Source organism: Mauremys mutica, chromosome 2 (assembly GCF_020497125.1).
Source record: "Mauremys mutica isolate MM-2020 ecotype Southern chromosome 2, ASM2049712v1, whole genome shotgun sequence".
NCBI lineage: Eukaryota > Metazoa > Chordata > Testudines > Geoemydidae > Mauremys > Mauremys mutica.
The window spans coordinates 176,181,182-176,410,674 of record NC_059073.1 but is presented as its reverse complement, the minus strand read 5'-3'; the positions used below and the strand labels follow the sequence as shown (position 1 = coordinate 176,410,674).

General features: G+C 44.6%; 2 protein-coding genes across 5 annotated transcripts; one reads left to right on the top strand and one right to left on the bottom strand.

The window, feature by feature from the left end:
* Positions 1-1,695: 1,695 nt before the first annotated feature.
* ABITRAM (actin binding transcription modulator) lies at positions 1,696-26,480 on the top strand. The gene is made up of 6 exons (XM_045003769.1): positions 1,696-1,772; positions 8,825-8,876; positions 24,642-24,771; positions 25,834-25,910; positions 25,983-26,052; positions 26,124-26,480. The coding sequence occupies exons 1-6, from the start codon at positions 1,718-1,720 to the stop codon at positions 26,250-26,252; spliced, it is 513 nt and encodes a 170-aa protein (XP_044859704.1). The 5' UTR covers positions 1,696-1,717; the 3' UTR covers positions 26,253-26,480.
* A 13-nt stretch (positions 26,481-26,493) lies between these two features.
* CTNNAL1 (catenin alpha like 1) lies at positions 26,494-176,175 on the bottom strand. 4 transcript variants are annotated; one of them, XM_045003768.1, is made up of 19 exons: positions 176,061-176,175; positions 132,971-133,160; positions 122,665-122,852; positions 107,482-107,601; positions 93,993-94,082; positions 93,513-93,683; positions 90,319-90,519; positions 79,396-79,482; positions 73,610-73,768; positions 69,274-69,366; positions 60,985-61,135; positions 48,925-48,962; positions 35,543-35,593; positions 35,284-35,438; positions 33,028-33,076; positions 31,548-31,604; positions 31,266-31,385; positions 28,124-28,207; positions 26,494-28,038 (listed from the first exon to the last, which is right to left on the bottom strand). In XM_045003768.1, the coding sequence occupies exons 2-19, from the start codon at positions 133,002-133,004 to the stop codon at positions 27,877-27,879; spliced, it is 2,010 nt and encodes a 669-aa protein (XP_044859703.1). In that variant the 5' UTR covers positions 133,005-133,160; positions 176,061-176,175; the 3' UTR covers positions 26,494-27,876. The 4 variants fall into 4 exon arrangements, with proteins under 4 accessions (XP_044859703.1, XP_044859699.1, XP_044859700.1 ...); XM_045003764.1 differs by lacking the exon at positions 176,061-176,175 and adding an exon at positions 175,450-175,656; XM_045003765.1 differs by lacking the exon at positions 176,061-176,175 and adding an exon at positions 174,849-174,953.
* Positions 176,176-229,493: the final 53,318 nt, after the last annotated feature.

Below are 229,493 nucleotides of genomic sequence, written 5' to 3'. Positions count from 1 at the left end.
TCACAGGTAACAGGTTCTTTTCCTAGGCAGCTACATAGAGTTAATTGAGAAGATGGAATTTGGTGAAACACCCAGAAACTTTGCCAACTTTCTAATTGCACAAAACTGAACCTTGCCCCGCCCCTGCCCTGAGGCCCCACCTCTGCCCCTTCTCCGAGGCCCTGCCTGCCCCTGTTCACTCCATCACCCCTCCCTCTGTTAACTCGCTCTTCCCCACCCTCAGTCACTTTCACCGGGCTGGGGCAGGGAGTTGGGGTGCAGAGGGGTGTGGTCTCCTGGAGGTGTGGGCTCTGGGGTCAGGGATGATGGATTTGGGGTCTGGGAGAGGGCTCCAGGCTGGGGCCAAAGGGTTCAGAGTGTGGGAGGGGATGTGGGCTCTGGCTGGGGGTGTGGGCTCTTGGGTGGGGCCTGGGATGAGAGGTTTGGGGTATAGGAAGGGGCTCCGGGATGGGGCAGGGGATTGAGGTGCGGGGGACTTAGGCCTCCGGCTGGGAGTGCAGGCTCTGGGGTGAGGCCAGGGATGAGGGGTTTGGGGTGCAGGAAGGGCTCAGAGCTGGGGCTTGGGGTGTTGGAGGGGGTTCAGTGTGCGTGGTCCCGGCGGCACTTACCGCAGCTCCCAGGAAGCGGCCGCCAGGTCCCTGCAGCCCCATGGCACATGGGTAGCTAGGGAGTTTCCGTGCACTACCCTCAAGCCCACAGGTGCTGCCCCCACAACTCCCACTGGTCGCAGTTCCCAGCCAATAGGAGCTGCAGAGCCAGCACTAGGGGTGGGGGCAGCACACAGAGCCTCCCTGGCCACTTGCAACTCTGCCGTGCGGAGCTAGGGCAGGCAGGGAACCTGCCTTAGCCCCAGCCCCTGCTGACAGGACTTTTAATGTCCTGGTCAGGGGTGCCCCTTTTTGACTGGGCATTCAGGTCTAAAACTGGATGCCTGGCACCCCTAGTCAGGGGCCAACAGTCAACAGGAAAGTAATGCCCACCTGGCCAGCCTATGCAGCCTCGGTTAGCAGCTGAACTAGGTGTTTCCCAGGTAAAAGGTACAGTGGCTGTGGGAAGAAAAGAGACAGAATTTGTTAAGCTTTGATGCTTGGATGAGGGCCTGGAAAGAGACCAGACACAAGACAGCGGCTTCTGGGGATAGGGCAGAGGTGCTTCCCTGAAAGCCCTGCACAAAGGAGTTGCTTGTAAGATGTTTATTACTCGCTGTTCAAGAAACTTAGTTTGTGTATAAGCAAATTGCACTGACTTTCACCTGCCTCTGCATCACTGAGTTCTGCCCCAAGCAGGAAACTGATGTGCAAGACCGCAAATTCTGCTACCGCTCAAAGGGTCAGCAAAAGGATTTGTCCCGGCACTCCCGGGGGGGAGGGGGGGGCAGACGCTATTCCTGCCCCACGCTTTAGGGAGAGGATCACCTCCGCCCCGTCTGCACGGAGACTTCGCTCAGTCGCTCAGCTGGGGAAACCAGCGAGGCGCCAAACGTGCGCCGCTGACTGAGCTCCCAGCAGCGGTTTCCCCTCGCGCTCAGCGGGTGCAGACCCGCGTGCCGGCTTCTCCGGGCGAGAGGCCACGTGCTGACACGTCACCGCCCATCGCGCGTGTCTCACAGGCGCCGGGGCGGGACGCAATCCGGGAAGGGACTCGCGCGCTGATTGGCTCGCGGTAACCCCGTGACTGGAGGGGGCGGAGCTTGCCGGCGGGGCGGGTCGGAGCGGGCATGGCCGCGGCGCCGGGGGTGACGGAGCGGTACTTCACGCGCTGGTACAAGCCAGGTACCCGCCCCTCCCCCCGCGCGGCAAACCCTGTCACGGGGGAGGGGCCGGGTCTCCTCTTCCGCCCCCGGGGGGAGGGGACTGGCGGTTCGCGTCCCTCTGGGAGCGCGCGGCCCGGGTGTCCCCCCCCATGTAGAGCCCGTCGGGCGCGCGGCCCGGGTCCGCCCCCCCCCCAGTGTAGCGCCCGTTGAGCGCGCGGCCCGGGCGCGACCCGCCCCTGGGCAGAGCCCCCCCCCCCGCCCGCGTGCGCGCGCGCGCTGCGGCTCCCGGGGCGCGTCCCGCGGCTGCGCTCGCTCTGCGCGGGTCTGGCCGCCCTGGCCCCGGTGCGGGGGCGCGGCAGGTTTGTCAGCGCTTCGCCGGTGATCTCCCTGCCCAGGGGCCGAGCTGGCGGCTGGCGTGAAAGCCCCGCTCAGGCTTTAGCCTGCAGCCCGGGGTGCGCCAGGTCGCGCGGCTGGAAGCCCCACGGAGCGTGGGCGGGCGGGCGGGTGTGACCGGGGGGGGCATGTGAGGGCCGGTCTGTGCAGTTACTTTGGTGCATCGGTGTGAAACCAGTGTCGCTGAGGCAGTGACCTTCCTTGGGTAGCTGCAGCTATCCTGATAGCGAGGTGCCTTATTCCGGGACAGCTTATTCCAGCAAACTGGAGAGAATAAACGTCAGCATTATAAGGCAGCTTTGTACCAGTCTCCCTGAGCCCGCGGGAGGGATTGAATATTTAACTATTTGGGTAGGAAAACACTCCCTGCTGAGAAGCTGCCTGTCAGGCTGACTAATATTATGCGGACTAATATTGTCTTCTGGTTTGCTTGGACTCATTTGCTAGTCTGCCTGTATCCATCTGTTGTCTAGATTGTAAACTCCTTGGGTCTGCTGGGCTGTCTTTGTGTTGTACACCAGTAAGTGCAGTGAGGTGTTGGGATGTGACTGGAGCTGCGAGGTGCTGTGAGAATACGAGCAGAACTCCTGGGGAAATTTTGTGCCAAAAATTAAAAATTCTGCTCACAATATTTTAAAATTCTGCAAGTTTTATTTGTCAATAAATAAATGCAGAGGCTCTGGCATGGCAGTGGGAAGCACAGGCCACTGTTTGCTGAAGGTGGGAGATCACCCAGCAGCGCCCCCCCCCCCAACCCCTGGGACACAGACTCAAAAGTGAGGCTTCACCCGATCCTGACACAGCACAAGCCCTGGATCTGCCCTAGAAAAGCCCTGGGGCCCTGCCCCTCTGCTCCAGGCACACCAAGTGTGGGGAAGGCAGGCTCTACCAGGCAGGATCCAAGTGTGGAGGGGTTTGGGGAGGGGGGTTCTAGGGGTGTGGTGAGAGGATTCTGTGTGGGACAATCTGAGTACAGCTCAGTGGGGAGGTCTGGGTGTGGGTGTGGATGCACAGGGGATGGGGGGAGGTTCCAGGTGCAGGGGCTCTGGGACTCTGCAAGGGCTTCCAGGTGAAGCTGGTTGGGGCTCAGCGGAGGGGTCTGGGTGCTGAGAGAGTGGGGCTTGGTGGGGTAGGGATCTGAGTACAGCTAGTTGGGAGTCGGGGGCTCAGGGTGATGCAGGGGGAGGGACATCAGAGTTGGGGTTTGAGTGCAAGGAGTTCAGTGGGAGGGGGTCTGGGTGCAGAGGGCTCCAGATGCAGGGGTTGAGGTTCAATGCAGTAGGGTTTGGGTATGGAGGGCTAGGGGTGTTCTGGATGTACCTGCTGAGGCTTGGCACGGGTGTCTGGGTATGGGAGGTCCCAGATGCAAGGGGGTTGGGTGAATGGGGGAGCAGCTCCCTGTACAGTGACTCCTCACCCCACAGTTGAGGAGTGATGGGGGCAGGAAGCAGGGAAGGATGCTGAGCTTCCTGCATCTGGGGGAGGTTTCTGGGGGTGGTGTCTGGAGCTGTGTCAGACCTCCTTGGAGGGGAAGAGGAAGTCCTGTCCTCTCCAGCCCAGCCGGGATTAGCAGCGACTGGCTGGGGTGTCCCCAGCCCCGCCATGATTTACCTCTCCGTTGGCTGCTGTGGGTGCCTGAAATGATGTACCTGCTCTGCTAGGGAGTGGTGCGTGACTGCTCTTGCAGCTTCCCTGTCAGAAAGTCATTTTTCTGCTGGAAAGCAAAGAAATCTGTGGGGGACATGAATTACGTGGAGTGGTGCAGAATTTCCCCTGGAGTGAAGTAGTAAAAACTAAAAGTTAAATGGGTACAAACCTGCCTGTAGATTTGATCTGAGACATTCTTTATTCCTAGAGGAATTCTGTGCCAAAAATTAAAAAATTCTGCACACAATATTTTAAAATTCTGCATATTTTATTTGTCAAAATAACACAGTATAATCATGTCATTTTAAATTATTTTGGCAACTTATTTCAAAATACCTGTTAGCAAGCATGTCTGTAACAGTAAAGACAACAAAAAAGATTCAGGAAATGTTTTTTTGACAAATAGAGTCCTTACTAGGCATATTAATACAGAACTTTGAGTAATAATTGATTTAAACTACAATACAGAAATCTATTTCTTGCACTCCTCAGAAGCAGTGTGAAGGCTTGGGGGAGTTGGGGGTAATGGAGGAGCTCAGAGAGAGGGAAGTAATGGAGAGGGAAGGAGCCTGGGAGTGAACCTGGAGGGTTGTTTGGTGTGGGTGAGAGAAGTATGGAACTATATTTTGTGTGTGTATGTGGGAGTTGGAGGGGGAATTGTTGGGGAGCCTCCCCCATGAAGACCTTGGCTGACCCCAGCCTCTCCTATTCAGCCAGGCACACCTGTCCCTGTCCCCATGTGTCCTGGCAGTCCCACTCAGCCACCCCTTGTCCACATGTGGCCCTACATCCCATGCCCATTCAACACCTGGCTCAATGCTGTTACCCACTAGCTCCTGTGCCCCCTCACTAGCTCATCTGAACCCCAGTCTGTGAACCCCAGCAGCCCTCTGTGCCCTGCTCTGTCTGCCCCCCCAGCTGGCCTTGCGGGTAAGGCACTGTGAGGAAGGGAGCCACTCCCCCCTCTCCCCCCATGGCTGACTGCTCTGGCCCTGAACTCACTGCCCTCTCTTCTGGCACCACAGCAGCCTCTGGTCGGTGAAAGGTGTAATTGCAGCACCTCCGGACAGAATGTGTTTTCTGTGTGTGTGTGGGGAATCTGCAGACAGGGCCGGCTTTAGGCCAATTCAACCAATTCCCCTGAATCGGGCCCCGCCCCTAAAAGGGCCCCAAGCCCCAGTACGGTGTACCGGCAAGAGCTGGTGCGCTGTACCGGGGTGGTCTGACTTCCCAGGGGGCAATTTAAAGGGCCTGGGGCTGGGGCTGGGGCCGGAGCCCCTGGCCCTTTAAATAGCCGCTGGAGCCCCACTGCTTCCCTAGGGCTCCTGTGGCTATTTAAAGGGCCGGAACAGTAGAAGCAGGGGAGCCCCAGGCCTTTTAAATAGCCCCCAGAGCCCTGGGGTAGCAGGGGGCTCCGGGGGATATTTAAAGGTCCGGGGCTCCAGCTGCCTGTGCCCAGGGCCGCCCAGAGGATTCCGGGGGCCCGGGGTCTTCGGCGGCAGGGGGCCCTTCCGTTCCGGGACCCGCCACCGAAGTGCCCCAAAGACCCGCGGCGGGAGCCCCCCGCCGCCGAATTACCACCGAAGCGGGACCCGCCGCCGAAGCGCAGCCCGGTCTTCGGCGGTAATTCGGCGGTGGGGGGGGGGTCCCCGCTGCGGGTCTTCGGGGCACTTCGGCGGCGGGTCCCGGAACGGAAGGGCCCCCCACCGCCGAATTACCGCCGAAGACCGGGCTGCACGTCGGCGGTGTGTCCCGCTTCGGCGGTAATTCGCCAGTGGGGGGTCCTTCCGCCCCGGAGCAGAAGGACCCCCCGCCGGCGAAGAGCGGGAACGAAGACGCTCCTGCACCCTCTTGCCCCTCCCCCTCTGGGCGGCCCTGACCCTATCCACCCCCCCCCGAACACCCACAATCCAAACACCCCCATTCCCTGCCCCCCAACTGCTCCCCCAACCTCTGCCCCCTCCCTGTGCCCTGACTGTCGCCAGGACTCCCTGCCCCTTAGCCAACCCCCCCCCGGCCCCAGCCTCTTACCCCCGGCTCCCTCCTCACCCGGAGTCTCAGCGCCTCGCCCGACAGCCGCAGCGTGTCTCCGCCGGGGCCCCTGAGCTCCGCCCCGCTCAGAGCCGCGTGGTGAGGGGGCGGGGCTGTGAGCGCCACGCCGAGCGGAGGGAGCTGAGCTCAGCACGGAGCTCGCAGCCCCGCCCCCTCCCCACGCGGCTCTGAGCGGGGCCGGGCTCAGGGGCCCTGGCGGAGACACGCTGCCGCACTGTCTGAGGACGCCGCTTGATGCGCTAGGGCTCCAGGAGAGGGGCGGAGGCGGGAGCCTCAGCTGTTCTCTTGGGGGCCCCTGCGGAGCCCGGGGCAAATTGCCCCCTTTGCCCCCCCCTCTGGGCGGCCCTGCCTGTGCTGCCCTAGTCCTTTAAATAGCTGCAGGAGCCCCGCCGCTTCCCCAGGGCTCCCTTGGCTATTTACAGGGCCGGGGCCGTGAAAGCAAGGGAGCCCCAGGCCCTTAAATAGCCCCTGGGCTGCTGCTGCTGGTACCCCAGTGGAGGAGGGAGGAGGAGGGGGCACCCACTGTACAGGGTGGGCTGCACCCCCTGTACTCGCACCCCCTCCCCGCAGCCAGCCCCTGCTGCACCCCCTGCCCGCACCAGCCCCTCTCTGCAGCCAGCCCTGCACCTGCTGCCAGCCCGTCTCCAGCCCGCCCCACACCCCCTGCCCTGTCTCCAGCCCGCCCCACACCCCCTGCCCTGCCCACACCAACCCCTGCCTGCAGCCAGCCCCACACCCCCTGCCCTACCTGCAGCAAGCCCCTGTCTCCAGCCAGCCCCACACCCCCTGCCCTGCCCGCACCAGCCCTGCACCGCCTGCCCTGTCTCCAGCCAACCCCTGCCACACACCCCTGCCTGAAGCAAGCCAGTCCCACACTCCTCTGTCTCCAGCCCTGACAACCCATGCCGCACCCCCCTGTGGCCCTACCTGAAGCCAGCCAGCCCACCCCACACACTCCTGTCTCCAGCCAGCCCCGCACCCCTTGCCCTGCCTGCAGCCAGATCCCGCCTCCAGTCAGCCCCTGCCCTGCCTCCAGCCAGCCCCATGTCCACTGGTGACCTACAGTTCCCAGGGCAGTAACCCTGAACACCTGCTTCAATGAGGGGGGCAGGGAACATCTGGGACCCACACATGTGCACACCCTAGGGTGACCCAGACAGCAAGTGTGAAAAATCAGGACGAGGGGTAGGGGGGGTACTAGGATCCTATATAAGAAAAAGACCCAAAAATCGGGACTGTCCCTATAAAATCGGGACATCTGGTCACCCTAGCACACCCCCAGGGAGTGGCGGGGACCCACACATGTGAAGCGGAGCTCATTACTAGTTCAGGCCCATCTTTTTAAAAAAGAACTTTAGGTAGGTTTAACATACAGCCGTATTTTCCCGGACATGTCAGGCTTTTTGGTTCTTAAATCGCCATCCAGGAGGAAAATACGGACGTATGGTAACCCTATTGGTTACAAAAAATATATACTGTGGCACTTCCCTTAAATCGGAACTTTTTATAGGGAACCGGTTGCTAAGAAATGAAAGGCTTTTTTTTACATTTTTTTTCTTTTTCAGTCATCCTTGCTGAGGCCCCACCGAAAATGTTCGAATTGGGCCCCGCACTTCCTAAGTCCGGCCCTGTCTGCAGGGGACATGATTTCTCCCAGGAGTAACTCTTATTACTGTGCAGACTTCACTGAGAATCTTGCTGATGGAAGCATTGTAGGACTAGTTCCTCAAAATCATGCTTTCTGTTCGGTGCATGTGTAACTAACATAACATTGTGTACATGATGGAGAAAACTAGACCTTAGAGTGAAGTATGCACACACAATCTTTGCTTGTTTATGCGGGTATTTAGGAATAGCTATAAGTACCCTTTTCCAAATTAGTCTTGGACGTGGATTAAGCTAAACCAGAAAAGGAACTTTATTCCAGAATAAGTATGTCCACACATGGAGTTATTCTGGAATAGCTCCTTTGCTTTAAATTGACACTTACTTATTCTGGAATAACTTTCATGTGTAGACCAGCCCTATGGAATGAAGATCTTGGGGTAGGGTACTTCAGTCTGCTCCTTTTAGCATATCTTGCTTTTTAAACTATTGAAAGTATTTCAGTCATCTTTGCCTTGCCAAACAATACCTGATGTGATCAGTTCAGCTTGCATATGTTTAGCTATTTTTAGTTTCTTGATCTTTTAAATGCTCAATAGCTAAATGTTAGTCTTACACTCTACTGCATCAGTAACAACAATGATAATGTCTAGCTCATAGACTTTAAGTCAGCAGGAACCATGTGATTATCTAGTCTGACCTCCTGCACATTGCAGGCCATAGAACCTCACCCACCCACTCCTGAAATAGACCTCCTAACCTCTGGCTGAGTTACTGAAATCCTCAAATCGTGGTTTAAAGACTTCAAGTTACAGTGAATTCACCATTTATACTTATTTAAACCTGCAAGTGACCCATGCCCCCCATGCTGCAGAGGAAGGGGAAACCCCCCTGAGTCTCTGCCATTCTGATCCTTGGGAAAATTCCTTCTGAACCCCAAATATGGTGATCAGTTAGACCCTTAGCATGTGGGCAAGATCCACTAGGCAGATACCTGAGAGATAATTCTCTGTAGTAACTCAGAGCTCTCCCCATCTAGTGTCCCATCTCTGGCTGTTGGGGATTTTTGCTACTCTCAGTCACCAATGGGCCACATGCCATTGTAGGCAGTCCCATCATACCAATCCTCCATGAAGTGCTTTTCATCAGTGATCTCAAAGCAGTTTACAAAGGACGACAATATTACTCCTGTTCTACAGATGGGGGAACTGAGGCACAGAGATTGCTCTTCATCATCTGCAGTCCTCCACTGAAGTGTGTAGGAACCTTCTTCATGAACTATAAGTCCATCTTAGTATGCAAAAATACATTTCAGTGTATTGGTTCTTGCATGTTTCTAGCTTAGTGTAGTGATTGTTTTTGTTTTTTTTACAGATGTTAAGGGTAATCTATGTGAGGACCATTGTATATTGCAGCATTCTAATAGGTAAGTAAAATCTGGTTAAGTTCTTAGGATATTTGTTTTGCACTACTAGTTTGAAAACACAAATTTTTAATAGCGAGCTAATGTTTTCAACACTGAAGGATAATATTTGGGTTTTCTCTATTTCAGAGCAAGCACCACAGTTCTTTGATAGCCTCTTTATTAATGTTTTAGTTACCCTAAGTACATAGCTAAGTAAATTAGACACAATAGTTAGGTTTTAATATTAGAAAACCTAATATGAATGAGTATTTTAAAAATTTTTTCAACAAGCCTTTTTGAAACATTTCCATTTGATGGTATAAATTTTGAGTATGTACTTTGCTAGTGTATGATAACCTAAAACTGAAATGCATCAGTCTAGTGAAATGCAAATTACTAGACCAGTTGTTAATTTTAATTTCTGATGGTTGTAATATGTAAATGTAAAGTATCTTGTCTTATTTAAAAAAAATCCAAAATATTTTAGTATCAGAAGATATGATGATTTTTATATTTGGTGGTCATAATATACCTACTCTGACTCCAGTTGATAGCATTTGGGCCAAAAATGTTTAAGGAATTATTTTGTAACACAAGTCTCATTTTAAAATTTTTGAGTCATGTTGCTGAGTATGTCTCCTATAAGTTGCAAATATGAACAAATTACCTCCCATTTTTAAAATGCAGTTTTACCATGAAAATCATTGGGTAAGAATGGTATCAGGGTACTCAACAGCTCTCTTTTTCTGTATTTGGAATTGAGTCTGCTTAAATTAGTTGCTAAGTTTGTACTTCTGTTAGTCCTGTAGTCAGCACAACTCAGAGTGTAAGCTGGATTCAATTTCTTCTACATTCTCAACAGAACTGAGTACAAAATTACAGTTGTTAACCCATAGGGCTACTCTTTGCCTGCAGAACCTCTACTACTAGTGATTTATGCATGAGAAGGCAGAACATAACTTGACTTACAGAGCCCAGGCAAGGTTTGCAGGGTGGGTAGCTGTAAAATTATTGTAACTTGTAAAAATTTTAATAAAATATGTATAAAAATCACTAAGATCACATTGGAAAGTGACATCCTGGGGTTCAATGTGGCCCTCTTTTTAAAGGAAACCTACTGACTTTACCTTAATCAAAAAGAAAATTTTAAAGCAGATTTAAAAAGATTGGAATATATGTCAAAACTTTGATTAATGTGAATTGAGAAGCTGTGTAATCTCTTGAGGCTACAATTATAGTAATTACAATAAGGAAGGCATCTGGATGGTGCCTATCAGGAGATGAAGATCAGTACTACAGGAAGACATGCAGGGAACACTTAGATTTTAGAAGCAGTCTGTGCTCTTCTATTATGATTTAATCTCTGGTTCTGACAAAAAGTGTAAGTATTAAGTAGTTGTACTAAATGAGAAAAAAAATTAGACCTTCCAGAGTGGGAGGATATTGGACTTGTGTCCTATTTTGTTTCTTTTAAGTATAAAAAATGCCCAGCTTTGTTCAAAAAGGCTGTTTGGGCTTTTTCTGCTTCCTTTCAAACATTAGCGCACCAGATTGTGTCTGCCCTGGAAAGTTTTATAGTTACTTGAACTTGTGAAATTGACATTACAGAGGACATGTTTGGAAAGTACTAAGCACATCTTGGACACAGCCACAATCTAAATGGTTAATAAGTCACTGCAAGCTGAGTAATTGAGGGCAAGAGATTCAACTTTATTTTGTTTAATACATGTTACATCAATAAACATTTGGAAGAAGAAGATGTATCTTGTTGATTTCTCCTTCCAGTTAAGGTGTGGGAGCTGACAATAGACATTTCCGAAGTCTTCCAGCAAAATAGGGAAGAATGGACTTAATGTTCTTGAGCTTTCTTGGGTACAAATCAATAACTTTAGAAAATACACAGCAGAAAACCTCATTGCAGTCTTGTTTCTTACAACATAAAGAAGCAAAGGGGACATGCATCTCCTTTTAAAATCCTTCACCGGTCACATTGAACAGCTGTTGAAGACTCCTGCTGTTCCTTTGTCTGCTTGCAACTCTGATCTTCTGGTCCTGCTAGAAATGATAAGGCTGATAATAAAGTAGAAAACAGTCATATTAGTTCATACTCAGTTTTGTACAGAGTACATTAACAATCTAGTGATTCAGCTAATCTTTTCAAATCAGATTAGGAGCTATTTATTCCTACTTCTAAAACTCTTTGGTACTTGGGCCTTCCTCCAAAGTGGAGAACCTCTTCCTCTGCCAGTCCCTGAACAAGGGGATGGGGAGCTCCATGCACTCCCTAGACTCTTCAACGGGGCTGAAACATTGGGTTTCACGCAATCCCTTTCTTCAGTCACTATCCCCATGAATGGGGCTAGAGAGTAACAGAAGTCCATGAAGGCCGGGGGAGCCCTCTTCTCTCTGAAGCAGAACGTTCACAGAGAGAGGCCTCCAGATCCCTATAGGAAGCAGGGATTAGTGGGGTGGGGTCAGGGGGAGGAAAGGAGTGGGGAGTTCTTTACTTGCAGGGACTCCTTTGCAATTCCCAGAGAGGAGTTATGCTGCTGCTGAAGAGCCGGCAGACACATATGTGCATAGAGAGGGGAGCCCATTTTGCTGTTCTTGGGCCCACCCAGTCTCTCCTCCTGAAAATAACTTTCTTTAAAAAAACAAAACAAAACACTTGAGAGAGAGAACGCTAGGCATGCTATTACAGGGCCTTCTGTCCAGTTTGGCTACTTAGCTTAACATTCAAGATGAAAGTGTTGTTTTAATGACATTAAGTGGAAAAAATAATTTGGCTCTTCTTGCATTTGTTATAAACACTAAAAATAAACTGAAATGGGAAATTAGTCACTTGTAACATTTTAAATTGTCAGCATCTTTTGCATTCAACACCTTATTATTTTATACCCTTTTAGATGAGTATATTATTAATAAGGTTTGCTCTAATAAGGCTAGCCCTATGAAAATATCAGTGTCCTCCCCCTGCCCTGCTCCCAAAGCCAGGTCTAAGTGCTGTGGCCTGGTATGGCGGCTCAAGTGTCCCTGACCACTCCTAGCTGCTGAGAGGGGGTAGAACTTGTTCTCTTTCTCTTCTGCAGAAGGGCCAATGCCATTCTGTGTTTTCCCTCTTATCCCTTCCTGTTTTCTCCAGATGGAATGTAGACATTTTTCCTGTTCTTAATGGTATACACACTGCATCTCAAGCAGGAGCAAAGTAGCAGTGGATAGTTAGAGCTGCTCCTCTTCTGAAGGGTTTCCAGCAACAGAGAATGACATTTAAGCCTCTAGTGTTCCTGAATGTAGCTGGTCTCAGCTTGAATGCCAATCACTAATAGGAAAAGACCCGTGCCAGGGTTTAAACTCTGGGGCCTTTCATATAACCCCAGGTGATAATGGACCAATAAAAGAAGTGGGGGGAGGGACCCTTCTAAATAAAATAGATTGAAAAAGCTAAGACTAAAATGGTATACTAACAAAGGCAGGAAACTGAGAATCAACAGACATGCAACCGCTCAGTTTCAAGCCACAGGCAGATAGAACCCTCTCACCTTGCATAAAACACTCCTATATGCTGGGTGTAAATATCTGCCAAAGAACCTTGCCTATTGACTGAGGAGTATTTTTACTCCTGGGGGAATTCTGTGCCAAAAAATAAAAAATTCTGTGCACAATATTTTACATTTCTGGAAAATTCTGTATATTTTGTCAAAATAACACAATATGACGACACCATTTTCAATTATTTTGGTAATTTATTTCAAATACCTGTCAGCAAGTATGTCTGTAATAATAGAGACGACAAAACCCAATTCCCCCAGGAGTAGAGAGTTAAAGAAGCCCCTATGACAACCCAGTTCCTGTTTCTCTGTTATGCTTTGGTTGGGTGCCTGAGTTTGGCTGTTTTCACATGTGCCACCTGGGTATATCTTAGGGGAAAAGCTCTGCCCTTCCGGTCTCAGAGACACCCCCCCCCCTCCCAGAGCCCAGCTGCAGGACGCTCTCTTGCCCACACACCTGCAGCCACTGCCCCCAGAGCCCAGCTGCCGGGCGTGCCCCAGCCCAGACACCCACACCCTCTACCCCCCCGAGCCCAGCCATGGGATGCCCCCAGCCCAAACACCTACACCCCCAGAGCCCAGCCGCAGAGTACCCCCAGACCAGACACATATCCCCCCAGAGCCCAGCTGTGGGGCAGGCCCAAGCCCAGACAGCCACAGCCCCTACCTCACAGAGCCTAAGTATGCAAGGGATAAACATCCTGATGCTGAGTCTCGGGCTTGTATAGAGTTTCCTGCATGGTGTTGTCTTCCTTCAGGATGGGCCAGGAACCACAGCCGCCTCCTCCCCCAGCAGTGTCCTGTACTTGTTAGCTGGAGAGCTGGGCTCTTCTGGGTTCAGTGGCCCCTAGTAGTAGCCAGCAGCTCTGCAGCACCAATTCTATGGGGAAAAACGAAATTATGTGCAGAACATTAATTCTGCACAATTTACGCGGTGGCACAGAATTCCCCTGGGAGTGTACTTTAGACTTGTTTATTGATCTACCTTGCCACGGTCAGACTTTTGGGAAAATGTTTATTTTCCAGATACTATTTGAGAAGCTGGATCTCCCTTTGGCCTCAAAGATTTTTGGCCCTTTGCAATACTAGCAGGCTGGCCTCATTGTGAGACCAGCTGCAAGGGTTGGGTACCCAAGAACATTGTTTCACTTAATTTCTGGTGGCAGTCAGCTAAGGTGCTCCTCCTACTGGAACTGCAGCTGCTCAGGCTGGTTCCAGACCCTGCGGCTTTGGCAGTATTTCTGTATTCTTTTCCTGGTTTCCCTAGTTCCGTGGTGCACTGAAGTAGCTCCCTGCAACACTGCCTTTTTCAGACCCTTCTAGCTGCGTAGCTGAAGTTGCTTTTGAGTTGTCAGAGCCTCTTTCTGATGAGGAGAGAGGGTGTTTTAAACACTAGGGCTCAAGTGTCAGTGACCCTGGTGTGGGTTGTCTTTGACTTTAACATCTGAGGAAATTGACATTTATTCACACTGATGGCTTCATTGGCAACATTGCCTTCTCAGTGTGCTGTGCTTAACTATGTTCTCCATCTAAATCAGGGGTTCTCAAATTGGGGGTCGTGACCCCTCAGGGGGTCGAGAGGTGGTTACATGGGGAGTTTGCAAGCTGTCAGCCTCCATCCCCACCCCACCCCACCCCACCTCCAGCATTTATAATAGTGTTAAATATAAAAAGAAGTGTTTTGAATGTATAAGGGGGGTTGGACTCAGAGGCTTGCTGTGTGAAAGGGGTCCCCAGTACAAACGTTTGAGAACCACTGAAAATTATTAGATTTGGTGCTGTTTTTATATAGATTATTTTTTCTGTCACTGGTTTTCTTGTCTAAATTTGACATTCAAAGGGCTTGGGTATTAAGCTCAACTCCTTTAAGCCCTGATGGTCATCTCTCCAGGATCCATACAAACGTTAGATCATTTCTGTTATAGTTGAATCACTGGCCTTACAAATCTGCATTACTGAGTGTCTTCAAGTACACTGCTCACCTCCCTGCAACGCTTGATGTGTGAAGGAACAGAATCAACTTTGTTTATAGCTGCTTAAGCAAAGATGCCTCTTCTATAGACTCTAGTTCTCAGTTATTCAGTGGCATTGCTTAGGCCTGGTTTACACTACGTGGACCTAACTCTTAAGCGTCTACATTACAATGGTGCTCCTGCTGATGTAAGTCGCCCACTACATCGACGTAATAACTCCACCGCCACGAGAGGCGTAGCGGCTAGGTCGATGTAGTTAGGGTGATGCGGTGTCCGTTTATACACTGCATGACTTGCATCGCCTGTTGGCTGTCAGCCCAGCACGGGGCTCTCAGCAGGCGCCGCCCCCTCCCCTTCCACTCAATTTCACAGGAGGGAGCCTACCACCAGTGAAATTGACTTTCTTGTCAGTTTCATGGCTGCTATTATTTCACATTTTGTCTTCAGCTCTGTCTCCCCCAGGATGAGGGGCCGATGGGCAGGAGCCCAAGACAAAATGTGAAATAATAGCAACTGTGAAACTGACAAGAATGTCAATTTTACTGGTAGTAGACTCTCTGCTGTGAAATTGAGCTCTGTTCTGAGGGGACTGAGGGGCTCCAGCTGTGAGCCACCTGTGGCTGTCAGTGCCCCACACTCCAGCTGTCAGTGCCTCACAATGCCCCACTTCAGTCGGTGCAAGCACTCTTGGTGAAGACATGCACTACTGGCAGAAGAAGGGTAGTTCACTTAATTGCTGTGGAGGCTGTAGATCAACCTAACCTATGTTGATCAAATTTTGTAGTGTAGACATGCCCTTACGTATTTGAGGTTTCCTAATAGCAGGGCCCCATGTACTGTGTGGCACCAGCCATTTCTCTTGTTCGTCAATTCTGGTCTGTCAGCTCAGAAGAAGTGATGGCATCGAATTCAGTCTTTCCACTATTTTTTTGCCTTGTACCCACTTCACAGGTTAATTCGTCTCTAAACCTTTTTCTTGTGTGTTCATCCAGTGTGACAGATTTTCGTTACCAATCTGCCTGGGCCACAGTTGATCAGGCTGTGCTACAGGATCTTTTTTTTTTTTTTTTTTTTGGGAGGTGGCGGGGAGATGAAGCACACCAAGTGTCTAAATTTTAAAGCTTTATTGATAAAATAATAAAATAACAGCAGAATGCTGGGAACGCTCCCATGTCACTCGGGAAGAAAGAAAGCGTTAATGTCCCAAGCCCTAACCTACTTTCGTACTCACACACGCATGACTCAGACTGGCTAAGTCTGCGTGTAACGTCAGAAGAAGGGGGGTGGGGGAAGTGCTGTCCTTGGCCCATGTCATCCAAGAATCTGCTGTGCTCTCCGAATTGCTCCAGCTCTCAGGAGGGTTTTAAGTCCTGGGCTCCTTTTGGGGTGTTCCATTCTGCAACCTCTGTTCCTGGTGCTCTTTGTGCCAGTCCAAACCAGCTTTCTGTGGTCTCCTCGACTTTCTCCAAAACACACCGGCTAGACTCTGTTGTCCTCGTTGTTTTCCTCTATGCTGGCCTTCGCTTGCCTTGCTTGTTATGGGCTGGCTCTGCAGGTCTGTGTCTATTCAGTTGAATCTTCCTTTCTCACGGTTGGTCTGTGGATTCCTGGCCCCACTCTTTCTTGGCTGGCAGCCAAGAGTCAGATGTGTGCTATGGCCTTGAGCTGGCTGGAGTTAGCGTCTTATCTTTGGACTGAGCTTGCTAGCTGTAGTGTTGGGTTAACCCGTTCTCTGCTTTCTTCTCCCCCGCCCCGCCCTTGGCCCCTCATAAACCTGCAAAAGAATCTTCCACTCACACCTTCAACCTTTCCAGCATGCTTTGCGATGCTTGCAACAGTGTTAGCCACATACAGTGCTGATCTGCCCTCCCCATGGGACCCCCATGGGTCCTTGGGACTGTGACACCAGCACATCCTCAATCTTCCTCTGTTTCTAATTCCTTGCACTCTGGGTGTGAATCACCAGGTATGGTATACTTTTCAGGTCTGTTCTTGACATATATCCAAAGCATTGTAGTTGTCTGTCTTGAATCTTTTGTAACAGTGTCATTTCTTTTCCTATCTGTTTTCTTATAACTTATTTTCTGCTGTATTGAAACTCTCAGCGAGTTCATTTCTGCAGTTTACATCTTTCATTCATGAGCTTACCTCATACTCCAGACCAGGGGTAGGCAACCTATAGCACGTGTGCCGAAGGCGGCACGCAAGCTGATTTTCAGTGGCACACACACTGCCCTGGTCCTGGTCTGGGGAGATCTGCATTTTAATTTAATTTTAAATGAAGTCTCTTAAACATTTCAAAAACCTTATTTACTTTACATACAATAGGTTAGTTAGGTTAGAGACTTATAGAAAGAGACCTTCTAAAAACGTTAAAATATATTACTGGCACGCGAAAACTTAAATTAGAGTGAATAAATGAAGACTTGGCACATCACTTCTGAAAGGTTGCTGATCCCTGCTCCAGACATTCCAACCCATACAGTGGTATTGACATGGCACTGTCTCATATACACTGATTTTTGTTTTTATTGAAATCTTATTAGCCTTCCAGATCTTGCAGCTTTTCTGAGTACAGTAGCAGCTAGTCTGATTCGTATGTCATCTTCATAATTCCCATTCTTTCATAGTAGTTCTCCAAGGTACATATTTTTCCCCTTGTTCTAGTTCTTTGTCTCTGACTTTGATTTTTACCTCTTCCTCATGTCTTCCAATTGCCATAATTTTTGTAATATCTGTACTGATCTTCAATTTGGATTTTCTGCTTTCCTTGTCTACCTTCTACAAATTCTCTGTAAATCCTCCTTGGTTAATGGTATGAGGTTAGTATCATCTGCCAATGTAAGGTTAGTTTCTGTTGTTCCAAATAACTCTTTCCGTTTAATCTCTCAGTGCTACAGCCATTACTGCTTCCAGTACCATGCTGAACAAATCTGGTGACAGCATGCATCCTTGTCTCATTCCTACAGTCATCCTGAACTATTCCATCAACTACTTGTCTGTTCTCACCACACTTACTGACTTGTTGTAGATGTCTTCTATCAGTTTGATTTCTTAGGGATACATATGTTCTCAAAACTTGCCATAACGCCTTCTGCCAAATACTATAAACTTCAGACAAGCTTTTGATAAAGTTGTTGTAGCAGGTTTAGTTGTGTTTTGTATACTTCTCTGATATCTGCCTCATCACAATTAGCTGATCTATTATAGTTCATCTTGTTTGAAGTCTGGCCTGTTCCTCTGCAAGCGCTGCTTCCACATAGGGTGACCAGATGTCCCGATTTTATCGGGACTGTCCCGATATTTACATGTTTGTCCCATGTCCCGACCGAACATCAGTCAGGACGCGAATTGTCCTGATATTTTGCCCTCCGGTGCACAGGCAGAGGGGGCTCATGCCCCCCTGCCCCATCTCCACCCTGGCGCTTCCCCTACTCCGCCCCTTCCTCCCCCATTGGATCCCTCCCCAAATCCCCGCCCTGGTCCCGCCTCTTCCCCAAGCACGCCGCATTCCTCCTCCCCCTTTCCTCCCAGTCTTGCGCTAATCAGCTGTATGGCGGCTCAAGTGTTGGAGGGATCAGGGAGAAGCAGGACGTGGCAGCCAGCTCAGGGGAGGTGGAGGTGCAGCGGAGGCGAGCTGGTGCGGGGGGTGGGGCATGGAGCTGCCAGTGGGTGCTCAGACCCCACCAATTTTTCCTATGCTCCGACGGCTCTTTTGTTTTTTGTTCTTTTTTGCTTTTGTTTTGTTTTTTTTCCTCCGCTGCCCGCTCTTGGTTGTTTTTTTTTTTTTTTTTTTGCTCCGCTGGCACCCCTCCCCGCCACGTCCCAATATTTCACATCTCTCATCTGGTCACCCTACTTCCACATACCTTTTCATTGTCCTCTGCTGCATCTCAGTGAATGCTTTTCCTGGTATGCTCAATTAATTGATTCCTATAGTTCTTGCATGCCATCTTACCTTTTTTTATAGATTGGGACTATTATCACATTTCCTCCGTTTTGCTTAGTATTTTCTCTTGTTTGTAACTCTTGGGGAATAGCTCTGTGGTTATGTTGCTGTTTCCCAGAGCCTTTTTCTTTTTCAAACTTTCTATCAAGATCTTTGCTATTTCTCTAAAAATTTCGGCACCTGCTCTCCTTTGTTTGTATGGGGGAGCTTCTCCTGGACTGTTTCATCCACACTCTGCAGGTTGCACAGTTCTTCAGAATATTCTTTACATTGTTTGTTCATTCTCAATTATTTGGCTGTGCTTGTCTTTCACTGCTGATATGTTCAACTCCTATGTCCGGCTCACTTCTCTTATTTTGTGATATAACACGTTTGTTCCTCTTCACGTATTCTTCTGCTTCTTGTAGGTTTGTAGGGCTGTCAAGTGATTACAAAATTAATCGCACAGTTAAAGAATAATAGAATACCATTTATTTAAATGTTTTTGGATGTTTTCTACATTTTCAAATATATTGATTATATTCTGTGTGGTAACTGAAAAGTGTACAGTGCCCATTTTATGTTTTTTATTACAAATATTTGCACAGTAAAAAAAAATAGTATTTTTCAATTCTCCTACTACAAATAATGTAGTGCAATCTCTTCAACCTGAAAGCTGAATTTACAAATATAGAATTAGGTACAAAAAAATTAACTACACTCAAAAATAAAACATTGTAAAACTTCAGAGCCTACAAGTTCACTCAATCCTCCTCCTTATTCAGCCAATCGTGCAGACAAACAAATTTATTTACATTTGCAGGAGATAATGCTGCCCACTTCTTGTTTACAATGTCATCTGAAAGTGACAACAGGTGTTTGCATGGCACTGTTGTAGCCAGCATCGCAAGATATTTACGTGCCAGATGTGCTAAAGCAGGGATGGGCAAACTTTTTGGCCCAAGTGCCACATTGGGGTTGCAAAACTGTATGGAGGGCCAGGTAGGGCAGGCTGTGCCTCCCCAAACAGCCTGACCCTCACCCCTTATCCGCCCCTTCCCACTTCCTGCCCCCTCCCAGGACCCCGCCCCCATCCAACGCCCCTCTGCTCCCTGTTTCCTGACTGCCCCGACCCCTATTCACACCCCTGCCCCCTGAGACTCCTATGCTTATCCAACCCACCCTGTCCCCTGCCCCACCCCCGAACCTCTGCCAAATCCAATTGCCCCCTGTCCGCCCCCTGGGACCTACTGCCCCTTACCCAACCCCCCGGCCCCCTTACCATGCCCCTCAGAACAGCATGTCTGGCAGCTGCGCCGCCCGGACGGAGCTAGACATGCTGCTGCTCTGCTCCGCAAGAGCATGCCACTCCGCCGCCCATAGTGCGGCCCGCGTGGTGGCGTAGTTGTGGGAGAGAGGGGACAGCAGGGGAGGGGCCGGGGGCTAGCCTCCCCGGCCGGGAGCTCAAGGCCCGGGCAGGACGGTCTTGCGGGCCGGATGTGGGCCGTGGGTTGTAGTTTGCCCATCTCCGCGCTAAAGATTCATATGTCCCTTCATGCTTCAACCACCGTTCCAGAGGACATGCGTCCATGCTGATAACTGGTTTTGCTCAATAACCATCCAAAGCAGTGCAGACTGACGCATGTTCATTTTCAACATCCGAGTCAGATGCCACAAGCAGAAGGTTGATTTTCTTCTTTGGTGGTTTGGGTTCTGTAGGTTTCCGCATCGGAGTGTTGCTTCTGAAAGCATGATCTACACCTCATCCCTCTCAGATTTTGGAAGGCACTTCAGATTCTTAAACCTTGGGTGGAGTGCTGTAGCTATCTTTAGAAATCTCACATTGGTACCTTCTTTGTGTTTTGTCAAATCTGCAGTGAAAATGTTCTTAAAATGAACAACATGTGTGGAGTCATCATCCAAGACTGCTATAACATGAAATATATGGCAGAATGCAGGCAAAACAGAGCCAAAGACATACAGTTCTCCCCCAAGGAGTTCACTCACAGATTTAATTAACGCATTATTTTTTAATAAGCATCATCAGCATGGAAGCATGTCTTCTGGAATGATGGCCGAAGCACAGAAGGGCATAATGTTTAGCATATCTGGCACATAAATACCACGCAATGCTGATTACAAAAGTGCCATGCGAACGCCTGTTCTCATTTTCAGGTGACATTGTAAATAAGAAGTGGGTAGCATTAACTCGTGTAAATGTAAACAAACTTGTTTGTCTTAGCGATTGGCTGAACAAGAAGTAGAACTGAGTGGACTTGTAGCCTCTGAAGTTCTACATCCGCACTCAGAAAAACAAAACAGTTATGTAACAAAAAAAAAATAAATCTACATTTGTAAGTTGCATTTTTATGATTAAGAGATTGCACTACAGTACTTGTATGAAGTGAATTGACAAGTACTATTTCTTTTGTTTATCATTTTTACAGTGCAGATATTTGTAATAAAAAATAATAAAGTGAGCAGCACAAATGTATTCTGTGTTATAATTGAAATCAATATATTTGAAAATGTAGAAAAACATCAAAAAATACAATTTTCAGTTTGTATTCTATTGTTTAACAGTGCGATTAAAAGTGTGATTAATCGCGATACATTTTTTAGTTAATTGCATGAGTTAACTGCGATTAATCGACAGCCCTAATTGTTTGCGTATTCAGTTTTTTCTGTTTCTCTTCACTTTCTATTTACAACCTATTGTACTCAGCTTTTAGATTTGCATCTTCCTATTAATTTTCCTTCAGTTTCCTATGCTTGTCATTCAACTGGAAGTACTTCCTCTATTTTCCACCTTGGTTTCTTAGTTTTGGCGCTGTAGCCTAACCCTTGTTCAGCCACTATTATCATCCCATTTTTTACACTGTTCCATGCCTCTTCAACATTAATTTTTTTCCCCACCAGAAACTTGTTTTTCTGCACGGCTTCTTTGTTTTCTTTCCCTGATAGCTGGCTCTGTCAATTTGCCAGTGTCATAGATCTTCGTTCTTGGCACTTTTTTGGTTGCTCTCAACCTCTTTGATGCCAGCACTAACTTATCTGATCTGATATTGTCTTCAGGTGATCTGCATGACTACACTTGATTTTCATCTGGCTTCACAAATATGAAGTCTTCATTTGAAAATCAGGTAATATCCCAGTCCATTTTTTCTGCAGCTTTCTTTGTTGAAATACTTGGGTTTATGAGATTCTTGCTTAGGTCTACACTATGGGGTTAGGTTGAATTTAGCCACATTAGGTCGATTTAAAAATGAATGCATCCACACAACCCACCCTGTTCTGTTGACCTAAAGGGCTCTTAAAATCAACTTCTGTACTCCTCCCTGGCGAGGGGAGTAGCGCTAAAATCGACTTTGCTGGGTCGGATTTGGGGTAGTGCGGACGTAAATCGACAGTATTGGCCTCCGGGAGCTATCCCAGAGTGCTCCATTGTGACCACTCTGGACAGCACTTTGAACTCCGATGCACTAGCCAGGTACACAGGAAAAGCCCTGGGAACTTTTGAATTTCGTTTCCTGTTTGGTCAGCGTGGCGAACTCAGCAGCACAGGTGACCATGCAGTCCCCCTAGAATCACAGAGCGTAGAATGTTTCTACGCTCCCCCTATCATCTCCGTCCCTGAGGTTATCGCAGATTAGAAGGTGAAAAAAACTGCACTCGCAATGACATGTTTTCCGAGCTCATGCAGTCTTCCCGCACTGATAGGGCACAGCTTAATTCAGTGGCAGAGGCCAGGAAAGAATTAAGTGAGTGTGAAGAGCGGAGGCAGGACACAATGCTGAGGCTAATGGGAGAGCAAACGGACATGATGAAGCATCTGTTGGAGCTGCAGGAAAGCCAACAAGAGCACAGACCCCTGCTGCATCCACTGTATAACCGCCTACCCTCCGCCCCATGTTCCATAGCCTCCTCACCCAGATGCCCAAGAACGTGGGGGAGGCTCCGGGCACCCACCCACTCCACTGCAGAGGATGGCCTAAGCAACAGAAGGCTGTCAGTCAAACAGTTTGATTTTGTGTGGCTACAATAAGCAATGGGGCCTTGTCCTTCCCTCTTCCCCCACCCCACCCGGGCTACCTTGTCCGTTATCTCATTTAAAAAAAAAATTAATAAAGAAAGAATGCATCGTTTCAAAACAATAGTTACTTTATTTTGAAGGGGGGAGGGTGGTTGTCTTACAAAGAATTAAAATCAACAAAGAGAGTGGATTTGCATCAAGGAGAAACACACACAACTGGCCAGTCATGAAACTGGTTTTCAAAGCCTCTCTGCTGTAACAGCAGCGGTGACGGTGAGCTGAGAGGGCTCCATGCTTGCTGAGGTATGGTGTCTGCATGGGTAACCCAGGAAAAAAGGCGCAAAATTATTGTTTGCCGTTGCTTTCACGGAGGGAGGGGGAATGGACGACGTACCCAAAACCACCCGTGACAATGTTTTTGCCCCATCAGTCATTGGGAGCTTAACCCAGAATTCCAATGGGAACGGAGACTGCGGGAACTGTGGGATAGCTACCCACAGTGCACTGCTCCGTAAGTCGATGCTAGCCACGGTAGTGAGGACGCACTCTGCCAACTTAATGCGGACATATGGAATCGACTGTATAAAATCGATTTCTAAAAATCAACTTCTATAAAATCGACCTAATTTCGTAGTGTAGACGTAGCCTTAGGCTCTTAAACTTCTGCCTTGCTTCTCTTTTGTTTTCTTCAGAGTCTGAATCTGCCTATTGCTGCAGCCCAGGAATTCGTCTGATCCTATTTCTGCATTAAAATCTCCCATCACCAGTTAGACTTCTTGTTTTGAAACTTTTTGTATTGCTTTCAGAGATTCAAAGGCCAGAAGGGACCACTGTGCTCATCTGGTCTGACCTTCTGTATAACACAGGCCATAGAGCAGGGGTCAGCAACCTTTCAGAAGTGTTGTGCCGAGTCTTCATTTATTCACTAATTTAAGGTTTTGCGTGCCAGTCATACATTTTAATGTTTTTAGAAGGTCTCTTTCTAGAAGTCTATATTATATAACTAAACTGTTGTATGTAAAGTAAACAAGGTTTTCAAAATGTTTAACAAGCGTCATTTAAAATTAAATTAAAATGCTGATCTTATGTTGCCAGCCTGCTCAGCTCGCTGCCAGCCTGGGGTTCTGTTCACCTAGGCCGGCAACGGGCTGAGCAGGGCCTGTGGCTAGGACCCCAGGGCTGGGGCTGGGGTGGGGGTGTTTCAGGGGTCAGGGCAGAGGGCTGGGGTGGGGTGTGTGTGTAGGGCAGAAGGCTGGGTGTGTGTGTGGGGGGTCAAGGGTCAGGGCAAAGGGCCAGGACTGTGGGGATGCAGGGCAGAAGGCTGGGTGGGTGTTGGGGGTGCAGGGCAGAAGGCTGGGTGGGTGTTGGGGGTGCAGGGCAGAATGCTGAGTGTGTGGGGGAGGGTCAGGGCAGAGGGCTGGGGTGCTCAGCTCATAGGGGTGCTCCCAGCCCCTGAGCGGCTCATGGCAGGGGCTGGAAGGGATGTACCCTGTTCCACTCCCTTCCCCAAGGCTCCGTCCCTACCTCTCTCTGTCTCCTCTACGGAGTGATGACAGATCTGCAGGCCAATTTCCAGCTAGTGCTACAACTGTGCAATCCCCAAAGTTTTCAAGTGAGTTGCACACATGGAAGTGAGGGTTGAATTTGACCCTTCAGTTGTAATTTAAAAATGTAGGAGGGGGCAATGGATATATAAAACTTGTCACGGAAGCAAGCAGGTATACGTGACATACAGGGTGTGTCTTTACTGCAAAGTTAACTTGAATGATTGGCACCCAGGTCAGCTGCACTCAGGTGTGAGCAGCCACACCTGAATTACTATCTCTGCATTGGTGCTGCACTTAACCATGTGGGTGCGAAGACTTCTGGAGGTTTACCTCCTTGTCCTTTGGTCTGTCATAAGCTGAGCCTCTGATTCTTTCCCAGTGAATTGTGGGAAGGTATTGGAGGACTGTCAGTACTTGAGTGGCTTAGTCTAAGTGCTCACTACAAAGGGGGGCAGGTGAGCAACCCTAGTGAAAGGCTCAGCAGTTTTAGCCTGCAGTCCCAGATGAGCCAGGTAGCCTGTGTTGAACTCTCCGCTAAAGTTGGGTTTTGTGGGTGAGGGGAAACACTCTACGAAGAGCCTGAGTGAACAATATAGTGAAGACATATGCTCTTGTTAGCTGCTGAGTTGAATAAGAAAATATTGCCTTTCATAGAACTAACCTACTATAGGAGGCAGTTATCATTTGCTTATTAGAAGGCTAAACAATCCCAGGGATGAAGCCTAAGTACAGTAGGTAACTGTAACTTTTCTTGCAGAATCTGTGTCATCACGCTGGCAGAAGCTCATCCTCTTCTTCAAAATGGGAAAACAATTAAGAGTATTAATTACCAAATCAGTGCCAACTGCAGTAGACTTCAAAATAAGGTCTCCGGAAAGTCAAAGCGGGTATGGTGGGTTTTTTTTTTTAAAACTACCTTGTCAGTTCATATTTTATTTAAGTCCCTGCAATGCTTACCTCTAATGGTAACATTAAAAGGATCCAGTGTGTCAGAGGCTGGAGTTCCTTTCCCAGAAATAAATGTCTTACATTGGTTCAACCAATGTTAACAATGGTAGACAAAGAGCTCCAACCTAGACTGCTCTTCAAATACCTGCAGCACTGCGTATACTAAGCACCCCATTCCTTCGATCTGTTCTGAGCAGGATTATGTAATACTGTTACAATACCAGTGGTGGGGTTGTCTGAAGTAGATTGCCCATGCTGGTGCTAACAGTGGTGGAAAACGTCAAGAAACTTTCCCTACTGTATATAGGGCTTAAAGGTGTCACATTTTTTATTTTTAAATAACTAGATATCAAATATTAAAAGCCTCTTCAGAGATGTCAAGGTCTTAATAGACATGAAAATTGCCCTTTTGTTGAAAATATATATATGGCAAGCTTATGGGTTGTCTAAAAAAAAGTCACATTGGTTTAACTAAAGGTGTAATTTCAAACACGTTTAGTTAAACCAGCGCATAAGGCAGCATGGATACTCATTTCAACTTAGCTTATGTTGATTTAGAACCAAGTTTGAGCTAAACCAGTTTTGATTTAAGTAAGCTGTTAGAGGTGTGTGTAGGTAACTCCTGAGGGCTGGTGTACACCCAAAGTAGAACAAAATAAACATCTATTTTAGTACAAGACTGTCTTATTTTCATGTAAATGTCCACACACACTTACTTCGGTTTATTTACACTGGTAAAAAGAAATCCTTAGGGGGATATTTGGTTCCTGCATTGTGGATAATGACTTCAGACTGTCACTTTTATCTCTTTCTAAATTTTAAACATGACTAAAACTGTGTGACTGAAAGTCTTAAAACAATCTCGGAACATCTGACTACTTTGTACTGCTGATTGTAACAAGATTCATAATTTTCTCTCAGTATGCTAGGAAGGCTACACTTAAACAAAACAAAAAACAAACTTCTTTTAAATTCACAGAAATTCTTTGTTTCACATGCAGGGTGCTCAGTTTCTAACAGAACTTGCCCCTCTGTGCAGGATATCTTGTTCAGATGGAGAAGAATATACTATATATAGGCAAGTAATTTTTTTTTTTTTTGTATTTTGATTACAAAGCATGGTTTTACTAACACTGGATCTTCTTTGCAGTTGTATAAGAGGGCGGTTGATGGAAGTTAATGAAAACATTCTGGATAATCCAACTATTCTGCAAGAAAAGGTAAGAATTTTGCTTACATTGAGTTTTTTCTCGTTTTTATTCCTGCGCTATATCATGGTCTTATTTTCTAGCCATCTACTGAGGGATACATTGCAGTCGTACTACCCAAATTTGAAGAAAGTAAGACCATAACTCAAGGACTTCTGACACAGAAGGAATATGAAGAAGTTTTGTTGAAACGTTTTAATTCCACTTCATGAAGCTCTATTTTTAACTGAAAACATAAAATGTCTGAACCACACTGTGAATAGCTTCAGAATTAAGTATTGCATAGATAACATTTGTAATCATCTACTTCCAGTATATCCCATAGTGCAAGAGTTGTAACATGAAAGATTTTAAAATTGTACACACTTAACGTAGGGGACTGGAAATTAGTTCTTTAATTTTTTTATGGGTTTGTTTAATGTTTTTTAAATGAGTGAACAGTCATTTAATTTCAGACAGAAATAAACAGTTTAAACATTTAATGTGTTCTGTATATTTTTGACAGGTGCAGTGTAGAAAAATAACTATCTTTCTTGTGCTTAATGTCATAAGCAAAAAACCTTAGTTTCACCTATTTTTAGAACCCCAGGTCATCTTATACAGGTACTTAAATGAAGACCATTTCTAACTGATCAAGATTAATCCCCAAACCCTAGAGTTGAGGATTTCAGCCGTTACCTCTTTGGTGCTGCAAATCCAGCATCCCCATTGTGATGTCCATTACCAGCAAAGGACACACAAAGATCTACTGGTGGGAGGATGATGCCCCACAAGAATTAAATACCCTTAAGACCTTAGAGTATTCTACTGTTCTCAGAGTAGTAAAACAAAAAAAATAACCTAAGCCAAAGAAACAATAAAACAAAGAATGATGATATACAGGACCAACAAAATAAGGTCTGGCATCTGTACGAAGAGCAAACAGGCATCTCCACCTTTAAATGTGTATTTCACTTGTGGTTATAGTATAGTGGCTTGGAATCAAATAATGCCCTTTGTACAATGATTGGTCATAATTGCTATCAAAATATCTTTTCTAAGAGTTCTAAATCTTGCACTGTAAAAATCTACTTTATGAAACTTAAATAAGCCATACATTCTAAATGAAGATTTCAGTAGTTTCACATGCATTTCAAATCCTACTCTACGTTTTGATGATAAATCAAAAGCAGCAGTAAGATCAGCTATCTATCACTAAAGAGCTTATAAACAAAGAGAATTCTTAAGTATTCACTGGAAATATAAAATGTTTTTGGAGGATGAACACATCATTAGTTCAGATTGGCAGCAGTAAAAATTAAATTATTTAAATCAAATTAGCCTTAAAAAAATTGGCAGGTGTGTTGCAAACCAGCAGGTGGTTTTCTGTAGACTTGTTCATTGCAGAAATACCTCATAGTTAAGACAGCAACATTCAGTGCTTGAGGCCAGAGCCTTCCAGATTATCTTCCTGATACTGGCCAACAATGAGACTGACAAACTTCCACAGTAGTATTATATGCAGCCCATATCCTCAAAAATTATCCAGTTTCTCTGCATAAATGTCCATTAGCAGCATCTTTGGGTGAAAAAGATGTTCACAAGTGTTAGTTACAAAAATAACAGCATTAATGTTGAGCAAAGGGACACATTCACATTATAAAAATACAGAACAGTTAAAAACTGACCGACATTGCAACTGTTACTGTTAAGTACCATGACATCTATTAGATGTGAGAAGGTCACAACAGCTTTAATTCAAATAACCTGCTGTATCTTTCACAAAAGAAAGCAGCTTTGAAACTTTAGCCAGTTTGTAATTTCCACATGAAATTCTTCCATTCCTAAATACTACAATTATTTGCTTTCTAAAAATGTCAGATTTGCTACATGATGTTCCAAGGATTTTATTCCAAAGGCATCAGTTTTCCCTTCCATGCTGTCTTCATTTGTATTTCTTTGTAATCTGTTCTCTCTCCATGGATGAGATGATCTCAGCCAGCCATTTCCAGTTCCACACTGTAAAAACAAACAACAACAAAAAAGCTGAGAAGCAGGATTGGTTTTATTTTTCCTCACTGCTGCAAATGGATCATTAACTCACCTTTTTCAGTAGCTTGCAGCTGAGTGGGAGAACTTGGGATAATATGGTCATCACACCTTTTGTTTTCCGAATGCATGTGTCAACCTAAAACAGAATTCATGTAAAAATCATAATTAGATGAGAATATCACATGCTGACCCTTTAAAATATGAACTGATTCTTTTTTAAAATTGACAGTCTCTTCACACTTATGAAATGCATCTGTGTGACACACACAGAATCAGCTTGAATTATTAATAGTATTTGTCCGTTGACATTTTCCCTGTTCTGTATTGGAAAATGAAGTGTTAGTTGTTCTTTCCGTAGGATGTAGAAGACAATTTACTTGTAAGAGGGATCTGACAATCCAATCTATGGAGGTAGAGGTTTTACCTCCTTTCACAAAACAAGAAAGGACCAATCAGAATTCAGAACCATCCAGGATATACCTAGCTCTCTTGAAGTCCTCATTTAGATTTTTCTTAACACTTGAAGGATGCAATTTAAGGTGACAGCAGTTTTCAGTAATTCCACATTAGCCTACAGATAGCATCTGTCTTATAACAAGTGGTAAGGGTATGCACTGAACACCAAGACTGCAGTTCTGTGCCACTAATATGTTCTCTTTCTGAGAGCATGAAAGAACAGTTACATAGCTGTGGATACTTCTAAATGTGTTGTCCACACAACTTCCATTGTTGGCACACTTATGCCTGACATTGGATTCTTTTGAATAGTAGTGTCCATTTGGACCACGCCTGTGCCTTCTTGGTTCCCACAGCCCACAACAAAGAGTGGGGAAAAGAGGACAGAACATGGAATTTGTGTGGATAACGCATCTCAAAGATGCACAGGAATTGTAAGTAACCATTCTTTCTTCAAATGATTTTCTCCACAAATTCTATGCTTAGTAATCAACAGGCAGTTATTCATCAGGTAGGTGAGAAGAAGCCTACTTGAAAAGTGTTTGTAGGACAACCCTGCCAAAACTAGCATCTAACATGAAAGCTTTCACCAGGAACAATGAGTGGTAAATGTATGGATTGAGCTCCATATTGCCGCTTTGCATATCAGATAACAGGGTATTACCTAAGCAGGCTGCTTGAGCCCTGGTGGAATGAACCCCAATATGTCCAGGTACATCTTAGCCACATCACAAAAAGTCCTAACAGTCAGAGATCTACTTAGAAACTGTCTCTGGAATGATATGAATTGTGCCGTAACCTTTTCAGCAAATGCCAAAAGTGTCAGAGACAAGGTGCGTATTATCTTTTATTGGACCAACTTCTGTTGGGAGGGAGAGAAGCTTTTGAGCCACACAAAGCTCTTCTGGTCAGACACCTGAACATTGCTTTGTTTAGATATGATGAAGCCAGTGCTCTTACAACTTCCAATGTGTGAAGCTTCATTTCAGCCAGGGTAGAGTGTAGTTTAGGGAAGACAACTGGGAGATTAATTGACTAATGTGAAAGTTGAAAACCACCCTTAGGGAGAAACTTGGGTGACAGTGATTCTGTCCTCATGAAAGACCATGTATGTTACACCAAACACACATCTTGCAGGGTATTTATCCATAAAAGATATCATGTGAGATGTCTACAGAAAGCTAACTTGTCAAGACTCAGTCACTGTGAGGTGTATACATTTAAGGAACAATGGATTGATACGGAAAGTATGCTTCAAGGACTTGGAGTGAAAAGTAAAGTTTAGTCACCAGGATGACTCAATGGTAGCTCATTTGGACAAGAGAGTTATTACCCCTCCCTGTATGCCCAGTGATGCAGTGCAGGCTCAAGTGTTTAGCCTTGCCCAATAATAAGACTTTGAATGGGAAACCAACAGATGCAATGACAGTCAAAATCACTTAAATTAAAGGTAAAAAAGAAATTTTACAACAAGACAGATGTTCACCCTCGCCATGAACAAATGCAAAAGACTTTTCGGTATAGTGTGGGGAAAGATACTCTGCATCTCTTCACCCTTAAGGGGGTGGGGGCATTTATGAACACTTGGATCCTGGTTTGTCTCAAAAACTGTTACCTACCTGTACGATAACTCTTTGAGGCGTGGGTGCAGATGTGTATTCCACTCAGGTGTGCGCGCAGCAAAGCCAGAGAACTTTGCCAAGCAGTACCCATGGGGGTGGTGCTCATGCCCTCTTGCCCCTTGGTCCCTCCTCTGGCTATTTAAGACCAGCACTGCCCCAACCCCCTTCGGTCCCTTTGTACTGAGCATCAGAATTGAGACGCTGATACAGAGGGGATGGAGGGTGAGTTGTGGAGTACATGTCTGCACCCACATCTCCAACAGCAGCAACCACCATACAGGTACATAACAGTCTTTTCTTCCAGTAGTTGCAGATGTGTATTCCAGTCACATGCCTCACAAGCAGTATCAGAAGGAGGTGGGGGGCTTGGAGTCTACTTAAACAGCAAGCCCAGGGCTGCCTTCCCATTTTCATCTGATCTAGATGCAGTTGTAATAGCATAATATTTGGTAAAAAGTATGTATGGAAGACAAGTAGCAGCCCTGCAAATGTCCAATATTGAAACGTCACTCAAATGTGACGGAGGTTGCCTAAGCCCTCATCAAATGGAGGCGAAGTCTGAGCTATCCCATAAGTTGTTGTAACATAGGCTGTTAGCCAGCTGGAAATCATGCGTGTAGAGAGTGCTTAACCCTTCATCTGATCTGCAAAGGAAACAAAAAGACAAGGCCATAAAGGCACTGGCTTAGTTCTTTCCAGGTAAAATGCCAAGCATTGTCTCTTATTCCATGAATGAAGACGCAATCTGCATTTGAGAGCTGGAGAAAAACACAGGTAAGTAAACTTAAGATGGAATTCTGACACCACTTTAGACACCACCATATTATTGGAAAAACTGAATATAAGAAGAACTGTTCATTCTGGGCAAGACAGCACAACTGAGGAATTAGTGGGACAGAGCTGATATCCTTGTGTGGGAGATCACAAAGTTCTACATTCTCATCAGCACTCAGGACTGTTTTGTGATAAAAGAAAAATCCCTGCTAGAGTGGACCAGATTTAAATCAGCAGTTCTGTTTTTTGTGCGAACAGCTGAAGTAGGCAAGTAAATGAGATTTCAGAACAAGGCTTGGATGCTTCTCCTAGAACATTTGTATTTTTCTTTTAAAATCTTACCTTCGTAAAAGTAGCATTTTTCCCCTGAACAGTGGTTTTAGCTGTTATCTGAAGCTGCTGGCACACAGGCATCAGCTTGTCAATCTCCAACAAAAGCAAAGGTTTGTCATCATCTTCTAGCTGAAATACATTTTAAGGCGTTAAAATCATTCAGTGTTACCACCACAGAATATATACGTAAGTTACAAGGAACACCAGCGACCCCAAGCTTCCAGGCAATCGTAAGTGTAATAAAGCGGGGAAGTAAATAATCCCTTTTACCATTTATTAGTCATACATTACCTGATTAGAAAAGGCAGTGAGAACTGAAGCAAGCTTTATGCCCTCTGTAGCAAAAACCTGACACAGAAAAAAGTTATTCAGCGTTGTTTATTTTGCAAATACATTGGATAGTTTTAAGAACAATAGACCTGTGGCTCTCAACCTTTCCAGGCTACTGTACCCCTTTCAGGAGTTTGATTTGTCTTGCGTGTCCCCAAGTTACACCTCACTTAAAAACTACTTGCTGACAAAATCAGACACAAAACTACAAACGTATCACAGCACACTATTAATGGGAAAATGCTTATTTTCACTATATAATTATAAAATAAATCAATTGGAATAAAAATACTGTACTGACATTTCAGTCTACAGTATAGAGTACTATACACAAATCATTGTCTGTGTGAAATTTTAGTTTGTACTGACTTTGCTAGTGATTTTTATGTAGCCTGTTGTAAAACTAGGCAAATATCTAGATGAGTTGATGTACCTGCAGGGGTACACATACAGCTGGTTGAGAACCATTGCAACAGACTACTACTTAGTATTACAACAAAGCGATGTGCTAGAAAATTAAAGGCCGCGGGAAATATTTCTTTTCCATGCTCTGGAAACATTTAAAATTATATACATCTGCCTGCATTTTTCAGGCAATTTTGAAATTACACGATACAGGACAAAACAACATTTTCTCAGATTAAAAAAATTGCTTTCCCTGCAAAGATTCAGAATATGGATGCAGAGTGATGAGGTTTCATTTTAACTCAGTCGTTCTCAAATTTTCTTTGTTGAAGTCCCATGCAAGGATTTGGTAAATGGATGCCTCCTGGTGCTCCTTTCTTCCCATGTGTTGCCCTGATAGTTGCCACTACTACCCACTCATCCGCCATCTCCAAAATTCATTTTCTATCCCATGTCCTTTTATGCTATATTCTCTTGCATTCCTTCTTGTCTTTTCTATTATTTAAATTCTTTTGCTTTCCCCCTTCCTCCTGTTCAAAAGAAAGCCGCCCAGGGAAGGATGGAACATCAGTTACAACTGAGCTGAGTATCACACAACAGAGAAATCTGTGCCTGAGCCTGCAGAAAGTGAAGGGGCCTTTTAAGGTGCAGTACAGTCTTCTGTATGCCTCCTTGGGATTAATCTGGTGTATCAGACTATTAATAGTTAATAAACAAGAGTCCCTTCACAAACTTATTTGTACAGAAATTTTACACCTCTCTCAAACTAATATCCAAATTATAGAACGTCAAAGCTTGATGAACACTGTCTTAATATTTCAATAGTAGCCCCTCAAACTAATTCCTTGAATGCAGGTATGCTGGCTATCAGGAAAAATTCTATCTTGGTTATGGGGTGTCTGGGAATTTTTAATGCTAAAGACTCCAACCGCAGAACTTTAAATTGCTCTGTAATTCAGATACAAGAATAACACAAACTGGCCCTTAACAGCATCTTAGATAGTTTGCTAGTCCCTGTTTTCTCAATATAAATTACCTCTGCTTGGTGAAATAAATCCTGGATAGTCTTCAGCAGCCCTTCTCCTCTGAAAGAGACAATAAATACCATGTACAGCTGATGACTGCTTAGTCTGTTCCCTTGTTTTTTACATAATATGGTTTACATGCTTTTTCTCCTCCTAGAACTTGGCCAAATGTAGCCATTATATATAGCCAGTCTGCTTATCTGAACAGAGGACTGGAAGGAACATCCAAGGTCACAGAGTCCAGTCCCCTGCTATCAGAGGCAACCCCCCATCATGTAATCTGTTTCACAAATGATCCAGTTCCATCTTAAAACCAATTAGGTTGTTTGCCTCCGCTACTCCTATTGTGAAGCTGTTCCAGAACCTCACTTCTATAGTGGTCAGAAACATTCTAATTTCCAGCTCAAATTTATTCACGGACAGTTTATATCTATTTTTTCTTGTGCCAACATTGTCCTTGAGCTTTAAAAGTTTTTCACCCTCCCTGATATATATCCCTCAGCATATAGCAGAAATTCTTGTTATAAATCCCTAAGTGCTTGACCTTGCACTTTGCACTATTAAATCTCATCTCATTTCTATTACTCCAGTTCTCAAGGTCATCCTCTTCTCCCTGTGTAATATTCCTATGCTCCTCTGTATTGATGTCTCCCAACTTTGTCTCATCAGATTTTATGAGCACCCTCCTTTCTGTGCCAGTGTCCCCAGAGCAAACCTTGAACTCCACTAGTAACCACCTTTCCAGCCAGATAGTTCCAATTTCAGCACAACCTATTGACATTTCCACTACAGCCAGTCAGTCACACCCTTCATTCTTAAACTAATCCCTATCTTCTCCAGTTTAACTAATAATTTCCCCTATGGTGCTGTATTAAATGGTTGAGCGAAGTCCAGATAGATTAGATCTAACATTTCTCTGATCTAAAAAAAATCAAAACAAAACACTAAAAATCAGTTCTTATAAAAAAACAAAAAACTATCATATTAGTCTTGCACAATTTCCCTTTGGTAAACCCATTTTCCATTTACCTCCGTGTCTTGTTCTGAGGTCTTACACACTATTGGGATCAGATTAATGAGTCTGTAGTTGTCCAGATAACTTTTTCTTAAATATAGGTACTATGTCTGTTATTCTCCAGTCATATGGTACCATCCCTGATTGGACAGATTAAAAATCCTTGCTACTGGACTTGCAATTTCATATGTCAGTTCTTTTAGTATTCTGAGATAGAAGTTATGTCCCCCTACCCTGAATGCATTAAGCTCTTTGGGTTTTGCTTTCACCATGGATGTAATCATTTCCATTTCTATACACTCCTTCCCATTAGCCGTCATGCTTTTGCCCTGTTATGGTGAGAGGCACTGGTGACAGCTCTAATCACAAACCTCTTTGAGACTGGGGGCTTGTCTACACTATGCAGCAAGCGTGAATGCTCTTTTGCAGTATTTTGTTAGCACTTTTGCCGACAAAATACTTCCAGCCCTGTGAGCAGCATAAGCTTTGCGGCAGGGGAGCACTCCGCTGACAAAGCCATGTTCACACTGCCGCTTGCGTTGGCAAAACTTTTGTCCTGGGTATGAACAAAGCTTTCAAGTAATGTAACTGTTAATCAGAAGTCCCCTCCCACCTAAAACAAAAGGGGATGTGAACCCACGCAGGAGTTTGTACTAAGTGGGCTGAAGGTACAAACATTGGAATATGAGGTTCTTATGAAAACCCTGCTGCAACCTTAATTGCAGCTTTCACAATTTTGAAAAAGAGAATGTAGCAACTTTTTTTTTAATAAGTTAAAGAAGGATTAACCTTAACATGTGACTTTTTTGCTTTTTAAAAATTGTTACAAAAATACATTTGAATGGCAGTGTTTTGTTTTTTTTTAAAACATAAGCATTGAAGTTTTCAAAACTGACGAAGGGAGTTAGTCCCACAATTACTGTTTGCCTTTCAAATGGGAGTTGTGTGACTAACTCTCTTGGTCAGCTTTGAAAATTTCATTGTATGTTTCTTTAAAAAAAAAAATCTTTCACAGAAAGTCCTAAAAACAGCTGCTTGCCAACAAAATCATGTCCAGCACTTAGAAAAGCTTACCAAGCTGTTTACTGATGAAGTATTATACACTAGAATATAAAATCAGGAGGCATATGGATGAAACTCAATTATAGGTCCCTATAATGTTCTGCTTTCTTGATAAAGCCAAAAACTGTCTCTGGTTTCTTAAGTTCTACAAATACATTTTTCCTTTTTAAACTGTATTCAGAGTAATTACCTGGTAAATAAGTACATGGAGTGGGCCATGCTGGATATACTTTGTCCATGGCGCACAATCTCATTCTCCTGGTCCTCCCATTTCTCAGTCTCAGAGTCTACATCAGACGTGAGCAAATGCAATTCTAATCCAAGTTTTCCAAGTTTTGCTTGTTCCTGTACATGATAAACTTACTGCATTTTTTTCCACTCACTACATTCTTTATACAAATTAACAAATAATTAAAAGGTTCAATACTAAATAGAGGGAAGCATCTTACCTCAGTATCAAGTTTGACTGGCTTTAATGCTTTCAGATTTGCATTATGCTTCTGTTTCAAACAAAAAATAATTTGAAGAAAAAGATTTATAAAAGGTATAGGCAGTCAATTTCGTAACAAGCCATAGAGTAAAATATAAGGTCATCTTGATAAGTACTTTGCAGAATGGGATTTTAGTAACTAAGACAGAGGCCTACATGCTCCATATGAGAGATTTTTCTGTGCAAGGAATGGGAAACTGTTTCCTACTTGGGGTTTCTTCTGACACGTTCCTTGTGGGAGTGGGATTTGTGTCCAAGGAAAAGCGAGGAGGTTCTGCCCCTTAGACTTCCAAAGATTCACCCAGACCCCAAAGCCCTGGGCAGCATGACCCGCTCAGTAGTCCTTGTGGATAGCTGCATCCTTTTTATATCACCCTCTCAGGGGTGATTTTGAAGCTATAAAGAGGAGCTACCTACTGGCTGACTCATCATCAGCTCTTTGGCAGGTTTCCAAACTGAAATCCACACAAACCCAGGAGGGGCATGCTGCTTCCAGTGGCTGCTGCTCCTCCTCCTGTGCCACTCAGATCCTTATTGACTGTAATGGCTGGAGGCCAACACAGGAGCATTCAGTGGAGCTGATGCTTTGCTCATTCCATGGATTTGCTCTCTTTTATAAATGTCTTACTATGGGCCAGATAAGGATACCCTTGCTCAGGCTGAGTAACCTGACTCCATGGCTGGTCCTACCGACTTCAAGACAATCATGAATTACGCTGCTCTTCACTGTAGTATCAGAATGTGGCTGTGTGTGTTTTGTAAAGCAATGGTTCTGAACCTTTCCAGACTACGGTGCCTCCTTCAGGAGGCCTCAAGCCCGAACCCCACCACCTGGGGCTGAGGCATGTAACTTAGCTTCAGGGAGCCTCCTGTGGCATGTGGACCCCGTCAATTGCCCTGTTTGCCACCCCCTGAGATGGGCTCTGCACTTGCGACCCCCCTAAAGCCTTCCCGCGTCCATCAGGTTGAGAAATACTGATCTAGATGAGTTGACGTACCCCCCGGCAGAGCGCTGCGCACCCCCAGGGGTAGGTGCACCCCTAGTTGGGAACCACTGCTGTAAAGCATCTACGCACAATGCAGCCTCAATCGTGCTTGAGGTTTCTAGGCACTAGTGCAATATTATTACTGTTCGCCTGCCACAACTGGCCACTCGCTGTTATTTCACTTTCATGGATGTTCCTGCCAAAGTTCCCGAAGGCTTATTATAAACTATGAATGTCTATCCAAAATACAGTTATAAAGAACGGATCTAATTCTGCATATGTACTAGAAATTGGGGGCAAGGAGGGAATTGCACTGGCACCAAATGATCCACCAAAGAATTTACACATTCATAGTACTGAATGTCAGTTAAGTTTGTTTCGTGTAATATATTTTATATGTACAGTGGATACTGCTTCTTATCGACCTCTTGGTTCGCAGCAAAAAGTTGCCATTATCTGGAAGTTGCCAATAAGCAGCAGGCAGGCTTATGCGGCTGGAGCCAAGGAATACATTTTAACTGTGCCCTTTAACCATGTATCAGGGGGTAGCCATGTTAGTCTGTATCCACAACAACAACAACGAGGAGTCCGGTGGCACCTTAAACACTAACAGATTTATTTGGGCATAAGCTTTTGTGGGTAAAAACCCCACTTCTTCAGATGCATGGAGTCTTTAACCATGTTACTGCTTTGCTATATGCTAGGATGTACCACAGTTCAAAAAACACAGATCACACACAGTTAAGCATTACCTATATTAAAGACAGAACCATGTTTTAGCTCTAAAAGGGACCATAGTTCTGCAACTGAATTCTTTCCTGACATGGTTATGGTAGTATAGAGATCCCTTACTGCAGGAGCTATTTATGGCACTACATAACAGAATAGGCTGCCTTCTCCCAATAAATATATGTTATCTTAAAGATAATTGACACAAATGTGCAAATAGGAGAATACTACATTGAATAGCAATGCTAACAATTAAGAATGACTTTCATTTCCTGTTACTGTTCCTCACTGGGGATTTTGCTGGCTTCAGTAACCTTGTTGAAGTACCACCTTTGGGGACCCAGGCCATCATCCAACGTTGAGCATACAGAGGTATCTGCATATCTATGTCAAGTGCACACAAAAGCATTGATACATTTTTGTAGATTTGGGTCCCAATGTGCCATCCATAAGTGCATAAAAGAAAAAGTATCTTCATCAGAGAATAGCACAGCGGTGTGGCTTTGGTGTCAGGAAAGTTGCTCACCACTGATTTCTGCTTTTACAGCAGTGGTGGGCAACCTGTGGCCTGCGGGCCGCACGCAGCCCATCAGAGTAATCTGCTGGCGAGCCATGAGACAGTCTGTTTACATTGACTGTCCGCAGGCACGGCTGCCCGCAACTCCCAGTGGCCGCGGTTCACCTTCCCAGCCAATGGGAGCTGTGGGAAGTGGCAGCCAGCATGTCCCTGCGGCCCATGCCGCTTCCTGTGGCTCCCATTGGCCGGGAATGGCAAACTGTGGCCACTGGAAGCTGCGGGCGCCCATACCGGTGGACAGTCAATGTAAACAAACTGTCTCGCGGCCTGCCAGCAGATTACCCTGATGGGCCATGTGTGGCCCACAGTCCGCAGGTTGCCTACCACTGCTCTACAGACACTGTCTGATCTATAAGGGCTTATCTACACAGGGAGACTCAGGAAAGTTATTACAATTTAAATGTGTGAAGTTAAATTACATTGTTTCATAGAGTTTAAGGCCAGAGGAAACATTAGATCTTCTTGTCTGACCTCCTGTACATCACAGCCCATTCACTGTTGCCCAGATACCCCTTTATTAAGCCCAAATAATTCAGTCTAACTAAAGAATTCAATCCTCAGGAGGCTAACCTATGTGCCTTAGAAAGAACAGGAGAGACCAATGTGCCACCAATGCTTGAGACCCCTGTAAAGGCAGGGAATTCATTAGGTGAGAAATGTCCACATGATCCCAGCAAGCAAACCATGCTCTATGATGCAAAGGGAGGCAAAAACCCAAACCAAAACCCAGTGTCCCTGGCAATCTGACTTTGGGTAAAAATTCCTTCCTGACCCCAACACTGGCAAATAAGTATGATCCTGAGCATGTGAGCTAGACACACCAGTCAAGCATCTACAAAGAGGATTCTCTGTACCACTGATCCAACGCATCTGGTGTCCCATTTCCAGCCATGGGCAATCTCTGATGCTTCTAAGAAAGGTGAAAAAACACAGAATATACCTAACCAATTGTGCATCAGGGAAAAACATTATTTCTAGGGCTGTCAAGCGATTAAACAAATGAACTCAATTAATCGCGTTGTTAAACAATAATGGAATACCATTTAAATATTTTTGGATATTTTCTACATTTTCAAATACATTGATTTCAATTACAACACAGAATACAGTGTATAGTGCTAACTTTATATTCATTTTTTATTACAAATATTTGCACTGTAAAAAACAAAAGAAATAGTATTTTTCAATTCACCTCATACAAGTACCATAGAATTATGTAAAAAATAAATTATGCATTGAAAAATAAAACTATGTAAAAAACTTTAGAGTCTACAAGTCCACTCAGTCCTACTTCTTGTTCAGCCAATCGCTCCAACAACCAAATTTGGTTACAATTTACAAGAGATAATGCTGCCCGCTTCTAGTGTACAATGTCACTGAAAGTGAGAACACGCATTCGCATGGCACTGTTGTAGCCAGCATCGGAATATATTTACATGCCAGGTGCACTAAAGATTCATATGTCCCTTCATCTTTAACCACCACTCCATAGGACATGCGTCCATGGTGATGATGGGTTCTGCTCGATAACGGTCCAGAGAATGGACCGATGCATGTTCATTTTCATCATCTGAGTCAGATGCCACCAGCAGAAGGTTGATTTTCTTTTTTGGTGGTTTGGGTTCTATAGTTTCCGCCTCTGAGTGTTGCTCTTTTAAAACTTCTGAAAGCATGCTCTACACCTCGTCCTTCTCAGATTTTGGAAGGAACTTCAGATTCTTAAATCTTGGGTCAAGTGCTGTAGCTATTTTTAGAAATCTCACATTGGTATGTTCTTTGTGTTTTGTTAAATCTGCTGTGAAAGTGTTGTTAAAACAAACGTGATCAGTCATCATCCGAGACTGCTTTAACATGAAATATATGGCAGAATGTGGGTAAAACGGAACCGAAAATATACAGTTCTCCCCCAAGGAGTTCAGTCGCAATTTTTTTTAATGAGCATCATCAGCATGGAAGCATGTCCCTCTGGAATGGTGGCCGAAGCATGAAGGGGCATACAAATGTTTAGCGTATCTGGCACTTAAATACCTCACAATGCCGGCTACAGAAGTGCCATGTGAATGCCTGTTCTCACTTTCTTATGATGTTTTAAAATAAGAAGTGGGCAGCATTATCTCCCATAAATGTAAACAAACTTGTTTGTCTTAGCTATTGGCTGAACAAGAAGTAGGACTGAGTGGACTTGTAGCCTCTAAAGTTTTACATTGTTTTGTTTTTGAGAGCAGTTATGTAACAAGAAAAAAATCTGCATTTGTAAGTTACGCTTTCAGGATAAAGAAATTGAACTACAGTACTTGTATGAGGTTAATTGAAAAATAGTATTCCTTTTGTTGATTATTTTTAACTGTGCAAATATTTGTAATAAAAATAATATAAAGTGAGCACTGTACACTTTGTATTCTATGTTGTAATAGAAATCAATATATTTGAAACTGTAGAAAAACATCCAAAATATTTAATAAATTTCAATTGGTAGTGTATTGTTTAACAGTGTGATTAATCACAATTAATTTTTTTTAATTGTGATTAATTTTTTTTTAGTTAATCGAGTGAGTTAACTGCGATTAATTGACAGCCCTAATTATTTCCTGACACCTGCAGATGACTGGTTGAAGCCCTACAGCATGAGATTTGATTATCTTAACACAGAACTGAAAGTGTTATGAGTATGCAGAGTGCAATGCAGGCAATCCTGTTCTGCCTATGGCTCCTGAAGGAAGGGGAGGAGCAGGGGGATTCAGATTCACAGATTTCAAGGCCAGAAGGGACCTGCACAACCATCCAGCTTGACCCTCTGCACATAAAGGTAATAGAATATCTCCCAGACACTGTATTAAAGCATATATTTTTTTAAAAGAGATCTAATCCTGTCTTAAAAGCACTGAGCAACAGTGGATCTACCACCTCCCTAGTAAACTGTTCCAATGTTTAATTACCCTCATAACCATGAAACTGTGTCTTATTTCAAAGTCGACTTTATTTAACCTGCAGCCACTGGATCTTGTTAAGCCTTTGTAAGCCAGGTTGAAAAGCCCTCCTGATATCAGATAACCTTTACACGTGTACGTACTTAGACACAACGATCAAGTCACCACTCAACTTTCTCTTTGATAAGTTGAGCTTCTTGACTCGCATCATAAGGCCTGTTTTCTAGCTCCTAGATCAATTTTTGTGGCCCTCCTTTGAACTCTCTCTAGTATTTTCATATCTTCCTTGAAACATGGACACCAGAACTGGACACAGTGTTCTAGTAGTGGTCTTGCTGTATACAGCGGAAATATCCCTTCCCTGCTTCTAGTGGATATTCCCCACTTTTTATACATCCAAGGATTGCATTAGCCCCTTTTGCCACAGCATTGCTTTGACTGCTAATGTGGAGGTGATTATCTGTGATGACTGTAAGTCCTTCTGTGAGTCACTGCTTTCCCAGACAGCCTCCAATCCTTAGGTACAACTTGTGTTACAACCTATTTCTCATTCAGAAGTAAAGTGAACATAGTTTGCTTTAGCTTAAGCGAACTAAGGCCTCTTTACTTTCGAGCGAGAACATCCACACAGCAGTTTAATGCACTTTCATTTCACACCTTTGTTTAATTAGTGTTAACTTTTCTGAGTGTCCCTGTGTAGAGAAGCCACAAGTAATATGCTCTACATGCAGGTCAAGCATGCTACTTAAAGGAGGATGCAGTCTTCTCAGATGTGGGTCTCTCATGCAAGATTTCCATTGCCTGTAAATACCACTGCCTATATGTTTTAGCTATGTAGGAGTCTTAACGTTTCACAAATATCTGCCTAGCTGTTATTGACCATAATTTCCTCCTATTAGCACAGATACAATCAGTTGCAAAGGGAAAGGTGGTGGCAGGTTTCTGAAGCATGTGTATAGTGGTGATACTCTTCTAGTACAGGTTACAGCTGCTTGAAAAAACTATTTGTCGTGTGGGAATTCTGAGATTTTGAAATTTGGTTTCATCCTTAATTGGGCAGAAACATCAAAATCTCAGAATTCTTCATTAAATGAAATACTCCAAAAGTATTTTCTTTCAACTTCATCATTCTGATTTATTATAATTTGTCATGTATCTAAAAGTTTAAATGTTTTGACTTTTATATTGCAATTAATAAGAACAAAAGTAAAAAAGTTCAAAATAGAGGTTACTTACCTGTAACTGGAAGTTCTTCAAGATGTGTGGTCCCTAACTGTATTCCACATGTGAGTGCGCATGCATGCCATACACCCCAGTCCGGAAAGTCTAACAAGTAGGGTCCATTGGCCTGCACATACTCAGTAGTCCTCCTCATGCTCCAGACCAAGCATGTAAGAGGAAGTGCAGGCTGAAGTCTCTCCAGTTCCTCCACCTAATCATGAATCAAGGAGGATCTGAAGCAGAGGGGACAGAGGGCGGGTAGTGGAGTACAGATAGGGAGCACACGTCTCGACTAACTTCCAGTTACTGGTAAACAACCTCCATTTCTTCTTCGAGTGCTGGCACCTATGTGTATTCCACACGCGCGTGACTGACAAGGAGTGCTGAGACTGGAGGGGTGGGGGGTGAGAGGATGCCTGAACTAGCGCATAATGTTTTGTAAATGGAGCTTCGGGTAGCCGCTCTGCATATGTCCAGTATGGGTACTTCCTACCGGGATGCTGTAAAGGCAGCTTATGCTCTTGTGGAATGTGCTCTTACCTCAGGCAGAGGGAAATGTGCTAATTCATCGCACATGATGATGTAACCAGAACTCCATTAGGAGATTCTCTGAGAGGATATAGCTTGTTCTCAAGTCTATTCCACTATAGCAAGAAATAGCCTAAATGATTTTCTGACAGATGTGGTCCTCTGCAGAATGCTAAGGTGCATCTGAGGTCGAGGGAATGAAGTTGCCTCTCCTCAGCAGAAGCATGGGGCTTCAGGAATAAAATAGGTAAGCGGATAGTTTGGTTGATGTGGATTTCAGAAATAACCCTGAAGAAGAATTTAGGATGTAGATGAAAGGAGAAAAGCAGCATACAGTGGGTCTGCCAGGAGGGCTCCCATCTCACTCACCCTTCTGGTTGAGGAAATAGCAACTAGAAACATGACTTTCACAGACAGGTGCGACATGGAGCACGTTACCACGTGTTCAAATGGTGGCCTGGTGAGTGCTAATAATATGAGGTTGAGGTCACATTCAGGTGTAGGTTTTACAACTGGCAGAGAAAGGTCCTGACTTGGCCTTTCATAAACCTCACTGTCAGGAAGGCACTGACGGCTGCAAGATGGGCCAATGGAAGGACTTAAGTTTTTTAAAAACAGGAAATAATCTTAAACAACTAACATATTTGCAGAAGTTGGAGGCGGCGGTTTATTCTGAGCCTAGGTAGACAAGCGTCTCCTATTAAGTAGCAGGTTCTAAGTCTTTCCTGCTTCGAGTAAAAATAGCTTGGCCTGGTGCTGAGCAAGAGTGTTCTCGTTCTGATGCCCATCCAAAACACTAGGCCATGAGGTTGAGAGGGTATGGATTGGGGTGGCTGATTCTGCCCCCTTCCAGAATAAGGAAGAGACAGATCCCGACAGGAGGATGGCTTGACATTCTCAGGAGCTACATGAACCAAAAGTATTAGGACCAGCTGGGCATGAGAAGAATGACTCTGGCCCTGTCATAGAATATCAGGGTTGGAAGGGACCTCAGGAGGTCATCTAGTCCAACCCCCTGCTCAAAGCAGGACCAATCTCCAGACAGATTTTTGCCCCTAAGCGGCCCCCTCAAGGATTGAACTCACAACCCTGGGTTTAGCAAGCCAATGCTCAAACCACTGAGCTATCCCTCTGAGGTATGTTTCTCAAGACCTGTGGTAACAGGGGAATGGGAGGAAAGGCATATCTGAGATTGTCTGTCCATGACAACAGGAGAGCATGGTCCTGGAAGCTGTGACCTATAGCTCCTCTGGAGAAATACATGTGAAGCTTCCTGTTCATTTGGGACATGAAGCGATCCCATTGAGGTGTTCCCCACTAAGTGAATATCTAGCTCAGGATAGAGCTGAGTATCTCCCACGCATCTTTCCACGAGGAGGAAAGCTCTACTTGCAATGGAGTCCAGTGTCACTCTGATAAAGTTTATCATCTGTGTGGGTGTTAAAAGAGACTTTTCTTTGTTTAAACAGACACCCAGTGCTTCTAGAAGATGTAGAAAGAACAAAGATGCTGATCTGAACTCATGGCTGCAATGACCTACTACGAGCCAATTGCTGAGATATCGGAAAACTGTGTAACCCTGACATCTCATTTGGGCTGCCACCACAAAGACGGATCAACCATGCATATGTGGGGGAGGGGAAGGGGGACTCCATGGCATCGGGTAGCAATGGTCCCCGGGAAGTCATATTTGGGAGGATGGCATTCAGAGCTCTGTTTATCAGGACTCAGCTCTCTATGAGGAGATGAACCAGCTAGGGTGTCCAACTCATCCGAATCTAAGAACTCCGTCTGCACTGCTCGGGCCAATGTTTATGGAGGGTGGATGCTCTTGCCCAGGGGCTGGAGAGGGGATTGTTCTTTGTTACACCAGAAGACTTAACTGCATCAGTAACATGTGTGTGTCAGGATGAAGAGGCATAGCGTAGGTGTCCACATGACCAGGTGTTCAGGGCACTCTAATGGTCAGGATCAACAGTTCCAATACATTCCAGGAAGTTGGGCAGTCCTTCAAGGGCAGGCTGGTACCAAGGAACAACCAGGTCCAGCACTTCTGGACGGAGTCAACAGATGTCAGTCCTTGTGTTTTGGAGCTGGTACCACCAAGGTATTGACAGATCCTTTTCCTTGTGCGCTTTACCCTCCAGCCTGGTGATCTTTTGTGGTCCTGGACCAACACGATCCATACACAAAGACTCACCCATCCTGAAGGGGCTTGGGGAGAAATCCCTTCTTTTATGGGCAGATTTGAATGAGGATCTGTCCTTCCGACCATATGAGCGCTCCCTCTGCTCATGGGAAGCCCAGGCAGAAGAGACCTTAGCCTTCGCTGCTGTAGGCTCCACTCCTAAGTATGTGCTTGAAGGAGTGCTGCTTGTTTAATGGGGCAGATATACAAGGTGGCCTCCCTGGCCCAGATCAGAGTAAGGCCTCACAGACTTCTCCTTAAGGTGTTTCCTTAATCAAAGCTCATGAACTTTGCAGGTTTGTGGCGGAAACGAGTGACAAATGCCACAATTCGCAGCAATATGCATCTCACCCAAGCTGTAGAGGCAGCTTTGGTGATCATCGCTCAGAGAAGGAGCAAGGACAGGAGACACTGTTCTTGAATGCGGGGACTCTCGGCATAGTCCCACATCAGGACGAGGAAGTCCCTGGTACAGGGAAATAACTATTTACACTAACTCTATTAATATAAAAATTATTTATACATTTATTTGCAGACTACTAAGGATAAAAGCAGGAAAAATCTGTGGACACAAGGATTCCAACTCAGGCCATACAGTGGTCAGAAGGTACTAGAGAGGCATTGGCCCACATTGCCTCTTATGCCCTCAGTCTGAAACGTGAGCAGAACTACTTCATACTGGTTAGAATTTCCAGACTCAGGCAGAGGGTGTGCATATGCCCATGTGTGGAATACACATAGGGACCAGCACTTGAAGAACAAAACGTCTGACTACTTCCCATGACAGTTTCAGTGTGTTCCCGCGAAACATAAACATTTTGTTTTTGTCAAATCAGCATTTTCCAACAGGAAACTGCTCTGTTGGAAAATGTTTGACCAGGTCTACTTGAGCTATGAATCTGTCCCAATCTTGTGTGTCTTTGTATCTCCCTCCTTTTCTACAGCATTTCTATACTCCGCCTCCCCGTATCCCCCTTTTTAAGTGCTTTTTCCCCCTCCCCTAACCACACACACTTTTTTCTTCCCTACACTTTATACTACTTTTGCCTGTTTGGTGTTTGTTCTCAAGCAGTGTGGGTACAGAGCCGGCAATGGGGAACCAACCAGGATTATTCAATTTCTTTCTATATCAAGCTTTTTACATATAAAGCTGCCTCAGAGGGAACTAGGATTCTGACTAGTGAACAGGGCTGTCCTGTTATAGGCGGCTGCATAGGGCACCCGGAAATTTGCCGCACTCCTGGGTCTTAGTGTCCACCCCCCCCTGCCTCTTCCTATCCCTGTTCTGACCCTTCCTGCAGGCTCCCACAGCTAGCTGCTCCAGCCTGGTGACTATCTCCTGAGGGGATCTAGTAACTTAAAAGTGAAAAAGCCTCCAGCCTGCCAGCCCTATTAGCACAAGATTGAAACTGTTAAAGGGCCATTCAAGTGGTAATGAAGCCATTTAACAGGCATTTGCCAACCCCCAGGTATATATTGTCAGTTTCTGAATTTACTAACAAACAGTTGTGCATTACTGCAGTACTTGTATCTTCAGACATACGTTTTTAAATAAATCCTTCAAAAGACCACTCATCCAAAATACACATTTTAATTTTAAATTTAACTTCCTTCCAAAGTCTTCCTGTCCTTTCTGTCCATCTCTTTCTCCTCCTCTCCCCCCATCCCCGTTGAAGAGAAGCTAGCTCTTGAAGGGAAACACCCCTTTCCTCCCAGATAGCTGGACAAATGAGTTTCCCTTTCTTCTCTTCTGACTATTTGATGAACTAGTTTTAAGAGAACCATCCAGCAAAACCGGTGCCTTAGTAAGACATAAAATCCTTTGTTATGCCTAAAATCTTTAGAAACATATTTTTTAAAGTTGGTGAAATTTCATACACATGTCTATTGTTATGGAGATCACACGAAGTAAATTAGTGTTCCCTTTTTCTAAAAGCAATGAACATTGTTATGAACACACTAAACCTCTGTGACTGATTAATTTAAAATAATGTCTTTGTTTCAGTGAGTTAAATATGTAGTAATCTGGAATGATTACTTTATGAAGGCTTACGAGTACATTTAAAATATAAAATTAGCTTAGAAATACTGATTAAGAAAATGTAAAACAGAAGAGCTGCATCATGTATTCCATAATATTTAATGTTGTATTCAGCAGGACAGCTGACCTGCCCTTACTACAAAGTTTTTGCAAATAAATCTCTGGCAAACTTCAGGGTATATCAAAAAACCCGTGACTGACATTTTTATTCCTAAATTTAGTGCTTTTAATTAGATACCTTCTGCATGTCCAGTCTTCATCTTCTGGCATGCAGTGGAAAACGTGCTCCATTTTCTTTTGAAAAAAAACAACACTCTTTTGCAACTTCCTTCTAATGTCATTTGCTTCATTTGGGTTCAGGGATTTGGCTGGAAAGGAGTGAGCAGGGAGGGGGAGGGAAGAGAGGAGGGAGACAGTGGGGAGGGGCAGAGCCGGGCAGAGTGGGGACGGGACCTGGGGCAGAGCAAGGGTGGAATATGGGTGGGGCCACAGGCAGAAGGGGTGGGCTGGGGAGCTAGCCTCCCCAAGCGGCAGCTTTACCCACCACCCATAACAGCAGGTAAGAGCGGGTCAGCTCCCGCACACCCAGCGCGTGCTGCAGTGTCCTTAGGCAGGGGTCATATTTAGAGAGCTGAATGTGCCGGTGCTGCGCATTCTGCGTGAGGGAGAGGGTACGGGGGTCTCTGTGGGGAACTGTGAGGTGGGCCGGGCAGCTCGGTATCCTTTCCTGCCTTGTGCATCCCCCGCACTGGGCTGCGAGCCCAGGCTGCCGTCGGGTATGGGGCACCAGTTTAATAATACTGCATAGGGCCCCATAAATCCTAAGGACAGCCCTGCTAGTAAATCAACAGGAAAGAGTCAATTTATCTTCACAACTCTCAACAATGCAACCTCCTTACTCTTTCTTGACCTCTCAACTCTTTTCCCCTGCTGCAATGCTCTGCTCTATAACGCCAGCTGAGAATCAAAGGGAAATGAACAAGAGCTTTCAAAGACAGCAGAGACGTATGATTTATATCCCAAAACCAAAGGCTACATAGATAGTTCTTCTGGGGACAAACTGTACACCAGTAGTCACTGAAGCAGTTAACCAAAAAAATTCTAGTCTTCTCCCCTCAATCAATCTATCTACTTCCAGAAGGTGACAGTCACCCCTTTGCAAAAGGCCCAGCATAGCACCACTTAAATCCCAAGTAAGCCCATAAGTAGGCTCAAGAATGAACAAATTTTATCTTTAAGGTATTATACCTTTTCATTAAGGGTAAAGTAACAGTTAAAGTATTGCTTCTGAAACTGCTGCAGAACTGTTCAAAGGCGGCTGAAGAAGAACAGGTGATTATGCCATACCACCAACTCCTCAATGCTACAGGTTTAGAAAGAGGTTCAGGGAAAGAGAAAATAAAGTTGGAGATAATATTATCATTTCCCTTCCCCCATGTGAGGACTAATATGTAATATGTTATTTTGTTATTTTTATGACTATATCACAGTAATACGAACAGGACTTACTAGATGGTTTACCAGCAGATGGATATTTTCAGAAACTAGTGCATTATATACTCTAGATTGATCTGTTGACCTATTGTGCAGCATAGTAATAAACTGATTTAACACATACAAAAATGACAAAGTCTGAATGAAAAAACAATTTTATTTACAGACAGTAGAGCCTTGCTAGCATGGACACCTCCTAGTATGCACAAACAAGTCAATTTCTCCTTCAATAAAAGAGTTACTAGCTCAGACAATAATGTAGGGAGGTGTCAGGTTACAAAACTTATTTTTACAATATATTACAGTGCAGTCATGATACTGTAATAATAAATGTACTGTGGTACAGCTTATAAAAATAAAGTCAGACATTCTGTACACTGCAAACCATGATTAATTAAAATGAAGCTAGAATTGTAAAGTAAATAAAGGCATATTTTATGATGAATTACCCTGGCTTTTTTAAATATTTACTCATTTACTAATTCACAAAATCCAGTAACTCACAAAGGGCCATACAATCGAGGTGTGCATTAACAAGGTTTTATTGTCTGTATCTTTACAAAGCAGTTAATACACGAGCAATATGCAAGTTGTAGGGGTCAATTAGTTATCAACAGAACAACAAAAAAGTAACAACCCACAAAACTTACCCCTGGCCTGGGAAGTGATAGGTAGGCACGCTTCTCTCCTACGAACAACATAAGAATATTTGTATGCAGATTTTAATGAATACCATAATACTTCTAGTTTCACCCTCCCTTCACTTTAAAGTATAAAAGAAACGTACTTATCTGTAATCCTCTCTGAAGTTCACTCAGAATTTCCACTCTTTATCTTGTGCTTCCAGAGACAGACAAGCCAGGAATTCCCCTATTGTTAAGATTTTTAACCCTCAGTCACTGATAGCTGAGCATAAGCCCCTCCCCTTTCACGCCATTCTGACTTCTAGTGCCTCTAGGCCCTTCCAGTCAATTCTGAAATACACAGGAATCAGAACTACTTGAAAAAAAACAAACAAAAAACCAACAGCATCCCCACCTAACCCAAGGAGAAGGCAGGCAAAAGAATGGAAAAAAAATAAATAAAAACACCTCCTCGCCTCAAAAACAGAACCCCAAACTGAGGTGGGTGCATGAGTGGGAATCCTGCGAGATGATATCTACAAAGAAGAATTATGAGTAACTAATTCCTTTCTTTAAAAGGTACCATCATCACAGGTTTCCCACTCCTGGAAATAATAAAAAGACAATCAAGAAACTGAAATCTTAATATAAAAATAAGTAATGAACATGGGTGCACAGGCACACTTAAAATATGGCATATGCATAACATATGGTATTGTGATATGTTTTACTGGCATGAATCTGGAATGGCTGCATCACTCAGTAGCAGTGAAGCCCCCTGTGAGTCATGCAGGGTTGGCCCAAATAAGTGCCAATAAAACCTTTATGATACACTGCACTAATGTATATCTGTATATGCCACATATTTTGTAGAAAAAACTATTTTAATTGCGTGTTTAAGAGAATTTTAGAATTTTTTTATTGGAACTATTTCTTTTATTTCCTGAGAAGTCAGGTGCCTTAGTCATTCTGACTACAACTGAACAAGAGAGTCAGACGGAGAGAAAAAAAATGAAAATACATTTAAACTACAGCAAAGTGAACTAAAAAGCTTTCCCACAGAGAAACATGTCACAAAAGGGGGACTGTGCCATGTGCTGACAACCTTGCATAGCAAATTCAGCTACTGCGGACCTATATTTTTCAAAATTCCACTAAACTTCAATTTTTACTCTGATCCTAAGATAGAAGAGCTGTGATGTATCTCTTGTTTAACTAGAAACAGTGACGAATAAGCTACTCCCTGACAGCACAGACGTCTTTAGTTCTATGGGTATGTGGCTACAATAATATACATCTATGTCATCCTGGCTCACAGAAAGTACAATGGGAGAAGAGGAATATTCACAGGACACCTCAAGTACTGATCCTCTGCATGACACATGGCCTTAGGTGTCCTGCAAAGGTCTGTGTCTTCAGGGGAAGATAAAAATTTGAATCCATTTCAAGAAAGTAAAGAGCTCTGCTCACTTGAGGTGCAAGTACTAAGAGGTGGCCCAAAAACATGGAGACTGAGATGAAAAGAACAAAGACAACAACAGGAGAAGTGTCAAAACTTGCCAAAGTTCTGGTTAAAAATAATTTTGTGAAGGTTAGAAGGTGGGAAACACTAGAAGACCTTGTGGGAGGGTTCCCAAACCCCAATCACTCCAAGAGGTCACTGTACATTTCATCTATTAGGAGATGTGTCCATGGTTCAGCAGACTGGTGGAACCTTCTAGAAACAGTGCCACTTGGGGAAGCCCACACGTCTTTTGAATGTTTGAAGCCATAAGGGTTGCAAAGTATAAAAATAAGGAAATGGCAACACAACTCTCTCAATTCCTTCCAACTGCAGTAGAGTACAGATCTGGAAAGCATGCCTGGACTTTCACCAGACCTAGCTAAAAAAAATCTTTTTGCATTTGTAAATAGTTAGTATTTGTTTTATTATAGTTTGAGTAATTTTAGGAAGTTTTAGCGAGAAAACACTTAGCTAGTATTTGAGGCCCTTACGATGCTTTTTTGTGCACCTGCCAGTAAAAGAGATCGAGCTCTACAGGTTATACCTCTTGCCCAGCAGTTTTTCGAGTCTCAGATGCAACTCTCTGGAAAAGGCATGGTCCTCCTCATGTTATTTCATACGCAAGACCTATATCTGGAGGGCAAGGAAAGAGGCAGAAAATGCCGCCGGGTAGTCTTATTGCCTTGGCAGCAAAGTTCAGAGGCTCTCAGCGCCACAGGTTCTCCGCAGGATCAACAAGAGCCTCTTTGGCTCCCAGCACATCTCCAAGGGTTAAGACAAGGCATCTAAAATTGGCACTGGCATCTGAAACGGGAAGCAAGATAGATTCATCAAGTAAGGATCCGACCAGTGAATCCAAAGGTCAGCTGGAACATAGGATAAGTATGTTCACACTATCATTGTTTTACTCCCCCCTTCTATTTCCATCAGTTATGAAGGGCCCACAAACATCTGAGGGTTTTCCTCCTAAATCTCCTTCTCAGAGCAACAAGCAGGCTCATGTTCCCCAGGTTCGATGTCACACTCTTCAAAAGCTCCTGGTGGGCCCTTGCATCACCCTGGGGGAAGGTCCTGCTATCACCTCATCGGGCGAAGATGAGGAGGAGGCAGGTACAGGTGGGACTGCCAACTCTACCGCTTCTGTCAGGGGAGCCGCAGCCAAGGCTGGCTGTCCCTGGGGAGCTTGCTCCAACTCTTCGCCCATGTCAGGGGGCGGGTGGGAGACTGTTGCCGACCGTCTTTCGGATGCCCCTAAAATCAACCGATGCCCTTGTGATGGATGGGGAAACCAGGGGGCCGGCCACTGGCCCTGGGGTTGTGCGGCTACTGGGAAGGGAATGCCGACGTTCTCGGTGGGTGACCTTGGCCTGCAGGCAGGTCTTCTTCCTCACTGTCGGAGCCTGAGGAGGCAGAGACTTGTCTAGGGGCCCAGGACGGTACCAAGGTCTCCTGTCTATCCCATTCCCATCAGCTCTTTCCGCGGACCTCTGCTGGGGACCTGTATAGACATGAAGACTCTTGGTGCCATGACTCCAGTGACCGGTGCTGGCATTCAGCAGATTGGTGACGGTACCCTGGTGATCGACGCCTCATGCTTGGAGAATGGTGCCGCTCCACAGGGAGTGGGAGCAAGAGGATAGACATCTCGGAAACTGTTGATGTGCTTGCAGTGATCTGTACTCGCAATCCGGAGACTGGTGACAGGGCTCCAGGGACTGGCACTTCGACCCTCTGGAGTGGTGACGAGGACTGGGAGACCGACTCGGGCACTCCTGACACTGGGGCTCTGGGGACTGGTGATGTGCCTCTGCAGGTCTGTGCCAGACCGCCAGCGATCGATACCGTGACCCTGAGGAACACTGCCTAAAGTCCAGGGACCAACGCTGGTAACTCTGTCAGGTAAACTGACCTGCATCCGGGGGCTGGTGGCGCTGTTCAGGCGAGCGCTGGTGGGGCACCCCCTGCAGCAGGTAGTGGTGCCGTGCTGATGGAGATCGCTGGAAGAGTTCCAGGGCATGTTTACCTCTCGAACAGGGTACCTTACTAGCCAACATGGGCAGCATTGAAAGAGACACTATGTCCTTAGTGGCGTGAAAGGCCTCCAGCATGGATGGCACTGCCAGGTGCTGAGTGCCTCTGCCAGTTCCCGGGGTGGTGGTGGGGTCTGAAAGTGGGTTTGACAGCTCAGTGGGAGCTGGAGCGTGGCTAACATCTGGAGGGGAAGAGCTGCCCCGTGCAGGTCTTTGCTCTCCTCCCACTCTCTCCTTCCCTTTCTGGGATGTAGGAGAATGCCCTCTCCCAGCCTTTCTTTACTTTTTAACTTGTACTGAGGATGGGGATCAGCACTGGTTGGAGGTCGGTGCTGGTAGCGCGCTCTGCACCGAGGCCACAGTGCTTGGAGCAGAGTCTGATCTCGCTGGCTCCGAGGCTGTGCAAGGGCCGACTTCATAAGGAGCGCTTGGAGACCAATGGCCCGCTCCTTTTTGGTCTGCAGCCTAAAGCTCTTGCAATGTGACACTTGTCGCTCATGTGGGTTTCCCTAAACACTTCAGGCAGCTTTTATGGGGGATCACTGACTGGCACAGATTTTTTGCAGCAGTCACAAGGCTTGACGCACGGGGACCACGGCATGCCCTGTCTCTAGGCTAAGTTTCATAGGGGACTAACTAATTCTAACTTAACACTAAGAGAACTATACAACTTTAACAACTATATACAATGAATTTGCTACTAAGCACAGTTGAAATAGGAAAGCTTGCTGAGGCAAGATGTTCCAGCACCGTCACTGGCGGTAAGAAGGAAGTGAGGGAAGGGGGAACCGGCAGCGTCCCTTATACTGGTGCATACGCGTGCCACTCCAGAGGGCACCAGAGCCAAACCCCTACTGATACCACTAAGGGAAAAACTTCTGGCACTGGGGCATGTGGCGAGCACACACGCCTACAATGGAATGGACATGAGCAAGCACTCAAAGAAGAAATTAAGAGAAGTGCAAGAGACAAAGCTAATTTTGTAAGTTAAGTTTTCCTTGTGACACATGGTTAATAAAACAGAATGCTTACATCATGTGTGGTTATTGAGATATAGCTCTAGCTATGGGGTATAAAGTAACAAAAAGGACACTGATGCCATGACAAGGCCACCTCAGAAGGCAAGGCATATATGTATACCCACAGCTAGATGACTGGCTGGTCAGAGTCCAATCTCAAGAAGTTCTAACATTCCATGAGGACAACTTGCTATTTATTTAAAAAGTTGGGCCAAGAGATTAACTGAGGGAAAAAAATCCTGCATTACCCTAACTCAGAGAATCATCTTCACTCAGATAGTTTTGGATTTGATACAAGGCAGGCACTCCTACCAGAGGACAGAGGTACTCCAAAATATGTAAGGCTAGAAACGCTGACAGGTAACATGTCAACCATGGTGTCTTTCAATAGACTGATAGGCCTCAAGACTTAAAGCACTTATGCAACTCCTTATGCTTGACTAAGAATGAGGCCCTGAAGCATAAGTTAGTGCAATAATACATCCCCAATGTAGATAACATATCTCTTCTGCTGCTGATACCCCAAAAGGTGTCAATTCTTTCCACTGGGAGAATCAATGGAGCAACATCCTGAAGAATGCGACCTCCACTAACAATGATTTCAGATACTCAAGTCTGGGCTGCTCACTGAAAAACTGACTTCAGGAACCACAGATACTGGAATACCCGGGAGGATAAAATACAAAATCTGAAAGCTGCAGGCAGTCAGATGGTCCCTCAAGTCCAGGTAGCTCTGCAAAAGGACATTACATTGTGTAGAAGTGGTGCCTAAACCAACAGATACATCCCATAGTTCATCTGGCATGGAAACACATCCTCATGGAGCAGCTCAGCCAAAATCTTCAAGACAAACGGTCTTTATTGGTCTCTAACTGCTTCAAAACTTAATTGCTCAGGTCAAATTCAAGAGATCTTGCTAAATCATAGAACACTATCTACTTCCGTCTGTTAAAAACATTTCTATTTACGTGAGTAACCGTGGACAAAAAACTCTCCCCAACCACAGCCCCAGTCTCAATCTCGGAGTACTTATTATACCTCTCATCCATGAGACTCCATATCTTCTATAAAAGGTGCACCTTACAGGCATCTGAGCTCACAATCCAGAAGTGGAAAACAAGAGCATGCTTGGTCATCTTGTAGAGAAATGCTTTATTAATGGACTATAAGTGAACAGAGTCGCTCTGTTGAAAGACAAATACCCACCTGGGACTTAAACTTAGTGCTCACTGGGGTAATGAAACCCCTATTTGGATCCACAGCTTATTGCCTTAACAAATGTGAAAAAGGTGAGCAAGCTCCAGGGTCTTATGGCTGACCCTCCTTTTACAATCTTCACTACATGACAAAGTGGTCCTTCACCTACAACCAAAATTCCTTCCAAAAGGGGTGGCTGATTAACATGGTAATCGCACTACAAGTCGGCCAGCTTTCTTTCCAGGACCATACTTCCATCAAGGAGAAGCCAAGTTACCCACAGTAGAGGTGAAGCAGGCATCAGGGCACTAACTGTCTTCCTAAACAGATCAAAAGAACACAGAAAATCATTCAGGTGTTTCATTGCCCCAACTTCTGTCCAAGTGGACCAATCTCTGCACTGAAGAGTGTTATAAATTAGCAAATGTTCTGGATGATATCTCAGGTATGCCAAGCTGTCTGATTAAAGGGGCCACAGTACTATGGGGAAAGCAGGTACGAAGCAACAAGAAAGAAAACCAACAAAGAAGCTATCAAAGTAGCACCAAGAATCCCAGTTCAAAAGTGTCAAATACTGAGGTCTCCCTTGGTGCTATGCACGAAATCTCAAAGCGACAAGCTGAAAACCCTTGATGTCAGAGGAAAATGGAACACGGGCACATTGAGACTGTCTCAGCATAGCCACAAGTGTACCGAGACCCAAACTAAAATGGAAGCTTTTGCATGCGTGTGCACATACATATACATAACCATCAACAAAGGAACCGAGTGGGAGAAGAGTGTAAACAAAAATAAGGGAAACAGTGGCAAACACCAGAAGAGAAGAGAACAAAACCAACATACAGCTCAAGTGAGGGAGTCTTTGCTGACTGTACTAAAAAAACCAGCATGAAGACTCTAGAAGGGTACTGATAGTTGAAAAAGGCACAAAAGTGAGGCACTCAACTACCAGTGCCTGAGAGGGGGAAAAATGTTAAGAGCTAGGAGTTCCCAGCCTGTCTTGTGGTGGAAGCTAAAAAATTATGAGTGACAATTCTGTGTGCATTTTGTTGCCAAGGTAGGTGCAAGTGAGATTATTCTCAGAATTTTTTTTTTAAGCCACTAGATACAAGATCATGTCTTCCAAAGGCAAAATTATTCAAGCACAAGATAAGTCATCTTTGACAAGGAGATCACCCACATCAATTTATTCATGGATTTTATATCTATAATAAAAGTTATGTGTATACACAAAATATTTTATATTTACATTTATTTAATCATTTTGGGATTCAGCTGTCAATAAAATTATCAAAATGAATATGCGCCATACCTCGGTCCTTCTTTCTCTTTACCTTCCTTTATTCCATTCTCTCTCTCTCTCTCTCTCCTGATATATTTTTTCCTCTTTTTCAATTTTTTATCATTTCACCTCTCCTTTCTTCTTCCATCTTCCTTGTTACTGTTCCACCGTCTAATAGTTCTATCATTATTTTCCCCTTGTCCTTGTGTCATCCTCCTTTCCCATCACATGCCATCTCAATACTACCCCTCAGTTTTCTCCCTGCTCCTTCAGTCTCTGTCCCTTCCAAAACTACTACGTTTGCTTGCCTTCACCACTCTCCTCCTCCACAAATCCTAACATCTAATCAACTCTCTCAAATCACATGGAGAAAGGAGGACAGAGGGGGGGACCACTAAAGGGGAAGATATTCTTTTACCACTTCTCAAGGCATGGGGAGCTGTCAAAGGATTCTTCTTTGTACACCACAGAGCAGAGGGAGATTGAAGAAGGGGAAAATGCTTTGCTCACTTGCTCCCTTTCCCTCAATGAAAAGACGTCTACTGACCGAATGGTTGGATCAGGCACTCTGTTCTAGGGCAGACTGAGCTCAACTCTCCCTTACTCAGAAAACAACTGTTTGGTAGGGACAGTTCTGCAGACCAATACAGTAATTCTCTCATGAGGTATATGCAGCCCTGCAAAAGACTGTTTATCATAAAAACAATTAGACAAATTTAACCTAGGTGTAAACTGGAATAACACCACTGAAATAAATGGAGTTGCATCTTCCTACCTCCAGGGTGAATTTGGCCCCTTTTATTGAAGGCTTTCTATTTAATCTATGTCAATTATCAAATCTTAGTTTGCAAAGAGCATAGCTTGCTAATACTTTTAATAAACACTGATGTAAAATCAATTGCATACCTGCTTATCCAAACAACAGATGAGACAAACACACTTTGAATCAACAACATAGAAAATGCTTACTTTATTAGAGGTGCCAAGAACATTCAGTTGCCCTTCAGTGTTTGTCAACAGCAAAGGTTTCTTTCTCTCGGGCTTTTAAATACTAGTTCTACCATACTGTCCAAATGTTTTAGAGGGACAATACAAAATTACAGTATTCTAAAAACTCTGAATTTCAGAATTAAGGAGAAAAGGCACTATCTTCCTACATTTTTATCTTCTATTATACAGACTCAATCATACTCCTCATAAGAGCAAAGTATTTCTCACATTTGTACTAAGTAAAATAAAGATGACTTTACCAATCTCAGTTTTAGAATAAGTAGTATAATTTACTATGGGAAACAAGATCATATGATAATATAATGTTATCAAGCCCTACACTGTGACAGGATGTGATGAGATTATTACTTGATGAAAACATCCACAAATTCTGTCATCTCATGATGACATGATGATTAAATATTTAGCCTCATCTTTCACCTATTATCAACTTGTTCCTGGAAAACAATGTAATGCTGAAACTAGTAAAGTGCTTTTTAGGGTTATTGCTGGTAGCCATTGCCACTAAGGCAAGCCACATTTGGAAGTCCATGGAGGTACTATCATAAGTACTTAAGTATTATCATAAGCCACAAATCAAATTAAGTGAAACATAATGGAGAATACAAAGAGGGGTTCACCCCCATTTTATTTTTCTATCAGGGTCCTTTAAAAAAAGGTATTCCCCCCCCCCACCCCTTTATAATAGCCAGTTAGAGTCAAAAGGCTCAATTATGTCCCTCAGCAGGCTGAGCCATGGTAGGAAGGAGGAGCAGTGCCTGAAGACATGCCTAACATAATGCTTTTTGGGTGCTATAAACATGTAGAAATATGTCCCTTGCTGCACTTGTAGAACGGGAATAGCCAATATCTACTGCAGCCCTGCTGATGCATGGTATGAGGTTTCTATCATTGCTGGCAAGTGCTATCCACCTTCTCCCCCCCAACTTCCAAGTCTGGCATTCATAGAATGGCTACCGCACAGGTAGGCTAAGAAACAGGGAGACAGCACAGTCTCCTCTTCAGAATGTCCAGGGCAGCAACCACAATTTGGCTGTACAGAACCCATATGGCTTGTAGTCACTGCCTATGGAACACTATAGGAAAAGTAACTGTCCCTAACAGGATATCCTAGGAATGTCCTCTAACTTCAAAACCAATATTCAATTTTTGTGGGTGATGAGTAAATACTTTGCTGCAAAACAGCACTGTTCTGCTCTAACATTTAAAATATAACAAAACAAACACCCAGAAAGTTTTTTCCCCCCATCCCAATAAGGTAACATGAAACTATTTCCTAAATACATAAGAATTCAATAGATTTCAAATTGCATAGTCAGTCTTAAAACCTATTTTTACATAACTTGTAGTAAATATAGTTAGCATTTGATACAATATAATTTAAAACACACCATCATTTTGCTACTAAAGAAAGAAAGTTGGGTTATTCGGACATAACTAACCCCAAACTATTTTGATTTCCTTGATAAATGGTCTCAAAAGCATTGGAACTTGTTCAAGACATGCAAAGATGTCTTCGGTTATAACCCTAACCATAAATCTGAACATGTCTTCTTCATGATGTCACATTATAACAAAGATAATTTTTCTACTTGATTTTTCAAGAGCACAATTGATCTGCATTTGCCAATTGGAATTAACCTACCTACATAGCTCTTGCTGAAATTCCAAAAACATAAATTCCCTTAACTCAGAGAAAGTTAATAATCCCAGTTAAGCGACTGATCCTGTGAGGTAATGAGTACCCTCTGAGGGCTCTCATCTTCTTGCAAGATCAGGCCCATAAACAGGATCTCATATCCAGTAGTTCCAGAATAAGATGAGGAACAGATAGAACATGAACATATAAGTTTCCCATTGTTTTCATATTCCTAACTATGCTATAGCACATGCTGTTTATTTAGCCCTGTTCATAGTTTTAGTATATTTTAATTCATACTTAATAAAACATCACAGATAATATATGACTTTGCACCAAGAAAGACAACAATTTTCAGGTGAATTCCTTGTAGCAGAAGTTCATCAAAATACAAAAATGAAGGTTTACTAGTTTGACACTTTAACAATAGGATTCTTTCAAAGATTGACAGTTAGTGAAGTACTGTATGTAATGACAATCTGTCTACCCTGATTCAGAATATACAGTGACAGCTTAGATATGAAAAATTTGTGTTAAATCTTTGTTTGTCTAATTTTTTAACCAAATCATTGCATTTTCCTGAGTAATTTTTCTTAAAACACAAAACAGATTCAATATATTTAGGCTTGGAAGGATTACAATTTTATCAGTAAATGTAGATTTACACACACCCCCACCGTATTTCCATGGATGATGACTGAAATTTACAGCTAGGCGAAGTTAGAAAAATACAAGATAATGGTGCTAGAGAACTTGCTAGAGTTTGACTTATGGATATTTACTTTGTATATTCTGACATGTGATGTGACAATTTGTGTGTTAACACTTCTGAAGCTTTAACTTTTTGAATCTCAACGTCTCCTGTCATTAAATAATTATTGTCTGACCCCACACCCACACAATAATTTCCTGCAACTGTGAAAATTTAAATCTATAACATTTTTTTTTAAAAAAGTGCTTAAAAATAAACAGCAACATTACCCATTAAAATTATTTAAAAAAATAAACTAATTCTGCCAAGCCTAAATATATGGTATGTTACATTGTACCTCTATATTAACCTGAAGAATGATACAAACATTTAACTGCACAAAAGTGATATGCCAAGCTGCACCGAAGACAAACTTTTTGAAAAAAATTTAAATTACATAAAAAGAAACACTAGAATATTTTATTAAATTTTCAAAAAAGAATACCATATAGAGGAGACACTAAAATGAGAGTAAACACAGATTTGTTCTTCGAAGTTCCATGGTTGTATTCTACATGTACAAATACCAGTTAACTTACCAACCAGAGAAAACATCCCAAGATTGTGTGGAGTCGTCAGAGATTCCATCCAGGAGAAAGGACAGCAGTTCAAAAATCAAATAGCTACATTCACTACATTATGAAGTGAATAAAATTCAAGCTGATAGTACAGAATTAAAATAAATATTTATTTTCCAGGAATACTGGACAATGAAAAGCCTAGCAGAATGGAAAAATTTGGAAAACTCAAAGACTACACTTCAAAAATAAAACTGAAATTCTAATACTAATCATACTAAATCCCTATGATGAAACTATACTTGTCATACAATTCAATTTACTTTCTGTTTACAATTTATGAGAATTTTGATTGGTATCACTCAGTGACATATTAGGTCATGACAATAGATGGATATGAAAACCATACAACTCCTTCAGCCTTTAGGCTCCATTCTTGCAAAGGTTTACAACATGTGTTTAGCTTTATGTACTGTGAGCAGTTCCATTTGATTTCAGTGGGACTATACATAGTGAATGAAGTTAAGCACATGTATATGTTTTTACAGGATCTAGGTTAGGAGTAGGCAACCTATGGCACGCATGCCAAAGGCAGCACGCGAGCTGATTTTCAGTGGCACTCACACTGCCTGGGTCCTGACCACCGGTCTGGGGGGCTCCTCATTTTAATTTAATTTTAAATTAAACTTCTTAAACATTTTGAAAATCTTATGTACTTTACATACAACAATAGTTTAGTTATATATCATAGACTTATAGAAAGAGACCTTCTAAAAATGTTAAAATGTATTACCGGCACACGAAACCTTAAATTAGAGTGAATAAATGAAGACTTGGCACACCACTTCTGAAAGGTTGCCGACCCCTGATCTAGGTCTTAACCTTAGGTTTTTAAAATCAAGTGTTCTGTATTTTATGTAGCAGATCTAGAAATTATACTCCAATCCATTGTTTCTATAAAACCAATATACTGAATTGATGTAATATTACCTAGATACCAAGTTGTCATATTTAAAAAAGGAGTGTTTATTTTGTATCCATCTGCAGAAAACAGCATATTTGCTACACTGCAGCTTAGCAGACCAGGTAAAATACTTGGAATGCTGCACTTGTGTTATGATGAACAGCACTCTTACCTCGTCTTCCCTCAAACACATCACTGATTTCTCTTAACAACATGGACATGTCACTCAGCTGGGACTCCCAAGCCTCACAGAACACATCAAGATTTTCTTTTGCTATCTTACTAGATGGATGTAATGTCAGTGTTTCTGCAGCAGAAATTATCTGAAAAAAAAAAAGCAATAATAGAGCAACAAATGTTAAAAAAAAAAACATCTTCTCATGTAATGTTACAGGCTAATTTGCAAATGCCTCCACACAAAACAAGAAAGAGTGTCAGTATTAAGAAAGGGTTAATACTACATCTGTTGAGCAAAACCAGTTATATTTCTAAGGCCTTTCGCTGAAACATTCTGGTATTAAATGTATTTGTGAATATGCAGGTTTTTTTAAAATCAGCATGGACAAAAAGTTCTAGCATATTAGACAACAGGAAAGAGAAGTAAAAGAATACAAGTATTTCAAGACATGCTAATTTTAGTTTTCTATCCTGCAAACTATTACAAATTTGAATAATCTGTACATGTGCAAATAATCTCACTGAAGTCAGAAGACCCATGTTCATAAATAAGGATTATTCATGTATAAAGGTCTGCAGAATTATACCTGTGGAACATGTTGCTTGTTAAAACTAGGTACATGACATTTTCAACTCTTCCACTCTAGTTTGTTATATTCTGTCAAAATTAGTTTAGTTTATTGAGATTATGTAACATTTTTATAGTGTTATTGTAGCCATCTTGGCCCCAGGATATTAGGGAGACAACATAGGTGAGGTAATATATCTTTTATTGGACCAATTTCTGTTGTTGAAAGAGACAAGCTTTCAAGCTTACACAGAGCTCTTCTTCAGGTCCGGGAAAAGTGACAACTAAATACAAGGTGGAAGAAACGGTTACTTCCTTTAACTATGTTTCTTCAAGATGCGATGCAGACTTGTATTCCACTTACGTGTGTGCGCGCCCAGCATGCCGGAGCCAGAGGATTTTGCACAGTAGTATCTGGAGAGGGGCGGCACTTGGGCCTCATGGCCTTAGCCCGTCCCCCCTGGCTATATGAGGCAGCACCACCCCAACTCTCAGTTACTTCGCACTGAATGCCCAGAGACTAAAATTCACATGCAGAGGGGATGGAGGATGAGTCATGGAATACACGCCTGCATCACGTCTTGAAGAACCACAATTACTATTAGCAGCCATGTCTTCAAATACAGGCAGCCGTGTATTCCACTTAGGTGACTCACAAGCAGTACCCATCCCTGGAGGCAGGGGTCAAAGTCTACTTAAACAAGGATTGCAGGACCACCCTACCAAAACTTTCATCCACTCTGGAAGATACAAACATTTTCACACCATTACGCCATTATTGCATGGATGACCACATAGCAGCCCTGCAAATGTCCAATACTGAGATGTCACTGAGGAATGCTATTGAGATCCCTTGTGCTCTCATAGAACAAGCTCACAACTACTGAGGAGGCACAGACAAAGCTATTTCATCTGCAATCTTGATACATGACGTTATCCATCTAGAGAGAGTCTGTGAAGAGACTGCTTTTCCTTTCATACCATCTGCATATGACACAAAGAGGCAAGGCAAAGCATGAAATGGTTTAGTCCTGTCCAGGTAGAAGGCCAGACATTGCCTGACATCTAACATATAGAGATGCTGCTCTTCTGGAGATGAATGTGGCTTAGGAAAGAACACAGGTAAATATACCTCCTGCTTCAAATGCAACTGAGAAACCATTTCAGACAAAAATTTTGGATGTGGCCGTAAAGTCACTTTGTCCTTGGAGACTTGTGTATAAGGAGGCTCTGCCATCAGAGTCTGCAACTCACAGACTCTCCTTCTGGATGTTATTGCAACCAGCAGGGCTGTCTCTCGGGGGCTGCGGGGCCCAGGATAGAGGTTTCTCTCTGCCGCGGGGTGCTCCCCCTGCCTCCGCCCCCACTCCACTCCTTTCCCCCAAGGCTCCACCCCGCCTCTTCCCACACCCACTCTTCCCTGCCCCTTCCCCGCCCCCATCCTGCCTCTTCTCCGCTCAATTCCACCCACCCTCCCGAACGTACTGCGCCCTTGCTCCTCTCCCCTACCCCCCAGTGCCTCCTGACACTGCCGAAACAGCTGATTGGCAGTAGGTGCTGGGAGGGAGGGGGAGGCACTGATTGGCAGGGCCGCTGGCTGGCAGGAGGCGCTGGGGGTAGGGAGAGGTTGGTAGAGGGCTCCTCCTCGCCCCTCCCCGCCTACTCACCTCACCTCCCCGCCCACCTCCTCACTAAAGCGCAGGGCCAGTCACCCCAATTCACTGTAACCCAGGAGAACTCGGGCTACCAGGAACCCAGTTTTCTGACACAAAAGTGGAAAGGGACAAGATGCCAGGGGCTTGAATGGAGGTCCCATTAAAGCCACTTGGACCATGTTAAGGTCCCACAGAGGAAACGGCTCCCAGATGGGAGGATGGAGATGAAGCTCTTTTAAGAATCCTGCTACTACGGAATTGGAGAAGACTGATCTTCTCAGAATGGGGGGATGAAACACTGCTATTGCTGCCAGATATACTGTCAATGAGCTAAGTGCAAGGCCCAGCAACTGAAGGTACAGAAGTACTCCAAGATGTACTCAATAGAAACCAATGTCAGTTGAACTCCATGGGTCAACAACCACACTGAAAACCGCTTACATTTAGTTGAACAGGCCATTCTGGCAGAGGGCTTTGTACTGTTGAATAGGACTTGTTGAACAGCCTCCGAACACTGCATTTTCTCCTCATTTAGCCATGAAGCCAGCCGTGCCAGGAGATACAGGGAGCTGAGCACAGGATATATGGTGCAACCATGATCCTGGGTGAATAGCTCAGGATGGAGAGGAAGGGGTATGGGAGACTGAATTAACAGCACAAGAAGGTCGTACAACAAACACTACCTTGGCCATGCCAGGGCAATGAGAATGAGATTGGCCTGATTCACCTTCAGCTTGAGGATTACCTGTAGAATGATCGGGAGAAAAGCATACAGGAGAACTGACAGCAAGCTGAGGTAGAAAGCGTCAGATGGAGTTTGGACCGAGGCCCGCATCAAGAGCAGAACAGATGACATTTCCCGTTGTCCCTTGTGGCAACCAGGCTGATCAACGGAATTCCCCAAGCTGCAAAGATGACCCAGAGAATGTTTGTCTTCAGAGACCACATGTGGGTCAGGGAAAAATTCTTCCTAAGATGGTCCTATCAGAGTGATGCTCTCCTTGATGGAAAACTACCACAACCTGATTGCCTACTGGCAGAGCATCCTGGAGTGTGCTCCCCCTTGCCTGTTCACATGATACATCATGGTGGTATTGTGGGTAAGTATGTGAACCATGAATCTCAGATACAGTACAGAAAAGCAGGCGATGCACTGTAGATGGCCCAAAGCTCCAGCACGTTGATATGCAGTGAGAACTCCTGCTCTGACCAGACTCTGAACTTTCAACGACCCCAGATGTGCTCCCTAGCCCATTAGGGAAGTGTCAATGACAACAGACCTCGTTGAAAAGGGCCAGATGAAGGGAACAACCTGATAAACATTCTCTGGAAGCTTCCACCACTGCAAGGAGTCCAGGACCAGTGGATGGATAGAGACCAATCTGTCCAAGGAGTGAAGAGTCGGATGGTAGGGGTGAAGAGGCAACGTTGCAAACTGTTGGCTCGCATGCAGATGGTTCATGTAGCCAAAGAGAATCAGGCACATCTGAACTGTGATGGAAGGCTGAGATTGCAGGCTGAGGCAAAGGTAGTGAATTGCCTGAAAATGGTCGGTTGGCAAAAATGTTCTTGAATTTGGAGAGTCTATTAGGGCACCAATGAACTCAATTTTCTTAGTAGGAACCAAAGGTGACTTCCCAGTGTTTAGGATGAGACATGGATGGTCAAAGCAAGCACAGTGTAGTGCTGACGTGAGAAAGGACTTCTTCTTTGGACCTGCCCCTCAGTAACCAGTCATCCAGATATGGGAAGATGTAGATTCCTTTCTTCCTGAGGTATGTTATCACCACCACCATGTAGTTGGTAAAAACCCCAGGGGCAAAAGAGAAGCTGAAGGGAAGCACCTAATACTGAAAATGGTGCTCTGCTATGACGAACTGAAGGGATTTTCCATTTCTCAGCAAAACTGACACATGAAAGTAGGCTTATGGAGGTCCAGAGCAGCAAACCAGTCATTCAGAGACAATGCAGGGAGGATAGTCGATAGAGTGACCGTTTGGAACCTCGCATATCTGATATATTTGTGGAGGCCATAAAGGTTGAGGACAGATTTTACTCTTAGAGTCAAAATGGGTGTTTGTGGATGAGAGGATGGTGCAAGAGGAAGGCATGTTGACTGGCCAAACTGTGGATCTGAATGCCACCTCCTCTGAGATCTGTGCCCCTTTCTGAGGTAGTCCATCCATCTCAGGGAGAGGCTACGGACCATACTGCTGCTGCTGACAACCACCATAGTGGCACCCCTGCACTGCTCATGTATACCCCTAAGGACCATAAGGTAGCCTGAGAGTCCTTGAAGGAGTGCAGAGAGTCTCATCTGTCTTTTCTGAAAAAAGCACTCTGCCATCTAAGGGCAAATCCTCTGTGGCCTGTTGCATATCGAGAACAATATCTGAATTCTGCAGACCAGATGCCTTTCTCATGGTCACTGTCGAGGCCATAACTCTGGCTGAAGTATCCATGACGTCCTGTGCGGACTGCAGCAAAGTCTTAGCCACCAACAGCCTTTGGTGATAAATGCCTGAAATTCCTCCCTCAAGTCTTTTGGCAGCTGGTCCACAAACTTAAGACATAATCGTCCAGTTCACAAAGTCGAATTTGGACAGGAATGCTAGCTGGTTAGCAATGTACATCTGCAAAGAAGAGGTGTAAATCTTCCTAGCCATCAGTCCATCCATTTAGAGTCCTTATCCTTGTGCGTGGACTTAAATCTGCCCTGCTCGGTTCTATCATTCACCATGGTTATGACCAGGGAATTTGGGGCTAGATATAAGTTAAAACCTTCAAATCCCTGCACCTGTATGAAGTAGCTTTTCCCCACGTGCTTTGCAGTAGGTGGTACTGAAGCCGGCATGCTCCAGAGAACCGTAGCATACTCTAAGAGCACGATGTTAATAAGGAGGGAGATTCTCCCAGGGGCAGACGGCTGCAGGATATCAAACAGCTTATGGGTATTCTGCAGCAACTCTGCTTGAATACCCAGGGAAGCAGCCACATGCTGCAAAAGGTCCTGATACGCCTTGAAGTCTTCCAGCACCAAAGGAGAAGAGGAGCCAGCACCTTGGAACTGTGCTGGGACAAAGCTGAAACAGTTAACTGTGCCAGAGCTGGATCCTGCTCCAGGACTGGCAGACCTGGACAGGATGACTTTGGAGGTTCCACAATGGGAAGGTTCACTGGTGCCTGGGCACATGGCAGAGCGACAGTCACCACCACAAATCTGCTCAGTGATCTCGCCGTAGTGTGAGATGAGGAGAGGGACCTCTGTGACCAAGAAGCATCACATGGATTACATAGAGTTCATTGGTATGGGTAGGGCATCGGTTGGCCACTGGCCCACATCCCAACCATAAGATGAGCGCCAATCCTGGTACACATAGTGCTCTATGAATGGCCTGCGATGCAAGTCAGACGATAGAAAGTGAGAGGAGGAAGACCCCAACCTGGATGCCAAAGAGTCCTCGGCTTCAGGGGAGAAAGGTGGAGCCAGCTCTGAGGTTGTGAGGAATTGGTCTGACTTATCTGTAGTCCAAAATGAACAGGGAACTGACAGCGATGGCAGAAACGGTACTGGTGATATCAAACATGCCTTTGTCATTTCCAGTGCTGGCAGTGGCGTCAACCCCGAAGTCGACAGTGATACTGAGGTGACGGATGGTGCTGAAATGCAGGGCGGTGAGTGCCACCTCAGTAATATCAGTGGCACCCACAGCAGGGATACCGAAGAAGTTCCCTGCACCAAGCAGATCCCTTGAGCAGAGCCTGGCACCAGCCCCACTTCCACTGACTATGGAAGGGAAACATCAGGATGCCGTGCCAACAGACCCATAGGTTCAGCAGCCTGCCCAGCCAACAGGGCTAGAAACAGTGCAGCCCTGGCAAAGTCCAGGACGAAGTGAGAGATGGGACAGAAAGGAAGAGAAGGGCCATTGCTGTCTGATATGCCACCAGCATGTAAACAGCCAGTGCTGGCATTGCACTCGTTGGTACTGGACTTGATGGATGCTTTGGGGCCAGAACTGGAGTCGACAGTGTGGGGTCACAGACCTCCTTGTGTGGTACCAGGGAGCAGTTGACAGGACCTGCTCCATCCCTTACACCAGTATTCACATGGTGCCAGTTCATGCTTCTTCTGGAGGAGGCAGACAAGTCCCCATGCAACCTGGAGCGACCTGGATCCGTCGTATGCAACCTTTTCATCAGCACACTCAATGGGGAATAACTCCTCCCTTTCTTCAGAGCACAAAAACAGCAGCAGTATCAGACCCCGAGAAAGACCTCTGATCCAACTTGGGTATCAGTGCTGAAGCAGGCTGAATGGCCTGTTCAAGCAGGTGCTGCTTTTGACAAAAGATCCCTCACCCAGTATTGTGAATGATTTGCAAATCGAACACCGCTCCCTGATGTGGGCTTTGCCTAGGCACAGAAAACACCGTGTGTGGGGACTGTTGTTGGGGATCACTACCCCACCCAGCAGACACTGTTTAAACCCTGGTGACACCCTCACCAGGGAAATAATTAAACTAAACCTAACTAACACTATACTAAGAGTACGAATCAGCTATATACAACTAGAAAAGTCAATAAAAAATAGCGAGGTTGTGAGGTTAGGAACTACCCAGAGCGCCGACTCCAGCCAGGGCGGTGGGGGGGGGAGGGTCAGGGCAACGCAGCCTCATGTAGCCAGGGGAGGGGCTATGGCCACAAGGTGTGAGTGTTGCCCCTCTAGGGGTACTACTAGGCAAAATTCTCTGGCTTTGGTGAGCTATGTGTACACATACCTAAGTGGAATACACAGCTGCAGCTACTCAAAGAACAGACTGTTTAGCATAAGTAGTTAACATATAAGCTTGAAAGCTTGTCTCTCTCACTGACAGAAGTTGGCCCAATAAGAGATAATACCTCACCCACATTGGGTGTCTAATATAATTAATGACTAATAATAAATACTTAGCACTTTAAAAGAAGCTATTTGTGTTTTACATGGGTATCCGCAGGCAGGCATATAGATAAACATACAGTGAATGAAATATTAGGTACAGTATTGATGTACATAGGTAAGGCTGCAGTATTTGATGCAGTATTGTTCTACATAAAAATATATAGTTACCTCTGCATACACTCATGTGACGACTGCAAAGAAATTTATCCACAGGTACTAACAAATGATTAGTCAGTGTTTGTAAAATACATTTTATATATAAAGCACTATGTAAATACTAATTACTATTATTAGGCACAATATTGTTAAGCCCCTGAAGTAGCTGGTGGGCTGTGTTTACATGTGTAGTAGTGGCATAATTTTATACTTGGGTAAGCACGGAGGTGTAAGCTTTTAGTGGGTGAAATTCATCCCTGTACAAAGGGCCTGTGAAGGCCTACGTACCAGTGAGTCCTATTTAAACTCTCAAAACAGGAATTAAATGATTCATAAGCTTTATATTGGTCCTCTGCACAGAGGTGAAAATTGCCCTACATAAATAAGAGACTGACTGGTCAGATCTTTGGGTGGGTTGTGGCCACTTTGCAATGCACTGCTACCATACTTTGGCCGCAACACTCAAGCCAACGGCCCATGGAGGATAACCCTAGTGATCCTGCAGTGGCACAGGGGCTCAGACCACTCAATCTCCTTGCTGCTGGCATGGTGGGAAGAGGGATGCACAGTTACTGAAAAGGAGGCCTTGGCGAGGATATCCCTACTCTACATCTGTCCTGGGCTAATATTCAGCCCAAAGTGGCTGGTATAAGACAGCATAACTTAAAGCAGACTCGAAGCTACAGCACATGCCGGGAAAGCGCACAGGGTATGTAGGAGCTTTATGCCAGCTTTTCAAGGTCTTCCAAAATGTCTAGAGCACAAATCAAGATGTACCAGAAGATCTAGCTTGGACACCTGTCTAGAAATATTTACACTGCCTCCTACTTGTAATACTTTCACTATGTTTCTTTGTGAACTGAACTGGCATGCCTCCAAGAACATATGTTGAATGTTTATCTTAGTGTATATCCATTTTACAAAATTCTACTTAAAATGTCATCAAATGAAAGGTAGGCATACCTGTGGGCCAATGACCTGAAAGGTGTCTTCTGCATGTATGCAAGTAATTTCAAGTGGCTCTGTTCCAGAAACATGCCTCAACAAGCGACATGTCTAAGAAAAAAGTTAAGATATTTTGAAGAGTAAATAATATTATAAATAAGATATATTAAAGAAGGGTACACAGCAGTAAAGTTTATTTTCTTTTCATTCCTGAGAAAAGGTGCAAACCTATCAGGTACAGTACATTTTTCAGAAATTGCATCTGGAGTAGCAAACATGTATGAATTCTTGGGTCATAATTCCAGCAAGGGGCTCAAGTGAGATCAAACCACGAAAACAAGGATCGAGCTATTTTCCCCTTTGCTTCTCCTTCCCCTTTGTCCTCCTAAGCCTCAGGAAAATTTTAAGAAAAGAAGTTACATTAGAGTGTATTTAACTGTCTGACCTTCAATCAGGTAATTAAAGTTACCAGGCCTCACAGTAACCTTAACCTGATCATGCTTACATGCATTTGTGTTTCTGGTAGCAACTCCAACATCTAAGTTGCTTAGCACTTTCCACATTAAAAATTCTTGCAACCTTTTTTTGAGAAGGTCTAAAAACTTCTATCATTTGATGCAGGCTTATGGATTTTGCCAGGAAGAAAGCCCACGGGCCAGAGAAGTGCCTTTTCTATATCCAGGGAAATTCTGGCTGTGACAGAAACTTTTGAAAATCACTATTTCCATTCCAAGCGACTTACCTTGTCAGTAAAATGTTGGTAGAAAGTTAAGTAATACTGAATATAAATATTTTAATATAAGGTCAGGCCTGTACCACTACTAAACACCACTATACTGCATTGCGATCCCCAGGTGCAGGCAGCCTTTCAAAGGGTATGTCTACACCACAATAAAACACCCCAGCTGTCCTGGGTCTGCTGACTCGGGCTCATGTGGCTACAAAATTGTGGTGTAGATGTTCAAATTTTGGCTGGAGCCAGGGCTCTGGGACCCCGCGAGAGAGGAAGGTCCGGGAGCCCAGGTTCCAGCCTGAGCTAGAAAGGCCGCACTGCAATTTTATAGCCCAGCAGATTGAACCCAAGTCAGCTGACCTGGACCAGCTAAGAGTGTTTTACTGAAGTCTAGGCATACCCTAAGAGGGGAGGGCAAAGAGAAAGCCAGATCAGGCTCCACACAGTAACACCCCCAAGAGCCAGCACATGCTGCTGTCGCCGCCGCCGCCGCCTCCTCCTCCAAGGGTATCACATGGGGAAGGAATTCCCTCACACCCCAGAAGGGGAGCAGACAGAGAGCTGGGGGAGGGGTGTGTGATTCCTCCAGCAACAGCCCAAATTTAGCACATGGCTCCAGCAGCCCATTTCCCCCCCCCACACACATGCTGGGACAGCCGCCTTCTGCTTCCAGCTAAGTCTTCTGACGGTGCATGATGAGAGGGGACTGTTACAGTTGTAAAAATATATATATTTATTTATTTTTACATTTTTCCATATTTAACCCACTCACACTACATTAAAAACATTACACCTCTACCTCGATCTAACGCTGTCCTTGGGAGCCAAAAAATCTTACTGCATTATAGGTGAAATCATGTTATATTGAACTTGCTTTGATCCACCAGAATGCACAGCCCCGCCCCCCTGGAGCACTGCTTTATCGCGTTATATCCAAATTTGTGTTATATTGGGTGATGTTATATCGAGGTAGCGGTGTATTTAGTTACAAAGTCTAATATTTGAAAGTTAAAAAATCCCAGAATTTATGTTGGCTGTGAAACCTTAATTCTGCATCCTTGTGGGTATGCATTACGACACAGTCTTTAATTACTTGAGTAAATCCCCCCACCCCCAACAGGACCCCACCTCATTCATCACACAGGATGGAGAGCATTCAGGGAATGACCTAGGGTTGTACAGTGAATGAGGCTGTTCTCTGTAGAAGTTGTCAGGTGTGTAGAGAAAAAAGACAGGGGACTGCAGAAAGAGAAAAAATGGTCTTGCAGTTAAGGCAGGTGAATGTCACACGTGAGAACTCAACTCTATCCCTGTCCATGCCAAAGAGACTTTCTGTATGATCAGGAGCAAGTCACAAACCAAAATGTTGGCAGGTGGCCCCTACTGTGCATTCCTCATTTTCTGTGTGCCCAACCTGAGATTCCTGGGGCCAGATTTGCACAAGTGCAGAGCACTAAGCTGCAACTGAAGTTAAATTGAAGCTATGGTGGCCACTCTGCATCTCTGCCAGTAGGAAGAGTGGTCTATAGGAATGAGAAAAGTGTTGTGAATTAGGGGGCTCACAAGCTCTAATCCTATCTCTGCCCGATTCAGTGTGACCTCCGGCAAATCTCCATATCAATTTTCCCCATCTGTAAAATGGTGTTAATAATGCTCTCTTACGTCAGAGGAATTGCGTAAATAAATTCATTAATCTTTATGAGGCACTCAAAAACTACGATGAGCACCCTGAAAAAGACTATGAGGAATTAATACTTATGTATTCATTGCAGGCTTTGGATAGTGTGCAGTAATTATGGCAGATGCCATACACTGGATGACAAGGATAAAAATATTGAACAGCTGTCTCATTCCCAGAACACTGTTCAGCCTGTGACCTGACTGAGGCAGGGGATTGGTGGAAAATACATAGCCTTTAAGTACATGATCATATACTATCAGTGCAAATACACAAGGGGAAAGAATTAAGATTGTAAGTGTAACCTTAACCCTGGCATTTCCTAACTTTCAAATGCTTGACTATGTAACAAACATTCTTTCAATATGTGTTTTTTCCCAACGTAATAATGCTATTTGTGTTAATTTTTTTAAAAACAAAATTTACAGGATATGCAATACCAAGTTGAAATATGGTCCTCATAGTAATATTTCCTGATGGTTGTTTAAATTTCAAATGCAACAGTTTAAATACAAAAGCTCATGTAATACAGCATAAATTTATCTGAGCCAACATTCCCACTGAAGTCAATGGGAGCATAGAGTGTGCATCCCAGAACAGCATTTGTTCTTATGTTCTTAAAAGAAAACCAAAAGAAAGGAAAAAACTCTACAATACTCATTTCTACACCGATATCATAGTGTACATTCACAGTTGAATAAATATGAAAGATTCAGAAACTTGGCAACTAAGAAATTCTGTAGGAAAAATTGTTGCACAAGAGTATTGCACGTTACTTATCCAAGTAATAGTCAGAGTATATAGTCCTCTGTAGCCATGTAAATAACATAACTCTATACTCAGAAAACAAATGTCTTTCAGAATGAAACTTGATCAGTGATTACTAGTCACATGGAAAACTTCAATTTCAAAGTTCATCTCCTTTTGACTTATCTTTGAGCAAAACAGTGTCAAATTGATTTTAAAGCAGAAAAGAATTTTTCTGCCATATTCTGAGCAAAATGTATTAGTTTTTGAGCAAACATTAAAAAGCAACAACTCACTGAGAAGGAACAGAGAAAATGTCAGCCCAAAAGGAGAACGTCTGAGAAAGTTACAAACCCGTTTCACTGGCTTTATGATTGAAGTCCATATGTAATCCTAACTACAGTGTTCGCCATTTGCCAGCACAATTACTCTTATGCACTCTCACATGCACAGAGCTCTCTCTTTCAGTCTTGTATGTTTATTAGAAGCAGGATTAATGTAAATGCCACATTTGGAAGTTATCCCCAGAGCTTCAGACATAGATACAGCGAAAGCAGATGTTAAAGTGGAAATAAAAATAGAATACAGTGTGTGTGTGTGTGTGTGTGTGTGTGTGTGTGTGTGTGTGTGTGTGTGTGTGTGTGTGTGTGTGTGTGTGTGTGTGTGTGTGTGTGTGTGTGTGTGTGTGTGTGTGTGTGTGTGTTTAAATTTAAGCTCCTGAATTCGTATTTAGGCATTTGCCTGATTTTAAGAAGGATGAGCACCTAAAATCTCCCACTGAAATCAATGGAAGCTTTTGGTTGGTTAGTATTCTTGAGAAAGTAGGCAAGTGTTTAAATCTGGATTTAAGAGCCTAACGTTAAGCTCCTATTTATGAAAATCTTGGCCCCGATATGCAGTCACAGAGGTCCCCCAAAATCAGGCAATGAGGTTCCTGTGCCCACAGCAAGGAGCAACAGGGACTGTGCAGGTGGGGCAGTGGGTCCAATTCTATAACAGTGAACCCAAATGTTTGGTGCAGTGAGGAAGCTCATGCTGCATTCAGACACTATCTTCTAGGAGAATGTAGAGGCCAGTAGTGCCAGAGGTACATTCTACAGGTTAAAACATGAAAGACACTCTGATGAACAGTTCATTTAGATAGATTTTGGCACTTTTTATATTAAATCTATTTGAAAATAAAATTGTTATCTCACCTCAACAAGCTGCTCTTTCTGCTCTGATAGCTTACAAGTATATTCTGCTACAGCTTCTAGATTTCCTTCTACTCCTGTGATTTTTAATGCCTTCAGAACCATGTGATCTGCATGGTATCTTAGCAGGTCTGCTGCCAGTGATGTGGCTGCATGGTGAAGCTTCAGTAGCAATAAGGAAAAGAAAAAATAAGCATTGAAAGATAAATAACATGTGAAGCTAATATACAATAAAAATACTTTAGCGATAGTGGGTTCAGCAGATCACCAAGAGGCAGGAATTTAAAAAAGAAAAAGCTTACTGGTACTAAGTTCAGAAGAAGTCTGCAAAGAATGTTTGCACCTCAGGGGATTTATTCTGAAACTTCTACTCAGATACGTAAACTAAAATCCACTCTACCCTCAAAAAAAGCTGCGTATTCAAGCCTTTGGGGGGCAGACAGAAAAGCAGTTGGGGCAGGCCAGGGTATAAGGTATTGCATTGCATCCCCCTGGCAATTACTGCAACTGGAATCAGCCCTCCTCTATACCAGCTGCATAAGGTACTGAGGCCACCAGCCCTGTGTGAACAAGGATCAGTGGTCCCTCTTCTTGCCCAAACCCAACATGACCTACTGACGGGGGAAGGCCTTTTCCACTGTATACTGTAGATACACAGGCAGAGCCAGATTAAGGCACAGACACTGGAGACAGTTCCTAGTATCCCAGCACCTGGACTCACAGGACATCAGAATCTCACCCTTAATGTTGCAAAGAAAAGCTTGAAAATGTGACCAGGTTGTGATCTAACTTAAGACAAGACACAAATGAGTAAAACAATAGCCCACATCACCCTCTTCCACAGTGGGGGGAAAAAGCCACAGGAGTGGGGCTCAGGGGAGGAAATCCCACGAAAATTCCTCCATATAATCCCAGAAGCAGGGACAGGTCTCCCCAATATGTTATTGGGCCCACCTGGTAGATCCCTGGGGATCCCTGGGAAGTCAAGGCCATCTGCTTAGAAGACCTGCAGCTCAGCACCAGCTGTGGCCCTATAACCCTCTTTCTCCAGCTGCCTGGCAACAGGAATCCACTGGCATCATAATACTAGGGACACTCCTGGCCATAGCTACAGTGTTGTCATTCTCATACTGAGAGTCTTGCAACAGTCCTAAAGCTCCGGTTGTGAACTCAGCGGAGTTCATTAAAATCTCAATTAAAAAAAAATAAAAGTTTCCAGTCCTCATGATTACAGAGAGAAGGTTGGCACAAGAGCACCCTAGAGCCTAAGAAATCAATGGTCAAAGACAAAACAATTACTTATAGTGCTATCAATTAATTGCAGTTAACTCATGGGATTAACTCAAAAAAATTAATCACGATTAATCACAGTTTTAATCACACTTAAACAATAGACCAGCAATTGAAATTTATTTAATATTTTGAATGTTTTTCTATATTTTCATATATATTGTATTGTGTTGTAACTGACATCAAAATGTATATTATTTTTATTACAAATATTTGCACTGTAAAAATGATAAAAGAAATACTGTTTTTCAATTCAACTCATACAAGTACTGTAGTGTAATCTGTCATGAAAGTGCAACGTACAAATGTAGATTTTTTGTTTGTTTGTTACACAGATGCACTCAAAAACAAAACAATGTAAAATTTCAGAGTCTACAAGTCCACTCAGTCCTACTTATCATTCAGCCAATCGCTAAGACAAACACGGCTTATGAAGGCGTATAAAGAGGGAGAGGTGGGACACAGCCCCTCCCCCCAACAGAGGGAGCTGGAACATGCTGCAGCCGTGCTGCCCAGCCTGCCGGAGCAGCTCCAGCCAGGCCAGAGACTTCCTCCCCTGGCCCCCTCCCCAGATAAGGTGGGAAGGGATGGGATGGGATAAAAGTCTGGTTTTCATTTTTGCCTTTTTATTAGTGCCTTCACAAACTTACTACAGTACTTCTGCCTACCTAAATTACTGCTATGTTTTCAATCAACTGTAGTATTCTTCATTTCACATGGTAAACTCTTAGGTAATGTTGCCCAGTGCTAATAAATATTGCCATGTTTTAACCCAGAGCTGGGTTCACTGCAGTGATTAATAAAATGATTCTTGCAAATATATTGCTTGTATCGCAGGAGGGACTGGCAGCATAATTTTGGCAGCGTGCCATAATCTCTAAACATTCTAAGGGTAGGCCCACACTACTACTGTACTAAGCAGCTAACTTTAAATAAAAGGCATGTCCTTGGCCCCAAAGCAATCTCCCTACTGAGTTTATAAAGTGGTATTTAAACAACGGCGGTATTATAGCTTCTTAAAATTGAATCTTTCATAATGAAAAATGTAAGGCAACCTAAATATAGGGGTTACTGCAAGATTTTGGAACCCTCAGAAGCAGAATTAGCTTGGCTCCTGATGGATCAATTTAGAGAGGCAGGGGATGTGGGAGAGTGAGGCAGGTTAGACTTCTCAGCCACACCCAGGACCCAGAACCTGGCCCCAGAGGAACAATCCCCTTCACCACTTCACAGGTGCAGGATAAGAAGCCCTGGAGCCCAAACAGCTGGGAACCAAGACTGCATGGGTTAGACTCACCTCTACTGAGAGGTGTTAATAGTTCTATAACCTTCACGAACTGTTCATTAAGGAAGGCTTCATTCCCCACAGAGAGCAAAAAAGCTGGGAATGTAGAATGCAGATTTTTAATGTGTCAAATCCAATGGCACCCAGTTAGCTCCACTGCCTCTCAAATAATCTGCCATATCTTTGACCTTGGCTACACTGTCAATAAAGCAGGGCTTCTTATGCACCCATTGGGTAAGTGTATTATATATCCTCTTCTAGTGTTTGGTTTACAGAGGATAACTATTCTGCTGCTGCCAGTTAATTTAGTAAGTCTTCAAACTTAAGCGGTAGAAGTCTGTGTTGCAGTGTTGAGAGGTTCAGGGTTCAAACTGTTGACATTACATTTGTAGAAAACAGAATTTGTTTTTAATTTTTTTTTTTTTAAGACTAACAATGGAAATGATATTAAAAAATGACATTATAAGAAAGTTATTTAAGGTTGCAAAGTCAAGCACTTCCTATGCAAATTAAATCCGGCCCCTTTATGCATATGTATTATGAGCTGGTGTTAACTGCATGATCACATACTATTTTCAGTGCACAGGATGGATGGCGGCCAGGGAATAAGTCAGAATTGTGTGCAGAACAAGTCCCTACCCCGTTTACTCTAGAAGTAGGCAGGTATGTACAGAATGAGATAGGTGTCCTGTGGTTAAAAAAGGTGAATGTCGCAAAAGAGAACTATTCTATTGTTGTCTCTGCCACAGACTTCCTTATGATGAGCAAGTCACATCAAAACGTTGGCAGGTAGCTACTAACTGTGTGTTCCTCATTTTCTGGATGCCCAGCTTGACACGCCTGGCGTGTGTTGAGCAGTCTGTTGCAAATGAAGTCAAACTGAAGCTGTGTATGCTTAACAGCTCTGGATGGAGGGATGAGGAAAGGAATGGGAGTCCGTCGGTCCAGAGTTCAAATTAGGGTTCTGCTAATGACTTGCAGCACAACCTCTACTCCTGGGGGGAATTACGTGCCAAAAAGTTAAAAATTCTGTGCACACTATTTTAAAATGCAGCAAAATTCTGCATATTTTATTTGTCAAAACAAAACAAAATAATCATGCCAGTTTCAAATATTTTGGTAATTTATTTTAAAATATCTGTCCGCAAATATGTCTAACAATACAGACACAAAAAAATTCAGAAAATGTTTTTTGACAAATAAGATTCTTTACTAAACTTTGAGAATTAATTTAAACTACAATACAGAAACTTATTTCTTGCACCCCTCAGAAGCAGTGCAAACGCTTGGAGGGAATTGGGGTAACAGAAGAGCTGAGGGAGCGGGAAGGAGCCTGGGAATGAACCTGGAGGGTTCTTGGGTGTGGGTGGGAGAAGCATGGAACAGGTTTTTTTGGGGGGAGGGGATTGTTAGGGAGCTGGGGACCCTCCCCCACACAGACTCCTAGCCTCTGCCATTCAGTTAGGAATATCTGCCCCTGTCCTCGTGTGGCCCCGCAGTCCCCGTCCTCATGTGGCCATATTCTGCGGAGAAAAAAAAAATCTGCAGGAGACATGAATTCTGCATGTGCAAAGTGGTACAGAATTCCCCCAGGAGTAAACTTCAGGCAAGTCACTTTGTCTGTTTCTCCAACTGTAAAATAGGAACAATAATTCTCGTATCACCCAGGGAGTTGAGAAGATAAGTTCCTTAATATGTTTGTGAGGCACTCGGATACTAGAGTGATGAACACCATAAAAAAGACCATAAGGAAATCACTAATTCTGTATTCAGTGCAGAATTTGAGTTGTGTGCAGTAAACAAGGCATAAGGCCATCCACTAAATAAGGATAAACCAGAATACCAAATAGCTGCCTCATTCACTGAGCAACATCCACCCTGTGCACTGAATGAGGCACAGTTCCCATGGGGGGAAATAAAACAGCACATGATCACTAATTAAAGACTGAATCATCATACATATGCACATGAAGATCAAATTGACATTTCAAAATCAACCTAAATTCTGACACTTCTAACGTTCAAGATCTGGACTTAGCACCTAAAAAGCTATTTTAAGCAGTTTTTGTACGTAATATTTAGAGTGCTTTTGAATTCTTCAGGATAAAAATGTGCAAGATGTCAGATACTACTATGAATAATTGCAGTTCCTACAATAATCTTGGTAAATAATTAAGTTCTAGTTTTTTTAGGCTGCATTTTAACAATATCTATTCATAGATTCATAGACTCTAGGACTGGAAGGGACCTCGAGAGGTCGAGTCCAGTCCCCTGCCCTCATGGCAGGACCAAATACTGTCCAGACCATCCCTGATTGTAGCAAGATACCTGAAAAAATGTTTTTGTAAGGCACATATTTAATATATTTCATAGTGAAAATAAGTAAGTTTTCTTTTCAATTGCAATAGGTAAAATGCAAAGAAATTGCAAAAGCCATTTATTCAGTTTTCACAACTACATGTGAATACAGCAACAATTACCGGTTAACATAACTCCCGGTTTCTTAAAAATCCTGTGAAGAAGTACCACCTTTTTATACAGTAAACTTGGATGCATGCATAGCTCTGATTAAAGAGCAAAATTTGGCACTAAATTGGCAGATTATATAGTGTTGTTGTAGCTGTGTTGGACCCAGGATATGAGAGACACAAGGTAGATGAGGCAATATCTTTTACTGGGCCAACTTCTGTTGGTGGAAGGTACAAGCTTCCGAGCTACACAGAGCTCTTCTTCGGGTTTGGGGACGGAAGCAGAGTGTCTGAGATAAACGTAAATTGGGAAAGATGCCAGTCCACTAAAAGATATTACCTCACCTCTCTGTGGATTATATATATGCATTTGAAAATGTACTACTTGTTCCTGCTCCCTATGAAGAAGTTTTTAATTGACTTTTACAGTAGCACTGGCTCCATTGGGAAATTCACTAAAGATCAGATCCTGTAACACTTACTTACACAAACAGTCCTTACTCCTAGAAGTGTCCTACTGTTTTCTGCTCACTTGAGTAAGTGCTGCAGGATAAGATTCTATGATACTACCTACAAGCATAAAGTTAAGACTATCAAAATGTTCAGCTGAGTCAACAGAACAATGTATAGCATGTAATGTGATGTTTATGCCTTTGCAGAGTCAGGGCCTTATTTTGCATTACACATGTGAAAATAAAGGAGATTCAAAATCTCCTTCAGACTGTGTTTATATAAGCTGTACTTACTTCTCTTTTGAGTTCATTCATACACTGGCATGTTTTTAGTATGGCTACTTCCAAGTCTTCTGCGATATCCTTTGTTTTCTGGCTTTGCTGCAAGGAAAAGACAATCAAACATTTAAAAAAAAAATACCCCAACTGATGTACAAATTATGCCAGGCAGTGTTAATGCAGTAATTCAGTTTTAAGTACATTTTCTTTAAAATATATATATATATATAAAAAGAATTCATTATTACTACTACATTTATTTATTCATCACTGAATCAAGAATCTACAAAAAACAATTAATGATGCCAGACCATTAACTTTATTTTTATTCAACAAGGATTTTTCAGTTTTGAACACTGTGTCCTTTTTGAGAAAAGAGGGCTTTTTTATTTAGTATCAGCTATCAAATCTTTATGCCTGAACCATCCTGTTAAGCTAGCTAAAGCTATTCCAGTTTTTAAAAGCCCATGAGTAGATTTTATAAAAAACCTCACTATTTAAAAAAAGAGTAATTCATCGAATTAATGTTTGTCATTTAAATTCAAGAGGTTTACTTAATAAATAATAGAATAAATCTTTTTCTATGCCCTACAAATTTTAACTGTTCCTGTAACATAAGAACTGTTGCTATGAATCTTTCATTCAATTTATACAAAACAATGCTTTCGTGATTGGAATTTGTGTGTATTTGCAAAACAAGACAATCTGCACAAAAGAGGTGAAGGAGGATGCATGTTGAAAAAAAGGTAGGGGCTAAAAAGTTTCTCTTTCTCCAAAACTTGATGGGGGGGGGGGGAAATTATCTTAATTAAGAGCATCAACACAAGATCGATGTGGTCAGATTTAAAACTTATCTTGATTCACTCTCTCTAACAGCTACAAACAGATGAATAACACAGATTCTGGATTGTGTGTGGCATAATTTTTTTAAAAAAAGGAATAGCTGCCCAGTCTGATAATGTATCTTTTAAAACACAACATCTTAAACCAATATTCCTGATTGTTCAGTGTCTCTTGAATTTCTTTATACTTTCTTTCAATTGCCTTCTCCAGAAATGCACTCCATAATAACAGGCAAAAAATTACATTAAAATGGAGTTTGTAATATTTTTGGGGGGGGATAATTACAATATTCTTGTCATGTTTTTACTCTTATGTTCTGATATGTTCTCTCCAATTTAGCTCCTGGTTAAGGCACTTTTTGTCTGTCAGAATGTGACACTTTGGCTGAACTGAAAAGAAAGTCTTGGGAATGTCTAAACTCCTATAGTACTGGGTGGATTTGCAGTACCGAGGGAGGTGTCTGTTTCAACAAGTCACTTTCATTAGAAGTTGTCAGTACTGATAATATTGAGTGCTTTGGAGGTAACCAAGTGGCATGAAATGGCAGTTTAGATACCAAGGGAGTCATATGTCTAGGTTCTGAAGGTTACATACCAATAAAGTCTGTTGGTGTGAGCTTCTTGGAAGCAGAATGTTTCTCTCAGCTATCACTATCATGTTTAGATGGTACTGAGGATGTTTTAGGTACGAAAGTATACTTGGTAGCATGGCTCTTAGAAGTACTACCAATAACCACAAGGAGCCTGGAACCTCAGTAGTACCCAGCATGGGACCTCAGCACTCAAGACAGTTGATTTTTGCAAAGACCAAGACTTTTTCCTAAAGTGGACTCTTTATGAGGAGAACTAAAACTCCTTTTTTTAGTGGCCTTCCCAGAACCTTCTGATGCCTTTTCCCACAAAGGCTGGGGCAAACACAGTGCTGAGGTGATTGGGGCACTATGCTCACTCAGAGGCTGATGTACAAGGGTTGGGGAGGGGGAATCCCGGCCTGGATCTGAGGGAAGGCAAAAACAACATTACATCATAAGTAAGGCTACATTTATGGAGGACCTCCATGACATTCTCTGTTTCAGCCCCAAGGGCTGCGGGACACTGGAGCTGGCAGCCAGTGGGGCACTGGCAGGGTTCCAGCGACAGACAACAGCAGTGACAGGCAGTCCCCTGCAAGGCTCCAGCAACAGGTCACAGACTCCTGAGGGGGCCCTCCTCAGAGTTTCAGCAACGGGCAACAGCCTTGTGGAGGGGGCGAGGGAGGAGCAGGACGCCTCGGGCGAGCGGCTGGGTGTGTTCCATTTTCTCTTTGGGAAACATCATCATCCTCCAGCTTCCAGCTGCCACAGGCAGAAGGGGAACCCCACATTTCCCAACCACTAAGATAGTGGGGGGAAACCAAGGAGCTGCAAAAGCAGAAGTCACAGACAGGACATGGCTTCCACGAATTTTTGTTTAGTGTCCATGACATGTCCATAACTTTTACTAAAAATAACCATGACAAAATCTTAACCTTAATCATAAGGATCTCACACTTTTGCCCAGCTCTACTCTTAAAGTCTGAGCAAATATTGCACTTCTGTGGGACGTGCATGTCCCCCAAACAACTAATGCATTGGGAATGTCTGTCACTGACTGGGATAGAGTCTTGGCAGGTGAGTCAATGCTTAAATCCTAGAGATCCTGGCATATTCCCGCAACGTACGCAACACTGAGGGAAACCTCTCCATATGGGGAACCAGGAGAAGGAATAAACAAAAATGAGAAATTATGAAAGAAAACATAACACCAATAACCACATTAAAACTACAAGTAAGAATTGCAAAGTTAAACTTGAACAATAATAAAAGTCGGCATGGTAGATCTCAGACAAGGTAGTTGAGAAGGAACCCAAGAAGCCCTGTATATCCTTAGAAGAAGGCATGAAGGTGAAAAGGGTACATGCATGGACTGAGCAGGTGCCGCTACCAAAAATCTCTGATCCAAGGTGTATGCATGCCTCAAGTGGAGCACCCATAGGGACACTACTCAAACAAGAATCTTCCTTTCTTCTTCAAGTACTGGTCCTTATGGAGATTCATAGAATATCAGGGTTGGACGGGACCAATCCCCAGATAGATTTTTGCCCCAGATCCCTAAATGGCCCCCTCAAGGATTGAACTCGCAACCCTGGGTTTAGCAGGCCAATGCTCAAACCACTGAGTTATCCCTCCTTCACCGTAGGTGACTCCCAAGCAGTGTTTATTGAGGAGGCAGGTGCAAGGAAGTGCTTTGTACCACAGTTCATAGGATCATGAGGAGAGGCTGAGGGAACTGGGATTGTTTAGTCTGCAGAAGAGAAGAATGAGGGGGGATTTGATAGTTGCTTTCAACTACCTGAAAGGGGGTTCCAAAGAGGATGGATCTAGACTGTTCTCAGTGGTAGAAGATGACAGAACACGGAGTAATGGTCTCAAGTTGCAGAGGGGGAGGTTTAGGTTGGATATTAGGAAAAACTTTTTTCACTAGTAGGGTGGTGAAGCACTGGAATGGGTTACCTAGGGAAGTGGTGGAATCTCCTTCCTTAGACGTTTTTAAGGTCAGGCTTGACAAAGCCCTGGCTGGGATGATTTAGTTGGGTTTGGTCCTGCTTTGAGCAGGGGGTTGGACTAGATGACCTCCTGAAGTCCCTTCCAACCCTGAGATTCTATGATTCTATGATCACTGAACCAAAGGAGGCATCCTCAGCTAAGGCTTGCATCAGGGCATTGTGCCTGGTAAACATGTGAAAGGAGCCTTAGGTTGCTCATCTATGGGTCTCAGGGAGTGGGATTCCTTGCAGGGAAGCTCATTCCATGAAGGGAGCTTAAGTTCTGGTGGAATGAGCCCTGACAGACTGAGAAGGAGGGGCTTCTGCAAGCTCATGGCAGAGGAAGATGCAGTGGAAATCCATTCAGTGAGTCTTTGGAAAGATATTGCCTCTTTTTTCATCCTCTCAGCGATGGAAATTGTGATAGACCCAGGCCAGCTGGGAACAGCAGAGTAGTAGAAGGGAGATATACTGGCCACTGGATAAGCAGTTTTCTGTTCCCTGAGCAACCAGAGCAGGAGCTGCTCCAGGCTAATGAGAACACCTGACTCCAATTAACCTGCTAAGAGTCAGGTGAGACTTAAGCAGCTGACTCTAATTAAGGCCCCTCTGATGCTATAAAAGGGCTCACTCCAGTCAGGCCAGAGGAGAGGAAGTGTGCGCGAGGAACTGGGAGCAAGAGGCGTGCAAGAAGCTGAGAGTGAGTAGGCAAACTGCTGGAGGACTGAGAAGTACAAGCGTTATCAGACATCAGGAGAAAGGTCCGGTGGTGAGGACAAAGAAGGGGTTGGGAGGAGGCCACGGGGAAGTAGCCCAGGGAGTTGTAGCTGTCGCGCAACTGTACCAGGAGGCACTCTAGACAGCTGCAGTCCGCAGGGCTGGGATCCGGAGTAGAGGGTGGGCCCGGGTTCCCCCCAAAACTCCCAACTCCTGATCAAACACAGGAGGAATTGACCTGGACTGTGGCATCTACCAGAGGGGAAGGTCTCTGGGCAGTTTCCCAACCCACAGGGTGAATCTGTGAGGCGAGCAAATCCGCCAATAAGCACATGAGCCACCAAGGTAGAGGAGGAACTTTGTCACAAAATGGATAACCACAAAGATCTTCTAAAGGGCCTTGCCTTGTCCAGGTAGAAGGCCAGAGCTCTACATTATTGTTTCCCCCTCTCTCCTGGCGGGGGCGATAGCTGTTAGGAAGGCCATTTACATCGATAAAAGTAACAGGGTACCGGAAGCCAAGGGATCTAGTGGCAGGGTCCTATGCTGCAAAAGCATCAGGTTCAAATCTTGATACTGATACGAATGTTCTGACAATGTCTGTTAAGAACATTGCTGGTATAGGGTGGGTGAAAATTAAGCAGTTCACCACAACAGGATGAAAGGCTAAACGTACCCATAGCGAACTAATGGACAGGCCTGATGACTTGAAGTAGAGGAGAGGAGATTGTCCAGGACAAGAGGAAATCCAGACTCCTCCAGAGGTAAAGCATGCATTTGGCTCTACAGGAAGAACTGCTTGCATTTGGTAACACAACACTTTCTTGTAGAAGGTTTCTTACTATTGGGAAGGATGGATTGAACCTACTCTGAGAAGAATCTCTAAACTTGTTGCACATCCAAAAACCAGGCTGCCAGATGGACGGATGGTTTGTCCTCCCTTTGCTCTGTGACAGCAGGTGAACGCACAGATGGGAGGCTATCTGCACAGCCATCGTGAACCAGAACTGTCATGGCCACCATGGTGCTATTAAAGTCACTGTCACCTTGTCCCACTTGATCTTTTAGAGGGTGCCACCACAGCCATGACTTTTGTAAAAACCACTGTCCAAGACAAGAGGACATAGCAGTGTATACCACCAGGCAAATGGGTCTTAGACAGCATTGCAACTGGTGCATGATTGAATTCCTGCCCTCCCCGCAAAAAAACCAACCGAACAAAAAAAAAACAACAACCCCTTCCCCATCCCTATTCAGGGACACTTCTCGCGAGAGGATTCTCAGCAAGGAGCTGGACTCTTTAGTCCAGTTAGGGGCAATAGAGCCTGTACCTCCTTGTCACAGGAGTGGGTGGAAGAGCTTTTACTCCAAATACTTTCTAATTGGCTGAAGACCCATCCTAGACCCCAGGCAGCTGAACATTTTCATCTACCACTCAGGATTCAGGGTGATTTTACCCAAGCTACTATAATCCCCTCTCTCAATGCAGGTGACTGGTATGCGGCTCTCAATTTGAAGTATGTCTATTTCCATATAGCTACCATCCAGCACTGAGGAAATTCTTGCATTTCACTGTGGGCTTAAAGCATTTCCAGTATGAGGTTTTACTCTGGCCATTTGAAGAATGTCTTTGTCATTATGAATAACAGGAAACCCTCTACAAGAAAGTGTTGCGCTGCCAAATGGAAGCAGTTCTCCCTATGGCGCGAGATACATAATTTGCCTCTGGAGGAGTTTGGATTTCCTCTTGTCTTGGACAACGGTGGCCTTAGTGCTGTGTGGTATGGCCGGTGCAAATGGCAAGTGATCCTTTCTAACTACGACTAAACTAACTAATACAAAAACTAATTTACATGTCAAAGTTTGGGCTAATGTTTGAGGGCTACGGATATAGGAGGGCTCTGTCTCAGATCATAGGCAATAGAAAGGCTCTGGAAATCAGAGAGGAACTCAACAGGAGCAGAAATTTGTCAGGAACTTCCCAGGAGAGGGATGTGTGTCACTTAGCCCAGGGAAAGTAAGCCCCGCAGGAGGAGATAATTTGAGGGATATGAGCTGGGGAGAGGAAAGATGCTCCAGACACATTAAAGTCATTACAAGAGCCTGGTCAGCATGGATCTCGTTGGGAATGTAGGCCTTCTGGTGGGTGAGCTGAGGCAGGGACTGAGGTCGCAGCGAAGGAGACCTGCGACTGCGATCCGGTGCCCGAGGGTGTTCCGCGAGTCTTTGCTGCTGCACTCCAGTGGACTTGCTTTTCAGTGCCGGGGGTGGGGCTGCCTCAGTCCCCTAGCGTGGCACTTGCGGAGCCAGTCAGCTTTGCTCTTTAGCCGCTGGAACCACTTCAGGCCCTGAAGGCCCCACTGTGGGCTGGGAGCTCCTGCCACTGCCCGGTGTGGAGGGCAGGTCCCTGACCAGGGTTGAGGGTCTGAGCACTGCAATATCCCCTTGAAGCCCCAAAGTGGGCACATGGCCTGACATAGGTCCTTTGCCCATAGGCCCTCGGTCCTTCGGCGCCGAAGGGCTCCAATTCTTCAGCTGCTTTCTGGGCACCAGTGAAGGGGAGCGGTGCTGGGCCGAGTCTGGTGCTAGTGGTGTGCTCCACACCAAAGCTGATCCACTCAGCACACGGTCAGCGGTGGTGGACTCCGGTACAGGACAAAGAGCCGATTCCATTAAGAGATCCCTCAAGTGGATAGCCCGCTCCTTCTGGGTACGAGGGCGAAAGTTTTTACAAATACGACACTTGTCCTTCCTCAGGCTTTCCCCCAGACACTTGATACAACTGTCGTGTGGATCACTGATGGGCATCGGTCTGCTGCATGTCAAACACGACTTAAAGCTGGGTGAGTGGGGCATGCCGTGCCTATGGTGAAGTCCCAGACGGGACTCTAACGGCTAACTAACAGCTATACTCAACAGCTACTTAGGCAACACTATCAACAAACTAAGGCACGAAGTCCATTGTGGACAAGAAGAAACCTCTAGCCTTTGCTACGCAAGGAAAGGCACTCGGACTAACCACCATGGGCAGTAAGAAGGAACTGAGAGGGCAGAGGGCCAGTGGCGCCTGATATAGCCCTGCATGGGAGCACTACTCCAGAGGCTGCCACAGCTGGCGCTAAGAATACCACTAAGGCAGAAAGCTCCAGCAACTGTGCGCACACACACACATCTAAAATAGAATTGACATGAGCAAGTACTCAAAGAATTTTAAAACAAAACCAAGAGGAGAGATTCTGCTCTCATCATGTGACTTCGTGATCTGGAGTAAGGGCCTAGAAAGCACATGCCTTAATCCAGCCCTGAAAGGGGCAAATACAGGATGGAATGTACTACATCTCCCATATTTTATGGGAAATCAGTACTGTCAGACACAGGACCCGAGTCCCTTCTGCCCAGATATACAATGGATCCTAAATGCAAAATCCATTAAACTGAACCCCATAAAGCCATCCCTTACTGGAGTCAAGAGGAAGAATAGAGACTGAGGGAGAAAGTCTAAGAAATATCCCTTCCGTAGGGTATACAAAGCATCTTTGTTCTGTACAAATAAAATCTTCAGAACTGAAGCTTTCTAAACTGCTGTCAGGCTTTAGTGATTACTAGTAGAGTGCTAGTAAAGCTTTATCTTGCTTAGGATTCCCCAGAAGCACCTGCAAGAGGACTTTAAACATGAAGCAATAGAGGAAAGAAGAAAGATCTTTTATGCTGTTGCCCCAGGACAGAGGCATTTAAACCTGCATTTTCCTGAGGCTCAGAATGCTTACCCAAATCTGTGGCTCAACTGACTACTGCCAGCAAAAGAACTGCCACCTCTCAGCTGTTGTCTGGAACAAGAAAAGTACTAGAGGTACAGCATAAACCCTCAAACAACCCAACTAACTGAATTATAAATCTGTATATATAATCTACACCATGGCCCAAGCTCCAGTGCCTGGGTTCCTGAATCAGGTGGGTTCTAGAAATGGACAATAGCCTAATACGTCTCCTAGCTACCACAGTGCAGAAGAAACAAGATGACAACCTTGCTGAATCACAAGTAATATCAAAGATTACGGTTCTGGGATTTTTTTAATCTAATGCAGAGTTTAAGGAAGGAAGAACAGTTGAAGATTCCTGAAAGGTCTGTGACTTCTCTTAAGAACCTCTGGTATCAGGGACTTTGTTGAACATGTAGTTACTATTAAACAGTACCTGGGACTGCTGGTTTTAAGGGACAGTGCGGTACACTGGACAGCAGCCAGATCTGTCTCTTAGCTATGACAAAGGAGGGAGTTAAATGAAAATCTTTTAATGTCACAAGCAGTTCTGCAGAGTACTGTTAGTAAACATAGACCCTCTTCATGTGTCCTAGCGTTCTCCCTACAGTACTGTACAGGGCAGTAACTCTTCAGGAGAGAAACTGGAGGAGAAATAAAGCAGGAAATGGCTACTCACAGAGCTGCACATACTGTGCCTTAAAAGGGAAAGAGCCAACAGTGGCATCCATTTCAGGCATTAAGCATGGCTTCTGGAGGATATTGCTAACATATCATTTTAGCAGGGATCTACCATTCAGAATTAATGTTTCCTAATAACATTGACAGAAGATGGTAAAATCCCTTTTCATATTTTTCCTTTTAAAAGCATCCTTACTAGGCAAGTCTTCTCACGAGCAGGCTGTCTCCTCAACACCTAATTGATTCATATGAGACAATTAAACTCCTTGACTATCAGCAAGTGATTATGTAACTTATAAGCTCATTAAACTCCACTACTACTGAACTAAGAACAGGAACAACTAAGAACTCCTGGCTGCAGACTCTGAATCACCCAGACAGGAGACAGAGGAATGAGGCCTCTCCTTCCTCAGCATATGAGACCTTTAAAATTCCCCTTCAGAGGCTCATATCTCTTTCAAGACTCTTTTTCTAGGAGGACATCCTGAAGAGGACAGAGTGCATTCAGATGGGTTACACCCATTTGAGGAGGCGGGGACCTATTGTCTGAAACCTATGGAGTCACAAGGGTGGCAGCAGGCAGGGTATAACCATCACCAGTGAGGGCTCTTCCCAACCACAGTTCCCACAGAAACAATAATGAGAGGGTCAATTATTGCAACACAGCCATGAGAGGAGCATCTCATTAAGAAAAATGAACAACTCTGGGCAGACAAGCACCCAGAGAAGACCATACTGGGAGCTGGGGTTTCCGGTGTAGAATGAAGAACTACCAGACTCAGGACCAGAGTGGAGGTTATGAGTGTTGGGTTTGATGGCTTAGCAAGATCACAAATACAGAGAGGATGCCCTTTGGCCAGAGTCAGGCTATATTCCCTACAGCAAGCACCTTTGTCCATCTTTGCAATGGACAGTGCTCCACTTGCTGCAGGGACCCAAATGGTCACTCATCTCCAATAATGGATGGTCACACACAGCCATCTTTGGACAATATATTATGCTTGCATTCAAGATGCATTGTTTTGGCCATACCATTAACTCCACAGCTAGTACACACTGCTACTGGGGAGGAGATGAGAAAGAGAAGAACAGTAAGGAATACAGGTTTGTTATCAAAACCCAAGTCTACAAATTATATCCTCAAGCTCAGAGCAAAGCTGCTGTGAAGAGCTGGTCCACGTGGCACAGAAGCAGCAACACTGGGGCTGTGTTGCAGTTACCAGATTATATAGGAAGAGTTTAGGGGGAACCAATATGTTTAGCCAGTTAGCTACTTTTGTAGCATTTGTGGGCATGTAATCATCAGTTCCAGACTCAAGAATTCTGGGTATAAGATAAAGTGCTTGATAGACAGTTACGTTACAAGTGACTCTCTTTCTGTAATGTTGCTTGTGTATTCTTCGACATGAGTCACATATGATCCTTGTTCAAAAGCTTTAAATATCAGTCCATAATTTTTTTTAAAAAGTAAACAGTAAGGTTTTTAACTGGACTACAGATTAACCCAATATTTTCCAAAGTGTGGGACACTCTGCCTGGGAAAGCACAGAGGAGCCAACTGGGGAAACCCAGGCCTCTCAATTATTCTCCAGAGTCTCAGCTTCCATTAAAAACATCAGTTTCTACCTCTTAAAATTAGGAAGAAAACCTTGAAAATGTGACCCAAATATGAGTGCAATGTCTGCCCTTTTGAGCGCACACTCATTCTGAGTAGACTTTCAACATTGCATCAGGGGGGCTGATAGGGTTGCACAATTGTTTTCATATTCCTGAAAGGGAATTTAGCTTTCAAAAGTTTTGAATGTTCTGGATTAGCCTGCACACTGAGTTTCAGTGAAACAAATAAAAATGACCACCTATACCAATTTAAAACCTCCACAAGGAGCAAATTATTTTTGAACACTCAAAATACTGGAAAAGTAGGACACACGATTAAGTGTCCCATTAGTATATTTTAAATTTAAAATATTCCACTGGCTACTACTTTTGTTTTTAATTAAAAAGCTGATAATTCTTCTCTCTTCCAAAAAAAGAGAGTAAATAATTATCTCATTACTCAACAGTAATTCTTTTAATCAAGTAAGGAGCAACAACTGGCTCTGAAAAGAATGCCATGCAATTGTTCACCACAAGGATGGTGGCCAGAATTCAGAGCATTAGGGGGACAGAGAAGCAGATAGACTAAAACAATGGAAAACTAAAATATCTTCAAGTCTGCAAGAGTGATGTAGAGACTGGGGTAGAGGTCGTTATAATGAACTGCTTTTTGATATATTATATACATTCTGTTTTCTTAAACCAAAAAAGAGAGTCTAAACAGCATATTTTTCTTTCCAAAGTATAGATGAAAAGATTTACTTTGCTAAAAAGCTCTTACAGCTTGCATCCACACTGAAACCAGCTGCTCTAGTTCCGTTTTAGCCTGCTTGGACTGCTCCAAGATGCGTTCTCTGTGCTCATGGCTGGTGTAGGCAGAATCAGTAAAATCTTCTGTGTGTTCCAGAATGAGTTCCAGCATTGTTGAAAGATTCTCCTTAGAGAGAAAATAAAGATTCTCCCGAAGACCTTCCACCTTATTCTGTAAAAGGATAAAATTCAATTCTCTATGAATCATTCATGTAAATACAGATAGTGGATGTATCGTGCATTTTTCCCCACCCTTCAGCTTTTCTTTAGCCTATTGTTAGCACTTTCTGCCAATGAGAAATTATTTTACCCACCCGCAGCCATCCATTTTGTTTCTTCACCTACCAGCACCATTAACAACATAATTTATGTCTCACCACTGAAACACAGCAAAGTTAAGCATATTTCAATATTTCTGTACTATAATAGTTCTGCAGTGAATACTAAGATAAACCCTATCTAATGACTGTTGCTAAACAATGTGGTATTCAAGTTTTGTTTGGTCTTTTACACATCCTCCTGCATTCAAAATGTTTATAAAAAATTTACATATAGTGGATATTCTTGGGCAGCTGCATCATGGGAATTTTGACCAAATTTTAGGTGCAGGGATATGGAAAAAAGAGTAGCACAATCTCCAGGGAATGGATATATCAAATAAGATCAAAGTCAGGATGCAAAGGGCCAGCCTCTCCCGATTGCCAACCTCAGGAATAAATCTTGGGCAGGACAGACTGTCAAATGTTCAGCTAAGACATCCGTTTAATCAGAAACATGTTCTCGGTGGGATGTGATATCCAATGGAATTTTAGAAGAGCAAGATTAAATGAGCAGAAGAGATGATTTTGGATTAGAACAGTTTCTTCAAAATGACAGTTTGCTCTTTTACACTCTTTCCACAGAAGGGTGGAGTTTTTAGTGTGTAGATTTTAAAATGTTAAAAGTTTAATTACCAATTATCAACTAGGAGCTTCCTTAGTTCACCTCTTAATGACTTATTTGAGGGAAATGCTGGCTGAGACATTATGGGTACATCTACACAGCACACTAAGCCCAGACCTGTGTGACCCAGGCCTGCAGATTTGGCATTTCCACGTCTGCCCTTGAACATCCACAATGCATTGGAAACACAGGCCTCACAGCCATGCTGGTGCATCCATACTACAATAAGCAGACAAGTCACAACTTCAGCTTTTGTAGGTTTGTGGGCTATTGCGCTCTTGCCAGCTGTAGTTGCTCTAGGGCTTGGTTCACAGAGGGTTGTGGGAGAACTTGTCTGTCTGTCCCATGGGAGTTAATTGAGAGTGTTTTGGGTGGTTTTACCCCAAGAACACATCCTGCCAACCCATTTTGTGTCTGTATACTCCCAGCAGCCAGAGCAGATAGGGGTACTGTCATTCCAGCGGCAACTCAGCTGATGCTGCTCATGCCTTTTGCCTTAGTCGCAGATTTCCTCTATGTATACCAGTGCTTCTGGAGCAGGAATTGGTTGGATCACATTGTCATGGGAATGACCAGCAGTAGGTCCTGAACTTTCGCATGAAGAAGCAGATGTTCCTGGAGGTTTGCGATCAGCCTTCCCTACCTTCCAGCACCAGGACACGCATATAACGGAGGTCATGCTGGTCCAAACAGAGATCGCTATAGCCATATGTATGGTGGCTACCCCAGACTGCTATAGTTTGGAATTGGCAAATCAATTGTGAGGGTTGTTGTGGCAGAGGTTTCTGGGCAAAGGATGTACCCAAAGTTGATGGGCATTACAAATGTTCCTGAAATAACTGCTGGCTTTCAGTGAATGAGTTTTCCAATCTGCGCCAGAACCACGGAGGGACTCATGCCTATAAATTATACACTGAAAGCATGAGTACATAAACCACAAAGGTACTACTGCATCGTTATGCAGGCCCTGGTCAACCACGGGGGCAGATTCATGGACATTAATGTCTGACACACTGGCAGGGTACATGATGCCAGGGTGTTCCAGAGATCAAGACTTTACCTTCATGGAGAAGCTGGGACATTATTCCCATTGAATGACATTCTGATAAATGGAGTCACTGTCCCTACTGTTATTCTAGGAGATCCCACTTACCTGTTGCCATGGCTTATGAAACCATATCCTCATTTCAAAGGACCTAGCAAAAGAAGGTTCAGCTATACACTCAGTAGCTGTAGGAAGGTCCTGGAATAGGACGTTAACATCGTTGACTTGCTGCTTTATTCACTCTCTACACTGTTCTGCTGTCCAACTGATCTCCAACACTGCCATCCGCTTGGATACAGTTTCGTAGACATGATCATTTCTTGTGCTCTTGATGAAGTTGAACGTTTTGCTCACCTTGCACCAGAGTTTAACTAGAATCCAGCTCCATTTCTCTGGCCAGCTAGCAATGCGCTTGATGCAGGACTTGATCTTACTGCTGGCCATTCAAATACATGCTGGCATTGACTGTGTTTCCAGTGGAGCAGTCCATGTGGAAGTGAAGGGTTAAATGCCAAACAGCTGCATTTGAACTGGGAGGTTGCTTTCAGTTCCTGGGAAGTGAGTTGAAAGCTTTGGGATTGAAGGTCTAGGAAACACAGCTACAGAGAACTGGGAGATATCGTTGTTGGACTCTCCAAACCTGAATGCGGCAACCTGGACTTGACCTAGCAGCCACATAGCAATGCCTGAGGCTTTGAATCATTTCAAGGGGGACTGAGGCTCTGACACACACCTACCCCCCGCCAGCAGGGTCTGTTGGTCTGAGTGAATGATTTCAATGTGGACAGAAGCAGGTCTTGGCCTTAAACCTGTGTCAGAGCCAGGGGTTAGTGAGTGTAGACATACACTCCTAGGCGGCCCAGATAGTGGGGTGAGTTGAGAGCAGCACTTCAACATAGCATATAGATCTGAATACATTTTGATCTACTCCCCTGCATGTTAGAAGTGGTTGGAATATTAGCAGATGATGTACAGTGGCAGCATCAGACAAACCATAACCATCTTTTTTCAAGCTATAATGAGCTTCTGGGAGCTCTTTGCAAGGCCTGATATTGGAAACTGCCACTCATTCAAGGTGCAGAGAAATTAGTTTCCCATTGTACATATGTATTTTTTAAATTTATGTTGTAATCACATTATTTTAAGTCATAGAATAATAATACTATCTTTATCCTTACCTTGAATTCTTTGATGCTTGTATATATACTTATGGCGGCCATTTCATTCTCTCTACTGGGTCTAGAGTCAGTTACGATCTCTATTACCTGCTCCAAAGCTAATCTCATTCGGTGAAACACTCCTTCTTTGTTTAAACGAGCAGATTCACAGTCAGGATGCCTCAGACATGTCTTTAAAAATAAATTTAATATATTACCCAAAAGTCCATGTGTAGTATAATGAAATAAATACTCATTTCCATACCCAACCTAAGGCAAAAATGTGTAATGTTATTACAAATTCCTTCAATTAACTTACTATTGCATATGGCAACATTTTTAGCATTACTCATGGAAAAGCCTCTCCCCAACATCATTTTACATTCAAATTTCTTTTGTTGCAATCTTTATAAATATAGCTGTGGAAACAGCATTACCTTATTTTGCCAGCTACTATAATCTGTGGTTCACCAACACTGAGTAAAGTACGTGAAGTCTTACCTTTGAAGCAGTGAGAAGCATCATGGTGCATTTCTCAAGAACAGCCCTAGCTGCTGCCATTCTAGCTTTTTTCTTTTCATCCTTTAAATCCTATGTAAAGAAAATGAAAACACTAAGTATTCTTGGATGATAGCTGAAGAAATTAGCTACTTATAAAGAAAGAAAAGGACCAACCAAAAGGAAAAAGTTGTCTTTTTTTTAAGCTGCTTTATGATGTGTGAGTCTTGAAATATCAGTCTATTCCCAACAGACAACTTCTTGGAAATCTAGAGTACATGCACAATTATTATATCACAAAATACAAAAGAATGAAACCTGAGCAACTGAAGGGTAAGACATTTTATTTTGGACTATTTGAAAACTATATTTTATTTCTGTTAACATTCATTTGAGTCAAACTCCTGAAAGAAAAGGTCTCCGATATATTCAATATCCCAGATCCTCCAGCTATGTCCTAAGAAAGCTCCCACTCCTTTAATTTGCTAATCCAAAGGAGTCCTCTTGAATAAAACAGGAAGGCAAGACATGACATTTCTAATGTAAAAACCAAGCAAAAAAATCCATCCCAAAATAAAACGGTGTGCAGAGAAGTGAGAGGGAAAGGCAGAGGGAGAAATCAGATCCTCAACACATCATAAAGCAAACAAAAAGCATAAACCCCGTGCTTTTTTGTTAGGTCACCTTTGAAAAGCTTGCCAAACCAAAAAATGAGAAATCTTCATAAAGAAAGATGCTATAAAATTATTCTTCTTTTAAAAAGAATAATAGTATTGTGTAATTACAACCTTGGGGTTAAAATATTAAGTGCATAAAATTTTACTTGATGAAACACTTAACTGGCTTTGCTAGAAACCAATCTATTTGTACAGAGAGGAACTCAGTAGTAGCAGAAATTTGTCAGGAACTTCCCCAGAGAGGGATGTGTGTCACTAAGCCCATGGAAAGTAAGCCCTGCAAGAGGAGAGAATTTGAGGGCTATGAGCTGGACAGAGGAAAGATGCTCAAGACACATTAAAGTCATTACAAGAGCAAAGAGTTAAAGATGAAAAAAGTCTTTCACACATCAGCAGAACTCAGTTGCAGTGTGTCTTAATCTTTAAAGAACTGAGAGCCCTTTCATCACTCCAGCTCAAATACTCTTAAATTCTTCTTTGAGCAGATGATCATGTGGGTACTCAACCGTAGGCTGTACGCTTGCCTGTGAACTCTCCAATGGAAATTGTAAATAGCAGCATCCACAAGCCTATGCCTGCACAGTGCAGCACCTAGTGCTCCCAGGCCAGGGCATATAGCTAGGTGCAGACTCACCACTGCTCCAACTCCTTCTCAACCACCTGCAGCTCAAAATAGAGCAACTGCTGCAGAATGCTGCTTCCTACATACTTTTTCACCTTTCTTACTTATTTGCTTCAATGATTATTTAATTATTTTTTCTAGTTTTGTTAATTTTTCTTAGTTGTAGCACAATTTTGTGCTGGGGGTGTGTGACAGTCTCATGGGGTGCCGTCTGGAACTGAGGTACCACTGAGCCCCCCAACCCACTCACCCTATAATGCTGAGACAAGCTGCAGACATGCTCCCAGTCTCTCACTTTCACCAGACACACCCAGCTGTAGTAACAAGCAGACAGGCTTTCTAACCAGCCCCTGCATGGGAAGGCTATACAGCTAGGTCACTTACCAGCTTCTCAGGTGCACACCCCCTCTGGAAGGTAAACCACAAGTTATACTGTCTTGTGCTGCACAGTGAACTGTACAGTGTAAGCTCATGAAATTCACCCTCTCCCTCAGTGTTGAGAGAAATATTCACAGCTTTCTACCCCAAGTTATGAATTCCACACTCTGGTTTTAGACAAAAACAAGTTTATTAACTACAAAAGATAGATTTTAAGTGATTATAAGAGATAGCAAACAGATCAAAGCAGATTACCTAGCAAATAAACAAAAACACAATCTAAGCTTAATATACTAAAGGGATTGAATAAGAAAGTATCAAATTCTTACTCTAAACGATGATTTAAGCCAGTTGCTGACATTCTTAAAGGGCAAGCTGCACTTGCTTGCAGCTTAAAGCCCCATTCCCTTCATAAATCTCTCTAGCCTCAGTTCAGCCCTTCCCCGCCAGTTCAGTCCTCTTTCCTCAGGTGTTTTCAGGAGTCTCTTTGGGCAGGAAGTCAGTGAAGAACCACGACGATGTCATTCCCCTGCCTTAAATAGCTTTTGCATATGGCGGATACCCTTTGTCTCCAAGCTTAGTTCCCACACCTTTCAGTGGAAAAACACTGGTATTCCAAGATGGAGACCAGTGTCATGTGACTTGGTCACATGTCCCTTTAGGGTCACAGCAGCCATAACTTAGAGGCTGTTTGTAGTGTCCTCAGGAAGGCTCCCCAGTGGGAGATTCGCTTCTTCTAAAACCTATTGTTCTCCCTAATGGCCCTTCCCAGCCAGCTATCTAGACTGATTGCATTCTGCCTAATGGGCATACCCCAGGAGCAAACACATTTGTAATTGATGCACAGACAATATTCCTAACTTCAGATACCAAAATGATACATGCATACAAATAGGACAATCATACTGAGTGAATCAATCTTTTCAATGATATCTTACATACCTCACCTCATAGTTATGCCATAATCACATCATAACAATATCTCTATGAAAATCACCGCTGCTCCAACTCCTTCTCAACAACCTCAGGCTCAAAATAGAGCAACTGAAGAATGCTGCTTCCTAGCTGATTTTTCACCTTTCTTACTTATTTGCTTCAATAATTCTATTTATTTTATTATTTTTTCTAGTTCTGTTAATTTTTCTTAGTTGTAACACAATTTTGTGCTTGCGGGGCTCCCCCTTCCTAAATTTCTTGACCTTGCAGGGTCTATGGCACTTTCCTGGACTATGCCTAAGGCCTCAAGGTTCAAGCCTTATTAAACCTGCCCACAAATCTTTTCCTCATAGCAACAAGCACTCCAGCTGTCTACACTGCCTTGAAGAATCTCATATCCCATCCAAACGCAAAGTCTACACGGAGTTTAAGGGCAGGTCCCACAAGGATAGAGGTGCTAGAGTCAAGCTCTTCCCAACAGAATGCTCCTTATCTCCCACGGGGTCCGATTCCCTCCCCCTGCCCAGTACATAGGGCTCAACCTCTCAGGCCATACCAGTGACTTCCAGTGCTCTGGGGCAGTTTCAGAGATGAAGGCCACTAAGAGAAGAAAACTCCTTTTTCCCCACCAAAGACTCTTGAAAGAGGAGTAAGTCACCTCTTATAGCAGACTAATGGGTACAGCCTAGGCTCCAGCTGACTCTAGTACCAAGATTTTGGTACCGCCTAGATGTCATCTCAATTGGAGAAATCATTAATGAAGCAGCACCAAGAGGCATCTTCCTCTGTACCATGTGACATCTCTAGGCAGTGAGATTCATCTAAGACCAGAGACTCTTAAGAAGACCACTTCAAGGGCACTGGTACAGACATCCTCTTGGAGCCAGACAGACCATTCAGACCAACTGCTGGATCTCTCAGTACCATCTTCTTCTTGACATAACCACTCTAAGCACTGAGACATCACCTCATCCACCTCTCCACTACCACATGCATCTCTAGCCCTGCAAACATCCCCATTTCAGGCCCTGGTACCGCCTTAGGCTCCTACTGCTCATTATCATAGCCCTCCAATGCCCTCCAGATTTCTTTCTCCCAAGGATCCCATCTCAGATGAACTGCAGTACCCTCTCCGAAGGGGCACTGTAAGAGACTCTTCTCCACTGCCACTTCAACAGGTGGTTACTGAACCCTTATTCGCAAAAACAAGACCTGATTCACTGCCTCCAGTACCAGTACCGATGCCCAAAGACTCATTATTCAACCCGGAAGATGACATCCTCAGAATCTGAGGTTTTCATACAGGGCTCTATCTCAACAGTTACCACACCACGCCTCTAGAGACATACCCTGAGGAAGACTTTCTAGAGCCCAGCAGATGGCCTAGGTTCCCTGAGCACAAATACCTGTGGGGATCCTTCCCCTAGCCACCTCTACAGTGGGACTACTGGAATGCCTAGATAGGTTATGGCATCCAATCTTACAGGGTACCAGCCTACAAGAAACAACAACAGGAACACCTGCCAGTACTGCAACAGCCACTGGCACTGCAAAATAGCCCACCAGTACTGAATGTTTCCCTAGTTCCCGAGGAGACTCACGAGGAGCGAGAGACACCAAACAAAGAGTCACCCCCTTCACCCATGTCTTCCTTATCCTTGACAAGGCAACGATGCTGCTGCTGCCATTGCCTTCTTATGCAGATGACTTTAGGGCCTTCCAGGACTTAATGAAGTGGTTAGCGGAACCCCATCCAGATTCCACTGGAGGACGTACAGGAGCCTCAACATTCCCAGGTGGACATTTTACATATCATCCCCCTAGAGTAAGATATTCCTACCCATCAATGAGGCACTGTCATCACCAGCATGTAATCTATGACACTATCCCATCTACTTAAAAGAGTCGGATAAAAATATTACATTCCAGTCAAGGGAATGGAGTATTTCTCCTCTCATTGCCCCCAAACTCTTTGGTTGTAGACATGGTCAAGGATTGTCAAGCCCGCTTCAGATTCTCTCCTTCTGAGGTGGTGTCTAAACACAGATTTCCTGAGTAGGAAAAGCTGTTTGTCAGCTGCTCATCGATTTCAAGTCGCGAACTACCAGACCTTGATGGTAAAATATGATTTTTAACAACTATTCAAAGTTTGCTCATTTTCTAGAACAACTGCCACAAGACCAAAAGCCCTCATTTCAGAGGCTCAGTTGACTGCTAAAGCTTTCCGGTAGGCTATGCTCAGGGACACTGACATGGCTTCACATTCCTTAGCCACCATTCTAGTATCATTTGCAACAGGTCTACAAAGCCCCCAGAAAAGGATTACCCTCCTCTACAACCACCCAGCCTGCACCTTTCTCTAAGTGATTATTTTAACAATATGGTCAAAGGCCTCAAACAATCTTTTTCTACAGAACTACTAACTGCACCATTCTGCCATCTATTCTCCTCCTACAGACTGCCCATTCCATTCCCTACATACCTGGGAGCTTATCACCACAGACAAGTGGATTCTAAGATACTCCATTCATTGCCATTCTATCCCGCCCACCCTCCCTTTCTTTCTTCCTCTTCAGGGATCTCTCTCACAAAGATCTTCTAATGCAAGAAGTCCAATCTCTCCCGCACTTAGGGGCAATCAAGCTATTTCCTTCTCAATTTGTTGGAAAGAGTTTCTATTCCAAATATTTCCTGGTTCTCAAAAGAGGTGACGGTTGGAGACTGATATTAGATCTCAGGAATCTGAACACCTACATCCTATTACAGTACTTCAGGATGGTGATGCTAGCTACCATAAACCCACCCAGAGAACCAGGGGGCTGGTTTGTTGCCCTCCACCTCCAAGATGAACAGACACATGAAAATAGGCATCTCTCACTCAAGCATTCTTTGCTTTTTGCAATGGGCTCAGAACATTACCAATACCGTGTCCTTCCCTTGGGATATCCATGGTCCTAAGGGTCTTTATGAAGGTCCTCTCAGCAATAGCGTCTCACCTGTGCTAGTGGGGCATCACATTTTTTCCATATCTGGACGACTGGCTTCTTAGAGGCCGCTCCACCCAAGAAGCTCAGTCAGCAATGACCAAGGCCGTAGCCCTATTTCAGTTTCTGGGTCTCTGCATCAATCTAAAAGAAGTCTACGTAAATAGTGTCCAGCAGATAGGGAGTCTAGTGCAGCCCTGATGAAGTCTAACCACCATGGTTTACCAGCCCGAGGACAGATTTTCCACTACATCCAGCCTGAACTCTGCTCTACAGCACAACCCCCAAACAACTACAAGGGCCTGTCTACAATCCTAGGTCACATGTCAGCTTCCATGTTCATTATACCACATGCAAGACTGCATCTCAGATGCCTTCAGGCCTGGCTAAGGCCTACATACACCTCAAAGAGACGCAATCTTTCCAAATGAATCACTGTGCCTCCATAGGTACTAGACTCTCTCAGGCACTGGAAACACTCCCTGAATAGGAATCCCATTTTCACATCTACCACTTTCGAAACTTCTCATCACAAACACTTCTCTCTTGAGTTGGGGTGGGGGAGCACATGAACGGGGTGCCAGAGAACAGGGCCAATGATCCCCATAAGAGATATCATTCCACATCCACATCCTGGACCCAAGAGCAGTCTGCTATGCATATCAGCACTTCCTTCATGACACAACAGGCACCTCTATCGGGGTAATGTTGAGGACAACAGGACAGCTATGTACTATGTAAACCAACGAAGAAGAGCAAGATCACAGAATATAAGAGTTGGAAGGGACCTCAGGTCATCTAGTCCAACCCCCTGCTCAAAGCAGGACCAGTCCCCAACTAAATCATCCCAGCCAGGGCATTGTCAAGCCAGACCTTAAAAACCAATAAGGAAGGAGATTCCACCATCTCCCTAAGTAAACCATTCCAGTGCTTCCCCACCCTTCTCGTGAAAAAGTTTTTCCTAATATCCAACCTAAACCTCCCCCTCTGCAACTTGAGACCATTATTCCTTGTTCTGTCATCTGCCACCACTGAGAACAGTCTAGATACATCCTCTTTGGAACCCCTTTTCAGGTAGCTGAAAGCAGCTATCCAATCCCCCCTCATTCTTCTCTTCTGCAGGCTAAACAATCCCAGTTCCCTCAGCCGCTCCTCATAAACCATGTGCTCCAGCACCCTAATCATTGTGTTGCCCTCTGCTGGACACTCTCCAATTTTTCCACACCCTTGTTGTAGTGTGGGGTCCAAAACTGGACACAGTACTCCAGATGAGGCCTCACCAACGCCGAATAGAGGGGAATGATCACGTCTCTTAATCTGCTGGCAATGCTCCTACTTATACAGCCCAAAATGCTGTTAGCCTTCTTGGCAACAAGGGCACACTGTTGACTCATATCCAGCTTCTCATCCAATGTAACCCCTAGGTCCTTTTCTGCAGAAGTGCTGCCTAGCCACTCGGTCCCTAGTCTGTACCAGTGCATGGGATTCTTCTGTCCTAAATGCAGGACTCTGCACTTGTCCTTGTTGAACCTCATCAGATTTCTTTTGGCCCAATTCTCTAATTTGTCTAGGTCCCTCTGTATCCTATCCCTACCCTCCAGCTTATCTGCCACTCCTCCCAGTTTAGTGTCATCTGCAAACTTGCTAAGGGTGCAGTCCACACCATCCTCCAGATCATTAATGAAGATACTGAACAAAACTGGCTCCAGGACCGACCCTTGGTGCACTCTGCTTGATACTGGCTGCCAACTAGACATGGAGCCATTGATCACTACCCATTGAGCCCGACGATCTATCCACCTTTCTATCCACCTTATAGTCGATTCATCCAGCCCATACTTCTTTAACTTGCCAGCAAGAATACTGTGGGAGACCGTATCAAAAGCTTTGCTAAAATCAAGGAATAACACGTCCACTGCTTTCCCCTCATCCACAGACCCAGTTATCTCATCATAGAAGGCAATTAGGTTAGTCAGGCATGACATGCCCTTGGTGAATCCATGCTGACTGTTCCTGATCACTTTCTTCTGCTTGAAGCACTTCAAAATTGATTCCTTGAGGACCTGTTCCATGATTTTTCCAGGGACTGACATGAGGCTGACTGGCCCGTAGTTCCCCGGATCCTCCTCCTTCCCTTTTTTAAAGATGGGCACTACATTAGCCTATTTCCAGTCATCTGGGACCTCCCCTGATTGCCATGAGTTTTCAAAGTTTCCCAATTCTTACTTGCAGAACCACCAAGGCTGTGGAACTGGTGTCTCTTCCATCACTTAGAAAGCTCTGCAGTTCATTTACTGGGCCTTTAGAACACAGTGGAAGACTCAATGAGCAGGAGCTCCCATCAGGACCACAAGTGGGAGCTCAACAGCTCCTACTTCCACAGAATCTGTCACACCTGAGGCCTCCCGAATGTAAACCTCTTTGCAACCTCAAATGTGAAATGTTGCCTTTTCTGGTCCAAGGAAGGATGCAGCCAGAGCTCCATGGGAGATGTCCTGCTAGTACCTTGGTCCTGCATTCTGCTCTATGCTCATACACCTATACCTCCAATCCTGAGGACCTCAATCAAACTGAAGCAAGAAAGGGCAATGGCTATTTTGATTGCACCTTCTTGGCTGAAACAAGTGTGGAACTCAGATCTGCTTCATCTCTCTGTGGTGATGCCTCTCTGCCTTCTCTTTGGAGGGACTGGTGGGGGAGAGAATCTCCTGTCACAGAATTCCAGCACCCAGAACCATCCCAACCTCTTATCTCTGAACCTGATAGTGTGGCTCCTCAGCGGTTCTTGGGCATAGAGTTGAACTGCTCAGCTAATGTTCTGTCAGTCCTCTTGTGTAGCAGGAAACCTACTACTCATAAGACTTATCTGCAAAAGTGAAAACACTTTCATTCCTGGTGCTGTCACCACTCTTTGCAAGCCTCAGAAGTGCTACTCTCAGTGATCCTATATTACCTGTTGGACCTAAAGGCACAAGGTCTGTCAATGAATTCAGTTAGAGTACACCTGGCCGCCATTACAGCCTTCCACTCACCTATCAAAGGGGTTTCAGTCTTTGCCAGTCTAATCATGGCAACTTCCTTACAGGTTTATACACTTTATTCCCTCTTACCCAGAACTCTGCACCTCTATGGGATCTTAAACTGGTCCTCAACGCCTTGAAGAATGGCCCCCTTTTGTGCCAATTGCTACCTGCTCACTCTCCTATCTCTCCCTCAAGACTTCATTCCTGATAGCCATCAACTTGGCCAAAAGAATGGGCGATTTAAGGGTACTCATAGAAGACCTACCATACATCATCTTCTGCTGTGACCAGGGCATGCTGCGCCCCCATCCTCAATTCCTTCCTAAAGTCTAGGTGAGATTTCATATCAACCAAGAGATCCATTTACCAGTATTTTATCCTAAGCCCCAAACCTCAAGGGAGGAAGATATTCTCCACAAATTAGATGGCGAGAGCCCTCCACAGATGTCAAGATGAATGGATGGCCAATTTCCACTCAAACTGACATTACACAGGGTACAGTCTGGACTGATGAATAGCTGCATCCCCTCAGTTCTCCAACCCGGGATGCCTTTTACACTGTTTTGCTGTGATAACTACCATTCCTGGTCTGTGCGCGCACAGCCTCCAGCATGCAAGTTACTCCCAGTTATATTGTGTGAGTGCTATTGCCACCCACTAATGAATTACACTGCAGAGCAACACAAGCGAATTCCCAGTCCCAGACTTTCCCCAGAAATGTGCATCCTGTACTGCCCAGCCCTCTCCTGGACAATACAAGCTCATATAAAATCTATCATTTTATTAATAGAAAATGATATGCACAAATCCTGTAATACCAGATGAAGTTTCCCAAACACTTCAATCCAGACACACTGCTTTAGATAAAACAATAAAACAAGTTTATTAACAAAAAAAGATAGATTTTAAGTGATTACAAGTAATGAGGCATAAAAGTCAGAATTGGTTACAAGAAAATAAAAGTAAAACACAACTAATGCCCAACTTGACAAGCTAAGTGAATTAAAAGCAAAGTCTCTCTCACCATATGTTCCAATAGTCTTACTGGCTGAATTTCTTTCAGACAGGACCCACCCCCAGTCCAAAGCTGTTTCCTTTGTTCTTCAAGTACTGTGGATGCCACGGATAGAGAGAAAGGGAGGAATAATTTGGGGCATCTCCTTTTATAGTTCTTTATCTTCTTCGAGAATCATCACCAGCAGAGGTTCAGGAGAGAGCATGTCTGTGTGGATGGGAACCCCAAGCTGTTTCTTTGTCAAGATGTAGATTTTCACTCACATCTTTCCTGCCAAAGAACGGCCACTTAACCAACTGATGGTCCATTTGATTTTGTTGACACCTGGCTGAGGCGCTGGTTAGCCTTTTTTCCTCTGGGGAACTGGTTTGTAGCTGCTCCCCCCAGACTTGGAACATGTATTAGTAATACCATACAGAGGAATCGTATAACTTTATGTGCAATGTTGTTACACATTTAACCAGGACAATAATAATCAGCAAATTATGAGTTTTTCAAATGATATCTCATAAGGCACAAAATTTATCATAGTCCTGCAATATAAGTGCATATAGGTGTACAGACTGTCACAGTGGGTATCACATGGTATCTGAATTTACTATGAAACTGATGGGATACATCACCCTCAAATTGACAGTCCACTCCACTAGGACTCAGTCCTTCTCTATAGCTCTCCTTTGGGATGCTGCCATAGCAGAAATCTGCAGGGCTGCATCCTGGTCCTCAGTTCACACGTTTGCCAAACACTACACGATCATACCTGCATCCAGAGGTGACAATATCTTTGGTGATGCAGTCCTCTGAACTGTCTTGAATTCGCCTCCATAGCACCCGACTCCACACTGACATGCTGCATGGGAGGCTCCTTTGGTGAAGCACCCATAGGGACATACACTCCAAGGAGAGGTTACTTACCTGTACAGTAACTTGAGTTCCTCAAGATGTTTTGTCCCTCTGGGTGCTCTACCTTTTTGCCCTCCTTCTCATCTGCTGTGGAGTCTTCCAGCCACCATAGCTGAGAAGGAACTGGACAGGCCATGGGTCCAAGCCTCCCCATATGACTTCACCTGGGAGCATGAGGCAATCCACTGTGGACACTGCTATTTACAATCTCCAGTGGAAGGTGCACAGGCCCACACACATTCTATGGTGGAACACTACCGTGATAAAACACCTTGAACTCAAGTTACGGTACAGGTAAGTAACCTCTCCTCCTTTTCTCCAGCTGCTGAGTTGCATTAAAGAAGAGAAGGAAGTCTTAGGAATTCTGCAGGACAGCAACAAAGACTTCTTCCCTTTAGAACTCAGGCACCTGATTCTATAGCAAATGACATTATGTACTCGGCATTTTTTAGGCAATTGTGACAAGCTTAACCCTACTGAAAAATGTATCCACATAGAATATAAAGGAAAGTCACTATCTTTATAATTCTGCCTCTCTGATGTTATCTTGCAGGATTCTCACATTTAGTCTTAGTCCTCTAGTATGAGGCAAGCAGAACTCTACCAACTCTAAAAGATTTTTGTGAGCATAAAAGGGCCACCATCCCCTCTTTATAAGGGCAATCATTCTCTGCTTATGGTAATGCAACACAAAGCTTAAACACCACACTTGAAACTTTCCAGATAATTCCTGATTTAGCAGGAAAAGAAGGCTCCTGTGATATACTAAGGATTGAATCAGAAGGAAATCCAGAAATAAGAAAGAGATAGCAAGCTACAGAAGGAACCCTTTCACTGACCGGGTAACAGAATTGACTTTCAGGCTTCAAGAATTGCTAGAGTCAAGCTCTGTGGTCACTACCACAGCTCTTCAAAGTTTTATTGCTCTGAGTGTAGAGTTCTGCCTGTCTCACAGCAGCGAGCTGAGACAAAGCAGTCAGAATCCTACAATAATGGTATCTTTAGGGATTTTAACTCCACTCTGTTTTTAACTTTCAGGGCTCATTTATTTACGCAAATTCTAAACTTTGATTTTTTTTAAAATGTGTCTACAACTTTTCCAGTTACCAGTATTTAGTAAGTATTATGTAAATACTGTCCTGTCAACATGAAAAATATGAAAGCAATTTCTTCAAAAAACAAAATGTAAGTTTTCCCACATTACTTAGAAAACGCTTAAAAAGGCAGGAAACAAATTTTAAAAAGAGAAATGTACTGATGCTAACCAAAAGGTACTTACATCTGTGAAATCACTTTATGTTTATGTTGCATTCCTTTACCTCAACACTTATTGGTATTGAAGTGCATTTAGACTATAAGCTCTTTAGAGCAAGGACAGTCTCTGCTAGGAAAATGACCCATTTCTGATAATGGTTCTCCTCAAAAGGTGTTAAGATTATTTGGCTTCTAGTAAAGTTGAAACAAAATCATTTTCAGCATCCTTACAGAAAGAACGAGATGCAGTGTTCCATCAGGACTCTAACACGCTCATAATTGTTACGTAAACAGTTTTGACCTGTCTTTAGTAGCAGCTGAGTAGAGCACAGCTTTAAAAAAATGTGAATTACTTTTGAAATTCTGCATCCACACCCCTGCACACAGTACATGTGTTAAATTTGTATGTCTAATGTCAAGCTACTGACTAAGGCCCCAACCCTTTAACTGCACCCGCATCCATAGACTTCTGACTTCAACAGGGCTCCTTGTGGACATAAGGGTTTGCCAGAGTGGATCCCTTTGCAAGATCTAGCTGTAAAAAAAACAAAGTACTACTATGCTTAGCATAATTCTACAATAATTATCACAAATCAAGTAATGTTCAATAGTCCAATCACTATATAGTTTTCTGAATAGCAAAAAAGTGTAAATACCTCCAAACTAGTTTTCACTAAGCTTCTGGAAAAGTGTTCACATTTAATCATAATAAGCCTTGATCATGGTAATAGTTAAGCAAGTGTTGAGGGGACAGACAGACAGAAAAAGAAAGAAAACGAAAAAGAAAAAGAAAAAAGTGCTTTATGACAAGATTGTATTTCATCAGCCAGAAGTTATGGGCTTGATGCAAGAATTACTGAGTGAAATTAACTGGTCTGAGTTAGGCAGATAGTCAGATAAATCATCATAATGGTCCTTTCTGATCTTAAAAAACTATTAAACAAATGCAGGACACAAGGTCACGCTTCTAGAGTACATTAAAGGAAACAATGCCTTGTGTCTCTGAGATGTTGACATTTCACCTTGAGAACAATGAACATACTTAAAGTTTTGCACACACGCCTAGTGTTATTAAACATAATGAAAACACCGACAGTGATGTTTCCCCCCGATAAAACTACTAGACAGCAGCATATTGAAGCCCGAAGTACAAAATGACCATTTCAGGAAAAAGGCCTGGCTTCCTTATATTCCTTCAAAACAGTTGCTGATGGATTAAAGCAGAATTAAACATCAGTGATCAGGCCACATTCTCCAAAGAAACTCAAAATTTTGCAATAACTTCAGCAAGAAATACACAAACAGATCACAGTCTTCGTTTGATTGCTGAGAAGGTGCCCATCTGTGTTACATGCAAGGTATTAAGTAACAAGAACATGGAGTTAAGCACTTGTTTTGGCAGCTTTCAAATGATAAAATACTGGCAATTTGGTTATCAGATGCCAGAGCAGGCTATTTACATAACTCCTCCCCTTGCTTTTGGAAAGTGATTCGCTAAGAATGGCGTGCCTCAGTGAGAGGAGGGGAGAGAAAACTGGGTTTTGGAAACATTTGCAGGATAAAGATACAAGTATTCATGGTTTTTTGTAGCCACACCACGATCATTTTTCTTTAAAAAAAGAATCCAGACTCCACTGTTGAATAGAGCCAAAAGTCAAAGTTACTTGGAATAAACCTTGAAGCTTTTCATCAGTACTTACATTTTGTCGGTCTCCAGTTAAATGGGCGAACTCCACCATTTCATTTCCAAACTGACTGAATATTTGCACAAACTCTTGAAAACTACTCACTTTCTCTAGCTGTTCCATTGTTGCAAGAACCTGTAATATGTTGAAGAAAATAGTTATGATGGCTATTGGTAACCTGTAAAACTGCAGTAGAGTAAGATAAAATTCCTAAAAGTATAGAAAGTGTTGTGCAGAAGCTTCTAAAGCAGATTTTCGTACTTTTACATATTAAGCTACATTTTATCTATTAATGAATAGTAATTATTTACTTTCTTAATGTCATCTTTAACAAAGCTTTTCAATAAAACTGCTCCTTTGGTAAACAGAGAAGAAGGAAATTTGACTAACAAATGCTATTAGTCAAGAGACAGAGTGCTTGGATTATACAGATAAATTGGGTTATGTAGGACCATTATTTCAAGTGTTAGAAATGAAGAAAGAGGTGGTAAAAAGCTCTTTTCTTGTAGATGGAAAAATATTTTAATCATTCTGTTTCACTCAAAATATGAGACCCATTCGTTCTGAAAGCCAACACCATTTTATATTCCCTTTCCTCTCAGAACAAAGCCATTTCTCTTTTCTCCCAGTATCTGAAGAAATAAGTTTTAGAAGATCCAGTTTACCTATTTTTAAAAAGGATTTTCAAAGTCCAAGCATCCTATTTCAGCCCCGTGGCTGCAGGTCTCAGCCCTATGGGAGCACTGGGGCTTGTGGCTCTGAGCTTTAGCCCCGCAGCTCCTGGCGTTAGCCCCATGGGGGGTGCCTGGGCATGGGGCTCCAGGATTCAGCCGACAGCTCCAGGCTTTAGCCTCACAGGAAGCACTGGGGCACCAGTCACAGGGCCCTGCGACCCACCTGAAGCAGCACACAGCCCCCCACCCTTGTTGAGAACCAATGGTCTACACTTCAGGGCAGATTTTTAAAAGAATCATAGAAATGTAGGGATGGAAGGGACCTTGAGAGATCAAAGTCCAGCCCCCTGCACTGAGGCAGGACCAAGTAACCGTAGCCCAGTCTTTTTCTGCTACCCCGCAGAACCTGACAGGAACCATGGTCAGGGCTGGGGCCATAGGCAGAGCAGGGCTGGGTGACACTCCCCCCTTCCCCTCCACACTCCCTGAAAGTTCCTCTGCGCCATCCTGGGGCGGGGAGCTCTGCGCCCCACAATTTGGGGACCACTGCCTTAGACCATCCCTTAGAGGTAGTTTTCCAACCTAATCTTAAAAATCTCCAATGATAGGGATTCCATAACCGCTCTAAGCTTATTACAGAGCTTAAGTACTTTCATTCAGAAGTATCAGAGGGGTAGCCGTGTTAGTCTGGTTCTGTAGAAGCAGCAAAGAATCCTGTGGCACCTTATAGACTAACAGACGTTTTGCAGCATGAGCTTTCGTGGGTGAATACATGCATCCGAAGAAGTGGGTATTCACCCACGAAAGCTCATGCTGCAAAACGTCTGTTAGTCTATAAGGTGCCACAGGATTCTTTGCTGCTTCATTCAGAAGAACTTTCTACATATATCAAACCTATATCTCCCATGCTGCAGATTAAGCCCTACCTTCTTGTCCTACCTTTAGTGGACATGGAGAAAAACTGACCACCGTCCTTTTTAAAATAGCCCTTAACATATTTAAAGACTTATCAGGTCCCTCCTCAGTCTTCTTTTCTTAAGACTATACATGCCCAGTTGTTTTTTTTAACCTTTCCTCATAGGTCAGGGTTTCTGAACACCTTTTATCATTTTTGTTGATCCCCTCTGGACTCAATGTTCCCTCTAATTTTTTCCATCCATTAGCAGAATGATTTTTGCAGCATCAATATCGAGGTAATCTGCAGATGTGCACCACCAATTGACACAAAAAAACCTATATATTTTTTAAAAGGTACCAATGGTACATGTGAAGGGGATCGTACAGATTTCCTGGAATCGGACATTTAGGGCCAAATCTTCTGCTGGTGTACAGCCACCAGGATGTCACTGAAACTACTTCGATTTACAGTAGCTGACGATTTGGAATCCTATTAGAACAGCTTCCTTATTACTACTGCAAATGCATAGACTGAAGTCTTATGCACATAACAGGCTTTTCTGAAGGGCAGAAAACAATGAAATCCTATAATGTGCAACCCATATTTCAGGTTGCAGTTCCCTTTGTTCAGAATTTAATTTAGTGGCTGGCCATGCACAGCAGAACCTAAACTGAGATTCCTCACCCAAAGGAAATGAAAACTCTATGGTGTCTTGAAGGTATTTTTGATTTGGTTAAAGGTAGTAATTTGTGGTATTTCACAGTTTTATATAAATCTTGGTTTAGGATGTGGCTCAGACTCAATAAGGTATATATTTTTGGCAGATAAAATACTGCTTATCCCCATAAATCACGTGTAAACAGAGGCACCGCAGAACAAAGAACAGAAACATTTAATTGCTGTAATTCAGGATCTCCCTTAGAAAAAAGAGATTTCATGTAAATTACCCAATTCCTATCTTCGTGGTTCTTGTCTGACCTATAAAACGGATTATTAGATTACTGTAGGCACCGCTCAGATGAATGAAAGCAAGGCGATGAGTGTGTGTGTTTAACTTAAATGAAGCTCTCTCTCTCTCTGTATATATATTCTGTAATCCACAACTGAACACCCAAAGTCTGTCAGTTGCAAAATTGCATGGTAGAAATATTTAATAAACAACACATGTGCAATGCACATTATTGATATATTCTTACGTCGGTGCTGCCAGATCTAAAATGTGTAACGTCTGGAGGCCTATACAAAGGAACAGCGCTACTCAGGATAATTTATTGGGGAACTATAGAAAAGTGAAAGTGAGAAAAATGACTGTCTGAGCTGGCTGGGGTTTATGTGGTGACAGGTTGGTGTGTGTGTGTTTAGAAGGAAACTTGGACATCTCTCAGAGGTGAAGCACTCTCCATCTGGAGAAAGTGCCCGGGAGATTTGATAGCGCAAATGACCAGGAGGGGACCATTTGTCTATAATAAGGGAACCCAGCAGGGTCCTGGACACAGGATTAGGGGAGCCCAGCAGAGGGGTTCCTGTATGATTTAATCTTAAATCTCTTATTGTGATATCCGGAGAGATCGGGTGCCAAGGAGGACACTGCAGGGCAGAGGCAAAGCAGATATTTTGCACGTGCGTCTCTGCTGCAGGTCTGAGCACTTTCTGAGGGCGAGCTTGGTAGAGCTGTGTGTGTGTGAGCTCCTGTATGGGTGCAGTCAGGAACCTTAGAGGACAGAAGGGATACTGCGGGGGAGAGGCCTCTCTCCCATCCCCGCTGCAGCCCTGGAGCTGGGGGACAGGTGTTTCTCCTCACTACAGCCCCAAGGCTGGAGCGAGGTGTCACCCCACCAGACCTGCATGCCTCATGCTCCCCATCACCACCCCCCACCTCACCCACTGCTCCCCACCTCACCCTACGCTCCACCCGTGTGCACACGCCTGTGCGGCTGTAGTAATCAGGTGCGTGGACCTTGATGGTCTCCTGGGCGGCTACACAGGCACGCACCTTAGAGGGAACAGTTTGGACTTTCTTGGACATGTCCACATGCTAAGCAGCAGTTCTGCAGAAAAGGACCTGGGGATTATAGTGGATGAGAAGCTGGATATGAGTCAGCAGTGTGCCCTTGACGCCAAGAAGGCCAACGGCATATTGGGCTGTATTAGTAGGAACACTGCCAGCAAATCAAGGGAAGTGATTATTCCCCTCTATTTGGCACTAATCAGGCCACATCTGGAGTATTGCATCCAGTTTTGGTCCCCCAACTACAGAAGGGATGTGGACAAATTGTAGAGAGTCCAGTGGAGGGCAATGAAAATTATTAGGGGGCTGAGGCACATGACTTACGCGGAGAGGCTGAGGGAACTGGGGTTATTTAATCTGCAGAAGAGAAGAGTGAGAGGGGATTTGACAGCAGCCTTCAACTACCTGAAGGGGGGGGTTCCATAGAGGATGGAGTTAGGCTGTTCTCAGTGGTGGCAGACGACAGAACAAGGAGCAACGGTCTCAAATTGCAGTAGGGAAGAGGTCTAGGTTGGATATTACGAAACACTATTTGACTAGGAGGGTGGTGAAACACTGGAATGGTTTACCTAGGAAGGTGGTGGAATCTCCATCCTTAGAGGTTTTTAAGGCCCAGCTTGACAAAGCCTTGGCTAGGATAATTTAGTTGGTGTTGGTCCTGCTTTGAGCAGGGGATTGGACTAGATGACCTCCTCGGTCTCTTCCAACCCTAATCTTCTATGATTCTATGATCTTTCCTAAAGTGTGGAGAACTAGATACAGTACTCCAGCTGAATCTTCACCAATGTCGAGTAGAGCAGGACAATTATCTCCCACATCTCACATACAAAACTCCTGTTAATACCGTATTGTTCCGAGTATAGGCCGCTCCTGATTATAAGCCGCACCCTTAAAGTTTGGTGCTATTTTAAAAAAATTAAATTTTTAACTTTTTGTAACTTAAAGAAAATATACACATTAGTAGAACAGTATTTTATTTAATGAATAGGAAGACATGTACCAGTATTTTTAACACTTTTAACACTTTTGGTAGTCCTGCTTTTGACGGCATATGTTATATACTCAGAAATATTGAAAACTATTTTGTAGTTATACTGTAAATAAAGAAGGGAAAAGGAATGGACAACAAGGAGACTGATGGGAACAGTTCTCACCCTCTCCCCTGCACAACAATCAACATTAGCAAATGTTCTTAGGGTTAGGGATGATGGCCCCCCCTTGCGAACTCCTGCCCCATCCAACCCTCCGCGTTCCTTGACACCTCCCCCCACCCCAGGGACCCCTGCCCCATCCAACCACCCCTTCTCTCTGTCCCCTGACAGCCCCTGGAACCCTTGCCCCTGACTGCCTCCCACCGCCCCATCCATCCCCTGATCCTTTCTAACTGCCCCACGAGGACCCTTGCCCCCTATTCAATCCCCCTGTTCCCTGCCCTCTGACCCCCCCAACCCCTATCCACCCCCCACCCCGAACCCCCCTGCCCTCTCTCCAACACCCCCTCCCTGCCCCCTTACTGCACTGCCTGGATGTGGCTGGCGGCACTACAGTCCGGCCGCGGCTGGAGCCAGGAGCCCCGGGATGCTGGGCCGGGGCAGGAGTCACGCGGCCGGAGCTGGAGGATGCGGCGGCAGCCGGACGGCCAGAGCCAGGTAGCTGGCCGGCCAGAGTAGGGCGGCTGGGAAGGGATGCGGGGCCGGGGCCGGAGCCGGGCGACGCGAGGCCAGGCAGGGCCGCCCAGAGAATTCCGGGGGCCCGGGGTCTTCGGCGGGGGGGGGCCCCTTCCGTTCCGGGACCTGCCGCCGAAGTGTCCCGAAGACCCGCCGCGGGGCGCCCCCGCCGCCGAATTACCGCCGAAGCGGGACCCGCCGCCGAAGTGCAGCCCGGTCTTCGGCGGTAATTCGGCGGCGGGAGGCCCCACTGCGGGTCTTCGGGGCACTTCGGCGGCGGGTCCCGGAACGGAAGGGCCCCCCCGCCGCCGAATTACCGCCGAAGACCGGGCTGCACTTCGGCAGCGGGTCCCGCTTGGGCGGTAACTCGCCAGTGGGGGGTCCTTCCGCCCTGGAGCGGAAGGACACCCCCCCGCAGGCGAAGATCGGGAGCGAAGAAGCTCCTGCGCCCGGCCCCGCAAGAGTTTTCCGGGCCCCCCGGAGTGAGTGAAGGACCCCGCTCCGGGGCCCCCGAAAAACTCTCGTGGGGGCCCCTGCTGAGCCCGGGGGCAAATTGCCCCACTTGCCGCCCCCCCTCTGGGTGGCCGTGAGGCCGGCGGAGGCGGGTACACGGGGCTGGAGCCGGGCGGCGGGGGAGGCGGGGACGTGGCCCGCGGAGGCAGGTATGCGCGGGGTGGGGACGTGGCCGGGGCTGGAGCCGGGCGGCGCGAGACCAGGGCCAGCGGAGGCGGGTGCGCGGGGCCGGGGGGCGGGGGAGGCAGGGACACAGCCGGGGTCGGAGCCGGGCGGCGGGGGAGGCGGGGACGCGGCTGGGGTCGGGGTCGAAGCCGGGCGGCGGGGGAGGCAGGGACGCGGCTGAGGCAGCCCAGAGCCCTCTGATTCCCGGCGGCGGCTGGGATTTAAAGGGCTCTGCGTTCCCCGTGGCTGCAGGCAGCCCAGAGCCCTCTGAGTCCCGCCCGCGGCTGGGATTTAAAAGGCTCTGGGCTCCCCGCCACAGCGGGCAGCCCAGAGCCCTCTGATTCCCGGCCACAGCTGGGATTTAAAGGGCTCTGGGCTCCCCGCCGCAGCGGGCAGCCCAGAGCCTTCTGAGTGCCAGCCGCGGCTGGGATTTAAAGGGCTCTGGGCTCCCGCCGCGGCTATTGTCCCGATTGTAGGCCGCACCCCTAGTTTAAACACTCACATTAGGGGAAAAATGTGCGGCCTATACTCGGGACAATACGGTACATCCCAGAGTGACATTAGCCTTTTTGCAGCTGCATCACATTGATGACTCATACTCATGATTCACTATAAGCCCTCGATTTTTTTCAGCTGTACTATTGTCTAGCCAGTTATTCCCTATTTTGTAGCTGAGCATTTGAAGTACTTTGCTCTTGTCTTTACTGAATTTAATCTTGTTGAATTCAGACCAATTCTCCAATTTGTCACGGTCATTTGGAATTTTAATCCTGCCCTCCAAAGTGCTTATAACCCCCTTCCCATTTTAGCGTCATCTGCCAATTTAATACTTCATTCCATTAATGAAAATATTGACCAGTACCAGACCCAAGACTGGCTCTAATGGGACTTCACTAGATATGCCCTCCCAGTTTGAAAGCAAACCATTGGTAATTACAGTTTTTATGGTCTTTCAAGCAGTTGTGCATCTACCTTATAGTAATTTCATAGACCATATTTCACCAGTTTGCTTATGACAATGTCATGTGAGATTGTGTCAAAAGCTTTACTGAAAATCAAGATATATCCAGTGTACTACTTCCCTCCTATCCACTAGGCCAGAAATCCTGCCCAAGAAGGAAAATAATGTTGTTTTGGCATGATTTGTTCTTGAAAAATTCGAGTTGAATAGTCCTTATAACCCTATTATCCTCTAGATGCTTACAAATTGTTTTTTTAATAGTGTGTTCCAGTATCTCTCCAGGTATCAAACTTAGACTGACTGGTCTATAATGTCTCATGTCCTCTTTGTTCCCCTTTTTAAAGACTGGTACTATGTTTGCTCTTCTCCAGGCCTCTGGGCCTCACTAGTCCTCCATGAGTTTTTAAACATAACTGCTAACAGTACTGAGATTGCTTCAGCTAGTTCCTTAAGGACTCTAGGATGAATTTCATCAGGCCCTACCAATTTGAATATATCTAACTTAGCCATTCTTTCCCTATTTTGGTTTGTGTTCCTTCGCCCTTGATGATGTTAGTAATTATGCTGAGTATCTGGTCACCATTAATGTTTTTTGTGAAGACTTCAGTAAAATGGCATTAAACACTTCAGCTTCAAGATGTCCTCAATTTTTAGCTCTCCTTCCCCATTAAGCAGAAAACCTACACTTTCCTTCATCTTTCTCTTGCTCCTAATGTATGAAACTTCTTCTGTTTCCTTGTATGGCTCTTGCTTGGTGTAATTCATTTTGTGCTCTGGTCTTTCTGATTTTATCCCTCCATTCTTGTGCTATTCTTTTGTAATCCTCCTAGCAATTCATCCACATTTCCACTTTTTGTAAAATTGCTTTTTGATTTTCAGGTCATTAAAGAGTACCTCATGGAGCCATAGTGGCATCTTACTATTTTTCCAATTTTTTCTTTGCATCAAGAGAGTTTGCAGTTTTGCTTTTAATATAGTCTCCTTGAAAAACTGCCAACTCTCCTAAACTTTTTCCCTTAGATTTTCTTCCCACCAGTTCTCTGCGTTTGCTGCACTCTGCTTTTTTTGAGGTCAATTATCCTTATTCTGCTGCTCTAACTCCTTCCTTTCCTTAGAATCATGAAAGCTATCATTTCATTATCACTTTCACCCAAATTGCCTTCCACCTTCACAGTTGCCACCAATTCCACCCTGTTGCTCAGAATTAAGTTTAAAATGGTGTCCCTCTGGTTACTTCCTGGCATTCTGAAACAAAAATGTTGTCCCCAATACATTCCAAGAACTTACTGGAAATACTGTGTTTTGCCATATTACTTTTCCAACAGCTCTCTGGGCAGTTGAAGTCCCCCATTACAACCAGGTCTTGTGTTTTCAGTATTTCTATTACTTGTTCTAGAAATGCTTCATCCACCTCCCATTCCCAATTTGGTGGTCTACAATAGACCACTGCCATGATGTCACCGCCCACCCCTTTTTTTAAACCCTTTTTATATCTTTTCACAGAGACTTTCAACTGATCTGCCTCTCACCTCCTTCTGGACCTCAAATCAAGCACATTATACATCAAGACTGTATACAGCACCTACTCCTTTTATCGTGCCTGTTCTTCCTGAACAATTTATACTCCTCTATACCAATATGCCAGGCATGAGATTTATCCCACCAAGTCCCTGTGCTGCCCATTAAGACATAGCATTTAGCTTATGTATGAATACTTCCAGCTCTTCTTGTTTAATTCCCATACTTCTTGCTTAGACTTATCTTGGTGTCTTGTGCCATGCAGATCACATTCTCATTTATTTACGTATTTTATTGACAAAGATGGTTGAGAGCAGTAGGACCATCAATATTCCAAGTAGGAACAGGCATAGTTGATTCTGCTAAGGACTACACTTAGAAAGAAGAATCCTTCAAGTTACTGTCACTAACACAGCAATGGCATCATAGTGTCCACCTTTACAGAACATTTCTAATTTACTAATTTTAATGTATTAACTAGGGCTGTCCATTAATCGCAGTTAACTCACACAATTAACTCAAAAAACTTAATAGCGATTAAAAAAATCAATCATGATTAATCACACTTAATAGAATACCAATTGAAATTTATTTAATATTTTTGGATATTTTTCTACATTTTCAATATTTATTTCAATTACAACACAGAATACAAAGTGCACAGTGCTCACTTTATATGATTTTTTATTACAAATACATGCACTGTAAAAATGATAAGAAATAGTATTTTGCAATTCACCTCATACAAGTACTAAAGTGCAATCTCTATCGTGAAAGTGTAACTTACAAATGCAGATTTTTTTTTTGTTACATAACTGCACTCAAAAACAAAACAGTGTAAAACTTTAGAGCCTACAAGTCCACTCAGTCCTGCTTATTCTACCAATTGCTAAGACAAACAAGTTTGTTTACATTGACAGGAGATACTACTGCCTGCTTCTTATTTACAATGTCACCTGAAAGTGAGAACAGGCATTCACATGGTATTTTTAAAGCTGGCGATGCAAGACCTTTACATGTCAGATATGCTAAACATTCGTATGCCCCTTCATGCTTCGACCACCATTCCAGAGGACGATTCCATGCTGATGATGCTTGTTAAAAAAAATGTGCCGATTAAATTTTGACTGTACTCCTTGTGAGGAGAATTGTATGTCTCCTGCTCTTTCACCTGCATTCTGCATATATTTCTGCACATCATAGCAGTCTCAGATGATGACCCAGCACATTTGTTTTAATAATACTTTCACTCCAGATTTGACAAAGCGAAAAGAAGGTACCAATGTGAGATTTCTAAAAATAGCTACAGCACTCAACCCAAGGTTTAAGAATCTGAAGTGCCGTCCAAAATCTGAGATGGACGAGGTGTTCAGACTTCTAAAAACATGCTTCAAAGGCAACACTCTGATGCGGAAACAGGACCCAAACCACCAAAAATGAAAATCAACCTTCTGCTGATGGCATTTGACTCAGAGGATGAATATGAACATGCGTCAGTCCGCACTGCTTTGGATCATTATCAGGCAGAACCCGTCATCAGCATGGAAGCATGTTCTATGGAATGGTGGTTGAAGCATGAAGGGAGATATGAATCTTCAGCACATCTAGCATGTAAATATCTTGAAACACCAGCTACAACAGTGCCATGTGAACGCTTGTTTTCACTTTCAGGTGACATTGTAGACATGAAGCAGGCAGCATTATCTCCTGCAAATTGTAATCAACCTTGTTCGTCTGAGTCATTGGCTGACCAAAAAGCAGGACTGAGTGAACTTGTAGGCTCTAAAGTTTTACATGGTTTTATTTTTGAATGCAGTTTTTTTGGTGCCTAATTCTACATTTGTAAGTTCCGACTTTCATGATAAAGAGATTGCACTGCAGTACTTGTATGATGAGGTGAACTGGAAAATATTTTTTGTTTTTGTTTTTTTACAGTGCAAATATTTGTAATCAAATATAAAACGAGCACTGTACACTTTGTATTCTGTGTTGTAAGTGAAATTAATATATTTGAAAATGTAGTAAACATCCACAAATGTTTAAAATAAATGGTATTATATTGTTTAAATCATGTGATTAATTGGAATTAATTTTTTTAATCACTTGACAGCCCTAGTATTACCATTTGGCTTTATTTCTTGCACTTCAGTTTGATTAATTGTATATATGAAATAATCAAATTTAAAATTAAGGTATATTTCCTAAAAAAAATTTATTACACCAATTGATGAAATTTAAGGCTTAAAAAATTAAATCACATAACATTTGTGTTTGCAGTGTTGTTGTAGCCATATTGGGCCCAGGATATGACACACACAGGGTAGATGAAGAAATACTTTTTATTGCACCAACTTCTGTTGATTGAAGGGACACGCTTTCGGGATTCACAGAAGTCTGAAAAAAAAGTAACCAGAGTGTCACAGTGAAATACAAGATGGGACAGATTGTTAAGCATAAGTGGTTCACACATGTAGAAGATGACCATGTCAAATAAAATGGGCAATTAAAAATTAGCAGGCAGTAGGGTGTGTTACAAATTGTTATGAGCCTTAAAAATCAGTGTTTCTATTCAGTCCATTAATTTTAGTTTCCAGCAGAGTTATGAATTTAAGCTCCCAGGCTCATCTTTTGAAGGTGTTGTGCAGGTTTCTTTTGAGGATGAGGAGTGAGAGGTCATATATGGAGTGATCAGTTTGTGAAAAATGTTCGTCCATTGGTGATAGGATTTGGGGTTATTTTTCCTGAGAGAGTTCATTCAAGAACATAGTGATTATCTGGTTTCATCCACATAGTTGTTGTTGGGGCATCTGATGCACTGGATAAGTTACACCACATGTTGTGACACAGCTATCAAAAAAATTCCATTCAACACAATCAAAAAGTAGCACCAACTACAACAACTCAACAGCCGACAGACCACCACCTCCAGGAGAAACCATGACACCAGGACCAACCACATGGATATGATACCCCAACATCATCAACCTAACGTGACTACCCCAACCGGACTGAAATACAGAGTTCAGACTCTTCAAGGGACTGAACTTCTGCCCCAGCACAAAACCTGATTCCACGCTAACATGTGGAGAGCTAGAACAATTCTTATGCCGACTCCCCCACAAGGAATTCTTTCACAACAAGACACCACCACCTACAACTACCACATACCCAAACATAGTCATAAGAAAAAACAATCATTGACTGGACACATGCCAGCAGACATGCACATTGCTTTAGGGAGAAAAAAATCAACTGCAAAATCCTCAACAAACATTACATCCACCACAATCTCTCCAACACAAGTCCCTGAAATCCAGTCATCATATAGTGATAAGAACAGATGACAAACTGGACACCATCATAGACCTTAATCGTGAAGTCTACATTAACGAGGCTAACAGACAACTCTCCAACACCACCAACTATAAAGAACTCAGATATGACCCCACAACACTATTCACACAGGAATTTAAAGATACCATCAAATCTTCCCCAAACAACTTCAAGAAAAACTTTACACCTCATCCCCCATGAGCCTTCTACATGATTCCCAAGGTATATAAACAAGGAAAGACCCAGGGAGACCCATCATATCTGGCCATAGCACTCTTACGAAGGAATATCAGGACTCAGAAGCTGGCCTCAGACCACCCACCACACAAAGGGGCAGTTTTCACCAAGACACTAGCAACTTCCTTCTGAAACTCTACAATGCTAACAACCTCCCCCAGAACACCACCCTTGCCAAAATGGAGGTTACCTCCCTATACACCAAACATCCCAAACCATGAAAACAGCCATGGGTACTAGCACAGCTCCCCAATATGCCAGCCTCTTCATGGGCCACCTCAAGGGAGAATTTCTAGAAAAATGCACCCCAAAGCCAACGATATACCTGAGATAAACTGTTGATATTTTCATCCTCTGGAAAGATAACCTAACCTTCCTCACATTTTCACCACAATTTTTACAACCTCCACCCACATCCACCAAACTCTTTCAAGAACATTCCCATCAGAATCAACTTCCTGGACACCACAATCAGCTTCAACAATGGAAACCTACAGACAACCATATACAAAAACCCCATGAATAACCGCAGTTACCTCCACAGGTCCAGCAACCACCCCAGACACACTAAGAAATCTGTTGTTTATAGCCAGGCACTCACATACCACAGAACTTTGCTCTGAAGAGAAAGTCTGAGATACACACTGAAACCCGCCTTCACCAAACAAGGACATTCAATGAGGGAAGTAGATCACATTGTGGAATAGGCCACCCAAATACACCAGAAGAACCAGCCTCAATACATCAGGGAACAGGGGGAACCACTGACCACATACCTCTACTTGTGACCTACCACCCCACACTAAAACACAAATGAGGTATTATTAGGGCCCTTCATTTTCAGTTTTTATTTTATTTAATTTTTCCTGGGAATTTATCAGTTTATTACCACAACAGCAAAAACAAGTGAAAATCAGTGCAAAAAACCTATTAATTTTTCTGGGTAAATAATGAGGTTTATTTTGGTGGATGGAAAGACAAGGAAAGAGTATTCAGTAGATTAATGCTTTGAATTCCATTCATCAATGTGGTTTCTTGCAAAACTAAAACAATGCCATCTCTTATCCCCAAATAAAACTTTTCATTTGAATAACCAGTTTACTGTTGTAGATTTAGAACTATTAGTCCATAAATATTTACATTTAATAATTGGGCCACACATTTGCAGCGCATAAACTCAACTCCATACTTTTCTCCTGTTTTTGTATTTTTAAAACTTTCAAATATTTCCTTGTGTTCCAAAACTTATTCTCATACAGATTTTCGTTTTCTTCCCATTTTAGTGTGTTAAATCTTTAAACCATTATATGCTAACAGTTCAAAATGTGTATGTGGTGGGCATGAGATTCAACAGTACATTCAAATGTGCACACGCTTCAGAGCTTGCATGCGTGCCTGTTTGTTTATTGTGTGTATCTTCTAGAGTAATACATAGTCTTACTTTAACAGGCAGCTTTGCATATACACACACAGACTAATGTATTATCATAATACATCTCATCAACGTACTGTATTTTCCTAATAAAACAAGTTATTTTTTAATATATTTGAATGATATAAAAGTAGGGTGAAAAAAAATTAGAAAAAAATGAATAAATACTTTTTGTAAAACCTGGGAATTTTTTGGTAAAAAACAGTTTAAAGTTAAACTAAGGGGCTTAGGTATCATCAAACAATTACAACCCACAGGGACGACAACCTGCAAAAACAGTTTCCCAAACTCCCTCTTCTGACTGCCAAACAGCCCCCCAGCCTCGTGACCCTCAACCAAAACAAGTTCCCCATCTACTAAGGCATCACAACTCAAAGCAGTTTCAGAGTCTGGCACAAACAAGGATGCAAAACCTGCATCTGGAGTCATATCTCCACTGATCAATATTCCCTACTCCCAACACACCCTCAAGAGCCATTGGTCATAGAATATCAGGGTTGGAAGGGACCTCAGGAGGTCATCTAGTCCAATCCCCTGCTCAAAGCAGGACCAATCCCCAAGTAAATGGTCCTACACATGCCTGTAACATGTGGCATACTTAGTCCAGTGCACTAAAGGCCCCAAACAACAACTATGTGGTTGAAGCCACACAATCACTACACACACAGACCACAAAAAATAAGACAAGAACACCCTATCATCCATGGGCAAACACTTTTCACATTTGATCACTTCATAGCTGACCTTTCAGTCCTTGTCCTCAAAGGAAACCTGTACACCTTCAAAAGACAAGCCTGGAAGCTTAACTGCTCACTTTATTTGAAGTGCTGGTCTACAACATATGTGAACCCCTTATGCTTAACAATCCCACCCACCTTGTATTTAGCGGAGACATTCTGGTTACATTTTTTCAGACCTGAGGAAGAGCTCTGTGAAATTTGAAGGCTTTTATTAGACCAATTTCTATTGCTCCAATAAAAGATATCACTTCACCTACCTTGTGTCTCATAAAATATTTATTTCAATCTAAAAAACAGATATGGACTCTCTTTTAGCATTCCTCTCCATTCATCCAGCCAGCCTCAGCTTATGGATCCTCCTTAGCTCTTTACTTCTGACATGTTGGGAATGTGCTCTTTGCCTTGCTGCTGACAGTTGGTGGAAACATGTTTAAAAATGTCCTGCTGGATCTAACAGAAGAGAGATTTTCATTGGCCATTTTACCAACAGCCATCCTTTGCACCCAACAGAAAATATAAAAGCCAATTTTTTTCTGTGCCAAAGTAAATGAACACTAACACACCACCTCATCTTTCTCCTCACAAAATAGCACCTCAAGTCTTTTGGCACAAAGCTCAATGTCACCAAAATAACTTTAGACACTTGCCCAACAATAACCACTCTTCACACACTGGATAGGATACCTTGTGGCAGTATTTAACTATTTTGTTTTACTTCTCCCCAACCCAAGAAGTGCCACTAATAGATTAAACAAATGTAGCCATATTGACAGACAAGAGAATATAAAGCAAAGTATGTAAGACAAATTAATGGCAAATGTGACCTAAAGTCTCTTGATTCAGTATTTCCTGAAATAAAGAATCTAAATAGACTTTTTTTTTAAACAAGTTTCACAGTTTCTTCTCTTAAAATATATATAGTTAAACTAAGGAGGGAAAAAACATAGTTCTTTAATACTAAGTGTAATGCAAAGTATTACTTCATTTGGTACCAAATTCTCTCACATCTCCAGCACATATAGTTTCAGAAATAACAAGAGACACTTAAATACCTTGTTTCTGGAAGCTAAAATTTGTTTAATAACTATTCTGTCTGCCAGCACCAGCACCTTTGTCACTGAAGAAAGCAGCAATCTTGCAGCTTTTACTACTCCTGTTTTGTCTGTAAAAATTGTTATCCGGCCATCAGATTCTGGACGATCCAAGTTAGCTACATCTGTAAGTTGTGCAATTGTTTCACCTAAAAAAAACAAAAATAAATAAGTAACTTTTGTGTTTTTAAAACAGAAAAAAGCTGAGAACATAAAAAAATGCCTAAATTAAAAGGGATAAGTGGCACCTGCCTTGCTGATATTGCTTGCTCCCTTTTGTCTTGTATCCTATTACTAACTATAGATGATTCTGCCTACTCACTTCAGCTCCCAGCTGCTTGATATTTGCTCCTTCTCTCCCTCAAACATGACCAACATTTTGGTTTTGCCCTCAAGAGCTTGGTAGATTTAATTTTGCTTCAGAAAAAAATGAAAGTTAATATTGCTCTCCTACTTTTTTTCTTTTTAATAGCAAAAATTAAGTTCATGCAAGCACTGGAACAAAACAGAAGAACCCATAGTCCAACCAGCATTTATTCTGTCAAGTCCTGGCTAGTATTCTCACAAGCTAACTGATTTGTAGATTTCATTTTGTTTTAAAAATTCTCAAGTGTAAAGAATAAGCAGCCCCCAACAGGAATTTTAAATACCCAATAAAATAGTTTTGTATTTGTTAGGCTACTGGGGAAGCACTGTAATGACACTACTGTGTATAAGTTTTAGAAAGATGATACAGAGTCATAGACAGAAAGGAAGAACAGAGAAAAAATGATGAAAATTATGTTTTAAAAATTGAATAATGTAACATTTCACAATTACAACACTATTTATTTACAGCAACTTTCTCCAAGAGCTAAGAGAATAAGGTTTGTTTTTATCGCTGTAGCACAACCAGTGCTCCCATAATGTACTATAAACATACTATTATGAAATCTAAAAAGTGTCTATATCAGAGGTGGGCAAACTATGGCCCGCAGGCTGGCTGTCCCTGAGCTCCTGGCCTGGGAGGCTAGCCCCCGGCCCCACCCCTGCTGTTCCCCCTCCCCTGCAGCCTCAGCTCGCTCCAATGCTGGCACAATGTTCTGGGTGGCAAGGCTGCGAGCTTCTGGGGCAGCACAGCTGCAGAGCCCGGCAGTGCGGTAACAGGCAGTGCGGTAACAGGGCAGGGAGTAGGGGGGTTGGACAGAGGGCAGGGAACAGGGGGGTTGAATGGGGGCAGGGATCCGGCGGGGGGCAGTCGAGAATGAGAGGAGAGGTTGGATGGGGCAGCAAGAGGCAGGGATTCCGGAGGCAGCCAGGGGACAGGGAGAAGGGGTGGTTGAATGGGGCAATCAGGAAGGAGCGGGGGTTGGATAGGCTGGCGGGGGGCAGGAGTTCCAGAGGCAGTCAGGGGACAGGGAGGAGGGATGGTTGGATGGGGCAGAGGTCCTGAGGGAGGCCAGTCAGGAATGGGTGGGGGGGGGGGTTGGATGGGCCAGCGGGGGGCACTCAGGGGCAGGGGTTCCCAGGACAGAGAGAAGGGGTGGTTGGATGGGGCAGAGGTCCAGGGGGGGCCATCAAGAATGAGAGGAGGGGTTGGATGGGGCGGCAGGAGGCAGTCAGGGGCGGGGGTTCGGAGGGGCGATCAGGGGACAGGGGCGTTAGATGGGGCAGGAGTCCTGGGGGGGGCGGGGAGCGGATAGGGTGTGGGGACCGGGCCACAACCCCTGCCCCTAACCGGCCCTCCATACAATTTCCGAAACCTGATGCAGCCCTCAGACCAAAAAGTTTGCCCGCTCCTGGTCTATACCAGTAAAACAAAAGTTACCTAGAACATGTTTGAAAAAAATTGGATCAAGTTTTTACTAACCTTGAGAAAACAGCTTTAAATACTAATCATTTACTACATTACTCACATGCTTTAAATGTTTTAAGAGCAAACGTAACAGCCCAATACCAAGCACAAAACAAAAAGATGAAACACCTAATGCTCTCACACCCAATCTCAAAATCCATCATCTCTAGGTGACCATGTGTCCCATTTTGGCCAAGACAGTCCCCTTTTTAAGTCCTGTCCCAGAGGTCCCAACTTTTTTGGCAAAACTAGGCATTTGTTCCATTTGTTCTTGCCAACTGATCATCAAGAGCAAACAGGACAAATGCCCAGTTTTCAAAATGTGGGGCACAAAGGAACATTCAGGGCTGCGAGTGGCAATGTTCCGGGGGGAGGGGAAGGGAGATGGGGGAGAGAGAGTCTCCCCACACCCTGGCAGCTGCACAGGCGCTGTGCTGGGAGTCCCGTGGAAGCCTGGCTGATGTGTCTCCTCTGCACCCTGCCCCTCCAATCAGGGAGCAATGGGGTGGCACATGCTCACTCTGCAGCCTAATCAGAGGGCAGTGCTGTTGGGGCCCTAATTCAAACTCTTCACCTTGTCTTGTGTATCACCCAGTTTTCGTGGAGACAGCAGGGCTGGCCAGGCCATAGAGCCACAACTCATGGGTCCTGCCCTATCAAGCAACCCAGCTAGTAAGTGCCCTACCAGCTCCTACAGAATCTGGTTGTGTCAGGGCACCAAGCACTGCACAGCCCCTCCAGAACCCCCCATCCCAGCCTTGTGCTGCTGCCCCCAAGTGGTCCGAGGAGCCCCCCAGCCTCGTGTCCTCCCCACCCCTTGTCCTTCGGGGCCAACTCCCTCCTCCCCCCAGCGCTCCAACTGGCCTCTTCCCTCCCCAGCCTGCCTCCAGTTGCCCGCTTCTGCCACATCATGGCCTTCCTGCATCTCCCCAGGGTTGCTATCTGCAGTCTCCTTGGTCCCTTCTACTACCTGGAGCCTCCTGCCTGCCCTTCTTCTATCCCAGCCCCCAAAGGGGCATTGCATGGCTAGCTGGATCATAGTCCAGTAGCTTCACCTCCTGGCTCCAAGCTCAAAAGTACTCTCATAGTCACTGCTTTGTTGCCAGATCCCAGCCCACACCCATTCCTCTACCCTCCGCTTCCCTCCTGCCCCCATCTCTACTGCTTGGCTTAAATAACCTGACATCTTACCTTAAATAAGAGAGGATTGTATATACTGTGTATACATGTGTAAATAATGCTTTAGTACTTTATGGGAGAAGGTAGGGTAGCCTTTTAAACTGAACATCAAAGCGAGTAGTTGTAAAAAAAACAATTACCTTTCATATTCAATTTTCACTCAAAAGGCAAAACAAGCTCTGCTTTGACTCAAAAGAAACTCAATAATTGATATTTTAACAACTATTACAAAATATAGTAACAGCAATTGTCATTGTGGATCATACAAGTGGCCCATTTAGTCCTATACCTTGTATCTCAGTGGCCAGTATCAGATGCTTCAGAAAAAAGTTGCAAGAACCCTACAGTAAGCAGTTACAGAATAACCTGTAGAGTAAGTTTTTTCCTAATGTGATCTGTTAGGCCTGCTTATGTCTTGAAGCATGAGGGTTTCTATCTCTTCCAAAACTCTTGGGTTTTTCATTGTAATCCTTACTGACAACTGTTATTCTTGTTATCCATACAGACATCCAAACTTTTTTGAATCTTGTTAATTTTTTTGCCTCAACGGTATTTTCAGGCAATGAGTCCCACAGACTAACTATGCATTGTGTGAAAGTATCTCTCAGTTTAAAGTTATTCCTTTTTAATTTCATTATCTCCTTGTATTATTGAGGGGCGGGGAGGAGAAGAGGCAAAAAAAGAGGACATCTCCATCTACCATCTCTATATCATTCATCGTGTCTCATTCGATTCATTTGCTCTTCAAACCTAAACAGCTCCAGTGTCTCCATGCCACTGATCATTCTCTATCTCCCTCTGAACCACTTTCCGCTTTTTCTACTATATATTTTTGGTGAGACTGTGCTTCATTCTTTTTACCCTGTGACTGATAGAAAATACTGAAAACATTGTGTATCAAGAATGAAACAGAATGGCACAACTTTGAGGTTTTCATTGACCTCTCTTAGTACCACCAAGTACTCATTCCTGAGTGAACCAAATATGCATGAGTAGTAAAAATTACTTTTTCCAACCTGCATTACTGTACATTTGTCAACATTGGATTTAATCTGTCATGATGCTGCCTATTCATGTAGCTTTGTAAGGTTGTTCTTAAGGCTTGTCAGTTTTTCCTAGTCTTGACTAATCAGACTTGTGTGTTACCTACAAATTTACTGCCTCACTGTGTACCAACTTTTTCACATGTTTATTGACAAAAAATTCTAACAGAGTGCAAAAGCCATGCTGGTTAGACCTAACCTATCATGATTCAAAAGTGTTTTCACTCTCCCTCCTACCTTTTTGAATTTATGTACACTAGAAGTTAAAGTATTTTTTTGCTTGTTGTACATAGAAATCAAGTCACTGGCTACAAAACTCTGTAGTCAAATTAGTGTTAATGTTGCAGCAATAAATAATAAAACCACACACACCAAAAAATGCAAGTAGAATAAAAAAAAATAACATCCAAAACACTATCCAGGTCTTCAAACCCCCTCATACCAACTCTACAGCCATGCTTTTACCTACACAAAAACACAACTTCATATCAATTTATTCAAACCATCAAGAATAACTCGCTCTCAATTTTTTTATTTATATAGTTTAGCCTTAATATATTACCAAAAGCACCTTAAGCACAGTGCAAGAGAATAAAAACAAAAATAAATAGTAAGATCAGGATGGATAAAAACTTTTAAATTGTATTTAAATAAGATTTTGTATTTATATTGTCTTAGTTCTTTACTTTATTCCAATTTACAGTCAAATTGCTGCAGTAGGTGCTTGTATTTTTTTTAAACTAGTTTAATTGTTAGAAGAACTTCAGATTTGACAGGGTTTTGTTTTGTATTTTACTAACAAGTTTCACACTTAAAATGTTCATTTATGCAAAAAGAGAGAAGCCCCAGGACCTCGTTAACATCCTGGTAGTGTTCTCAAAACAAAACTCAGACACAAAATTGATAAGCAAACAACTAGAGCCCTGTGTGGCTACACAGTTTATATCTGCAGATATAAAGTGGATATCCTCAGAGTTGCAGGGCTCTGGCGACAATGAGCAAGACCAGCAGGGCCATGGCCAGCAACCGGGACAGCAAATGTAGCTGTTTTCACCACTGCATGTCAGGCTGCCACTCACATAAGCCAGTGCCCAGCCCCGGCAGCTCCTCCAGTATTACTGTGCCACCCCCAGCCTTGCCCTGTGGGGCAGGTACAAAGCTCACCAGCAGCTGTCCCTTGCACATACTAGTTTCATACTTGTGTATCCGGGAAGGGCTCTACAAATAGCCTATATTTTATTTGCAACCAGCTCCACCTTCTGATATACTGAAATCCATTATTCAAGCAAACTGAAATGCTTCAATCAGGCTATACTTCACCATACGGATTTACAGTGGTTGGACACTTTATGGATGAAGTGTTTCAAGCCAAGACGACTTCAGCCCAATCCCGCAGAAATTTACACAATTAACTTTAAGAATGTGAGTAGTCCCATTGAACTCAGAACTATTTAGGTGCTGAAGCCTTTTTGAAGGATCTGGACAGAAGTATTTTCACAAACTATCCAGTTACTGCATATATACAAGTATAGATATATGGAGTAACACAAACTATTGTGTATGATACAGTAACTGCTATAGGAAGAGCAATTTACATGTCTATTTGATTACAATCACTCAGGATACTGTCAAAAGTGGCAAGGAATATAGGTGCCATCTTTTTAAAAGGTAGTGGAGCTAACAGCTACATATAGTTCTATACACATTCTAAATTTACAGTCAAAAGGCTTGAAAGGAAAGAATATCAAAGATCCTGCTTCCAATTAAATTATTTTGCATCAACTACTTTGTAGTTTGCCAAATATTAACAGGAAAATGTCTGTATATTTGTCATGCCTCAAGTAGACTGAAACATAAACATGTGAGTTCACAAAGTCTGTGAGGAGTGCAGCAGAATACTGACTTTGCCAGAAAGTAACAAATATTAACGTGACAAGTTGTGCTAGGGAATTGCTCTGAATATTAATGCCAGTTGCAGTGATACTTGATTTTGTACAGAAGAATTCATGTTCAATCGCTAAAGCCACTGAAAACTGGAAGAAGCCTGAAAAATCTTTTTACTGAATTGCGATTATGTAATGTAAAAAAATGAGTTGTTAAAAAACAGTGTGATCAGGTTGCAACACCACATAATTTTCTAACAGATGATTAATCTCCACAATCACCAGCATCCACACAGAGAAAGCATTATACAAGTTTCTGCTGGAAGTGTGTTTCTGCCAACAATATTTCTCCATTCCAGAAAGTTATGCTCTCTAATTAAATACTGAAAAACATGATAACTGTTCATTAGTTAAATGTTTCAAGTAAATATCCCAAGAGAAAACAGATGCAATCATGAAAGCAGTATGTCAACTGTAAACTGCAATGGCTTCTTCTGCTGTGTTTAATGACTATTTTCATCATTTGGCCCGGTGAAAGAATGCTTACTTACCTTACAGTAACTGTGGTTCTTTGAGATGTGTTGTCCACACAGATTCCACTCTTGGTGTGCATGTACCCCATGGGCATGAGTTCGGATTTTTGTGCTCAGATGCCCCAATAGAAAATCATTTCCGTTAAGCTTAGTAAGTCAGTCTAGTTGAAGATATCCTGCTTTGGAGAGCACAATATTCTGGAAACTCAGCTGAACAGCTTCTTTTGGTGGATGACATCCAGCCAGCATCCAGTCTGTCAGATGCAACAAAGCTGTATCTAGGTGTAGGATCTGACTGCTGTTCTGCAAGACTGGCAGTCAGGACTGGTAGAATACTGCATTGAAAGTTTCACCAGAACTTAATACCAGAACTGCTTGGCTCAGCTAGGGGTTATCAATCATCCACCCTGCATCTTGCTCAGTTTCCTCATGGGGCTTGGTGGAAAAGCATACGTTAGTCCCAGTGTCCAGGGAATAAGAAAGGCATCTGTCAAGTAGCCACTCTGGAGCAATATGAGAGAGACAAGGCGGCCCCAAAAGCACACAATCACCCTGGAGTCTTTCAAGGAGTGACGGCTTCACCCATAACTAAATTTAAAAGTTTGTTGCCTTCGAACGGCAGGTCCTCGATTGTTCCCTAGACCTCACTGGGTTACCAAGGACAGCAGCCATGATAACTAACGCTGAGGCCATAGTATGCCATTGTATCACAGCTCATTCCATCCTGCTGTCAATTGCAGGAAGGCAATCAGCCCTCATCCATGACAGATTTCATCTCTCCTTGGTGTTCCTTAGGGAATTAGCCTACAGGGAGTTTGTGTATAATATGTTAAATAGTCATATTTGGAGAGGAGAGCCTGACAGTTAGCTCCAGTTGAGGGTGGCCAACTGATGTTCATAACTTGTGACTGAAGATGTCCAATTTCTTTAGGTCCTTCTCTCCTGGTGTAGAATTAGGACGTCCCTGTTTTGGCTTCTCCTGAACCTGGTGGTATATGTAACCAAAATATTTAGACCCCTTTCAGATACCCAGGACCACCTGTCAGTTAATTGCATTTTTGTTTTTGCAAGTTCCATTAGCCCCAACATGTAGGATGTCCTAGAGTTTGTCCCATTTCTCTTGAATTACTTCCAGAGGTACATCCAAGGTCTCTGCCATGTGCTTCATGAAGTCCTGGAATACCTTGAATTCATCTAATGAGGCAGGCAAAGGTAGTTTCACGTCCTCATTGGGGAAGGTGAGGAGAAAGCAGCAGTTTTTCACTTTGCAGCTGATGCTCTTCTTTCACTATCCTCCTCTTGATTCTCCATTATCCGAAATGAACTCACGGCAGACTTGTTTGAGATGATCTGATTTGCCTATTTGGAGCGGCTGATCTAGCCCTAGAGAAAGTGGATGATGCAGGCTTTCTGAAATATGGCTGCAAACCACAGGTTGTTCAATAGGACCATGGATGGTAAGGGTAGGAATACTGAAGACACATGAGGGCACCCAAGGAGGAGGATTTCTATGTGCCCGAGGTCTCTTTCTTCTACCTTTCATGGACTCCTCTTTAGAATCCCTCCCTGACTTCCAACGTGCTACCCAGGAAAGGGAAAATGGATAGGTTGGAGATGAGTCCATGCTATGCCCACCAGAAGGGTATACTTCCCCCAAGGGGGTCTGTCTCAGTATGGGGGAGGTGGGTGCCAAGGATACCTCCTTAATCTGATGTACCAGTAACTCTGAAGCTGATGGTTTGGATATCACCACCCTCAATCTCTCAAAGAGAGAGAGAGGACTCTGGTACTCAGATCACTGATAAGTCATGTGGCATGACGTACAGTTTAGGTGCTAAGATTGTTGGTTCCACGGTAACAGGCATAGCAGACATCGTCTGCATGAAGGTGGAAGGTACTGGGAATACGAAGTACTAAGGCACTCTTTTACAGGGTCAATGCTGAGGAGTTGGAACCAAGGGCAGCACAGTCCACTGATTTAGCAAGTACCACATATGCTGTCTTTGAGGTTGGTACTGGGTAACTGGAAGGAGCCTTCTGAGGGTTCAGGTGCTCAGAAGAATGCTCTCAAGACAAATCATGAGTCTGATGATCTGCTGTCTCAACTTGCTGGGCACGGATGACCCAAGCCTTGGCTCATCTCTGGAGAAGTGCTCCTTTCTGTAACAGCAGATGAATGGGGACCTTGATAAAACATGGCTTGGGATATCGGGGTGGAATCCAGCCTCCCAAGGACATTAACAGAGAAGGAATGATTGGATGGCTGAGGCATGGCTATAGCCTTCCTCTCAGTAGTCTGAGGCAGCTTGCATCGATCTTTCGGGAAATAGTTTCAGGAAGGCTTTCCTTGCTCTGAGTGAACTTGGACAAAGAGCAACAAATAGAACATTGCTACAGAATGTGTCCTTCTCCAAGGCAGAGCAGACATCAAAGTGCCTGTTGTTAACAGGCATCAAAGCTCTCTATGAGAGAGAGGCCTCAAATCTATTGTTTTTGCTTGTGCCATGATGCCAGCCACCTATAACAAGGCATAGGTGCTCTATCCTAAACATTTATCTAAGAAAAAAATTCTACTTTTTTTTTTTTGCACCAGTGGGTGACTAACCTAATTAACCAAACTAATTAACAGGAACCGATGGCCTGCTGGGCCTGCTCTGTCCTTCATAGCCCCAATGGACACTGGATTCTTTTGGCCAGTAATTATGTGCACATCAGGAAGCATGAGCACAAGGAGTGGAATCCATATGGACAATTACTCAAAGACTATATGGCATGGAAATAAACAGTGCTTTCAAGTTTAGCTTGCCTTCAAGTATTTTAATTCTAAAGGTCTTGAAAGTGAATGTCAATGACGACAAAGCAGTGTTAACTGCCTGCATTTTATTTTTTTAAATCACTGATTGGAGTAATGCTTCATGTTGCATTAAATGGTTTTCACATATTTGGATTTTCTTAAGGTTTTGAAGTTCTACACAACATTTCACTGTTAACACTGAAGTAATTTACAGTGACAAATTTTGCTCCTTTTGTTGGATGAAAAAAGTTATAAAAAAAGGACAAGTTTAATATTTTCTTGTGGTTTTGTTCTTTGCTTACAGTGGCTTTGTAAAACTAAAATAAAAAATACCCTACAAATGGGGCCTTTAAAATAAGAATTTAAAAACAGTATTTACAGTGTGATTTTATATTAAAATGTATTACAAATTGCAATAGCATACGTTTTCAAGTTAGTTTTGTGAAGACTCAACCAGATATCAATCAATTAGGTTTCTTTAAAATAAACAGTAATTTAATTCACTGATTTATATTTCCTTAATTTAAAGATTCCATCATCAAAAACTACAAATACAGGTGCTCCAATTTTGAAATAGGGAAAATTACTGCAAGGAATGGGAAAAATACGTAGATTCACCATTGGTCATCCTGAAAGTACTTTTAAAAACAACTTTCTTTGTTGTGGGGGGATTGCTGTTTCTGTTTTGTTTTTTTAATTACAAAAGGGAAAAGTGAGACTTCTTGTGGCAAAGTGATCCACACAATAAAGCACGACACAAGAATGTCATCATCCGCCAACTTTAGACATAATGGTGGAAGTTTGAATAGCAGGTGGAGTGAGAGCGCACTGGTACCAATCAGGTATTGAATGCAGGCAAGGGTCATCACTAAAAAGGTCTTTAACAACTCCAAAAATCATGTTTAATGGCTGCAATAGATGAAAGCAGTAGATTCTGTTTGTTTTCAATGTCAGGTGTAGCACAAGAACATAAATGGCAGAATTTTTAAACAATCACATACCGGCTCGCTTTGCCTCAATGCAAGCAATACTCATTTCCTCTTTCAATTCTCGATTTTCATTGGCTATGGCTTCTCCTACGGTAACAAATCTTCCAACTGCTAGGTTAACTGCGTGGCCCACCCGCTGAATTGCTTGCAGCGTCTTGTCTGACCGCTTTGGTTTATCCTTATGGTTAATAAGAGTAGTTATCTATAATAAAAAAAATTAATTGTTAGGATGGCAGGTTAGTCAACATTTTAACTTGAAAATTACTAGCAAGTTTTGAACAACACCTGGGGCTAGACCTTCAATTTTATTAGCCAACACACGATTGCACTGAGTCACGTGGAGTCATTTGTTAACTATTTCTGGAAACAAATTCAAAACTGAATATTAAAAAAGTAGTTTGGTGTTCCCTCTTCACTTCTGAACTCACACCCTCTTCTCATAAAAGATTAAAGATTGACTTATTTTTAAACTTCACATGTAGTAATGGGAGCTGGTATGCTAAAAATAAACCATTCTAAGTCACTTGACAGGCCAATAATACTTACAGTGTCCCTGTTAAAGTTGTTGTATAATTCTAGACTGACCCGCATTGTTTTGGTTTGCCAACACATTCACAAGTCCTGCCATCTTTCCATTCTGACTGTCTATTCAGAACTTGTGTATTTTAATCAACGGCTATATCTCACAAACAGAAAAAAGGCCATTTGCAGAGATGTGCATGTACTCAATCAAAATCTTGATATTGGCAATTTGCCCAGCAAAATTATTTATGTAATCAATACTGGAGCTAAATTACATTTTGAGGAACTTTCCCCACCTCTCACAAGACCTGATACACATTTTTTAAAAACTACTCTTAGATCAGGCTCAATTTTGGACCCATTAGCCTTGCACCAAAATAGGTCTTATTTCACCACAGTAGTGAAAAGAAAAAAGAAAGAGGGATTAAGAAACCTACGAACCACCTCTACTTACTGGAAAAAACAAAACAAACAAAAAAACCCTGAACTGCAGGACATTGCCCAGCTATAAGAAAATACTTTTGGGTGTGTGGGGTCTGTGCAAGGGGATGCTCCCATCCTACTCCAATCTAGCAAAAACAAATCCTTCTGGCTGCCAAACCTTCCCTCCAGTAACAGAAGGACTTATGCTCTCTCACCTTCTCCCCACTATCACACCCTTCTTTCCCTCTCCTCTTCCCCAGACAACAGAACTAACTGCATTGCAGCAAACTAACTTTTGCAGGAGCATAAAGTAAGTGAACACATGCTTGTATTAAATATTTATTAACAACTTAAATATTCCAGTCAAAGTCCTACGCAGCTCCATTCATTTCACAGTTCCACAGAAATTTCAGTCAGAATACTACACTGAAACTGAACAGAAGAATCTTAATGGAAAATTTTCTTTGTCTGAATAATATTCTTTCAAGATCTTCTGCCAGTTCAGATACTTGCAGCAAATGGAGACAGTACATAAAACCTTTTTGGTGAGGCCATCCCTCAATAAGCTCAGCTAACACCTCTATGAACGGTTCTATGACAAATTGCTAACTTTTAAAGTTAAAAAAAAAAATTCATCTTAGACAAACTATATGAAGTGATGTTAGCCTGAAAAGAATAGAGTATGAACTGACATGAGTGTCCTGAAGAAAGTAATCAAACAAGGAAAATTTCCCATTTTCTTTTTGATCATCGATGCTAATCCTGACGCTTGAGACCTTCCAAAGCATATTCCAGACCCCTAATGGAGGCACTAGCAACCCACAGTGGCCTGCAGTATTATCCCTCTGAATGCTGCATCTACTGAAGCTATACCTTGACTTTAATACAGTATTTGAAAAATATGTGACATGATGCAGTGGTTGCTTTACAAATTGCCAGCAGAGCTATGTATGCACTCTTCCCATGATAAATCCAATAATTCCATAAAGACAGACTTGAATGCTTCTGACACTTCTTACTGAAATACACCTCCATGAGAGGATGTGTTATCCAATTATACAAGGTAGACTTGGGTGCTGTTTGTCCTTTCTTAGAGCCTTGATGCAGAATGAAAAGCATCTGAGCTTCTGAGACAGAGATGATTCTTAAGACGGATCACATTCAAACATTCCTTACTGTTCCTTGGGATTAGGACAAAGAGGGACAGTCATATTTTGGTTCAAATGGAACAAAACAGGAAGCCTTTCGCAAAAAACACAGCAATGTCTTGAGCACAAGCATGGATAAAAATAGATTTGATTACAGAAAAATCAAATTAAGATTTTTTTAAACTTTAAATATGTTTATTTTCAAAACTAAATCAATTTAAAATTAAATTTGAAATTATGACAACCAATGTTAAAGCCTTTTTTTAAAAAGTCAAAAAACTGAACTGGTACAAGTCACTGGCTAAGCACCTGGAATCAGACTTTAAGTGCTAAACTAACTTTTGACAGCAGTATCCTTCTCTGCACCTGCAGATGAGAATATCTTCATTTCAGTTTATTCAACTAGTTCAATGTTAAGAAACCAATTAGATTAAAAAAAATCAGGAGAGCTTCTTTTCCTCTTTCTATGAATAAACACTACACTTGCTGTAAAATCTTGAAGGACATGACCAGAAACAATAAGTTCAATTCACTAAGATAATACTTCCTTTGTTTAATAAATGAGTTTTAAATAAAAACATTTGATACACTTTATGTATCCAGCACCTTTAGTTTTAACTAATGAACAATATTAGAATTATGTTTTTGTACATTTTTTATTCTAATTTCCATCCAAATGAATCACTTCCATCCCTTCAAGAAAATGACTTTAAGCTTACCAGTTCACTTAGATGAACATGCTGCAAGTAATAACAGGACCTTAAGTAATAAAATCCAGAGAGTTCTTCATAATGGCTTGAATGGTGATTTGGTGGCAGCATTCAGAGCTGAGTTCAGTTCTCGGGAGGGGGAGGCGCGTAAACTGAAAACCAGCCTCAGATTCCCCACAGAACCCACATATAACCAGAACATGCCCCCAACGCCACATTATCTAAGTGGGCCTTTGAAGTCACAGTTATTGGTAATTGGACAATCAGTGAGCTGGCATTCATCCCGATGAGGCAGACTACCCCGAAAAAGTTCCAGAATATCAGGAAGGGTATAAACTATATAGTGAACATCACACCAGGAACTGACACGTTCCCAAACCCTTGAATGCTGCACCAAAGTAGATTGATTCCAAGAGAACAACCTTGAAATGACTTTATGCAAAGGCCTTTATTTCTGAAGTTTGCGCTCCAAAAAGCCATGCCCTATACCTGAAATTAGATACACCTCTACCTCAATATAACACTGTCCTGAGCCAAAAAATCTTACCGTGTTATAGGTGAAACCGCGTTATATCGAACTTGCTTTGATCCATCGGAGTGCGCAGCCCTGCCCTCCTGGAGCACTGCTTTACCGCATTATATCCGAATTCGTGTTATATCGGGTCGCGTTATATTGAGGTAGAGGTGTATATTGTCACAGGTGATAGGAACCTGTGTCAGGCGATCTTTTGTCACAAGAAGCCAGAACTGAAGTTCCACAACCAGATTAGGGTGACCACATTTTAAGGGGAAAATATCGGGACAGCCACGGGGGGGGGGGGGAGGAGGGAGGAATTTTTTGTTTGTTTGTTTTTACACTCACCGTCCGGGAGTTCGGCAGCAATTCGGCGGAGAGCTCTTCAGTCACGGACTGTCTTCAGTCGTATTTCAGCAGCAGGTAATAAACCTTGCCACCAAAGACAGAAGCACCAACCGCTGAAATACCACTGAAGGCTGTCCACGATGGAAGGACTTCCTGCCGAAGACCAGGAAACAAAATATCGGGACAAAGGCGTCCCAACCGTACTCTGGTCGGGACGTGGGACAAACTCTTCAAAATCGGGACAGTCCCGATTTTATCGGGACGTCTGGTCACCCTAAACCAGAGATTCACCAGGCTTGGATATTATGGCTAGCTCAGAGTGATCTGAATCAAGTTCCCTGTGGACCTAGTTCTCTTTTGGAGCACATAGGGAGTGCCACAATGGAAACAGGTACAGCAGGCTGAAATCCCACCTGAAAGACACAACAACTATATCTTGGGAGTCGTGCTCCTTGTATCTACAGAAGCAACTGGATTTTGTACCATGAAATCACTAATAAAAGCATACAGATTCTAAAATCTAAAACCAACTTTTTTTTTAAGCAGATGACAAATTGGTTAATTCAAAACAGAGCCACAGACTAAAATGCAAGTTAGATACTAGAAGTAAACTGATTTTTGGTGAGGTTCACATTTCGTGAACAACAATCAACTTGATATACATGACAATGGTTAACAGGGAGGAGGGAGAAGGTATTCAGTCTCAGATAAACTGGACATATGCAAATTACAACGTATTCTAGAAACTTCCCATTTTAATTATCTGTGTTGTCACCCTATTTTATTGGCAAATAATAAAACAAATAGATTTTTTCATACATTTCAGGGAATAAAGCCAGGAGGATCATGAGCTCATCTAATCTATCCTCTTGTATAGCAAAAGCCATTAAATTTCACCTATACTGAATCCAGTGACTTTAGTTAGATTAAAGTATTTCAGTCCTCTGGGGACTAAACTGTTGCGTACCATGTGCACATGACAGGAAAGACCACGGTGCCACCAAATGCCCAAGGTACCTGCGACAGCAGGGAATTGATACGGTGGGTGTGGCAGAGTGTACCAGGCCTTCATGGCCCCTACTGGAAGCCCTGTTGCTCTACTACAACCAGCCTCAAGAAGCAGCAAAGTGGAAGAAGAGCAGCAAAACTGGGCCCTGCAGACCTGCCTAGAGAGGCCTCGCTGGAGCAGCCATCTTGGAATAGGGTTATCAGGTGTCCGGTTGTGGTCCAAAAGGGATGCTGGCAGCTCCGGTCAGCACCACTGACTGGATTGTTAAATGTCCGGTTCGCGCGGCACCACACGGGGGCTGACAGGTTCCCTGCTAGCCACCACACCGCAAACCACGCGGCTCCTGGGTCATGAAGCAGCCGGTGTGTCCAGCTCCTAGGCTTAGGGGCTGCCAGGAGAGCGGTCTGCATGCTGCCCCGTCCCCCACCCTGAGGTGCAGCTCCCATTGGCTAGGTCAGGGGAGGGGAGAAACTAGCACCACTCAAGCCCTCAGCAGGCAGCTATTGAGAGGGGTCGCATGGCGCGCGCCTCTCCCACTGTTGCCTGGCCGGCCCTCTTCTCCACACATGGCTGGGCTCAAGCTGCAGCGCATGCCCTGCGGCGAACCATCGTCTATTGCCCCATTGCCAGCACCCAGGAGTTGAAGATGTGTGTATCCCCGCCTCAGAGTGCTGGGAATGGGGCTGCACCCCCATCCCCTCACTGCATTCCTCCCTGTCCCATCCCCCTGTCATTGCATCCCTCCCCGTCCCAACCCCCTGCACCCCCATCCCAGTCACTGCATCTCCCCCGTCCCGACCCCCCACACTTCCATCCCCCGTCATTGCATCCCTCCCTGTCCCAGCCCCCGCACCTCCATCCCTCCCCATCCCAACCACCCCCACCAAACACACAGACACACACCATTCACCTCCATACACTGCTGCACTCCTATTATATCCCTATATACCCGTGGCTCCCACATCCTCATGCACCTGTAGCCTTCTGCCTCCCCATCCACCCCACACACCTTCTCCCTCTCCTTCACTGCCCTCCTCTCGCCCCCACCCTGCTCTTATCCTTGGCCTCTTTCCCTCCCCATCCTCTCTCCTCCCCCGCTCCCCATTTTTCCCCTCCAGCCCACCCTCCTCCCTTCCTGGCTGGGTGACTTAGTCAGCCCCTGGAAAAGGGTCTGAAAAATTGTCTCTGTGTAGGCAAGTGTGTGCATGCATGCATTGTATGTGTGTAAGAGACTGTGTGGAGGGAGGTGCATGTATTCCCACATGTGTATATACCTGTGTGAATAAAATTTGCAGCCTAACTCTGACTTTTATTTCTTTTGCTGGCTTGCACACAAAAAAATTGACGACATAAAATGTGTGTATTCATTTCAGAACAAGTTTTTAAAAGAGAAGGGAACTCTAAAAGAAATGCATTATTTCTTAAAAAGTGAATGTTGATGACTAGTAATTGCAGAAGAGCCAATGTATTATACATTTCTCCCCACTTTTGTCTAGCTACATTATAAACTCTTTGTGGCAGACTCTCTCTTTCTATGGCCTGGTCTACACTACGGGGGGGAGAGGGGTGTCGAACTAAGGTACGCGACTTCAGCTACGCGAATAGCGTAGCTGAAGTCGAACTACCTTAGTTCGAATTTCCTACCTGTCCAGACGCCGCGGGATCGAACTCCACGGCTCCCCCGTCGACTCCGCCACCGCCGTTCGCGGTGGTGGAGTTCCGGAGTCGACGGGAGCGCGTTCTGAGTTCGAACTATCGCGTCTAGATTAGACACGATAGTTCGAACTCCGAGAAGTCGAACTCTCCACGTCGACCCAGCGGGTAAGTATGGACCTACCCTAAGTGTATGTCCAGCACCTACCACCCTGGAGCCCTGATCGTAGTTGGGGTCTCTAGGCACTAAACAACAATTGTAATAACAAATAATGTGTAAGTATATGTGTTAGTGCATGCTAGATGAATGTATCTGGATGCAGATGTGGGACTCAGTTTCTACAGATTTATTTATATAGGTATCTGGACAGGTGTGCATTTCTGTGGTTGTGCTCTATGGATTCGTATTTGGGCTTCGGGAGTGGGCCTTTAATGGACCCATTGCAGCTGTGATAATGTGTGGTCCTAATTCCACACACAAAATTACAATAACTTTAGTGAACAACAAACATGGAGCTGGTTACGAAAAATGGGAGGAGGGGACGGAAAGAATCATGAAAACCTTTGTAAAATTCATTTTTTTTTAAATTACCCTTTTTGACTATTTTGCTGCCAGCTCTAGAGTCCTGTAACAATAAAACCTGAACTTAGCATAATACATCTGTCAAAACAATAAATATGTCTGTTTGGGCCTTGCAGTGAAAACGAGCATGTGAGCAAGGGTGGGAGAGAGCAAGCAACAGAGGGAGGAGGGATGAGTGAGCAGAGGCAGAGCAAGGTTATTCGGTTTTCTGGAATTAGAAAGTTGGAAACCCTATATTGGAAGCTAGAGAGACCTGGTGCTTCAAGAGCTAGAACTAGCAACAGCCCATCAGAGTCCAACAGGCTCAGATAAAAGGCACTGCAGGGTCTTAGCAGGTCAGTTCCTGGCTGGGACCAGAGAAGAGAAGAAGGGTACTCCATCCTGTCCAAATGAGCCAGACAAACAGCTAGAGTTTAAGACTGGCTGGACTCACACTGGGATTGCAGAGGGAGAAGAACCAGAGGACACTGGCCCTGGGATGGGGCTAGTGATAAAAAAGCGTGGTAGGAAGAGGCCCAGGGGAACAGCAGCAGAGGACTGAAGCAAGCAGTACGTGGCTGCTACGTATAGGGTCCCTGGGTGAGATCAGGTTCCCGCACTGGTCCCAGGTAAAGTGGCATAAATCCCAAGAGGGGCACTGCTTGTTTGGGAGCCTGAAAAAAAGGGCTGAATTTATAGGGCCCAGAGAGCCAAGGCAGAAGACCCTAGTGAAGGCAAAGACACAATTTTATTTGCTAGACTCTTTCCTACCCCAGAAGGCGTTCATTTGGACTTTAAGACTTGGCCGGAGGGCTAAGTCACCGAACACCTGCCATTGTCAGCTGGCAGTCTACGGGGGCACCAGGGGAAAGAAATGGACTGCAGTACCACACCCAGCTGCTAGGAGGGGCTCAAGAGATGAGCACCACATTACAGTGGGATATGGCCAGATGATCCTAGCAGGCAAGCCACACCCTAGGCTGCAAAGGAAGTCTAAAAACACAAGGTCCCTGCCAATCTGACCTGAGGGGAAATTCTTTCACAACCCCAAATCTGGCAATCAGTATGTAAGCAAGACATGCCACCCACCTATCTGAGAAAGAGGATTCACTACACCACCCCAGAGTAGTGGTCCACCCTGTCCAGTGTTCCATTTACAGCAGTGGTCAATCTCTGATGCTTCAGAGGAAAGGGAAAAGATACCTCAGTATCTGGCCAATTGTGCGTCCGGGGGGCGGGGGGGTGTGGTAAGAATCCTTACTGACCCTTCAGCCTACAAGTGACCAGCTGAAGCCCTGGAGCATGAGATTTTATTATATTCAATGTCTTAATACAGAGCTGAAAGTGTCCGAGATAAACTGAACTCAAAACTATGCTGAAAACTTTTTTCTATTAAATTGCAGGACTTATGAGGCACCTGAATACCCTAAAGCACAGGCCAGCATATATTTACTTAAATAACTAAATATGTTTTGGCACTATTTTCCAACATATGTCTATTTTGAGAAGCAAGTAGTCGTATATAAAGATGTGAGAGATGACATTACTGACTTCTTGTAGATACAGTACAAATGGGATTTATACGCTTGGCTTTAACTGTCTATCTCAAGGCATTTTACATATGAATACAAACATAACTATATTCAGTATAACCCTGAATAGGATACGGAATTAATTACAAGTCTCAGAATGAAAGGAATCCCACATTTCACTCCAAATAATTATATATTAACCTTATTCTAATTCCACTAAGAACTTAAATGCTACTACAAATGCATGCCGGGGCGGGGGCGGGGGGAGGGGAAGAGAAGAAGTCACAGTTGTGTTTTTCAAACTATTTGAAAAATACTTTTATTGGGGTTGGCAGCAATGTTGTTCACAATAGCATGGGATACAATTTCAATTTTGTTATCACTATCGGGTTTCTTATTCAGTGTTGATGGGTTTCTTATTCAGTACGCTGTGAAGAGAACAAGAGTTTATAAAGACAGGTTTCCTAGTTGTGGAAGTGTGTCGTCAACACTCTAGAAGTTAGCCATGGAATATGAGTCGGGGGAAATGTTCATCTGCAATCATGTGTGGAAGGTAAGTGAAGCATTTTAAATACAAAAATTTGTAATATGGGATTACAATAAGTAGTTTATTACTTGTAAGAGATGTTCTGTCACAAGGACAGGCTCTTTGGTATGAGGGAAAAAGAAGGAAGGAATGTCTCTAAAACACACAGTTAAATCCCTCCTAGCTCATTCCAACTGTAAAATGCTTAACAGCACTCAAGGTGGGAAGGAGATAATTTTTTTCTACAATGCAAAGAGGAGTAACATCTCCCCAGCTGTTGGGGATTAAAGTAGTGGGATAGGAAAATACAATCCTCATTTGTTTGGGGGCAGGCTGGGGTAGTTACTATGATGGGTCTAATTTGCTGAAGTTGGAAGGATGTTTGGTGAAGTTTGTTTGGTTTTTGGGGGGGGAGGGGGCTGTGTGTGTTGAAGGGAAACAACAAAAAACACAGCAGTTGTCAATGTTAAGACATCTCAATGTCAGCTAAATTGAACCACAAATCAAAATACAGAATAAACAAAAAAAATACTAAAGTGGGAAATATTTTATGTTGGTGTAATGTATATAATTAAATAAATGTTAGCATCAGATACAGTGAATTCTGTTGTGGTGTAAAAACTAGAAGGGCTGTTTGCGATAATACTGGGTACCACCGATTCCTGGATTGGTTATGAAATTCATGACGGAAAAAGAACAGAGCTGGAGAAGGCTGACATTGAAATATTACTAAGCAGTAAACAAAATATAATTTCCAGAGTAAATAATGAATAGAATCACAATTATACCAAATATAGAACAGCATCATTAGAAGAAGAAAAGTTCTGCAGGAACAGATTAAATCTGCTACCAATATCCTGTTACTTCAGAAAGCACAGCTGTGTGATGGACAAGAACAAATGATCGAGGGAAGTATTTTAGTCAAGCATCTTTTTCCCTTCTTGAAACCTCAGGAAGGAGAAAGTGATTATACTGATAGTCAGACACATCCCCTTTTGTTTTAGAGAAACATAAAATTGAAGGTAGAATCCATTTAGGAGAAAGTAACCCTAAGATAAGTGCCATCCCCCAAATCAAGGGCAAATAAAATTTTAAGTTTTCAAAAACTGGAGACTTTTAATTAAATAAATTCTAATTAAGTAGGGTAAGGGATTTTTATTGTGTACTAAACTCAAGATTTATAGAGACATCAAATAGAGGTGCTAATAAAAAGTGAAATGGTTATAATTTAGTTGTGTGTGTTCATTACAAGTGACAGAGGATACGCATATAGCTAATATTACATGGCAAGCCTGTCAATAGAAACCCACCTGAGACACTGGATATCTCATCCAGTATATAAAAAACTGGGTAGGGTCTTATCTGCTTAACGATAAGTCTTACCTTTTTATATGGCTCTGATAACCACGGATCCTCCCTTTCTAGGGACAGCTGAGTGGTTGTGGAAGCCCAGTTTCCTCACTTTCAATAAAGTGGTCACCCTCCTTAGAAATGCCAATAAAAGCCCATTCATGCAAAACATGAGTAATCTTTACTGATCACTCACCTGCAGAACTAACTGCTTCAAAGTTCTCTTCCACTGAGATCTGTAGGTCTGCACTGCTTGGGGAGGGAGGAAGGGGAGAAAGGAAGGAAGGAAAGTGAAATACATTTGCCAAAGCTCCCCCAAAGTTTGTGGGCTTCACTAGAAGGTCAAAGCAGGGCTACCTAGGTAAGCTCCTACTATGATCACAGAAATAACTGACTGATCAAAGTTATTGTGCCTGAACAAGAGAAATGAGCTTCCTCTGTGGTTCTATGTAGTCAAAGTCAATTCAACAATTGTTTCCAGGGGATTTGTTGTGACTTTTCTGATACATAGCACAGATTTGAGGGACACAATCTTATTGATATTAATCTCGGAGAAGAATACTTTTACAACTCACAGCTGTTCATGGAGAAGCAGTATTCTTGGAGGAAGGTGATCACTGTACACTAAGTATCTTTGTTCACCTTCATTAGTGGGGTCACTTTGATGAAGATGTTGTTCAGAAAAAGTGTGAATGCTGTTTCTCTCAAGGCTACAAGTGACAGTTGTGAACAAGTGTGCAATACACAAAAGGCCAAATGGAAGGGTATGATCCATAAAGGAAACCCTCAGCTATCTCTACAAGAATACGATGTCAAGATAAGAAATCCCTGAGGATTAAAAGAAACTATCTAGTCTCAGTTTTGAATTTGACATATCTAGAGTACATGCCCTAAAGCTAAGTATTGCCTTAGTACTACCAGATTTATTTATTTTTTGCTGATGAAAGAAAAAAGGCTTGAATATTCACCTGAAAAAAAAAATCTCACTGAGATAAGTAATGGATTCTTCCACAACCCTCTATTTAAGGGAGCTTGGGTGACGCAGATCCCCAGGTGGTGTTTGAGTTCTGTTGAGAAGCCCTCTTGAACTATTCCCACGAGACACCTGTCTGAGGCTCTGGAGAGCCAACAGTGAGAATAAGGGGAGTCTGCCTCCTTTCAGTGGATTTTGCCAGGAATTAGGAGTCACGTGACTTGTTGCTTATGAGCAGCCGTGGAAGATTATCTTTTCTGACTTTCTTTGGTCAAGTTGTCTAATAGTATCTTGATGCTTTATAACCACAAAAAGATGTTCAGTCTGTCATATGGTCCATAATCTTATCAGTCACATGAGGGTCTTAGCACTTATATTTTAATTCATGGTTTCTTTGTAAGAAGTGCGAGAGACCCCATTGAGCACGGACAGCATTAAGTGATCATTACATGACCTGGTTTTAGAAAATATTTATAGCTATCACATATCATGACATACATATAGCTTATTGTGTCAAATTTTTATTCAGTGAATTCTCTACTTTTTTTATTCCTGCTACAGCAAAATGTTCAAGATATTTTCTACAAGGAATAAGGAGTCATTTTAGTTCCGCAGTACATCTTGAGCACTAGTTCTTATACTGGTTTGCATTTTTCCCCCTTCTACATCAAGTTGTTTGCAAAGGACATTTTCATTAAAAATTTCAAGGAACTTCACTAAAAGGTGAAAATTGAGGCAACCCATATAGGACAGAAGACATACAAATCCTGCAATAAGTTTGCACTATAAAATCAACTATTCTGTCACATTAGATGACGCTTGCAGAGGACTTGGGCCTGGTCTACACTACGAGTTTATCTCGAATTTAGCAGTGTTAAACCGAATTAACCCTGCACCCCTCCACACAACGAAGGCCTTTATTTCGATATAAAGGGCTCTTAATATCGGTATCTGTACTCCTCCCTGACTAGGGGAGAAGCGCTGAAATCAGTATTGCCATTTCGAATTAGGGTTAGTGTGGCCGCAATTCGAAGATATTGGCCTCCAGGAGCTATCCCACAGTGCACCATTGTGACCACTCTGGACAGCAATCTGAACTCGGATGCACTGGCCAGGTAGACAGGAAAAGCCCCACAAACTTTTGAATTTCATTTTTTGTTTGCCCAGCGTGGAGAGCTGATCAGCACAGGTTACCATGCAGAGCTCATCAGCACAGGTAACCATGCAGTCTGAGAATCGAAAAAGAGCTCCAGCATAGACCATACGGGAGGTACTGGATCTGATCGCTATATGGGGAGAGGATTCTGTGCTAGCATAACTACATTAAAAAAGACGAAATGCCAAAACATTTGAAAAAGTCTCCAAGGGCATGATGGAGAGAGGCCACAATAGGGACTCACTACAGTGCCGCGTGAAAGTTAAGGAGCTCAGACAAGCCTACCAGAAAACCAAAGTAGTAAACAGAAGGTCCGGGGCAGAGCCGTAGACATGCCACTTCTACGCTGAGCTGCATGCAATTCTAGGGGGGGCTGCCACCACTACCCCACTCCTGACGATGGATTCTGAGGAGGGGGTAATCTCAGCCATGCCTGAGGATTCTGCGGACGGGGAAGATGAGGACGACGACAAGCTTGTGGAGAGCACACAGCACACCATTCTCCCCAACAGCCAGGATCTTTTTCTCAGCCTGACTGAAGTACCCTCCCAAGGCATTATCCCAGACCATGAAGGCATGGAAGGGACCTCTGGTGAGTGTACCTTTGTAAATATAAAACATGGTTTAAAAGCAAGCTTTTTTTAAATGATTAATTTGCCCTGAGGACTTGGGATGCATTCGCGGCCAGTACAGCTACTGGAAAAGTCTGTTAATGTGTCTGGGGATGGAGCGGAAATCCTGCAGGGACATCTCCATGAAGCTCTCCTGGAGGTACTCCAAAAGCCTTTCCAGAAGGTTTCTGGACAGTGCAGCCTTATTCCATCCTCCATGGTAGGACACTTGACCACGCCATTCTAGTAGCAAGTAATCTGGTATCACTGCATGACAAAGCCTGGCAGCATATGGTCCCGGTGTTTGCTGGCATTCAAGCAACATCCGTTCTTTATCTCGCTGTGTTATCCTCAGGAGAGTGATATCGTTCATGGTAACCTGCAGTTAGCTAAGCCGGGGAGGAGGAGAAGGGAAATTGGCGCTGAGCTCTTTCGCGTTTGGCTAGCAGGGATCTTCCCTGATACCAGCCACATGGTGGGGGAAGGGGTAAAGCGATCATCCCAGAGAATTGGATGGGGGGCTAGTTTGGTTTCTGCTGCTGCACGTTAACAGGAAAGCCACAGCACGCAATGGGCTTTGCTTGGTATGTGGGAAAGGAGGGCGCTGCTTTTATGAAGGCTGCAGAAGCCGAAAGACAATGGCTTACCATGGCCGCATGCAAGCCAAATTCTATTGCCCGGACCTGCGTCTGTGATCTCTAACACCAAAGCCGCAGGCACTCAATATTAAGATGCAAAATGCAACCTTGTACTGAAATCACATGTGCTATATGTAATGTGAATAGTGTTGTTCACCGTGAAAGAGTATAAGCATTGTTCTGTAAAATGTATCTTTTTTAATACTTCTCTCCCTTTTTTTCCCTCCCTCCCGCAGCTGCAAATTTTTCAAGCCTCCCTCCTCTATCCCGAAGGCTATCTCAGATAAGGTGGCGGAAAAAAAGGACGCGAGACGAAATGTTCTCTGAAATCATGGAATTGACCCGCCATGAAAGAGCTCATCTGAATGAGTGGAAGGATGTGGTATCAACGTACAGGAAAGATGCCAGTGAACGTGAAGAGAGGAGGGACGAACGTGAAGAGAGGTGTCGGCAGGAAGATCAGAGGTGTCGGCAGGATGCAACGCTGGGGCTGCTGCGTGATCAAACTGACATGCTCTGGCATCTAGTGGCGCTTCAGGAACAGCAGCAGGATCACAGAGTGCCGCTGCAGCCCCTGTGTAACCACCCTCCCACCTCCCCAAGTTCCATAGCCTCCTCACCCAGACATGTAAGAGCGCAGGAAGGGAGGCTCTGTTCACCTGCACACTCCGCCCCAGTGGACAGCCCAACCAAAAGGCTGTCATTATTTTGAACTTTTGAAGTGGCCTTTTCCTTCCCTCCTATCCTCCTCCCAAACCCCACCAAGGCTACCTTGTCAGTTCTCTCCCATTTTTTATAATCAATTAATAAAGAACATGATTTTTAAATGATAGTGACTTTATTTCCTTAGAAAGCAAGCTGTGATCGAAGGGGGAGGATAGGTTGCTTACAGGGAATGAGCCAATCAAGGGGGCGGGTTTTCATCAAGGAGAAACAAACAGAACAGTCACACCATAGCCTGGCCAGTCATGAAACTGGTTTTCAAAGCTTCTCTGATGCGCAGTGCTTCCTGGTGTGCTCTTCTAATCGCCCTGGTGTCTGGCTGCACGTAATCAGCGGCCAGGTGATCTGCCTCAGCCTCCCACCCCACCATAAACATCTCCCCCTTACTCTCACAGTGATTGTGGAGCACACAGCAAGCAGCAATAACAATGGGGATATTGGTTTGGCTGAGGCCTGAGTGAGTCAGTAACGTGCACCAGCGTCCCTTTAAACGTTCAAATGCACATTCTACCACCATTCTGCACTTGCTCAGCCTGTAGTTGAACAGCTCCTGACCACTGTCCAGGCTGCCTGTGTATGGCTTCATAAGCCATGGCATCAAGGGGTAGGCTGGGTCCCCAAGGATAACTATAGGCATTTCTGGTCTGGGAAGTAAATCCCTTGCTGCAGCCATTTAAACAGATTAGCGTTCCTGAAGACGTGAGCGTCATGAACCCTTCCCGGCCATCCTACGTTGATGTTGGTGAAGCGTCCCTTGTGATCCACCAGTGCTTGCAGCACCACTGAAAAGTACCCCTTGCGGTTTACGTACTGGGTGCTCTGGTGCCAAGATAGGGATATGGGTTCCATCTATCGCCCCACCACAGTTAGGGAATCCCATTGCAGCAAAGCCATCCACTATGGCCTGCACATTTCCGAGAGTCACAACCTTTCGTAGCAGCAGCTTAGCGATTGCTTTGGCTGCTTACACCACAGCAGCTCCCACAGTAGATTTGCCCACTCCAAATTGATTCCCGACTGACTGGTAGCTGTCTGGCATTGCAAGCTTCCAGAGGGCTATCGCCACTCGCTTCTCAACTGTGAGGGCTGCTCTCATCTTGGTATTCTGGCGCTTCAGGGCAGGGGAAAGCAAGTCACAAAGTTCCATGGAAGTGCCCTTATGCATGCGAAAGTTTCGCAGCCACTGGGAATCGTCCCACACCTGCAACACTATGCGGTCCCACCAGTCTGTGCTTGTTACCCGGGCCCAAAATCGGCGTTCCACGGCATGAACCTGCCCCATTAACAGCATGATCTCCAAAGCGCCGGGGCCCGCGGTTTGAGAGAATTCTGTGTCCATGTCCTCATTGCTCTAGTCGCCGCGCTGCCGTAGCCGCCTCATCCTCGACTGGTTTTTCAGGTCCTGGTTAGGCGTAAACTGCATGAGAATGCGCGAGGTGTTTACAATGTTCATGACTGCTGTCTTGAGCTGAGCGGGCTCCATGCTTGCTGTGGTATGGCGTCTGCACAGTTCACCCAGGAAAAAAAGGCGTGAAACGGTTGTCTGTCATTGCTTTCACAGAGGGAGGGGTGAGGCTGTACCCAGAACCACCTGCAACAATGTTTTTTGCCCCATCAGGCATTGGGATCTCAACCCAGAATTCCAATGGACGGGGGAGCCTGCGGGAACTATGGGATAGCTACCCACAGTGCAATGCTCCTGAAGTCGACACTAGCCTTGGTACATGGACGCACACCGCCAAATTAATGTGCTTAGTGTGGCTGCGGGCACAGGGCCGTCCTTAGGCATAGGCAGAATAGGCAGCCGCCTAGGGCACCACTAGGTCTGGGGGCACCGCTCTGCCGGGAGCCCAGACAGATGGGAAGCAGTGGAGCATGTAAGAGCAGGGCTGCTGGGTCCTAGAGAGAGCCGAATGCAGCACAGGCTGAGGGAGGGGATTGGCTGCTGGGGTCTCTGGGAAGGGGAGGGGGTTGGGGTTGGGGAAGGAGCTCACCTGTGAGTGTGACTCTTTCCTTCTGGCTGAGGTGAGGTGAGGCAGGCTCAGAGGCTCAGGAACCAGGCAGTATCCTTTGTTGTCCCCCATAACATCCATTCTTCTCCCCCCCTGCCCCATGGAGCACCCCCTCCTTTCTCCCTCCTCCCCAGGAGCATCCCCTTCTCTCTCCTCCCTCCCCCCCTCCGTCAGGGCTGGGTTGGGTGAGGTGCGGGGGGGGGGGGGAAGTGGGGGGAGGAGGCTGGCTGCGTGCCTGCTGAGGAATGAAAGTGAAAGTAACTCACTTCCTCGGCAGTGAGCCAGAATTAGAATGTCACACAGGGCTGGGCTGGGGATAGCCATATAGCCAGATGTGTGAAAAATCAGGACAGGGGGTTGGGGTAGGGTGAGCATATATCCCTATTTTATAGGGACAGTCCCAATTTTGGGGTCTTTTTCTTATACAGGGTCCTTTTACTCCCCACCCCCTGTCCTGATTTTTCACACTTGCTGTCTGGTCACTCTAGGTGGGGGCAATTGGTGCCTATATAAGACAAAGCCCCAAATATCAGGACTGGCTGTTTCTGGATCTGGTCACCCTAGCTGGGGAGCGCATCTCCCCCGGGCTGGCAACGATTCATCTCATCCGGGGGGAGCTGCACAGGGCAGGATGAGCTGCTGTGGCTCCATGGGTGCCCCGTCCCTGAGATCAGATGCTGTGCTAACTTCACCATGGTCCGTTGGGCTGGCGGTGGTGCCCATTGGCATGTGATCGGACCTGAGGATTTGCTGCTGCTGTTGCCACTCTGCACCCCAAGAGGTGGATTTTGGGGTCTACTGAAGCTGTTGGACCAGCAGGCTGGGGGGTGAGCCAAGCATGAAAGCAGTGCTGTGTTGCCCTTTAGATTGTCATTTAACAACTTTGTTTGCCAAAAATGCTTGCTAACAATCTTGAATCCAATTTCAATATATTTTTTAAATCAATATCTTAGCCAAAAACAGAAAATTAAATTGTTGACAATTATTAGTGACAGGTTTGGTTTGAGGCAGGGAGTGGACCAGTTTTCATCAGAGAAACAAAAAATGTTGACTGACTTTCCTATAGCCTGTTACTCCTGATAAGAGCCCTCCAACAACTGTAATATGCTCATCTCCTTATTAGTGTTTAGAGCAGGGGTCGGCAACCTACGGCACACGTGCCAAAGGTGGCAGGTGAGCTGATTTTTGATGGTACGCAGCGGCAGGCTGAGCGGCTCAGCCCATCACTGCTCTGGGGTTCTGACTGCTGCCCTATTGCCAGCTGGGATACCAGCCGCCGGCCCCACTCAGCACCTGCTGCTGGCCTGGGGACCCCCAAGGAACCCCAGGCTGGCAGCAGGCTGAGCAGGCCGGCTGAACCACTCAACCTGCTGTCAGCCTGGGGTTCCATTCATTCAGCCGGCAGCGGGCTGAGTGGGCTGGTGGCGGGCTGAGCAGGGCCGGTGGAGAGCTGAGTGGCTCAGTCTGCTGCCAGTCTGGGGTGCCGGCAGCACTCAGCCTACTGCTACTCCGGGGTTCTGGCTGCCGGCCCCTTGCAAGTCAGGAGCCCAGCCGCCGGCCCCACTCTGCCTCCTGCCAGCCTGGGTGAGCAGAACCTCAGGCTGGTAGCAGGCTGAGGGGGGTTGGCGGCCGGGATCCTGGCTGGCAGGAGTTGGTGGTCAGAACTCCAGACCACCAGTGGGCTGAGCAGGGCCTGGGATCCTTGTCTCAGGTTCCAGCTACCAGCCCCGCTCAGCCTGCTGCCGGTCTGGGGTTCCATTTACTCAGCTGGCAGCGGGCTGAGCAGGACCAGTGGCCGGGACCCCAGATAATAACAATAGTTTATTTATATAATATAGACATAGAGAGAGACCTTCTACAAACGTTAAAATATATTACTGGCACAAGAAACCTTAAATTACAGTGAACTTGGCACACCACTTCTGAAAGGTTGCCGACTCCTGTTATAGACTGACCATATGTTGTACTAAGATTCTCCTGCTTTTTTTTTCCCTGTGAGTCGGTATAGCTTTTGCCAGCCCAGAAGTTGGGCAGCCAATGTTTTACGTTTTCACAATGTTTTCTTCAACTTTCATAAAGTAAATACATAGTTAATATGAGTTAAAAAGGCCAGGGACACTTCCTTGTGAAGAATCTGTACAGCAGATCATGCTAGAGCTGTGAAAATGTCAGTTTTTGATGGAACTGTAGAGGCATTGATTTATCATGTATTTTATCATGTGAATGTGCTGCTATTGCCAATGTCTTTCCAAACAAAAATAAGGCACAATAGGACTTCTGTAACATTTCTGTGCTACCTTAATCTAGATGAGATGATTCTGTGCTGACTTCATTTTGGTCACTTTGTGCTTTACCTAGCAGTAAAACTAGGGTTATATTTTCCCACTGTTTGGAAACCCAGCTTATTAAACTGATTTTGCAGCCAAAAAAGCCAGAAAGATTGCTTTTAATTAAAAACAAATCTTTGTTTCAATAACTCTTCATATAAATTTCCAATAAAATTTTGACAAATTACAAAAATTATATTATTTGCATCATTCTGTCAAATCAGAATTTTTTCTATAGGGCTACTTCTTTAGTGCTAGTGCATCAGCATTACAGTGTGCTTAATTAAGTTAAACTGGTTTTAATAACGTGAATGTGGCAAGTTTTCCAATACTGTATGCTTATATTTGTGTTGCTAAGAGCAGATCAGGCACAGGGGCACCAGTTTAATAATCTCGCCTAGGGCACCATAAATCCTAAGGACGGCCCTGTGCGGGCACTCGACTTTATACCATCTGTTTCCACAAATCGGTTTCTGTAAAATCGGAATAATCCCGTAGTGTAGAGATACCCTTAATATGTGGACTTTTGAGACAAGTTTCTCAGTAACTAAAGAGAGACTAGTTCATTCATTTAGAAACAAAACATATCAATTTCAAATACTGCATTCTTCAAATAATCTGTCTCTAAGTCTCAGGTAGTACCTAGGATCAACATTTACTCATCTTTCCTAATGAAGACTCCTTTAGCCAGAATGCACACAATGTTTGACATTCAAGTCTATAAAACCTTTTACTGAATACACTGTAGCAAGAATATGATAGCCAATATCATTTATCTGAAGGGCCATAAAAATAACACTACTTATCTGTACATTTAACACAAGCAATGATCAGAAGTTTACATAATACACTAGGCTAGATTACAGCATGACATCATAAATATTATTTGTTTAACTGCATTTTCACACCCTGAAGCTGAATTAGTCCTGTAAAAAACAAAAAACACATCATGCCCTCTTTTATGGCCCCAGCCTCTGAACGGTCTGAGCTGTGGATGGCAGGGCAGAGGATACGAGAGTGCTACAATAGAAAGTGCTACTTGCAAGTGCCACTGGTCCAAATTGCACCATCAGCACATTCCAAGAATGGGAATATGAAGAGATCAATCAAGAATAATTCCCTATTGCACATATGCACATATCCAGATAATTAAATATGTTTGTGGCTAAATAACCCATTCTTTGCAACCTATGGTACATAAAGATCGTAGGTCAAACAAGTGACCACACACCAGGAATCTAGTTGTCCCAGAGAGCAGCTATCTGTAAGAAAACATCCTAAATTCCCCTTGACTTCATCAATCCTGATCCTGACAAACAAGTTACAATACAAATACACCTAACCCTCAGGCTAGGGCTATGACCACCTGTTAACCACCTCTCCAAATCCAAAGACCATCTCTCTCTAGCCCAGCCCAATGACCATTTTCATAGACTCATGCTGATGAAAGATTGGTAGTTAAAAATAAAATTGTATGGGATCTGATCTCAAACAAAGAATGTATTTTTTAAATTCTTCAATGTGACATCTATTCAATACTGAAGTATTATGCAAAACTTTGCTTACAAAGAGAAACCATACACTGTGTTGCATTTACTCTATTTCAAACATTTGCAAACTTTGTGAAGCAGCTTTGTGAAGCAGCTTTGTGAAGCAGCTGCAGATCCACAGAAGAATACTAACATATATGATAAACTCACATCCCCCCTTCTTTAACCAGTATCTTTCATTAGGAGGATTAACTGTTTCACTTACTACGTGCATTCAGTTTTTACACTGCTACAAAACAGAAGTTATATTGTATTCATTCTGCACTATTGTCAAGGCTGAATCCCCGCTCGGACACTTTCAGTGCAGAAGGTGGGGCACCCAAGGATTCTAACAATTAATATGTGCCACTCCAGGCTTGTATTAAACTCCCAAGGTTACAGACCTTGGCTTGGGAAACACTGCCACCACACAAATGCAAAAACAAAAAACAAAACAAACACCACACCTTGGACTCAGGAAGGAACACTTGCGAATTCCTCCCTGTGGGGTACCCTCCCTGTGGGGTAGCCCTTTCACAGGCACACCCCCTCCGGGAAAGAGCTGAGAAAGAAAACAAAGGAAATTAGCTGTTGCCACCAGCTAATCAAAACAGCATATGCACAAACCTCTTAGGACACCAAAAATCCAATCCTGTTCTTAAAAATGGTAAATTTTATTAAAAACAAAAAGGAAGAAAATACATTTGGAACTTAGGTTTTTGCTAGATTTCAAAAGAGCAATTCCAAAAAATTAAGCACCCAAAATAGCTTCATTGGGGGTTCAGCTTAAAGGTTACAAGCAAACAAGAGCATCTGGGGTTAGCACAGAGGAGATCCACAAGCCAAAATAAAGAAATAAATCTGATTATGTCTATTTAAACATTTCCTGTCCAATAATTTATTCTAGGTATTGAAGATTAATTTTTATACCTGGTTCAAGCCTTACACAGCATTCCTGCTTACAGTATTGCTGCTCAGTGTCTCCTCCTCCAGAGAACAACAGACAAAGGTCAGGTGCCCACTCCTTTTCCTTTACCTGGGGAACTTTGTGAACCCTTTACAGGTAAAGCAAGCAGAGAACAGCCACCGAGAGGGACTTTATAGCTAACTGACTGGGTAGCCTTAAAAGGGAGCTACCCCCCTTCATTTATCACAGCTATACAAAGAAAAGTCTAATGATCCTTTGAGAGAAAACTGACCACAAAATAATTTTGATCACTAAATACAGCTTGGTCTTTGGCATGAAAAAAACAGACCAAAATTTGCTCCCTATAACCAGCTGCTGAAATCCTCAAAGAATTTATATTAACAAAAGTTAAATGTTAATTAGCTGTGTATTTGATCATTTATTCTACATTCAAAAACAATAAAGTGCTGTTTATTCTCATTATAGTTTATAGAGATGGAACAGATCTACAGCTAAAGATTTGAGGCCAGATTCTGCCATCGTTTTTATCACTGAGTACTACCTTAATCTGAAAGTAGCCCCATTAAATCAACAGGACTATTTGGAGAGTAAAGTATTTCTCAATGAATAAGGCTGTAGGTTTGTCAGTGAGAAATGTCACTGAGATTGTCATTTTCCTGTTTGTTCATGACTCGTCTGCGTCTGTGATATCTGTGTGTCCATTATTTTAATTAAAAAAAAAAAAACTCACGCCAGCAACGGCACCTGTCCTACGGGGCTGGGCCCAGCTACTGGCTCTGAGCATTGCAGCGCAGGGCATGGGGTTGCAGTGCTGCTCAGGTTTGGCCTGGCCAGCGCTTACTGGGGCAGCCAACCCAAACCTGGGCAACACTGCAACCACATGTACCAAGTTGCAATGTCTAGAACAAGGAGCTATATCCACCCCCAGGGGGCGGGAACTATAGGCGTAACAGCTGCGGGGTGGAGTGCAAGACAGACTCACTCTCCAGCATTTCTCTAGCGCCCCCTCCTGCTCCTCATTTATCTCAGCATTTTTTTTTAAATCAAAAATCACAGAACTTCTGTGACTGCTCCATGACTGATCAAAATAACGCCAAGACAAATCCACAGCCCTAATAATGAGTAAGGGTGACAAAATGTAGCCCTTACTGAATAAGAAAATAAACCATCAGTGTATTTGTGATAAAGGAGTGGGGGGGGGGGAGGAAGGAAGGAGAGCTTCCTTTTATGGACAGACAGACAGCCAGCCAGTAGCTATAAAATCCCTGTTAGTAGCTGTTCTCTAACTGCTCTATCTGTAAATGGTTAAAAAGTCTCAATGCTATGCATAGGTAGTGCAAAGGAAGTGAGTGGGCACCTAGCTAAGAAAGCCAATGGGAAGGCTAAAAATTTTTAAAATAGAAAGACTCCCCCTTTTGTCTGTCTGTTGTTGTTCTCCTGGGAGAGGTGAATAGGACAGCAGTTATGCTGTAAGAAGCTTGGGCCACATATGAAAAAATCAGCAGTATCATACCTAGAAACTACTCATTTAAAACCCCAGATATGTAAGTAGATCAGGAAACGTTTAGGAAGATGTGATTAGGTTTATTCCTTTTATTTCATTATGGCTTGTGGATTCCGCTGTGCTAACCCCAAGTGCTTTTGTTTTGCTTCTAAACTTTAAGCTGGACCTCAAGAAAGCTATTCTTGGTGCTTAATTCTTTAATTGCTCTTTTAAAAATCTAGCAATAGCCTGAGTTCCCAGATGTATTTTCTTTTTATTAATAAAATTTACCTTTAAGAACAGAATTGGATTTTTGTGTCTTAAAAGGTTTGTGCACATGTTGTTTAATTAGCTGGCAGCAACAGTTCATTTCCACTTTTTTTTCCCCCTTCTTCACCTCCCCGCTCAGCTCTTTGCAGGGCAGGGCAGGGCAGGGCAGGGCAGAGGTGTGTGTGTGTGTGTGTGTGTGTGTGTGTGTGTGTGTGTGTGTGTGTGTGTGAGTGAGTGAAAGGGCTTGAGGGTACCCCACAGGAAGGAATTCCAAACTGTACCTTTCTGGGCTCTCAAAGGGGTTCTGCTTTTGGGTGGTGGCAGCATCTACCAATCCAAAGTCATAGAAAAGCTGTAACCTTGGGAGTTTAATACAAGCCTGGAGTGGCCAGTATTAATCTTTAGAATCCTTGCAGGCCCCCACCTTCTGCACTCGAAATGCCAGAGTGGCGAATTAGCATTGACAGTATTAATGGTAACAAAACAAACCTATGCAAAAAAGCAAAGGCTCATTTTTTCCTAAAGAAGCTTTGTTTTAATGAACTCATTAATGCTGTCTGTAATAATGTATTCATATAATTCCATCTTTTGAGATCTCAGTGCCTAGGCTGCCTAAAACCATCTGTTAATACCGCTAAACATAGTGAGAAAACATGCACTAAGTCAAATGTATTTTTCAGATACTCAATAGAAAGACAGTGGCCATTTTCCCTGGGCATGCAATCAAAAGACCCTCGTCCTGCTACATGATGTTTCTATAGGAAATACTAAATTTAACAAGCTCTACTGAGCCATTAGTCAGATCACAGGAATGAATTTAATCTGAAATATTTATAACTAGATTCTGTTGGCAGAAGACAACTGGTTTCACCTAAATCAATATAAATTAAATTTGTCTTCTTCCAGTGACTTATAATATTGTTTGTTGCAATGCATTATTAGAAAATAAATTTTAGCAGTATGGTATGAAAAGCAAAGACACTATTTAGTAAAGTCAAGCACAACACTCAAAACCAAATCTATTATCACCAAAAACTTTACTGAAATAAAGTCTCCAAAAATTATAACTATTCCATTGTAATAGTTCTGTGTTTTGGATCTAGTAGAATAATTTTATTAATTATCTGATTCCCATTTCATGCTGCTATATCACTACTGATATTGCTGATAAGGCACAAAAAACTTGCACTTAAACTTTCTAAGGGTATGGCTACACTGGCGAGTTGCAGCGCTGGTAGTTTGCAGCGCTGGTCGTCCAGCTGTGTAGGGCCAGCGCTGCAGTGTGGCCACATTTGCAGCGCTGTACTGAGAGGTGCATTGTGGGCAGCTATCCCACAGAGCACCTCATCCCGTTTTGGCGCCGTTTTGGCACTGAGTATTGTGGGAAGGGGAAGGAAGCGTGTGGGTCATTCCGCTTCCTGTTCCAACGCCCCGTGGTGCATCGCTTCACTTCCCAGCAGTCACAGTTTCGCCGTCCACGTTTCTTGCCATTGTGAGTGCAGCACGCTTTCTGTGTGAAATGGAGCCTGAGCTGCTGAGGACTTTGCTGATGACTGTCGCCAGCACATCACGTTTGGCAGTTGAGCTATTCCTTCAGCTCCAAAGTGACAGTGAGGAGTCCGACGATGATATGGATTTGCCTAATGTGGGTGACATGAAATTGCTTGTGGCGGTAACGGAAATGCTCAGCACCGTGGAACGCCACTTTTAGGCTCGTGAAACAAGGAGTGAGTGGTGGGATCACATTGTCATGGAAGTCTGGAATGACGAGCAGTGGCTGCAGAACTTTCGTATGAGAAAAGCCACTTTCATGGAACTGTGTGCTGACCTCGCCCCCACCCTGCGGCGCAATGAGACAAGATTGAGAGCTGCCCTGACGGTGGAAAAGCGGGTGGCTATTGCAATCTGGAAGCTGGCAACTCCAGACAGCTACCGGTCGGTCGGGAACCAGTTTGGAGTGGGAAAGTCGACGGTTGGAATCGTGTTGATGCAAGTTTGCAGGGCCATTAATCGCATCCTGCTAAGGAGAACCGTGACTGTGGGGAACGTGCAGGACATTGTGGATGGCTTTGCAGAAATGGGTTTCCCTAACTGTGGAGGGGCAATAGATGGGACGCATATTCCTATTCTGGCACCCCCCCACCTAGCCTACGAGTACATTAATCGCAAGGGGTATTTCTCTATGGTTCTCCAGGCGCTTGTGGATCACCGTGGGCGTTTCATTGACATTTACACAGGCTGGCGTGGAAAAGTACATGATGCACGCATCTTTCGGAACAGTGGCCTGTTCAGGAAGATGCAGGAAGGGACATTTTTCCCAGACCGAAAGATCACAGTAGGGGACGTTGAAATGCCCATTGTGATCCTTGGGGACCCCGCTTACCCATTAATGCCTTGGCTCATGAAACCCTATACAGGGAAGCTGGACAGGAGCCAGGACCGTATCAACTACAGGCTGAGCCGATGCCGAATGACTGTGGAGTGTGCTTTCGGCCGTTTAAAGGGGCGCTGGCGGGCGCTTTATGGGAAGCTAGACTTGGGGGAAAGCAGCATCCCTGCGGTTATATCCGTGTGCTGTACCCTCCATAATATTTGTGAAGGGAAGGGTGAAACATTCAGCCAGGCATGGACCAACGAAGTGCAAGTCCTGGAGGCTGAATTTGCACAGCCAGACAGCAGGGCTACTAGAGACGCCCACCACAGGGCAACAAGGATTAGGGATGCCTTGAGGGAGGAATTTGAGGCTGAAAGCCAACAGTAATGTTTTTTGCCTTGACCAGGAGTGACGTGCACTGGTTACAGTGCTTTTAAGTGCCTGTGTTTTCCTTGGGGTTTGTTATCTTTCACTTTATGCAATAATAAAAACTGTTTCATAATCAAAGAAATCATTTATTTTAAAAAAAGGAAGTAAACAGGCAGGGGGGTTGGTTGTTGAACTGTACATTCATAGGTTTGCATATGTACTGCCAGGAGTGCTGTGCACCTCAGGATTATACTGTTGCATGGTGATGGGGGTTGAGTGCAGAGGGTAAGGGTTGTAGTTCTCTGGGCTCATAGGTGACCGTACAGGTGTCGGGGGCAGCTGGTGATGGTGTAGGTAAGAACCTGGATGCTGGGGAACGGGACTTGGAGCTGACATTGGTGCACAGGGGAAAGAGGTTTGGGAGGGTGGGGGTTTGGCACGGTAGTGCTCTGCCTGCATTGCTACCAGTGACTGCATATAGTCTGTTTGGCGCGCCATGAGGTTTATAAGCTGCCTCGTGGTTTTCTTCAGCATCAACGCCTTTCTCCTGCTTTCTGTTTCCTTCCAGTGCTGCATCTTTTCTCTCCATTCCTGCGCAGTTTTATTCTCTGTTGCACACTGGTTCATAACTGCCTTCACCAAATCTTCCTTGCTTTTGTTAGGCTTCCTTCTCAGGTTTTGAAGCTTTCTTTCAGTCACTGATAAGACCGGTCCAGGACTAGTCAAGGACACTATAAAAATACAGCAAATGATACATTTTAAGAGAGCCTGCATTGTGTATAATCTGAAGTTAGTTTCAAGTCTCACACTGTAGCATTCCTCAGACATTTCAAACACAGCTAGAGAATTCACAGCCTCCCAGAAATGGTAAGTGAGGGTAGTAGTCAATAAAACCTCCATGTCCCTCAGGAATTAACCCTGGGGTTCCTGCCGCGGTTTGCCTGGGCAGGGTGTTTTTTGCTTCATGGGTACACTGCCTATTTTTGGGCTTTGTTAAAGGCAGGAAGCAAGCAGCAGTTGGGAGACCTGCACTGAAACACTCCCTCCATTTCCCACAGGAGTTAATACCTGAAGATATCTCCCTGCTGCGGGTTACCTGGGAAGCAAGGGAGGGTCTCCTACAACAATGCGGATTCCGCCCTGGCCCCTATGCAGCTTGCCTGTGTGCAGCCATGGTCCCCCACCCCTCCTGGAACAGTGGCACGGACGCGTTAGCCTGACTGGGACAGGGACCACACTGGCTCTCCCTTTAAACTTGGTCACGCGAATTGCCTATGCTCTTGCAGAAACTTTTGAAGAGATTACAGAGGCAGATTACCGCGACGTGATAGACCACATCAATGGGATATTCCATGTCTAGGCATGCAGGCATGCAGCCATACCCCCCCCCTCCTCTCCCAAAACCTTTGCATTGCAATAAAAGTTGCTTACCTGGGACCTGCTCCTGTGATTCTTCTGCACCAAGTCCCAGGGGCTGCGACTGGCTAGCTTCCTCCTGGCTTGAAAAGAGCTCCTGACTGCATGCCTCCTGGGACTCCGGGGTGTCTTCCCCCACCACAGTAGCCTCACTGTCTGCCTCCCCCTCCCCCACCGGCTCTGAATTGTCCATCGTGGTCCTTGGATTTACAGAGGGGTCACCCCCATAAATCGCATCCAGCTCCTTGTAAAAGCAGCAGGTCATGGGGGCAGCGCCGGCTCTGCGGTTTCCCTCGCATGCTTTGCAATAGGCACTCCGCAGCTCCTTTACTTTAACCCTGCACTGCAGCGCATCACGCTCATGGCCCCTTTCCAGCATGGCTCTTGATACCTGGGCAAAGGTATCATAATTCTTACGGCTAGAGCGCAGCTGTGCCTGCACAGATTCCTCCCCCCAAACACTGATGAGGTCCATCAGCTCGCCATTGCTCCATGCTGGGGTTCGTTTGCCACGTGGAGGCATGGTCACCTGTAAAGATTAACTGATTGCACTCCACATCTGGCTGAGCAAACAGGAAGGGGATTTTTAAAATTCCCGGGGCATTTAAAGGGCGGGTCACCTGAGGCCAGGGCAGTAGAGTCTGATCTGATGAGCAGAGTGGCTGAACAGGCATTCTGGGATACATCCTTATACCCTGGAGGCCAATCACAGCGCTGGTGTGTGGCCACACTTGATGACCAGCGCTGCAGCACCAGCGCTGGAATCCTTATTCCCCATGCTGAGTGAGGTGTACGGCCAGCGCTGCAGTCAGGGAGTTGCAGCGCTGGAAGTGCCCTGCAGGTGTGGCCACTTACTAATTGCAGCACTGGTGGAGGCTTTCCAGCGCTGCAAATCGCCAGTGAAGCCATACCCTAAATTGTGCTCCAGGACCTCTAATTTCAACATGTTTTCATTTACAGAAATTCCTTATTCATTTTCCCCTCAATGTTTTAATATAATTGTTCAATCATTGAGGGCTACATTGTAAATTACTTTCTGGCCTGAGTAACAGGTGAGACACATATGCACCACCCAGAAACACAATGGAGAACAAATCACAATTCTTCCCCTAGTCTCCCTTGTTGTGCTGGACAAAAACCAATTTATTTTTTAAAAATCACTTAAAATTAAACTTTTCAGTTTAAAAAGAAATCATTTTGAAATTATGACAGCTTAGGGTAAGGCCTAAACTTTTAAATTGTGTAAATTAAATAAGTATTCAAACAGTTCATGTTTACAGCTGAAGTTTTAAAGAAAGTCAAACCATTGACCTGGTTAAAAACTTGTAAGGAGAATTTGCTGAATTAATACACCAGTGTTTGACAACAATAGTTTCTTCTGCAGGTAAGGACACAGTATTGTCTTCATTTCAGTTTATTCAACTAGTTCAGTTCAATGACTAGTTCACTGAAAGCTGAGACTGATGGGGAGCTGAACAAGCAGAAAAATATGTTTTCCCACTTCTAATCCACAAATAAAAATGAGGTGCAAGAGCATAACATCTAGTCGTTTTAAAATCTTCAAGGACATGGTGACCAAAAATTAGTTCAATTCACTACAGATACTATTTCCTTGTTTAATAAGAACATGTTTTGCATTTCAAACTGACTGATCAACGTGCTGGATACTCATAAGTTTAAGATATGTCTATTTAACTAAAACATTTTACAATGCTGCTTGTGCATTTTAACTCGCCTGTATCAAACTGGATGGAAATCAAACAAGTAAAAAAATTAATTAAGAAATAAATCATTCACCATTTTAACATAATAAAAAAGCACATGTTAAGAACCTCAGTAAATGTATGTTAAGCTGCACAACTGCTTAAATAAATGTATATAGCTATTGTGTGCCCTCCCGGAGAGTCAAAAGTAGTACCAAAATATACCTATCAATGAGAATCAACCTCTCTTTAGTTTATTCCCCCAAGTGCATCTAGCCAGCTACTGTGGACAACAAATAGTTATGGCTAGAGTCAAGACTCCTCCATAACCCTAGGCTGCTTGATTGCAAAAAGTATCAGGAGCTAATCTGAGCCTTTACTTGGCTGAACTTATTTCAACTGTGTAGCTGAATAAGAGCCATGGAAATTCAGCCCTATATGCTTCGTTTCTAACTTGGTTCACTCATTTTAAATCTGAAAAGTTATACTTCTAAAATAGCAAACATTTTACTGTGGACACCTTTTGTTAGTTCACTGTGACTAGTTACATTAATAGCTCAAAGCCACCAAAGAGAACATTTTCTACTGCATTAAAAAAACTGCACATCAAGACAAAAATTGATACTATCATGTTTTTAAACTGTGGATCACAAATACACATGTGAAATACAAGCCTGCTGCCTGCCTTTTTGTGGGTTTATAAAACTAATGACATACTCTGACCAAGGAGTTTACAATCTTATTATAGTCTGAAAGGACAAGTAAATGCAACAATGGAGAGGGGAAGGTCGTAAAACAAGGGGGGGGGGCAGAGAGAAGTTAACTCAGCTACCTACAATTATATACACTTTGTGGTCCTATTATAGTCACCTTTCAAAAAAACGACTCCTTTTGCCATCATAGCTTATTGCAGGCTTTTCAGAAGAATATCTTTCAAAACAATCTAAATGAGGACAGAGGATGCTTGGTGGACTAAGAATGAGTGCCACTTGAAGGCAGCAAACATGAAAGGTTACAAAAAACAACCCACACAGGAACTAAGATCAGACCTGCAAGTCCACTTTGTCCAATATCTTGTCTCCAATTGTGGCCCTTTCCAGATGCTTAAGAGAAAGGTGCAATAAGCCTTGCAAGACAGTGTAGTCTTGTGGCTAGAGTACTGAACTGGGACTCAGGAGATCTGTGCCCTCTTCCTGGATCTGGCACAGGCCTGAAGTCTCAACTTCAGCTCTGTGCCCTAGCTTCCCCATCTATAAAATAGGACTTGCCTCCTTTTTAAAGCACTTTTGAGATCTACTGATGAAAAGTACCCTACAAGAGCTAGATGTTATTAGGTGGATGTGGGATAATATGCCTTCCACATTAGATCTCATCCAGATCTCTAATAGAGATCAGCTTCAGCCCTAAAGCAATATGCTTTCCAAAATCATTTCTCCATATAAAGTAACAATTCAAAAGAAACTTGCTAAATTCTTAGTCTCAAAAATGTCTTGTGGCAAAGAGTTCCACTATCTAAAGACATGTTCTGTGTCGAAGTATTTAATTTTATCAATTTCAAATTTGCCACCTTTTAAATTTCACCAAATGTCCTCTTTCCATGTACATTATGAAATCAGAAAAACTGAAGCTCCTTATCTAGTTTCTCTATACATTTCTTATTTTAAATACTTTTATCATGTGTCCCCTTATTCATCTTTCTAAGATAAACAATCCTACTTTTTAATAGGAACTTTTACATGCCTCTAGTTATTCTTGTCAACCCTTCTCTTAACTCACTCTAGTTCTGCAATATTTTTTGAGATGGAGTGACTAGCGCTGCACAAAATAGTCCAGATGAGACCACCACTGATTTATGTAATGGCATATTTTCTGTAATATTCTCCATCCTGTACCTTATGCACAGTGGAAGGACACAGAAGGGTCATCAAGGCTTTCTTTGCTATTGGAGAAAGCGGGGCTGGGGAAAATACAATATGAAGCAAGGTCCAAGATGTAGGCAGGGGTGAAACCGAGCACGGCACAGATCACAAGAATGAGAAATTTAAATTTAATGTTAGGGAGACAAGGGAGCATATGGAGGTACTCAAGAAGCAAATAATGCTTTTTGATAAATGCAAGAGGAAGATTTTAGCAACTACACTTTGAAAAGACTTGAAGGGAGTGAAATAGCTATCAACAAGCCTGAGGAAGAAGGGATAGTACGGCTACCAAGACGGAAGATGACCAGAATGTAGACAAGGTTTTAGCTACAGGGACAGGATGCGAGAATCCAGATTTTCTAAATCCTTCAGAGTAAGGAGTTTTAGCAAGATTTGATAAACACCTTGATCTGTAGGAGGAGCAGCATATTCAAAACGTAAGTCCACAGGCCAACACAATCACCAGCAAATCTCTCTCATTTGAGATGTCAGCCCTGATATATGAGACAGTTCTAAAACCAGCAATCCACAATTTGCAATTAGTTAAAATTCAAGCTGATCAGGAATTCCTCAAACCATGAAATTGCTCTTCCAAATGTTGCTACAGCAAGCTACGCATATTTAATTTCTATTTATGCAATGTTACTTAAAATGTCTTAAATTTTACCTTCAGATGTACAAACATTAGCAGGTTGTTTTTTTCCTGTAATCACAAAGATGCTTATGAATTCTGACTTGCTTCATCCAAAATCTCTTCACTGATAATTTGAACAATGAAATGTGTGATGTGACAGTACAAACAGATCAAATTCTCTGTATCTGTGGTCATCAACCTATTTATCATTGTGGGCCACAAGTTGAGAACCACCTGCTAAAACTCCACACACACCCCTATGCCCAGCGCCCCCCGCCCAGAGACCCCTCCACAGAGTGGGGCAAGGAGCAGAGCTCCGGGCTGGGCCACCCCAGGCCAGGACCTCTGCTACAAGGCCAGGAGCAGAGCCCTGGGCACAGGGCCAGCAGCTATGACCCAGGCACGAGGCCAGGAGCGGAGTCCCACATAAAAACTGGAGGTGCTGCAGCACCCCAGCAAATCCCTAGTTCATGTGCCTATTCTGCCCAGACCTCCCTCCCCCACAAACCTCCCCAAAGACTTACTCTCCCACACCTTGCAGCACTCACTGGCCTGCTGCTGGAAGGAGTGCTCCAGCAAGGCTGCCTGATGCTGTCTCCCCCTCAGCCAGCCCCCACCCCCTACCAGACTAGAGAGCAAATTTTGATTTGTTTTTAGCACATGGCTGGGCCGCAGCTGTGTGCTATTTGGGGCACCTGCAGCCCATGGGTCAAGAACCACTGCTCTATATAATGGGCAACCTCAAGCCCACCAACTAACTTCAGTGTGGGCCTGATCCAAAGGCTGACTAACTGAAAGACTCCATCTTAGGTCATGTCTACACCAACACTTATGCCTGAGTGACAACAACCCCTAAGTGACATAAGTGGCAGTGTCATAGCGCCATGTCGGCAGGAGAGCTCTTCTCTGCTGACATAGCTACTGCTGCTCATGGAGGTGGTTTTATTGTTTATTTATTAGGTTGACTGGAGCGCTCTCTTCTATTGGCATGGACCAGCCACACAAGCGATCTAACAGTGGCACAGCTGTGCCGCTGTAAGCTTGCTAACGTAGATATGGTCTTACTTGAGCAAGCTTTGGATTAGGCCTCGTATCTGAAAAATCGACTAAAAGTTTTCACTGACTGCTACATGAACAGGCGGGTCACATGCTGAAACATGACAATCCATTTTTTTCACATGCAAAATTTAAAAGGAAGTTGAAAGCAAAACACACATCTGTGATGGTCCACACCCCAGGGTCAGGGCAGCATGGCCTAGTGGCCAGAGTCCGTAGCGCCGCCTTTCGGTGCAGGGCACCATGGCCTAGCAGCCAGAGTCCGTAGCGTTGGGGCATCCCTTATGGGATGTGGCAGCCCCAGTAGGGGGGCCCAGGCCCACCTGACTCCACCGAGCCCCAACCAAGGGCCCTAATAGTGGCGTAGCGGCTTGCCACTGACTCAGCGGGGGGGGGGATGGGGGAGTGTCCTACCAAAACACGTTTCCTCGGGTGAGAGGTACCACTCCGTCACCCTCCCTGGGTCCCTTCCTACCAGAGTCTGTGTTGGGGTTTCCCCATGAGATGTCAGGTCCTCTGTGTTCGGCAGAGCAAGTCATGTCCAGGGTTTCCTCCAGTTGCCAGGGTGCAGGCGGGCCGTGGACAGCTTCAATTCCCAGTGTAGTCAGAGGCTGTGGCTGGCCCGCCGCAGGAGCTTCCCAGGCAGGTCCTTCCCCTGTGGCCTCCAGCCCAGAACAAGCTGCTCTCCCTCCCTTTATACTACTAGAGTACTTGGCGCATGCCCAGTCTTGCCAGGGAGGCAGGACTTCCACTGTCAATACCATGGGCTTAACCCTGTCTGGGCTAGTGCAGGCTAAGCAGACCCTGTCACAACATCTTTCAAAAACATTAAAGATGTTGCTGTGTGCCAGGGTAGATTAATGTAAATCACCATGTGACAGGATGCAACTCACCACTGCAGGGCCTCCTGCTGGCTATCCCAGGAATTAGCTCTGCTAGCCAGTGCACTCTCTTCTGCTATTCAGGCTATTCAGACCTCCACGCCTTAGGGAGTAAATTTCACATAATGGTATGGTGTACATCTTAGAGCAGACAATTTAGGAGTGATGCTTTTAAAATGGGATTGAAAAATTTACTACCTCAGGGCAAGTTGAAATTTTTCCTGGGCAAGTGTTAACTTCTGCAGAAACAGAGGTCCTTCTTCAAGTATGTGTCAGCATGGATCCCACTGTAGGTGCATGTGCACCTCATGCACAAGATTAGATTTTTTTTCACTAGTAGTGTCTGTTGGAGGCATGTGTTCACCCTGTGCCTTACTGTGGTCTCTTGCAAAGGCCTAAAGCGTGGAGCACAGCCGTGATCCTCCCTCAGTTCCCTTTTACCACCCATGGCAGCAAGAGAGAATTCAGCTTATATCCGACCCACTACTCTCTTCAGAGACCCTAAACCAAGCTTTTACAACTTATTTGGGGTGAAATCTATCCTCACTTTTTTTCCTCATAAGACATTTAAAAAAAATTGTCTCCCCCCACTGTGTGCCCCCTCTGTACAACAGTGGAATGAGGTATGGCAGTTCATCCTAACTGCCACACCTCATGGCAGAGTGCAGTTCTTCAGGGTTCAAACCCTGCTCATCCTCTGATGGACTGATTCCCATCAAGGATGCACACAGACAATGCCTCTTCTGCCAATGAGACAGCCGCATCCTTTATAAGTCCTCTGTGGTGCAAGCCCTTCTGCAGATCCAGGGACATGTGGCGCAAGGTGCATTTACTTGAGCAATCCGTGTGGGTTACTTCATAACAATCACCATTGAATCTGACTAAAGTGAGGCTGGATTAATCAGTGTCGGCCAGCGCTCCCTCCGAGCACTCTTCATTCACTGGGATCTGGCAGGGGAAGGAAAGTGAAGAAGGCTCTGGCAGAATCAGCAATATTAATGCCAACCACTTCAGTATTGTCAAAGTCCCCGGTTCATGAGACCTCTGTGCCAATAGCCTTGACATTGACAGTCCCAGCACTTGTAGTCCCAGCGCTGATGATGCCTTCTCCACTAATTGTATCAGTGCTGCAGGTAGCAAAGCCAGCAACTGCATCTGCTCATAAACAGGACACTGACTTGTGTAGTTAAATCAAGCATAGAGAGAGAACTCTGGAGAGAGGACATGGCAAATCTCTCCTCCAAGGGCTAAGCCCCTGAGCAGTTGGGCAGAATGAAAGACCCAGCACCCAGTAATGGAGTGCCTGTAATGGAGCCAAGCAAGAACTTCAGATACGTTGTAGAGGCATTCACATTTCTTCCAGAAATGTTCCCAGTGCTGGAGGCAGCTGGTATCAGATCCGATACTGGCTTCATACATTCATCAGCACTGCCCTGTTCCTCCTTATTAACATCAGGTGGAAATCCCTGTCCCCCGCCATTGAGGAATGAACAGAGGCTCCCCAATACCCTCCTTGAGATCACAGTGCTGTCCCAACTGGTGTGGGAGTGGCATTGGGCTATTCCATCTCAGCCAGGCCATTACTCATTTGGTTTGCCACCTTGACCTTACTGAAGGACCCTCCTCCCATGTGTGGAGGAGCAGATCACGCTACTGCATGTCTTTAAAAAAATAAATAAAAAAATCTTGCACCCTGGCCAAGCCACTCAAACTGGAGCTGGAAATGAGCCCAAAGGAACAGGAGAAAGTAAAGAGACAGCAGCAACCCTTGTCTCCTCCCAAAAAAATCCTCTTCTTTGCAAGACAAAGCAGTAACACTAGCACCTGCCCTGGTAACAGATGATTTTAAAGCCTTCCAGGACCCCCTCCCTCAAAATGCAGGGAATCTGGGCACTGAAGCTACATTCATGCAGGAGAAGTTTCATTAGCTCTTAGAATTAACCAGTGTCGTCAGGCGGATATCAAAGATCCCTTTGGCCAGAATCACTCTCTTTATTAACAAAGAGTTGCAAACCCTGGAAACCCTTCCTTCCACCTCCTAGCATGCGGCGAAGTTATCAGGCGCCACAAAAGATTTTTGAACACTTATACGCCCATCTTAACCCAGATTCCTTTGTTGTATCTGCAGCACAAGAGACACTGAAGTCCACTAAAGGCACACCTATGGAGAAGGACCCCAAGAAGTTAGATCTATTTGGGCAAAAGGCATGTTCGTCAGCCTCACTGTGGCTTCGGATTGCAAATTGCCAACTATAATTACCCTTTGAGGGAGAGTGTCACTCCCTTTCAGAAATCCTGCAGGATTGCAGGGATGAAATGAAAGCTCACCAGGAAGGAGCAGACAGTCATGAGTATATTGCTACAGGTGGCCAGGGCTATCATCTGATACAGCTACAGGGTGGATGGCCATAGCCATCACTAAGAGATGAGCCTCCAGGCATCAGGTATACCACACAAAGTACAGGCCACTGTAGAGGACTTGCCTTTTTTGGGGACTGGAACTCTTAACTAGAGGAAAGATGAAGCACTCCATTCCCACAAGGGCTACCTTAAGATCCCTGAGGATTTACATACCGGCTCTCTACAGGAAGCTTTACAAGAATTGACACCAACAAAGGCAGAGGACACCTTATTCCCATGGCTAACAGCAACAAACTACGCCTAGTTACTCTGCGGGATGCCCTTCTTCCACTCCTTGACCAACATGGCACTTTCTGTGGCAGCAGATTTGATGCGTGTTTTGGTATCCACAACAGTGTCAGCCAGAAGCTGGGAGCTGCCTTGCTGTGTTCCACAGGGTCTGGGTGACTGTCACAACCAATTAATAGGCATTAGATATTGTTCTTCAAGCCTGTCCTGTACAGTTCTGTTCATTACGCCCACCACATAGCCTTTCCCTGTCCCTTTTCAGGATCCCTCTCAACAGGACCCTCTTGCAATGATGCCACTTCTGTTTGTTTCAGTTTGAGACCTGTAAAAATGTTATCCCCGGAGAATAGGTGAAGAGGCTTCTAATCCTCCTTATCTGAAGAATGAGGTCTTTTGTCTTATCTTAGATCAGTGTTTCCCTAACTTGGGACGCTGCTTGTGTAGGGAAAGCCCCTGGTGGGCCGGGCTGGTTTGTTTACCTGCCGCGTCTACAGGTCCGGCCGATCGCGTCTCCCACTGGCCGTGGTTCGCTGCTCCGGGCCAATGGGAGCTGCTGGAAGTGGCGGCCAGCACGTCCCTCAGCCCGCACCGCTTCCAGCAGCTCCCATTGGCCTGGAGCAGCAAACCGCAGCCAGTGGGAGCCACGATCTGCTGAACCTGCGGACGCAACAAGTAAACAAACCGGCCTGGCCCGCCAGGGGCTTTCCCTACACAAGCAGCGTCCCAAGTTTGGGAAACACTGTCCTAGATGGAATACTGAGTAAATGCATGTCACCTCAGATTAAGGATAGTAATTTAACCTCCATTGTTCTGTTTCTGCAGGCTCAAGACTGGTTTGTGGCTCTTGACTTCCAGGATGTGTACTTTCACATACTGTACACCCACAAGAAGTACCTAACATTCACAGTGAGACCCAACAATTCGCAATACAAAGTGCATGGAGGATAGGTCTATCAATGACTATTAGCGAGGATGGGCATAGGGATGGTGCCCCTAACCTCTGTTTGCCAGAAGCTGGGAATGGGCGATAGGGTGTGGATCACTTGATGATTACCTGTTTTTTTCATTTCCTCTGGGGCACCTGGCCCTGGCCACTGTCAGAAGACAGGATACTGGGCTAGATGGACCTTTGGTCTGACCCAGTATTTCCATTCTTAGGTTCTTTATTCTTTTTCTGGCATGAAGGGAGCCAGGGGAACAAAGCAGGGTGGATAAAAATCAGTTTTTAAAAAAAATAAGATTAAAAAAAATTTTTTTATTCTTAAATCTATTTGAAATGGAAAACCTATGTTAAGGACTAGATTTACAGTATTCTATTACGATTATTTAAATAAAAATATTAAGCAGTACATGTTTGCTGCTGAAGTTTGAAAGTTGAACCACTGAACTGGTGGAAGTTACTAGCTAACCACCTGAAGCCAGAGCTTGTTGAAGTACTAAACCAGTTTTTGACTGAAGTAGTCTCTTCTGCAGATGCGGAGAGAATATTTTCTTTATTTCAGTTTATTCAACTTGTTCAGTTTAATGACTAATTCATTCAAGGTTAAGAAACCAATTAAGAATTGAACAAGCAGGAAAGCTTTTTTTCCTTTTCCAATGTATGAATAAAAACCAGGTATGAGAGGATGAGACCCGCTAGTTCTAAAATCTTCAAAGACATGCTGACTAAAAACAATCATTAGTTTTAATTCGTTAACTACAGCTAATAGTTCCTTTATATAATCAGTTTTAAAATGGAAAATGTTTTGATATATTTCTTATGTATTCAGCTCACAAAGTAGGTTCAACTTAAAATAAAAACTGCTTTTTTTATTTATGCATCTTTAACTCCAGTGCCCATCTATAGAGCTTGACACAAAGCAGAAATACAAATTTGTTCATTTTCTAATATTAAAAAATAAAAATTAGTAGTCTAAATACATGGTAAGCTGTTTAGTTGCTTAAATAAATGCATATTGGTACAGCGTATTCTTCTGGTTATGAAAAAAAGTACCAAATTTAGTGTAAAGGTTATGTTTAGTTGCAAATCAACATAACATTTTTTGTTTAGTAACCACTATATATCAACCTTTCTTTAGGAATATAACTGAAAAGTACAAATGCAAAACAAGAATAAAAGCAATTATTTAAATCAAGGTTTCCTGCTTGCTGATTTATATAATGATTAAATTGATGTGTGATGGTGGTGCCCTCCCCGCACTAGGCTCTAAGGGGTTAATAGAGCCCTAGGGAGGCTGTGTAGAGGCAGCCAATCAGGGCCCAGCAGGCCCATTTAAGAAGAGCTGCAGGGCAGAGTAGCTTCAGTAGCTGCCTGGAGCTTGAGGAGGGAATGTCAGGCTCCTAGCAGGAGGAAAGATTGCCAGCACCCTGGAGAGAGCAGTGCTGCTAGCAGCGACTGGGGGGAGCTAAAGACTGCTCTTGGGTGGCTGCAGGGATTTGCAGGCTGAGACTCTGAGGCAAGAGTGAAGAGGGTGCTGGGGAGTCTGGGGGACGTGGCCCAGGGAAATGAACTGAAGAGTCGGAGGGGATGTAGCACGTAGTGGCCATATACAGGGTCCCTGGGCCAGGACCCGGAGTAGTGGGTGGGCTCGGTTCCTCCCAGCCACTGATGAAGTGGCCAAAAAATTGGCTGCAGTTGCCACTGAGGGAAATGGCGGGACAGTAGACTGCAGTTCCCCCGGAAGCGGGGAGAACAGTGTGACCTTCTACTGCCTTGAACCCAGGGGGAGCTGCTTGGACTCTGGCTGTTGGGCCACACTGCCTTGAACCCTGGGACAGCTTCAGCTACGAGAATAGCGTAGCTGAAGTCGACGTATCTTAGATCGACTTAGAATCACTTACTTCACAGGCTCGCAGCGCAGGATCGACGGCCGCTGCTCTCCTGTCGACTTTGCTTCCGCCTCTTGCTGAGCTGGAGTTCAGTAGTCGACGGGAGAGCGATCGGGGATTGATTTATCGCGTCTACACTACACACGATAAATCGATCTCCGATAAATCGATCGCTCCTCGCCAATCTGGCGGGTAGCGTAGACATACCCTGAGGGATATACTTAAAACGATACTTACAGTGAAAACTGAAGATTTATTTTGTCAGGTTTTGATTAGTAAACAAACAAAAAAGTAAAACATAAATCAGTTGCTACACTTTAAAAGGCCACTGTCAAGCAAGATATTAGGTGTGTAAGTTTTGTAAAAGTTTACTATTTACAACATTAAGAAATATTTCCATTAATTTTTTAATTCTAATGGTAACTGGTTTAATCTGAACAAATAAGAATTCCTCTGCACTGTTGGCAACATTTCAATGCTTAGGATTCTTTTCATGCAAAATTCCACCAATTACATAAAGGTATGAATAAAAATCACTTTAGTCTAAGAGATTCAAAAGGTCATGTGGACTCTTAAAATACTAAATTAATATTGGCCTGATTTTATAGCGTAAGTCAATTAGGAACAGGTTTAACACAAAACAAGAGATTGTCTACACAGCCTTTTGCACTGGTTTAAAAACTGATTTCGTTAAACCAGTATAACCTGTGTTTCAATAAGGCTTTAATGAAGGAAAATCTGAAAGTTAAACTGATCAGACAATAGTCTGTTTCCTTTTTGTTTCTCTCTGCTGCAATAATACATAAAGCAATTCTGAAAAATGGCGCTTACAGGATGCTTGTGCCGCTCGTAAGGATTTTCTTTTAAACTATAATTTGACCTGACCAAAGTCTTTTAAAAACTGATAAAGAAGTGACAAAACTCCCATGGTATATTAAGTTCTTTACAATATGCACTGGTGCAAAATTAACCAAAAAAATAATCCTACCAAAAAAGATTTTCTTTTCCTTACAGAGACAGAAATATGAGAAAAAAAATTAATGGCCAACATTGTATGCCAACTGGGTACCACAAAGTGAACACTTTAGAAAGAAAATGCCCTTTGTTTCTACAAGTGTATTCTGTAGAAAAACAAACTTCAAAGTGTTGATGCTTCTACTGCACATTTAATGTACAAATGAGAGAAGTATAAAACTAATCATACATTTGCTGTTAATATTAAATGTTCTACACTAGCATAGTCACAATCCTTGAGTAAATACCTAATACTTAACATGGAAAACTTACACATGGTGAATTGGTGAGACCTGTACTTGACACTTTCTTTTAATATATGTAGACTGAGTACCCTCTTTAACACTACTAGGCAAGTTTAATAAGCAAATCTGGTCTCAAGTGAGCTATCTGAGACTGAACCTGAATAGAATTCTCATTCATGGCAACAATCTAATTTAGAATTAAAAAAGACTTTACATGAGGCAAACATTAACGGCTAGATTTCCATGAGTGCCCATCACTCAGCAACTTACATTGAATTATTTTTGGAGGAGGGGAGCAGGGAGGATGCACTGAACACTTCTGAAAATCTGGCCACAAAAGTTTCCAAGTGTAGTTTAACTATAAAGCACAAATGCAATGCTATTTATACAGAAGTTAATGCCACTCACACTTGCCAAGAAAAAAATCTCTACTTGCCTTGAGATAGTGGAACCTTCACGGTATTGAGTGCTCTGAGAGTAAGCCAAATTCTTCTAATTTAAAGTGTATTAGAGAAGAAAAAGAATTTCTGCGTGTACTCATACACATCAACTCCAAATTTAAAAGTCAATTTTTAACGCAGAATAAAATTTGTAGGCAAACTGGTGATTTTATTAGCTACCCTCCCCCCCCCCCACACCTGAATAGTCAATATACTCTACACTTCCGTAAATGCGCACAAAAGTAGAAACTCCACTGAACTTTACTTTCTATCCCACTTTGATATTTAAGGATATTAGACTAAACTAACAGGTCACAGTTAACACAGACAGGGCCTTTGCACTGATGCAAATATTTCTCTGTAGGTACCCCAGTGCAAACTCCGTGTAAGCTGGCTACAGGAATGCAAAACGGGGGCTTACACTAGTTTATTTCAGTATGTTACCATATTAAGCTAAAATGTTTAAACACTACTTTATACTAGTGTAGCCCATCCAAAATGGGAATTAACAGGTGCCAAGCTTCATGGCTTTAGTAAGTTGTTTAGTAAGCAAGCTGTTTCAAGGGATGTCTTCTCTCCCTACCCCCAGATCTTTCCTAAAAATAACTTTAAATCAAGCATTTAATATTCATTACAGCTGGCATTACCTGATTAGAAAGTTATAACTTGCAATCAATGTATTTCTCTCATTGACATTTTCCCTTTCAAGCATTAGCTATTTCATCAGAATACTACTACTTCCAAACTAGAGTTAAGCAAATGTTGTTCTGGCTAAAAAGTTCCATTTTAAAAGGAAGTACATTTAATACAGTAGTAAAGTTTAGTATGAAGACCGAACAACTACAGCATTCCCAGTTCTCACTCATGTCCACTATTCCATGCAACTTTTCAAAATAATTTTGATGTACACAATAAATCTATTCTAAATTTTCTAAGTTATCAAAGCTCTTAAGACCCATACTTGGCGGAAGTTACTGATTTTCTTGAAAGTTATTTTCACATACTGTGGACCTATAAACTGTGCATAAAAAGCCCCTCAAATTCACTCCATATCCAGCAATCAAGAAGTCTACAAAGCCAAGATTTATTTTCAGTGCATAGATAGCACTGTACACAATGAGCATGTTGACTTCATGTACCTTTTAAAAACGTAGTTGCTAAGTGCTATCTTGGATGTGATGAGAACACACATTTAGGCAACATTAAAGGTCACAGCACGCAAGCACTTACTACTGAGCCTGGCGCTTACCACCATGAATAATTCCACTGAAGTTAATCCAACTCTCAGCAGCATTACAAACGTGTTTGTTCAGCATATTCAGGTCCCACGGTTGGACGTTTGAACACAAAAACACCAGCTAACTGAAACAGTACTGCTTCCAAAGCCACACCAATTGCTCCGCTATATACGCACTTGCATGAGGTTACATCTTTCACAGTCTAGCTGGTTATGCACGTTGCATATGCAGCCTACATAGATGCTCCCGCGCATCCTGACTTTGTACTTTACATTGACAACTTCACGGTGCCTGACAGGATTGAACCTCTATGTGCCACGCTGCGGCTTCGCGCAGCCCTTATGTAACCCGCCACACCGCACGCAGGCAGGGCACAAGCGCAGGGTTACAGCTGCACGCGAGCCTCGGCAACCCCTCGCCAGCCCTGCCGCCCCCAGGGGCTCGCTCGCTCCTCCGCGGCGGCGGCGGCGGCGGCGGCGGCGGGGGGGGCAGGTGGGGCCCGGCCCGGGCACGCCGTGGGCCGCCAAGGGCAAGCGGGGAAGTTACGGACCCCGGAGGCCGGGGAGAGCGGCCCGGCCGCAGCCTGCGCCCCCTGCCCAGGGCGCGGCGGGAAAGCGGCGCGGGGATGTGCCCGGGCAGCCGCCGGCCGGCCCCGCTTCCCTGGAGCCCGAGCCGGGGGGGGGGGGCACCGCAGTCCCCTCCCGCCCGGGCACACGAGCCGCGGGGCCGCTCGCACAAACTTCCCCGGGCCGCGCGGAGCCGAGCCGGGATTTCTACCTGCGACACCAGCGGGACCAGCGTCTGCTCCACCGAGCGCGTGCGGATCTCCAGCGCCGCCTCCGCGCCCAGCCCCGCCGACGACGCGGAGGAGACGCCGCTGCTGCACGGGGACGTGGCCATGGCGGGAGCCGCAGCCGGACCGGCCCCGCGGCGCCTCCCCCGGCCCGCACCGCGCTGGTCTCCCGCCGACACCGCTGCGGCCCCGGAGCCCGCCCCGAGCCCCGCCCCCCGGCCCGCGTGGGGGGCCGGGGCGGGCAGGAGCCGCGCCGGCTGCGCACATCGCCCCCTAGCGGGGCCGGCCCGGGCCGCAGCCCCCCGAGTGGCAAGTCCCCGCGCCGGCTAGAGCTGCCCCCACCCAGGCGCGCCGCGGCTGCCAGCCAGCGCCTCCGCACGTTTGCCTACATTGGCCCCTGGAAAACAAACCCGGTCGCAGCTACCGGCCCGTCCCCCCCCCCGGGACCCCGCGCTCCTGCTCCTAGCGCTGGAATAATTTGGGAACAGGAAACTGGGCCCCTCCACGTGCTGCACACATGCCATCCTGGCTCTTCTCCGCTCGAGCTGCCCCCAGTCAGCTCCCCCCCCCCTTGTACCGCGCCGGTCTCCCACACCCCAGTTTTCCACTGAGCCTTGAACGTCTCTTGGCGGGGCCGCTGCTCCAGTTCAGCGCCATGTGCCAGTTCTCCTCCTCCTCAACCAGCCAGGCCCAGCTCCACACAGCTACAAAGCTGGCTGCCCAGGAAGCAGGGAGGTTGTTGGAGGTCAAGCTTTGCTATCCCCTCAACCGCTTAAGAGACCCTCTGCCTCCTCATTTTAGACACAGGGGCGACTGAACAGCTGGGGCTCTGGAAGCTGCTACCGGAATTGATGGTTTCTAATCGTTGGCGTGCCTTCTAGCTGCAGCTGGCAAAGTTTGTCTTTGGGAGGGAATTCTGGCAGTTAACCAAAAACCCAGAGGTGCTGGTGAGGTGTGAGCCAGAGCGCTAGCCCCAAAGCTAGTTCCCCACTGAAGGCAAGTGGGTCTGGGATTCACATGTTTTATCCTGCTTCACAACCCCCCTGGAAAAAAACAAGGACCAGTTGGAGCAGGTTTAATGCCTTGAAGGAAGAAACATCCCACAGTCTCTGTCCTTACAGCAGCACTGCCTTGAAGTGATAAGCCCCCCACCTGCCATTCCAGGGATTCCTTCCTCTACCTCAGTGGTTCTCAACCTGCAGCCCAGTCAGCACAGAGCTGTGGCCCATGTGATAACCTCCAGGCCATACAGGTAGTATTGGATGCTGCCCACATGATGCATTTTGGGCTGCACATGAGGCACACAGTGGTAAATAGGTTGAGAACCACTGCTCTACCTAGAACATATGTTGTTCATTTTCAAATCAACAATTTGAGGAAATGTCCTATACACTCCCTATTTTGGTGGCAGAGTAGATAAGCTTCATGCTTAGTTTGACTCGCCTCATCACATTCATTATGATCTACTGAAATTTATCCCTAGAAACAATATTTGAACCAAAAAACCTCACTTGCTCACCCAATATGATTGATTGTTTTCCAGGATTTCTTAATGTTCTATAATCTCTACTTTAATATGTAAAGGTTTTGCATTGTCATTGGCCTTTAAAAACATTTGTAAGTTGTTCGATTTCAGTGTCATTTACACAATACTGAAAGTTATTTTACTGCTAAGATAAAGGGAGTCAAGATTATTTGGCCTACTTAGATTTTTAATAAAAAGAGAAAATTGCTAGAGCTGCAGGTGTAACCCTAGATAAAGCCATGACCCTATTCTTATTAACTCAGGAAATTGGATTCCATCCCTATCCAATATTGTATCTGCCAAAGTGACATCCATTGTACAACATCAAGTGTTACAAGGAAGATATTTGCTTGTCCAGAAGATGAAACTTGTGCTATACATTCTTAAATGAAAAGTCAATCATGATTTATGCAACTAGCTCTAAATACTGCTGAGATATTTTTCTGTTAATCCTAGACTGTAAGCTTTTTGGGGCAGAGCCAGTCTTCTTTGTTACTTGTCAGTGCAATCCCTAAAATAGTGAGGTCCTGGTGCTTGAATGTATTTCCTAGGCACTACCATAATATAAACCACATAAAATCTACATTTTACATCTAACATGGCACAATGCACCCACACCCAATTTAGACTAGTCTAGCCGTACCAAAATGTATGTTAGTTTTAGCTGCTGCTGCACCATTTCTTCAGTGTTGAAAAAGACTGAGGCTCAGCCTTTTCTAAGTTGGATGTAGTTTCCAGATCAGACACAGGATAAGTAAAATGTTCAGCTCTGAGACGAGACAAGAGAAATAGTACAGCATAATGTCCATTTTAAATAAAAACCTCTCCTGAAAAAAATTCTCTATGACCCATTTTTAGATATGCCACACACACAGCTAAATACATATTGACAATTACTATTGTACATACACTTAAAGTAGCTTCCCTTCTTCAACAAATTATATATACCAGACCAGTGATTTTCAAACTTTTGTACTGGTGACCCCTTTCACATAGCAAGCTTCTGAATACAACCCCCCTTATAAATTAAAAAATATTTTTTATATATTCAACACCATTATAAATGCTGGAGGCAAAGCGGGGTTTGGGGTGGAGGCTTTGAGGCAGCAAAGTTTAAATCTAACCAATCTGCAGAAAAAGCAGGATACTTGGGGAAAGGAGCTTTGGAGGGTGTTCAAATATAATTTGGTAAGAAAGTTCCCAAGGAGTTGGGGATGGATGTGTTTCAACTAAGCAGCAACAAAAAAAAGCATGCATCCCTACTGAAGATTAAAACCCCTAAAGTGTAGATTAGATACATGTACGCACTTTTATCCCCAAACATATAAACATCTAGAATTCTCTGCCTCAGGAGATATTGGCAGAATTCTCCTCGCAGATTTTCAGGAAGCAAAAATTACTATTCTTCAGGCTGGGAATACATAAATACTAGAACACACACACAGCATGCTATGCCTCACAGCTATCCAGACACCACCCACATCTCTGTGGAAACAATGAGAGTTAAAATATGCACGAAAGGGAAGAAACAGATGGTCAGAAAGGAAGAGGTGCTAGGGAGCAGCAGCTTTACATGACATCCTCCTCCAGTACTTGCTCTTAACGTACACAGCAAATTGTTAAGAGTTAATGATGTTCATTATAACATTAACTCCTGATCTACAAGAAAGAGCATGTCAGCTATAGACTAGGAGAACTGCCACAGAGCTAGGAGAGATGGCAGTCACTTTATGAGGCTTTCCTGAGATCCATTAAGTCAGGTCTGGGTTTCATTCAGGTCCACTAATGTTATAAAATGTGTTCCTGACCCTTCCTCACCACAAGCACCAGTTCAGTGTTGCAAGGGGAAAGAATGAGAGATGAAGGCACAGAAACAGAAGCAAATATACAAGTATTTTTCCATTAATCAAAAGAGATGATTTCGGGCTTTTGATACCAAGGATTGGTCTGGCTGGTTACAAGGTATTCGATGCTTACTCACTGTGATGGGGTCCCTGGAGTGTAACCTGGACTGGGACCACTGACCCTTCCAAACCTACCAACATGGGCTGCCTCTCACACTGTGAAACTGATGTCAAGCTACAAGCGTCTGACAGGCACTGCCATCTACAAGTCTCTGCCACATACACAGCCATCCACAGGCAGACACACACCCAACCGAGTTACATGAATGATCTCCTAGTCACTTATGAACCATCAATAGAGAGGCTCCAGCCAATTCCCACCAACTCCCCAGTCTTGCACCCCAGATCTTAATGGATCTTGTGGTCATTGGGCAGTTCGCTTGAGGTCAGCCATCCCAGCTGTCTGCGCAGGGCTGGGGCAGCACACAGAGGGAACACACACGCAGCCAAACATCTATTAACATATAACCAATCTAAGCAGGATTTGAATCAAGCAGTGTCTCACCCTGATAGATGGTACAAGCAGGTTACAGTTCCTCACTACACAGGCTGGGACTACCTTCCAGCCTGGTACCAAACTTCCACAGTTCAAAGTCTTTGTCTTTGATGTGCTTCTAGATGGGGAGGAGGAGAGGCCCTGTGATGATGTTACTCTCCCTCTTTTATACTTTCTTCCAGCTGCTAGAAAGATTCTTGATGTGAGGGGGTGGGGGTCAGACAGTTCCTATTGGTCAAGCAGTTTCCATTGCTTATGTGCCTTCTATAAGGAGTCTCAGGGATAGTAGATTCTTTCCTTGACGGGCCATCAACGCTCTCTGGCCCTCCTTTATTGTAACTGAAAGGCTGGCTTGTGAGCATTCCCAACCCCATAACATATTTAAATAAAACATAGCAATGATTCATAACTTCACATACAATTCAACAGGATATTAATGTTCAACAGATAAAGACTTTTAAAATGATACCTCACAAGGCATACTTTGTACAAACCATATCCTAATTATGTGACAGTGGTGAATATGGGAATTCCAGGCTGCTACTTTGAGGTACAGAGTGTCACACTCACATACACAGGTTTGAATTGATCAATCTTGAGATTAGGAAGGATTACATTCTCCCCAAAAGCATATTGGGAAGGACTGTGAGGTAAGGGATATACAAATTCACTTTTCTGTGGAGTACTAAAGAGGAATAATTTGTTAGGATTAGGTGGCCATATCCCTCAGGATCTGTCCCTGTAATTGGAAGAGAGGGCTGATGTTAGTGGATTTTGGTCCTTCCTATTTCTGTTGTGCTCAGTTTTAGAGATGGAAAAGGAAAACAAGTTAAATTGTTGGCGTGAAAGTTTAGTAGAAAGAGCACTTTTTAAAGTCATTTTGGACCAAGGTTGGGAAGCGTACTACCTACTGAGTTGTTCCCCATCCTCAGATGTTCCACAAGATTATGTCTTCCCACACAAAATCTACCCCTGTGGGTAGACACCTGCAGCTGTCCTCATCTGGGGCTATACTCTCGCCCCAGTTCTCTCATACGAAAGAGAACCAACTTCAGAAGCGAAGAAGCTGCTGCTAAGCACAGGGCTCAGCCAACTTTTCTCTAGAGCTGATTAAGCATCCCATCTGCATGCCTCAGTCTCCCTGCTCTGCACTCAGCCTGTTGCAGGGCCAGGCAGGGAAAGAGCTAAAATGGCACCACAGAGCACCCTCTTGTCTGCCCAACAGAGGAACAGAATGGCCCTTTATGCCAGGAGGCAGCAACTGCCTCCTCCCTGCCCATCTGATCAGTGTGGAAAGCAAAGGGAGTCCTGAGTGCTACTGCACTAAGCAACCTGAGACTGCACTCTCGTTCTGCTACCTCTCTTTCTTCCAGATGAGGATAGATGATTGGTTGGAGGAGCGAAGGGCAGGAAGGAGAAGCATACTGATGATGTCCCTCATGTGAAAGCTGGGGGAATCTCCCCACATCCCCCTAAAATTACACTTGTGGCTGACTGCCACCAATTTACTATAAGATCTTTTTCCTCCAGGATAACTTAATATTTTAATAACAGAAAGCCAGTTATCAAAATCTAACAACTGTTCCCCCACCAACCACACTTTCTTACCTACACTCATAGATTCAGAGAACAGTCCTCTCTCCCAATTTCTTCTCCTGCAAGCCTCCATTGTAATCAAGTACTCATTTGCCTAGAGCTAAATGGGATACTGCATCCTGTAAGACTTCCTTATTATGATAGGGTGAGGATTTATTATTAGAGGAAGAGCTGGCAGCAATGACTATAACTAAGGTTGTCTAATACTTTCTAAGACCAAATTTTCAGTTGTTTGTAACTTTGATTAACTGTAATCATTTGGGCTGAAGTTTCCCTGGCCAGGTCTCTGACTCAGGCTGATTTTTTGGGGGAAGGGGGAGGGCGGGGATGGGGGAGCAGGGAAGGGGAGAAGTTTCAGCAGAAATGATTCCAAAACCAAGGCTATGGGAACATACAGTGCTTTGCGAATGTTAAATAATTGTTTCAAATGTTTTGTTCTGAAGTTCTAGTGCTTCCATGCTTTGGATCAAGAACTTGACATTTTGTGGTGGTGGTGGGAGTGTTCTGGGAAACACTTTTCTTGTGAAAATCCACTCAAATTGGCTGAGTTGTAGACTTCTGAAAATTGCTATTTACTCATGCTGAGTAGAGTGTTCTTAGAAGCTGGTGTCCAAAATCTCAAAACATTCCATCAAGCTGTGCCTTGGGGCCGAGCAAGACTTTTTATGCAATTGCTCTTTCCCTCATCTGGAGGCCACAGAACTGAGAGCAGGAAGTCTGTCTGTCCTGTACTCTCAGTGCTCCTCAGCAGGCAGTATGCTCTGGTGGCATGGAGAAAAAGGAGGAAGCAGATGTATTTGAATGCAGAGGGATCCAAACAGATAACCTATTGTGGGTACTTGAATGGGCAGGCCTAGGGCTGTCCAGAACTAAAGGTCCACCCTTCAATCAAGGGGGAGGAACCACTGAACCTATGGCACAACTGAAGTCTTGCAGCAATAAATGAAAAAACAGGTTAAAAATCAGGGAACCCTAAGGAGACACTTATCAGAGAACCCCTGACAACAGCCACTGCTCCTCAAAGATGTCTAAGGAGTCAGTGGACAATGCCCAGAGGAACTCTGCCTAGAGGCATGACTTAACAAGGGACTAGAAATAGGCCCCATAGTTGCAGAGTACCCCCTCTAGCTTCCTCCTCCTGGTGTGATGGATGGCCATCTTGGCCAGTGCCAGGAGGAGGTTGACAAAGAGGTCTCATGTCTTTGTCAGGCCATGGATGGGGTGTGCAGAAATGAGGAGGTGTGGGGAAAGTGCAGCCAGAACCTCAGTAGGAGATTGTGGAGGAGCTGGAAGTGGCTGCAGCCTGATACTGGTGTACATCTACGTAGAGTGTGTCTCCCTCTCACTTCAGAGAGGATAGCTATTAGAGGAGTCTGTGAAATGTGCCACATACAGGCCCATGCTCACAGCTCCATGGAGGAGCCACGAACTAATATCTCTGGTGCGCCATGGAACCAGAGTCCAGTACAGACTGGCCCACCAAAACTCCCTGCCTTTCACAGATTGGCAGCAGGTCCTACCTCTTGGAGCCAGGGTGGAATACAAGGACAAGGAAATGGATGGTATGAAGCATGAGTGTATACAGACGTTTTGGTGGTTTTTGGGGTGTGACAGACTGGCTGGATGTCATTCACCAGCTCAGGCAGCATGTCAGAGGTGACTGGGGAGACATATGGGGCAGGGGCCCAATGACAAATTCCGGAGGACCAGGGATGAGAGGTGGGCAGGAAGCATCCTCCTGCAGGACCCACTTGAGAAAAGAGAGAGAAGCGGGGGGCAAGGCTGCCCTCAACTACTGGAGCACATGATGGGGAACACAGAGAGTGGACAGCCTCATGCTTTGACAAAGCACTGTGGGGTCCACCCAGTCCCTCTGACCATAGTCCAGGAGGTCTCCAATTCTGGTGGCACCAGGACCATTCTCTGGTGCACTAAGGGGGACTCCAACACCTGATCACTAATGGGTGAGTTGTGTAGCAGGAGTTCTGTTAAGAGATTGTCCCTCTTGGTGGCCACTGCAGACATTGTCATTGAGACTAGCTTCCACCTCCTGAGGATGTCATGGTAAAAGACTGTCAGCTCAGAGAGGTCTCTGAGTTGACCTCAGGTGGACAGAAAAGAGCTGCCAGTCATAGTGGAACTCATGGTGGAGGAAGTGTGCCAGCATGCCCTATGCTGACTATCTGCAGTGTAAATTAGTCTCTGTAGGGCCTGGAGGTGGAAGACGTGGACCTGGCTGTGGATGCAGACCAGAATCAGTCTGCCCCCCTCACCCACAAGAGGAAGGCTCAGGACACCTGCAGAGACCTTGTACAGCCCCATTCCGAAAAACTCCAGGATCTTCTTCCGGAGGCTGGCCAGGATTCCTGGGGGTGGGCTCAGGGTGTTGAACTGGTGCCAGAGCATGGACAGGACCAACTGGTTGAACACAAGTGCCCTCCCCTGAAGGGAAAGGCACTGGAGCAACCCTGTTCACCTCTGTAGAGTTTGTAGAGAGTTAGAAGCCGACTCAGCCCCCAATGCCATACAGGGTGCGCCCCTGGCGCTTCAGGGCGTGCACCACATCCATGGCCATCACCGTCTTCCGCTTAGCGTGCTCGGATCGCAGGCTTCATAATACCCTGGATGTTATCTCGTAAGACCTTGCGGTGCCTCTTAGCACCTCCCTTACCCAGCCCCTTTCCGCCCTTACCGCGACCAGACATGTTGCACCTCTGTAGCTGGTCAGACACCCTGGCCTCTAGCTTGATCCAGCTCTCCATTAAAGCCCAGCTCTCCATTAAAGCCCAGTGGCCAGAGTTAGTCAGGCTGTCCCAGGGTTCAAGGCAGTGTGGCCCAACAGCCAGAGTCCAAGCAGCTCCCCCTGGGTTCAAGGCAGTAAATCCCACTCCTTCAGGTAGTGACCACACCCAGTGGTGGGTACAGTGCAGGGTAGGAGGACCCAGGACCACCCTACTCTACTGGGTTCTGACCAGGGTCCCAAGGAACCGATTCTCTTGGGTTCAGGCTCAGTCTCTCTCTACAACCGTTCCATTCCCTGAGACACTTCCTACCCTCACTTCCAACATCAGTAGTGTCCCGGCAGTCAGAAAACTCTTCTCTGACATCCTCGGCAGTTGCCTGCATGTCTGCAGGGGCCTTAGCACAGTCGGCCTCTGCAGCCTGGGGCTTCAGAAACTTCCTGGCAGGAGCCTGCAGTACCCAACTGCTTTCCTCCTCACTCAGCCCAGACTGAGTTGCTCCCTCTTATATTGTGGTTCCAGTCGGAGGATGCCCAGCAGGAGAGAGGGATCATGGCTTCCTCGGTCCATAGCATGGAGTTAATCCCATCCAGCCCAGTGAGGGGCAGGTATACACAGTCACAGTGGGCATCAGACAGAAAGCTTCTGAGACCTCAGCCAGAATGAGAGGTTGCCCACACTGACCATACGCTTTGTCCCACAGGAGCCCACAAACATCAGAGTTGCTCGGATCTAGAGAGACGAGTCTGGCATAGAAGGCTTTGGTCCTTCCCTGCATGTCCACTGGATCTGTGAGAGGGGTGCTATCCTCTGCCAGCAGGCACGTGATATGCTTTTTGGCACCTCTCTTTCTCTCCAGAGTGTAGTAAAAGCGGGAGCTGCAATCCATCTCCCAAAGGAGCTGGATGCAGGATCTAATGAAAGTGCCCTGGGCCCAAGAGTCATTGAGGGCCCAGAGCTCATCCCGTTTCTCCTGACAGGAGATCCCTGATGGATCCCTAGGGCGAGAGGCCAGGTGCCTCTCCAGCTCCAAAACTTCTCCCTCCAACTGCTCTATTGCTGTATCCCTTCTCTGATTGGCCTCTTCGGTGTAGTCACAACAGAAGAGCCAAGCACATATCTTCCACATTTCCCACACCCTCTGTGCCAAGGAAAAGGCTTGCCTCTGCCGCTGTTACCGGCACAAAATTCTCTGTTACTCGTGCACTCTAGGGGCACCCACCCTTACTCAGTTACTCAGGCTCAAGGTGTAACCCTCTTAATTTAAAAAGAGAACAGGAGTACTTGTGTCACCATAGAGACTAACAAATTTATTTGAGCATAAGCTTTCATGGGCTACAGCCCACTTCATCGGATGCATGTAGTGGAAAATACAGTAGAAATATATATATATATATATATATACACACACACACACACAGAACATGAAACAATGGGTGTTACCATACACACTATAAGGAGAGTGATCAGTTAAGGTGAGCTATTATCAGCAGGAGAGAAAAAAAACTGTTTGTCCCACCCTTACCCAGTTCCTAGGGCTCAGGGCATATTCTTTGTGGGTTTGCAGGACTGTTTACCAGTGAAAGAGCCTTACACAGTAATATCCTTATCCTCTATTTATTAACAATTACCAAGCAGAATACACATGCTAAGCATACAATGCTATGCTCACCAATCCTGATCAGGCAGGCGAACTTTCCCTGTTCGCCAGGCAAGGTCAGTTTCATCTGGATTCTGGTTGCTGCATGTCATGGTTGTGTAGAGGATTCTTAGCAGCTTTGATCTTAGGCTGAGTCTTAGAGGTGATTTCTTCTTCTTCTTCTTTTTCTTCTTCTTCTTCCAGGTCTTTCTGTTCTTTCTGCTGGTCTCCTTCTTGGACCCAAGTTTATGTAATAAAATTTGAGTCCTGCTTAGCTATACCTTAACCAATCATTTTACTAAGATTTTACTAACCAATCCGAACATATTGTAACAAAATTCTCTAACCAATCATACCGCACCACCTTAATTAATTTACACCTAGCAAAATTAATTATGTAACAGACAGAAACAATCAAAGAACCAGACAGAGATCATACAGAAAAACAATAGAGAAGTGGGGACTATAAAGACAAAACAATAAAGAAATGAGGAGTTCACAACCACAACTATGGATAAGTGATTTCTTGCCAGACAGAATGCTATCAAACTAAGTTTTCTTTAACCATCTTCAGATCTGTTTCTTTATCTGGTGATAGTGAGTGCTATTAGGACAGGATCGCCTTCTTAACAGCCCGATATTACATTGCTTTCATTATAATTTGGATGGAATGTGAGGATGTGACACCTGCCGATACCCCTGCACTCACTCCAGGCCCAGTATAGGGGCATAGATGTAAAACAGATTGAGAATCAGCCCCTCCACACAGACCTGGAGGTACAGCAGGCATCCCAGTGTGACCTTGGCAACCCAGACTGTAGGTTTGAGGAGAACAGGGTGGCCTCACCTTGTTCGTGCCTGAGTGCATGGTGAAATGACAGAAGTACAACCTGTCTCCCCACTTCAGCCATCAGCTGACTCTGGTAGCTGGATCCATTTGAATCTCCTGCAGGAACATCGCAGAGAACCCTCTGCCTGAAGGAAGGCGAGTACCTGGCACCTGTGGAGACATACCCTATAGTCTCTGGAAGTGATAGGTCTCATTGTGGGGTTGAGGATCCACAGGGCCAGGAGTGCTACCCGCCCCTACAGAGCCACACAGCAACTCATGGTTGATCCCAAAGGCAACCAGGAAATCACAGAAACTGATGGTCCATTGGTAGGCTGTGGCATTTTTTAAGACATCATTATTGATTTTGGGTGCCTAACTTGAGGAACTCTTAAAGGGGCCTGACTTTCAGAGGGCAGGTGCACAGCACTTTCTGAAAATCAAGCTTCTAAGGAACCTCAAGTTGAGCACCTTAAATCACTAGTTAGTCTGAAAATTTTAGCCTCTGAGACTAAAAGATGCTTTAAATAGAAATCTGATCAGTGATATGTAAACTGTTAGAGTGAATGTACTGGCCAAAAAAAATGTTCATAGTCATCAAGGTCTTTTCCTTCCATTTTTATGTTTGAGGGAGCTAGAACAGTATCTGAAAACAAGAAAACAAAATCGTCTAACATTACCATTTTGGGCTACAGCCCCTTTGGGTGTAGGTGGAAGCTCTACCTTCTGAAAAGCATCCTTCCTGCTTTTGAGTAGTGTCAATAGTTGTTTCTATGGAGACTTTTATATTCCTTCTGAAAGCCTGATTGAGCAGTCAGTCATCTACCCTCCTTCATTAGTCTCCCCTATACGCCTATATGAAGTGTAATCAGGGAGTTAACTCCCTGCTTGCTAGATAAACTGCAAGGACTGTGCTCTGGGCACTGTCATATGTGTCTGCTGCTGAGACTTCCATGTTTGAGGCTGAGGAGAACTTGTGGTTGATCTGCCTCCAGTTCCATGTGCAGGAACTAGAAATCTAACCAACTTTTTGTTAATTCAGAATAGAGAAGCAAAGCAACTGAACATCATAACCCTGAGGAGGAGGGAAAACGGAGGCTGGAGAAGATATTCTGTTAATGGTATTGTGAGGGGGTGTACCACGCCCGCACTGGGCCAACGGGGCCTGACCAATCACTGTGGGGCCAGTAGACCATGTCCCCTCGCCCCTGCTGTGCATGCTCCAAGTGGAAGGGACAGATAAAAGGAGGCAACCCAGATCAGTCTGGCCTGGCTGAGGAGGTGGAGGGATGTGTGCTGTAGACTCCTGCAGGGGTGCCTGTGACTCTCCAAGTGGTGAGAACTGCAGATCTGGACTATGCTGTGGATGACCTTTTGTTTGCAGAGACTGACTGGGATGCTGAACTGCTGCCAGCCAAGGAGATGCCTAAGATGAGCCTTGTGGTAGGAAGTGACCCAGGGAATGTATTAGAAGCTGATGCTTGAACCCTTAACTGGGAATTTTCCAGCCTTAGAGGCCCTGAGTTGGAACCCAGTGGAGTAGGGTGGGCCCAGGTTCCCCTACTCCCTCCCCCTGCACTTGTGACTAGGTGTGGCTATTGGGTGTTACAGCCATAAACTGATTGACTGCTCTGCCCTGCCTAAAGGGTCAGAGCCCCCTAATTGCTATTGCCTGCCCCAGCCAGGAGGCTCAGGAGCCGCATACTATTTGTTTTGCTTTACCCTGCCCAGGGGCTACAGACTGACTGTTTGCCCTGCTCTGCCCAGAGAGTCAGAGTCCCCTAACTGCTATTGTTTGTCCCAGCCAGGAGGCTTAGGAGACTAGAGAGTGAGCATTGGCTCTGCCCCGCTTGTGGCTGCTATTTGTTGGCTTTACCCTGCCCAGAGAGTCAAAGCCCAGCTGTGATTACTTGCCCCAGTCAGGAGGCTCAAGAGGCACAGACTGAGTCCCCCTAACCGCAATTGCTTGATCCAAGAGGGAGTCCTGCCAGTCGTGTGATGAGGTGTACCAACCCTGCACTTGGGCCAATGGGGGCAGTCCCACTTGACATGCAGGGTCCTCTGAGATAGGTATATTTTCTATTTGGGAATATGAGATTGTTTCAATAATAATAATATATGTGCCTTAACAGACCATGCTAGGACTACTGATTTCTGGGAAGCAATATTTGTGCTATGATAAACAGTACAGTATTTCAGAGTCATGAAAAAGCATGTTTAAGTGTATTGAAAACATCCTGTTTTTAGACTCTCTCATGGGTTACTTAGAATAGTTATAAAGAGTGTAACACATGATCGGAAAGGGGTAAGCATCCTGCAGGCTAATTAACCCAGAGTCAGCCTGTAGAAACATGTTAGAAATGTTTCAGTATGGTAGCCGTGTTAGTCTGTATAAGCAAAAACAACAAGCAGTCCTTGTGGCACCTTAGAGACTAACACATTTATCTGGGCATAAGCTTTCGTGGGCTAGAACCCCACTCCCTTGGTATCCTCTCTTGGTATCCTGCTGTTAAATGAATTTTCTCATTAGACTGACCTCACACTTGGTAAGGCAACTCCCATCCTTTCATGTATTTATACCTGCTCATGTATTTTTCCACTCCATGCATCTGATTAAGTGGGTTCTAGCCCACGAAAGCTTATGCCCAAATAAATATGTTAGTTTCTAAGGTGCCACAAGGACTCCTCAGTGTTAGAATGGTAATTAAGGCCATTCAAGGCTAGATAGGCTAGAACTTTGAAATGCAAACCTGTATTATTAAAGAATTAGAGGTGATACACACAATTAGTCTTGTGGCACCTTATAGACCAGTGCAGGGGTAGGCAACCTATGGCACGTGTGCCAAAGGCGGCACTCAAGCTGATTTTCAGTGGGACTCACACTGCCCGGGTCCTGGCTACTGGTCTGGGGGGCTCTGCATTTTAATTTAATTTTAAATGAAGCTTCTTAAACATTTTAAAAACCTTATTTACTTTACATACAACAATAGTTTAGTTACATATTATAGACTTGTTGAAAGAGACCTTCTAAAAACATTAAAATGTATTACTGGCATGCAAAATCTTAAATTAGAGTGAATAAATGAAGACTCGGCACACCACTTCTGAAAGGTTGCCGACCCCTGGACCAGTGTTTCCCAAAGTTGAGACGCCGCTTGTGTAGGGAAAGCCTCTGGTGGACCAGGCCGGTTTGTTTACCTGCCACATCCGCAGATTCGGCCAATCACGGCTCCCACTGGGTGCAGTTCGCTGCTCCAGGCCAATAGGAGTTGCTGGAAGTGGCGGCCAGCACGTCCCTCGGTCTGCGATCAGCCAGACCTGCGGACGCGGCAGGTAAACAAACCAGCCCAGCCTACCAGGGGCTTTCTCTACACAAGCGGCGTCCCAAGTTTGGGAAAAACTGTTATAGAATAACGGACGTATTGGAGCATAAGCTTTTGTGGGTGAATACCCACTTCATTAGTCGCATGTAGTGGAATTAAACAAAGACTGTGAATGACTAGCCAACTACAAAAACAGCTTCTCTTCTTTGGTGTTCACACCTCAACTGCTAGAAGAGGGCCTCATCCTCCCTGATTGAACTAACCTCGTTATCTCTAGACTGATTCTTGCCTGCATATTTATACCTGCCTCTGGAAATTTCCACTACATGTGTCTGAAATGGGTATTCACCCACAAAAGCTTATGCTCCAATACGTCTGTTAGTCTATAAGGTGCCACAGGACTCTTTGTCGCTTTTTACAGATCCAGACTAACACGGCTACCCCTCTGATACTTGACACACAATTAGTATCTTAGAGGATAGCCATGTAAACAGTTCCTGTCTGTCACTATAACTATTAATTCAGAGATCAAAAGAGACTATTAACATTTAGATGACTTTTGGGTGAAATAATGTCATTGTCTATATGTCTCTTTGAAATTTGTAATAGACTGCCTAATGATTGCCCTATGTTAATTTGTGTAATTAATTACTGGTGCTGCTTAGAAAACAGAAGGTTACATCAAAAGCTTATTGTTTACCCAGGATTACATGATCAAGTGGATGCTAGAACACTGTATAAAAAGACCCTTGAGTCCTGATCCAGTTTATCTCAGATCTGCTTGAGGTTTCATGCAGGGGAAGCCTAAACCACAAGGACTGAGATCCCAGTTATGCTGGTACTCCCTGAATGTGATATTGGACATTGGACTATAACCTCTGGACTAAATTCTAAAGGAACTCTTTGCAACTACAAAGCTCAGGCTCAATTACGGTGAACTGCAAAGAATGGGGCAGATAATCCCCAAAGCTGGTGGATATTTTCAATACTTAGATTTACCAAGCCAGCATAAAACAGCTTCTTTATTACCTCACTGATTGTCCAGAAGTCAACAACACAGTTCCATTGAAGTAACCCAGCCTCAGGCTTCCATCCAGATATCCAAGTCAAATATGATGATCATATAGAAGAAAAGGTTTTAACAATCCCAAAGGATCAGACACATTACCTCCAAGGTTAATGAATATTCCAGATCTTACCCAAACTCATGCTACAGCCAATTCTTATTAACTAAATTAAAATTAAAAAAGAAAAGAGAGAGTATGGTTAAAAGATTAATATACATACATAAATTTAATTCTTGAGGTTCAGATTCACAGCAGAGATGGTGAGCTTTGACTGGGACCCCGGTCCCAGCTCACCGGTCACAGCTTGACTTTGTAACCCTAATACCATTCTTTTAAGGTAGTGTTTTTTTGTTGCATTGGAATGACCATAGGATCCAGAGGCCCTGGTCAGGACTGGATCCCCATTTTACGAGGTGCTATACAAATATGTATAAAGACATGGTCCTTGTCTTGTATAACTAAATGGTATTGTACAAATTAGACTCCCTTAGGCATATGAACACCCCCCTACTGATGGATACAGGAATCTCAGTTCTTGTTAGTATGCCAAAGAAACTGAAGAATGTTACCAGATTTGCCGGTTACTTTGGGGTATGCTCATTTATTAGGGTTACTCTTCAGAGAGGTTCTGTAATTCTATCAATGGACTGCTTGTGTCACTTGTGTTCTCATATGGAGCTCTACTTCTCCCTGCTGCAAGTTCCCTCCCAGTGGAGCTATCTTGCAGGACCCACGTTCCCCAGAGCTGGGCAGGGCTGCCCAGAGGATTCCGGGGGCCCGGGGTCTTCGGCGGCGGGGGGCCCTTCCGTTCTGGGACCACCGCCGAAGTGCCCCGAAGACCCGCGGCGGGGGCCCCCCCCGCTGCCGAATTACCGCCGAAGCGGGACCCGCCGCTGAAGTTCAGCTCGGTCTTCGGCAGTGGGGGGGGTCCCCGCCGCGGGTCTTCGGGGCACTTCGGCGGCGGGTCCCGGAATGGAAGGGCCCCCCGCTGCCGAATTACCGCCAAAGACCGAGCTGAACTTCGGCGGCGGGTCCCACTCCGTCTTTGGCGGTAATTCGCCAGTGGGGGGTCCTTCTGCCCCGGAGCGGAAGGACCCCCCGCCGGCAAAGACCGGGAGCGAAGAAGCTCCTGCGCCCGGCCCCGCAAGAGTTTTCTGGGCCCCCCCGGAGCGAGTGAGGGACCCCACTCCAGGGGCCCCGAAAAACTATCGTGGGGGCCCCTGTGGGGCTCGGGGCCTGGGGCAAATTGCCCCTCTTGCCCCCCCCTCTGGGCGGCCCTGGAGCTGGGTTCTTCCATCCCCAGAATATCTCTCTCTCTCTCTCTCTCACACACACCACACACACACACACACACACTGAGAGGATCAGGTTAATAAGCGCTCCCAAGCTGACCCCTTATATGTCCCTGGACTCAGTAGGCTGGGTGGAGCAGCATTTCCAAGCTGTCACCCTCATATGCCACGAGCACTGCACCAGAATAGCGTACGCCTGAGCAGGCTGGGTCGAGCAGCACTTCCAAGCTGCCACCCCCATATGTCCCAGGTTCAGCGTGTCTCTATCTCTACTTTCACATTACAATTGTTCTGGTAGTAACCCTCTTGATGAGCAAACCTCACAGGATTTTTGGGTGCTGCAGGGATCTTTTAGCTTAGATACGAGGAGCATTGCTGCAGAGCAAATGAGGAAACCAAAAAATGCCCACAGGGGTGGGGGAGGGGGAGAGAAGTAACCAGCTTAACCATGAAAGTTATTTATTGCCAGGTAATAACCATAGAGGAGCCAAGCAAACAAAACAGGTATAATATTAAATCTAACTTAAATATGATTATAAAAGTCAGGTTTAGAAAACTATAACTGATCGCACAAGTTGGGGTCAGAAGGCTATACCGAGAGAGAGAGAGAGCTGGGTTCTCTCCACTCTGTGAAGCTTGAATCAATCTGGGGGCCGAGGTGGTGGTGGTAGCTGAAGTTCTGGATTGCTGGAGTCAGGCAGAGCCCCCAGCACGATCAGTCAGGAGAAGATGAAGTCCCAATGGAACTGATGCAGATTTTGGATCCAGGTATCAGAACACTTACTTGAGCAGGGGTAGGGTTTTTTGTAGAGAAACAGCCATGGTTCAAGGTGTTAGTAAGAAATGTTGTGTTGATACTGTTTATAGGTGTTTAATTAGCTGTTTTTATAGTGTATATAAGGTAAAGGTTATGTAAATCACTGGCTTTAATGAAATCCAATATGGAGTATATCATCTGTAACTCTTGGACTCCATCTCTGTAAGGAGGCTTGTTTACTGTTAAAGACACTGGATTTCCCTGGCTCAAACCAGACTGAACCAGTTTTTCCTGCCAAAACCAGCACCCAACATTTTATTCCCTCAGAACTTTTCCCTCCAAAAGGTCTATATAAGAGCCTGCTCAGTGCCTGCGTGGGGCTGTCCGTTCCAGCGGCAGCGGGTGCACCGTCGGGTCTTCCTACAGCTCCAGAGCTAGAGAGAAGATAGATACCATCTATCCTGCAGCAAGGTTGAGGAAGGAGAGGCCTGTCATCACTATCCCTGCCATAGCAAACTGAATCCATTTGACCTGTGGAGGGTCCTGCTTTCCTGGTGCCCATCATCCCAGAGGGTCTCCCCGCCTGCGACGAAGTCCAACCGTCGTTGAGACTCCCCAGTAGTCCTCCTCGAAGGCTCTAAATCAGCCGGAGAGTAGAAGGTCCTGGGCTTCGCACCTGTGCGCTGTGTCCACTGCGCCTAAATCCTAGGAAAGTTTCTGTATTGGGGTTTCTCTTATTGTTTTTCTAAATGCCAAGGAAGGTTTTGTGGGTCTGAGCTTCAAGCTCCTAAAGCCAGTCACTGAATCACTGTATGGTTAAGTTTGGGTTTCTTCCCTGTCATTTTTCCTAGTTTTTTTGTACCTTTACCTTAATATACTTACCTTTGTTTGCACCATATTACCTTGTCTCTTTATTTTTATTATATCACACAGGGAGGGAGGGACACCCTTATTGTAAGCTAAATCCACCAGTGACAGACATGGAAGGGAGCTGAGTCTGCTCTTCTGACAAAAGGGGCTTTCCGTTTCTATCTTTCCTCCTACCATTTTTCTAGTATTTTCCTCTCTGAAGCATTACCTTACTCCCCTTGGGGTAACAAAGGGAGAACTGTGTAAACTGATGGCTCAAGGGAATATACCAATGTTGTTTTGTTCAGGCTAGACAATGGCAGCTGATCATTCCTGGCTTTGGGCGGTGTTCCTTGGAGGGAGCTCACAATGCAATTAGAGAGCTTCACTATTTTGGATACCAATAAAGGATTTATTACTAGAATGGGTCTGATAACTACTGAACTGGGTGTGTGCAGGCATGGGTTCATTAACATCTGGAGCAGAGATCCCCCATCATGCACTTCTTCCCTGCTTTTCTGGTCCCAGAGTTCCATGCGGTTCTTACTTTGGAATCTCTGTTCTCCATGCTATATGCTAATGGAGATGCCTCCTTGTCCCATCTTTGATGCAAATGAGGCTAGGGGAGTTTCCTTAATCCTGTCACCCTTATCCCAGGGGTTTAGGTGTGACTCCCACTGCCTTTTCATTGCTTTTTGTAAGTCTTTCTTCTGATCGGTTTTGGTTCAAGCAGACGCAATGGGGGGGGGGGGGAAGGGGCAGGGAAAGTCTTTCATGAGTCAGGCAGGCTGGTTACTGCGCCCTGGTTCCCCAAGAACACAGCTGCTAGGTAACAAGTAGGTATAAGTTAAAGCAGGCCACCTATTATTTAACTTACACGTTTTAACATATTCCTGTAAATTGTATTTCTTGGCCTTTTGACATGTGGGTTGCACCAGTTTAGGTTTAGATCCTGTTTCCAAGAGTGGCCGGCGCTGAATGCCTCAGAGGAAGATGCAAGAAACCTCACAATAGGCAGCTCTGGGATAATCTTCACCTCATGAAAGTCTCATGCTAACCCTTAGTTTGAGATTGCCTTAAGCCTTGAAGCATAAGGTTTTATATCCCTTCAAAAACTCTTTTTATTTAGCATTAATTATTATAGCTCTGGGTATTCTTTTTATCCATATAAACATCCAATCCCAATGGGCTATAAAATACATAATGAAGGATTAAAGTTTTGCAGGAATCTGTAGCCTGCAAAACCTTTAAGAGTATTTGCCACCTAGCAACAGCTAGGAACATTTCTGTTTCTTCAGTACAATCCATAATTGTGTGATTCAGAGGAAACCACCTACAACAATGTGTATAACTGCAATAGTCATTTATGTGGGAAGAAAAATGCAGCAACAGTCTCAGGTTTGCATTGCTAACAAAAAGGATTTTATTACTATTATAAGTCTCTAACATAGTGGTAAATGTTCAAGACAAAAAAGAATTAATGAAAACAGCAGAAAGGGAAACAATGAAGTTACTATTATAGCAAAGGCGTTTACAATAAAGGGAATGTCAGCTTTTTCAGATGGCTGTTGGGTCTCACCCACATGCTCAGGGTTTAAATGATTGCTGTATTTGGGATAGGGAAGGAATTTTCCCCCAGGCCAGATTGGCAGAGAGCTGGGGGGAGGGAGAGAGAGAGAGGGGAGAGTCACCTTCCTCTAGTGTGTGGGGCACGGGTGACTTGCAGGTTTGAACTAGAGTAAATGATGGATTTTCTGTAACTTGAAATCTTTAAATCAAGATTTGAGGACTTCAATACTCAGCCAGAGGTTTTGGTCCTATTAGAGGAATGGGTGGGTGAGGTTCTGTAGCCTGTAATGTGGAGGAGGCAAGACTAAATACAGTAACTCCTCACTTAACGTTGTAGTTATGTTCCTGAAAAATGAGACTTAAAGCGAAAGGATGTTAAGCAAATCCAATTTCCACATAAGAATTAATGTAAATGAGGGGGTTAGGTTCCAGGGAATTTTTTTTCCACCAGACAAGACATATATATATATTAAATTAATGCGCGCACACACAGTAAATTTTAAACAAACAATTTACAGTGTTGATGATCGTGAAGCTTGGTTGAAGTGGAGGAGTCAGAGGGTGGGATATTTCCCAGGGAATGCCTTACTGCTAAATGATGAACTAGCAATTGGTGAGCCCTCAAGGGTTAACTCTCACACTCTACAAGGCAGCAGGAATGGAGGGAGGGGAGACCACATCGCAGACAGAGAGACACACACCATGTGTGTGTGTGTGTGTGTGTGTGTGTGTGTGTGTGTTGCACATTTTCCCCTTTAAGTACACTGCCTTGTTAATTAGATCAGCTTGCTGAGACTGCAGCTGCTGCCAGCAAGTTTCCTCCGTCCTGAGCTCTGTTGTGTGTCCCCCCCGATCTATGGAAGATGGGGTAAGCAGGGTGCAGGAGCAGAGGGGAGGGGGACACCCTGACAGCCACTCTCTTCCTGCTCTTCCCCCCACCCCAGCACAGCAAGAAGGAGTCTCGGAGAGCAGCTCCAAGGCAGAGGGCAGGAGCAGCACATGGCAGTGGGGGGAGGGACAGCTGCTGCACAGAGAACTTAGGGAAGCGGGGAGCTGATAGGGGGGCTGCCAGTCCACCTGGGTTCCAAGCCCCCACCAGCTAGCGGCAACGGGTTGCTCTTCCTGCAAGCAGTGGACAAAGCAGGCAGCTGCCAAATGACGTTAGAAGGGAGCATTGCAAAACTTTAAACGAGCATGTTCCCTAACTGATCAGCAACGAAACAACATTAGCCAGGATGACTTTAAGTGAGGAGTTACTGTAATCATGATGCTCCCTTCTGGCCTTAAAAATCTGAGAGACAAGGTGGGAGTAGTAATATCTTTTATTGGGCCAACATAAGTTGGTGAGAGAGACAAGCTTTTGAGCTACCTTGTCTTTCACCAACAGAAGTTGGTTCATTAAAAAAAATATTACCTCACCCACCTTGTCTCTCAATTAACTTATGTTAAACTTATTTTCCATTAGATGTTCCTGGAGTTTACTATGGTGTATGAGTGAGGTTGGGGAATGAAATGAGAGGGAAGGTGATTTGAGTGCATGTGGACTGGACTCATTGACAACAGAAGATTCCATTAAGTTCGTGTTCCAAAGTGCTAGATGGATTCTAGAAAAGCTACAATAAGATGTTTATGCACTTGAGTAGACCCACTGCATCCAGTAAGTCTACTTTCAGGCATAAAACTTTTCAGGATCAGAGCCTTTATTTATCATTGGATTTGAAGTGTGCCTGAACTGAAATGTGTCATGCTCCTTCCAGTACGTTTCTCTCTTACCCTTTATTTCTCCATGGAGTAAAGAAACTAGTACTACATGGGGACTGTGATGGGTCACTTGGCTGTGCTTCTCAACACACTGAACAACTGTTACTTGTTAGGGAATTTTAGTCCTGTGACTTCATTAAATTAAGATGATACCAAACTGGTAGGGATTGCAACTGCTTTGGAGGACAGGGTCATAATTCAAAATGATCTGGACAAATTGGAGAAATGGTCTGAGGTAAACAGAATGAAGTTTAACAAAGACAAATGCAAAGTGCTCCACTTAGGAAGGAAAAATCAGTTTCACACATACAAAATGGGAAGAGACTGTCTAGAAAGGAGTACGGCAGAAAGGGATCTAGGGGTTATAGTGGACCACAAGCTAAATATGAGTCACTGTGATGCTGTTGCAAAAAAAGCAAACATAATTCTGGGATACATTAACAGGTGTGTTGTGAGCAAGACACAAGAAGTCATTCTTCCACTCTATTCTGCGCTGTTTAGGCCTCAACTGGAGTATTGTGTCGAGTTCTGGGCACCACATTTCAAGAAAGATGTGGAGAAATTGGAGAGGGTCCAGAGAAGAGCAACAAGAATGATTAAAGGTCTTGAGAAAGTGACCTATGAAGGAAGGCTGAAAGAATTGGGTTTGTTTAGTTTGGAAAAGAGAAGACTGAGAGGGGACATGATAGCAGTTTTCAGGTATCTAAAAGGGTGTCATAAGGAGGAGGGAGAAAACTTGTTCACCTTAACCTCTAAGGATAGAACAAGAAGCAATGGGCTTAAACTGCAGCAAGGGAGGATAGGTTGGACATTAGGAAAAAGTTCCTAACTGTCTGGGTGGTTAAACACTAGAATAAATTGCCTAGGGAGGCTGTGGAATCTCTATCTCTGGAGATATTTAAGAGTAGGTTAGATAAATGTCTATCAGGAATGGTCTAGACAGTATTTGGTCCTGCCATGAGGGCAGGGGACTGGACTCGATGCCCTCTCGAGGTCCCTTCCAGTCCTAGAATCTATGAACCTATAAGATTCCATAAACTGCATATATTCTGACAAATGGACAGTTTCTATCCCATATGGGCCACAAAACTTATTTCAAGTCTCAATTCAGCAAGGAATTTAAGTACATGCATAAGAGTCTATAGGCTACTCAGATGCTTAAAGTTACAAATGTTCTCCAGTACCTGTCTCAGTCAGGACCTCAATGATTCTCTTTATTTCTTTCTTGCAGGGAAAGTTACTTATTCTCACTTCTTAAATTATTACTTTTTTAAAAAGTGTGGATCACTATTTCTCTGTGAACTACTTTTAAACTAGCAATGACTTTTTAAGATGCTTTAAAAATCATATTTTTATATGCCACAGGATTGGCAAAGTATTGTAACTAAATTTAGACAACTGCACAATTTATTAAAACTGTATTTACTTAGCTCCTTACAGGCAATATGTAGGTGTAATAGTCCGGTGTTGGGGCCGTGCCCTCTCAGGGGCCGTCGGGAGTCAGGCCGCCTCACTACACGGCCCAAATCAGTCTCCGGGTTCTGAAGGTCTCGGGGTTCTGCCCCTCAGGCAGGGGCTGTACAAAAGGCACACGGTTACTGCAATGAGCCCCAGCCCTCAGTCAGGGCGGGGCAGCAAACACTAGTTCTAGGCTCAGATCCTTCCTGCAGGCTGAGCACCAATAAAGTCAATGGGCCCCGGCCCTCGGTCAGGGCGGGGCAGCCAATCAGTTCTAAGTTCCGGTCCTTGTAGCCGGAGCAGAGCAATGACAAAGTCAGTAGGCCCAAGCCCTAGCTCAGGGCGGGGCAGCACACAAGAGTCCAGGGGGCTCAGATCCTTCCTGCAGGCTGAGCAACAACAAAGTTAATAAGCTACGCCCAGGCCCTCAATCAGGGCGGGGCAGTAATACAGCAGTTCTGAGCTCAGATCCTCTCAGCAGGAGCTGAACACACAGGGGCACTAGCAAGCCCAGGCCCTCAGTCAGGGCGGGGCACCAAACACTTAGTACTAGGTTTTAGGGCTCAGGTCCTTACCTCAGGAGCTGAGCAGTAATAATAGTCTCAGGGGCTCAGGTCCTTGCCTCAGGAGCTGAGCAGGAATAATAGTCTCAGGGCTCGGGTCCTTCTCTCAGGAGCTGAGCAGTAACCCAGAAGCCCAAGCCCTAGGTCAGGGCGGGGCAACCACAATAGTTCAAAGGGGCTCAGGCCCTCGGGCGGGGCTGAGCAACACCAGGTACAGTTCAGGGCTCAGGTCCTTGTACCAGGAGCTGAGCAGTCACAACAATACAGGGGCTCAGGTCCTTGTAGCAGGCGCTGAGCCACGGCAGGTAAGTGCAGGCTTCTCTGCCTGAATGCTGGTAGGAGGGGGAGTCTGCCACCCGTGAGTGGGGTGGCAGGGGGGACACAGGCCCACCCACTCCACTGTGTCCCAGCCCGGGGCCCTAGCAGCGGCGTGGATCCGCTGCAGTCAGTGGGGATCCTGGCCGCAACACACTGACATGGGCACGTCAGTGCCCTCAGCCGGACAGGGTTCGGCTACCCCCGGGCTACACTCCATCTCCCCCTCCTCGGGTACCTGCTCGTCGCTGGGCTCGGCAGCGGGGTCCCACACCATGGGCTCCTCGGCATGCTGAAGGCAGTCTAGGTCGGGCTGCTCCTCCGGACTCGGGTCAGGGGGACGCTCGGGACGCTCCTCAGGGTACCGGGCTCGGGGCAGGCTCGGCCAGTCCACCTCGGGGTACCTGGCTCGAGGGAGGCTCGGTCCGTCCGCGTCAGGGTACCTGGCTCGGGGCAGGCTCGGTCCAGCAGGAGCCCGATCAGGAACGTCTGTCCTCTCCGGCCGCTGGGCTCCAACTGAGCGCTGAGGCCGGGGTTTTATACTTCCTGTCCCGCCCCTTGACTTCCGGGGGGCGGGAACAGGTGGCAGTGGCTCCGCCCACTGAGGTGGCTGTTCCGGTTCCTCCCTCTCTGGGGCCGTGGGGAGCCAGGCCGCCTCACTACACGGCCCCCCCCTCAAGGCTGGTTCCCACGCAGCGGGGCCAGCCCACTCCACACCCCCCAGCCGAGAGAGGAAGTCCGCGTTCGCATGGTCCTTACCGGCTCTATGGCGGACCGTGAAGGCAAACGGCTGGAGGGCCAGGTACCACCGCTGTACCCGCATGTTGTGGTCCTTCATCCGAGCCAACCACTGAAGGGCGGAATGGTCGGTGACCAAGGTGAAGGGGACTCCCAGGATGTAGTACCGGAGAGCTTCACAAGCCCACTTCACGGCTAGGGCTTCCTTCTCGACCACCGCATAGTTCTTTTCGCGGGGGAACAGTTTCCGGCTAATATAAAGAACCGGATGCTCCTCACCCCCTACGTCTTGGGGCAAGACAGCCCCGAGTCCCACTTCTGAGGCGTCTGTCTGTAAGACAAATGGCTGGTTAAAATCGGGGCTATACAAGCCCAGGAAGAAGTGGAATTCTTTCTCTAGGCCTCCAGAGGGCTGAGAATGTCCTGTGAACATGGAGAGTTGGAAAAGTTGATGCTTAGATATATATATTTTTTTAATTTCCTACAGTGTCACAGGCCATTAAAAATTATAAGTCCTTGTCTCAACAAGATACTCTAAGTTAGACATAGCAGAAAGCATGACAATTAATAAGGGGAGGCTTATAGATGGACAAGGAAAATGAGTGCCTGATCCTGCCCCATTGAAGTCCAAGACCAACTTTACCATTGATTTCAGTGACACAGGAATGAAAGATTGAGCTGCTGTGTGACTATTATATGCATGTGTCATTTTAGCTCCTTTTACGGAAGATGTTAGAATTTTGGGAATTTATCTGGAATGAAGGCTGCAGTGGAAATCCTCAGTGGAAGACTGTATGAAAGTTAATGTTATCTCCTTTACCAAAGCAGATATCTGGAGATATTTACCTTTCGATAATTTTTTCATCTGGATGGAAATCCCCTGGTATTTCCTGGTTTGCTAAAGACATTTCAGAATCCATGAATTAATGGTATCATTCATGTCACATAATGAACATAACTGTGTGATATCTCTAGCAACCAGAAAATACTATAGGGTTATTTTTTTTAAATTTTCCTGTGTGAAAAGGTAAGTTAAAACAAATTCCTCTGTGACCCTGACCCCCAGTCATATTTTGAATATCTCCATTCAAAATAATCTTTCACTGTTTTCCTGTTGGCTTTGCGAGTCACCTACAACAATTGCTGCTGGGCAATTAGTGTTCAAATGTAAGCCATTCCTTCCCCTCTCATTTTATTATCCTTTTTTTAAATGTAGAGCTAGCATGATTCCCCCTTAAATCCTTTCAATAGGATATAAAGTAAATTAATTTGGCCTTTATTAAGTACCTGTATCACCTCTTATAACTTTTTAATGTTTCTAAAGTTTCATTTCTGAAGTATGAACACCAGAATTATGCATAGCATTCTAGGAATGCTTTAAAGTGGCACTGAAACCTTTTGTCTTGGAAGAGATCTCTGTATACATCTACATCAGATAATAGAAATGACCTTTGCAACGACATCACAGAGTGAATTCATATTCAATTTGTAATACACCGCTACCCTCAAATCTCTCATCATTACTGCTTTTTAGATAATATTCTCATAATTTATATCTATATTGAGTTGTTTTCCCTGTGGCTTTTATCTTGCGATTTTTTTTTACATGAAGGCTCCTTTGATTTTAATATGATCAGACTCCTTAATTCTCCATATCCCTCCTTTTAAATGCAATCGAACACACTTATAGTTAATTCAGTTATACTTTGTTATACTTGGTTGAAACACTGTTTCTAGCAAAGCAAAATGAAAACTATGAACTGCACTTGTCCAATTAGAATTCCATTTATAGTGAACTTCTGCTATCGGTGGGATTTTCAAAACCTCTCAGAGCTTAACTCTGCTCTCATTGAAGTTAGAGAATTTTAATACTGATTTCTGTGGGAACTGACATAGGCCAACAGTGAACACTTTTGAAAACCCCACTTTATGGGTTCAGTTCTGCAACCCATAATTGGATGTGTAGTCACTGACTTCATTGATTCTACTTATGACAGAGAGGGTTTCAGAATCAGGTTGTGTTCAGCTATAGATCTTTTATATTTAGTGTACATCTTTGTATTATCATCTGCAGATTGGGGGGCAAATTCTGCTCCCTTGGACTGTGCTTACTCGAGACTTATAGCGGGGAACTGAACAGAATTTGGTCTCTGAGTAGTCCCACATTAATCTGCAGTGACTGATAACGTCCCAGATCTATCAAAGGTCTTCTATATCCTCAGTGTCATTGAGCATCTTAGTCTTTTGGCAGAAGAATGTGTGGTGGCTGCTAGGAAAAAATCATCCAAGGAACTCTGCCTGTGTTTCTTTCTATGCCTCTCACTCCTTCCTTCTTAAGACAGTTGCAGTATTTATTGTGACTATTTTTATCATGTATTGATAGGGCTAATACTGAGAACGTTTAGTTCCTGCTTGCTCTCTTATCTCTTAGCTATTTGTACATTTCACTATTTTCTTCATTGACTTGGATATGATTTTAAAAAAAGAATAACCCCCTCCTTGCTGCCACATCCCAGTGGTCACATATAGTTACATGGCCCTACAGAAACCTTGCTAGGCATCCAACCAAAGCCCAACTGTAACCTCCAGCAGGAAGGAGACAAGGAATTTTTCCTAGATGATTAACAGCATTTATTCCTGCTCCCCGCAGAATGAGGTAGTTATGTCCCCTCCCCTCTGAAAGCTGCAGGAATCCTCTGTAGGTCTGGATGTTCTGGCAGTGCTGCTCCAACAGAGGGGCAAACTGTGGTTGTCATGGGTAACCCTTTGTAAAGGATTTTCTCTGCTCAAAGGGATGCTTAGAAAGTTAGTGCAGCTACAGGTTGTATTATCTTTTTCGGATATTCTTCCTGGGAATGATGTGGCCTTAGGCTGCCAAGTCCTTATCCCTTTTCTCTAGCTGTTTCTCAGCCCCACAGAAATCATTCCGTGTAGTCAAAGCAGTGGTTCCCAACTTATTTATCATTGTGGACGACTTATGTGGCCCACAATATGTTACCTGGGCCACAGGTTGAGAAAAGATAGTTACCTTTTCTGTAACTGGTGTTCTTCGAGATGTGTGCGTGTTCGCCACATGCACCGGTGTCAGAAGTGTTTCCCCTAGCAGTACCCATAGGAGAGCACCCCTAGCGACCTCTGGAGTGGCGCCTCCGTAGGGGGGTGCTATGCACTCCCCCGACCCTCAGTTCCTTCTTGCCAGACAACTCCAAGAGAGGGGAAGGAGGGCGGGATGTGGAATAGACATGAGCAACACATCTCGAAGAACACCAGTTACGGAAAAGGTAACTTTTTTCTTCTCCGAGTGATTGCTCATGTGTATTCCACAATAGGTGATTTCAATCTATATCTGTTGGAGGTGGGTAAGAGTTCACAAATTCTCAGGACGGAGCACAGCCCTGCCAAACCCAGCATCCTCCTTGGTCTGTGAGACAATCGCATAATGCAAGATGAATGTGTGAACAGAAGACCATGTGGCAGCCCTGCAAATGTCCTGAATGGGGACATGGGCTAAAAAGATAGCCGATGAGGCTTGCGCCCTAGTCGAGTGTGCCCTCACAATTGACAGCAGAAGGAGTCCCACCAGGTCATAACAGGTATGGATGCACAAGGTGATCCAGTTGGAAAGCCACTGAGTGGAGATCGGCCAACCCCTCATGCGTTCAGCCGAGGCGATGAACAGCTGCGAAGACTGAATGGCTTAGTCTGCTCCAGGTACAAAGCCAGAGCCTGTCTCACATCCAGCAAGTCGAGGTGGTGCTCCTCGCTGGACGCTTGGGGCAGGGGACCAGCAGGAAAATTTCCTGACCCATGTGGTAGGTGGAGACCACCTTCAGGAGGAACAAAGGATGTGGGCAGAGCTGGACCTTGTCCTTATGGAACACTGTGTACGGGGGCTCGGAGGTCAGGGCCCTGAGTTCCAAGACCCGCCTAGCCGATGTGCTCACCACCAGGAAAGCTACCTTCCACGAGAGGTGTGACCAGGAGCACGTAGGTAGTGGCTCAAACGGGGGGGCCCCATCAGTCAGGCCAGCACCAAGTTTAGGTCCCACTGCGGGACTGGGGCCTAACGTATGGGAAGAGATGATCCAATCCCTTAAGGAATTGGCCAGTCATAGCATGGGAGAATACCGTGTGTCCCTGCACCGGTGGGTGGAAGGCTGATATGGCCGCCAAGTACACCTTGACGGACAAGGGCACCAGGCCCTGGGCTCTAAGGTGAAGGTGAAGGAGGTAGTCCAAGATGAGCTGGATCAGGGCAGCCAGGGGGGAAACACCCTGCTCAGCTGCCCATTGGGAAAACCGAGACTGCTTTGCCAAGTAGGCTTGGCGCATGGAGGGTAGCTTGCTTTCCAAGAGGACATGCTGAACCTCTTCCGAGCACATCCTTTCCTCCCAGCCTAACCACTGAGCAGCCATGCCGTGAGGTGGTGTGCCACTAGGCTGTGGTGGAGAAGGCATCCCTGGTCCTGGGAGAACAAGTCAAGGTTTGATACCACCCTTTTCAATAGCTGCTGGTGGGCTTTAGAGTCCTCCTGCGGGGTGAAGGGAGGAGGGGCCGTAATCACCTCATCTGGGGAGGGCGAGGAGGCAGGCACAGTACTTTACATGTCCACTGGCACCGGAGGATCCACCACCTGGTTGCTTGGCGCCGAAGATGCACGTCCTACCGACTATTTCCTCAGAGGCCAGGAGAGGGAGGCCGATGGCTGTTCCGAGGCTCCCACCACTGAGTGAGGCCCCACTGGGGGCTGCACCAGGGGCCACAGTGCCCACTGATATCACTGTGCCAACCACAGGGCCTGGTACCTCTGCACTTGCTGTGGCACCAGTGAAGCAGGCTGTTCAGCCTGGCTGGCCTGACCCATCAATGGATGACTATGAAGGGACATGGGTGGCAGGTTTGTAGAAGTTTTGGTGGTGCCCAGAACCTGCCCCCTCTCTGTGAGGGAGCTTGGGTGGGGGGAGGAGGTCTGAGGTGCAGGAGGGTGCTGGGTGCAGGCTCTGGGATGGAGTTTGGGTGCTGGGTGCAGGCTCCAGGCAGGGGGTGGGGGTATAGGAGGGGGTGAGGGGTGCAGGCTCTGGGAGGGAGTTTTGGGATAGAAGGGGGTGCAGGGGTGGGGGCTGAGGGATGAGGATGAGGGGTTTGGGGTGTGAGAGGGCTCAGGGATAGGGCAGAGGGTTGGGATGAGGGCTGTGGGGCTGAGGATGAGAGGTTCATGATGCAGGAGGGGGCTCAGGGCTGGGGCAGAGGATTAGGGTGCGGGGGGATGAGGGGTTTGGGGCATTGGAGAGGCTCAGGGCTAGGGCGGAAGGGCAGGGTAAGGGCAGCCTGCCCTGCCATTAGTGGAGGCAGGGGCACTAGGACCCTGCAGCAGCAGTTTATGCTAGGAGCCGGCAGAGCAGAGTTGGCATGAGCTGAAGGCTCCTGGGACCCAGGAAGGTGAGCGGGAGCAGCAAGTGGGGACTGGGGGACACTCGGGGGAGGCGTGTGGGGGCGGCAGGCGGGGCCGGGAGAGGGACCTAGTCCCAAACATTGGTGGAGCCAGGCCCCCGGGCCCTTGCTGGAGCCCAGACACCACAAGTGTATATAATAGGGTGACTAGACCGCAAACGTGAAAAATTGGGATGGGGAGCCTATATAAGAAAAAGACCCAAAAATCAGGACTGTCCCTATAAAATCGGGACATCTGGTCACCTTAGTATATAACTCGCCACCCCTGTGATGGGAGGCTGGGCTGACATACGATCTGCCACTGTCCCTGAACCAGGAGGAGCAGCGGCACCGGGAGCGGTGCCAATCTGAGACTGCGACCCCGACATGGAGGAATGGTACTGCCAGTAGCAGCTGCTCCGTGATCGCCTCCAGTGGGCGGATCCGTGCTGGCGAGGTGCTGGCGATCGATGCCCAGGGATGCAGGAGCGGTGCTGTGGCAGTATCCGGGAGCAAGACGATGAACAGGAACAGCGTTGACGTTTGTGTCATGACGGGCTACGATAGCCCCTCTGAGACGAGGACCTTTGGTGTCCGCTCCTCAAGGCAGAGCAGTGCCTCGAGTCTCTATAGAGTGCCTGGAGTCTCTATAGAACCCAACCAGACAACCAGATGGGGGTCGACGGCGATCTACGTGGACTACGCATGGGATGGTTGCTGAATGGTGTTGGGAACATTCCCTTGACTGTGACCGGTACCAAGTCAGGGGCGACTGCGGAGATCTCAGCAGCAGCTTGCCTCTGGACTGCGAGGCCAACATTGGTAGTGCTCCTGGTACTGGCATGGACATAACGTCCCAGTCTGCTTGCAGGGCTTCTGGCGTGGAGGGCATCCGGACATGTGGGGAAGCCTGCTCCGAATGGGCCAGGCTACTCCGCTTGACCTAGTTGGAGGCCTAGAGGCCGAGGGGGACTGAGGACTGCCCAACATGGGTCTAGCCTCTCCTCCAGTCTTGCTCTGGTGTGCCCTGCAAATTGGGAGCGGTGCCAACTGGTAGATGGTGCCAGCGGAGTCACCACACACCGACACTGTGGTACCTGGTGCCGACTCGGAGCAGCGCGCTGGAGTTGGAATCAACGCCAACTCCATCAGGATGGCCTGGAGCCTTCTGTCTGTCTGTCTCTCTCTTGGTCCGAGGCTTGAATGACTTGCAAATCTTGCAGCGATCGCACTGAACAAACAAGAGTTCTAGGGACAAGCTGCAGCAAAGCTGGAGCAGAGCAGTTCCAAAGCACCTTCACTGGTGGCAAGAAAGAACTGAGGGTGGGGAAAGCGTGCTGCTCCCCTTATACTGCACCATGGAGGCGCCACTCCAGGGGTCGCTAGGGCGCTCCCCTACAGGTACCACTAAGGGAAAAACTTCCAACACCGGTGCACATGGCACACCTATTGTGGAATACACATGAGCAATCACTCAAAGAACCACAGGGCGCCTCACCCAAACTCTCCCCTACAGACATCTCTGCCCAGCACCTCCTTCCCAGAGACTCCTCCACAGAGTGGGCCAGGAATGGAGCCTTGGGTGGGAGGCCAGGCAGCAGCCCCAACCCTGGACCCTGCTCTGCATTGCTGGACGGCAGCCCCAACCCTGGACCCGGCAGCGCGGGTCTGGGTGGCAGGGCAGCCGGGTGGCAGGGCAGCCTGGACCCTGCCTCCGCGGGGCCGGCTGGCAGTCCTGATGCCAACCCTGGATCCAGACCCTGTGGGGCAGATCCTGGACCCTGTGGGCCTGGTCAGCAGCCGCAGACTCTCAAGCCCCAAACCCTGCAGCGCTGGTCGACAACTCCGGACCCTGGACCTCCATCATGTGGGGCCAACCGGCAACCCCGAGCCCACCACGATGGGTGGCCAGGTGGTCAGGAACCCAGACTCCATGCAGGTTGGCTGCCTTTAGCACCCAGCTGAGCCACAGCTGTGTGCTAATTGGGCTGCATGTGGGCCATGGGTTGAGAACCGCTGGGTCAGAGGAAGTGCGGGGATAGTGCTGCTGTCAGAGTTGACATCACTGCTTCTGTGACAGAGTGCAGGGCATGAACACCTATTGAGTTCCAGGAGCTGTAGCTGAAGGCTGCTCCCCCAGCCTAAGTGGAGGAGCTACTGAACACAAGGCTCAAATAATTATGGGGGACAACAAATTAAAAACAGGGTCAGGAGTGGGGGGGTCACAGGTTCAAAATCTGGGATTGAGAAGGGCACACCAAGCAGAGAACCCCAGACAGCTCCTCAAGGGTGTCTAAGGAGCCAGTGACTGCAGCCCAGAAGAATCCTGCCCAGATACATGAACCATAGGAGGAGTAGACATAGGCCCCACAGTCGCAGAGCACCTCCCTGTCCAGTGTCCTCCTGCTGGTGGAATAAATGGCCACCTTGGCCAGGGCCAGGAGGAGGTTGATGAGAAGGTCTTGTGACTTTGTGGGGCTGTGGATGGGGTGTACGTAAATCGGGAGGTGTGGGGAGAAGTGCAGCCAGAAGTGGAGGAGAAGGTTCTGGAGGAGCCAGAAAAGGGGCTGCACTCTGGCACACTTGAGGTAGATGTGCACTGGGTCTCCCTCACACTGCAGCAGGGTGCAAACACCTATTGAATCCTGGGAAGATGGGCAGGCGCAAGCCTGCCTGTAGCTGAAGCCCCCTCCCCCAGCTTAGAGAGAGGAGCCACTGAACCTGGGGTTCAACTGATTATGGGGGATAGTAAGTGAAGAAACAGGGATGGGCATGGGGGTCACAATAAGGGATCCAGAGGGGGACACCAAGCAGAGAATCCTGGACAGCACCCACTGCTCCTCAAAGGTGCCTAGGGAGCCAGCAGATGCCACCCAGAGGAATTCTGCCCAGATACATAAGGTAATAATTGGAGATATACCAATCTCCTAGAACTGGAAGGGACCTTGAAAGGTCATTGAGTCCAGCCCCCTGCCTTCACTAGCAGGACCAAATTTTGCCCCAGATCCCTAAGTAGGATTGAACTCACAACCCTGGATTTAGCAGGCCAATGCTCAAACCACTGAGCTATCCCTCCTACCCTGATGGAAGGGAGGAATGGAAGTATGACCTACAGTCGCAGACCACCTCCCCATCCAGCATCCTCCTCATGGTTTTGTAAATGGCCACTTTTGCCAGTGCCAGGAGGAGGTTGATGAGGAAGTCTTGTGACTTCCTGGGGCCATGGGTGGGATGTGCAAAGATCAGGAGGTGCGGGCGGTGGAAGCACAGCCAGAACCTGAGGAGAACATTCTGGAGGAGCCAAAAAGGGGCTGCAACCTGGTGCACTGCACGTAAACATGTGCCAGGGTCTCCCTCATGCCGCAGCAGGGTGTGTACAGGTGAGCCTGCACTCTGATCACTCAGATGTTAATTAGTTCCCATTAAGAAAGCTGATGAGCATAATGAGACAATCAGGCTGGCTGGTTGGGTGGGATAAGGAGCCAATTAACCCATCAGCCCAAGGCTGATAAAGAGGCAGGAAGGAAGCCCTAAGAAGGAGGGAAAGAAGAGATTAGGGTTATGTGGAAGCCTCAAGGGAGGGAGACTGCTGATCACCTCAGGTCCTGGGGAGAGGGCCAAAAAGCACAGTGGGGCTATAAAACTGTTTCATGGGGCTTGTTATGGAAATGGTGGAAGGAACTTAAAATAAAAGGGTATGGTGAAGACCCAACCACTAGAATCCATGTAGTTTCTGCAGGGAAGAAGGTAGGAGGGAAGCCATGCCCTGTGACAACTTCCCATGAAGGAAAGAGAGGACCCACATGCATTTATATTTGGTTGGGTGTTTTAATGATTTCCTGTTTAGATGAGCAAGGGAGCTGGAAAAGCTTTTGCATTTTGACACTGGATGGTCAGGTCAGGAGGGTTTTTGAAACTGGGAGTGGCTTGCTAAGGAGGAGAGGAGAAGGCAGCCAGGATTTGACAGCAGGAGGATGATCTAGTCCTTGTCATTGGGAGGCAGGATGGAAGGAGACTTTCAATTGTAGATTAGCAGAGTTCATTAATTGACCATGCCTGAATATATCTGTTTTTGAGAACTACTGTTTGTTGTAAAGCAAGAATTCCATCTTTCTGCACACTGTAAGGCAATGGGCCAAATTCAGGCCTGCTGTAAGCAAACTCAGGGAGCTGCATCCAATTATAACAGGGCTGAATTTAGTCTACCCTCTTTAAAATTTTGCCTAGGACCATAACCTTTATTGTTAATAGCTGCCTCAATTTCTGAGCTGCAGTCATGCATTTTAGATTCTCTACTTTAGCATCCAAGAAATCAAGATGATCCAAGGCTATTAAAACTCTTTATGCTTTTCCAACCCACACAGTTGTTAAATACTAATTCATCATGAGGAGGCATTCTTCAGGCTGTTCTAGTTTTCTCTTTTATTTCATGTAAATCTGCAGTGTTCTTGCTGGCCCATTTAAATATGACTCCAGAGGCAAATAAAAATAATTCATAGTTCTTCTGCAGCAGCAACTGCTACAGTGACTACAACATACAAGATAGACAGGGTAAGTAAGTCTTAGACAAAACTTCCAATTTAGACTGATTTCTCTGGCAAATTTTGCATACTAGAACCAGTGCTTGGTGCCACAACAGCATAACAAGGGAGTTAACAATTGGCCATAATTTTTTGAGCTAGGATTCACTGTTTCATACTATTTTGCAAGTATTAAAGTAAATCTTTGAACGAATTTCATCTGGTTTGACATAACAAAATCAAAACACACACAGATACTGGATATTTAGAGCATCAAGTAATTCATAAAAATAAATCAGAAATCAATGTAGTGAATCGAGTTAACTAGGTATGAATTTGCTCCATAATTGTCCATTCAAGCAGCTAGAGATCAGATGGCAGTAGCAGCTTACTGGTTATGCCCCTCATCCAGGAAGGTTATAGAAGAAAGTGATAACACAGGAGTCACTATACCAGATCTACAGGAGGGGGGATTCTGAGTTAACCAGTTAAGTCAGCTTTGCAATAGCTTTGTATAGCATCATCCAACTGGATCTCAGTAATATCACCCAAATTTAGGTGGTGTTTTAAGACAGAATTGTAAAGAATTTTGTCACTAAAGTTGAGCAAATTAATTATTGGAAAGCATCCAACAAAATGTTCTTTAATTTCTTTTACTTTATTGTTTTCCATTTGAAATCTGAAATTCAAGTTGTTTTGACTAGCTACAGGACTCTCATGTAGGGTAGGTGGTTTCCATCCTATACAGGGTTTACAGTTTTGGTCAATGGCTTTCAGTTCCCACACTATAAAAATTGTTCCAATGCCACTGCTCACAGGTAATTTCTTTTCTCTGATTGGATGAGTTACTTATCAGGTTACTGGTATCAGGACCGGCTCTACAGTTTTCGCCGCCCCAAGCAGTGCACCGAATTGCTGGCGGGGGCAGTCCGTGCACCCTTAGGGCGGCAGGCGCATTTCTGCTATGGCAGCAATTTGGTGGCAGGTTCTATGTTTAGCTGAAGCCTCCGCGGACAGCTAAATATAGAAGCTGCTGCCACTGCGGAAACTGATGTGCCGCCCTAAGGGCACACGGACTGCCCCCGCCGTCCATGGCGGCAATTCAGCGCGCTGCTGGGGGCAAAACAACAGGGACTGACGCCCCTTGCAGATTGCCGCCCCAAGCACCAGCTTGGAATGCTGGTGCCTGGAGCCAGCCCTGACTGGTATGAATACTTGCAAAAGTAAAATTAGACTTAGTTTTCAGCAAATGTAGAGGGAGCTTATAACTTTCCGCAAGCATTCATGATAGTAACACTCAGATCAAGTGGTTACAGAAAATGAATACCTAAAAGGGCACAGCGAAATAAATTCACTTACATGCAAACAAACATTTGTGGAAAAAATGTTGCAATATTTGTCCAGTTCTCTTCACAACAGATTTACAAGATAAAACCTCATGCAAGATAAAAACTGAACAATCCAATCTTTCCTGGCCACACTAGTATTTATTACTAGCTATCAAAGTGATTTGTTGAAGGAGTTTAGCATGAAGTGCCTTCTGTTATCTCCAAGGCTTAATTCCCTTATTGAATCATCCTGAAAGGTATCTTAAAACCTGCTAGCCCAGTTCCTTTGCTCAAATAATTCACTAGTCCTGTAACCTCCCATGTGGAACTATTTTCAAAATTAGGTGAAAAATAAGGGAAAATGTGTCTGATGTAAAATTAGATCGTTTAGGCAAGAGTTAGCTTGTTGGTTCAATTTCAGCTTCACTTAAATGAAACCAGCTTTGATTATACTTTGACATAATTTTATGAACTCTGCTATTGAATAATTTGGTCTAAATTAATTGAAATCTTGCTGATGCAATGCACACATTTGGATTAATTCTCTATTACCAGTCACATTTTTATATGCCAAAATTAATTTTATCACTGATAACTGAAACATTGGCTAGTACAAAAGGTGTTCTGAGCCAGTTATTTTCCCTGCATATCTTTGTTAAGATAATTTACTAAGTATACTTATCACTTTTTAAAAACAATTGTTTAATGATACTACATTATGAAATTAGAAAAGTGAAGAAAATTTACTGCCCTGAGCAACTAACCAGATTTGCTCAAACCACAGTTTCTCTTGATGAACAAAAATATTAAAACAAAACAAATAGTCCCATAAACTCTCATACAAGAAGAAGTTACAAGAAATTAGAATGCAATTATTGTTTGGGGAAAAGGGAAAGGTAGGTGAAGAGAAATTGTGGTGAGGCATAAAACATTGGCTCCCTAGTATGAATGGCTTTGAATGGCCAGTGCCCTTTCATGGTATTCTTCCACTCCCGCTCAAATGCATCATTCTGCCAGTAGAGGGGCAGGCTTTAAGACCTTTCTAGTCCTCTTTCCCATGAGGGAAGCTGGCTTTATGGGTTCCCAGAAGCTACAGATTGCCCTTAATAGCTTTGTTTTCCCTGTAACAGTTTAATAATCATAATTTTTACTGTTCACCTGAGCATTTCAAAGCATTTAGCCACGTACTACTGTCCAGTTTACAGTGGTGAAACAATGGCATAGAGAGAGTCGGTGAGTGAGTCAGGAGCTGAGTTGGAAATAGAGCTCTAGTCTCCTCATTCACAGTACCCTGGTCTAACCACTAGCTTTACTGCCTCCCCATGGCTACGGTGTGTGCAATAGCTCATGTGCTTTGTATATTGCAAGGTGGAACATGGAGGTTTGTAATGCTTAGCTTCCCTTCAGGCAGGTTTCTGTGGTTATGTTTTTAATTGATCTTATCACCTCCACCTCTACTGTGCCAAGAAAGCTAGCTTCAGTGCCCATTTGTCCATTTCTCATGCAGACTATGCAGACATACACTTTCTTCCATTTCATCCTGTGTATGAAAAGCCCTTTTTGAGCTGATCCACACTACCCTCTCCTCGTTCGAATCCCTCCTTATGGCACACTTGTACTGTTGTGTCTACAAGAAATTAGCCACCCAATAATAGCTAGGTAAAAGGGCAGTTGAGGATAGTGTGTCTATAGAGTGCCTAGCTGCACGTGTTGGCATTACTGTAATATAAATACGTTTAAGGATCAAAGAGCCTTCAGCAATGGGTGCCTGGACATTTAAAATGACTGTTATTGCCATTAGTGAAGTGAAGCTATAACTTTTCTGTTATACTTCACAAAAAAGTACTGTCTAGAGATTTAATAAAGATTCATAAATACAGAATACAAAGATCACAGTAGAGATGGATAAAGGGGAAAAAAGAGAGAGTACAGAGGCTGAATAGAATGGCAAGTATTTTCATTAGTTGTCCTTAAAATTGCTTTGACAGCTATAACCCTTTATCTTGTTTCTAGAGCAGTGTTTTGAGGGCTGAATGGAAAACCGCCCTTCCAAACATGGGTCTTGATGAGTCCCTCGAGGGAGAGATTCCTGCATAAAAAATTATCAACTTTGGTACATGGAGCCAAACAAAACCCAGATCAGATAAATTTAACAAATTAGTATAGAGCTTTGTCTCAGACAAACAAAGTACTGGCATTTCACCTTACCATTCAGTCTGAATAAAGGGGAAGTATGTAGCTGCACTGCCCTGGGAAATCTGAGTCATAATCTCATGCTTCCCTTTGCTCCAGAGGGGAAATAAGTCACACCACCCTTTTTGCTGGCACAGCTTACTTCCTTCTTTATGCCACCTCTGGGATGCAGGCCACTAAGTTGGATGGTGGAACCAAGATTCTTCCCATTCCTCAGCCACCTACTCAGGCAGGGGAGTATCAACCCACCAGCATCCTTCTCTCTCCTCCCCTTGCCCCTTCCCCGGCAAGGCTCAGATAGTTTTTCCCTCAGTTTATTAGTCTTATCAGATGTCTGTTCCTAGACTGTTAACAAATCCTCAAGGAAAAAGAAATCAAAGGGCACAGGCATTTTTCTTTAACATACCTTAATTAATGTTAAATGTGAAGTAAAGAATCTTTAATTCTGCTGTTGTTCATAACAGTATGTGCTTTTAGAGCTTCTTGTGACTCTCTTGTTTAATCTTTTGCAATGGCCTTTTGGAGGGCTAAGTCCCACTTGCCTTAATCATGCAAATAGTCCTCCTTCCTTCAGTGAAACTACTTGTGTGGTACCTAGTCTTCACAGGCTGACAATCTTGTCCTTGAATTTAGAGGATTAACTATCTATGAAGATATTAGATTTATCATCTGCCTTCAGTACAAGATGTGGTTGACTTGCTTGCGGGTGAGAGGAGAGTGGATGGGATTGCTCTCAAGTGTGTTTGTTTCTCTCTAAAAGAGACAAGAAGATAGTGTTGAACAATTGGTCCTGTTCCCCAAAGGTGCTTTTATGAGGAGTTCTCTTGGGTTTCATCTTGTCCTCTCTCTTGTTCAATATATATGGGAGTGCTAGGGAGACAGCCTGGGTTTTGGTGTCTTCAGTACAGAGGTGACCTCCAGCTTTGTTTCTACCTTTTCTATCTCAGACACAGTGCAAAGGAGCTCTGTCCCAGCATCTGGCTGAGTGGGGCACGGATGAGAGCAGGTCGACCGTAACTTCATCCAGGTAAAACAGAAATGATGTTGGGGAAAGCAGCTAGGAGACGTGCTGAAGTTTAAATCTACTCCCCTCTGAGCATCTTTGTCTATAATGTATTACTCTTGTACATGTAACACTTCTGCTAGGTGTTGTCAGCCAAAAGGGCCAGGTTCAATTTTCTAGGGGTTCCTTCTAAAAAACTGAAATACCACTGGCTCAAGCCCTCACCCAGAGGGGAATAAATATATAAATATAAATCTTCCTCTCTGTCTGTCTGTGTGTATACACATACATACATACTTCCAGACATGCTTCCTTTAATCCAAGGCTGCCTCCCCCGCCCCCCTCCCCCACCAGTCAGTCTCACACACACACACCCTCTCTACCTCTTGATGGATAATACTTCCCCATTCACAAACAGTGAGTCCAGGGGTTTAAAACTAAGAGAACACTATTAAAGAGGAAGGGGGTAGGTGGAGGGAAATGACAACAGAATGAACTTGGGAAAGCCAGCAATTAATAAATAAATATCTATTAGGTAAGACTCCTACCCCTCAGGGCATTTTAACAATAATCCAACCTTAGCCCTCCTTTTCCAATTATGAATGTCTAATGCATGCAAGCCACTTCTGTCCTCCCCAGCTCCTTATCCACAGTTTGTTGTCCTGGACTGGTAGAGACCAATGATTCTGACAGGTCAGTGCTGCCTAGGCTATCCTAGATCTCTATCACCTGAGCGGGATTCCAGTTCTGATGGCTGAGTAGGGAAGCCTCCCTCAGGTAGATTGTTCCCTGCAACTTCAGCCCAAGTTACCTCACGTCTCTCACTTGTGTCAGCATCACCTCAGCGCCGTACCATCTGCTTTTTGTACCTGACTTAACGCAGCTCTTCAAAGGTAGATCAAGGATATCTAGAATCCATAATAGAATCCTTGCCACCAGAAAAGCACTCTCTCCTCAGTGCAAAATACAATCCTCTGTTTTTTGACCTGTCCAGGCTCACTTGCCCAACTGTGCCTGACTGAAGTAATAGTTAGGGTCACCTCTGGCACATTTGGTGTTGATCTCTTGTCTCAATTTCTCAGGAGGGTCAATAATATTTTATTTCCCTCAAAACTTAACTGTATTTTAACCACATGCCCCAAACTGTCATATAACTAAAATGCAAATAAACCTTGGCCCATTGAATCATTCCCCCTTGCTCACCAACAGCAGTTCTCAAGCAGCTCTGGGCTGCTATTCTCCCATTTCACCAACAGATGTCAATAGTGAGCTCCCAACAATTTGGGCTTCAGCCCACAGGGTTTAGGTCAGTTATTTGAAAGTCTAGTCAGACTCCCAGTAATCAAGATTCAATAGTAGCCAGGATGTTCTTCCCCTTGCACCTGCCATCCACTAGTTGTATCTGGCTTTGTTGTTGCAACCTTTTCTCTAGGATATGAACCTTTTTAATTTAGCAGAGAAGAATTACAAGATGTCATGGCTGAAAACTGAAATTAGATAAATTCAGATTGGAAACAAAATGCAAATTTTTGAGTTACGGTAATTAACCACTGGAACAAATTCCCAAAGATAGTGGTAGATTCATCATCACTCAGGCTTTAAATAGAGATTGGATGTCTAAAAGATATGCTCTAGGTTATTTGACTTGATAGTGCTCACTTACACAGTAGGAAGAATAATTCCTTTCACTGCAAGAACTAATGGGTGAAATTCTATGAGTTGTGTTAAACAGGGAGCCAGAGTAGATGATCATAGTGGTCCTCTCTGGTCTTATAAATCTATGAACCTCAAAACTGCAATGCTGTACTTGGGACTGCTTTTCTCATGTGCTCAGAAACTGAAGCTGGTACAGAATTTGACAGCCAGGTTGGTAAGTCTCATTATATTAAGGGCACCTAGATCCTGGGAGAGGTACCTTTTTGTCTATTCTTATAAATGCAAAGAAACAAAAAACAATTAATTCCTTGAATAATATTTTGCTCCTGTTACCCTTACTGTGATTTCAAATCTCAGAACTCTATTTCTGTCTCTTCTTGGGGAGGGAAAAATCCTCTTTTCAGTAGTGAAACTTGTTCTTTTAATCATGCACTGTATTTTACCCTATTGACTCCATCATTTATAATATGTTAATTGATCACTAAAATATACCAAGCAAATGATTTCACATTATATGCATCCCAGAATGCAATCTTGGAAAATTTTGGACAAAGGCCATAAAAACATTTTTCTCTCATTGTAAATTGTCAATGTAAAATGCTTTATAATTTCATTTCAACATAAAAAGAAAAACTCATGATGAAAATTAAACACACTATAAATTGTAAGCGCTGTTGGCTTCTGCATGGTGTAAGATTTATGAAAGAATAACGGAAACAGAAAAATGAATAGGTAATGGATATGAGTATAAACTAACACCATATTTGTACAAAATCAGTCAAGTTTGCAAATGGATTCCTCTTGTAAAAAAGACTTTTAAGTAGTTAGAGTTCCTCTGTTATAGTGTAAAATTCTCATGCCATTGTGTAGCTTTTGGTAGAGGCATTAGTAAATTAAAGGAAATTTAACAGAAGTCCATTGCAGATTATTACTGTTACTATGACAATAGAAATTAGAGCTGGTGACACTTGTGAGTCACTTTACCAGTGCAGAATGGGGACTGAAAACTAGAACTGGTCAGAAATTTTCCATCAAAATGTTTTTTTTAATGGAAAATAGTTATGCAGAATGTTTTCAATTTTCTGTGGGGAAGTTTTGTTTTGGGTCAGGTCAACCTGAAACATTTTGATTTGTTGAAATCAATTGAACAGTTGAAACCAGTGATGAGCTGCCAAAATCATAACAACCGGTTCCCTCCTCACCCCAGGAGGGATCATGCCCCCCCCCCCCGGACTCCTGCCCCAACCAACCCCCTGCGTTCCTTGATGCCCCCCCCACCCCAGGGACCCCTGCCCCATCTACCCCCCCTTCCCTGTACCCTGAGTACCCTCCGCCGCCCCATCCAACCCCTCCTCTCATTCCTGATGGCCCCCCAGGACCCCTGCCCCATCCAACCACCCCTTCTCTCTGTCCCCTGACTGCCCCTGGAACCTTTGCCCCTGACTGCCTCCCACCGCCCCATCCAACCCCTGATCCTTTCTGACTGCCCCACCAGGACCCTTGCCCCTATTCAATCCCCCTGTTCCCTGCCCTCTGACCCCCACCCCCAAACTCCCCTACCCTCTCTCCAACACCCCCTCCCTGCCCCCTTACCGCACTGCCTGGACGTGGCTGGCGGCGCTACAGTCCAGCCGCTGCTCGAGCCGGGAGCCCGGGGACGCGGGGCCGGGACAGGAGTCACGCGGCTGGAGCTGGAGGATGTGGCGGGAGCCTGGCGGCCGGCCGGGTGGAGCCAGGCAGGGCCGCGGCCAGAGCTGGAGCCGGGGCCGCCGCCACGCCCAGACCCGCGCTGCCGGAGCCCGGCCCCGTGGCAAAACAGCAGGGGCGGCTGGAGCCACGGGGCCGGGCCGGAACTGGGGGGCCGTGTCCAGAGCCGGGCATCCGGGTAGGTGGGGGCACGGCGGGGCCGGGGGGGGATGCGGCCGGAACCGGGTGGCCGGGGACGCGGGGCCGGGGGAGGATGCGGCTGGGGGAGGGGTCGGGGCCGCGGTCGGGAACGCGGGGCCAGGCAGGGTTGCGGCCGGGGACGGGGACGGGGGGGAACACGGGGCAGGGGGGCGGGTGCCGGGGCCAGTGGCTGGGGAGGGTCGGGGACGCGGGGCCGGGCAGGGTTGGGCGGGGACCCGGGGACGGGGGGGCGCGGGTGGGGCCGGGTGGCCGGGGAGGGTTGGGGACGCGGGGCCAGGCAGGGTCGTGGCCGGGAACGCGGGGGGGGGACGGACGCGGGGCGGGGGGTGCCGCGGCTGGGACCGGTGGCTGGGGAGGGTCGGGGATGCGGGGCCGGGGAGGGTCGGGGCCGGGCGGGGACCTGGCGATGGGGGGGCCGTGGCTGGAGACCGGCCGGGGCACACAGCCCCCCCTAGTTTCCTACCTCAGCGTAGTCTTCCTGGGCCGGGGAAGCCTGCTTGCTTCTCAGCCCTCCCAGGCTTCCCGCGCCAACAGCTGATTCGCGGGAAGCAGGGGGGGAGGAGAAGCAAGGAGGAGCATTCATGGCAGGAGGTGGAGGCAGAGTGGAGGTGAGCTGGGGCCAGGCAGCAGGGAGCGCTTGTTAAATTTAAATGCCCTTTTAGAACCAGTTTGTCCCATGGGGAACAACCGGTTCTAAAAGGGTTTCTAAATTTAACAACCGGTTCACGTGAACCGGTGCCAACCGGCTGCAGCTCACCACTGGTTGAAACAACATGGTGCAACATGAGAGTCATGTGACTGTGGTGCTTCATAGGAATCAGAAGACATGTAGTCCATCTAGAAAGCCTCGCCCATAGAGGAGAACGGAGGCATGAGGTACTTGAACTACAAATCCTATGTGGCTCTGTGGCAGCTCAGGGGACACATTAATATTAAGCCAAGTTGAAATGAAATATTTTGAATCTTCAAAATTCTGAATAATTTGACACTTTTGAAATGTTCTGTTTGACTTTTCTCTCCAATTCAGGATGAAAACATTGTCATCCAATCTTCCAACTGCAGAGGTCACTCTCATCCTGAAGGCATGTGACATTGGGATAAGAGTTTCTCAAATAGCCTAATTATTAGTGCTGTGTCAGGGGATATGAAGAATTCAGAATAATACTCAGAAACATTTAGCTCCCACCTGGAGATGCTATCAGAAAGATCCTCAGGGACCATGGAAATGGGGAAGTATAAGAACCTAAATAGAATAAAGGTGAAAGATAATCTAGTGGTTAAGGCATAGGCGATGCATGGTGTGGGGAGGGGAGATGTAGAGTCAAGTACCCCTCCCCCGGTTGCTGCTTGGCCTGCTGGCGGGGGGGGGGGGGAATGGGGCTCCCTTCTTCCACTGCACCCGTCCCCTGTCCCTGGTAGCTCGGCCTGGGCAGGGAGCAGAAGGGGCAGGACCAGTCGCTTCTCATCCCAGCTGCTCTAGGAGGCTTCTTGAGAGAGAGTCTGGCTGGGGTGGCAGCTCACCACGCCCCCTGTGCTTCCCACCTGGGCCTGGCACAAAAGCTGGGCTTGTTTAGCCTAACCCAAAGAAGGCTGAAAGGAGATATGATTGCTCTCTACAAATGCATAAGAAGGATGAATACCAGCAAGAGAGAGGAGTTATTTAAATGAAGTGCCAATGCTGGTATAAGAACAAATGGATATAAACTATCCATCAACAAGTTTAGGCTTGAAATTAGGTGAAGAGTTCTAACCATCAGAGGAGTGAGGTTCTGGAACAGCCTTCCAAGGGGAGCAGTGGTGGCAAAAAACCTAACTGGCTTCAAGACTGAGGTTGATAAATTTATGGAGGGGATGGTTGTCACTGTGCCTCAGTGGGTCACAGCTGAGGATGCCAAAGTCAGGGCAAACAGCTGAGAAATGGGGCAGACTCACCCCAAATTGGTGGTTATTCGGTCATTAGATTATACCCAGCTACAAACAAAAATACATTTCTGTCTCACTATCTTGGTTAACAAGAAGTAAAAAAATGCATTAGTCCTTAGGCATTCCAGCCCTTAGCTCACCCAGAGATTAGACTTTATGATGAGTGGTTACTGAAAACCAGTGTAATCACACATAGGGTCCTTCTAATCCCAAGAGATCAGCCACTTAGCCAGGTCAATATAAAACTCAGATCTTACCCAATAATCACACTGGTGCCAATCCTTTAGTAACTAAAAGCTAATGGTTTAATAATAAAAGAAATAATAAGACAGTTAATAGTGGTTAATAGATCATATGCATGCAAATGATTGCAAAGTCCTTATATCAGGTTTGTAGCCATGATGGAATAGGCTGCTGGCTTCTAAAGTCTCTCTGGTAACTTCCAAAACACTGGAAGTTCCTCAGTCTATAGTTCAATATGCTCCTTTTAGTTGTAAATCCACAGTCTGGAGAATCAGAGTAGGAAAGAGGCAAAATGGAGACACCACGGGGGTCTTTATAGCCTTTGCAAAGTGGAAACAGACACTGAAAAGGGCTGAAGGAGGAAGAGGCAGGCATGGTAAGTATCAATATAAATGCCTTCCCTTCAGGGGGCCTCTGAAATCCTAACTCAAGACCTATGATGGCTGTATGAGCAAAAGTGGCTTTGCAGCTCTGTTTGTAGAGAGGGGGTGGGCACAGGGCCTAATATTTAAATGTTTTGGAAAGTGACAGTAAACCTTAGTTTTCATCTTGTTTTTTTTAAATGTTGGTACTGGCTATTCTCTTATTTATAGTGTGAAATGCACGCAGGCATTTTGGGCTTTGTCGCTTTGGTATGTGACATTTGTTAGTATTTTATCTGAACCTAATTTGCTACAGGCAAGGTATTCTAGTCTAGAATCCCAAAGAACAGATTCTGCCACCCTTATCCATACTATGTGCACGGTCTTATTGATGTAAATGGGACTACACCAGAATAAGGCATTACTCAGCATAAGGTAGTAGGGCAGGGAAAAGAATTGGGACCCAAATAAATATCAGTGAGGTACTATTTTTGTATCTTTAAAAAAAAATTAAAATTCCTTAATATAATCTAAGATGTAGGGGATTGCATCTGGCATTTCAAAGTTCCCAAGGGAGGACCCCGCAGAGCTCATGTTTATGTCTCTCAGCTCCCTGTGTTTACTTGGCTAGTTACAGGTTCGAAGCATACATGCAGAGGCCTTGAGCCTTACTTTCATTGAGCACTTTACTTGCTCCTCCACTTATCTGCATTAGAGGACAGCAGTCTTGAACTCCCAGGACTTGTGGGGTCAGTGCCTATCTTACTAGTCCAAATCTACATCATACAACATTCTGATGTCAGAGAGAAGAATCAAAGGCAGACCACCTGATTCCTAGTAGTTAGACATAGGAAAAGACCATCTTTCCAATCTGCTCTCCACTAGCACTAGGTTTTTGGGAAGATATCACTACTTACCATGTGTCACTGAATGTGTTTGGAGTTATTTTCCTTGATGAATATTAGTTTTGATTTTGTAAGTAAAATCTAATTTAGGTGTTTCAGTTTAGCATCAGCTGCAAATTTTACAAATATGCTGCTTTCCCCATCTTGAATATCATCAGTGAAGCTCTTAAGATTAGACCTAACATAGCTCTGTGTGACTCCAGCACACTTCCACACAACTTGATACATGGCCATAAACCTAAAAGTAATGATACATGGCATTTTCCCTTTCCAACTGATTAGGGACCTGAAAAAGTGGGATGAGCTTAAAGAGTGTCCCCATAAAATAAAGTCCTCTTTAGTGCTGTACTTTATATTTCAGTTTTGGATTTTTTTTCTGGAGGCAGAGGGACTAACTTCCCTTCTGCTAAAGCTCCTAATGCCTTATTATTGTTATTCTTATCTCATACGATCTAACAGATCTTCTGTAATTGGCTTCCTAAAGGGTATGGTTACATGTACGGATCTCCAGGTAAGAACATTGTTTTAAATTATTCATAGTTCCATCCCTGTCTCAGATTACTGGTTCTGTTGATTAGCTAAATGGACTGCAGGACTGTTCAAAAAAAGAGCACCATTCTGATGCAGAAACTACAGAACCCGAACCACCAAAAAAGAAAATCAACCTTCTGTTGGTGGCATCTGACTCAAATGATGTTGTCGTGGAAAAATTGACCACACCATTGATTTTGGGTCAGACACACTGAGGCACCTTTATTAGGATACAATTATGCATAAAGGGAAGGTCGGTATGTCCCCATGCAAGGGGGTCAGCCGCCTTACGTAGGTCACATTGCTTCAAGCTTATAAAGGTAAAAACCGCAATGCGTAATCACACATTACAAATTTTATCAGCCTTATTTGGTATAATTCTTATCAGCAAGCCAATCAGAGCCCCTCTGGGGCCATGACTCGGACCCCTCACCATCTAGGGGTTTTCCTGTTATTGTCCCTAGAGGCTCCCGCTTTCGCCACGTCCTCTTCTTGCGTTACCTTCTCTTGCGCTATCTTATTGAGTACTAAATTACCTAATGCAATTATTTTCCAATAGAGTTGTACAATAAGCACTTTTCTAACTGTATGCCCACCTACTTGCGGTTTTCATTGTACAAGATTCTTCTGCTTTTATTAATCTTCCATAGCTAATATGCTGTTATCCTAGGTCAGGTTACCCAATTACCAGTAGGCGTGGGTTCCCTTTTTCTCCTGTTGGCCTTTTGATTATGCCATACAGGCTCCTGATTGTGCCACACAAGCAAGCTCTTACAAATTTTTTTCCTATGCCTTAATGTCAAGCTGGCCTAACTATATGGCCTACTATTGCTAGCTTAGCTTGGGACCAGCTGGACACAGTTCGGGGCAAGGCATGCAGGGTCCCTGAAAATCCCCATCAATGTAAATGGACATGCGTCGAGCCGTACTGCTTTGTATTGTTATCAAGCAGAACCCATCATCAGCATGGACGCATGTCCCCTGGAATGGTGGTTGAAGCACGAAGGGACATATGAATCTTTAATGCATTTACAAGGTATGTAAATATCTTGTGACACTGGCTACAACAGTGCCAGGTGAATGCCTGTTTTCACTTTCAGGTGATGTCGTGAACAAGAAGTGGGCAGCATTATCTCCTGCAAATGTAAACAAACTTATTTGTCTGAGTGATTGGCTGAACAAGAAATAGTACTGAGTGGACTTGTAGGCTCTAAAGTTTTAAATTGTTATGTTTTAAAATGTAGGGGTTTTTTGATACATAATTCTACATTTGTAAGTTCAGCTCTCATGATAAAGAGACTGCACTACAGTACTTGTATTAGATGAACTGAAAAAATACTATTTCTTTTGTTTTTTAGAGTGCAAATATTTGTAATCAAAAGTAAATACAAAGTGAGCACTGTACACTTTGTATTCTGTGTTGTAACTGAAATCAATATATTTGAAAATGTAGAAAACATCCACAAATATTTAGATAAATTGTATTCTATTAAGAACATAAGAACGGCCGTACTGGGTTAGACCAATGGTCCATCTAGTCCAGTATCCTGTCTACCGACAGTGGCCAATGCCAGGTGCCCCAGAGGGAGTGAACCTAACAGGTAATGATCAAGTGAGTTCTCTCCTTCCATCCATCTCCACCCTCTGACAAACAGACAGAGTCTAGGGACACCATTCCTTATCCATCCTGGCTAATAGCCATTAATGGACTTAACTTCCATGAATTTATTCAGTTCTCTTTTAAACGCTGTTATAGTCCTAGCCTTCATTATTGTTTAACAGTGTGATAATCACATGATTAATTGTGATTAACTTTTTAAATCACTTGACAGCCCTATTTTTATATAAGTGCAGCCTCCATGGTGTGTGCTGCCCAAACTGCAAATTCTATGTGCATGCACTTTCAGACTGGTATTGGGGATAGATCAGTGAAATGGATGTTTTGATCTTAAAATATAAGACATTTAATGATATCTTTTTAAAAGACAGCGGAGGGGTTTGAACTGGACACCCTTTGATTTAAGAGGGAGCGGCTGGCAGAACATTGTCAATCAGGGACCTCAACCATGGAACTCTTTCCCTTCTTGGCCACCAAAATCCAGGTTTAAACCTCCAGGCCTGTTACAAAACCTGCCTTTTGAGTGGTGGTGGTATTGTTGTTAATGGCTGGATTCATGTAGCAAGTTTTATGTAAATAACTGATTTTAAAATTGGTATGGAAATAGATTTAATTTTATTAGACACCTAAGTTCCAACTCTCCATTCTGACATGGCTCCTTTGTGCTGCTCCACTGCTACAAGGGGGCCATAAACCCAGATGAACTGGCCCCCGGGGAATGTTTTCCTGAATAGCGGAAAAGCCACATCTGGCAGGCAGAGTACCTCTGTGTTCCCCTGGTGTACAGGTCATTCCTGGAAAAAAGAGGGTATGGTGGTGTGCCCTTATGAATTAACTGTTCCTGGTTTCTGGAACAAACTAACATCAGGTCATCCCCTGAATACAGTAAGCATAAAAGGTGTCCCAAAGCCATCTTAGCCATGTTTGAGGGCAAGCTCATTTTCTGGGCTCATCATTGCTCAGCTGGAATGGAGATTCAGATTCCGGCAGTTTAAGTCAGGTGCTATGAAATCAGAATATAGTGCAGCTTCTTGATGTCACCATTAACCTGGAACTGAAGCAGCTACTGAAATCTGGGCATGAAGAACTTCCCAGCACTCTGATGGACACCCTTCATCAGTTACAGAAAGTTCATTCTAGAGTTGTCCATTCTAGTGCTGCCAGGGAGTGGCAGAGATGAAAGAGAGAAATAATGTGCATGGCCAGGTGGAAGTCAGCAGCCACTTTTAATTTGTGCATTTTCAATGTATGAATGACCAATTTGGAGCCTCTTGGCTATTCAGAGCTGAAGCTTATGCCATATGCCAGGTGGAAGGTCCTTGTCCCATAATTTGCAATACAGTCTCAGACACTGAATATGACCTCAAGGACACAATAATGTGAGCATTCTTAACATGCTCATTGCTTGAATAGGAATACCCACTAGTAATTCTAGATTCCTAGTAACTATTTATTAAATCTTCTTATTTGGCTTACTTCTCTACAGACTGATTCTCCAAGGCAAACTCATCTTTGCCTCCTTCTGTTAATCTGTTCACAGGCCCTTGGGTTACAAATCCTCTCTCTGATCATATGTTAATAAGTCATTAGTAGCGACTCTCTGTTAATGAGAATAAATCACTCCTTTTTAGTCACTCTTTTTCTAAATAAAGAAGCCTACTCCAATAACAACCCTATCCCACCAAGAAGCAATGTGAAGTAAAATGAGCAAAACAGTTCTTTCATAGGCCCAATGGCAAACTCAGCTCTGTTTGTCCATTTCGCTGTTTGTCTGCTCCTGAATACAGCTTCTTGCTATTTTTTTTAATTACATCTTGGATCTCATCAGATGCATAGCTGGATTTTTAGACACGTTACCAATCACTAGGAACAATGAGCCAAATAAATTGGATCCAAGATTTATAAGCTAGCAGGTTGCCTCTTTTCCAGATCTAGTGTTATCACCAAAAAGGAACTTAGGGTATGTCTACAGTGCAATCTGACACCCGAAGCTCGCCCATCCCTTGGTCTCAGGGGACTTGGGCTTAGGCACTGTTTAATTGCAGTGTAGACATTTAGGCTTGGGCTGGAGCCCAGGCTCTAGGATATTGCAAGCAGCAAAGGACCCAGAGCTAAGGCCTGAATGTCCACACTGCAATTAAACAGCCCCTGAGCTTGAGCCCTGAGCCGGGGCCAGCAGCACATTTTAAATTGCAGTGTAGACATACCCTTAGTGACTCTGGGTCAAATTTACATTGTTGTCAGCAGTTACATGTTAAATATTAGACTAGATACTCCCCATTTTTAAATAAGAGATTTATATTGTGGTAAGATACATTGTCAAATTCAGGTAACATCTGAAAATACAGTGTAAACACACTACTTTTTAAGTAGTTTCCGATGCTACCTACATTAGCACAAGGAAAGATTTTAACTAGTATGAAATGACCATAGAAATGCTGAGCCAAACGCTGCCATCTGTTAACCTAGTGTAACGTCACCAGAAGTTGTACCAGAGTAAATAAGGGCAATCTGAACCACTGTGTGTTGCTACGGGGGAAAATGCTTTAGCATGACTTTCTCAAACTACCAGTGCTTATTCATATTACATTCAGCATGACTGAGGTACTACATTAGATTTTCCATGACCAGGGTCCGTGTATTCCACTGTCAGAGTTTACCATGGAATTGTTCTCCGTGATGCAGAATTGTGCTCCAGAATCTCAGCTATCATTTAAAAAATGCATGTAGCCCTTATGGTTACAATGCTAACCTGGATGAATCAAATGTAAACCAAAGCAGTGTCATCTGCCTGAGTCTGCGGACAGGCTGCATCTACAGCTTTAAAGGGTGCAATCTGCCCTGTTCATTTCTGTCAGAGCTTCAGGGACTTCATGCTTCTGTGGTCAAGGATTCTGGCATTTTTCCAAGATGCCACAGAATTCAACATTTGTGGCACAGAATTCACTATTTTACTGCACCAGGCACCCAACATTTCTGTTTCCATCTTCCTGACCTCCCAGGACCTGTTTATAGATACATCTTGTTTTCCAGGCTTCCTCACAAGAGAGTTTACAATGTATTCTCTCTGCACTGTTCCATGGAGCCAGGCAGCATTATAGACTAGTGAGCTGGGAAGACTGGATAAAAACACAGCAGCTGAGGCCCAGGGAGAGAATATATGAGCTGCTGAAGTTAGCTACAAACTCCCTGCTTCCCTGACACACATGAAGGGGGAAAGCAGCAAAGAGTCCTGTGGCACCTTATAGACTAACAGACATTTTGGAGCATGAGCTTTCGTGGGTGAATACCCACTTCGTTGGATGCATTCACCCACGAAAGCTCATGCTTCAAAACGTCTGTTAGTCTATAAGGTGCCACAGGACTCTTTGCTGCTTTTACAGATCCAGACTAACATGGCTACCCCTCTGCTACATGAAGGGGAAAGGTTGTTCTGAGTATTATGGGAGCTGAGACCTGGTTAGTAAAGCTGGGCTGTTGGAAAGCACAGTGGGGGAAAAAAATCTGTGATTGAAAATAATCACCAACCTATTTTATATCACTGAGTATTTTCAGTTATGACCACAGCTGAGGTTGGGGATTGGAAGTAAAGGTTATTTTATGTCAATAGAATAAATGTTGCCTCAGAATGTAGGGGTTGCTGCTAAAGAATTTAGGAGCTGCTTTTGGAATTTTGGCACTAGGCACAGAGTGCCTGGTGCTCTGGCTATGACTTCAGTGCCTTTTTCACTGCTACATTACTTCAGTTTTTTTGCCATGATGCAGCATGAAACTAAAGTAAGGCAGCTAAGAGTTACTTTCCTTTCAATTCACAGTAGACACTTGCATTATTTTGTAAGTGGGAAAATGTATAATTATGAATGATAATAAAACACTTTTCTTTGGTTGCAATGTAACAGGATTTAACTAGTTTCAAATGTTTTTAAAATATGCTTATAATGAGTTGTTGTAAATTTTTATCATGAGTGGCCCAAGTGTTAGTCTCTGACAAATCATGAAAAACTTTTTTTATGCAAAGATTAAAAAAAAAAAAAAAGATGTTCCTCTGTTCACTCCAGTGTCCTAAATGACTGCCACTGACAAAAGCTGAAGGGAATCAACTGACCTGGATCAGGTTTTAAAGTGAGCTACAGTATATAGAGGCATTGATTAGCTTAATTTAAAGCTGATCTGCACACGGGTTTTATATTACTGCCATTATATTGATTTAGAAACTTCTGAATTTCCAAAAAGTCCAAATTTAGGAATAAGCTATACCAATATAAGCACATTTCATACCAGTATTACTGCATCCATGCTAGGGAGTTCCACTGCTTTAATTACATTTTCCACAATCACATTCTTCACTCCGCTTGCATGGTATACCTCTTCCCCCACCCCTACATCTGTTCTATCTGTTTAGACAATATTGTCTCAATGTTTTCTTGTACTTCCCCCAACCATCTGTTTGTATCCATCTGTTGTCTTGTCTTATAGTTAGTTTGAAAGCTCTTTCGGGCAGAGACTGTCTTTTTGTTCTGTGTTTGTACAACACACAAAGATCTTGGTCTGTGACTGGGGCCCCTACATGCTATTATAATTCAAATAATAAATGATAAAATAACAATTAATAGTAGTATTGGTACAAAAACTTATGTATAGACCAGCTCTCACTACTATTAGGCATGGAAGATTTTTAATCTAAGATTTGTTTGACCCCCAAAAGGGATATGAAACTCTTAAGATTTGGGAAGGTTCAGAGCAGATCATAAGCTGTACTTCATGGTTTAGGCCCATCTGTTTTTACAGGGATGTAGATTATGATAGATCTTTCTTGATATATAACAGGCATCACTTAGTGGGGGGAAAACCCTGAAAAATAATTGTAGCAGAATTTTATAAGCAATCGCTGCTATAACCCTATCAGTGTTCACTATTTCTTGGCTTTGAATGTAAGACTCCATTTTAGAGACCTTTTATTAGATGTTAGCTGTGACATATTAAGGACCCTTTTACAAAGCCTGAGTAAATCATGCACAGGGGTTACTGATGAGGCTCTCCCTCAGCCAAGCTGAAGAGTACCTGTATTGTACATCTGCTCCACCACTTTAGCCCATAAGTGGGAGTAGTGGAGGCTGGTGCTGTGACCAGTTTTTTTAAAATACAATGTGAAACGTAATAATGGATATGCAACTATGGTTCTGGAATGTGGTTTTATTGCATGGCAACTTAATTTCTGTCACAACTGGATTTTGTGAATGAACTTCCTGGAGCTGTCCTGCAGAGGTGGTGGGCACAAATGGTGAGGAATGATCCCTGACAAAGTGTTCATAGCAGTGTTGCCGGCACAGAGGCCCGAGGCGACAGCAACAGTGGTTCGTTGCCCGGTGTGCTTCGCTTCCAATAAACACACCAAGGTGGAGAAGCAAAACCAAGGTTTATTTGAGCCCAAATAAGGTGGTGCAAGGGAGACATAGCAATCTCAAATCCTGCACACAGATACAAACAGCTCTCTCTCTTTATACATGATTTTAGCTAAGCATCTCTATTACCCCCCCCTACCTACCCCTCCCTCTACTCACCCCCCCTCCTCCCCCTCGCGTTCCCATACAGCAAGCACATTATAAAGACTTGGCAGCAAACATATTATCTCGTTAGTAACTTTTCTTGACCGGTCATTCTGTTTCACTCCCTTCAGCCAGGTGCAAGCAGGCTGTATAATTGCCTCCTGGTACTGATAACTAGTTGCCACACATTCCATTCTTTCCATCTGGCCTGTGGGGTTAATTAAAGTCTAAACATGGAAGCGGTTCGGGCAAGCAGAGGCCTGATACAGGGAGCCTTCGTTGGCACTGTTGTTTTCCACCCCTCTGTCAACACTGGGCCATGCCTGGTGACACCAACAGCAGGACACTTTGTCAAGTCAAATTAATTAAAAGTTTAGGTTTTGTAAACACAAGGGCCCAGATCCTTGGCTAGTGCAAGGGTCAAATTCTGCACTCCCTT

Bases quoted from the DNA above. Each gene is read 5' to 3' on its own strand.
- ABITRAM (XM_045003769.1), top strand. From the start codon at position 1,718: ATGGCCGCGGCGCCGGGGGTGACGGAGCGGTACTTCACGCGCTGGTAC. The intron at 1,773-8,824 runs GTACCCGCCCCT...TTTTTTTTACAG, and splicing joins CACGCGCTGGTACAAGCCAG to ATGTTAAGGGTAATCTATGT. The intron at 26,053-26,123 runs GTAAGAATTTTG...CTTATTTTCTAG, and splicing joins CAACTATTCTGCAAGAAAAG to CCATCTACTGAGGGATACAT.
- CTNNAL1 (XM_045003764.1), bottom strand. From the start codon at position 175,572: ATGGCCACGTCCCCGTGCAGCAGCGGCGTCTCCTCCGCGTCGTCGGCG. The intron at 94,083-107,481 runs GTAAGTACTGAT...TTCTTTACATAG, and splicing joins TAACTGGAGACCGACAAAAT to GATTTAAAGGATGAAAAGAA. The intron at 69,367-73,609 runs GTGAGATAACAA...CTTTTTTCTTAG, and splicing joins AGAAAGAGCAGCTTGTTGAG to ACATGTCGCTTGTTGAGGCA.